The 288,358-nt window shown below is 42.1% G+C and overlaps 3 protein-coding genes across 10 annotated transcripts in view; 1 reads left to right on the top strand and 2 right to left on the bottom strand.

Moving 5' to 3' along the window:
* Positions 1 to 44,922: 44,922 nt before the first annotated feature.
* STK32A (serine/threonine kinase 32A) lies at positions 44,923 to 140,175 on the top strand. 3 transcript variants are annotated; one of them, XM_044454135.1, is made up of 13 exons: positions 44,923 to 45,052; positions 54,848 to 55,007; positions 71,630 to 71,685; positions 72,872 to 73,023; positions 84,841 to 85,014; positions 104,457 to 104,494; positions 111,401 to 111,490; positions 115,151 to 115,248; positions 119,752 to 119,868; positions 126,359 to 126,484; positions 126,898 to 127,026; positions 129,449 to 129,513; positions 130,439 to 140,175. In XM_044454135.1, the coding sequence occupies exons 2-13, from the start codon at positions 54,956 to 54,958 to the stop codon at positions 130,530 to 130,532; spliced, it is 1,191 nt and encodes a 396-aa protein (XP_044310070.1). In that variant the 5' UTR covers positions 44,923 to 45,052; positions 54,848 to 54,955; the 3' UTR covers positions 130,533 to 140,175. The 3 variants fall into 3 exon arrangements, with proteins under 3 accessions (XP_044310070.1, XP_044310068.1, XP_044310069.1); XM_044454133.1 differs by lacking the exons at positions 129,449 to 129,513; positions 130,439 to 140,175 and having other exon boundaries at positions 126,898 to 127,421; XM_044454134.1 differs by lacking the exons at positions 44,923 to 45,052; positions 129,449 to 129,513; positions 130,439 to 140,175 and having other exon boundaries at positions 54,665 to 55,007; positions 126,898 to 127,421.
* Positions 140,176 to 140,317: 142 nt separating this feature from the next.
* DPYSL3 (dihydropyrimidinase like 3) lies at positions 140,318 to 220,256 on the bottom strand. 3 transcript variants are annotated; one of them, XM_044454130.1, is made up of 14 exons: positions 219,885 to 220,256; positions 170,473 to 170,561; positions 164,816 to 165,000; positions 162,558 to 162,722; positions 161,097 to 161,158; positions 160,407 to 160,487; positions 151,549 to 151,617; positions 148,058 to 148,178; positions 147,046 to 147,202; positions 144,065 to 144,206; positions 143,178 to 143,348; positions 142,127 to 142,306; positions 141,380 to 141,542; positions 140,318 to 141,060 (listed from the first exon to the last, which is right to left on the bottom strand). In XM_044454130.1, exons 1-14 carry the CDS (start codon positions 220,239 to 220,241, stop codon positions 140,972 to 140,974), a joined length of 2,031 nt encoding a protein of 676 aa, XP_044310065.1. In that variant the 5' UTR covers positions 220,242 to 220,256; the 3' UTR covers positions 140,318 to 140,971. The 3 variants fall into 3 exon arrangements, with proteins under 3 accessions (XP_044310065.1, XP_044310066.1, XP_044310067.1); XM_044454131.1 differs by lacking the exon at positions 219,885 to 220,256 and adding an exon at positions 190,708 to 190,941; XM_044454132.1 differs by lacking the exon at positions 219,885 to 220,256 and adding an exon at positions 187,423 to 190,649.
* A 41,256-nt stretch (positions 220,257 to 261,512) lies between these two features.
* The window catches only part of JAKMIP2 (janus kinase and microtubule interacting protein 2), a 38,982-nt gene continuing 12,136 nt past the window's right edge, over positions 261,513 to 288,358 (bottom strand). The window contains exons 4-22 of one of the 4 annotated variants that reach the window (XM_044454364.1): positions 288,260 to 288,278; positions 287,599 to 287,616; positions 287,052 to 287,150; positions 285,931 to 286,077; positions 282,491 to 282,631; positions 281,728 to 281,784; positions 280,511 to 280,630; positions 278,257 to 278,385; positions 276,631 to 276,714; positions 276,051 to 276,113; positions 274,690 to 274,788; positions 270,836 to 270,934; positions 269,985 to 270,038; positions 269,210 to 269,275; positions 268,002 to 268,070; positions 267,761 to 267,838; positions 266,728 to 266,931; positions 266,110 to 266,175; positions 264,520 to 264,570 (exon numbers count right to left, since the gene is read on the bottom strand). In XM_044454364.1, coding sequence (XP_044310299.1) covers positions 264,520 to 264,570; positions 266,110 to 266,175; positions 266,728 to 266,931; positions 267,761 to 267,838; positions 268,002 to 268,070; positions 269,210 to 269,275; positions 269,985 to 270,038; positions 270,836 to 270,934; positions 274,690 to 274,788; positions 276,051 to 276,113; positions 276,631 to 276,714; positions 278,257 to 278,385; positions 280,511 to 280,630; positions 281,728 to 281,784; positions 282,491 to 282,631; positions 285,931 to 286,077; positions 287,052 to 287,150; positions 287,599 to 287,616; positions 288,260 to 288,278 — 1,663 coding nt within the window. Of the gene's footprint in view, positions 261,587 to 264,519; positions 264,571 to 266,105; positions 266,176 to 266,727; positions 266,932 to 267,760; positions 267,839 to 268,001; positions 268,071 to 269,209; positions 269,276 to 269,984; positions 270,039 to 270,835; positions 270,935 to 274,689; positions 274,789 to 276,050; positions 276,114 to 276,630; positions 276,715 to 278,256; positions 278,386 to 280,510; positions 280,631 to 281,727; positions 281,785 to 282,490; positions 282,632 to 285,930; positions 286,078 to 287,051; positions 287,151 to 287,598; positions 287,617 to 288,259; positions 288,279 to 288,358 lie in introns of those variants that run through there. The other 3 variants (XM_044454362.1, XM_044454363.1, XM_044454365.1) reach the window with 3 other exon arrangements.

The raw sequence follows: 288,358 nt of genomic DNA, 5'->3' as shown, positions 1-288,358 counted from the left end.
TTTGGAGGAATTCATTTATAGGGTCTCCTTAAGTTGGAGATGACTTGATAGCCCAACAACATCCTGGACATATTGCAGTTGTGGGGATAACTATCACTTTCTGCATGTAATCTGAGACTTACTGATTATGAGTCAGGCTCTGTGTGCTATCTGGCCTCAGTTTACCAGTTTACTAGTCTCAAGAGGTGATAGTTCAGAAGCCTCAGCTGGTGCAGAAAGCAGCAAATAGCTGGTGCAGAAAGCAGCAAATAGCTGGGACCCTCAGGTCTAAACCTTTATGACCAATTCTGGCCTGCTTGCATTGACTTTCAGTATGATTCCAGTCCAAGGTCAAGGTGCTGGTTTTCACCCATAAAGCCCTAGATGGCTTAGAACCACAATACATGTCAGAGCATCTCTCCCAATTTGGCTCTACTCAGACACTGGCTGGCATCAAATTTGTCGTCTTTCAGTGCCACATTAAGGACTTAGCCATCCAGGGGCTTAATGTATGATCTGTTTTTATCATCTGCCTTTAGCTGTTTAAAACTTATTAATTTTAATTTTTATGATGTGTTATTGTGTTTTATCATTTGTATTTATGGATTGTACTTTATAAACTGCCCAGAGAGCTGCAGCTGTGGGGCAGTATAGAAATAAAATGAATAAAAATAATATAGCCTCAAGGTCACTTTAACTTGTCTGTACTACAAAGAACCAGTTTTGAGCAACTTATGCTATCAAGTTGCACTTGCTGAAAAGAAAAAAGAGTGGAAAAGCTCATTTCTAGAATGGGATAGCTCATAGAATCTGTATTCTTATCAAACCCATTCAAGAAGCATTTACACCAGCTTCCCCCAACCTGGAGGCATTTGGACTCCAACTCCCAGAATTCTCATAGAGCAGGGCCATTGATTGGAAATTCTGGAAGGCACAAGCTTGGGGAAGGCTGGTTTACACTCATTTCAAATTGCTTCAGGAATGCTAGGCTCCCATTGCAGTAATGATAGGCCCCAACAGCCCACAGGCAGTATGACAGACTGTATTTTGTTTATGTTTTCCTACTATACACACCAGGACTGCAAGTTGCATATTTAAACACGAAGCACTTGCTGCTGTTTGTGAGCTTAATTGGCTACTTCTGTGGTAGGAGTTAGAACAAATAATACTAGATTGTCCTTCATCACTAAGATGAAGAAAAGTAAAGCATAGATGCAAACTTTGTGGCAACTGAGAAGTGGTCAAGGGTGGGCGGCACCAAATAAACATGGCTTGGTCAGGCTTTGAATGAATTTTCTCAGTGAAAATTTAGCTATGGGCCTTGATTATTGCATTTCATATTTGGTTAAATATGTCTCAAAATATACTTGTCCTGTATCTTATTCAACATGAGTGCATTTACATTTAAGGTACTTTGTTCGGTGGGAGATGTCCTGTTGAAGATGGTTGGGTATACAGGGACAGCAATTGTTACTACATCCATAAAGAAAAACAAAAAAACTGGAGAGAGGCGAGAGATATGTGCAGGCAGTTTAGGGATACGGACCTTCTTTGGATAACCAGTAACACTGAGAAGGTATAGCACTGTTATTTTCCTTTAAAACTTTGAAGGACAGGATTTTATAAAATATTCTCCATTTCTACTTATATATCAATGATGGCTAACCTATGGCACACATGCCACAGTGGGCACACAGAGCCCTCTCTGTTGGCATGCAAGTCACGTCTCCCCAGCATCTCCCCAGCAGCCATGCACATATTTGGAAAGAGTAACAGTGCCAGGTGATGACGTCACTCATTAACCGCCATTAGGCTCTACCTCTTGCGACTCGCCGCAAGAGGTGTTGTCGAACAGGTGGCCAGAGACAGGTGCAACAGCCACAGTGGGTGCGCCAGCAAGGAAGCGGGCAAGCAGCAAGCGTGCGTGCGGAGCACTGGCGGCAGCACCCTCCTCCTACCTCCTCTTCCTCCTCCCGGCCCACAGCATGTGAGCGGTCGCCCAAGCCACCCTCCTATTACAGTGGCAGGACCCTGCCGACTTGGTGCCCGTGCACCCGGGCTGGGTTCCCCGACAGTAGTCGCAGAGGAAGCTGGGCGAAGGGAGTGAGTGACAGGGTTGAGGGGGTGGAGCAGCACCAACAGCTGGATCAAGGAGGAAGAGGAGAGAGAGGGTGCCCGAGATCAATATGGCACTTCCTGGGAAGGGAGGCCAAAACGAGGAAAAGTGCAGGTTGGAACTGATGCAAGGTGAGAGGAGTGGGCACGTGGTAGGGACCCCCCTCCCCACCTGACCCCACTCACCAAGGCTTGACAGTGCTGTGGGAGCACCTCGAGATAGCCTCTCCTCACCTTTAGTTTAGGTCTCTCTCCCCTGCATTTCAACCCTCCAATAAACTTTCAAGTGCTGCCAACGCTCCTGCACAATTCCCAGTGGCTGTTTTGGGGGTGAGAAGGGAGGGAGGGAGAGAGTGTGCACGCCCAGGTGCAAGCAAGTCCAGCATCCCCTGACTTGGGGACACTGAACGTAAACATGGCTCCTTCACTCTGTTATTGTGTTCTTCTTTTAAGACAAAAGATGTTAATGTATGAGTTGTTTTTTTTCTAAACTAAACCTGAGTATTCAGGTTTTATTGCAGTGTTGGCACTTTGTGATAAATAAGTGGGTTCTAGAATGCAGTTTGAGCACTCGGTCTCTAAAAGGTTCACCAACACTGTTATATATATTTTTTCTACCTCCTCCCCCCGCCACCCCCATTTTAAAGGAATTGCTTCTTTCAGTATTGCCTGAAGGAGATTACTGGATTGGTCTTTATGGAAATAGATTTTGTACTCATTTGCAGTGGTCGAATGCTAATGTTTTGTATACACATTCAAAATGGTAAGTTGAGTAAGAATTTCTGTTCACAGCAACAGTAATCCACTATGCTCTGAATGTTAGGAGAATTTTGAATGCCAAGTCAAAAATCATATTACACTTATGAGGGTCCCTCAGCGTCTCTTTTGCTGTTTGCCTGCTGGTATTGATTCTTGTGTTGTGCTGCTGCAGCATGCTAAACAACAGTACCACTGGAGAGAATGATCATCAAGGGTTGTTTCTGTTGGTGTGTAGCTGAGCAGCCAAAAATAAAAGAGAAAAAAGACAGATTTTCTTCAGAATGTTTTCCTGCCCTGTCTTACTGGCATGCAATTCCTTCTACCTACAAATAGCTCTTTCTTTTTGATAATTCTCCAGATTCTGGGGATCTGCTGCAGGGATCCTGTTCCTTTAAACTCTATGCAGATACGTATCTGGCAGGTGCAGCATTTCTTGGTTTGGAGTTGCCATGATGGTAGAAACTTTATCTGCCGCTATGCCACTTTCTGCCTACTTTTAAAGGCTCTGAACTCATGTTTCGTCTTCAATTTCTTCTTCTGCCTTCAACTTTCCCTAGAATGATTGTCTTTTCCAGTGAATCTTGCCTTCCCATGATATGTCTGAAGTATGACAGCCTACATTTTGTCATTTTTATTTCTAGAGAAAGCTCTGGCTTGATTTGTTTAGGTCGCACTTGTTTGTCTGTTGGCCCAGGGTGTTTGCAAAGCTCTCCTCCAGTGCCATGTTTTGAATGCATCATTCTTCTTCCTGTCAGCTTTCACATGCATACACTGTGATTGTGAGTACAGTGGCTTAGATCTCATTTATTAGATTTTTCCCACCCAGTTAGCCATATATTAAAAAAACATGTAATATAATGTAAAAGCTAGTATAAGAATATAAAATAATAAAATTAAAGCATTACACAAAAAACAGTTGAACAGACTACTGCTATAGTAAACTGCAAGTCAAGAAGTCTTTTGTAAGCAGATAAGTCTTCAAGAGGCATTTAAAGCTCTCCCACACCTGGGAGAGCAATCCAGAGAACAAGTGCCACTCCCAGGAAATGCTGTTACTTTGCAGCGCCCTATGGTTTGTGGGACCAACTGTTGGTCATGGGATTCCTTTAAACTACTCAGTAGGCATGTGGTTAATCATTTCACTAGTTTAAGAAAGCACATTAGTATAAGACTCTATTTTTTGCCCTACAGAACTTATTTGGACCATCTACCAATTCTTTTTAGAATCCCTCATTTATAGTGGTATAGGCAGTTCATTTGCATCCCCCCACCCCCAATTCCTGTCTAGACCTAAGTGGCCCTTGGATGACTTATACCCAAATCTTTGTGCTGCTACCCAGCAGATGCCCTGTTGTGGCATGGAACTGCCTAATTTCCTCTGCTTTTGGACTTAGTCTGCCTCTTGTGACTGTCCTTTTTGTTTATCTAAGCGGATTAGGTAGGTAATAAAGTTTTTCTTCTTCACCATCTTCCTTTTCTTGCAGTTTGTGATCATTCTCAATCTATAAATTTCCATCTCTCAATTTCTTTTTGGGATAACCTTCAATAACACATTTTATAGCTTAACAATCATGAAGCAATTTTGTTTCTTATCATTTAATAACCTTATTATCTGGATAACTCCTGAAGTCTCAGTTCAGATAGTGCTGCTCTACTTTCAAAGGGAACTTGATGTCCTCCAGATGTTTTGGTCTGCAACTCCCATCAGCCCCAGCCACCATGGCTAATGGTCAGGGGTTCTGGCTTGTCTACTTCTGATTTAAACAAAGATCCTATTGCTAATTCAGGAAAGACTTCTGCACCAGCTCCAGTAGCCTGCCTTTTGCAGGTGTAGAACCAGAAGCCACTGAGAGAAAAGGTTCCCTTAGCAGAAGACTAATTCTCCACACTCATCTTTCATTCCTGGAGGGCTTATGCTGAAAAATGTTCCAAGTTAGATTCATGGCCCAGGCAAGGTTGTAAGTTCATTCATCCAGCTTTGCTACTAGAGACCCAGGTAGCTGAGATGGGTGTATGTTCTTTGTTGTAACTTCTCCTGGACCAGTATATTTTGGAGTACTGAAATGCAATTTATGGCTTTTGAAGTCTGCCTGGGTAATGGCATTAGTTCAAAACACAGCTACTAGAATGTGGATGGGTAATCAGGAACACACTTAAAGAACTTCATTGCTTCTTATTTATTTCTGAGCACAGTCAAAGTGCTAATGCTTATTTTTTAATCTTTTCATGACTTGGGACACTGGTACCAGGGAGAACCTGTTCTTCTATATCTACCCAGCCATACACTGACAACTTCAGAAGCAATACCATAACTGTTTCACTGTGAAAAACAGGAGTAGTCAACCTTCTGCATTCCAGAAGTTTTGGATTGCATATCCAATCATGCTAAGTTTGGTGAATGGCCAAGCATAGTATAGGAGTTGCAATCCAAAACAGGTGGAGAGTGCCCAGGTTAGAAACACAGAAACTGAGTGAGTCAGAAGGGGCCTCCTGAGCCATCTAGTCTGAGCCCCAGCTCCAGCCAGTGCCACTTGTGGACATGCCTACCATGTGCATGTCCAGTCTATCCTTGATCACCCTCACCAATGGGGCTTCACCCACCTCCTGTGGAAGCCCATTCCATACCTTAGGGGTACTAACTGTTAGGAAGTACTTCCTTGGTTTCCTGAGCTTTGCTTCACTAGAACACATCCTGCCCTCCTCTGCAGGAGAAAATAGGTCTCTACCTACCTCTGCGTGACACCCCCCACATACCTATATGTCGCCAACAGATTCCCTCAGAGTCTTCTCTTCTCCAGGCTGAAAAGATCCAGTTCCCTCAGTCTCGCCTCATACAGCTTCCCTCCCCAATCCAGGCACCATCCTGGCTCTATACTACACCGATTCCAACCTGGCTATATCCTTCCTGTAATGTGTGTCCCAGAACTGAACACAATACTCCACTTGCAGGTGCCCCAGAGTCATATAGTGTGGCAGTAATACCTCTCTTGATCTAGAAGCCATGCTTCTGGCTATGCATGCAAGAGTGGCATTCACCCTCTTGACTGCTGTGTGTCACTGCTGACTCATGCTTAGCTGCAGTCGATCCCAAGATCCCTTTCACAAGTGCTGCTCTTCAGAAACTTGGCCCCTAACCTGTACTTATGACTTACATTTCTATGCCCCAAGTGCAAGACCTTGCACTTAACCACATCAAACACCATCCTGTTGTCCCCTGCTCACTTCCATAGTCTGTTCAGTTCTTTCTGGATCTGAAGTACCTGTCCTCAGTTGTGGCCACCATCCCCTATTTTAGTACCATCTGCATTTGATCAGCAGATTGGTTCCTAGGGGACCCCACTCATCACTGGCCGCCATCCTGATGATTCCCCACTAATAGCTATCCTCTGCTTTCAGTCTGTCAACCATGCCCTAATCCATCAGACAGTGCATTGGCCTATCCCAAAACTCCTCAATTTCTCAACAAGGACATCATGCAGCACTTTGTCAAAGGCCTTGCTGAAATCCAGGTAAACCACATCCACTGCGTCCCCTCTGTCTAGCCACCTCAAAACCTTGTCATAGAATTCCACAAGGTTTGTCTAGCATAACCTGTTTCTGTGGAAGCCGTGTTGCGTGGCTGCCAACCTCGCTTCCCTATCTAGGGTTACTATATCTTGCTATTATGAGGTTTCACATTGTCTTTCCTAGAATGGACGTAATGCTAACCAGCCTGTAATTTCCCATGTTCCCTCTACTTCCATTTTGACCCTGATCTAAAGGGCAATGAGTGGCAATTAGGAGGAGGGTCTTCTTAATAGTCTAGTACCCTGTTGGTGGATTTTTCTCTCAAAGAGACTTCTCTAGCATCTGAGGTGATGACTTTTCATGTCAGGTGAAGACCTGTTTCTACTTCTCCCACAAAAAGAAGTCATGTTTATAAGAGTGTTTTGTTTTGTTTTACTTCTATAGTATAAGATCTGGGGCACAGGTGGCAGGAAGCTCAACAAAGGCATTTGGACCCAGATAATGCAGTCAGTTACAGCCAAAGTCCAGCCACTAATCCAATTCAAGTCATTTGGATTGGATCCAGACACCATAGAAAGCTTCAGTACATTGGAAGCCAGTTGTTACTGAGCTAGCTTCTAGAAGGAAGAGCCACTTCTTAATTAGTCTTTCTCCAGGGCTCCCAGGTAGTGCTCATGAAGGCCCTGAGAGCTACAGCAGTGTCTGACTCCAATCCTGCAACTACCAGGGCTGTCATTCTGGCATTTGACAAGCAAGAGGAGCCCTGAAGCTTCCCAGATCCTGACATATAAAGAATGTTGTACTTCTACTTTTAAAATTATTATTGCTTTCTTGTGTTTTTGTCCTTATGGCATGGCTCTAAAGTATTCCAAAAACATCTATGTCAAGAACAGCATGGTTTAAAAAAATGTTTTCCATGCATATTCTGTTATGAAACATAACAAGCTGGATTTCCTCTTAAGCCTTATTGTTTTGTAGTTCTTTTTCAGCAGCCTTGTGTCACCGTTTGTTTTTATATTTAGTCTAGGGGACCATTGACTGCCCCATATACTAAAGAAGAAAAAACAAAACATAAATGACTTAGCATTCAGGCATATCTGTCGCTTTAATACTTGGGTTTACCCTGTGTATGCATCAACTTCAGATGCATATAAAATAGTTTTTCTTATAACAATGTAATGTGTGAAATAGCCCTTAATAGAATGAGCAATAGTAATACCATGAATATCATTAAAGATTAAATGTTTACTTGGTAATCTGTTTTCTAAAATAATGTCTTTTTAAAAAATCCCTTAAGGTTACGTAAGAAATCGTGGACATTCCTCTGGAACTGCTGTGTGCACCTGCTTCTTTCCAAAGGTTTAATGCCAGGAGCTAACTGCAACTGGGAAAAATTATGGGTTTGTAAGAGAAGAGAAGAGGGTAACATGATCACTGATTTATTCTAAATAAATAACATTTCTGCAATGTTCTGTAATACATCTATTGAAGTACTTTTATGTATCATTGACTGCTCTTTTTTCTGCTGGCTTACTTTTTAATTTTGATTTTATGTATTTGTATTTTTTTGAAAACCATATTGACTTCACTGGAATTAATTTTGATGAATGGTATAATTAAAACTGCCTAAGTCAAATACATATTAAATGATATAGCGTATAGACATAATTCATTAGACTTCCAATGAATGAGAGAGGGAATTGTATCCAAGAATTTTTGTCTTGATCTGTGATAGGATTGTCATCTGGCTCACTAAACATTATGATGTCTTGTTTGTTGTCTGAGATGGAATTGTGGGCTGGAGTGTATCTTTATATTCATACTTGTTAAGTTGGATGGTTTCAAATGCCCTTATTGTATATCAATACTTTGCCTCTCCGTATTTTTGTACACTGCACTATTTTAATAAGAATGTTTCAAATGTTGCCTCGCTATCTGTGTAACTGATAGCATTCCCTGTTCTGGCCAAATGAGACTTTTCTTGATTTGCTTCTTTACTCAAAGGGGAGAAATAATCCTTGCCGCTATCACAAAACCTAATGAAAAATTTGGTGAATCTAATTTTTCTTTTTTACTGGTTATGAACCTCTGTTTAGGCTTATAATTTGATTTTCATGGAAGGAATATTTTGAATGTATCCTAAGTAACTAAGGCATTTGAACTGCATAGCTTATTCTCCAAATCAGTTATGTACATGTTCTAGAAACCATGGATTTTCATACATTTGGTGGCTATTACCTGGTTGGCATTGCCAAAGAGGCCAAAGTGGTCATCCACAAATCATTAAGTGAAGCCATTCAGCATTGCAGATTTGAAAGAAGACTTTGTACTGGAGTTCAGCGGATAAGAAATAAGTACATAACACTATTTGCAAAGCGACTAGTATTGGTCAGAGGAGACTTTGCAAATTTATATACAGCATATTTGAAAAGCGGTATGTGTGTTACCCAGGATGCTTATTTTAATTAATTAATTAATTAATTAACAATTAAATTTACAATCTGCATTAACCAATAGTCCAAGAGGACTCTCCAGGCAGATCATGCGAAGATAATTAATTATTCCATCATACAGTTGAATCACAATTTGTTGATTCATAAATTATCCCTGAATTTATTACCTGAGAGGGCTATTCCAGTGGATAGTGTTTATAATATAAGGAGGGATTGGACAGTACATGGAAGAGGCTATAAGTGCCTACAAGCCTTACTGGCCATGTGCTCCTGCCTTCACCAGAGGTGGCATGCCTGCATATACCTGTTACAGAAGAACTTGTACAGGTGGAGGTATTGCATCCATCTTGCTTAGCAATTCTGTGGGCAGCTGGTTTTCCACCATGAGTATGGAGAGCTGGATTAGATAGACATTTGGTCTGATCCACCATGGCTTTTCTGATGTTCTTATGAGAACCTTGCTAAATCAGACCAAGGGGACTGATATCCAACAGTTTATAGCCAGATTCTTCTGGGAAGCTCACAAGTACTACTTTGGTTTCCCTTGGGATAGAGCCCTCTGTGTTTTGAGGGTTCATGGCTATTAGTGATTGATAGATCTTTCAAAATAATTGCTTGGACCTAGGAATGTCTCTGCTAAAGCTTCAAAAGGTGTTTCACTTTGTACTACTCAACCTATACCAGAATGCACAGTGTGTTTAGACCTGTGGGCCATATGTGATGCTGGTTCAATGGCCAGGACAATGCCCATGCACACACATATGCATGTGCACACCCCAGCAATCCTGATACAGAGTGGTTTTTCCTTTCAGATAACAGTGGTAGGAAAAGAGCAATATCTTTGGGGATCCATGTGGGAGGAAATGTAGAACTTTCCCTCCATGCCCTCCCTTAGCAATCCTGATACAGAGCCTTCTTTCCTACTTGCTAACAGCAGCAGCAGAAAAGAACTAGCTCTATGAGGAAATCAGCAAGGGAGGTTCAGCATCATGGGGGCAAAGACTGGGCTACATGTTATATGTCCTTTGCCTACACTACAAACATCAATTCTATTAATGCATAACATCAGGTAGACTTTGTTGCTGTTTTGCTTTGTTGCCTATTTTGTTAAAGTAATAGCATAAAGGTACTCATTTTTATAACTACAGCAGGCAACTACAACTAGCTGTGACTGTTGGATCCTCATGATGACACATCATAATTGGTTGTGACTGTGGGACTTTATTCCTGCTAGGTTATAAAAGGAGATAACCACCTTCTACTGGAGAGAGGATTACTTACTTAATATCATTATATATCTAGTTGCATTCAGTGGAGCTAAACCAAGCAGTTTTGGTTTCACAATTCTTGAAAAACACCTGATTTTTCAATATATATCAACAGCTCAGAAGTGCAGGTTTCAGGGTGGAAATTGAAATGTATAATAATTCATCTTAATCCTTGTTTTCAACAATGAGTTGCCTGTAGCCTTGAATAATTTGATGCCAGTCCCTGTTTTGTTATTAAATTGTTCCATTTTTGTGTGGATATGATGCTATATGATTATATCCAGTGTTAACCTAACTTAACTATGGTTTATTCCAACTGGTCTACTCTTAATAGTACTATCATAGGATATAACACAGAGTTAGGATTAACATCCAGTTCTATAAATTGTACTTCTTTAACTAGCTGTGTTGCTTGATCTTTGAAATGTCTTTTGGCAGTTTGTGCTCCAGGATACTATGGTCCCATGTGTAGCAAAAACTGTGTTTGTAATGGGACTGAAAACTGCAATCCATTAAGTGGACAATGTGCTGAAAACGAGCAGTGTAATGAAGACTACCTAAAAGATGATTGTGAAAAAGGTACATGATTTACAGTCCTGTTGGTTAATTGTCCCTCCCCTCAACGGAGAGAAACTTGAAGCTATTGATTAATATCAAGATGGGAGAGCTGTACAGGAAGCAGCAGTGTGAGAAAATAATTGGTTCTTGTTATCTAATAAAAATTGCATCCCAAAGAAAAATTCTGCTTACCAACTGCATACAAGCAAATGAGTTTCTGTGCTGGATGTGACAAGAAGAAAGAATGATGATAGGACCAAAAAAGGAGAAGAGGGAGGAAGACAGTACTATTTAAAAGTAGTAGTGCTTTTGGAAAATCTGAAAAAAACTGGTGTTTCACAAATCCTAGTTAACAGATTTTTCTGTATGCCTGGAAAATCTGTTAACTAGGAGCCAAACAAGATAAGGTAAGTGTCACATTTTTTACCATGACCCACAAGTATGTACTGACATATCCAGTGAGGGTTCCTAGTTAACAATTCCCTCCCCTCCTCGAACCAACAAATCTAAAAATGTATGGCAAAGTTTAATGTTACTTGTGTGCCACAAACCCTGTGGTTTGTGCCCCCATCCACAAGTGTAGCTGGAATATCCAGTCTAAGGTCCTTGGGAATGATTGGTCAAGGATCTCTCTAGGGTCTCATATTGGGCTTGTCTGCAGCCCTCTTGTATCCTTAGGGGAGTGCATTTTAGGTTACAGTTTTTGCTCTGCATTTTCTGCTCTGCTATCTGATTGTTAAATCGATGTTCGTGTGACAGCAGCACACCTTATGAACCTCCCCCTTTTCCCCCAGAGCACTCAGTCTGGGATTTCGAGAGAACAGGTTAAAAGGTTTATTAGGGATTTAAGCAAAAAGTACAGAATAGGGAAAAAAACCCGGTTCTTTTCAGAGCACAAAGCACTAAGAGGTTTAACATGACAACTCAAAGGCAAATGGCAATAAAAAACACAGTCCCTCTTCATAGTGTTTCAGTAAGCTGCTTACATGTTTGGTTTGGTTTGGTTTTTGAGAAACCTATAGTTTCCATGGTCTCCTTTCTTTGATGCCTGTGTCAGAAAAACCCCTTTTTTCTGAGAAATCTACACTGTAGCACCTGTTCCAAAAAAGGGGGGAATCCCACATTACCTTTCACAATGGGATGTATCTCTTTGTGGCCACCTCCATGATATGCCATCATATGTGTAACTCTGGATAATACTCTACACAATGCTCATCTTCAGTCCAAAGAGGAATTCTTGAAGATTCCTCATTGTTTGACAGTTGTTGATTTACCAGAAATGTGTTTGCTAAGTGGAGGTGCTTAATCTTGCAATGACTTCAGCCAGGGTATTTGCATCACAATACCAGCATCTAGCATGTGGCAACCAATATGTCGTTTGCTTTTAGAAAAGGACTGGAATTGATTGTAAAAGAGTTTCTTCCTCTTAGACCTGAATAAGATGGAATTAATGTCTGCCTGCAGTCTGATTCTAGAAGAATCATAACACTTGTGCTGCCAGTTCTCATCTGTCATGAAATATCCACTTAGGCTTACTGGTTAGCATCCCCACAAACAACTATGAATCCTGAAGTCTGGTGTCACCTTAAAACCTGGTTTTGGGAATGTAAGTAGGTATGTCGATTGGATATGTGAAGCACAAGACCTTGGTCTAAGGTTTGAAAAGATACAGCAGTGTCTGGGTTTGGGTTTTGAGTGTTCATTATTCAACACTAGGTATGTCAGTTACAGACCTGTAATTCGCAGTATGAAACAGAGCAGAGGTCAAGTTTTGTCACAGAAAACTAGCACAAAACTTTGGCATAGAGTCTAAGTGAATTCCAAATTTTTGAGTTTGTTATTAGCAGGGCTGTTTTCCTGTCTGGTTGTTTAAAAGCTGCTGTTCATTTCTCAGGTGTGATTCATCTCAAGTGCCCAAGAGATCCTGGATGGTGGTACTGGAGAGATAACTGTTATTACATAGAGAGAGTGAAACGGTTGACCTGGAAAGAAGCAAAGGATTTTTGTATGGCTTATTATGAAACTGAACTCATACCACCTCCACAAAACAAAAAAGAAAAGGTAGCATGCATAAAATGATGTAGTAGCTTATCTACATCAGCTGAAAATAATATATTTTATTAGGATTAGAAATAAAACTTGGGATAATTTTCTTGGGATAAACAAGAAATGTCTGTCAAGTTCTCTTCTGCCATTTGAGACCTGCATAGGATTCTTGAGGGATTTAGAATGTTTTGTGAAATATCCAATATTGTAACCATTTTTCCAATATCAAATGCATGACTAGGTTAAAATGGGAAGATTAGGAACTCTTACAAGTATGTTTAGTTCAATTACAGAACTGGAGCCTTCTTCTTTAGAAATTAGCAACAGTTCTGTGAAGTGAAATAGATTTCCTTTTGAAGAGTAAGAGGGAACTTCCTGGAAGAAAGTCCCTGTTTCCTTTGGCTATGTAGGCCAAGCTTTTAACTATTTTCAGAGATTATCTCATCTGTTCCTGGAAGTGCTTTGTCCTGGCCAGAAGGTGAGTCCTTAGAGTAACAAGGCAATGCCACAAAGGAGAGTTCAGGTGGAGGGAGTTTTAGCAGAAGCCATCCAGCAGTAGAAGCAGGTAGTACATACAGAATGAAATTACCAGGATCAAGTTTATGCTCTGCAAGGATGGGAAAGCCCTTAGGACAGAGCTGTGTCAAGAGCTGAAAGACTAGGTGGCACTTTTCCTCCAATTCCATGTACAGAAGCGAACTAGTCTAGTAAGTGAATCATACTTCAACACTGATAATGAGACACAGTCTTTCAGTACACCTGATTGAAGCAGGGAAATTCAGGGTGTGTATAACAGGGCACCTGATGTACCCAGCTGCATCCTCCAACATTTCACCATCTGCTTCCTGAGGTGCCCATCTGACTCAGTCTAATGATGTGATTGGTTCTGTTCTTTCCCAGGGAAGGTGGAAGTGACAAGAGTCAACAAAATCCTGTAAGCAATGTTGTGAGGAATTTAAAGCATCATTGTTCCAGTGAGATTAAGCCTATGTGCTGTAGTGCTGTTGTAGAGATTAGGATTGGTTTAGTGAGGAGTGGACATTTCAGGAAATTTCTTTTCCAAACTTCAGGTTCAATGGCCTTGCGAGTCATGAAATTTCCCAAGCAGTGTAGAAGCGAGGGAAAAAATGGTGACTGTCTGGAGCAAAAACACTAAAAAGAACAAAAAATTGTCCACTCAAAGTTTCCTGGCAGCAGACCCAGCCTTTCTCCTGTATGCCAGTTTGATAAGGCATGGTTGCTTATGCTGTCAACCAAACTGACTTAAACAATGATGTCCTAAAGTGCAGCCATACAATCTCTGAACTAAAAGGATCCTGAGGCCTTGGTATCCATCCATACAATCGATAGTGCAAATCTTCCCCTTCTCATGGTATAGGCAGGAGAATGTGCAGCCTGAAAAATGGCAGTGTTTTGCAGTAGAAGGCTTTCTGCTGTTAGTTGAAATGGAGCTCTGGCTGCCTTCTTCATATACAGTGTTTTTTCTCTGAAGAACCTTGCATCCAGGTTTGAAAGGCTGCATGCAGGATTCTAGAAGTCTACCAAAGGAATAAGTTTCTAGAAAAGATTATTTTGTCTGTCTTGCTATCACAAGATGCTCAATACCCTTTTTGAATAGTTGATATAGAACTCTTGGTAGCTGATAAAAAACAACCCCTTTCTTTTCAGCCATTAGTATTAATAGTTATGAAATTTTCATAGCTATTCCTGTCTTGCACAAGAATGGCCTTCATTGCTATTGCTTTTTAATGGCTGGTGCACTGTGGTGCAATGAAAATATGCTAGGCATTCACATTTTTTGTGATGTTAATCAAAGATATAATCAAAGCTGACTATTTGTAACTGTTGCTCCTTGATACACACAACCCCACAGTTACCCACCTGTTTATATTAAAAATTCACATGCCAGATATCGGTGTCGCTGAGCTGTTGGGATTCTGCACTGAGGAAGGATGTGCAGCACTAGTTCTTATTTGTGGTTTCTATGCATCACACATAACGGCCCTGTGCTGGTGTGGAGCCTGTTGTCAGGAGGATTTCATAGCAGAGAGCCTCTTTGGTGGGAACCCCTGCCCCACCATGGCATTTGCTATATGTGGCAGGAGTTCCTGCCCATTTGCTCAGTTCTTCAACAACCTTCTGTGGTGGTGGTTAGCATTTTTCTTTTTAGTGTTTTTTCTTTCTGTTTCTAAACTCTTGCCTTTCATCTGCTAATTTCTACTTTCCTTTCACCTGGTTCCTTTTCCACTCCACCACTGATTTTTTTTCATGGTCCTGAAATGGATTGAGGGCCCAAACCAATTCTGAACCCTAGAAACTTTAGCATCCCCTTGGTACCAAAGAGGTTACCAAAATAATCACCTAACACAATACCCTTCCTTTATTGCAAGAAAGGTGTTGGTTCACCTCCATACACCTTACGATATGTACTTTCATACCCCCATTAAACCACAGGCATGACTTGTATTTCCAGGGGGGATGGAGGGGAGACTTTTTTCCTTTCCCTTTTTCCCTGTCTTTACTATTCGATCTGTTCTTGACTCCTAAAGTATCTTCAAAGTTATTTCTGCACCCAGTGCCTGCTTAACCTTCCAAGTGTCCACTACCCACTCTTGGATCACTGCCTGACTGAGATGATTGGCCTTATTCGTTCATTCTTGTCCTGTGCTTTATTTGATAATCAGGAACTGTATATAGACAGGAAATACCTACTTTTTCTTCCTTTATTCAGTCCATTCCCTCCATCAGAACACAGTTGAACTCCATTTCAGCACTGTCATTGACAAGCCCATAAGGACTTGTCATGATTCTCACAAGTTATGCAGACACTCTCTCCCTACACTCCAGATCCAATGGTGCTTTGGCTTTATGGTGTCAGTGGTTACAGTTGTACCCCCTTGCCAGACTTCAGACTTGTTTATTCATCCTTAACAACTTATAGATGGACATGACTTTGGATATCCAAGCCCATCCAATCCCATCTTGACTGGTGGATGTGCTGCTCCAAATTAGTCATTTTGGAACTAGAACTGACCTGTTTACAGAAACTTCATGTTCACAGGACCAGCAACAACCTTGATCAAAACATTGAGCAATAGAAAACTCCATGCCCACTAATCACAATTGACCACCCTACCATGGAAAATCTTCCAACTCTCTCTGTCTACTTGTTCACCAATCAGAGCAATACTATTTGCAAAATGCTTTTATTTTAATTGGGTGGGGACTAGTTTTTACCTTTCCCCCTTTCCTTTGACCATGAAGAGAAGAACAACGTTTGTTTGAGAGGCTGTGGACTCCCTCCTGATAATAACATAGTGGCCCAGGTAATCCTGGTTGCTGACTGTTCAGCACTTCTGACTGAATCTTCATCCAGCTTCCTTCAGAACTTGACCTAATCTGGATACACCTTGAATCCTTCCAACAGAGCCCTTCCCTATGCTGCCAAATAGAAGTTATTTCTTAGGGACAAAACTTTTTTCCCCTCATATGCCTTAACCATGCAGTTCTTATGAGGGCTAGAGAACATTGCTCCACCAACTCATTCTTTAACACCTTTCTAGAGCTCTTCCATTATCCTACAAGGCCTTACAAGAAAAACTATTCAAACCTATGGCAATACTTGACTTTCATCTACAACCCTAGAAGGTCCAGATCTGAATTGTTCTGTCACTTGCAAAGACTCTTCATCTGTTATGGAAACAAGCCCAAATGATACCAGACAACATGCTCCATGAAGGCTCCACACAGCCCTTGTGTGTGGATGCACTGATGGCTACTCAAAGAATGACATTACAGGCAAGCAACCTGCCTTTACTTCAGGCCATTGCTAAAAGTAGCCTTCATCAAAGCTCTTGGCATTTCTTTTGAAATCTTCCACCCATTTATCTAAGTGGAGTAAAGGTTATCTTGATGGTGGTTATGTCATCCTTCTTGCCATCACCAAGGACTATACCTAGTCCATGCATCACTATTTATATAGGCTCTGTGGTTGTTTCATTATTTCCCATCTATTCTTGGCCATGATTGTGTTTATTCAATTACAGAACACATTTTTGTGCACATGCAAGGAACTCCTAGCAACCAATGCTTAATAAGAAGAGTAATATATGAAGAAATAATCCTAATATTGGTTAATTATTTCCAATGCTCTATTGTTTCTCTGGCTATAGTTTCAACCAATTTTGGCAAGGATGGGAAGTGGGGCAGGAAACTATGCTGCTTTGGTTCAGGTTGTCTATTACAGTATTCTCTTAATCTGCAGATTTGGCTGGCTTCTATGCTAAAGAGTGCTGCATGGATTGGCTCCATAGCGCCAAAACCCAAGGACAAAAGTAGCTCGTAAGAGAAATTGTACATTAATAGGATGCTTGTTGGATTTAGATATCTGTTGCATTTAAGAGATAACTACCAGAACTAGAAATATTTTGACTCATGTGTACATGGCTTACATAAGCTGAATTCATTGAGATGGGACTTTATATCAAGGTTCAGTTCATCCAAAGAATACTGTTTACCAGTTAATGGAGTGGGACATATCTAGCTATATATTTCCTTTACTTCAACGTTTGTATCCCACTAAACCCCCACCACTGAACTTTCAGTGTGGTTGTTACCCTTTTATGAGAGCATACTCGGCTGAGCAAAGTGAAATCTTTGGATTAACATGCCTGATTGACACTCTGTGATGCAGTATCTCTGTTGGACATTGTGGGATTTGTGCAGTTTCTCATAATTCTGTCACCTTCGTCTTTTAGTTTTTATTTTGTTTGTTCTTTATAATTTAAGGCAGGGATAGGTAACCTCTGGCCCATGGACCAAGGTCTGCACTTCTGGGGTTCCAATTTGCATCTCTGGGATTCCTGAGAAAGCCACACCATTCACCTGGTCCTGCCTACATTTTCTCGATCACCAACCATGGGGTGCATTCCTGGCTTTAGTGCAATGCTTTGCTCCACTATGAAAATGCCTTTGCCACTGTTCCCTTTGTTTTCAGCCATACCTGCTATTGGAATGCAGCTCCCTAGTGCTTCCCTGAAATTGAATTCAGCTTTCAAAGGTTTTCCCCATCCCTTTTAGTTGATCTTTCCAGTCTAATCTAGGAGAGTAGAAATATTGCACACCTTGGTAGTGACATTATACAATAAAGTAGTCCTGTCTCTTTGTGTAAGGAATACCCTCTGAAAGTCATGGAGTACAGGAATTTATGTTAATAAATTTCCATCTTGGATTATGCAAAGTTAACATTCTGTCTTTATTAGAACTGATTCAAACAGCCTCCCCTCTGTCAATTATCTTCAGAATTATCTGCAAATTTTGATAATCAGTATTCCAGAAATGTATTAATATTTACTAAATATTATATATTCAAGAACAACAACATTTTGTGATTTTACCATAATATTTGAGAGAAACACATGAAAGCAGATCAGCAGGCAGCATTGAAAGAATTGAACATGTATAACAGCTACTTGCAGTATCTTTTAGTACATTTTCTACTGATCATTCAACCAGTTAGAAAGTATCTCATTAAATATGTGACCAAATCATTTTTACTCAAATTTAAACTTATAAATTTTAATGTTGAGCTTTGCTGTCAAAATTCAGCAGCACAATCAATGATTTAAACAATGAAATACCATCATTTCAGGGCTTTTATCTCTATTTTTTTCAGTCCTTCATTGCATGGATTTAGAGTTTATATTTTGTTAGAACTTGTTGCTTCTAACCTACCATTGTTTAAACTCTTGATTGTTGTCTTCTGTCATGTAACAAATTTACCTTGTGTTTTGATCTTTAGAGAAGTTACAAATAGAAAGACTCCTTCTACCTGCATGCAAATAAATCACGATGGGAAACTTAAAAAACAAGTTGATTGTTCTTCCTTGGCTGGCTGGGTTTGCAAAAGAAGTGTAGGTAAGAGAAAATTAACTGACATTTTCAACTAAAAGCCAGTGTGTCTGACAAATTTAATCTGTCTGATTTTCCATACAAGCTGACCTGATCTACACCTTCTGAACTAATGTGCAGATTAGAACTTAATTCTCAATCAGCCTTCAAACTTCACAAATCTTCTAAAATGTTTAATTATTCAAAAGCATTCCAAATACATTTCAACCTGCCTATTTTGAGTTAAAATATATTTAGAAATGCTATTTAAAAGAAAAAAGGGCATTATTGTTTTGCTTTACCATGGCAGTTTAGCTGAATCCCATGAAATAAGAGATGTGAAATATTTCAAAGAGGAAAACAGTTTTTTTAGCACTGCTATTATTATTTTTATTTTAATATTATTTTAACTTGTTCTTACTTTTATTTTAATTTACATTTTTTCCAGAGAAATTACTGTTAGCCTCCTGTTAGCATGGAAACTGTCAACTACTTTTGAAGTTGCACTAGAGATTGTTTACATTAGTATGGGATAATAACTATATTAATTCTAATAACATCATATTAGACTGGAAAACCACTTGTACAGAGGCAATTCTTTTCCTGGCTTAGTGCAAAACTAAGCAGAAATTTTTGCAAAACTAAGCTGAAATCCTGTACTCACAAACTTGGCATAAGTGCTCTTGAACCTAATGGGGCTTACTTCTGAATAGAGAGATGTATAAGGTTCTAATTTCTAGTTTGCATCAAGAACTACTGTTGGATGTAACCCTGACACTTGTTCATCCTTCGTAGATGGTAATTTAGTGTTAAGTCTGATGGTTACCATGTTGAAGAGGAAAGTATGAATCATTTCAGGATTCAGAGTTCCAATGCGTGGACTAGCAATAAATTACTATAAGCACCCTCCTCAAATGCAGCACTCAAATGCAAATTTTATTTTTTTCCATTGAAAAGGAGTTTTGACTAATCACTACAATAATATGCTGGTCATAATGGGGCAGATCAGGACACAAAGGGAAGTATTCTTATTTCCATAAGAACTCCAATATTATTAGGCAGACTGTTTTAGGAAAATGCAACAGAAATAAAGCATTTTTAAATGTAACTTTCAGATACTAAAATGTTTTGGGAATATCCTGGAAGGATTCTTATCATGCCCTTGGGAGACAAGTCTTATAAAAATATAGAACATGCAATGTCGGCCTGTCTTTTGGAAGAAAGTTGCAGTGGATTCAGCTACTGGCAGGAGCAATATGTGCCAGTCAGTGGTAAAGAGCTGATCTTTACTAAATCAAAGTATGCTGCTGCATACATGAAAACTGGTAACTATCAACTTCTGAGTTTATAACATTTGAGGGGTATTATTACAGAATAATGTGTGCGCACATGAACACACACACACGTAAAAAGGAAACTAGAATGGTGTGGATCATTAACAAGTTTCACAAGAATTCTTTTGCAACGTGCATGTATACTAAATATCTTGCTGTTTATAAGCTATAGCCATTTCCCAATATACTATTGCATTCTACTGTGACCAAGAAATACTATACAGGGCAAAGCTATATAGATACACCCTAGCATTGTTTTCTTAGTAATATGAACTCAAATTGAAAGACTAGTTTTGCATCATGCCCTAGATAGTGGAATAGAGAGAGGCTACTTTTGCCCCTAATCCACTGGTCTTGCCAAGTTACAATACTGAAGTATATGTTTATTTTTAAAAGGGGGGGGGTTGGGGGGGGGTAACTGCTTTTCTAGATAAGCCAACCTTGTGTGGGCATCAACTCACTGTGGAATGAACTGAGCCAGCTCACAGACTTCTGTGATTTGTGCATTGAAAAAGCTAGGGAATTTATGTAAAATTGGCCAGTTTGCACAAATTGGCACCCAAAAAGCATGTGATTCCAGTGAAGTTTGCACAAACCACACAAGAGCCCATGCTTTCTGGATGCAGTTTGTGTAAATCAAACAATTTTATGCAAATTGCACTAGTTGCACATGCTTTTTGAACACTGACTAGCTCAAAATAAGGTGATTTCCATATACCCTGAGTGTGAAGCTATCTCTGGTTGGGAAGGGAGAAAAGAGATTCAGTTTAGAATCAACTTCTTGGTCTGAGTAGTAATCATATGTATACTGTATGTTGGGAGCCAGTATATATCCCCCTCCCTTTTCTCTTTCCAACCAGATAGAGGCTTCTAGCTACAGTCTTTATCATGCTGAAGCAGGCCAGCCAGGAGTACTGCAGAGTTCCTTCACAAATGACATAGCTGAGAGAGAAAACCAGCTAATACCAACATATCCTATTTAATATTTGATTTGATATTTGATAATCCTTTCTCTCAAATCCTTTCTAAAATTATTTCTTATTTTCCCACCTATAAGAGTGGGAGCTTTCTCTAAATAAAAGTCAGGAACCCTCTCCTAAAGGAAAAGTTCATTAACACTGCTGCAATCCTATGCTGATGTACTCAGAGTTTTCTCCTATCATGTTCAGAGGTGTTTTGTGTTATGCTGTTTGCGAAGTCACATGTAAATGGTACAGGATTGCATCACTTTGTCATCAGTGGTATTTCGCCATTGTCAGAATGGAATATCATGACTGATAATCAGAAGCAAGTTGTGGATCTTCCAAAGTTAACACCAGCACTGCCATTCCCTTATGGCATAAGTGCCTCAATTCATGAACATACTGTCACATGCATTATATTAGGAACAAATATTGCTACTAATTATTACCAGTTTGTGCCATACATTGCAGTATAGTTCCTGTAAAAATATGGTTATATGTGCAGCCTTATTGAAAAGACAGAAACTTCTTATTTCATATAATAATTATATTATTCTCAGCACTCATTTATCACTACACTACACTGCTACACTACACTACACTACACTGGAGTCAGAGATATGTGGACCATTATACTAGGAATAGAGCAGGCTAGCTGTACTTTGAAGGAAGAGAGTCATAGAAGTCTACCATTCAGTATCACCAGTTTTGTTTTCAAATGTGTTTTCAGCTTGCATTGAAGCACGTCATGGAGCCTATTGTCAGAAAAGGTGCCCAAAATGTTTGGAAGATGGGCCATGCAATAGATTAACAGGGAGGTGTGCTGGTCTGGTGACTTGTTCAGAAAAACGCAATTTAACTCTTTGTGAATTCAGTAAGTATTGCAGTAATGAAAGAAAAGTGGTTTTCCTTGCATGAAACCATTTGTATATTCCACTTTAAAAAGCCCTTTTATTTTAGAAATACTTGTTTCAATAATTTTATTGGACTCATTTTACAGCATTTGCTCATGCTTTAGTACCAGGAGCTAAGTCCCTATCAGCAAGGCAGGTTAATGAGGCTCTGTCAGTGAGGCTTCTTACGCCTTGGAGTTTTTATTATGAGCTTTATAGGAACCATCCATGGAACTTCATGGTGGTAGACCTGTTTGGGGGATGGAGTTTAGCATTGTGGATAGATCATATAAAGTTAAAATTCCCAAAGTTAATATAAAACTGCCATAGAGAGGGCATCATGCTATTTTCACTGAGTATGGGTACATTTTCATGTCTTAGCAGCCATTTTGTAAACAATCTCTCTTGGCAAATATGGTTTTGCTGTCACATTTTCTAATGAGACTTGAAAAATAAAGATTTTCCTAGAAATGTGAAAATTTTTCTCAGTTTAAGTGCAAATGAGCATATTGTAGTCTTTTGTCCTGCTGTATAATAAACATGTAGTAACTACCAATAGCCATACCTTGTTGCATCTTATTCTTTGTTACAAACAATTACGCTAGAATTTCTCCATAGGTTATTCCCTTACTTGTTGGCTTGTTGCCTGCCTATTGTGATTCTGCAAATGTAACCAATTTTCTTTATTTTTCCTGTGTCCTTGTTTTTTCAAAAGAACTGAGAAGCAAATTTTGTTACCATGCTTGGACATACTTTAGTGGAAATTGCTATTATATTTCTGACTTTGGGAAAATTAATCAAAGTGATGCAGAATATATGTGCGGTCAATATAAAGCAGCCCACCTCGTCTTCTTGACTACCTTTGAGGAAAAAGTCAGTGACTTAGATACAAGCCATGTAGAGATGTACTATAATTCTTTTCATTCTTAAAAGAATTTGTAATGTCCTTCATTTTATTTATTTTACATTTATTTATTCAAAACACTGCTCTCTCTCTCTCTCTCTCTCTCTCTCTCTCTGTGTGTGTGTGTGTGTGTGTGTGTGTGTGTGTAACATTTTATACCAACCATTAGCTGAAGTTCTCTGGGTGATTTACAAGACAAAACTTCAAACCATAAAATGCAATAACATAGTAAATCATAATATAAAAACCATATGTTTAAAACAGAGTAAAACCAAAGTAGTAACCATGATAACAGCCAGCAACATCAAGGATCTAACATGCAGTAACACTGTCTTTAAACTTGAAGGGCTAAAAATACTGGGAAAATAAAGATGTCTTCACTTTCCATGAAAAAGACTCCAGTGAAGGTGCCATCAAGTGGGGCTATTACTTGACAGTTATCTCCAGTTAGGGATAAATGGCTCAGAACTTCCATGTGTTTCTATCACATTTATGTGCAAACATTGTAAGGGTGAAATCCTATCAAGATGATCCCCAGTCTCCAAAGTGCAGAACATAAGGGGAGCAGCGGAGGTGACCTTTGCTTCCTTGTTCCTCCTGCTCTGCATTTTCACTAGGGAGATGTTTTCAGCGCTCTTGCTAGGGCACTTGAGTGGGGAGGGAAGAAGAGTAGAGAGGACACAGGACAACTCATATCATACCCTTCCTGCCCACTGAAACATCTCCTTTCTCCCCTCTTTGATGTCAAGTTGCCAACCTCATTTCATCCTGTGCCAGCTGTATGACAGGTGAGGGGTTTGGGATGCAGATTTTCAGTGCCTAGTTCAAAGCTATGTCTATATTCTCAGAAAAAAATTCTAAAGTATCTTATTGTCCCCCAGACTATCTTTTCACAGTGTCCCTCCTTAAATGTATTTTATCCTAAAAACAGCTAAAGATCTTTTAGCTACCAATTACATGGAAAGATTCAGAAAAGTTGAAAATCAAATAAAAAATTAAAAATCACTCATTGATTCACTTTTAGATATGGACCAAAAGAAATCCTGAATCCATCCCAAGCCCCAAGCAATTCAGTGGGGATTACTTTGGTGTGTGGATGGATAATTCTGTTTCACTTTTTGTTTTACTTTCTTAAAGCTAAACTTCTTTCCATTCTGTTTCTACCCAGTTGTGATTTGTAGAAAGTTCTTTCAAAACACTGAACTGAAAGGGCTTCTTACATATCTACACCAGACAAATTCAATAGGTACATATGTTCTTAGAGTGGGGAAAAACTTGTTGTACTTGCCTGCCATATAGCTGTTTCTGATAAAAATCCTGCTTCAAAACAAAACAAAACACAACACAACACAACAGTTGGTGACCCTCCACAGGGATTCAAAACCAAAGTGTTAAGAACTGGACACTGAAAGACCTAAGTATCTGCCTGATGGACGAGCTGTCAGTTATGCTTTCTCTCACATTCAGGGTTTTTTAAAATCTTAAATTTTTTCCATACCGTTTAGGAAGAATTTTGCAAATTCTCTTAAACTGTCATTTAAAAAATGAACTGCACAATTTTTTCAACCATTCCTACTTCTTAGTAAACCCGCTTGTAATTGATCTTGAGGGGGTTGTATTGGTAGGAGGCAACAAACCTCACTTACTCCAATTTTATTGCTCTGTTGTTATTACTTCTATATTGCATTAGATGCTGCCTTTTTTCTCTTATCAAGAACCCAAGGCAGCTTGCGTAGCTGCATTTAATTCTTACAACAACAGCCTTGTGATGTAGATTAGCTTGAGAGTGACAGACTGGTGCAGAATCATCCAGTGATTTTCATGGAAAATAGGGGAATAGAACCCAGATCTCCTGTATTCCCAGTCAAACATGCTAACCTCCATACCAGCTTTGTTTATTCATCTATTGTCTGTACACGATATAGACTACTTTTCCAATGTTGCTTTCAGGACACAGATGGAGAACCACCAGTCCCATGCTGCATCCTTCAGCCTCTCCTCCATCTGTCCCTCTTCCTGGTCTTCCTTTTCAGAAACTTCTGATGCATCTGCTCCTATCACACTTGAGTGTGGCAGGAGCTTCCTCCCACCCAATGACACCAAAAGGAACTTACTTCACTGCTTGCTTGCCTTAAGTGCTTCTCCCACTCCCTCCCAATACATTCATCAGCAGAGTGATGGAATACAATGACTCCTGGGGAGTGGGGGGGTAGTTTTCCCAGAAGCAGATACAATAGTAGCACCTTTTGGAAAAACTTCATCACCTCAAGAGCCATTGGTATCAGGTACAGTTCTAATCAGTGTGCTGGAGCATCAAAAGATGGGGAAAAGGGCAGAGAGACCCTTTTTCTTCTCTCCTTTCTATTTGCCTTCCATTCAGTTTTCTCCTCTGCAGAGTTAGCAGTATACCTCGGCTTTCTTTCCACCCATTATCTTTCTGCATTCTCATCTTTCCTCTTGGTTTGTCTTGGCATGGAAAGCAGAGTTCCTGTTTCTACCTTTCAGCTTCTGTAATTGCACTGAAAGGGAGAATGTTGATTTGGAGAGGTTTCTGGGTAGGACATTAATTTGGGAAACCAATTAATTGACATCGGAGGCTCTTGTTGGGTAATAAAAAGAAGAGAAAATTACGTAACAGTTCATTGCTGTACTGTGCAGACACTAAAGCATAAGTTCAAGTATTATTGTTCATGATTGGGATGAGAAGCAAGCTGATAAATGTTCCCTTTGCTTCCTACAGTTAGCAACAGTTAGAGGCTAACTTCAGTTCATACATACAAGCCTAGAACTTCTGGTAGTAAGAGCAGTATGGAGAGGCATACAAAGGAAAAGTGACTGGCAGGGGAAGAGTTAAGCATTTCTTCTCCTTTTTCTCATGCAAACCTTGCTAAAAGTGCTTTATTAGCTTTTTTCTTATTTGTCTGTGCTACAAGATAGCAGTTATGTTTATCAGACCCAGTAATATAAACAAAGGTGTAAAAGAGAAAAGTGTATTGAAAAGAGTGAGGGTGTATTGAAAATGAAAGCTTATAAAATTATAAAAGTTCTTGCTTACAGAATACTTCTTCCTCTACATACCATTTGTTTAACTCCTTGTTCTTGATAATTAGTTTTCCAGCATCTACTACAAGTGTAACATAATCCATATTACTGCTTTTGAATGAACATACAAGAAAACATGGTTTTTTGGTTATACTTAAGCTGCAAAAAATGTTTTGGGTCCATACAAGTAAAATCCTTCATATCCCTTAAGATGTCTTGTTGGATCTTAGAGTTCTTAATTATCTATTTGCATAGAAGCACCACTATGTTAGAAACCAAGTATTCTGGTTTTCATTTCTGAACTTTTTCCTTACAACTGCGTAGATAATAGTTTGTGATAGCTTTCAGTTCCCTCAGTTCCTTTTGTACTTTCAGGGTTTATATTTCTAATCCAGTTTAGCAATATACAAAAGCGTTTGTTTGTTTGTTTGTTTGTTTGTTTGTTAAAACATTTGTTCTGCACATTGATTAAAAAGTGTAAATAAGAATTGTTGTACAAAAGATAAAAAGACCCAGAATAGTTTGGGAAAGTGTTTTATTTGTGCATTCAGAAGCTAAAAACAAGTTACATGCAAAAGCTATTTTTTTAAAATAAATGCCAATTTGTGAGGAAATTTGGACTGGTGAAGCAATCTAGCCAGTCAGCCCCGCAGTTTTCCCTTTTACTCTCTTCTTCCAGAGCTGGTTTCCTTAAACAAAAATGACATCAGATTTCTGTTATTCACATTGCATTTAGTCACCAAATTGTGCCTTTAGCTAGTTAAAAACATATCAATTTGTGAAGTGTTGTGTAGGTGTATAGTTTCTAACGGAAATGTAACTTTTAAGAGATGGTGGATGTTTCTACCTATGATGCCTTTTTCTGCTACCTCTTCTAATCCTTTGTAGGACTGGCTAGCAAAAGCAATCCCTAAAAGAGTATGGATTCGTGGATTGGGTCCAGCTTTCACGCCAAAAATGTGGCTCCCGCCAACAGAACAAAAACTAGCACAGAGGTAAACTTAAGCACCTATTTTCCCAGTTTCTTACATTTTCACTTAGTTGGGAGTAATATTTTTTCATGTTAGTCATATGTGTTAGACATATCATATAATGTATATTAGTATGTTATGATTGTTGGGAATCATGGTATCCTGTAGCTTTAGGAATTACTCTGCAATCATCACAGCTGATTGCCATTTGGAATGGTAAGCTCTTGAGACCTACCAGTAACTGATTACCATTTTGGGTGAAGATCATAGTAAACAGTATTTTACTGTAGCTTTATGTGTTTTCCTATTATTGTATAAATGGCATCACATTGCTCTGTCCATGTTCCTACATAAATTGTTTCATACAAGCAGCAAATTCCATCTATTTTATCTCGTGAAAGATTGCTGAAGAATTTTTGTACGTGTAAGTTGTAATTTGAAAGCCCACATGCCAAATAGCTAACTGCAACCAGTTTCTCTGTGCCATTATAGCAACTAATCCAAGCACAGCCACAATAATCATTTTTATTTTAATATATTTACAGACACAGGCAGTGACAAATGAAATTCTACGGTTCAGCTTGAAACTGTGCTTGACTAATATAAGTCCAGTGTTTTCTATAATACTCTAAAATTTTAGACCAGGTTTTCCTTACCTGGTGCTCTCTAGATGTTTTAGATTTCAATCCCTATCAGTCCCAGCTAACATGATGAATGTTTCAGAAATCCTGGGAGTTATGGTCCCAACTTCTGGAGGATACTAGGTTGGGGAAGGTTATTTTAGATCTTCCAACACATAACATGTTTATGTTAATTTACATGTTTTGCATCTTTATGTGTAAGTACTGAAGGCTTCACTTGTATCAAGAGACTCTTTAGTTCCTCTTCGGACTTTCCTTTCACCACTAGATAAATCCACAACTGAGTGTCCTTTCTGGTGCTACTAGTACTAGCCCTCTGCTCTTCCCCAGTAGCACCTTGGGCACCTTCCGACCTAAGGGGCTCATCTTCCGGTGTCATATCTTTTTGCCTTTTGGTAATGTCCATGGGGTTTTCATGGCAAAGTTACTGGAGTGGGTTGCCATTTCCTTCTCCAGTGGATCACATTTTGTCAGAGCTCTCTGCTATGACCTGTCCGTCTTGGGTGACCCTGCATGGCATAGCTCATAGCTTCATTGCACTACACAAGCTCCTTTGGCACAGCACGAGGTCTTAAACTGTACTGTCATTAAAATAATTCAAGATTTTCATTATCTGAACTCAAGAGGATTCTTCATATGTATTTTTCAATGCTGAACTGAAAGACAGAACTGCTGGGTGGTGCATTGACAGTAGTGCAATTAGTCATATATTCAACGATGAAGATTTCTCAGTGAGCTGGTTTGCCATTACCAAGATAAAATTTACCTTGCTAGCAGTAAGGGGCTGAATGTACAGGGAAGAGGAGAGGACTTTTTGAACTTTCTGACACCACCTGATGACTAAACTAGGGTATTGTCTAATCTAGACCTAAAATCCATGTTACTATCTGTACAGCATTTGACCAAAAAAGGACTGACCATACATTTCTTTGGACAAGAGCACACAAATGATAAAGGAGTAGAGATCATAGTTATAGTTATGGTAGGTGATCATCCATACCAACTTAAGTATAAACATAAAAAAGGAAATCTGCTGAGGTGAGCTACATGAGGTGCTCATGTCAAGTGTATGCATCCATGCATTGATGTCTAGGTCACAGACATTGAGTTGCAATTAAAGAGATGTTGAATAAGACTCTGATAAAGGACTTGGCGTTGTCATCACATGGTATAATGATTCAATGTATCTGCTCCATCAGAACCAAAGCACTATTGCCAAAGAAAGCCAAACACCCACTGCAAATTGATATAAATATTTGGTGTCTTTCATTAATAATTGCTCAAGATGCATAGCTACATGTCTCATGAAATGCAAAGGTGAAAAACTGCAGATGTTGAAATAATTTTTAGCAGTGGTCAGCAATGAGTTCCAGTGCAAACCTATAACCATTCAGATAGACAATGGGTGAAAGTATAAAAGCAAAATGCACATGCCTATCTGAAGTGGCATGGAACCGAGCATCATACCGCAGTGCTGTGCCACCCAAAGCAGGATGAAGATGCATGATATCCACTTGTCTGAAAAAACAGAGTACCATCAAAAGCAGTAGAGTCAAGGCCATATAAAATGTGGCATAGCATGAAAATTTGCATGCTCCCATGTTTTCAGGTATTAAACGTATGCACACATTCCAAGTGAGAAGAAGTCAGGGGACAGAGAAGATATTCTGGTAGGTTACAACAATCAGAGCAAAGGCTACAGAATTCTTCTAAAGAGGGAAAAATAATGACAAGCCACAGCATATGGCTGCAGGAAAGCATCATGAAATCAGACAATCCAGACATAGAAACATAGAAAAAGAGCAAGTCAGAAGGGGCCTCCCGGGCCATCTAGTCTGACCTCCGGCACTAGCCAGCTCCACTCACAACATGCCCACCATGTGCATGACCAGCCTATCTTTGAACACCCACACCGATGGGGCCTCAATGACCTCTCGTGGATGACCATTCCTGGCATCCAAATGGAACCTTGGTTCCCTGAACTTTGCTCCGTTGGAGCGCCTCCTGCCTTCCTCTGCAGGGGAGAACAGGTCTCTATCCATCTCCGTGTGACACCCCCTCACATACCTGTATGTCGCCAACAACATGGTTGTGCCAAAGCTTCATCTTCAGAAGGGGCAGTGACAGGTAAAAACCAAAGAAAAGAACAGTGGTTCAACAAAAGGTAGAAACTCTTGACTTCAATTCAGAAAATTCAGGGGATGCAGGGGGGAGGTAAAGGCAGAAACAAGTGACCTGATCTGGATGACAGTGAAGGAGCAAGATCTTTGGCAGCTTCAGGAATCAAGCTGAATAACAAAGGAATATCTGCACAGAAACTTGCCTATAAAGTAACATGTGAAATACGGAGCCATCTAGCTGGGAGAGGGTGTCATCATCAATTTCTGGAGAAGCATAACCTGATAGCACGAACCATCTTTTGACAAGAAGTGGTACTGGAGTATGCAACAAAAAGATGTCAACTCTGCCAGGAGGGTTTTTAAACTGATTGACCATTAAAGGGTAAAGGCATGCATATATAGTCTGCTTAAATGGCAAAGAGAGACACAAAGCTTTTCTGTGTAGTCAGGATCAAGGTTCAATGAGATTAGCCAATTGATTGTATCAAGAGAGGGAATTCTGGCGGTTGCTTAGCAACAAGTGTAGAATTGTATTTTTCTCTGACAGTCCATTCACCAGTTAAAATTTTCAGCTGACTTGCTTGGTTGAGCAAGAGACTTGTCCTGTTGTAGTCCTTTCCCCAATGTGTAGGTAACATTTAAGAAAATGCACATTTGAAATCTGTAATCGTCAAATTTATAGTACCTACGAAGTTGTACATTACTGTTAACTTTTTAAAGTGTATCCTGAGAAAGCGTGTGTGCATGTGTGCATACTCATGTATGTATGTTGGATGAACTCAGATGTTTCCTTTGTGCACTGCCATCAATTAGCACATTCCTTGGAGAGCAAGAAGAGTAGAATCTATGTGTGTTATCTTCCTGCATTTTTCCCATTTGCAAAGATAGCAACTGAATTGATAATAGTAGTTGACACTGGACATGCTCAGGCAAAATCTGGTCAAATGACAGGGTTGTGGGGTGAGATATTTGAGAGAATATTCAGGCCAACCCCCATCTCATTACAGTCTGTTAGACCATTTTGTCTTTTCAGTGTTATAGATCAAAATAGAGTGTAATAGTAGTTAACTATGCATATGCACACATTCTCAATCTGAACTATTGCTCATTTTTCACTGCTCTGCAATATAAAGTAAGTTTCATTTGTCTAAATTTGCCTGGATTATTATATCCACTTAGCCTACTTTGCTTTAGGTATATCACAGACACAGAGGAGCTGTGCCTTCAACTGGAGTCTGGCCTTGGATATGTGATGCAAGCTCCCTGTGCACATAATGCTTCATGGGTCTGTGAAGCCCAAATGGGTAAATTAATTATTGTGTCTACTTGTGGATTTTGATGTACAGCAGTACTTTGGATTATGGTGGAACTATCATGATATTCTTTCAAACTTCAGTGGTGATTCCTTTCTCAGTGCCAGTGTTTCCTGCAGCAGCATAGTGAGTTTGCATTGGGGTGGGAACTCTATATGCTTAGAGGGCTAAAAAGAGAATAATGTTGATTATTGAAAAATAGTAATTCATATTACTGCACCATTATTTGTAAAATTATGATTGGGTAATGTCAGAGCATTCAAAATGGTTAACTCTAGTCTCATAGACAATTTTCAACTATGCATAAAGGGCATAAAATGTAAACACATGTTTCAGGCTTCGTAGAAACATGATATTGTGCACTTAAACTCAATGGCACATAAATAAAAAGGTTAGAAACTGAAAAACAAGTGTAAATGCGCCTCAGATTTAATATACATGCACTCAAATATTTTATTTTGACCAGTAGTGCTATAGGACTTTGAACATTTTGTATTAGAAACAGAATTGCTTTTGGTGGCCTCCCCACTTCCCACCACACATGCATGGAAAGTGGAGACAATGTGTTATCTTCCCCAGATTAACAAAAAAAATAAAATGCTACTGCAGTGCAGCACTATGAGGAAATTTCCCTAAAGAATTATAACCAAGAACAGATAGACATGGTTGAATATTGACTTCTGTGTTTACAGTGATGGTTTAGAACAGCATTGCTGAAGCTAACCAGACATAACGTGTGGGCAGTATGGATGGGAAACTACTTTAAGTTCCACAGAGCATAGAAATGTTCTAATAACAATAACAATAATAATTATTATTATTATTTTCTGAAGATTTAGTTCCTAATTAGCGGTGCTGTAACTGGTTTAAGCCATATTCTGCATAATGGTTTTATGCCGTATTTTGTAATGTGCTTAGTATCTTTTTTTCTTGTTTTCACAGCACCTGAACCAGTGGATGCCCCTTATAAGTGGTGGGTTACATTGGTCACATCCCTTTTGACAACTATTGTTGTATTATTGGTGACTGTATTTCTTACATATAAATATGCATTATGGATTCCAGAAATAACAAACGAAGTGATCCCAGAAACAATGCCAGAAGCATGATCGAGTAGCCATATAGTCCTCCATATGGAGAAAGGAAAAGCTAGTCTATATTGCTGAAAGCTTAGAAGCAGAGTTCTCTATTACTATATTATTTTCTTGTGGGCTGGAGAGATAGTTGGGTGCCTGATGCTTGGAAACATAAGAAAATAATTCCAAAGATGGGAAAAGATTGTTCAATGTCTTCAACAGTCTTTAGAAATTATTTCCATCAATGAAAAAGTTACATAATCTTAGAAAGGCCTGTAGTGGCTTAACAATGACAATTCATTTAACATCTACCTTTGAACAGTTCTGTAATCATCAAGAAATATCTATCTGATGTGTTTTCATGGTATTAGGAGATTAAATAAATTTGTGAAAAGGTGTGCTTGTATTTTGCAATAAATCAGTCACAGTTAATGAGCCCTAAAGAATTAAAGTTCACTTCCCTCAAACCTTCTAGTTAGCATTATATGCTTCCCTTTACCCACCCTATTCTAAGTATAAAGAACACTCTCTTCCCCACAGATTCTGTTACCCCTCCCCCCCATGCAACTCTTGCAACTCTTTTGGATAAAGAGCATTTGACTGCAGAAAAAGCACAATTGTTTCATGCAGTTGTGAGATTTTGGAAGGGTGATTACACCAGTATTCAGGAGAGATGAATGGATTGGAAGAAAGAGACTCTTCATTTCTGTTTTTGGTTTATGAATTATTTGCTTGTGAGTGTGCACTCATGTGTGTTTTAGGTAACTAAAACAACTAAATTTGAAGAGTGACTGAAAAATTCTAAATAATGCATGCATTGATTTAATTTCAAATCTGATGCTCTACCTACTAATGATCTGTTGCCAGAAAACAGACAGGCAGTGAAAGTGAAACAAATTGCCAGGGATGCTGTTTGCATGGGAATTTTTTCCACCAATACCTAAATAATGGGTTTCATTACTTTAAACAAATAAATTAGAACACTTATAAAGTACTTCTAGTAAAATATCAATATAAAAACCATACCAAACTGAAATTTGAGATGCTCAGATAATATAGTCAAGAAGATCATGGAAGAGGAAGATCAGGGAAGTGGTAGTTGGAAGAAGATGGATAAATATTTACAGGCAATGGTGAAAAAGTGGTATGCATACTAAAAAGCAGAGACACCACCCTGCCGACAAATTTCATATATACAAAGCTATGGATTTCCCAGTTACAATGTATGGCTGTGAAAGTTGGACCTTAAGGAAGGCTGAGTGCCAAAGAATTGAAGCCCTTGAATTGTGGTGCTGGAGGAGACTCCTGTGAGTCCCTTAGACTGCAAGGCGATTAAACCGGTCAGTCCTAGAGGAGATCAACCCTGACTGCTCTTTAGAAGGCCAGATACTGAAGATGAAACTCAAATACTTTGGCCACCTAATGAGAAGGAAGGACTCCCTGGAGAAGACCTGATGCTGGGAATGATTGACGGTAAAAGAACAGGACAGCAGAGATCTAGGTAGCTAGATGGGGTCATTGGGGCAGTTGGTGTGGGCTTGGGTGGGCTCTGGGGAATAGTGAAGGAGAGGAAAGCCTGGAGAAATGTTGTCCATGGGGTCATGAAGGGTTGGACATGACTTTGCAACTAAACAACAGCAGCAACAACAGCTAATACCTTAGAAAACAATCAGTTTCAAAATTATCTTGACATGATAGAATGTTGGACCGAAATGAAGAAAGTGAATTTCAACAGAGATACATCTGAAGTTCTGCATTTAGACAAGCAAAGTTAGATGCATGAATTCAGGATGGGTGACATGTGGCTTAACAGTGATGCATGTGAACAGGATATAGGGATTTAAGTAGCTTAACATGAGTTGGTGCTGCAACATGGCAACTAAAATGGGCTAATGAATTCTAAGCTACATCAACAGAAGTAGAATGTCCAGATCATGACAAGTAGTTGAGTTGTGTACCCCACACTAGGCACCACAGTTCAAATAGAGAACTGTTCAAATGAGAGCCAGTGTGGTGTAGTGGTTAAGAGCATGGGACTGGGACTCAGGCGATCTGGGTTCTAGTCCCCGCTCAGCCATGGGGCCAACTGGGTGACTTTGGGCCAGTCACAGACTCTCAGCCCAGCCTACCTCACAGGGTTGATAGACATTCCCTCTTCTTGGTCTGCCTTGGAGAAGGGCATGTTATTGACTCCTGCCTAAAGAAACACAGTGGATTACCATAGAGTAGAGCTGTGGAGGAAGGCACTCTAAGCAGAGGACTCCTCTAATCCAATGGGGAGGGGCCGCTGTGCACCTCAGGGGCTCCAACCCAACCTCAGTCTCTCCCTGTTGCAGCCAGTGCTCTAGCCATGGGCACAACTGTGCCACCAACATTTGGTCAGTCTCTGCAAGTTTTAAAGACCTAGAAGTTTGCTTAAAACACCAAAGCAATGAAAAGACTGCAAAATTGAAGGCCTACAAGCAACACTCAGAAGAACATTGATCAGATCCAACCCATAAAAAACACAATCTTGGCAATCTCAGTTTTGGAAGAATAGATTCGGGACACATTTCTACAGCCCTCTGCTCAGCCTACTTCAGAATTCTTGTCGTCTCAACCAAGAGACTTTTCTCCAAGGATGCTGGAACCAGTCCATGTTGTATCCAGTCACTGCAGACACCACACTTGGTCTCCTCACCCAGACTGGGATGGGAGCTTGGAATGGTCTGCCTTCATAGTGAGGATACTGTGATCCATGGGGATAGTCTTATGCACTTTACAGTCTTACACACTTCATGATCCTTAGTACCCAGGGGAATTCTGTCCTGTGCTCCACTTTGAAAATTCTGAAGACCTCCACCTCTATCACCAAAATTGGGTGGTGTCTAAATGCCACCTGTTCTTATTTTGAAAGCACTGTGAGGTCCTTAGTCCACTGCATGATTAAGACTGTAATATTGTATTATCAGTCCTTTAGCTGTCAAAAGGGCATGCAGAACACACTTATGTTGATTATTTCTTAATTTACATGAAGCAGGTAAATAATTTAAAAGAGCACATAAAACAGTAAATATTAAAGACTACTTCAGTACAAAATTTATGTAGTAATATGAGGGGTCTTCAAAAAGTTTCCCACTTTTATATTTTATAAATACATTTAATATTTTTTGCTGATGGCATTAAAAAGTTGGTTTGATGCTGGGAAAAATGCATCGCAAAGGAAGGTGACTGTAGAAAAGTGATGTAATTTGTTTTTGAAATGTTTAATAAACAGTTAAAAAAGTGCAGAAATTTTTTGAAGGACCAACATATATTGCAGTGTCCAATGGAAACAAACAAGTTTTTGTTTAATAAGATGCAGCCTATGATCCTAGAACACAGCAGGTAGATATCAAAGTAGTGATCTACTGATTAGGCATGTTGTGACAGTGCTTTCATCCGTTCCTTAAATTCCCAAATATGTCCACAGGTTCAAAAAGATTTGATATACTCCTGATTTAATGTATTATGAATTGAAAATCGATGGAAATCAGATGTGTTGGGCTGAATTGTGTCCAGCAGCTTCACTTTCAGTACTAGGATGCCTCTAAATAAAGCTTTTGCAGCAGAAATTGTACATGGGAAAGTGTTATCGCAGCAACCAATATTTACTGTTGCATATAGAATCAGAGAACCAGATATGCGATAATTCTATAACTGGCATTTGCCACATGTTTTGGACTATAGGTCCCAGGGTCCCCAGCTATTGGACATGCTGATTAGAGTCCAAAAATGTCCAAAATATCAGATCACTCAAGAGATGGTTGATGCTTCACTTGTATGCTATACTGCTTTATAGCCATTAGAGGGCACCAAGTAGTTCAAAAAATGGTCTTTCCTAGTTTATGCTAGTTCTAAAATTATTTTGGGACTGGGGTTCTTGAAGTTTGTTCCATAGTATATTAATGTGTAATTAATTAAACCTAATGAATACGCAACATAATTTTCTGAGATAAATTTGAACTGTTATACTTAAGGATTAACCATGCTATGGTTAATCCTTAAGTATATGGAAAAGAGAGGAGCGCCCAATATAAACCAGCTACAAAAAGGACTCAAAGAGGGCTCATCAACAACTCTGGGGAGAGGTGACAAGTGGAGTGCCTGGGCCCAGTGCTCTTCCTCATCTTTCTTTTTTTAATTTTTATTTCCACATCTTTTTATTTATTTATTTATTTATTTAGAGTTTTTGTATGCCATCCCATCGTTTATAGCCTCGGGACGGCTCACATAAATAAATAAACATAGTACAAAATGCAATTAAAATCTGGAAACACCCTGACTGCACAATTAAAACCTATAGATATTAAGCGTTATTAAAATATTTTTTAAATAAAAAGGTCTTAGCCTTATTAATGATCTAGATGAGAAAGTACAGGGAAAAAATTTGCAGACGACACAAAACTGGGTGAAATAACCAACACCCTGGAAGACAGAAACAAGATCCAGGACAATCTAGATAAGCTGGAATGCTGGGCTGAAAGCAACAGAATGAAATTCAATAGGAACAAATGCCAAGTCCTCCACCTAGGAAAAACAAGAAAATGCATTGATACAATACTTGGTCAGCAATGCTGCAAAAAAGAAAGACCTTAGAGTGGTTATGGGCAACAAGCTAGATATGAGCCCACAAGGCGATGTAGCCACTAAATGGGCAAATGCTATATTGAAAGGAGTTCCTATTAATAGGAGTATCACTTCCAAATCATGAGAAGTACTAGTTTCCCTATACTCAGCACTAGTCAAGCTTGAGAAATATCCAGATAAAGGGTTCAGAGAAGGTCAACAGAGATGATCCAAGGTATGGAAACAAAGCCCTAGGAGGAAAGACTGTGTTCAGCCTCGAGAAAAAAAATGAGGGAAGACATGATATCCCTCTATAAGTACTTCAAAGGTTGTCACAAAGAGGAAGGGCAAGATCTTTTCTTGCTCATCCCAGAGTGTAGGATATGGAATAATCAATTCAAGTTGCATCAAACCAGTTTCCAGCTAGATAGCAGGAAAAAAATTGTCAGAGCAATGCAACAGTGGAACCAGTTGCCTAGAGAGGTTGAGGGCTCTCCCACACTGGAGAAACTTGAGATGAAACTAGACAGTTATTTGAATGGAATGGTGTAACTTGGTGTCCTGCACTAGCAGGGGGTTGGACTCGATGGCCTTCTTGGCCCCCGTCAACTCTACTATGATTCTATGACCCCATCCTTTGTTTGGCTGAGCACACACTAGAATAATGATAGTTACTCATGCTATTTTCTGGAAGACAAACCCTACTCTGGTCCCTGGTTAAATTGCTTCCCCTACCTTAATTTTAAGTTCATGGCATCTTAGTAACATTGGTTTCTTGCGGTCACAGTGAGTGGATGAGCCGTGGGACAGAGAGAAACATTTATTTATTTATTTATTTATTTATTTATAGTATTTGCATGCCATCCCATCGCATAGCCTCAGGATGACTTAAATAAATAAGAAAAATAAAATAAAACATAATATTAAACATAAACCATAAACATGGGCTAGTTATTCTTGTGGGCAGCTATTGCTTTTATTAGGGTTAGGTATAGGAAACTAACTGCACTTGTATTTTCCTCAATATTCATCAGTGTGGAATGAAAATATTGGTTTTCTTACCATTTCTCTCCTTGCAAGTACTACAATAAGAACAGTTATTTCTTTCCCCTTCTCTTATTTCTGAAAATCGTCATTTTTAGACATGATAATCATGCATGGTAATCCTTGAAATGGAAAATTTACATTACGGTATATTGTAATTGTGTTTTTAAAAGACATATCACAAATAATGTTTGTTCCTGAATGGGGTGCTATCAAGTTGTATTATTTACAAAATGTAAATTTTAACTTGACTAGCTTTAAGGAAAAAACAGAAAGTAAACTACTAGCCTCTCAATTATTCATTATTTGTCATTTAAGTGAAGAATTCATTAACTGATAAATACATTTACATCTTGTAAATCTCAGTTAAACTGTCTTTTTGAGATTGTAAGAAAAAGTAAAATTTGATAAAATTTAACAAAAAATTCTATCCATGTTTATTCAGAAGAAAATCTCACTGAACTGACGGATTATTACCCAAGTATGTTTGCATACAACTGCGGCAACTAACTTTCAAATAAACGTTGATGTTATTTGGTGGCTGAAACCTGTCAGTTTTAGTTATACATCATTCTCAGCATCTGCAGTGCTGTAATAAATTTCACTTATGACTGTTTATTTGGCTGAATGGTATAATTGCAATTCTATACACAGCTACCTGGGAGCGATTTCAGTGACGCTCATTTCTGACTGCATAGCCTGATGCACCTTGTGGACAAATTAATCCATGGTGGATTGCTGTGTTGTCCAAACTGGCCCACTGAGATTTAACAGAAGATCTTCAGTAAGATCTTGGAGCTGTTACCTTTTAATTAGAAATGTCAACTATCTTGCAAAAAGCATTTCCATCTATTCTGGTAGAGAAAAGTAGGATCCTATCAAAGAAAGGAAAGAAGTTTTCAGTCTCTCTTTAAGTACTTTCCTTATTATTCTCTGAATTCCCCTTTGCCAAGAATAGGCAACATGTGGCTCTCTAGCTGTTGTTGCACTACAGCCCCCGTAATCCCCCACCAGAACTCATGGGAAACCCAGTCCAACAATATCTAGAGGTTGCACATTCCCCATCCTTGTTCTATGAAAATAGGTTTCAGAGAAGAGTAAAACCTTGAAGAGCCATACTTTCAACTCAGGCCTTCCCTGACTAAGTGCCCTGCCCACTTGGTTTGCTCATTATCGCATTGCACTCTTTTAATGTTTTTATTAATGTTCTATATAAATGTCTTAGCCATTTTCGTAGGATCACAGAATAGCAGAGTTGTAAGGGGCCAATAAAGCCATTGCGTCCAAGCCCCTGCTCAGCACAGGCCTCCAGGTTGAAACATCGCTAACAGATGGCTGTCCAGCAGTGTCAGAGAGCATGCAGCCTCCTAGCTACTTGGTTCTATGGTTGTTTTGCTCTGACAGTCAGGACATTTTCCCTGATGTTCAGCCAGAATCTGGCTAGATGCAACTTGAACCCATTTTCTGTGTCCTGCACTTTGGGATGACTGAGAAATCCCAGCCCTCCTTTGTACTTTTGGCATCCCTTCAAGTACTTGAACAGTGCTCTCATATCTCCGCTAAGTCTTCTCTTTTCAAGGCTAAACTAGTTCTTTCAGTTTCTCCTCATAGGGCTTGGTTTTCAGTCCCCTGATCATCTCCTTTGACTTCCCCCAAAACTACTCAAGTTCGCCTGTCTCTTTCTTAAACTGTGGTGCCCAGAACTTGATGCAGTACTCAAGATGATGTCAAACTAGTGCTGAGTAAAGACAAACTGGGACCTCATGTGATTTAGAAGTGACACCTTTATTAATGCAGCCCAAAATTGCCTTTGCCTTTTTCACAGTTGTGTCACATTGTGACCCATATTCAGCCTGTGATCCAGAACACTTCCAAGATCCTTCTTGCTTGTAGTATTGTTAATGTATATCCCCCATCTTAAAACTGTGTTTTTCTTTTTCCTAGGTGAAGAACCTTACATTTTTTCCTGTTTTATTCTGTTGTTTTCAGCACTGTCCTGTCCTATCAGTATTGCTTTGAATTTTGTGTCTGTCTTCTGGGGTATTAGGTCTCCTACTCAATTTTGTGTCATCTGAAAACCTTAACCCTGGTGAGTGTTCCCTCAGCTTCCTTATCCAAACCATTAATAAAAATGTTGAAGAGCACTAGCTCAGGACTGAACTCTGCCATATCCTACTCATGACCTCTCCCTGGTCTGAAAAGGTGCCACTGATAAGCACTTTTGAGTCTGGCTCTGTAGCCAACTGTGGGTCCACCTGACAGGTCTATCATCTAGTCCACTTTGAGCTGGTTTGCTAATCAGGGCATCATGGGGCACTTTGTAAAAGGTTTTGCTGAATTCAAGATATTTTATGTCCACTGGACTCTCACAGTCCACCAGGGAGGATACCCCATAAGAAAATGAGTTCAGTTTAGTTTGGCAAGACTTGTTCTTGACAAATCCATACTGACTTCTAGTAATTATGGCACTGTTTTCAAAGTGGTTGCAGAATGGCCGCTTTATGAACTGCTCTAAAATTTTCCTGGAGACTGATGTCAGACCAACACACTTGTAGTTCCCAGGTTTTTCCATTTTCTGTTTTTGAAGACAGAGACAATATTAGCCCTCCTCCTCTCAACTGGCTCATCACTAGTCCTCCATGATTTCTCAAAGACAATACACAGTGGTTTTGAGAGTTCCTCTGCCAGTTCTGTTATTTGGCTAGGATACATTTCATAGGGCCTGGAGATTGGACTTGCTCAAGCTCAGCTCTGCTCATACCCAGCTTTAGCCTTCCTGAATCCATCCCTGTGATTAATTCCATGCAGCCTGACTCCACCCTTCATTGTAGCCAGATCTTCCTTCCACTTCCTATATAGATTCTTTTTTGTTTTCAGGTCATCTCTAAGCTTTTTGTGAAGTCACACAGGCTTCTTCTATTGTCTTCCATTTTTTTCTTGTACTTGTTTGCAGTTGCACCTTCAGAATTTTTTTTTTTAAAATCTCAAACTTTTCTCATTAGAACCGCTTGCCATGAAACTTACTTATCATTATTCTGAACTTATTAAAATTGTAGTTATACTGAAATCCACTGTATGCATTTGGCTATGCTCAATTTTTACTTTTTCTAGAGTCAAGAATTCAAGTATGACATGGTCATTTCCCCTCACAGTTCCTGTAACTACCATTTTATTCAGTAGGTCATCCCTGTTGGTTAGAATCAAGGCAAGGATAGCCAGTCCTTGGAGGGGCCATGCTTGGCAGAATTTGTCTCTCAATAGATACCAAGGAAATTGAAGTCCCCCAATACTAATAGGTACATCACAACTTCTTGAAACATTAGCAATTCGCTTTTCAAAAAGGTTATCCTCATCCTGGTAGTACACTCTGATCACCGTGTTCCTTGTATTCTTTGCTCCATATATTTTAATCCAGGTGCTTTTGATGGGGCTGCTAAGCTTATTCTTCTGCATTTCTGTGTGGACAGATGTATTTTTAACAGCTAGTGTGACTCCACCTCTCTCTCTGTCCTTTTTGAACAAGATATAGCCTTCAGTTGTCAAATTCCACTCATGGAAGTCATCCCACAAAATTTCAGTTCTATCATGGTGTTTGCCTCCTGTTATTAGGGGTTTGAGTTCATGTTGCTCATTTTCCATACTCTGGGCATTAGTATATAGGCATTGAAGATAATGTGCTTTGTGGTCTAGTTTTCTTCTTACAAGATTATTATTGGGTGCTCTTAGATGGGCTGCTGATGAATTTCTTCATTCTGCAGTCCAACACATTCTTCCTAGTCCTTGTGAGGCACAACCCATCCTTTGCCAGCAGACCGCTTTCCAGGAAGTGTAGCCCATGGTCCCAGAATCCAAATCTCTTGCATCAACATTTTCACAGCAAGGCACTCATTTGAAGTATTTTTCTTTCCCTTTCTATTCTTTCAAGTGTTGTTGTGGTTGTTTCATTCCTATACTGCCCCAAAGCTGAAGCTCTATGAAAAGATGGACTACAAAACCAACCCCAAAATTCTTGAGTTTCCTTCCTGAAGCTTCAAAATCTGACATGATTTCTTTAACACTTTGCTTGGTGGTATCATTTGCTCCCACATGGATGAGAAGGAGGGAATAAGCACTGGTAACCCCTCGTCACATTCCTAATCTATCCTTCCAGGGAGATAACATACCTGGCTTGTCCATTGATCTTCATGACATACGTGGACTTTCCTCCCATGCACGGGAGTCTCCCACAACTACCACTCTTCTATGCTTGTTGTTATAGGTATCGCTAGTGTCACTGGCTCTGCTTGATTGACCTTTAGCATCTTGCTTGCTGTTGCAGGGTGGCTTGCAGTTCTTTCTCTGCAGACTGCCCTCCAGTCCCTTCCTCAAGTGCCTTGCAGTGGTTCCATAGTTCCACTCCCTCCATCGGTGCAGAGTGCCTTCCAGTTATTCTGCACCTGTCACTCCTTCCCAGGGAGTCGCCTCTATTTTGTTTTTCCTTGCCTCAGGATTATCTCCTTCTGCCTCATCTTGCTGTTGCCTTTCTAGATGTAATGAGTAAGGTTGTATGTTACTTTTGGCAGGTAGCTGAGGGTCAGCAGGGCTGGGATACTGGAGGAGGAGGAGGAGGAGGAGGAGGAGGAGGAGGAGGAGGAGGAGGGGACCTTAACACAATGGAGATAAGAACTTTGAGAAATCAGAGACACAGGCCTGGGGTGGTGCCTTCCTGGTTGCTACCCACATGTTCCCAGGCCTATGAGAATGTTTTGGAAGGGACAGGAGGGGGTCAAAGAGGAGAAGGAAGGAAGAAGAGCTGTTGCTTTGCCTGGTCTCTGACCCATCATCTGGCCCTTCAAAAGCCAAAGCTGTCCTGAGGGTGGAGTCCACAGGGTCACTGAAAGGGGAGTAATCCCTAGGCAGGGTTTAACTATCGCTTTTGCTGTGTGCAAACTGAAATTTAGTTGACTAGAGGGCTTTTGGAGTTGTTTTGCCTTGTAGCTGTGAAATGTAAAGATCTTCTTTGTGAAGAGACTGTCTGGTGTTGTGAAGCCTATGGGCAAGAAAGGAAGAGCTGGTCTCATGACACTAGCTCCTGGACTTCCCTTTGTTGTTGTAGTTCCACCACAATGTCTAAGAATGCTTCATTTTTTCTTATTCCCTTGAGGGTGGACACCTGCTGCTCCGGTATCCCCCCCCCCCCCACGCACACCATTTCTTCTAACAGGGCAATCAGCCTTCCCTTGGTCATGTTGATAGGCAAAAAGCAAATATTCCACAAACTTTACAGGTCCTCACTACTGAAGAGTCCTTGCCATCTATAGCCTCTACTCCCTTTTGATCCTACCTTACTGACTGTATTGGCATGGCCTGTCCCTTGTGCTTAGGAGAGTCCTGCTAGAGTGTTACAAGGGAAAAAAAGATGAAGGACCTCCCCTGCCAGACCCTGCCAGCAAATGGCTATTAGTTTCCACTGTTTGCTTGCTCTGATGGGAGTTTGCTTGCTTGTATAGCCCCTAGCCCGGCTGGGGCAACTTCCTCTGCTCTGCTCAGGTAGGAGTCAAGAGTTCCATCAGGAGTGAGGAAACAGAATGACCTCTCTAGCCACACAGCAGCTGAGAGCAGTCAGGGCGCTCCACCTCAGTCCCAGCTCTCAGGACACGTCCTTTCAATAAGAACACCGCATCTCAGAAGAGGCAGTCCCTGGACTTACTGCATGCCGCTGAATCTTTTGCCTCTGCCCCCTCCTCTGCTACAACTCTGCTGCCAAACCTCTGCTAGCTCTCCCAATTTTCTCACCCTGGTTGCTTCTTCTCTAGGAGCCTGCATGCTTGTGTGACTCCTAGACCAGCGAAGGCAGCTTCCTGTGCTTAGCTAGGAGTCAGGAAATCGTGTGCTTTACTGTAGTGAAATCCTGTAAACCACTCACATGTTTTAGAACATACTAAGTGCTATACGAATCTTAATAACAATAATAAGCTCTCAACCCAGATTATTTATTTCTTTATTGCTGTTAGGGGCTGAGTAGTGGACATTCTGTCTGGACCACTGTGAGATAGTTTGGACTCCAACCTCAGAAATCCACTCCAAGGTCAGAGCAGACTCTGAACTCAGAGCACCGCTGTCAAGCATCACAGCCAGTACAGGAAGAAGCACACCAGTTCCAGCTCCACGTCTGGAGCCGCTCTTTGGGGGCGGCACTGCAGAGGACGGGAAGGGGAGGAGCCTCAGCCTGTCCTCCTTGCAAGCAGGCACAGGAGACTTAGCTGGAATTACCTGTCAACCTCTTTTGCAGGTGGGAGAAGCCCTTCACTTCTGCACCCCTCCTGTTCTCGATGGGATGCCCACAATCCTCTGACTCATGCTGCTCATCAGGGGACAAATTTAATCTAAGCCCAACCATTGATCAACCACACCGATACATCAGCTAAACCTTTCAGCTTACAAGGGTAAAGTTGGGTAGGGAAGGCATCACTTTTAACATGGCATAAGCCTGCCCTAAAAAAGCATGTGCAAAGGTCTTCTCATCCAGCCCCCAATACTTGACCCCAGTTTGATGGGTTCTCAGCATTGACATCTCAGAAGTGAAGACAAGGAGGGACTGACACACCCAACTTGTATGTGGGGAAACGAAATCCTTGGTAAAGGTCTACCTGGCGGAAGGGAAGCTCCTAGCGGGCTCATGCTGGCTTTGTTGGGCAGGGGGGATCCTGGTCCCTCCCAGCCCCCGTGCGCGCGCGCACAGACACTTTTAAGACGCAGAGGCGATCGCATGAAACACGAGCTCTCCCGGGCAAGGGCGAGCTCCTCGTCGGATCAAAGCCACCGTGAATGGGACAAAGGAAGGGCTGCATGATATCATGCGCCGACTTCATGCAGATATTTGCTGCTGAGGAGCGGTCAGCCGCCTTCTTTAGTGATCCTGGCTCTCTCTACAGCGGGGAGCTGCCCAGAGCCTTTGCAGAATCCTTTGCGTGAATCCCAGCCCTTTTCAGGGGTGGGGGTGGGTGAGGGTTGTCATTCCCCCGTCCTGGCTAGCAACCGAAGTCGGGTCAAAAAGGGCTGTCCTCGCCCCGGACATGATGAACAACTTCTTAGGGGATCTCTAAAAAGTGCTGATCTGCGTAAAACCTTGGGCGGCGCGGTGTTTGAGCGCGGGTCGGCGTGCGTTTGCTTCGTCTGCAGTTGGGAAACGCTGCCAATTCGAGCAGCACCGAGTACAGTTGCAGGGGCTCTCGGCGGCTTCAGCCGTGCGTCGCTCGGAAGATCCCCGCCGGCTTCTCTCCCTTCGACTTCATCGCCTGCCCTTTGTGCGCGCGTATGTGCGGCGTGGCCGGCGTTGCTGTTGTCTGCTTTATCTCCCCCCCCCCCCTTGTGACTACCGCAGGCTCCTCCCGCAATCTGCAAAAGGGAAAGTTCCCTGCAATAGAGGCGCGGGCTCTTCTCCCAAGTGCCCTTGCCTCCAACCGGGATCCGGCAGCAGGAGCCTCGGCGCACAGCACCATCCCAAGCGGGCAGCCTCGCCGCCCGGGTGCTCTTCCGCCGCAGCTGCAGGTTGCTCCTGTGGATGCTGCTCCGAGGCTCCGCGGCTGCTTCCTGTCCTCGCTCAAACAAGGTAAGTGAGGTGGCGCGTTGTTGTGGCTTGAGGCTCCCAGCCAGCGGGTCGGGTTCCCTCCCTCGCACGGATCTGCTGGGGGCTTTTGGACGCTACCAGCTTGAGGAAGAAGCAACTTTTCCTCTCGGTTAGCAACTTTGAGTGCTTTACCTGTCTCAAGGCGGTAACTCTGGCTAAGTTAGCAGTGGGTGGATGAGGGTCAAGGCGTCCATTGAATGGGTAACGAGAATGGAGCAAGAAACTAGAAATGGTAATCGGTCAGATCCCAGCTTAATGGGGGTGTTTGCGGGGGGGGGGGGGCGAGTCACATCCAGAATAAAGTGGAATAGCATGAGGTGCTAACCAAGAGTTTCTGCTCACAGATCCATGAGTTCGGAATCGGGCATTAAGTTCAGAATTAGATGTTTCAGACCCAAACCTTTAAAAAATCAGTGATCAGGTTTCTTCTTAAACCAAGGCATGCAGCATTATATATGTATCTTCACAACTTAAAACAAAGTTATCCACTCACTTTATTCAGTGTAATTGCAAATCCTCCTTTGTATCTTAGACTAATTTCTTCAGACCTGTTTTTTAAATATTGCTTTCTCATCCAACCCTTTTAGCAAGAATATAGATTCCTTCTTTGCAATTCCATCAATTTTATTTATTGGCTTTTCACTTTAAGCACCTGAATAACTTTTTAAGAATTTTTTAAAAGAAAATGAGTATGAGTTTTTGTTTTGACATCTTGGCATGTATGGGGTCTCAGCAAGAATATATTCTTTGCTGAGTAAATCAATAGTTTTGATTCAGCCTCATGCTAAATCCCCTTTTGCTCTTCTCTCTGCCAGTTTGCTATTCCATTAATGGAGCCATGAGTATTGTGATCAATAAAGGGTAACATCAGAGGATTAAAAAGGCAAGCCTGTGGGGAGATGTGCTTTAATATTGAATTAATTGATTTTATTAATTAAAATATTGAATTAATAAAGTTCAACAATATTTTGAAATGTTATAAAGGTCATAATGAAGAATGCAAAAGTTTATTGATTCATTTCCCTTAATTATCTAAATCATTAATATGCATATTTGTTTGGAATTTAAAATTAATACAGGATTTTCAATACCTTGCCACTTCACTCATGGAATCTTTTTATCTGTTTCTCACCCTGCACATTTGCTCATACAACTAAATGAGAAAACATTGTTTGAGAAGATTGATGATCATTTTACACTATGGAACAAGCCAGTACAGTAAGATAGATACCAGTTATTTAAAAGATTAAGGTCACAATCCTACATGCACATACCTGGAAATAATTCCTATTGAACTCAGTTGGGCTTATCTATGAAAAGACATGTATAGGATTGTGCTGTTAGGCTATAATCCTAAAAACCCTTATTATTGAGTGAGTCTTACTGAAAACTGTGAGACCTAATTTTAAGAAAACACTTAGGATTGCACTGCAATATAAATCAGGTTCAAGGTAAATGAAAAGTTTTAGTAATTGCATCTATATCAAAGTCATACAGTATTCTAAGTTGAAACTACCCAACCGTGGCCAAAGGATCTGTACCACATACATCATTTTTAAAAACCAAAATCTGTGTCTGTTCAGGCAAGGTATGCCAGTGATCTACTCCATATATTGTCCATATGTTATGTACTAAGTGCACTTAAATGATATGGCAAGTGACTTTTATACTTGGATATGATGAGGCATAATTTTAGCAACTTGATTTATGGAAGCTATCACTGCATAATGCCATATATTCTGCATTTTCCTCTGTCACCAGGATGGAGGAAATATTAATCTTCATGGTGGTCTTTCCCTACAATGGGAAGGCATTTTCCTTCTACTTCTTCCTTTACTATTAGCTCTTCTAATTTGACTGAATGTTGTTAGCTTTGCTACAGCTGTTTAATGTGCATGCTTCTTCCCTCAGTGATCTTAAAAAAAGAAAAGAAAATATGAACCTTCAGTCAGATAATTAATGAATTGATGGTTTGAATTATTTGTATCTATTCTGCTACATCAAGCTTCAGCATTTTTACCAGCCTAGATGCATTTCTTACAGAGCTTCCTTATGGCAGCTTAAATGTAATAAGTTTGTAACATTCTTTCGAGAGCGAACTGCCACCATACTATTTGACTGACTAGCCCAGTCTTTCTGTTCCATCAGTGGAAGGGACTGAATTGCATTCAAGGCATGTGGTCATGATTCTACCTTCTTGTCTTCTCATAGGCCATAGAGAAAGGATATGATGGTAGCAATTCATTTGTTTTATTACTAGATCAATAGCAAGCGCATGTTTCAAGTGCATGTTTCAAGTGCATGTTTAAAGTCCAACAAAGTGGTGTTTGAAGAGTTACTTTAATGAATTTCTTCTGTAATCAGTGCTTCATTCCCAGTTTGATACATGTTTTCTTCTACACACAAGCCATGTGGGGTGACCTTGGGTACATATTTGTATTATATGAACTGAAATGTAACCTGTTAGGTATAGCAGGCAGCAAGTAACAGACAGAGAAAAAACATTTATTATTAACATTTATATACCACTTTATTTGTTAAAAAGCATCAGGGCAATTCACAGCAACTTAAAACAATAAGAACATTAGATCAATTTTAGAGTTCAAAACTCATGGGCCTCACATCTATGATTGTTCAGTCCATATGTACCAAATTATGGACAAGCCTAGAAGTTGTCTGGATTAGTGATTTGGGAAAACTTGATGTTGTGATTTTGTTGAAGATCTAGAACTGAACTGCATCTGACTGGAGAGCTACTAGAAGTTCCTAAAAGTTGTTTTGAGCCTTCCAAAAGAAGAACAGTGTATGTTCCTTGAGTGGGAAAAAGGGGTCCTTGTTGTGGAAGAAATTGTGTCAGCACCACCAGTACATAATGCATCAAAAGCATGCTGCTTATTGTTTGAATGCAAAGCAAAATATAAACTTATAAAAAGACCTGTGACCATGATGATGCTTCTTCCAGTAAATGCTGAAAAATTTGAGACTCGCGAGATTGCAACTTGTTCATGTTCTCCAATCTGTTACTCTTTCCCAGCAACTCCATACACCCAGCTTAAAACCTCATGCATCTATTTAATCTCCTTGCCAGGACCCTTTTGGGTAGAGACAAGCAAACCAGCTAAAGAACAAACCCGCATACTTTTTCACTTAGGGTGCACGCCTAGGCATGGTCATATAGTAAAGTCCCACAACTCCCAGCATGGCTGTTTTTTAATATCTAAACATTCCTAGGATTGGGCCCTTAGAGGCTCAACAAAGAGTTTCAGCTTCTTCACAAACGGACCATCACAATGACCTACTGGCTCTGAGCTTGTAAAGGTTTATGGCTGCAGTTGTTGCAGAATTGTAAAATCAGTGGCCCATTGCTGTAATTCTGTCTGGAACGTGGCTTGTATATCTCAATTTAAATCTAAGGACACATTGAAGGGCAGCATTCTTGCACCAGGCTCTGTTGTAGCAACTTTGTTCTGAGGGCACAAATCCAAATTAGTTGGACTAGAGCTGGGACTTTTAGGTGGTAGGAAGCAACAGCGATGTATGTGGGAGAGCGAGAGCGAGAGGGAGACTGGAAGAACGGAGGGCGGCATTGCCACAGTCAAAAGTGTGTGTGTGTGGGCAGGTGCATGTAAAGATGAATTCAGGAGAGAAATCTATTATTTATTTACAAATGTATCATTGCATTCTCAAATTAATAGCTCTTAAAATATGGATAAAAGCATATAATCAGCATTATTAAATAAAACCATGTATGAAATCAAGTCATTAGCAAACACAAAAATGAATAGATGCACAGCAACAAACAAGCAAATAAATAAAACCAAATAAACCTTAAGAACCACTATCCATAAAATGTTGCAGCCAGCAGCACTAAAACAGTTTGTCTGCATTTATTAAATGAGTAAAGAACAGAGAGAAGCTAAGGGATCCAAAAGAAAAAAAAAACTGCTGTCTTTCTTGGATAATATTCTGTCAGTGAGAATACATGTAAGCTTTCTGGTATTGGTTAGCTGCAGAAGGCTAACAAATGTGCCAAGCTGTAGATGGTATCTAAAGTCAAAGAATATAGCATTTTAAAAGACACAAAAGGCACAATTAAATCTCTCAAACATGCTAATCCCATTGCCTATTAGACAGAAGTAGGCTGAATTGAAGCAGAACTTTAATTCTACATGTGAGCCATTCATACTGATATACCTTAATCCTTCCAGAGTTCTGTAAAAGCTACTCAAACTATATTATCTGAATAGGCTTCCTATTGCATTTGGCCTCATATAACAGGTAAATAAGGCTACAATCCTATCCATATTTGGATAGAAAACATCCTGCAGTTCCTAGCATTCCCCTGCCGGCTCTGAACTGCTGGAAGTTGTGGGATCCTTTGTGCCTAAAAATGCACAGGACTGCACCCAAAATGCCCTTCTCTTTAGCAGTGCTTTTAGCTAATCTACTAAACCACCATTCTGGTTTCTTTCTAATTTTCATCTGATGGAGCTTGCAACTACTTTCATCTTACAACTCTAACTTCATAATACCTTTCAGCAATCAATCTGCAAGATCTTAACCACTTACGGTGCCGATCTGGCCATTTCCATCCAAGCCCGAGTTCTGTAAGAGTTTAACTGGATCCAACCACAACATTACCTTGTTTGAGTCACTTTCATAATGTATTTTGCATTGATGGGCATGTTGCCACTCTGTCTCACAAAAATGAAATCACATTGATCATACATGCATCACTTGCTTCCTGAAGCAACCCTCTAGTAGTCGAGATGCAGACAGCATGTTGGTCTTCTAAGCCATCATGACTGCATCCCGCAGTCCAACAGTTCCTGGTCTAGAACTAATGTGTGGTTCATGGTGCTCTTCCGCTGCAGGCCCTTGTTGCAGTTTGCTTGCTAGCTACCCAGCAACACTCTCTGAGCCAGCCTTGCCCTGCAGGAGGGCGAAGGGATCTTCCTGCTTGCAGCCTGGGCAGCCACCACTGTTGCAGCTGCATCAGTGCGAAAATGCATCCCCCTGCAGTGTTGCCCACAGCACTTCGGCAGTTGGCAGGTCCCACCTAAACGTTGTGCTTCTAAATGCCTCCACGTTTCAATTGAAAGTTCCAACTGAGGCTTTTTAACGGAGGAAAGAGTTGGCTTCCTTTGATCTGGTAGCCAGCTTATTGCCCCAAATTCTGTGTGCTTGTTTTGTGTCACCACTCTGACTCTTCCCCTTCGCTCAGACAGAAAGTGGAGAGAACAACCAAGCTTTACGGCTGGCGTGGGGTCCTAAAGCTGGAGGAAACATGAAGATCATATACAAGAAATTGAAGCTTAATCCAGGCAGAATGGAGGTGCTTTTGATGGATTGCTCCCTTCTCCTAATGGCCCCAGCTGCAGCTGCACTCTCCATGAAGGACAGGGTTCAAAGTTTGGGGGTGCTTCTGGACCTAGAGCTGTCCCTGGAATACCAGGCCAGGAGCACCTTCCATAAACTTCGGCTGATGTACCAACTGTGTTCCTATCTGGACAGGCAGAATCTGGCAGCAGTGATCTGTGCCCTGCTAACATCTTGGCTTGACTACTGCAATGAGCTCTATGTGGGGCTGCCCTTGAAAATACTATGGAAGTAGCAATTGGTACAAAACAGAGCAGCACGTCTGCTTAGAGGGACTGGCAGAGGAGCTCATATATTGCCAGTCCTATGCAAACTGCACTGGTTACCGACTGCAGTCCAAGACGGCTTCACGGTGCTTATATTACATGGCTTAGGTCCTGATTATCTGAAGGAACATCTCCACCCATGCCTGGGCCTCAAGATCATCTTCAGAGGGCCTTATCCAGGATCCATCTTTAAAGGATGTGAAGATGACAGCTACCTGGGCAAATGCTTTTTGGGCAGTGACACCTCGTTTATGGAATTTGCTCGCCAGAGAAATATGTCTGGCACTGACACTGCTCATATACCAGCAGCAGGCAAAAACATTTCTATTAGCTCAGCAGTGCAATGTTTAAACAACATTTTATTAATAACTACATGTAGGGTTCCTGACTGCTAGCAGAGCAGATCAGAACAAGCTGCCCCAGCTGGTCTAGGGCCTCTGGGATACAAGCAGCCAAGTTCCCAGGGAGCGAGTGAACAGGAGTTTGGAGGCAGAGTTTGGTGGAGGAGCTCAAGGGAGAAGTCCCAAACATTTTCACCCCTTCCTTCCTTCCTTCCTTCCTTCCTTCCTTCCTTCCTTCCTTCCTTTCCCCATAGTCCCCCCACCCCAACACACACACTTGTTTTCCTCCTTGTAGCACACTCCCTTTTACTAGTAGGACTGTACTGCTAGTCTTTGGTGAAGACAGGAGAAAGCACCCGTTGTCACAACAAGCCCCCAAGACAGAATCGCTAAGGACAATGGAGAAACAATGGATCAGGAAGACTCCACAGTGGCGGTGACCTGCAACAACTGTGCAATGCTCGTTTTCTTACCTGTGAGCAGCGTGGCCTACGCATGCAGCAAGGGCAAGCTAGGAGCCCTGCTAGAGGAAAGGGTGAGGGCACTGGAGCTGTGAGCGTCCACCCTCAAGGTAATAAAAGAAGAGTTTTTCGACAGAGTGGCAGAACTGCAACAGCTCAGCATAGTCCGAAAGGAAGAAGTGCATCAACAAGAAGACAAGGACCCTGAGGGAAGGGGAAATGAGGAGGAAACTTCCTGGAACCAGGTAACTGTTAGTTGCAGAAGAACGAAAAGACACTGTGCACCAATCTTTAACCATTTTACATTTCTTGGGGAAGAAATGAGTAAGAAATCTACTGTAAAAGAACTACATGACGCACTGAGTAACTGAAAAAGGGACAAAAGATCATTCAGGTAAGGAAAAAGATTGCAAGCCAAAGCTTGCAACAAAAGGAGAAGAATGATCCTTGTGGGAGATTCCCTGTTGCACAAGATGGGAAAATATGTGTGTCACAATGACCCAGAGAATCGTCAAGTATGCTCTCCCTGGAGCCAAGATTAAAGATATTACAAGCAAGTTCACACATCTCATACAACCCGCTGACAAATGGTCCTTCCTTCTCATCCATGTGGAAACTAATGACACTGCCAGAAGAAGCTTTGACAAAATAACCAGACTTGGAAGCTATAGGGAGGAAAATGAAAAACACTGGGACCCAAATGGTCTTCTCCCCAATCCTACCAGTATGTGGAAGAGAACTGACAGGGAAATAAAAATCCTTCAAATGAATGACTGGCTGTGATGGTGATGCCATAAAGAGAGATTTTGTTTCCAGGACCACAAGCTAAAGTGCCTGGAAGACGAACGATTGGCAAATGATGAGCTGCACCTCATAACGAATGGAAGTACGTGTAAGGCCTCTGCATGAAAAGGTTCTTCAGGAGGGCTTTAAACTGAAATATACAAGGGAGGTAGAAGTGCAGCACAGCATACCCTCATCTGACAAAGAACTTAGGTGCTTCAATAGTGAAAAACTCAAGCAGGGTCTGACATCCGTCTCCCAAAAAATGTAGGAAGAAAACCAGGGCACAGCAAGAATGAGCTCTGATGTCTTTACACCAGTGCCCAGAGAACGGGAAACAAACAACACGGACTTGTGCATGTTCTGCACATTCGTATCTCCAGGGCTGGGCTGAAAGCAACAGAATGAGATTCAATAGGGACAAGTGCCAAGTCCTCCACCTAGGAAAAAGGAACCAAACGCATCAGTACAAGATGGGGAATACATGGCTCAACAGAACTGAAAAGGATTTGGAGTTATTGTGGACAACAGGCTAAATATGAGCCAACAATGCAGTGCAGCTACAAAAAGGGCAAATGCTATTTTGGGATACATTAACAGAAGCATTACTTCCAAATCACAAGGAGGAGTAGTTCCCCTGTACTCCTCACTTGTCAGACCTCATCTGGAATACTGTGTCCAGTTCTGGTCACCAAGATTTAAGAAAGATGCAAAAAAAAATAGAAAGGGTACAGAGGAGGACAACAAAAATAATCCAGGGTTTGGAAACACTGCCCTATGAGGAGAGGCTGAGAGACTGGGCTTGTTCAGCCTTGAGAGGAGAAGACTGAGGGGGACATGATATCCCTCTATAACTAACTCTAAGGCTGTCACAAAGAGTAAGGTCAAGATTTTGCTGATACACGGAATAATCAAGTCAAACTGTGACAACCCAGATTTGGGCTAGATATCAGGAAAATCTTCCTCACTGTCAGAGCAAAATGATAGTGGAACCAGCTGCCTAGAGAGGTGGTGGGCTCTTCCACACTAGAGACATTCAAGGCAAAACTGGGCAGCCATCTGAGTGGGATGGCGTAACATGGTGTCCTGCAACAGCAGGGGGTTGGACTCGATGGCCTTCTTGGCCCCTTCCAGCTCTACTATTCTATAAGTCTTCACTTTACTTTCTGCTTTGGGTCTTGTTTTTATTTGCTTTAAGTGGGGTCTTGCATTTATTAATTTGTCTAATTATATTGTAAATTGTTTTGCTTAGCTTTACTAATTGTTTAATTGGAATGTTTTAGTGAGTGTCACTTTGTTTTAATATATAGTCTTATGTTTGGGATTTTATGGAATGTAAACTGTTCAGGGAGCTGACATGGCAGTGTGAATGCTGTACAATATTTTTCAAGAGACAAACAAACAAAACAACCTAGGCAGGCTTTCAGGCAGCCTTCCTTCAAATCCCCCGCTACCTAACCCTTTAACTGGGACCATTTCATAACCGTTTGTGCAACTACTGAGTGGCGGCCCCTCATTTTGAAGGAATCTGTGGCTCAAGGTACATTTTAAGATAGCCTCCCCCAGCCTGCTGTGCTCCAGATACATTGGAGGTGCAGTCCAACACATCTGGGGGTGCCAGGCTGGGTAACGCTGTGCCCGGGGAGTCGCACAGCATGTGCAGGCAGGCACTTCCGTTCAGCTCTTGAGATGTATAGGCACAAGGAACTTTCCACTCCTCTCTTGAGATACCACTTAATCATTTGCACTCATATAGGCAAGGCCAAGACCATATTAATTATATTTACACATAAGTACTTGAGGTTCCATTATTGCTTCCAAGTGCAGCAACTGACAGTCCTGCAGCTCGCAGACTGCAGAAGAGGCCATTAATCAAGCCATCATAGTGAAAAATACTCTGGCTGATCATGCATTCTGGTTGCATAGGCAGCTCATGAAGTCATTACTGGTTATTCGTTGCGGAGGTCAATATAATTCTTTGTATCAGCAGGATTTTGACATATATGTTTATCAGGGAGAGATTACTATTACTAAGCAAGTTTGATATAGTTCCAAATGAAATCTTTATTTTTCGGCTAGCTCAGTCCTAGCTGAGAACAACAGAAGTGTTTTTCCCTTTAGACAGAAGCGGCACACCCTCTTTCCCTCATGTTTAGTACCAAGCAGAATTTAAATTTTCATAAAGGGGTGCAAGTTGTACCAGCTGGAATTCATCAATTTAGCTGTCCTGAAATATGAAGACACCAGGCACAATGCAAGACGTAATCAGACAGGCAGACCTGATCTTGCTCAGACAGGCTGAAAACTCCACTGCTAGGAATTTATGTATTTACATATATTTATAGGCCACCTATAATTGCTGAGGCCTTCCTATGAAAGGTCAAGGAATGAAAGAAAACTGCCAATAATGCCCTTGTGCATCCTTTAAAAGTGTCTCTCACCTACATGTTCTTAACACTTGTTCGGGTGTGGCAAATTTGAGAGCTTTATGCAGTTGCTCAGTTCTGGCACTTCTGGAGCTGATTTCTTCTTCCTTTTCTTCTCAAGGCTCACAAGCAGGAAGGCCCAGAGTTTGGCGAACTTGAGTGAGATAATCTTCCTGTAGTCCCTTGTGCTGAAGGATGATGTAACTGCGGAGCATCTACCAAAACCACCATGGGCGCTAACACTTCCAGCAAGTCACCGGCCTTTGATGAGAATGGAGATGGTGAGAATATTGTGTTTGGAACACTTGGTTCAGTTAGGTGGTGGTGGGGAGATGTCTCTGTGAAGGCCTATGGAAGAGCTCTGCCTGGTCACTGATCCAAGACTGGTGTTGGTTTCAGCTGTTGGTTGGTGCCGAACAGCCACCCCGAGATGCAGTGTTCACCCCTACCCAGGTGTTGTGTTTTAAGCAACGGGCTGTCCTGTCTTGCCATGCAGTGCCTCATGGCTTTTGATGTTCCTCCTATGGGATCAGATGAACAACTGGTGGGGTGGAATGCTATGGAACATGATTTGTAAACACGTTTCTGACGTGTCATGGGTGAGTCAGGGTTCCTGATCTGCAAGTCCTGCTATGCAGCCCAGGGACAGAATATTCCTGAATTATTTAACTCAGCCTTCCTCAACCTGGCGGCCTTCAGAGGCATTTGGACAACAGCTCCCAGAATTTCTATCCAGCAGGGCTATTGACTGGGGATTCTTGGTGTTGCAGTCCAAACCTGTCTGGAAGGCACAAGGTTGGGGAAGGCTGGTTTAACGGTACACTTTTAAATTGGGAGCCATCAGCTAGAATTTATAAAGTCCTGGCTTGTTGTGTTGTTTGAACTTGGATGATATCTTTTGTGTTTGTTACAATGTTTTTAGTCCTTTTTCTGGGATCTGGCTGGATATCTGAGCTGATTTTGACATAGTAACTTGGTTTTCAGTCTGACACTTTTGAGATACTTCTCTTCAAAGCTTTGGGCTGGGGTAGAGGCCACTGCGAATGCCCAACACTACTAATGGGTTTACAGGCTGTTGTCTTTGTAAGATTGTAGTAACTCTTTCTACTTGCTGTAAGGGACTTATTAGAGGGAGGGGAGTTTGTTTATTACGAATTAACAACGTGCTTTGCTTTTGACACGTGAAGAGCTTTTCTCAGATTACTTTTCAAAAACATAGCTGTACTCTTGGGACTAATTCAACTGTCAGCTGAAGATGTATGAAGCCATGGCTAGGATGCTGAAAGTGCCATCAAGCATCTTGGAAGTAGCTTTATGCATACTGTACTTACTTCTCTCTAAGGGCTCCTTGTAAGAGTAGCTGTACTAGAACAGCTCCTTCTCGAGGCTCTCAGTAAAACTGGAAGTCTGTATTCTTGCAGAATGTGTCAGTGCTGTGCCTGACACAACACTATCCCTGTTGTCCTACAATGTGTAGAAGCCACAACAGACATTACTTCACATGTATATCTAGCAGGATTTTTATTTAGACTTGGCACAAATTGGATTGGTACCTTAGCGTGAGTGTGGGGAGGTTGGAGGCTTTTAAGATCCAATTCAGAATAGAGCCACCAGGGTATTAGCCAGGACCTGCATACAGCAACTGTTGGTGTCCATTGGCTTTGGTGGTATGGAGGTCAGAGCAGCTAAGAGTAGGTGAAACGGAAGGGAGGCAGCAGGTAGAGCCAAAGAGTCCCAGGAGATGGAACTATGATTGTGTAGAAAAGGGAAACTTGGGCGATGTAACATCGAGACCATGATTGCAAAGCAGACTGAAAAATAGCAGAATGGCAAGAAAAGCAGGGAAAAGTAGCAAGCAGTTGGACAATCTCCATCCAGACAGAATGATCCATTCCCCCAGGATACCAAAAATAGAGAGGAAAATGGAGAAAACATGGGGTGAGTAGGGACCAGCTAATGGCGACTCATCAGTGAAGAGAAGCAGGAAGGCATCCCGGTGGCTAACCCACTCCGCACCAGTTGCTGCAGCTTCCAAAACAGCTGTAAGGGCATTCCCACACCAAGCTCAATTCAGTCAGTCAGTTTTGAGTGAATGTGATCCATATTCACCTGGCTCACAGGACCAGGCTGTCTCTGTCTAGCAATGGGCACACCGGCGAACCAAGCTAAGCTCGGGTAGCTTGGTGCTCCCAGCGGCGGTGATCACTTGGGCCTCCAAGGGAAAGAGTAACTCTGAGGAGCACCCACAAACTGTAAATGGGTTCCTTCAGTAGGAGTGCAACCCTGTCCAGGGCTGGTAACTCTGGTTCGCCAGCCAGGACTAACTGGCCCTCGGGGCCTCCGTCTTATTAGGGATTTGGCTTCAGTGTATTGGTCCTCACCTAGCCCACCTCTGCTTTCAGGCACTCTCTCGGCCATGCACAGCCTCTCCTGACTCATGTGGAACCGAGAGATAGAACCGGGGGTCATGAGCACATCGGGGGCACCACGCCCCACTACCCCGCAGGACCACTCCCAGTGGTTTCATGTCGATACTAAGTGCACTGGAGATAAAATGAGACCTTGGGACACCTCACAGCAAGGAGGGCTATTTACAGTTCCCAGTGTTATTCCCTGGAACATGTCCTGTAGGAGTAGAACCAGTTTTGTTCCTTGACTGTACTTTCAAACAGTCTAATAACCTAGGTAGCTAATGATACATTAAAAGAATACAATACAAACATTAAAGCAAAAGTTAAACAGCCCAGAATACAACCAAGGGTCAAGACCTTGGTTTTAAATCCAAGGCATCAAAGAATAAAATCAATTCAATACATGAAACCAGAATTAACACCAGCAATAGAATAAAATGCTAAAAGTGCTAGAAGCAATTGCCAAAGTCTGCAAAGTCAGTCCAGGGTGATATCATGCTCAATTGAATAAAAAGCCACTGAGAGGCTGAGAGCAGAGTTGCACGTTTCTGTTGCTCATCCATCAGGGTGGCCATGGCACATTCCAGCTCATGCTGTAGCTGGGATTGAAAGGGTTGATTGAGGTGGGCAAGGCGTGCCCCTCCAGATGTTTTGGTCTATAAGTTCTCTCAGCCCTAGCCAGCATAGCCAATGATGAGGGCTCATGGGAGTTGTAGGCCAAGGAACCTAGAAGACCACTAGATAATTGGTATCCTCCAAGAAAGCCTGCAGTGCCATCAAGCGCCTTGGCTGTGGTGAAGCATTCACATCTGGGTAGTAGATATTATAAACCTCCAGGTCCAGTGGCATGATTACTGCTTTGTTCAGTGATACATTCTCCACTTCCTGGACCACCTCGTCACACCTCCTTGGCTATCTCAAATCAGCCATGTGATGTCCTCATAGCAAGGGTTATGAACTACTGTACCATCTCAGCAATCTGAGATCTTTATTCTGCCCCCTGACCTTGGTACCCATTCCCAGGTATGACTTCTAAAAGCTTTGAATGTGTTTCCTGTAGGACAGAGCCAAGAGACCGTGGAAGGTATGATTATGAAGTCACCTCAAGTAGATCAGCTATACGCTTTGCATGTCTTGTGGTGCTCCAACCAGAGGAATGTCTTAAAATAAATGCTGAAAGTATTCCTAGTAAATTCTACTGCACAGCATCACCTCCTCTAGTATCTCCCTGCTTCAGGGCTTCCTCTGCTGTCTGCAACATCTGCTTACATAATATACTGTGAAAAAAAATCAGTTTGGGATAATATCTCTGGAGAGCTTCCAACTATTAGCTAAGCATTTATATTGCAGGTCATGAGCTCTCTGCTTGTGGACCTTTCCCTTTCTTCCTGTGCCAAGCAGCTCCTGCACCTTTGAAAAAAAGGCTTCTGCAGTGTCTGTGTTGAGCGGTGCTTTTTTTCGGCACAACTTCTGGCTCTGCAGGACCCCCCCTTTCTGCCAGCAGTGAGACAGAAGCCACCCTGTAGAACAAAGTCCCCGCTGACAGCGCAGTTTGTGTTTCAGTCTACCTTAAAGAATGATGCTTCGGGGAGATCCTGTATGAATCAGGCAAGCTGTGCTCATGCAGGGGTCAGAGGACCTCTTCACAGCAGCTCAGGGAGTGTGGTTCAGCCGAAAGACCGGCACAAAGATCTGGATCCAGTTTGGCACGGCATTATGCAAAGTTACATGCTCCGAAGTGCTGTATGTTCTAGCTGCTAGCTCTGCATCTCTCTTGAGTGGCGGCACCTCTCACTGTTCCAAAACGGCCTCCTGTCCCTGCTTCTTGCCATCTGATAGCCCAGGAGGATCTGCTCTCCTGGAATCCCAGGGTGCAATCTGAGCAGGGGGCACTACAGCTTAGCTGCCTCAGGAGCAATTTTTACACGAGGGTGCAAATTAATATGCTGAATTTTAATAATATCAATATCCACTGAGCATATTCAGTACAGCTTTCCCCATAGTAACTTGTACCCATCTGGCTTTAAAGGAAAGGAGTTCCAAGCGAGTTTGAGCACGGGCATCTCTGCCTAGAAATCAGCCCCTGGTGGGTTCATTCCAGAATGTCTTCCTGTGACCACCAGATGTTAACTGGAGTTGGCCACTTGTTAAAGGGTGATTTATCGGATTTCATCATGAGCAGGGAGCTGGACCAGATTGAGTCCCTCTCAGATCTACGAGTCTCATTGCCTTGCGATCTCCAAGGAGTTTAGGAATATTTTTCTGCCCAGCTGCTTCACATACAACAAATATTCTGGGTTGCTATCACTTTAGTAGAGGAAAGTGTGTGTGTGTGTGTGTGTGTGCGCGCGCGCGCGTGCGTGCATGCGTGCGTGCGCATAGTAACTGTGGAGTGCTGCGTCTGCCGAATGCCAAGTGCTTTGTTCGGCTGCCCCAGCCTTATGGGAGAATACCCTGATTAGTGATTTGCCCCCACTATTTATCCACAAAGCAAAACTTGCACACAAACTATGTTGAGGTCGTGTTTGTGTACAATGATTAGATGAAGCAGGACAGCAAAGCCAGTGAAATGTTAGAGAGAGAGAGAGAGAACCACCCCCCCTGGCCAGCCAGGTAACCCCAAGGCACCTGATGTTCCGCTGATGGGTCCTGAAGTGCCTTTAATGCTGCCCCGTAGGAAGCACAGTTGTTTGTCCCAGTGCTGTATGCCTTGGTCATCTCCCAAATGTTCCTGCTCCGATCCTGTAACACCCACCTCTTCCCATCGCCACTGTAGGTGCTTATGGCCAAATTTCATTCCTGTTGGAACGCTCTGCTTGTAAGTGCGCTCTGCAAGTGTGGCAGGCGTGCTTCTGCTGGCACCATTTCTTCAAGGATTAGACTGTTTGCCCACTTAGGAAATGTGTGGTGATGCCTTCTGAATTTCATGGTCTCCGTTAGTGCTTGCCATAGTTCCAGCCCTGGTATTAAATACTGAGTAAGTGCATGAACCATTATGTATTTGGCTAGAATGACTATTTCAAAGCATTGCCTTATTTCAAAGTAATAATGCAATTGCTCGGGCCATTTTTACTATTTGTTTATTTAAAATATTTATATGCCGCCTACTCTACCTACAGCATCCCTAGGCGGCTCGCACTGCTAAAACAATACATTCTAAAAACTCACAATATTAGAACACAACAATAAAACCTTACACAATAAAATCCAATTTACAAGTATGTTTGTATTTCCATATGCATTAAAAGAATTGTAAAATAGTACCATTCTGATCTATTCCTAGACAAATCATATTCTTATGCATGCAAGCATTTTGTCCTGGCATCTCTGATGTTCTCAGCAGTATTGGTAGCCTTTTCTATTATTTTCAATTTTTTCAGAGTTGGAGAAGAAATTCTGTATTCTTCCCCTCTGTGTCTCAGTGAAATGTTCCTGTGGATCTAAAGGGTCCACTGGAGACCAACAACTTCAAGAAACACACTTACGTCAGAATAAATATAGCGTAAGAACCATCAGTATTTTAAAACGAGTTGAAAGTGATTTGATAGAACCATCAATTCTCATGTTATTGAAACATATTTCTTCTGTCTCACTGGTCAAATAAGATTTGCAGGTTTTTGATGCAAAATGACACCCTGCCCTCTCCAGCAAAGCCTGGCGGACAGAGTCAAGAGCGGGATGAGAGCAGCACCATAAGCAGTTATTCCTCTTTCAGAACACGTCCAGCGCTTCTAGGGCAGGAATAAAGCCTTATTGTCTGCCCCAAGGAGTTGCAGCTGGAAGCAGGCAGGCAGTTCAAGAAGCCAGCAGTCAGCCAGGGACAGGCAGTCTTATGGGTTGCTCGGACTGGCAAAACAAGGCCAGCTTCAACAGCATTATACAGACAGGTTGAATGCCATGGCTATGTACCTGATTGCAGCCTGAAGCAGACCCATGATGTTGGGAAAAGATCTGTGAATAGGCCTGCGGCTGCAACGTTTCTAAAAGCTCTCCAAGCATGCAATTTTAGGATAGCCCACTCTTTTAGCCTAGCCCCGAAGCTTTCACCTTGGTTGCATTAGCAGGCAAGGTGAAAATGTTCACTTTTTTCATGCCAGTTAAGACAGTGTCATTTTAAAAGGAATTCGTTCTCTGATAGGGAAGTGTGATATAGAAGGGGAAATCCCTAATGTTGGGTGAAGTAGCCCTCTTCTAGAAAAAAAAAGTGATATTCTTTAAAAAATATATAACCACCTCCTTTATGTCTCTTGCAATCTGTGACCCATACAGCAACAATGTTTGAGATTTATCTTCTACCTAGACATCATTAATCTTTCAGGACGGGTCTCTGCCTGTGAAAAGAGTCAGCCTTTAGAGCTGCGTGGATGATTTTAGGGTTCTTCACGCAATCATAAAACAGATCCTGGTTAGCAGCTCTGCTGATAAACACAACTGCCAAGATGGCTGCACGCAGTTGCTGTTTCATCATTGAAAGAGACTGCTTGATCATGGATATTTATTTCAGGAAAACTGTCAAACAGAGCAGGCACACAAACTGCAGGTCTCGAAACAGGTAGTTCTCTCTGCCTCCCTACTGCCCCTTCTCAAGAATTCTGTGTATGGCACTTTCAGCAACAAGCAGCAGTATTCCTGCTTCCATTTGCTTCTCATCTGTTCAGGGCAGATACACTTTGCTGTGCTGCTGCTTGTTTGTATCACAATCTGTTTTAGCATCCTAAGGAGTAGTCCTTAGGAGGCACCTGGCTCTGGGTTTGGTCTTCTAGAACTTCCCCATCCCTTCAGGCTACAGGTGTGTGGCCTTTTCCTGACAGACCACCTTCTTCTGCTTGACTGTAGCCTGGACACGACAGCACTAGCTTTGCCTGTTCCTTTTGTTTTTGTTTCATCTCAAATGTCCAAGGGGCACTCTGTCCCTGATCCTGCTGAGGACAGTGTTACTCTGATGGCCAAGCAGCATTAAATTGACCCAGAGCACTTCTGCCTACAGTGAGCCAGTAACTAAGGCTGCATGTGTGAAACCTGTCTCCAGGAAATGATGCCTCACTGGACCCTTGCTTTGTATGCCCTTAAATATTGCTTAAAATTTCTGCAGGGACAGCCCGGAACTGGACGCTTTCATGCTTCTACAGAGCTCTTCACTGCTAGCTCAGTATGTGAAGCTGTAGGACCCTGACAGTGCCTGACAAATTCCAAGTGAGAGGTGTGGTCTCATGATCACAAAACACCATCTCTTCCATCTTCTCTTCCTGCTCTTAGTCTTTGTTCTTCCCACTTAGCGCAGCGCTTAGCCCCTGTGCTAGTGGGTGCCCATCCATTTTGCTGGGAACCTGACCGATGAGAGTGCGCCACCATCTCAGCATCCAGCCTATTACAAACACACCCCTTGTGCCTTGTGGCGGTTTCACCTTGAGCCTTGGCGTGGACGTTTTCCCACGTGCCACAGGCAGGCCCTCTCATTTCTGCTCGAAAGTGCAGAAATTATTCAACGTGTGATGACCCTGCTTTAGGTAGGCCAGCTGTTGTTTAGAACATGTAGTATTGATTCGCTATGGTTAATGCTCTGCGATTCTGCTTCTTTGGTTCCTGCGGCTGAACGGTGTGATTGCCAAACACCATTTCCTTTCATACAATCACCTCATTTGTACCTGTGTATAGCTGGGAAGATAGGAACACACACACACACACACACACACACTGAGCTGCACAGTTGTTGTCAACATTTTTTGCTCCCATACTGATTTTGTTTAAGTCCGGTCTCTTCATTTGCTACTAGCTGAATCAACACCAACTATGTCAGACTGGAGCCTCCAAAAGTATACATGTCCTTGTAAAAGACACTTTCATTCTTACCTACAGTTGGATTTCCCAGCCCCTTTTCTTCTTTCAGCATCTTGGCATGGCAAGTCATTATCAGTAAGCATTTATCACTTACGGTGGGGCTGATGTTGAAGCTATAGCATCAAGGGATTCATTACTCATGTTGTTTAGACCATCACACCTTCAGGAGATGAGAACTAACAAAGGAATATATTTCTGGCAGAGGGTAGAATTAATAAACTCTTTCTGCTTTCTGAACCTGGCCACCTATAAAAATATCATTTTGTTTCTGACGAGCTTTAACCTGCAACTTGTCAGGAATATTAGTTGCTAGGTGATGATTGGACAGTGTTGGGCAGAGAGTGTGGGAACCTGGGTTAAAATCTCTTTCAGACATGTGGCTCACCAAGCAGGTTGAACTTATCCTTCTCTCTCAGCACAATCTTCATCATTGTTAAATGAGTGGGGAAAAATGTGTGGAAACTGGAGTATCCTAGTGATTCGAGTGTTGGACTGGGACTTGGGAGATCTGAGTTCAACCCCCCATTCAGCCGTGAAGCTCACTGAGTGCCTTTCAGCTGGGCAGTAACTCTCAGCCTAACCTACCTCACAGGGTTGTTGTTGTGAGGATAAAACAGAGAAAAGAAGGATGCTATAAACTGCTTTGGCTTTGTTGGAGGAAAGATGGGTGGGATAATACTTGTAAGAATACATACAGGCATGCATCCATAAATGACATTGTGAGCTACTTGGGAGAAGGGCAGGGTGCAGTCTTTTACAATGACACCCCCATGTAATTATGGTGATTGCCCAGGGCCTCCCTGCTGGGCTTTGTAGCTGTGCTGAGCTTTGAAGACAAATGCGTAGTCATTAGAGCATCAGATCGCTCCCAAAACATCTGCTTGAAAGCCCCGCTCAGCCATTAAGCTCACTGCATGGTCTTCTGCAAGTCACTTTCTCCCAGTTTTGACACAGATAAAATAGGTGATCTCGTAACCTTGAGCTTTCTGGGAGAAGGATATGATTAAAAGTGGCATTATTATATATTACATTTTGATTCCTGCCCTTCCCTCAGAGACCTCTGGGCTCTGTACTTATTTTCTACTTATTCTCACAACCAACATGTGAGATGAGTTACTCTGAAAGACCCCCAAGGCAGCCAGTTCAATGCTCCATTGAATGCTGTTTAATACATACTGAAGTGTGTAATAGGTTTGCTAAACATTCCTGGCAAAGGGAAGTGCTTGTTTCTATCTCTATGAAAAGGAATTGGATAAAAATGAACAATTTCGGGCCGTCCTTGGACTTAAAGCTTTCTAAGCAGCCTCTTTAAAAAATAAGGGTGAAATCCTATGCACGTCTAGACAGAAAAAGGTCCTAACACATAAATTCCCCAGCTGGCATGGCTGGCTGAGAAACGCTGGAAGTTGTAGAATTTTTCCTGCCTAAATGTGCATAGGATTGTGCTTTTAAAGATATTTCCTGCTGGCATAAACAGGAGGTGGGGATGACGAGGAAGAGATAGCTAAAGGGAATACTCTAGTAAAAAGTTGTGAATGTTACCTTAGATTTTACAACAGTAGACATACCTTCATGATTTGAAGCGCTTCTAAAGAACTTCAGATGTTTCTATCCATGGAAAATGGGGACACTCCATTCCACTTTATTCCAATGTGTCTGAAAATGTCAAAGGGTGATTTTGAAATTTGCCTTCACTGTGAATATACATGTTTTACACACTGTGACCATTTCTGGCTTGCATAACAAACTAGCAGTTGCAGGGAGTCAAACGTCTACCTGTGTTAGCATTGCAGGCTCCTGCTTAATTGTCCCATCACCATGTGACAAATAAATAAATAAATAATGAAAGAAAAGCAAATCCAAGGGACATCTTTGATTCTAATTACTTGCCACAGGTAATTTATTTCACTATTGACCAGTCAAGTTCTTTCCCGTTTTTGTTTTGTTTCACATTAATTGAACTTGGCAATAATTTGGGTGGAAATCTATCTGAAGAGGCAATTACCTGATTCCCTGAGGCAGCCGAAGTCAAGTTCAGTAAAATACCAAATGCCTAAAGGAAGAGGGTGTAATTCCTACCTTGCCAGGAGCCTGCTGGCTTTTGGGAAAGTGTCTCAGTTTTAGGCTGGAGTTACGGTTGTCTTTTCGGATTGGTGAAGACGCCCAGCGCAAGAGTTGTCTGGAGCCAGCTTGTTCTTAGGGAAGGTTTGGCTGATTGAAGGAATGAGGCTGTTGAACTGAGGACTCACATGGTCCGTGTGTCTTGCCCACTCAGCATGTCTTTTTGTTGGGCCAGACTGTAAATCTCCAATCTCTCTCTTAATCAGTGTGACGTATAAAACCACAACCTTGCTGAACTTTTGTGCTGATTTCCAGTGTTTGATATCAATGTGTCTCTAGATTTTTTTCCCTTTCAGCCTCTTCTTGCAGGGACTTTGCAATATGTATAGACAGCATGTGTAACCCCTTCTTTTTTTGCTTTTGACTGACTTACCCCGATAGCAACATTGCCACAGGAACTATAAATCAGGGAACTTTAGATGAGAGTTTTCCCAGCTCCAGGAGGGAACGATCACATCTGAGGACCCCAGAGAAAGCCTGTTGCTTTCTTGACTTCCAATGTTAGGTTCAAGGTGAAGACCATGAAAAGTGGGCTTCATATCTTAGCACAACCTTCCTTGACCGGGTGCCTTCCAGATACTGCTCCCATCATCCAACCTGGCAGGGCACGAGGTAAGGAAAAGCCCTCCACGGGGATCAACCTCTGGCACTGCTCTGTGAATTTAGGTTTCCAGAGTGTTTGCAGGTAGCCTTACTCCACGAGGGCTCGGTCAACAGCTAATATTTAACAATTATGTTATTAATGGCTTGATCACAGGGATTTTACTTGGAAGTATGGTCAGATGAGAGGCCTGTACTCAAGCAAAGGTTTAGAGGATTACAGCAGGAGAGGGTTGGGCAGATTGCCTCAGTGGCTTGTAAATGGAATTGACCGGCATGTCCATCCACATTTCAAACGTCTTTTTTTTTTTTTTTTTTTATTAAAGCAAGGAGCCTGGTGCTCAAATGCATATTTCTCACTGTTGGCTGAAGGGGCTGGACTATCGTTTGCCCACATGGTCCAAGCTGGCTACTATGTCCAGTATCAGTGCAGGTTTTGACTAAGGAGGAATGGCATCATTGTGCTTCTCATGGGTATTCTGGGCAATATGAAATGATCCCAGGTCTAATTCATGTAGTAGTGCTTTGGTAATTAACTTTTTTGATGCTAGTAGATCTGGATAGCAGTCACAATTTTGTGGTAGTCATTTCTGCTGTGCAGCAGAGTTCCTGGATAGCCTAGCTGGGTTGGGACTCAGTGTTATTTCAGTATATATTGCATGCCTAATTCTTAAGGGCAGTTCCAGGTTGCTGTGGTCTTTAGAACAAGATAATTAACAGCCCAGCACAAGAATTGGATGTTACATTTTGCACTGTTGTAGAATCAGGCAATTCTTGAGAGCATTGGGCAGATATTGCCCTGGTCAGATAATTACTTTCTGAATTTTAATCTTTGGTTGATCTCTTTGGTCAATCTACATGTGCGGTAATTAGAAGGGAAAGAACACTGTTCATCAAAGAGTATCCAGCATATCTGAGACATCCTATACATTGCAAATAGCATGTGGTCAAGAGAAATTAAGATCAAGAGGACTTTAATTTCTCTGTGCCAAAAGGACTTGAGTCATCCTCGCAATCAAAAAACTGCATCTCCAAGTCTGGAGCATAGCTTAGATTACAATTATCCATCCAGAAAACTTTCCAGAATTATGCAATGTCATAACTGCTGAAAAAGATAATTGCTTTCTTTTGAACAGGTATCTCCAGGGGCTTTACTTGCCTACAAGTAGAAAAACAACGATGGCATCATTTTTCTGTGGCATTTACTCTAAGAAGGCACAGCTGTTGATTACAGAAAGGTTAAAAACTTGTCATGTGCTGTACCAGACTAACTTGCAAAAGGTCCCCAGTCCCCATAGTTGCTTGAACTGCACACAATAGTCTATAATACCAATTGTGTAAATATGATCATCTATCTTCACCTATAGCATGTTAGAAAGTATGGCTTACTCTTGATAGGCTTCAACTACTACTATATATTACAAGATAAGTGATTCTTTGTTTTCTTTAATGTATTTGGTTCAAATAGGCTGTAAGCATACCCTGTATTCTGCTCATCTAAAAATAATGGGTTGGATCCAGTGCTGGTTATGTGCCAGAAGAACAGAATGGATTCCCATCACACCTGGGGTACCTATGTGCGGCCATTCCAACAGTGGCAGAATCCACTCCTTCGAACAAGGATCTCCCAAAGCCATACAGATTGTAGCGATTCACTATGCATGGAATTCTTGGATAGTAATTGGCTGGTTCTAATGCTTTACTTTTGGATTGGGAAGAATATATGGATTCCTTTGATGCTGGATTTTAGCATGACCCAAGCTATTTTTAAGGTTGAATTTTTTATTAGCAAAGTAGAAGCTCAATAGTGGTGTTCTACAACTAAATCATTTACTGGTTTTTGTGACATCAAGGGAAAGCATGACTTGCTAGTGTTGCAAAGCATGTGCTGTTCTTAACTGGAGTGTCATTTCAGTTAATTTTTATGGGTGGTTCAGAAAATATCCTTTGCTGTAACTGGCACAGATGATGATTGTGTCAATAGTGAGATGAATGAAATGTGGGGAGCTAATTAACTTGATGTCTTTCTAAGAGTCACTCGATGAAGAATCTTTCTAGGCCCACCAGATGACAGAGATGTTCACATATTGATATGCATGCTGCAATGGCTGATCAAACTTATTTGACATAAAATGAATCATTAGTTAGCATAACTGGAAGCTCTTCTCTCTTCTTAGTCCTTAGAAAAGTGTCCTGTCCTGACTATAAGCAGGAGCCCATGAGGTACCACAGATGCCCACGGATGGCTTAGGCAGATGGTGGCAGGAGCTTTCTTGGGCATCGTCTAGAAGTCCCTGGATGCCAGACTGCCTCTCCCAGGCTTCACCCCCTTCTTGAAGATTGGTGAGCCTCGAATGGGTTGCAGGAATCCTGGCCTGGAGTCTAGCACTCTGCCACTTCTGAGTTGGCTTCTATCATGTGCCTAACCTGCCATGGAGAGCAGGCACCAGCAACTGTGAAGTTCTGATACACAGGAGGGCAAATGCCTCAAGGAAATCTGGCCCAGAAGGCACCACATTCAGGGGTCTTGTTCAGTGGATTCTGGTTCAGGGGGCTTTTGGCTCACCAGCTCCAGCTCAGTGCCAGGGCCTGCATCTCCTCAGCTTGTACAGCTGGTGCTCCTTTTCCAGCTGGTTCCTTTTCCCTGGCTGCTGACTGTGGTCATGACCATGGGTTTCCTATTGGTCGCAGACAACCACTATGGAGGAACTGGTGTGTGTATGTGTGTGTGGTAGATTATAAAGTGGCCATTAACCACCAGCATCTTCAGCCAAGCATATCCTCATGGCTCCACCGTTGATTCCCCCAAACTCCATGAAAACAATACTTTACAATATAAAGTACTGTTTGCATATACCTGGAGCAATTCCTGTACATGTTTATGACTTCTGTTTGTAAGTGCTTTGGATAAATCCAGCCACTCAGTCCTCCTCTAAATGTATAACAAGCTGTTTTGCTCCCTGTCACTTTGAATCCATCACAGACCTCTTCACTGGACTGGACTGGCCCTTGTTGCTGGAGTGGCTTGGGGCAAAAGGAGCTCAGATCCATGGTCAGTTCCATTCCTTTCCTTAATTGCTTGGAAATGAATGGATGGATGTGGTAAATTAACTCTGTAATTTTAGACTCTGTCATTTGACAGCACCTGACAGTTCTGAGGTCACAGTAATTACGGCCAGTGAGTTGCCAGTGATCCACAACCTTGATTTGCTACCTCCAATCAGCCCCCTAATGAGGTTTAAGTGCTATAGCATTTGTGGTTGGTATGACGACTGGACAGCTCTTATTAGGATAATTTCTTAGCTAATGTCTTTACTGCTGCCTGATCTCCATCGGATTCAGAGGACCTGAGTTAATATGAGCAGAAGTCAAAGAGACTGGTTCTACATGGCCTTACTGGAACTGCTTATGAAGTTTCAGGAACTGTGTGGGGTTTTTCCCCAGCTAGTATCTAATGCCCTAGCCTAACTCTTCCAGTGCTTAAAACAACTTTAAGATAAAGAAGAAAACCTGTGACTTAATAAGCCAGGATGCTTTCTTGCATCGGGATCTAAAAATGATACAGGTGTTGTGATGGAAATGCCAATATACTACATGCTTGTGGATTTGTGTACTTTCCAAATAGTAATAAAAAACCTAAGGAGGAAGAGGGTGACCTCAGCAAACTTACAGAAATATGTATGAGCTCTGTTGAAACCAGGCTAGAAAGACAGGACAGAGTTTTTCTGAAATACTTTCCTATATACATGCCGGGCAACTTAGCAAGTGATGGTGAATGCATTACATCTCTGGCCAGCATGGTTAGCTGTGGAGAAAATGCCAGAGCGTCTCTCCTGACTTAAATTTAGCTTGAATCTATACTCAACACCTGAGGCCTTCCCTCAAGTGCCACCACTGAGGGAGGCTCAGCTGATGACAACAAGAAAGGCGGCCTTCTAAGTGGTGGTCCCCTGATTATTGAAGCATCTCCAAACTGAGGCCTACCTAGTACCAACTCTGTTTTCTGTTTTGGCACCAGGTTAATACTACCCTCTATGCCAAGGCACTCAGTAGCATTTAATGCTTTTGAATGGCATACCAGGATTTTAAATGGTTTTAAACTCCATTTTAAATTTGGTATTGGGATTTTTTATTCCTGCATTTGTAATAAATGGAACTACATGCTACATTTTATGGTATTGAATATGTTCTTATGAACCACTTAGAGTGCTTTGGATATTGGGCAGCACAGAAATACTACTACTACTACAGAGGAGTATAAAATGTGTATCCCTTCACGCAGTTCTTTCGCTCTTGCTTCATTCCTACATTCATGCAAGCAGTGATAAAGACGTGAAGCTGCAGGGAACGATTCCTTCCTGATACATGAAAACTTAAAGGCTTCCAAACATGCCTGGGTTCAGAAGCTACGCGCACCTTGAAACCATTTCTTCTCCACATGCATGAAAGGAGAAGGAAAGCAGCTGCAAAAGGGCTGCCTGCAGGTGCATCAGACACAGACATATCCTACCTTCTTAAGGGCACGATCCTGTGGCTTGTGCCATCCTTGATTAGAAGCCCCTGAGCTTGGAAGCTGCCGAGATCCCTGTGTCCTGCTGGGCCACAGCTGGCACTGTAGGAAGGGTGGTGGCGGTGACTGTGATCTTTGCTTCCCAGTCTTCTGCTCTTTGCCTTTTCACTGGAAAGGCTTTTCCGCAGGCCTGGAGGGGGCGCTTTGGAGAGGTCAGGAAGGCGGCTGCAGGAAGCTCTCCAGTCCTCCCTTCCCCACCCACCCACCTGCCTGCTCCCCTGTCCTCTTCTCTGAGATCAGGTTTCCAGCCTTGGAGAGGCAGGCTCCGTGGCTCTCAGTGTGGGAGGGAGGGTGGACCCTGTCACCCTCCACCCTTCTTGCGGATCCTTCCTGTGATTTATATCGAAACTAATGTTTCCTCTCCCATTCTACCAAGAGTTGTGCAAAACTTGAAAGCATTCATAATGCTAACTCAGCAGAACCAGATTCTAAAGAACAATGATTTTGTGTTCCTTCATTTGAGGGAAGGAAAAAAGAACTAAAACTTACGGTTTCTGTATATGCACAATATCCATGTATTAACTACTAATAAGACAGCTTTCTTTTTTTTAGAAGTGCCTGTTCTCTGATGGAGATTCTATGTATATATATGAGAGACTGTGGAATAACAATATTATAGCATGACCCAGTGTGGCTGCCTGTAACCCTCAAATCCTTCTGGGCATCCTATGGCAGAAGGAAGGAATGCAGAAGCAAAGGTTGTCTCCATGCTTTCTCCCTGTTAGGTGGTTGATCTCAGCGACCTGAACCTTTTTCCTGGCTTGTGAGGAGTGCAGGTTGAGGCCCCAGTAGGATGCCTTCCATCCTGGTAGAACTTTTCTCCTTCCCACCCCCAGAAAGCACCCCCCCCCCCGGCTGTTTCAAAGGTCGGTCCTTTGTCCTTGGAGCTGCAGCCAGTGTGGAAAGAAACATGCTGGCTGTGAGAGCAGATGGAGGGTGCGATAGGGTGAAGTTCCAGCTCTGATCTCCAAATATGTTGCCGAGGTCAGAGCTGGAAGTCCAACCTTTCCTGTGGCTGCCAGTCAGTACCTCCAAGCCATGGGAATAGATTCTTAATGAAACCAATATTGGAATAAATTGCATTTTGTTGTAATGATGACAAATCATTATTCTTGGTATTAATTATTATTAAAGTAATGCTTTCTGGAAGATAATTACACTGACAGCCAGTGCGGTGTAGTGGTTAAGAGCTTGGGTCTGGGACTCAGGTGATCTGGGTTCTAGGCCCTGCTCAGCTTTGAGTTCTCCTCTGCTTTGAGTTCTTTAAAAAAAGAAAAAATGAGGGATATAGATCTAATAAATAAATGAATGTATTGTGAAATGTCCAGTGCTTTTGTTTTAATATCTTTCTTCTTCTTTACAGTTACGTTTGACCATTTTGAAATTTTGAGAGCCATTGGGAAAGGCAGCTTTGGAAAGGTAAGTTTTTGTTGATGATGTGCTATCCAAGCAAATATATCCTTAAAAATAACAGTGCAAACAGCAAATAAATGGGGTTGAAAGAATATTTCATTGTCAGTGACTGGGAGCTGAACCTTATCTTCCAAAGAGCTAGAAGAACTGAGGCCTTGTTCCTTGTATGCTTTGAATCATCAAATCGTATTACAGGATATTAAAGGGTTCTTATTGATATACCAGAGCTGCAAGATTGATATGTAAACATCCAGGAAAGCGAGATGTTCCGCTGGAGCAAATGAGGACATGCTGGCACTCTGCCTATTTTTCTCTTCCTCCAGCCCCTCCCCCCTCACTTTGCTCTTTTGATGGTGTAAGGGAAATAGCAAGCTCAGTTTTTAGGAGCCGTGCTGGACAGCCCCTACGCCCTGGGGTGGCAACTTGTGTCCTTGAGCTTGATTTCAAAAGCCATTGGCAAGTAAGCCGTTCACATCTCAAGCAAGAACAATTTGCTTTCCCTTTTCTGGCAGCCCACTGGGGGAAGAGCAAGGCAGGGAGGAGGAGTGGCAGAAAGAGAAAGAAAGCAGGGTGGCAGAAAGAGTGGAGCAGTGGCAAAGAGAGAGGGAGAGAAAAGGGCCGCCGCAGCCCTTTTCGGCTCTAGCCCTGCCCCCTTCTTGTTTGGTGTCACCCATGAGTCACACATGGCCCTTGACAGGTCGCCCCCAAGAGAAGGCAGCCCTCAGCACCAAAGGGAGTGCCCACCAAAACAGAGCTGGACGTGTACTTAAGAAAGACATTTTCCAATTTTATCTTGACATTTAAGGGCCTGTATTCTGCATCTGGAAACTGTTAGGGCATCCTGTGCAAAATTGCAAGGAAGCACAAAGTGCTATGGTTGTTGCTTTGCATAGTGAAGGCTAAGGGGGGAGAGAGAGAGAGAGAGAGAGAGAGAGAGAGAGAGAGAGAGAGAGGGGGGGAGGGAGGGAGGGAGGGAGGGAGGGAGGGAGGAAGGAGACCTCCGAGTACATGGGTAAACGACTTTGAGATCAAATCATCAGAGCATACAATCCATGTGTTCCGGAGAAGGGCAGGGTCTGCGTAGGTGAGACCGCAACATAGCCATGTATTATTTTTTGACAATTGCTTGGTTGCGCAAGTTGTTCCATTTTTGTAGTATGACTCTTTTCTATGTTCCGATTTGTTTCTAAAGGTATGCATCGTCCAGAAGAATGACACCAAGAAAATGTATGCAATGAAATATATGAACAAGCAGAAATGTGTGGAGCGGAATGAAGTGCGGAATGTCTTCAAAGAGCTACAGATCATGCAAAGCTTGGAACACCCTTTTCTTGTGAACTTGTGGTAAGCAAAGCACATTTCTTATGAGCGCAAGCTTGCCAGAGTACTGTATTTCCCTGAAGTGATATGACTTTGACTCCTTAGGAAACCCAGTTCTATTTGATGTGCATGATTTCAAACCCCGCTATTACGCTTGCCTCTCCAACTTTCTCACATCCTTTTTCTGTTCATGTAATCTGGTTTCTTGTACGTGCCCTTTAAGAGACTCAACAGGCATTCAGGCTCACGTCTTAGGCAGGGCATTGATAATAGAGCTTTTGTTTCATTCCTTTCAGGTACTTGCTGGTTTCAGGCAGCAAAGCAAGCATGCTGCTTGGCTTTACCTCTTTTGTGGTAGCTTTTGCAATGTTTTGGCCAAATGGCAGATGTGCTAGATCGAGCATTGGGACTATTTCAGCTGGGAAACAAATGTTGGTAACAAGACGGCTTAATTAGACAGAGAAATGGTTCCGCATGACAGGAAACTCCCTGCACATAAGTAATATGGCACCTTTTGGGGAACACTAGAACACCTGCTAGTGTTCCACAGTAATGTGGGGGAATATTCAAGTATTTTGTCCTCTGTTTGCAATCTGAAATGGTGGGAATATAAGGCACGGCAACTCATTTGTTTGCATGTTTTATTTTAAGAGATTTTCAGAATTAAAATGTTCTCTCAAAGCAGTTTACAATCAATCCATTACGAATGAATACTGATTATTAAGCACCAAAACTTTTTTTAAAAAAATCCATAACTCTAATGACTAAGAGAGGGAGCATAAAAAACCCATGCATCAAGATCCCATCATAGACACCAATCTGAATCACTGCAAACCAAGAGCAAAAGTTAGAACAGCACTACATCAAAGGAGCACTGAGCCAAAAAGTGACTTCAGAGCCATTTGGAAGGGAAGCAAAGAGGGGGCCAAATGTATCACTTTATGATCTGCACAAGAATGTAGAATAAGCAGGATGGGCTCTTTGATTGGAATTTCTGGTCTGTTCAAATATTTTATCATTTCGTACGTTATGCTAACACACTGTACCTTTGAAGACAGTTCAACTATTGCAAAATGCAGCTGCGTAGGTGCTTATAGGAAGCCCTTCCCACAGACCAGTCAGCACAATTGGATTAGTGGCTACATGAGATGGTAGTGACACTCCGTATTTGGAACATCCTCCCCGAAGAAATACATTTGGCCCTGTCCTTGTTTCCATTTACAGAGACCCTGGGGAATTTTTAGTTTACCACTGGACTGATGCTTTGTCGTTCTGCTCTTTCAGTTGCTTGGAAATGCATTTTTGGAACATCATTTTTCCTGGCATGTTAAGAAAACAAGCCATGGTTTGCCACTTGAAATTCATAGAAACATAGAAGCAGAGCGAGTCAGAAGGGGCCTCCCAGGCCATCTAGTCTGACCTCCAGCTCCAGCCGGCTCTGCTCACGACATGCCCACCATGTGCATGTCCAGCCTATCTTTGAAATTCTGCAGCACAGCAGGAAATATGGAAAAACTGATGTGGGGGTGCTGTACCTCCAAATGACTGAATTTTGGTGGCAAGTTTGCTGGTGGGGACAGGGTTACAGTCTCTATGGAGAACAGGGAATGAGTTTGCAGACCCTCAGAGGTTGTCCATCCCTACTTTATGGTTTAAGTATTTTTACTGTACCATTTTAAGTGATTGCTTTTTAATTGATGCTTCTTGACAAGATTCGGGTCTCAAAATGGCATATAAATATTTTAACTGAATACATCTGAAAGATATTAAATATCTTCACTGTTTCCATGTGACCTTGAAGGGCATATTTCACTAGCATTCAAACTAGTACAGCTTGACAGCATATTCTTAAAATTTCAGTATTAATGGGAGTGCTGTGACAGCTGATTTTAGGAAAAAAAAGTTTACCCCATTAAATGGTCCTGGAAATTAGCCACGATCTTATTTGATGCCACTTTCCTGTAGAACTTTTTTTCCCCTCTATCTCTCTGTATTCCAGGATTCATTTTGTGCTGCATCCAATCTGGCTGATACTGCTTGAACTAATGTAATGATACAAATCTGCAGTGACTAATTGTGTGCACACACACACACACACACACACACACACTTACTTCTAGAGGTCAGTGCAGCACTAAAGTTCATGGAGTAGTGAGGAGCCTAGAAAGGGAAGGAAATGCAGGCATTCAGCCATCAAATCCATTTGTCTTTTCTGTGGGTTGCTTGACACCCACAACAGCGGCTCAGGGGGTGCTACAAAGATGGGAATACCACAAGAAAAGGCACAAGGGGTCAGCACTCTATCCAGCACTACAACACTGGGCCGAAATCGGCAGCTGCACTCCCAAGATCGAGAAACGGATGCTCGGCTGAGTCTCACTGCATGCCTCCTCTTCTCCTGCAGCCTTCAGTGGAAGGCTTCTTCTTTGCACAACTGCTTTGGAGTGCAGGAGCAGCCGAAGCAGAAGCGTCCCTTTGGGATTTTATGGCTCAGTCCATGAATGTCTTCCTCCTGTCTTCTAAGCCACTTTGTGATTATAAGAGCTACCCTAGCTTTCGGAGCTAGGTCCACAGATAGTGTGAAACTTCCCGGTTGCACTTCTTATCACCAAAGATGAAGATATTATGTTTGGCATTTATATTGCACTTTTGCAGTGATAAGTTCCATTGTGTTCAGTGGGGCTTAGAAGATTGTTGGAGGCTTCAGGGCTTTAAAGCCTTAGTACTGATGCCTTTGAGCAGAAGGTGGATCACCAGACGTTATTGCCTTCAACATCCTTCTGACCATTGGCCTTGCTGGCAGGAACTTCGGGAGTCCAGAGCACCCGAAGGCCTTTGGCTCTCTTTGGTACTGCATATGTTATATTCTTGCACTCATTGCAACAGTCCCATAAAATGGGCCAATTTTATTATACCTACACTGCAGATAGGAGGGTGTGTGTACTTAATTTCTTGCCTAAGAATCTACTGAATGATATGTGAACTAGGAAAGGCTGGCTTATAGTGCATATTGCTAATCTCTACATTCTTATTTGGTTTGAAAAACAATGAAATGCTCCGCATTTATTGTGGAAAACCACACAGACTGGCACAAGATATGTTGCTGTCTTAAAGCAGAGTCCAATCCAACTGCAATACGACCAGTACTTTAAAAGCCCCAGCATCATTCTTCAGATACCTATTCCTGCTTTTGTTTATTCCAGTGGAGGGTAACTTCTTCCAACCCAAGCGCCAAATTCAGTTTTGGAGAGACTGGGTGAGGACTGCAGAGAAAAGGGCTGGGGCCCCAAGAAAAAATAACAGCATGTTTTAGCTGAGTGCTCCTAGTGTCAGCAACCAAGCCTCAGGAGAGGTGCTGTAGCTTCTTAGAGTAGGGGGAAGGCTGCACAGAAGAAAGCCCCAAATGACTGGGAGCTGGCAGAAGGGGAACCGGAGCAAGAGAAGTGAGTGCCACTTTCTGGGAAACCTTGAAGAATTGGGTTGGTCTCTGATCAGCCTTTGCCTATTCTAAACTCCAACCCCATGGTGCTGCCTGCAGCATTAGAAGATGCCTAGATGAAAGGGGTTTCTTTCTTTGAGAGTATTTGATGAGCACAGCCTTCTAGACTGCTGCTTTTCAATAACTTACTATCAGTGCTGGCATCAAGCAGCATGCTGAGAAGACCTATTAATCCCTCAATTTTTCTTTGACGTAGTGTATTTTTCCCACCAGTGGCCTTGAAACAGGAACGATGAAATAAGCTTTCGTTGCCGATGAATATGGAGCATAATGCTGTAAAAGCCTCAGTGATGTTTCATTTAACAGAGACTCAGATTATTGTAGGATTTATTGCTTGTTTTCAGGTGGTTTTACTGCCAAGGCATAGGTAAATAATGTGTAGCAAAAATGCTTTGTTGAGGGGTGATGATAATGACACAGATCTCAGTGCCTCAGGGATAAGATATCAAATTCAAAGACTACAGGAGGAAGAAGGGGAAAAAAATCACTATTTGTTTAATTTACTATTTGGTTTCTTTTGAAATGTGCACCTTGCCTTTGTTTTGACCAAACACAGAAGGTGGCTAACTAATGTGTATATAAAATACATACAAAGCCAGTAATAAAAGTAAAATATTAAAAAAATCAAACAACTACAACTCTGCTGAGGAAATACCAAAGAGAACCAGGAGAAAGAACAGGAATAATCGTGGAATGATCAGTCTCCCCTGTGTCCCCACCTCTAAGCAGCTGGCAAGGTTCACTTTCCCACCCTGCTTCCCTGGACCTCCAAATCTGAGGGCCGCACACTGGACACAGCACACGACAACCCCAAATGGAGAAAAACAGGTAAACACTATAGGGTTGGAGGATCTTAAAACACTACATGTAAAACACACACACAGCAGTGAGGGAAGGGAAGGGAAGGGAAGGGAAGGGAAGGGAAGGGAAGGGAAGGGAAGGGAAGGGAAGGGAAGGGAAACTAGGAGAATAGCAATTCACTAGACTATTTAGCTCCCCACAAGACCCCCAGGCCAGTTGGCCTCCTTGGACTAAAAATAGCAAAGCTAGCTGTTCTTACCACTAACAAAGTATACAATACCCACATAGCCTTCTTCCTTGCAGAGCATCCTTTGGCAAAGCATCTGACAGCAACAGGGAACCTCTCATCAAAGAGGAACCCCGCCTGTCTCAGCTCCCTGCTTTTTACCCCATTCAGTCAACCAGGTGACAGCTCCTGATAGTACCCAGGTGAGAATGACATCCCTTTAGGCCTGCAACCTCTGGCCTTGTGGAGCATGAATGGCTCTGTCCTTGGAAGTAATTTGCAGCATCTCAAGGCATTTTGCATTCCAAGTGCTATCAAGCCTCCCCCAGCCTTGGCACCTCACTTTCCTTCAATCGCCACCTGGCCAGAGCGACCAAGCCTCTGTACCCAGGGTTAACCTTCCTTAACTGAGGAGCCTTCAACCTAAAAAAGTTGGATAACAACAAGCCATGATTTCCCATCATAAAAGGAAACCATGGTCTATGGTAAGTCTCAGTCTTCCTCGCTACCCTCTCTTCTCCAATCCTTTGTGTACCAGAGAAGATCAGAAGTTTTCTCCTGTGGTTTTAAGCTAGCCACAGTTTCTCCTAATATCTGAACTCATTGGTTTAATTATGCTTAGTATGAACAACCCAGGATCAAGCAATGGTTTCTGAGCTTGTTCTGTTCCATGTGATTGTATGGTTGTTTTCAAAACTGCTTTCCACAAAATCTCTGCATATGGCAGAGAATTCGAGAGTCATGTTATAGGTCATGCAGCCTTCAACACCACCCTTTATGAACCCACAGTGTTCTGTGCCCAAATGAAAGCTGACCTTTCATATTCATAATCCCATTGTGAAGCCACTGATGGGCTTCCAAAGACCCCAGGATTGCTTGGAAGACCTCTTGAAAAACACTTCTGTATCATGTTTGATTCTTTTAGTCTTGCACACAATTGGAAAGGAAATGACATTCAATTTAATTAGCATTTAAGGTTCATAGCTTAGGATGTGAGATATTTTAAGCCTGCCAAAATCAAGATACCAAAAAGGCAGGAGCCTTCTAATTTTGACATACACATTGCAAATAAACAATGTAAATTTAAATCCAGGATTTGATATTGCTTGTTCAAAAGACATAATAAATTGGGCAAGTTACCAGCTTTCAAATATTCACACACAATTGTTTCAGCTTCATTACACTGATATTGTTTATTCTTCACAATCACCCATTATTCTAGGTTATCTTGACTTCATAGAATAATGTAGCTGTGGTGGGAACAACATTGCTCCATAGAACTCTTGCTATTTAGTGGTCCTTTCGGACTGAAATGTTGAACTTTTGTACTATCCCGTTCTGTGGATAGCATTGTTTTCTAATGGTCCTCAGTGCAGCAAGACAAGAGATTCTAGCTTAACTGTATTTAAGTTTTCTCTGGCTTAACAGGGAGGCCTATGAAATGCAGACATTATTTGCATTGCTCTTATTTGAAGCTGTTGCTCTAGTCTAGGAGTAACCCCTTGTAAACTAAACCTGAATATTTTATTGTGTTCTGCATGAGTTAAAGGAGCACATTTTGAATGTTTTCAGCTTGATATTTTAGAATAAAACAAATGCATGCTAGGAACTTTATAATAAGCTTAGACTAAGCAAACTGTAAACATCACATGACATTACTTTGCTAAAAATTTTAAGCAGGATACATTTGGGCAATTACCATTGAATTACTCACGTTTTAATGGAAATAGTGTGCATGGCAGACTGATTCCGAAAAGCCAGTGTGGTGTAATGGTTAAATGTGGTGGCATGTCTCTGCAACTCAGGAGATCTGGGTTCTAGTCCCCTTTGGGGGCTCACTGGGTGACTTTGGCCAGTCACAGATTCTCAGTCCAACCTGCATCACAGGGTTGTTGTTGTGGGGATAAGATTGAGTGCAGGAGGTGGAAAATGATCTAGGCACCTTGAGTTTGGTGTACGGAAAAACGGGATATAGTTCTAATATAAAAATGTTTGTTTTGAGCAGAGCCAGCTGGAGCCGGGGGTCAGACTAGATGGCCTGGGAGGCTCTTCTGACTCACTCGCTTCTTTGTTCCTATGAAATGGATCTTGGGAAGGTGGTGGACTGTGCAATGAAAGTATTTGCCCAGTGTGCAGCTGCTGTGAAAAATGCAGAGTCTGTGTTAGGCATAATAAGGAACGGAATTGAAAACAGAATGGCCAACGTCATACTCTCCGTATACAAATCCTTGCTGTGGCCACACTTAGAATATTGTGTGCAGTTCTGATTCCCTTACCTGAAAAGGGACATTATTGAGCTGGAGAAAGAGCAGAGAAGGAGAACAAGGGGCGGGTGCAACTCCCCATTGAGGAGCGGCTGTAACAACTGGGGCTGCTTGGCTTAGAACAAAGGTGGGAAGGGGAGGCATGACAGAGGCCCAGAGGTTTATTCCTGGGGTAGAGAAAGTGGACAGGGAGGGACCTTTTCTCCCTCTCCCATAATACGAGAGCCTGGGGTCATCCCATGAAGCTGACCGGTGGGAGATGTAGGGCTGATAAAAGGAAGCACTTCTTCACACAGTATATAGTTAAACTATGGAATTTGCTGCCACGGAAAGTGATGATGGCCAGCAACTTGGATGGCTTTAAAAGGGGATCAGACAGAGTCATGAGGAGGAAGCGATGAGTGGCTGCTAGCCTTGCTGGCTGTGTGCCCCGTCCTTTGCCAGAGGGGGCCGGCCTGCCTGCCTGCACCAGTTGCTGAGGAGCTTGGACGGGGGAGGTCTTGCTCCCATCCTGCCTGAGGGATCCAGTGGGCAGCTGGCTTGCCACCACAGAAATGGAGTTCCGGACCTGATTCAGCATGGCTTTTCTTATGTTCTTATGCTCTTAGGCTCAGTCTAGATTAAGCCCTGGTTAAAGGGGTTGGGGTCTTTAATCCTTTGTGGCCCTCTCTGTGTTCCTAATCTAGATTGGTTCCCTGACACTTGCTCTTTGTGTTGGGAAGAAATCCATTTAGGCCACTGGGAATTTTTTCCCCAGTACAATAGTAGGTTCGGTCCTCACTGGGACAAAAATGGAAAGCACAAAGTGTTAAAGCCACACCTGATTCCAATCCTGTGCTTGCTAATTAGCTTTTGAAAGGCACTCACAGATTTGCTGATTACCTTTGTGGGTCTTTATCTCATCCGGCCCTTGTTACAGGGAGCCTACAACCCAAAGCACAATATAAATGGTCACCAAGGAGATTGGAAAGCCACTTGCAAACCTCCAGACTAAGTGAAAGGCAGTGGTGCCCAATCAGTGTGTCCGATATGAGTTGTCATTAAATTCCTGTAAACTGGGGATGGGGCAATTTAAACTCTATCTCTGCCTGTGCTTCTCATCCCCTGCCTAAAGCACTGCCTCTTCCCAAAGTTTACTTCGGTGGGATGTTTGTGCACATTCGTGCGCACAAGCAACTATATAGGGATTTGACACATGTTAGTTGTTAACTCTGGTTTTGTTCTCTGATGGCTCAGTTCCTCCACACCGGACTTCTTCATATATGAAAAGTTCTAAATAACAGCAAAGAAAGTAACATCACTTTCTTTGGCATTACTCGCAGTATCCTTAGTTGCTGATTGCTGGATTAGCCTATTGAGACAAGGAGAAACAGTAGCCTCTCAAAGGACAAGTGTCGCCTACCACCATTCACTGAGCATGCAGTGAAAGGTGCTTGGGAAACAAGCCACATGATAAACGAAGGAACTGTGTGATGTACCTTAAACTGGAGAAATAACATCTACAGCGTTTGCCTCTCTGAGCCTTTGGATCCAGACCTTTAATGACACACCTTTGACAATCGATGATGATGAAGAAGAAGAAAAGTGAATCATTTCTCTCTGGGGAAATAAGCCTCAAAGGAAATTAACTGTGATTTTGAGTGCCTGCACATACCTCCTTACCTTTTTAATTCTTTTTCAACACACAGGCAACATTTGGAGAAAAGCCCAGTTTGCAGCCTGTTTTGACAGAGTGCTTTAGATTTATATAAGGATTCCCAGTGGTGTAGGGTCTGGGCAGAAACTCTGCCAAAAGATACAATGTTAGGCTTTCTGTCAAGCTGTTCTAACTGTGGAAAGCAATCTAACTGTGTATCCACTGGCAGGATTTAAGTGAACACTGTCCTGGATGAGAATCAGTTGGAACAAACTTTTTTAACATTCATGTGAAGTGGGAATTGGAAGGTGGTAGAAGAAGATTGGGAGATAAGTTGTGTTTGCTGATTATATGGATTGCAAGTGAACAACTATAGGACTTTACATCTTTAGGGAAAGGGACCAGGGAAATTAAAGTAGCTCCAGAATATGTTTTTTGGTGCAATTTTTCTGCTGTTTGTAAACATTTGCAATGAGAGGATTTTAATATGCGTACATGGAGAAATAAGTGCTTTCAAACAGGATACTCCATGTGCAATTGTAGGAAAACTGGGCTATATAAAATAGATTAAATTCACCCTCAATATCCCATTGTTTTCATTAGCTGTGACTTTTTTTCTTGGCATGCAGTCAAGGCATTTTGCTGCCTGAAGTGGAGTGCAAATTTCTCCCAGCTCCTACCCCCTTGCAGGGCACAACTTTTTTTAAAAGCCTTGTAGCACTAGTCAGATATCAGTTCCAGTCCTCATTGCTCCCTCTCTTCCCAGTAATGCTGCATTCTGTCCCTGATGGCTCCTGCATTGCTCATTTCCATTAAGCAGGCTCCTGACACAAACAGCTTGCCAACTAAATAATTTCTGGAACTCTTTTGAAAGAAGAATGCATAACAGTAGATGATGTAAGGAAGGCTGCTGCTCCCATTTTAGCCAAATGTCATCAAAGTGATTATGAATGCAGCTTGTGCCATGTCCTGCTTAGAGGTTGGTTGCTAGACTCTTTCCTATTCCCTGCAGGAGTCTGTGCAGAAAAATCATTAAAAGACAGGAAGAGCTGAAGCAGGCTACCAGTCTCCAAATTTAAAGCCATATCAATGCATCCTAAGGCTTTCACAAGGAAATTCTAAAGGCTGGCTCTTTCTTTGTGTGCTATTGATGGAGCCAAAGAGGCAACCTGGGGAGAAACCATCTAGTGTAATTACGCACTATCTGATTTTCTGACCTCAGAATGGTCGTGCTCAGCAGTCTTCTCGTCCTACCCATAGGAAAGCCTTCTGATGGGATTGAGAGATGCACTTTGAGGAATTGTTTCCTCGCTTTCTTTTCTTAAAACACAGGCCACCTACCCTTCCAGGATGATAGACAACCCTGTAGGGAACATTAGGGCCAAATAACAGCTCCACTGATCACTAGATTGATTTCTTGTATCCTCCTTTGTTTAGCAGGGCTTTTAGACTGGCCTACAAAGCTAATTCAGTTTGATGCTACCGTCCTTGTATGCAGACACATAGTTAACACAGATTTTTAATGTTGGCACTCAGAGCCAATGTCCTGAAAAATCTCTCCCTGTAGAAGCAATTTCCCCAAAAGCTTAGTGGAAATGCTGTACTGCTCCGAACTGAAAACAATCACAAATCCTTCTCCTCCCCATCGCCACCCGCTTTTGGAGCCTTTTAAAATGCTAGATCCATGTTTTCTTATATAGGAATTATAGTCTGTGATGTAAAAAATGTGTACATGACAAATCAGATTTCACCACTCCACAGTAAGGAAACTTAGAGCAGTAAGGTGATTTTCTCCTCACCCCTTGCCATTGCAATATGTGAATACTTGTGAGTTAAGCAGATTATGACAGATAATCACAAATGTTTTAATTTTTAAAATGTAGCTGTGCGAAAGTCTGGGGTTCCTTTAAGCGGTTGTTCCCTGATCTGTCACACACAGCAAAGACTGGAAGTTGCTTCACACTGCAATCAACCCAGCCCAAGATAACCTGCATTAGCCCTTCCTAGCCTGGGGCCCTACAGATGTGCAGACTCCAAGTCCCATCACACCCCAATAGCTGTGTGTGGCTGGGGATGATAGTAATTGTAGTCTAGCACAACTGGGAGGTGCTGGGTCAGAGATGACTGATTTACACTGATTGGCAGCAGCTCTTCATGTTTCCAGCGAAGGGTGTGTCCCAATCTGCTTGGAGATGGCAGGGCTAGAACCTGTGACCTTTCGTACCTGAAGCATGCGCCCTGCCTCAAGGGAAGAAAATATTTGGCAGGTCCATTGTGAAGAGCCTCTCTTCAGCATTCATGCATTTTCAAGAGGGATGAAGGCTTGGATGATTGGGTCTTCTGTGGGCAGGTCGCTCACACTTATGCATCTTGCTTTGTACATTGACTCAGAGATGATGTGATTGTACCTTGTATTTAATTATGCTGGCCCCTGGGGCAGTTTCTTGGCACAAAAGCAGCTGATTTTCCACTCTGTATTCAAGAACTTTGACTGCTCCAAGTCTGTGTTGCATTGATTTCCTGAGCCCACATTTAACTTACTGTTATTTAAAAGAAGTGAAGCAGAAAGGTCTTCTGAGGGAAATGTTGAAGGCTGTGTGAAAGGGAGCATGAGATGCTATATCAGGGCTTAAATTGTGCCAAGGCTCAGCCCTACCACTTTTTGCTGCCAGGGCTTAACTTGGAAACATGAAATAGGAGTAGATGGAAGTGTCCTTGAACAGGTGCAGGGCGCATTTCCTTGGTGACTGAGTGACTGTAGAGAGCGCCCAAATACCAACAATTAGAGAGAAGGGAATTAAGTGCAAAATATGTTTCCGGACAGCCAAGAGCAGATGTATCACTTCAGCATTAGGTTGAGGGCCTTGGGAATACCTTTGTGTCATTTTTTGAAGCACCATTACCAGTTGTGTTTTTCCTTGTTCTCCAGGATTGCTATTTCCATTTTTATCTTTCTGTTATATTTCATGTCGATTTGAAAGTGGTCTAGATAAACCTTAGTATTCTATTAGAGAAGTGTGTCCACAAGTTTGCTATGCTTATAAAGTTCATTTCCTCCCCCCCCCCCCACCCCAGTATAGGATGGGGAGTGGAATTCTATATCTCAGTATTTTAGTGAAATTAAATTTGGCCACATATTCTTAGTACCAGTTCAACAAGAAAAAGTGTTGCCACCAAGTCCCAACCTGGCCAAACTTTCCAGAAGGATACCATGATGGATGGTGTTGAAAGCTGCCGAGAGGTTCAGGAGAACCAACAGGGTCATACTCCCTCTGTCCTTCTCCCAGCCAAGATCATCCCAAGGAGGACCAAGCCAGTTTCGGTCCCAAAACCAGGCCTAAAGCCTGATAGAAATGGATCTAGATAATTCGTTTCATCGAGAAGTGTCATTTATGTGCTGTGCATCCTCTTCCAGGTACTCATTCCAGGATGAAGAAGACATGTTTATGGTGGTGGATCTGCTCCTTGGAGGAGACTTGCGTTACCACCTGCAACAAAATGTCCGCTTCCAAGAGGACACAGTGAAGATATTCATCTGTGAGATAGGATTGGCGCTAGAGTATCTGAAGAGCAGGAACATTATCCACAGGTGAGTCATGGGCTTTAAGGTAACAAACACTGTACTTCACTACCAAGCTTCCTGTGGTTGAGCCTTCATTAGTTCCGCCAGGCAGCTGTAGTGCCAAAGCACAACAATTTTCTGACTCACTGACCTTTGTCAGTGAGCAGACAGCTTGAAGTTGGCTTATTAGGAGGAAAGTGCATGTGAGTGTTTCCACTGCAATTTGATAGATACATTACTAACATAGTACTCTACCAAGTTCAGTTAATAATATTGATGGTGGGGTGGCATAACATCTTAAAAAATCTTTTTTAGAACCATCTTTACTACCATTATTATTGGACTTTTTCTGCTTTTATAAGTGAAGAACAGAAAAAGTGTTACAAATGTCTAGCTCCATAGCTGAGTGAAAGATAGAAGCATATGGGAACTGCCCTCTTTTGTAGGTACATTCTGTTCTCCTGTAGAAATGAGATATGTGAGTGAATTCTTAAGGTGATTGGCAAATGCTGTAAATAAATGTATTGTTCGCTGTTCTGAGAGTTTCATTGCTAATAAGCGGTATGTAAAAGCTTAAATAAATTTAAATTTTTGAAAAAGCATACATGTGTGTAACAAGGCATAGTTGCAGATATAGCTACTTTATTAGGAAAAAACAGAAAGCAGAAAGCTTCCAGTAGACAAGTAAATATATTTTAGATGAACAAACACACGGGCATGCATGCCCATGTGCACATGCACACACACATGTGTATCTGCCCGCTTGCACAGTTGGTACTTTTGGACTCTTCTCTCTAAATGGTCAAGATTGGATGGTGAAACACTGGCCTGGTTCACACATAGCGACAGCAAATTGTAGGTGAATTAACTCATAATTTGCTAGAGTTGTGTGCCACAGCCATTTTTAATAGTAATTTCAATCAGTTCAGTCAGAGGTTCCTCTGTGATGTGCAAACACAGACACTGTGGCTTAATCATAGGTTCAGTAACTGAAAGTTAGCCTACAACTGTTTGTTAAGTTCACTTTGGGCTTTTTGACCCACCGTTAACCCATAGCATCCAGGTTTGCACATCAAGAGGCAACTGCCAATTGGACTGACCAGAGGTTGCAAAGCTCATACCACAGCAAAGTGTGGGCTAATTAGTCTGCATCTTGCTGCCATTATGTTCAAATGGACCTGCTGGTACAGGCATCCCCTTAGGCTACTTGTGTGCCTCTCAGTTTGGAACACTTTGCTTGAGTGATACTTGGGTGCAGTTAGTATTAAATATACTGGAGACAAGCTACACATGCACACTGATGGGTTCTTTGTGTTGGTAAATCTGTGGGCAGGAGGAAACTGGAACTGAAGAAAGGGCAGGGAGAACCTTAACCCTAAACCTTCCCATTTTCTGCTGAATCTTTTCAGCTCCAGTAGCGTTTGTTCTCATGGGTTTTGAGGCACACATCTGTTAAGTGAACAAGTACCAGGACTATGAGGTGTGGAGAGAGAAAGAGTCTGGAGGAGAATGCAAAAATGGGAGCTGGCCAGTGCCATTTAGCTGCTGTAGTATATGTCACCCTCAAAGCTGTCTAGATGTGCTAATTGGGGGCTTTTTGTTAAGTATATTTGCATGTAATACCAGACAAATTCTGTCATGACATCTAGCATTGTCAAGATAACTTGTGCATTGACTTCCATGTAAACTCATTTCATCCAGATGAGTTATCCAGATGAGCTTAGACCTTTGTCCACAGCTATTTTAATACAGAGATGATTATTGTATAAAACTAATTTTGGTAACATGCCTCGTTTGAATCTTACTGTTTTCAGATGAGCATTGGTTATCAGAGTATGATGGAGATCACTATCCAGAACATTTCTCATGTTCCTCTAAAAGACTTGAGATTTTTTCCCTTTTGGGAAAGGAAATGCCTCATCTGTGCCATTGCAAACATTGACGCGTGAAGGCTCAATGCTGCATGGTGGGCATGATTTTGTATGTAGCCTGTTTTAGGATTGTGGATCATTTCTAACTATGCCAGCAACTCATCCTTTCCAGGTTCTTGTGGCATGACATTGCAATGCATCCTTTATTGAAGTTGGAGGCTGGTACACATCACAGAACCCCACAGGGAAATTATCCCACAGTGGGTTGCTGTGATGCATGAACATTCCCCCCCCCCTTAACATTTTATTGACTCTCAGTATTCTTTTACTATCCAGTTGATGGCAGGGTAGGGGCGCAGCTATTCAAGAAACACATTTCCAACCTTGCTGACTGGGCATAGTTACTCGCATGGTTATCTGGTTTGTCACCAATACTGATAGTGTGTTCCTCTGAGAGTCATTAATATATACAAGGTTGCAGTGTGTTATCCCAAGGACAAGTTCAATAGCAACTCTTTGAAGGTCAGTCAAAAATGCATCTAATGGAATTCTGACTTGAGTAAATAATGTAGGATTCAGCTCTAAGTGGGTAATTGTTTCCCATCAAAAACGTTATTACTTTTCACTTCATCTGTTTTTATGCAGTGTAAATGCCATAATACTCTGGAGCTCTGGGAATTAAAACAGATTGTAGAGGAAATGCAAATTAAGAAGTTGCAAATGCGATGAAGTTTAAAGATATGCTAAGTATATACAATTGTAACTGAATCTACAAAATTACTCAAGTGAAGTATTCTGAACGTCTGTCTTAACAGCATTATGGGCCCCGCGCAAAGTAGTGTACTGGGGCCCCTACGACAACTACAACTACTGTTAATTTTGGAAGTTTTCCAATTTTCCAAGGGTTAACATGCACAGATTAGTATGGGGTCCATGGGCAAGTGCCCATCAGGCCCATGCGTTAAGACGGCCCTGCATGAGGCACAAAAATATGTAACACACATTGTATGGTTAAAGTGGCTGACAAACTTCTGAACAATGAAGTGTGTGAGATAAAAATGAGTTTTTAATTTTTAAAAATCAGATTTTTAAAAAAGTTATGTGCATTTGTTAAAATTGCAATTCAGTGAGGTTCCACATCAATAAAGTGAAATCTGAACTTAATTCAATATGCTAAAGCCAGTACTGTTTTACTGGCAGAAGCTGTTCCATCAGTACTTAATTCTGTACCACTCTAATTGTACTTGGCTTCCTACTGGACTCAGGGATTAAGAAGCCATTGCTGGTTCTCAGATCCAGGAAGTTCACTTCCTATATATCACCCAGTTCATGCACTGAGTAATGTTACAGTTAGAATTGTTTGTGCTTTTTGTGGAGAATGGTTCTTGAGATCAGGAAAGCTATTGCAGAGCTTGTAGGCTTTAGATCACACATGGGGCAAAACATTTTGATTTTAGTTTGGGCAGAGTAGTTGCTTGTAATACTGCTCTTTTTGAACATAAAATTTGAACAATTGTATACAATTGCTAGTTTACAAGAGCTTCACAGAATTGTCAAGGAGAGGACATTTGGAAAGTATTCATACATCTGGTGAATAAATAAGTCGCATCTAAGTCAAAGATGACAGCATGCAACAGCAATATACATTTGTTAAGGAAAATTTATAGTTTCATGTTTTGCCTTTCAAAACTGTATAGTAACATTGATCTAGGGAAATGAACACAATGAACATTGGAAAAAGTACTGATGCTTAAACCCTTTTTATCTGAAGTTTCACAATATACAATAGGTTACAAATGTACTTGACTGAGAATACTATGCTTTGCAAGTTTTTTTGGGGTCTTCTTACATATTCAAGAACAAAGGTGGAACTGTATTGCTGCAGCACTGGGATGTTTCGGGATCTTAATCCTTCATCTCCATTTTATAAATGTACAAATTATCTTAATTTGTAATGTGTTTAACTGTCTGCATCTGGAAAGATTCAGCTACCTATTTCATGCTTGTGCAACCAGAGGAGCCTTCCAAACAAAACACTGTGGTAATGAAGGTATTAGGTTAACTTACGCTGCTCTGCATCTGTCCACAGAGCCACCAAATAATGAATGAGGATGAATTACACTAGGCGAGACAAGAGGGAATAAGGTTGTCTTGCATTAGGTTTGCTAAGGTCTGGAAATAGTGTTGGGCAAAGACCCAAGGATCAATGGTGTTACTGCTACAACAATCAGTATTCTATATGCTGGAGCTTGGGGAGATATTAGTTTAGCTTGTCCTTAGATTATTGTTACTAGTGGTGAGAGGGTTACTGGAAATGTGCTTCATATAATTCAGTGATCTTACAGCACATGATGATGCACAAGGCTTGTGGCTTAGGAGGAGAGAAGGAGCTTTTCCTCGCCCATATCTCAGGCCACTCTGGATTTCAGACCGTTTAAGTGTTGAATTCCATACTCTGTTGAAGTGTCATTTCTCGTGACTGCAATGTGTTATTGCTAACTTGATAAGCTTGCTGGATAGTGAGATCAAACGATGAAAAAGCTATCAGATGATTAATGTAAGCAGATATAAGGTAGTGTCTGTTGTATGTTACCTTCTTTTATAATGAGTTATTGGACCATTTGAGCGCAGGAGTGAGCCTGCATAACTCTCATGTTTATCAAGATAATTTTATTGGAGCAAGATACAGAGTTATTGGTTATTTGCCAGCATATTACATTACTTGCACAGCTGTCTGTTACAAAAGCACTTGGGTTATTTGGGGAAAACATCAACAAAAAGACTTGTATGGACATGTGCTCTTTTAAAAGAAGAGAAGGAATGGCATGGCCAGGGGGTATGCCACAACATGGAAGTGAGGGCTGAACTGAGAGAACAAGTCTTTCGGTGAAGCAGAGAATAAATGTTGAGAGCCGAAGACTTTCAGTGCCAGGGCTCTGGGTGAACTCTCATTTTTTTCCATGGATGCAAATCCATAAAATAGATAAGGAAGTTATGCTACCTTGTTACTTGAAACTGCATCTCAACAAAGAACAGGAAGCCACTCTGAGGAGAAAAGCCAAGGTGTTTCTCTATTCCTTATGACACTTTCCCATGGATAATTATATTATTTGGAATTAATTTCTGCAAAGGCCCAATTTATGCTCACAGTAAATATGTAAATATTTATTCATATTCTTTATGTTGCAGAAATATTGGTGACTGCTCTGGAAGGATCAGCTTTTTGTTGTGTTGCCAGCTGGCAAATGAAATTGATAGTAGGCATATACTCACAATAGCTTTTGATTTCTGAAGCAAAGTAAGACAAAAACAATTTGACTGACTCAACTATGTAACAAAATACCATCATGTGCTGCTCTGCTTCATTCTTTTGGTGGCATCGACCCTATATCCAGTTCTTAGATTTATTATTATTTTTATATCCCACCATTTTACCTCTTCCAAGGAACCCAAAGTAGTTTCTATAAGCCCGCCCTTTATCATTTTATCCTCACAACAACCCTGTGAGGAAGGTTAGGCTAAGAGTCAGTGACTGGCCCAAAGTCACCCTGAGGTTCATAATTCAGGAGGTGGCATGTAGTATCTGAGGCCTAAGCTGCAGCTGCAACACCACACAGACGATCCTCACTGATGGAAATCATAAGCTGGCACAACAAAACCAACAGGAAGCAAGCTTGTTAGCAATGGAATCAGGCCCTTAAATAAAAGCTGCTTGTTGACTGGGCAAAAGAAGAGGAGAGTCTTAAAAGAAACCTATCACTGACTGGGACCTGATCATTCCCCACAGGAACAGTCTGTTTATATTTGCCTGCTTAGAGCTTCCCTTAGACTGATGTAGCAGCTGAAGAGCAGATGGACCAAATCAACAGTTTGTTCTGAACTAGCTGCAGGGCCGTCTTAACAGCATTATGTACTGGGCCCCTACGACAACTACAACTACTGTTAATTTTGAAGTTTTCCAATTTTCCAAGGGTTAACATACACAGATTAGTATGGGGCCCACGGGCAAGTGCCCATCAGGCCCATGACCTTAAGACGGTCCTGACTATCTGATAGGGTTTTTTAACATGAAGATAAGATCAAGAACATAAGAAAAGCCATGCTGGATCAGAGCAGATGTCCATCTAGTCTAGAACTCTGTATGCACGGTGGCAAACCAGCTGCCCACAGACTCCTTCAACCAGCCCCTCACCTACCCAAACTCCTTGGCCACTGCTGCAGGCAGGCAGGCAGGCAGGCCACCGCTGGTGAAGGAGGGAGCACACAGCCAGCAAGGCTAGCAGCCTCTGGTAACCTCCTTCCTTGTGATTCTGTCCAATGCCCCTTTAAAGCCATCCAGATTGGCGGCCATCACCTCTTCCCGTGACAGGAAGTTCCATAGTTTAACTATATGCTGTGTGAAGAAGTGCTTCCTTTTATCAGCCCTAAATCTCCCACCAATCAGCTCTAGTATTATGGAAGAGGGAGAAAAGGTCCCTCCCTGTCCACTTTCTCTACCCCAGGAATAAACCTCTGGGCCTCTGTCATGCCTCCCCTTCCCACCTTTGTTCTAAGCTAAGCAGCCCCAGTTGTTACAGCCGCTCCTCAATGGGGAGTTGCACCTGCCCCTTGTTCTCCTTCTCTGCTCTTTCTCCAGCTCAATCATGCCTTTTTTCAAGTAAGAAATGAACACATTCCAAATGCAGCCACACAAAAGATTTGTGGAAGGAAAGTAAGATTTTGGCAGTTCTATTTTCTGTTCTGCTCCTAATTATGGCTAGCATGGAGCACTGGGCTGACATTTTCATCGAGTTGTCCTTTACAGCCCCAAGATCCATTTCTTACTCAGTCACTGCTACTTCAGATTCTGCCAGTGTATACTTGAAGTTGGGGTTTTTTGTCCCAATATGCATTTCTCTGCATTTGCTTATATTGAATTGCATTTGTCATTTTGATGCCCGTTCTCCCAGCTTGGTGCTCCTTCTGATCCCTTTTAGTTTTAACCGCCCTAAAAAGTTTACTGTCCTCAGCAAAATGTGGTCACTTCACTACTTACTGCTAATTCCAGATCTTTTATTTAGGTTGAAAAGCATTAGTCCTAATACAGGACCCTGTGATATCTTCTCATTGGGAGAAATTGCCATTTATTCCCACTCTGTTGTTGTTCTTTAACCAGTTAGTGATCCGTAAGAGAAACCCCCTTCTATTCTATGATTGCTTAGTTTGCTCAGGTGCCTTTGGTGAGGGTCTTTGTCAAAAAGCCTTTTGGAAGTCCAAGTAAACAATATCTGCTGGATCACCCTGTCTACGTGCTTACTGACATTCTCAAAGAACCTCAATAGGTAAATGAAACAAGAGTTCCCCTTGCATAAGCCCTGCAGAGTTTTTTCAGCAGACTTGTCCCTCTGTGCTTACTGATTCTATCCTTAATTATTCTTTCAAGCAGTTTACCCAGATTGGAAGTTAAGATAATCAGCCTGTAATTTTCCAGAATCCCCCCTGGATTCCTTTCAAAAAAGTTGATATTACATTAGCCATTCTTCAGTCCTTTGGTACTGATTTTAGGGACATGTTAAATATTTTGGTAAGTAGATCTGCAATTTTATCTTTGAGTTCTCTAGGATGAACCAGGTGACTTGCTGGCTTTCAGATTGTCAATAAGGTTGAGAATTGCTCTCTGTCCTCATGCCTTAGACTCCCTTACAATTGAATACACAAGCTCAGGGACAGCTCTCTGCTCTACATCCTCTTCTGTGAAGCCTGACAAAACAAATCCATTCAGCTTCTCTGCAATCTAATTTTCTACCCTTAGTGCTCCTTTAATTCCATTATTATCAAAGGATCCAACTGTTTCCTTGTCTGCTTTCTTTCTTTTGATATATTTAAAGAATTCTTTTTTGTTAGCCTTGATATTGTTAGCAATGTGTTCCTCAAATTGTTTCTTTGCTTCTCTTATTGTCTGTTTGCTTCCTCTTGTGCAAGCTTGCGCTTGGTCCCATCTGTTCTTTTCATTTGGGCATGTCTTCCATTTTTGAAGGGAGTTTTCTTCTCTCTAATAGCTTCCTTGACTCTGTGTGTTAGCCATGCTGATGATTTCCTGGACTTTGTCCTACTTTTTTTCACTTGTGGTTGGCATATTATCTGTGTCTTTATTAAAGTGTTTTTGAGTAATCCCCAGCTGCTTTGAAGTGATTCACATTTCTTGATTCCCCTCCTCATCTTCTTCTCTATCAGTTCCCTCATGTTTGTGAAGTTCCCTCTTTTGAGGTCGGACACAACTGTGTTGGACCTCTTTGCAGTCTTCCACTGAACTGTGTATTAGATCTGATACCAGCCCGGTCACTGCTACCTAATGGCTCAAGAACATATATATCCTGTCCTTTGTCCCTATAAACACCACCTAGGACTAAATCCAAAGCTGCCTCCCCACTTTTGGTTCCATGACCAACTGCTCTCGGGCAGAGTCATTTATGACATCCAGAAACTTAACCTCTCTGTCAGAACTGGAACATGCACCAATCCATTCAGTGTGTAGGTAGTTGAAGTCCCCCATTATTACAGCACTGCCTTTGTTGGAGGCCTCCCTGATTTCATCTCAAGACCTCCTTGACTATTCTGGTCTGGCAATAGCATACTCCAATGACTAAGTTCCTTTTGGAGTCAGGAATTTTCACCCCTGTTACTTCTGTGGAGGAGGCTTCACATTTACGTAAATTATCAATTTTGCAGGACTCTATGCTTTCCTTAACATAGAGGGAAACAGGTTGGTAATACGTTCTGTTTACCACCATAAAAGTGGGTGGAATGTGCATGTGGAAAAAATCCAAGATGTAAAAGTTCGGTGTGTATCTATTTCAAATGATATTATATTTTAGAAATACTTTGAGCAAACCTTTGCTTTTTCAGGATTTTTTGGGAGGATAATTCTTGAGGATTAAACAAAGACAATGTTCTTGCTTTGTCTGGGTCTTACCAAGTCAAGTTTACCTTCACATATCTTTGGAGCCCTATATTTGTTATCCTCTCACACTGATGATGAGAGGAAATGACTGAAGCATTCAGCCACATGCTGGGGCATTAATTAAGCGTTTGATTTTAGAATAATTAGCCAAAAAACACGGTTTAAATATTTGGGGCTAAGTCTGGGCTGCTGATTGTGCAATAGGAGTTTCTCTTCCACTTCCTCTCACAGTGCCCACCTACTTTTGCCCAAATCTTCTCTGGAAGATTAGGAATGCAGAGGAGGCTTCAGAGGAGATGAGGAAATCTGACTGGCCAGCAGTAGATACTGTCCTTGCCTTAATTATTCTGAATATTCTTGATAAATAGTGTAGGTTGAAATGTGCTGGATTTAAAAATAAATAAATGGAGGGGGTCCTTGCATCAGTGGGCTGGCTCTCCTTTGTGTTTTGTATGTGTGTGCATATGTGGGCAACTGCACACACACACACACACACACAGTTTTTGTATCTGGATACAAAAAGGGGACTCTATTTTGTGCTTTTTGAGCATGTAGTAGTCCTCTTACTGTTTATGCCACTATACAGATGCTATTTGGAAGACACCTGCTTCTTTTTAAATTGCCATTTACATACTATTTCACAAGGCAATTTTCTCTGCATCTGCAGATGATAGCTCTTTGAATCTGTAAAACAGATAGAATGTCTCCTGCATCAAAGTGAACAGCAGTATGTAATTTCAAAGAGGAAGGAAAGCATCAGTAGCAGGCCTCCCATGGCTGTTTACCATTTTCGTACAGTTCTAACACTCTGTACAATTTACAGGCAGGCCTTATTCTCATCATGCAGTTTAGCTGTAGGTTCAAGTTGCACATATATCTGGTCAATTTTATGAAAATGTATACCTTAGGGTATATTGTGAGAACCTTGAGCAATATACGGTAAGTTATTATTTCCTCCTCTAGTTCTAAATTGCTGTTCATCAGTAGTCTTAAACCTGGCAGGAGAAGGCTGGTATGAAATATTTCAGAATGCCGGATCAGGTATACGTTCTTCCTTCCCCATTTCCACAAAAAACAATGTGTGAATGCTGGTTAATGGTAAGATAGTAAATACAGAAAACCTTTCAGATCATATATATTACATAAGGCTTGCTTTCTCCTGGACCGCTTTACCCTCATCCCAATACTTATCTAAACATAGTGTTGGCGCTTTAGGAACTTTCACCAAATAAAGTGGGAAATGTGGCATGGTTTATGCATACAGGGCAGAATCTAACACAGAGTTTATGCTCATTAATTTCAATTCCTGTTTGTTGGATTGTTGCCTTAGACATCCGGTGTAAATAGAAAACTTCCTGGGAGCCAACAAATCTTAATACTAAAAAATCTTAATGCAGTATGAAAAACAGATTATATAAAGGGATAAACGTAACATGATGAAATAGCTGTGGCCACCTGGAAGGTTTTGCTAGTCTTATAATTAAGAGTATTCCCAAACGAGGTGACATTAAAGTGATAGAACACCACTGTAACTGTAACATACAAGATCTGTACTTGGAATCCTCAAGGGACATGCACATAACTGTTTACTGTGCAGGACTAAGGCTCTGTGGAGACAGCAGCGAGTCAGTCTTGTTTTTAAAATATCAGCAGACTTAGGATCAGATGAGTGGTGAGGAAATCGCTAAACAACTTAGACGTAAGTAATAGTCATGGGGACTCTGATGATACAGAAAATGCTGAGCCCCTCTTGTCAGGGAATGGGTGTCAATATGTTTGTGTGGTGTTTTCCATGCTCTCTGTAGCATGTATTAAATTACAAAGCACTTGCTTAATTCCCGTGGTAGGTGCTGGGAAGCAATGTAATTAGTCCATTAAGCTCAGGTAATTTCTTGTAAAGTCAATCAAGTGCATAGAGGAGGCATATCAGTTGTTGCTTCGGTCCTACCAAAAGAGAGAGAGAGATAAATTTGCATTCCTGCATGGTTCTGGAAAATTACTCTCCCTCTCCCTCTTATGGAGAAACGCTCATTGTGTAGATACCAAAATGTGTCAAGAATATCAAGCTTATTTGGCTGCAATATCTTGATTTGGAATGCATTTCTGGGTCTCTGCAATTATGCAGATAACCAAAAAGTACATGTTATAACAAGAAAATAAATTTCAGTGCAAAATCTAAGTTTTTTTTTTTAAGTGTGTTACTGTGGCTGGAATAGAAGTTCTAAAACACTTGAAAAGGTAACCCTTTTACTGAAAGGTATAAAAATATAACAGAAGAGGTTTGAACTTGTGATGTATGATATGGTTATACTGTAAAAATAAAAATTCAAATGGAACCAAGTCAATTCTGTAGCTTAGTCATGGTACAATCATTTCGACCTTCTGAAATTTAAAATGCAGTAATGAGAATGGAACTGCAGATTTTGAAGAACACGTTGCTTTTGTTATTTACTGCCACTGTTTATGAATTATTACAGTTTTTAACATTGCACCTATTTTTACTGTGCAGCTTTCCAAAGTCTGCCCAAGATTAGAGGCGTGAGTCTCTAATTACACACTTTGATATTTACCTTTGAAAGTCAAGTACAGTACATTTCTTCTGAGTACCATGGAGTAGTTTGTGGCATACCCTGGAGACAGCTGTATTCCAGGGCTTAACCTTTGGTGGGCAACCTGTGTTTATGCAGACCTGTTTGTACGGTTATTCACTTTTACCTTTCCAATTGAAAGCAAAACTCCTTCTCAGCCTACATACAAATGGTTATTTATGGGTAGCAATACATGGGCCTTCTTTCTCACTGCTATGGTGGCACTGAACTAAAACTGCTCAGCTGGCTTGGTAACCTGTGTGCATGATAAAAGCTGCGGGACCCTTCTTAAGCAAAGATCAGCCTTGCTTCAGAGGATGAAACCTCTGCCCATTTCTTTAAAGTGGACATGTTTGGGGGATGCTCATTCTGGTGCTGCTGAGGGCATTGTCTACAAAAATGGATTTTTAAAACAAGGAACTATTGTTCAGAGGATGCGGAATTGTGCAGGGAAGGTGGTAATGGAAAGAATGTTCTGGTGGTTATGTGTCCACCTTTTCAGATACTTGAATGATTCCTTTAAAAGAGTTTTAAAGTTATTCTGAGCATGTGCTACTTGTTATGGGTACTACCCAACAGGTGCCTGAAACAGACTTAGTAATGGTGGAACATGGGTTGTCAGTCTGTCAGTTTCAGTTTCTTTCAGCTTCTCATTTCTCCAATCATAAGCTCATTTTATCCCATTTTCATACAAACCTGCAAACTATTTACATGAAAATTCATGTGCATTTTCTGTATTTCTAATGCACACAATTTTACATTCTTTTGCCTATTATATAAATGTTGCAAGCAGTTTCTCCTAATATAAGGCATTTCTTATGCTATTTTCGCCAGTATGCACCTTTTTCATGCACTTTTGCTCAATATTTGCATATTTTGCGCACTTAACATCACAAAACTAAGACAAGTGAAAATGCTAAAGAATAACTGTGTTTCAGCAGAAATATCAGCTTGGGAAGTGTGAATTAGAATCCATTCACATTCAAATGCAAACCAGATGAATTTCTCCCCTTCCCCATGCCTATGTAGAATTGCGTTTTATCAAAAACCGATAACAAGGATCTGCTGCCACATGCTTGTATTAAGGGGCCCTAAATGTTTGCCTGGCCTTGGTTGCTAACCAGAACCTTGTGGTCATCAGAACCTGTTCCCAAAAGAGGAGAATCTTGCCCAGAACCCCGTGCTCTACAGCCGGAACCCAGGCTGAGGTCTGGGGCAAGTCGCAGCTGAGCAGCACTACTCCTCTTTGAGGTAAACTCTAAGCATCTCACAAAATGGTGGAGAAAGTCTTTTTAATGTTTACATCTGGACAATTATTTTGCCCTCTGGCTGTTTCTGTCAATCAAACATTTATGAACAGTGTTTAGACTATTCCCTGTTGAAAAAAGGCACAGATGCATTGGAGATTTTAGGCTCTGCAATGTGTTTGAAGAGCATCTCTTTGAAAGATCTCCCAGTCTAGCTGTGACCAACCTGTATTATGGCAGTGAAAATGGTGTTTGTAGACTTCCCTTAAGGCTTTCCCTTAAGCCTTCCTCGTTTTAAAGGAGGAAGGATTTTTTAAAAACCTTTTTATTTTTTTTAAAGAATGCTGTTGGTCTTTCTTTGTGGAAACAATTCAGTAATAATAGAAACAGAGACTGCAGATTTACAGTCGTCCATTTTACCGCTAGTGTTTTTAGTTGCTGTAGATCAGAAGCTGACTGCTTCTTTCCCTGCAGATGTTTTGGCCTGCAGCTCCCATCAGGCCTAGCCAGCATAACCAGTAGTGAAGGGTGATGGGAGTTGTAGGCCAGCACATCTGGAAGGTCTCAGGGTGCCTACTCATGTGTACACTGGTGAACAGGAAGCTGCTTGCTGCAATGACCTACTTGAAAGTAGAATAGAGACAGCCAGCTGTTCCATTTAGATCACAAATGGGGAATGTGCCTCCACTCAGAATTATTGAACTGCAACTCTCATCATCCCTCACTGCTGGCTATGGTGGCTAGGGATGATGGGAGTTGCAGTCCCATCTGGTAATTGCAATATCTGGTGGGTCACACATTCCCCTGCCTGATTTAGATGCTGCATGAAGGGCTGTCTGTGTTTTGTAGTCTTGTCATGAACCAGTCTGAAAAATGCCTTTTTCTATGACGCTACTGATACAGAGCAGGGGGAAAGTTGACCCTCATTTCAGTAATCTATGTTCTGTTAATAGCAAAGTTAGATTAACACCATGCAATCTCTCTGGGATGGTTCTTGAAGACTGTTTAGAAGCTGCAGCTTGTGCAAAATACAGCAGTCAGATTAATCCCCAGGACCAGAAGGTTCAACTTTGTAAGACCAATCCTGCCCCTGTTTCATTGGCTGCCTAAACACTTCTGAATCCAGTTCAAGGTGCTGGTTCTACCCCATTAAGCCCTCTGTCGCATGGGACCACAAGACCTGCCCACAGCCTCTCCCAGCCACAATCTGCCCAGGCAGCACGCTCTACAGGCGAGGCCTTCTTGCCATTGCTTCCTTCTAGGCAGGCCAAGAAGGAGGCAGCAGGAAGGTTGTGGGTGTTCTGTGGTGCTGCTTCCCAATTACAGACCAATCTCCCCACTGAGCCCTCCCTGGAACCAACACTGCCATCTGTCAGTACCAGGGCAAGTCTGCCCTCTACTCCTGGGCATTTAATGCCATATGACGGGATATGTCAACTATTCTAGTTGTTTAAATTTTGGAGACTGGAATTTTGCACTGCATTTTACTTATTTGTATTATGTTATATCCATTTTCACTATACCTATGCTTAGGATGCGTTGCCCAGAGAGCTTTGGCTGTTGGGTGGCCTAGAAACGAAATGCAACTACCACCATGTAACTGGGTCTTGTTTGCATGAACCTCTGAGCATAGTTTTGCATAAAACTGTTATCAGTTTAGCTTTCCTGCAGGGGTTTCATTCAAACAGGGCAGCGGGAGGCATTCACTGAGCACTCCTGAGGAACACCTTTCTCCCTGTTCATGCTAAGCACAGAAGCTCTTAATATGCTCTGGGAAGGCTGTTTTCTGGTTTGGGGTTTTGTTTGTTCGTTTCGTTTTGTTTTTTTGTCTCTGTTCCCCCATCTAATCCTGACTATATTCTGAATCTTAGGGCTGAACTAGATAGCGGTTGTCTCTTGTTGCTGCTGCTGTTGCTGCTTCTGTTGCTAAAAGCAGCCGTGGAACGGGGAGGGAGGAAATTTAGATGGCAGCAGTAACCTTTCCGTCTGTGCAGATTCCCTGCTGCAAATTGCCCCACTCCCACAGGTGCTATTAGCTGTGGAAAGGAAAATGCTTCGGTCACAGTAATCCCTCTCCATCGCTCTCAGCTTGGGGTGTGGTGGAAACTGGCCAGGTGTCCCCTGCTGCCATCGTCCTGATCCAAGTTGCTGTGTTTTGGCCGAAGCGAAATAAACCTCAGAATCCCAGATGAGATGCTCCTGCACTTTGGATCAGGAGGGTTCTCTCTCCTTCTCCCCAATTTGCATAGTAATATAACATCAGTGTTGCTTTGCGTGTCCTTGGAGTGTCCCACACGTGCCATGTAGCAGAGTGAAGTTACCTGTTTCGGGCAGCATTACAAGGTGGTGGGATAGATGAGGGGAGGAACTGGTGCAGCAAGATTTTTTAAACTGCTGGCCTAGGTGGGGATGGTGGGTTTTGGGTTCCATATGAGGCAAAAAAATGTCTCAGGCTGGCACTGCATCGGCCTGCCTGCCTTTCCCGTACTGGTACAAAGATACTGCGTTAAAGCTAGAGGGAGACTCTGTGCATGATGGTAAAGGTATTTAGTTACATTATGGGAGCTTTTTCTAGAAATGCAAATGACAGCCACAGAAATGCAGTGGGTGGGGAAGGGGGAAGGTGACCCTCCCTGACATCACCGGTCTAATGAAGGTAACTCCCCCAGACTGCCGTTTGCATCAGAAGGGAACTTCCCATACGTGTCAGTGTATTTACTGTCACGTAATTTGATCCTTAGGGAAATTTAATACAACTTGTCTGGAAAATCTGCAGTCTTTCACTTGGAACAGCACACTCTGCCCCTTATGCTTTGGAACAGCAGTCAGCAATAGCATTGCTTTCTGTTTAAGGGAAGCCACCCAGTAATTGAAGTAAAGGAGTCCCTGCAGAGTTACCTCCGCTTAGCCAGCGGCTAATACGGTCTGATGCTCATCTCTGTTTCTGAGGCCTTGAGCCAGTGCTGTCCAAAGATGATCCCATGGTCATGTGGCCAGGATGACGTCTCAGAGCACTGTTGCCTTCCCACCGAGGTGGTACCTATTTATCTACTCGCATTACATGCTTTTGACCTGTTAGGTTGACTAGGAGTTGACAGAGATCACTCCTTGTGGTGGAGGCTGGGCTTGAACCACTGGAATGCCAAGCATTTCTGGTCGACAGTTCCAGCATCATTAAGCCACTGTGCCACCTCTTCCCCTTAGTATTCACTCCCACTCTTATTTCAGCTCTGCCTGAACGCCTTGATAATAAGGCAAATTAGCACATGGCAGCCATGCTGAATCAGAGCAAAGGCCGGCCTTAGCCAGCGCTCTGTTCATACGGGGGCCAACCAGCTGCCCCAGTGGGCAGTCCATGAGTCGGGACAGGCACACAGCAGTGCTTCCTCATCACGTTCTCCAGCATCACAGCCATCCTGCTTCTGATACCAGTGGCAGCATGAGGTCATTGGGCCTGGTAGCCATCAATCACCTTATGCCCCATGAATGTATCTGATCCCCCTTTTAGTGCCATCCAAACTGGAGGCTGCTCCTACATCTTGTGGGATTGGATTGCATGGTCCAGCTTTGCACAGAATCTCCCACCATTCAGCTTTGTGGGGTGACCCCAGGATGCGGTATTATGGTAAATGGCATTAGAGTACATATAGCCACGCCAAACTGGCTTGAAAGCCCAGGCTCAAGATTCTAGACATGCAGTGAGTTGAGAGAAGGCAAAATCAGGGATTTTATCATCATATTGCCAATAACATAATCCTTCAGCAGTTCTTCTGAGGCTACAGAGAGGCATTTAAGAGGCTACAGAGGCTAAGGCTACAGAGAGGCATTTAAGAGCATTAAAACTGCTGTGATAAAGCCATCTTTGCTCATGGTGTGCATATTCCCCCAACCTCAACCACAAATACCCAAAACCAGGGGCTTTAGTGGGGCAGGAAAAATGAGTTTAGCAAACATAACATTGACAATGGAAGTATCATACCACTTTCAAATCTTTTTTTAAACTTCTGTATCTAGCCTAAAGACAGTATAGTTAATGAAAGATTTCTTTGGGGTTGTAATAAGGAGTCTTCTTCCCCAGTATGAAAGGGAGATGATAAAAACCAGCTATTTTCCTTTGTTCAGGCCTTTTACTCTTGTGCTGTGGCATCTGAAGAGAATCTTTTGGGATCAGGGTGGTGTTTGGTACAGAGAGCTGTGATTTTTGAAAGAACAGTGTGTTGCCCGTATAAAAGCATCTGAGTGAAAAGGAATTCTAAAACTCACATTCAGAAAACAGATTGGCTACCTCTGTTCCTGAATGTGCCACTGTGAAGGCGGCCTGGAGCAGACCGATCGATAAGTTCAAACATAATCAGTGCTTTTCCGCTATCGCATTCATCCTGCAATTGCGTCTGACACGATGGAGGCTTTGTGTCCATTGTTGCAAACATGCTTGTAATGGACTAAGCATGTCCTAAATGCTTCCTTAAGGATGCTTTGCTTTTGGAAAAAGTAGTCTGGAGCATTAACAGAAGTGAATTCAAAGTCTAAGTGGGTGGAAGTTGTCTATCCTGCCAGGTTTTTCCCAAGGCCTGTGCCATCAGTTATAAAAACATGCATGAATCAAAAGAAGCAAACAATGCTGTAGTGTTTTATTGTAATCTATAATGCATTGTCTCTTGGAGTTCATGCTCAGGTTAAACTTAACTTTATTTGCTCCTGAAGGTGCTTTAAGAACACTCTGGCAGGTATAATCAGGACGGTTGAAGGGTAACAACAGTAATACTTCCCTTGAAAATTAGCTTATTTTCAAGCTAATTTAAAGAGAGTGTAACATGGAGGGCAGCTGCATGTAAATATTGCAATTATTTAGTTCATGTTTCTACGGGGATAGTGATACCCCATCTCTGTCTCCTTGTTTTTTAAAGGACTTACAACCAGTATCAAATTTCACATTAATATTGTCCAAAAGGAATCTGTAATGTTGCACTGCCTTTTCCCTCCTAATGGCAGTGCTTCCATTCATGTTACCACCCAGGTGTTCCTCCAAACTTGGAATTGCGCCCACAAAAATAGTGTTATAGTGTTCTTTTCCAACTGTCATGTTGCATGCCCAGTATTCATCAGGCTGTATTTTGGGATCAGTCCTCAGGTGTATATATTTAGGGTGTGCAAGCGTGTAGTATTCTACACATTTGAGGATTTCTCAAGCTTGCTGGCACCTCCCCTTGTTTCTGACTCTTTTTCGGCTCCAATCCACTTGACACTTAACACATATGTTCAACTGAGGATGTGATAGTTTCCTTACTGGGTTCTCCGGGTTTGTTTGTTTGTTTTTCAAGTTTGCAGTTCCATTTTCCCCCATAGTAGACCATATTTTCTTTGGAGAATGCAAACAAAATGTGTCTTCTTGTTATCCTGACATATTGCTATTTACTCATATGATTTTACTTTGTGTTACATAAGGCTTTTACTGAAGCTGAATACTTTTTAGTACAATTTAGACCTTTTAGACCTTAGCTTATTCTTAATTGTAACAGATGCTTTCTGAATGTTCACCTGAAATTTTCCCATATAATTGTTGTAATGAGTGAATCAGATTTAACTATCTTTATCTTGCTCTTCTGTTATTTATTTATTTTGTATACCGCACAACAGTCAAGGTTCTCTGGGCAGTTCACAGTAGCTCATTAAAAATACGATAAAAACACACTATGTTAAAAACACATTAAAACCTTTTTCTCACAACATAAGATTTTATATTTGAATTGTGTAGGGAGGTGTATCTTCCTGCCTACATGCAAGCATTTTTGTGGGGTATATCACTCACACCACAGCCCTGGATCCTAATATTAGTCTTGAATATTATAGAAGGGCATCCTCTTAAAATTGGACTTAAAATCTAATTGATCCAGTGGGATGGAACATCTCAGTCCATTGTCATGCCTTCCTGGCCTGGAAACACGCCATGCAGCTGGGCACAGTGACTTAAGTGCTGCACCGAGAAGGATTTTTCAGCACAACCTTATTGAATAGCTATTCATGCCTCTGTACTGCATTTCAATAATGCCTTCCCTCTAGGAGCTCAAGGAGGACTGGCGGTTCCCCACTCCAACTCCCCACAGCCAAGCAGTGGGATAAATGGGGCGCAGAAGTGGTGATGGGCCCATGGTCGCCCCATGAGCTTTAGGGCTAAACCGTGCCAAGCAGGTGCTCAAACCGATCTTAACGATGTGAGTTTTCCCAGATTAATTCACCACGTAGAGTTCAGGAGTATGATTTGTGTTTGTTTGTCTGGCATTGCATTGTTGCGTTCAGTTTCAACTGGATGTATGGCCATTAAGGCGATTGTAGGTAAAAGCAGTAGACCAGCTTTTGAGTTCCACAAAACCCTTCCTCTCGAAGAAAAGAAAAGGGGAAGGAAAATGTTGCTGGAAGGAGACAAGACTAGGGGAAGAAGGGTCTGGAATATATTAAGTACAGTCTTACAGGAAGAGTTGAGGCAGACAAAAGAAAGGACAAATTATGCCAGTACAAAAGATCAAATCTGGAATCCCTAGTCCTAGCCAAACTGGGTCCTGCCATGGTTTTGGTTCACTCTTAACTGCAGGTAAGATTGCAAGCACCAGAAGCTTTTATTACATATACATTAATATATTTTGTTAATATGTATTAATATTAATGCATATTATTAATAAATTAAATATTTCTATGTTTCTAAATGATTTGGGTATAGTTTAAATAATATGGGGAAAATAATATCTCTCAATTGTTTTCTTTACAGATGTAACACCAACTTGATTCTTTATTGATGCCCTTTCTCTCTTTCAAACTTTTATTTTAGGGACATAAAACCTGATAACATCTTGCTGGATGAACAAGGTAAGTGCCCATCATTTCCGGCTATAGTTAAATGCATGTGTGTGTAACCACATCTCGCTAGGAGATTATCTGGAGCTTTATGAAGGTGTAGCCTGGTCAGATGGAAAACAAGTTGAGGCAAAAACCTATTCTCTGTTCTGTGTTTTTATTGAATGGCAGAATCTGACAGTTAATCTGGTCTCCAGACTGGTTTTTTTTTTCCATTTAGAAATTGTAATCCCACTTTCTTGACTTGCTTGAGGGTCCACTTCAGATATGGCTCTCACCTGCTTATTTCTTCATGTGTGAGGGAAGGAGATGGAAGCTTCTACTGGGTTTTGAATAAATTGCAGTGTCCCATGAAGTGTGAACTCATGTTTATTCAAACTGAAGGTGGGAAGTTTTCGTTTCTCCTTTCCCTCACACAAACCAAATGAAGAGAGATGTGAGGAGGAGTTACAGCTCTGTGTCAGAGTGCGTACTTTGCACACAGAAGGACCCATGTTCAGCCTTCAGCAGCTTTGGCTGAGGTGAGAGAGAGCTCTCCAAGACCCTGGAGAATTGCTGCCAGTCAAAGCAGGTGGTCTTGGGCTAGATGGGAAAAGATACTCATCTGTTAAAAGGTGGCTTTGTAAGTTCCTAGGAAAGGGAAATTAAATCAGCTAGAACACCTTCCTGAAACTAAGCAGGTCTGGCTCTACTCACAAATTGGATGGAAGACCAGTGAGGAATCCCATGTTTCCCTGAGGAAAGGGAAGAAAGGTGGGATGGAAACGTAATAATTGCATGGTCCAGTGTTAAGTGTCATCCTATCCCTACCAGACCACTAAGACTTTCAATGGAGACCCATCTCTGTGAGCCCCCTCCCCCCCAATGAAGTGAGGGGGAAAATAGCTAGAAGAAGGGCCTTCTCCATCATTGCACCGCACTTGTGGAATGCTCTCGCTAGGGAAGTGTGCTTGGCACTTTTGCTACTTAGTTTTTGCTACCAGATTAAGATGTTTTTATTCAACACATGTTTTTAGTAGCTATTCCAGTTTATTTTGTAAGTATTACTGCTTGCTTATTATATTCTCCTGCCATGTATATTATATAATCTTGATTCTATTCTGCACATTTGATTTTACTATATTAATTTTGATTTTACTGTTGTAGTCCTTGTTTTATGGTTTTATGTTGGTTGTCCATGGTTTCTATTGTATGCTGCCCAGAGAGCCTCCAGGCATATAAATACAGTAAATAAATAAACCTGGTCGATAATTTTATTGTGCTGAACAAGAGGCTTGTTTCCCTCATTAGAGGCTGTTCGTACTGTTATTGAAGGAGGACAAGCAGCGTGCACATTATCAGGGCAAGAGGAGGATCGTTGGAAAATGTGCAACTGCTATAATCATGTCACAGGCATGGGCCTGGTTTCAAAACTTGGTTGTAAATAAGAACTGCTTGAAGGGATTTCCAATTTGAAAACTTTCTAAGCTGTTCTGCTGATGTTCTGAGATGTAGCCTCTGTGGCAGAAATGGAATGTGGTTGGCATGGTCTTTCTGGGTGTCCTTGAAGCCAGTGCCCACATTTTTTTCTCTGCAATATCTTTTTGTGTTCCTCCAAACATGGGAGGAAATGCATGTGATTCCACTCATGTGTGCAAAAAGCCTTTTACCTGTACTTCAATTTTGGTTTTGGTTTTTCCCTGAGCCACTGCTTTTACAACATCCAGAGCGTATCTATATTTAGACCGCAAAGATTGTACTTGTTTTCCAGCGGCTTTTGCTCCTTGGGGATGGTGTTTCAAAGTCTAGTTCAATCTGTTGCACTTTTGCTAAGTTAATAGGAAACGATGCAAGGTCTGGGAGAGGTGAGGTTAAGATTGAATTTGATGGACAGGGCTGCTAAAATCCATAGCTTCTAAAAATCCATATGGTGCAAGGTAGTTTTACATTTATTTATTTAAAACCTTTATATGCCGTCCCCCATGCAAGGCATCTCGAGACAGCTCACAATCAATACATTAAAAACAATCAATAAAATCAAATACATTAAAACAATCTAAGTAATAAATAACATGTAACCAATAAAACATGACTTTTACATTTACTTGGCAACTTTTAATTAAGCCTCATAATATTATATTGTTACAATGGACATGCAAAATTTCATGATTGCTGACATTCTCTTGTAGATGCTGGCAATTCTGGATCAATTCCATAAATGCTTAAATTCATGTGCATTTTAATCCAGTGAAATGCACTAGCGAATGACAGCAGGGGCAATCAACTGGGTAACCGTATCTCTGAGTTTTGAGCTGTTTAGACTATTTGTCTGGGCTTGTAAGCAATCACACATGAGCATCAAGTTTGACCAGATTTAAAATATTCCAGAATGGCCAGACTTGCTCAGTGGGAGAGCCACATACGGTAAATGTGAGCTGCAAGTGGGCACTCCCAGGTGGCCACAGCGAGCAGGTGCTCATGGGCAACAGCAGCCGGTGGCAAGTGGGCACCCACAGGCGGTGGTAGAAGGTGGAAAGTGGCAAGCAGGTGCCCACGGGCACCCACAGTAGCATGCCATAAAATAAAGTCAACAAGCTGCATGCGGCTCCTGAGCCTCGGTTTGGCCACCTCGTAATGTCCCCAAAACTAAGAACGTAATTATTTTGGCACAGTCTAACATCTTAAAACTTGTGTCGCTCATCGACCCACCTTGCCTGGGCCTTCATCCTCCGCTGAAAGTGTGGTGAGGATTTTCTGCCATGAAATAGTAGTGTGTGGAGAATGACTTAAAATCTCATGAAGTGGCTGAGTGCTCATCTTCTCTCTCTCTTACATTAAACACGGGGAAACTGCTGTAGTTGGCCGCTGGCTGCACATTGTGCTCAAAATCTCTTTTGAAATGGTGCTAGAAACATGGGACTGCACAGTTGCACATTGTAAGGGAAAAAAGATTGAGGCCACCATTTTAGTGCCCCCATTTTAGAAGACATTTCTAATATGGTGGGCGGCTGGCTGCTAACTGTAGAAGTTTGGCTTTGTTTCATGTAAGAGAAAATGGAAGTATGGCAATGTCTCAGCCACCTTGGGGAATTCTAAGCATATGCCTCTCCCCTCAACCTGAAGTGCAATTGAGCTCAAACATTAGCTTCCCTCTCTTAATCTATGGGTGGATTTGGGTTCTTTGTATGTCCTACCCAAAGGCTGAGTAATTCTGCAAGGCAATGCTGCATGTTTCAGTCCCAATAATTTATGTTTCAATTTTCTGTATTGCTGTTTTACTGGGTGTTTGCCATTTACTTTCCTCCTAACTCACATTAAGCTTTTCTTCACATTTAAAAATATGATAGCTATTGCTACTGCACGGGATACTCTGTATAATCCTTCAGTTTCTGATAGCTCAGTTTTACAGTTCAGTGTACTAATTAAATCTATCTTTTGAGAAAGCTGGGATCACATTTAAATAATTAAATTTTGAGCACCATCTCCCTTTTCTGCTAAGAATATCACAGATTGAACAGAAATAAGGGCATTTATGATCTGTCATTTTATTAATGTGATTTCTAGCAAGGAGAGGAGAGGAACAGAGAGGAGGAAATGAAAAGTGATGGAAGGATAAGATATTGCTTTGCCCTTTCACTGCTTCCTTTTCCAAGAGTCTGCTCTCTTGGGCTTTTTGCCTTCTGGAGTAGGAAAAGGAGCAGCAAGGCATCTGAGGCACGGATGGTCTTCACGCCAGAGTGGTTGCTGCAAGACAGAATTATTCTGCCATCATCATTCGTATTCCTGTTGTACTTTACGTGGTAGATTCTGAAAGACAAGGCTCCTTTATGCTTTGCCCCATGCCTTTATTAGAACTATGAAGGACTGTAGATGGACATCACTAGAAGCAGCTAAAGCAAAAGGTGCAAGTACCAAGGGTGGGCAAAAAGACCTGCCTGACAAAGTGTGGAGTGGACATACCAGGGCTGCTCTTACGAAGTAGTCCTTGCCCCAGCCTTTCCCCAGATGGCCAAGCAGCCTTAGTCTTACAAGCTATTGTTTTTTGCTGGGATTGGCAACAGCAGTTCTTCAGATGTTTTGGCCCAGGTAGCAATGAGGGCTCTTTGCAGTTGGCTATACTAGTTAGAGTCAGACGTTGTTCGCCCCCTCAACCTGAAGTTGTGTTGGTTTGAGGACAAGCAACAAATCTGTGCTCACCCTCCTCTTTTGTGCTTTAATGCACTACTACTATGGTTTGTTAAACCATCTGTTCCCATGATATCAGAACTGTGGTTTGTAATGCAAGGTGTTAGTTGTTAGTCTAAGGTTAAACCACAGTTTTCTGTTTCAAGCATAACAGGACACTGTGGTTGAATGCAAGAGAAGGGAGGAGGGAAGAGGGCATGGGAGGAAATGGACTCAGACACCATTCAAGTTTGATAAGCATTGCTTATCAGAGTGTTAGCCAAGCCCCTGTTAACCCTCACTCTTCACTCATTCATTGCTCCACTTTTCATTCTAACCTAGTTCCCTTTCCTGTTTGTGGGTGTAACCCTTGTGCCTTATGTTAGGTGATTGGAGGTACGTTGAATGTCTGGTGTACTGCCATGGTTTTTATGAACCAGCGGTTTGTTAGACATTAAAACCTGTGGTTGCCATGGATATTTCTGCAAAGGATCTTATTCATGCAAAAGTCTGAGATTTGGAAGGTGACTACTTTCCATGACTACATCCAAATCTTTATCCAAAGGCAGCAACATTTCTCCTGAATTTGTCATAAGGCATGCACAGCCATCCAGCTTGCAGCTGGTGAATTGGGGGTGGCTGTTTCAGAGCTAATTCAGGGAGAAAGACTTAACAGCAGTAAAAGATTCATTTCTCTCCCCACTTACTTTCTTTCCCTTTTTAAAGCTTAGAGTATGCTGGTTCTGCCAGCAGTTTTGACAGCACAGTGGCAGCATCAGAGGTACACCAGCTAGATCAAACAGAGATCTCAAGTTTCCTCCCCAAAAATAAAATATTTCAAATTTAGAAACATCTCAAGATTATGTCCTGGTTTGCATGTAACAGCAACTCATTGCTGAATTGTGGGTTGTTGTGTCTGAACAATGCACTAAAAGTGCATTGTTTAAAAGTGAGCTGCTAAGCATGAGGAAGCCAGGAAGGAAACCCACAGTTTGGGAACTGTGGTTTGTTTTACCAACCCACAATTAAACCACAGTGTAGGGTTTACAAGTAACAACCACCCATGATTTAATGATAACCCATACTTAGGTCATCATGTGCAGGTTTATAACTTAAAAAAATAAACTAGAACCTTAAGTATGATGCAGAATGAAATAATTGTAAATTTCCTTTTTGTACATGTGTTCACATTTGGAATTTTAATGTGAATTTTTAAAATTTTGAAAAGCTTAACACACGAAGCATAACCTGACTTCTGATACGCTGTTTTCATCCTTGTTTGTCCACCCTTTTGTTTCCTGGTCCACTGCAATAAATCAGAGTAGGCTCCTGTGTTCGTAGGCATCCTCTCTTCATTTCTATAGGACAGTGCAGGAAATGGTGCCATGAAACCTTGGATAGTTCATTGATCATGGATCAGATCCGATAGGCTTTTATGTGTGCAAGTGTTTTATATCATTCAGCACCTTGAACTACCATTTTCAGCTTTGGGACTAGACTGATAGCTGATCAAAGGTAAAATTACTGGGGGTGGGGGGAGGAAACCAAATTATTTTTCTCAGTAGTATGTTTTTCGCTTGGACAGACTGAAGCCCCTTTTCAGTTTATCTTAGCAGACACACTCTCTCACACACACACACAGAAATCCTGTGTGTGTGTGTGTGTGTGTGTGTGTGTGTGTGTTTGGAGGATGCTGCACTAGTATTCCAAATGCATGCTGGATTTATGCCATGGTTTCCCAAGAGAAATAGGAACAGTCGTTTGGTGAGTGTACTGAGAATGTAGTTGGGTGTCTCCTGTCTCTCTCAGGCTTCTGTGAGGTGAAGAAATGACTAGTGTGGATCGTAAGTGCGAAATATGAGCATTTTGCAACGTGGCCTTTAGTGGTGTGCACACAACCCAGCTCATGCACTGAAAGCCCCTGAGATTGTGACAGCTCTCCCTACCCTGCGCAATGCATGCACCTCCCATACCCCTTGCCGGACGCACATTCAGTGGCCAGGTGAAGACACCTTCCATGCCCACTATTGTGTGTGCAGGGCTCCTCCGTGTCAGGAGCAATCTTCGCTGTTGTGGAGTTTCTTCCAGGTGGAGGGATGCTTCGCTCAGTCCTTTTGCCTGGCTGCCAAATGCAGCACAGACGGAGGGAGGGCTCACCAGTGCAGACGTAGAGTTGTGAGCCTGCGCTCCCCACACACCCTTCCCGTGCACGAGGGAGGCCACGCCAAGCGCAGCTGCAATTGCTAGATTTCAGAGCGAACTTTGGCGGCTTGTGGTGCCAGAATACAAAAGTAACATGCTTTTCTGTATGTTAAGTAGGCATATCCTCCGTGCCATTATCATCAGCTAAGATACACTGATCAACCTATCACTACCTTTTCCTGGGCAAATTCAATGTGTATTTGCTATAGTCTAGTAAAAGCTTCTCCTCAGCAGGACTGCTACCATCCCAGCAGCGTGCTTGTTCTTGTGCCCGCCCTGCTGAGCACAGTCACGCTGCTGCTTTCCTTTGGGGCAGCTTGGTAAGGGGGCTGAGAGGTCGTTCTTTGTGTATGCAGGCAGCCCTTCACTAGATCGAGGCCACAGGGCTCTATAGGCAAAACTGAAAGAAACCTGGCAACACTTAAACGGTGTACTGAAAATGATCGATTTTTCTTTAAAAGCACTTTTTCCCCTGTGCTGGCATAAATATACATAGCAAAACTGATAGCCATACTAGTATTGCACGTTAGATAAAAGTGCTCACTTAAAACAGTTTCTTTACCTCTCTCTTAGGACATGCACACATCACCGATTTCAATATTGCCACAGTGATAAGTAAAGACACTCAGGTTACCAACATTGCTGGCACAAAACCATATATGGGTGAGTAGTCGGAAAATAAATATCCAGGTCATTTATATGGCCATTATTTGTAATATCTTGGTTAAAGGATGGTGTTATAAACATTTCCATTCTCTTTCTTGCGTGGTGCAAAAACATATTTAAGAAGCAAACATTTTATTGTTGTTATTGTTCTCTTGTTCTTATTGTATTTTCCTTTTTATACCACCCAATAATGGAAGCTCTCTACTGGGCTCATATAAAAAAGGGTGTGTGTGTTTGGGATTGTATTTCAGAGCTGATCTGGCTTGAATGTGGCCCCACCCCCACCAGCCACAGCGGCTTAACTGAGCTGATTTATGTAAAATCCAGTGAGCATGATGAGGTGTGTATAAGTGCATAGCAGCTTTACACACAGGCTAGACAAGACCTTGGACATTTCATCTGCACCAGCCCTGCTGTTCCCCTCAGTGGTTACCAAGAATCCTGACCATCTCAGGTCTCATTCTTGGAACTGAGCAAATATTCACTGCATTGACGAGGCTGCCAAGGGTGATGAGGGGAGCAACCTTGCTCTGCCTTTGATTTAAGAACTGACTGGTGCTCACAGTGAATGTCTTCCCTCTTATGGGTGGCCCATGCGCCATTGGCGTGGGAGCGTTGCTTTTGAGGGGGCACCATTTCTGGGGGCCAAGCAGTAGTACTAGCAGTAGTGCCCCCCAACGTGTGATAAAAAGTGGCCATCTTTTGGGTGGTCTGCGTGGGAAAGCAACCTTTTTGTGTGTTGCCCATGCACTCGTTAAGTAGATGCAAGCGTCGTTTCTGTATTTCACCACGTTTGTAACCCAGCTGCATTAATCAGCCAGCCAACATATGACCGGGAAATTGTGATGCTTAAGTGTAAAAGCTGGTTCTGAACTGAAGAAGGTAAGCAAGATGAGTCAGTTTCTCCTCGCTCAGTACATTGTGCGCTGACCTTCTGCATGGTCACGTGTGCCTGCAGGCCATGGGCAAAGTTGGCTGGTTCCCATTTTCTTGATTGTGGTTCTGGTTGCCAGGCTGACACAAAAGTAGAGGGGAATATTCTCACCTTCATTGTTCCTTTGTTCAGGGAAAATGTATTGTCAGCCAAGTTTGGCTGGGGCTTCTCTGAATCATAAATTCTGGCAAGAGGCAGGTTAGCTTAGTATGGTGGCTTCTGATCCAGGAATTAGGGACAGCTTGGTGCAGTTGGTAGACTATGGTGATGCAGACCTGGGCCCAGCTTCCTTCTTCATCCAGAGGGACACGCTGCTTTCAGGTCTCAGCTACTGTCAAAGGGTTGAAGCCTATTGAAAGGGGCAACATTTCCCAGGTAAAATCAATAAAGACACCCAGCTGGATCGGACCAAAAGTCCATCTGTCTGCATTTTGTTTCCATAATGGCCAACTTAAATGGTCCTTTCCCCCACTGGCAGCAAGCTCAAGCCAGAGGCCATTAGGAACCACTTCATACCAGAGTGATGAGTTGGTCTCGCACCCCCCAGAGAGAGAGTGAGTGAAAAGGCTTTACCCGCAGCCCATGGCCAGGGTCACTTTGTGACATGAGCCTGCCGGCTCCTTGAGCTCTCTTGCTTTGCTTGTATCCCGTGCATGAGTTGCTGTACAGGAACTGTGAGCAAACACTTGAAAGTGCTCAAACTGGAATGTAATTGGGATTATTCAGGAGAATCCAACTGGCAAGGCTTTTTGTCTAGATCCGTTGTAGGTCTAGGTTCTGTAATACTGGCTTACGCTCTGTTTGGTCTCCTCATCCTCACCATGAGAGTTACGTATCCTTGAACTGCCACTGGAAACCTTCGGCTCTGAAAAACAAAACAACACATTATTTTCAAAGCTGATCAAGCAATCCAAGGCTAATACTCCCCATTTTGTAAACTGGAATTAAAACTATGACTATGTATTTCCACCTCTGCAGTTCCCACTTCCCTGGCATACTGGCTTCCAGTTCTCTGCCATTTCTCTAGCATCACTTCCCCTCCATATGAAGCAAAAACTAATTTCCTCAAGTCATTGGTCTTTCTTATTCATTAGTTACATCTGTTAGTAATAAACATACTGCCTCATATGCTAGGAAACTAGATGCACTAATCAAGCCATGCTTGTCTGCTGTAACATTTGCAGATTTGTATTTTGGAGAATAATCTTTGTAAAAACAAATTTTGTTTGTTTTTCTTAATCCAATGAAAGTGTGTGAGCCAATTTCCCCCAGTAAAAGCGTCTGAACTAATTCCTCCAAGCTTACAAACAACTATTTCTCACTTGAATAGTGGGGAACATAGTACACAATGGTGTGTATACCACATTTGTGGCATGGTCTCTTTATGGTCTTTTTTTCCATACACATCTGTAACTTGCATGCTCACATGTGGGTGAAGATGTGCAGCAACATCCCATAGGGATTATTCTTCTTGAACTGGACAATTTCCACCTCTGCCACACTTTTGATGTTCAGCACCAGTTGTCTGCTTCTATTCAGACCAGCTTGTCCCAAAATGTTCTCCAGCCTTATCAGTCTAAACCTTTCCTCACTAAACCACCATCTCATCCATGTATTGAGATCTCCTCAGCTCCATCTATCTAGCTGGTCCTGTGTGTGGCTCCTTGGTGGTCCTGGCTTTCCATCTCCTACTAACTATCTAACTTTGACTTCTGTCTTGACAACATCTCGCCATATGATTGATGCCAGCATGCACGTCATCCACTCACTCCATCCCAGCATGGCCTACAAGCTTTCTAGGCAGCGCATAACATCCGTATCTTTCCTGCGAGATGAAAATGGGGACACTAGTTTTTACTTGTAAATTCACACCTTAATTTTTCATGCTTGAACTTCCTCCAACCACAGACTACACAGTGCTTGAAAGTTACGTTCATTTTGTCTGAAAAAAGAGCTTGAACTCTTCCAACCATCTTCAGAAGCTGTGTGTGGGTAAAGTGGTCATAACAATATTCTTAGTGTCAGAGTGTATGATTGCAGTTTTAAAAGTATTCAGCAATATGTACTCTCTGGACAAATAATTGTGAGGGTACAGACTAGAAGAGGTAATGCTGGACTTCCATGCACAGCATGTGCACAAGAGTCAAGACTTGCTTGTTCCTGCCAGAGATGTCACTTCTTCGGGTTGGTGGAAGGGATGATACCTGAAGAATCCCAGCCCACATTTTGTGCACACTAACAGAGATGTGCAAAGGCCTTGCCTGCATCTCCCAAAAAGACAAAACAGAGACTGCTCCCATTAAATAAGGTGACAAGGCTGAGCCATAAGCATCCTGTACTCCAGGACAGGAGTAGGAGCAGAGGACCACCCCAAAATACACCAAAGGCAAAATACACCAAAGGCCACTGTGGTGCAGGTAATGGACCAGCCCAAGCTGGAGGCCTTTTATCGCCTAAGATGGCTCACGGGTTAGCCTGGGTAAGCTATGCCAGCCCCAAGAATACTTTGCTTGTCAGAAAGATACTCCAAAGTGTAGCTCATCCATGGCTCTCCTTACAGGGCAGCCAGACAGCACCAGTGGCACCTAAGAAAAGGACATTTGGTGTATATCCTTTGATTATAGAATGAATGTGCACATTACACCAGGGAAACCAAAGCCAATGATCTTGCCATAAGACTATTTGCCGTGCTAAATCAAACCACAAATTTCTCTGTTTTTCAGCACCTGAGATGTTCAGTTGTACAAAAGCTAATGGCTATTCCTATGCTGTTGACTGGTGGTCATTGGGAATTACAGCCTATGAACTTCTTAGAGGCCGGGTATTGTATAATTAACTTAACTAATTTGCATACATTATTTATCTGTCTATCCACTAATCCACAATTTTCAAGTCACCTACAGTAGAAATCTTCTCACTCCAAATCGACATTCATTTTATGATGGATTTGAGAGGGAATCACTTCAGTCTAAAAAGCAAATTATCTAACAGATAAATGTGAATTCCTAGCACAGAATTTGTCATACAGCTATCAGGAGTTCAGAAGCTGCAAGGAACAGAATCTATCTGTGTTTAAAAAGACATTTAGAATTGCTGAAGAATCCTGTGGTTTGAGAAAGAAATCGACCGCTGTGTGTGAATTAGCAATCCAACACATTTCCTGTTTGGGCATGTCTTACTGCTGGGCTGGACTGCAATATGTCTTCAAAGTTTGCTAGAAGACTATAAAAGTTCAGTCAAATAAGCAGGCAAACTGGGAAGCTTATTGGAAAAGTTCTGCTTGCTTAATTGACATTTATGAGCTGTATGATGTCACAGTGATAACGTTCTGCTCTAGACTATTTGTGCCAGTTTTGCAATGATGCATGTGCAGGTAGTCCCATTGGCTGCAGTCCCGAGAGCCACATGCTAGCTGGGCGAGAAGCAGGTGCTCAGCGGGAGCAGCCTTTGTGCAGTGTTATGTTGTGAATCGCCCAGACAGCCTCTCTGGCTGCTGGGACGGTATGTAAATTTAAAAACAAATGGATAAATAAATGTTGCAGCACAAGCTGATGCATGCATGGCATTGCACCCCTGTAGTTCAGCACTGGGAGACTACATTCCCACCCACGGTGGACTGGGGACCCTCTTCCTCTCTAGATTTGAACCTGCACCCTGTTACTCCCTCCCAGGCCCCTGTTCAGACATTTGTACAGGGTAGTCCATGTGCCATGCTTGATTCTCCCTCATCACATAATGACTCATGACTCATATGAGTTGACACTTGTCCTCTGATGTTTTGTCTTTCTGTCCTATTCTGTCCTGCCTCCTTTTCTTCTTTCTTTCTATTATGTCTGGGCTGGTTTATGTTTTATATATCCCCCAATTCGTCTGTGTGTGCAGACCTGCTTGTTTCAAGTCCAGCTTGCCCTCCAAGCACCCACACCTTTCCTTGGTCTTTAAGACCCAAACCCAGATGTGAACATGGAATGCCTCAGAGCAGCAAGGAGGCCCCGAGTGGCCCTGCTCCTGCATTTCTGGGTGAGGCGCCTGAGCGAGAAGAAACCGTGCCTGTTGGTTACTTAATTTAGTAGCTGGTGGGTCAGGTTCATCAGTGGGAGGTGTAAGTCTGCTCTGATGCACCAGAGGGCGGGGCTGCCGCCAATGAGTGTGGTGCTTCCAAGGATCATTGGACTGCTAATGACCTATCTGTGGGGTGCCGAAGTCAGGATAGAGATGGATTGAATACAAATTTAAAACTAGTGTCGGTAATGAACCATTAAAGCAGGTTTTGAAAAAAACCTACCCATTTGAACAGGTACCACAAAATTATGTCTCTTGGCAGCATAGTGGGTGGGAAATATGTATTGATGTTGGGGAGGACTGGGCTGCTTAATGGTTTACTTATTTGTATTTGTAAACCAGTGCCTCTTTCCTTCCAAAAGACACTCATGGGAGCTTCTGTAGAATATTAGGTTAGATGAAGGAGCCCACATAGAACCTAAGGAGAGTCCTGCTGAATCAGGCCAAAGGCCTATCCACTTCAGCATTTGATTCACACAGCGACCAACCAGCTGCTTGTAGGAACCCCACTGGTGCATGAGACAGGAATGGCCCATGTGGCCTCCCCTCCCCTCCCCTCCACCTGCCTCCTACTTGCCCACACGCCCAGTCTTCTTTCTCCTTCCCCATCGCATTGCCAGCCCTTGGCAGGTCAGCCTGAGAAGAGCTCCTTTAGCCAGAAAAATGGCCAGTGTGTCTCTTCAGAGAGCCAGCCACACCCAGACACCTGACCTGTGGGTCCATCTTCAGAGCCCAGCATTGTGGGAGGATGGGGTCCTCTCAGATCACTTGCTTTCCTGGCCTGCCCAGCTCTTCCAGCTCACTCTGAGCTCCATTCACTCTGCTTCATGTAAAAGCCCTCTCCTGCTTGGGTTCCCCCAGCAATTAGTGTGCAGTGAAGTTGGGAAAATGCAATTGGAAATCCAAGAGCAGTGAACTGGTAGAGCATGCGCCACCATTCCACCTATTGCTTCTTTCAGCTGCAGCATCATGCCAGCCATGCCATGCCCAAGTAAGCACCTTAAATTCTAAGGCAACTCCATATTTGCAGCATAACTGCTGGTGGAGATCTTAAAATGGTCAGGAATGAATATTTTTCTTCTATCCATTATCTTGTAGCTCCACATCCAGAATAACACACTTGAACTCTCATGCCATAAAGTCTTACTGTACTACTATCGTAAAACCTCCTTGGTGTAGAGCCAATATGAGAATGTTGGAGGGGGCTGGAAGAGAACCCATCCCACTCTTTAGTCCAGGGTTGCACAACTTCTGCCACTCTAGGTGTTTTAGCTTACAACTCCCAGGATCTCACACCATGTGTGTACCAGATAGGAGGGTCATAAGTTGCTAATCCTTGATTTAGTCCATCCTGCCAGATACTGATGTGAACAACGAACAGGCATTGCTCAGCCCACACAAGGGTTTCTCTAGCCTTACAGTTCAGCTCAGATGCTTACTTAGGAAACACAGGACCAAGAAAATGTAGGTTATTTTAGCTGGCCCCAATCACTCCATCTTCCCTTTCTGAATTTGGTCCTGAAAGATCTGGAATGTGTGGGGAAGTGATAACAAGGCACCACACATGACACAATACAACATCCTCACTGGTCATGAAGGCTGCTTCCAGGTTTTGGCTTCATGGAGTTTGAGCCATTGTGAGAAGGCCATCACTGAGCATCAACCTGCAAGGTTTTCATTTAGTTATGTACATGCATGAGAGAGAAAATGAAGTGGGCTGCATCTATAGTTGTTATTATATGCATTAATAGCTTTATTGGTTATAAAATGCCAAGAAAAATCTACATGACAGTTGAAAAATAGCTGTATACATGTGTGCTTTGCAGTTTCAATTGAACACGCTCTTACACAGACTTGTATCTCATCAAAATTAGTGCACCATCAAGGGTCCTAGCTTCCTTCGGTTCAACAGCCTGTTTCTCACTCTCTTCCCTGCTTTCCAGGGATACGATGAAGTGCCATTTTGTTAGGGCTGATTGCTGTAATGAAAGTGAAAAGCCCCAACACCCATGTGGCTCTAATTGCAGATGTGACACTGAATTCCAGTGGTCTGGCATAATGTTCTGAGACATTAAAAAGTTCTTAGCTGGGCTCAGTATTGGAGTGATGAGGCATCCATTTGTTTTCCCTGTGGAAACTGACTTAGAGTTAAATCTTGGGAGCGGAGGTTATTTATAATTCAGAAACGTGGGTATTTCTACGTGTATTTATTTATTTATTTATTTGGAGAACTTATATACATCTTTGCTATAACCCCAACAGCCACCATAGTCAAGCCCAAAGAATGAGAGGTTTGCTCCATACAGGATAGTTGTTAGGGATCAGCTTAGAGGCATATCATGCCCCTCCCCATGCCTAGGATGTTGCCTGTAGCGACAGGCAGGAATTCAGGCTGGGCCTCATAATGGGCCCAGGGCCGCAGTCCCTCCTGGTCGTCTTGAGGAATGATCCTGAGCTCCTCTGACTGCTGCTCCTGTGCCACTAGTGCTATCCCCCCGCCCGCCCCCCGAGGGCCTGTCTGAAGCCAGCCATGGTCGCTTGGCCTGGCCCTTCAGAGGCTGCTGGGCCAGCCGTAATGAAACAAGCCAGGCTGCTGCAGCACTGTGCTTGGTTGGACTGGGTGGGTGGTTCTTTATGCTGAGAGGAGAGATCTTCGTTATGTTTGGGTGGTGTATTAAGTCGCATTTTGATGAACAGCTTGAAAGGGACTTTCCTCTGGTGGTCTGCCACATTATGATTTTTCATCGTTGTCTTCTCTGATATGCCTCAAGTGCCACTTGTACTTTTAGCAAGTCCAGTTCCAGAAATGAGCCAGAACATACAAGGGTTGGTTGTTGCAAAGGACATCTAAACAACAGCCCATTTTGCAAACAGCAACAGCCCTCCAGTACATTGATTTCCTGTTCAGTCAGGCTGTACTGGTGAACTGACAGCTGGGGGACGAGTCTCTCCTCTCCTCTCCTCTCCTCTCCTCTCCTCTCCTCTCCTCTCCTCTCCTCTCGCTTGCTAATGGCAGCCCGGCTGTTGCTGCCCAGTCCTGCACTGATCCATTCACTTCAGCTGAATCGGGCTCCCCAGTGATGGCGGCTCTGTGGTGCAGCTGAGAACGCAGGGAGCTCTGCGGGAGAGCAGCTCAGAGTTTCTGGCCAAAGCAGCTCCACCAGTGCGCAGAGGCCTCCTTTTTGAAAAGGGTGACTTGCTTTTTTGTAGCTGCTCTATGGGGGATGTGTTTCAAAATGTTGGTTTGTTTGTTTCAATGTAGAGGCCATATCATATCCGCTCTAGCAATGCTCCAAATGAAATCGCCCACGTGTTCAAGACAGCCACGGTCATGTATCCTGCAGCTTGGTCAAAGGACATGGTGTCCCTGATTCAAAAGGTGAGTGTACTTTAGGACCACGCCAGCCCCCAGAGAGTGACAGATGTGTGCTTCAGAGTGGCTTTCTCCATCCTCCATTGGTGTCGGAATACAACTCCCAGCATCTTTGCACCAGTGCAGGGAAGCCTGCCTTGGAGTCCTGCAGTTGAGTGGAAGCCTAGCACTGGCCGGGACAAAATGTGGAAGGTGTGACTGCTGCCAGAAGCAGAGACCCCGTTCCTCCTCCTCCTCCTTTCCCCCAGACTCCTATTGGCATGAAGCTTGTGACATGCTCTAACAGCTCCACTCATTTCCACACACCCCACCCACTGCCCTTTGCTGGCTCTCGCCGTTGGGAGTTGGGGAGCTTGCAATGTGCTTGTTTCATATCAGGCATTTTGTTTTAGATTATTTGTGGCAGATGCGTAGATTCCCCCCTTTCATAGAAGTTACAGGGTGGCTTGCAAAATGATTGCCAATAGGAGAGGAGGAGGAGGAGATGATGCCGCTGGGCTACTAGTTTCAGGCACAGCCATCTGTCTCCCACTTCTAGCTCTGGGCTGGCATCAGCAAATCTTTTATTGACTTCAGTAGTTTTTCTACTTGAGGACCCTCCCAGACATCACTCTTGGCCTGTGGCAAAATAACAGCCAAACTTTTATAGACATGGTCACTTGGCATCTTTTATTCATAACAGCTGTTTGTGTAGTTTCACTGTGATATTTTGCCAGTGAGATATTTTCATCTGCACAACAATTGTAAGGTGGTATGCCGGCAGTCCTTGCTCTTCGGAAAAGAGGTGCTTTTGGTGGGTGTACTCTTCCATCGTACTAGAGCGCAGTTTGTCCAGTTGTGTTTCCCTTGGTCCGTGGAATAGAGTATCTTTCTTCCCTCATTCCTATAGAAGAAATTGTCAGTTCTCAAGGTTATGAATGCTTGTTCCCTATCAGTCCCCTCTATTGGGTATGAAACCACAATGTTCAGTATAGGAACCAAAAACATTCAGTCAGTCTTCTTTGCTTTGGAAAAATAATTTGCTCTATGAAATGTCCAACACAAGAAAATCCAGTTCTTTCCTTTGATGCCAAGTGCAGTGGTACAAATTACTTTGCCCCTTGTCCATGATGGAAGGCTTAGGAGCCTGTAAGGACTGCTGGATATAGAAGATGGTTACATTATTTGGGCCAAATACATTTGTCCAAATAATATCTGAAATTAAAAATATTGTTGTTTAGGGAAGAAGAGCCATAAGGGCACAGTCCTATGTGGCTGTCTGTAACTTCCTCCACTCAGAAGATTATGGGCATCCAAATGAGTGTAAGAGGAGAGTGGAGGTGAAGATTGAGCCCCCTCCCCTCCCCGGGTTGCAGTTTAAGTAGGAGAAGAATCACCCAGATTTTGGTGCACTCTGACTACGGCTATTCAGCACTACTTGGAGCAGCTGGATTTAAAACTGGGTGGATAAACAGTAATGCGAAACTAATTTTTTCCTTCTTATTCCTATATGCCATTTACATTTTTTATCCTGTGCTATGACATTCTGGAAACCCTACAGGCCTTTTGGGTCCTTCTTGAATTAATGATGCCATGTCACCATTATTTAAATGTCCCCTTTGCATCTGTTTTAGCAGCTGTATGTATTATGGATGAGACCAGCTGGGATTAGCAAAACAGCTGGCTCTGATGCCTCCAGTGAATTCCGTCAGCAACGGTTCAGGCATGGAACACTTCCGCAAGGGAAGTAATAAATGCACTTTTGTGGCCCTCTGCTACTGGGTGTGCAGCATGTGAATGTTGTTCATTCAGGATGGAAGGAAATGGAAATTAGCAGTGCAATCCTGCACATGTCTACTCAGAAGTAAGTCTCTGCAAGTTAAGAGAGATTAACTTTCTGGTAAGCATGTGGAGGATTGCCACTTAATGTATATCTCCACCAGTTTAGTTTTATATTTGCATGATAAGGGTTTTTAAGAGTCAGTGCTTAAAAATGTTGGCCATGAAGCTCATTAGGTGACTTTGGGTCAGGCCCTGGTTCTCCATCTAATTTACCTTTATAATGTTATTCTGGGTATGAAAGGGAGAGGAGGAGAGCCCTGTAAGCTGTTTGGGGCAGTGTTTGGAGGAAAGGTGACATGTTGATGTAACAAAAAATAATGTGTATAACTCACACTTTAAAAAAAACAGATGTTAAATGTATTTTAGGAATATAATGTAGGGTTGTCCTCTGCAATGTATTGTCTGTGCATGAAAGCAGCTTTCCACATGTGCAAGTGATACAAATGGTACACAGGTGATACCACAGCAGAGAAAAACCTTCAAATAGTATGCAAAAATGCAGGAATAAAAGCAGGTGTACCACCCAAGTGAACTGAGATGCTTCTACACTGTTGTATGGGAAACACAATATGGACTTGAGAAAGAGAAAGTATGACCATCCTACAAAGGAGGAGGTACAAGACAAAAGGGCGGGATGGCAGCCTAAGATCAACAGGCAAATGGTCAAGGAGCACCTTGATGAGCTTAATACATTAAAAACTCCGGGACTTGAGGAGCTCCATCCTAGAGTCAGAAATTGCTGGCAGAACTTCTGAACCACTATTTATTATTTTCAAGAAATTTTGGAAAATAGGAAGTGCTAGATGACTGCAGAAGAACTGATGCTGTTCCTATCAATATGAAAGGGTAAAAAACTATAGACTAGTCAGTCTAAAATCAATCCCCAAGAAAATATCAAAGCAAATTATTTAAAAAAATCAGCCTTCAAGTACCTTGAAGAAAAGGCATTCATGAACAGAAGCCAATACAGATTCCTTAAGTATAGTTAATGCCAAACTAACCTGATCTCATTGTTTGACAGCAGAAATGCCATGGACATAATTCATCTAGACTTTAGCAAAGCATTTGGCAAAGTGCTTCACAACATCCTGATAAACAAACTAGCAAAAAATGGGCTCGACAGAATTACAGTTAGGTGAATCCACAACTGAATACAAGAGTGCTCAGCAATGGCACCTTCTCAGGCTGGAGTGAGGTAAAAAGTGGGGTGCCACAGGCTCAGTCCTGGGACCAATGCTCTTCAACATCTGTATTAATGATCTAGATGAGGAAGTACACAATTAAATTTGCAGATGACACAAAACTGGACAGAATGGCTGACATCCTGGAAAACCAAAATAGATCCAGGCTGGCCTAGATCTTCTCGAATGCTGGACAGAAAGCAACAGAATGAAATTCAGTAGGGACAAATGCCAAGCCCTCCACGTAAGGGAAAAAAACCCATATGCATTGATACAAGATAGGGAATACTTAGCTCAACAGCACTGAAAAAGAAAAAGACCTTGGAGTTGTTGTGGACAACAAGCTAAACATGAGCCATCAATGTGATGCAGCTGCAAAAAAGGCAAACACTATTTTGGGATGCATAAATAGAAGCCTCACTTCCAGGACTAGAGAGGTACTAGTTCCCCTTTACTCAGCACCTGCCAGACCTCACCTGGAATACTGCATTCAGTTCTGGGCAGCTGGGATTTCAAAAGATGCAGAAAAACTAGAAAGGGTTCAGAGGACAGTGCCAAAGATGATCCACGTTCTGGAAACTAAGCCCTATGATGTTTAGCCTCAAGAAGAGAAGACTACAACAGCACTAAATTAGATGCAGGTAAATTAGAAGGTGTGCAGAGAAGGGCACCAAAAATGATCCAGGGTTTGGAAACACTGCCCTTTGAGGAGAGACTGAGAGAACTGGACATGTTCAGCCTTGAGGAGAGAAGAGAAGACTGAGGGGAGACATGATATTCCTCTATAAGTACCTCAAAGGCTGTCACAAAGAGGAAAGTCAAGATCTCTTGCTGATGCCAGAGTGTGGGACACCAAATAATCAATTCAAGTTGCAACAGCCCAGATTCAGGCTGGACATCAGGAAAAGCTTCCTCACTGTCAGAGCAAAATGACAGTGGAACCAGCTACCTGGGGAGGTGGTGGACTCTTCCACACTAGACATTCAGGAAGAAACTGGACAGCCATCTGAGTGGGATAGTGTAACTTGGTGTCCTGCAACAGCAGGGGGTTGGACTTGATGGCCTTCTTGGCCCCTTCCAGCTCTACTATTCTATGATTCTACTATTCTATGATTCTAAGTACCTCAGAGGCTATCACAAAGAGGAAGGAAAAGACCTTTTCTCACATCAAGTATAGGACATGGAACAACTTAAACTACTGCACAACAGATTCAGGCTAGAAACCAGGAAAAATGTCCTGTCAGAGTGATTCAACAGTGGAACCAGCTGCCTAGAGAGGTGGTGGGCTCTCCCACACAAGAGACCTTCAAGATGAAACTGGGCAGTCATCTGAGTGGGATGGTGTTACCTGGTGTCCTGCCCAGCTGGGAGCTGGACCCAATGGCCTTATTCTATTATTCTATCAATCTCCAATGCTGTAAAGAAACAATACTGAATAGGAAACTGGAACGGAAGATCTATGAATCAAGGTAAGCTGGACATGGTCAACCATGAGATGACAAGACTGAACATTGACATCTTTGGCCACCTAATATGAAGGAAGGACTCACTAAAGAAGAGCCTAATGCTGGGAACAATTGACGGCAAAAGAAGAAGGGGACGGCAGAGAATGAGGTGGCTAGGTGGAGTCACTGAAGCAGTGGGGGTGGGCTTGGGGGTGGGCCAATTGAGCAGTGGCAGAGGACAGGAGAGCCTGGAGGAATGTTGTCCATGGTCATGATGGGTCGGGTACGTCTTTGCGACTAAACGACTAATGAATCTGTGAATTATTGTATGAATCTAAAGCCCTATTATTCTATGAATCTAGAAATCTAAGTATACATTGAGATCTGTATCTATTTCCACATCATGGTGTTCTTCTTGAACTGGTTCAGTGCATATTTTGATGCAGGTGATTCTTAGCATCCTCACCTGGGACCAAAGCTGTACAGGATTAGTTGTGCCCAGTTGCAGCCAGTTCAATGTCCGGGTTAGAAGCGAATACAAATGTTTTTTGCTTTATGCTAGACATTCATTTACATGCCCATTATAATGCCACTTGCACAATCTTTCTAGGCTTTCCCTCTAAGATGGTGTTTAAGGATTCAGTTTCCTGTATTTGAGAAAATGGTCTTTTCCTCTTTATAGCATGCACATGCTGAGCAAGGGTAATTAAACAACCACCAGGAATCTGGCTGTTTAAAAATAATACATGTTGATATCCCCTCTCCCCACCAAAACAAGCAAACAAAAATCCTTGACAAGGCCCTTATAATAGATGGTCACTGCAGGTTGCATTATTGGGCAGTGCCATGCTTTTAGATTCATAGCAGAATATTTCCATATTCTGTATTGTTTTTACCCTTCCTGGCTTCGGTTTCCTTGAATAATGGACATGTTTCCCAAATAATGGTTGCATTCATGTTTTATGTTAAATATTTTGAGATGCTTTGCTGATTCATACAGAACCTCTGAACCAAAAGTATCAGCAACCATATGGATGGGAAACACAAGTGGCATCTCTACTCCCAAAGGCGTGCAGGAAGGCTAATTCCAGAGAGAGTTTGTTACAATGAACAGATAGTTATGTGCATATAAAAGGGAAGTACTTCTGTAGATTATGTCTGTAAGGAAGAGCACAATCTGTCACCAAAAGCAAGCTTTGGATAATTTGTCCAAACACAATGGGCATCTGTAAGATGTTTTGCTCAGCTTACAAGAAAAAGCTCAGTTAATATTTAACTTGTAGGAAAAAAACGAATGATCTTTAGCTTTAGTTGTCTTGGTTTGTAAAATGTGTTGTTCATGAGAAAGCTTGAGTAGAAGCTCAAGTAATTTTTCAGTGTCAAATATTGGGTGCTAAAGTTTGTTGAGACTGTGGTACTTCTAAAACTGAAGCTCTCTGGAAATAGGCTTTATAGCCTACTTACTTTTTAGAGCTTGCTATTCCTATGTTCCCATTTCTCTCGCTGAAAAGAATGTAAATGTTTAAATCCTTGTGAAGGATCATTATTGTAAAACTTCCTGTCCCCCAAATATGGGCTTTTTTGCTTTATAAAAACAAGGAGGTGGTTGAAGCCCTGTCAGTGAGGGTGTTCAAGGATAGGCTGGACATGCACATGGTAGGCATGTCGTGTTCCCCCACTGGGCTCCTTCCATTGGCAGAACAATGGTTCTGGATCCAAGCCAGGAAATGGAGATTAAGAGGTGGCAACCTTGTCCAGCACAATGAGTCCTTGGATGATGAGAGATTTAAACCCATATTTTCCAAGCTCAAGACCAAAATTCTCTGGGTCCTGATTCAGCTAAAGTTTTTTTCTGACAAAAACCCATCGAACCCAATGGAACATATTAACCTTAAGTTTCATTGCTTTTAATACAGATTATTCATTACTTGCTTAGATAGACCAGGCACACACCCTTATTTCTTGAATCTGATTTGCAGTAAATACTTTTTGTTTCTTCTCTGTTCTGATCCATATCATGTTAACAAGCCAGTTTAATTCCTGTTTCAGTTATTGGAGATAAATACAGAGGAAAGGTTTTCTCAGCTGTCTGATATCCAGGACTTTCCTTATTTGGCTGATATTAACTGGGATGCTGTTCTTCAAAAGAGAGTAGAATCTGGATTCCTTCCTACTGTAAGATTTTTATTATGATTAAATATTATCGTAAACATGCTTTAAAAATATATTTAAATGATTTTAGTATTATTAAAATTAGGAAACTATAGATGTTGGTGATGAACCTTTCTAACATGTTGTACTGAATACAGTTGAATACTGAATACCTTCCCAAGTATATTGGTGAGGATTTCATGCCAAAGTTGAAGTAAAATTTATAGAGCGCATTATCTTCTAAAGGGAGTTAGCAATAGAAAATGTGGGAAATTTCTGGTGTAAAAAAGTTAGTGGATGCTTTTGCTTTGATAGCTTCCACATTGGTTGGAGGAGGGGAATATGCCAGGTGTTTCCAGGTATAGACTTAGAAGGGAAGGCCATCTGCTCTGCAATCCTCATTTTCTTTGGGGCAATATTTCTCTCTGCTTTCCTAGAAAGGGAAGTTGAACTGTGACCCAACTTTTGAACTTGAAGAAATGATCCTTGAGTCCAAGCCACTTCATAAGAAGAAGAAGCGCCTGGCCAAAAAGGAGAAGGAAAGCAGCAAAAATGATTCCTTGGAGGTGAGACACAGACAACTGAACTGTATTTTTCTGAACTTGCACTTGAGTAAATTCACATTTGCACATACCAATGGACTCAGAACTGATCGAATGTTGCCAGCATTTAATATCTCCCAGCTTTGCTGGATGCCTTTGTCAGATGACATATTGGTCCCAGAAGACGAGAGGCCATGCTCCTCAAACTGCTTGCTCAGGCTTCATCACATTGGAGTTGATGGCAGTGCTCCAGATGAACTGCAGCCAAAATCAGCTGGCTGTAACACATGGCTGCTCATCTTAGCACACTGGAATAATAATTGCAGGGATTATTTTTTTTCATTGCACATGCAGTATTGATAGTGCGTTTCATCTGACATTATGCTTGTGGGAAAAGTGCAAGACTTGGCATTGTCTGCTACCAGTTGCACAACTGCTAGTGGAACATGTGTAAATATGGTGGAGGTACTGTTGCATGAATGAATTTATGAAGGATTCATTTTAGAAGTACAGTCTATATTGAAAAGTAATGTTATACCACAACACCTAGTCCTGACTTAACACAACTGTAACAAGCTTTGCAACAACTTATGCAGTTCCCACTGCACAAGCAAGGCCTTGTGTCGCAGCATCTGCAAAAGTTTGCAGAAACAGAATCAATCCTTGGGTTTGACAACTGTGCAAGGATGAAAACAGGAGGTGGGAGCTTTGCCCTACCTGAATGACAATGGTGGATCCTATTTCCTTAACATTTTGTTCTTGCATTGTTGTAAGTCCACTTTTTAAACTAAGAATATTGAGAAATTGCCAATAGCAGCTTTTTCATATCAGAGAGACTTTTTATTTATTTTATTTATTTGAGTATGTTTACCCTGTCCAATACCCAGTGGGTCTCTGGATGCTTTATGCCATTAGCAAGAAGTCACCTCAAGTCTCAGCTCACCTCAGAGTACCATCTACTAGTCATTCCTGTTCAAGCAGAGGAGGAGAAGGAACTGGGAAGGTGAACACTGGCAGTTATCATCTGTAAGATGGGGAAAACCTTCATGTTTCCTTGCCTACTGCCGTAATGCTCTAGCCGAGGCTTGGCTCTGTGTGACGCTAGTGTGGGGTTCCTGGGGACATGGCACACACTTGCCTCTTTGATGAGACAGGTATATTTTCACAGACAAACTGGAAGTTGAGCTGCCCACTGGCTACTCCATGGGCATATCCTTGAAAAAGCTTCTGGTGCAAATGAAACTGGACAGGTTTTGCTGACTCTAGAGTACAAATATGAGAAAGTAGCAGATGAGCTGGGTACTTTTAAAATGTACTGTGCCATGAGATATCATCCCATCTTTGAGCTATTCTACAAAATCAGAATCTATCATGAAGATGCAGCATAGTGTGACTCAGGACTCTGCCAGTGTTATACAATAGAGGCATTCCTGAGCTGCATATAAACTGTTCAAAGACAATGTCTGTTACTTCCTCCTTTGTAGAGAACAGGCAAATGGAATCGAGTGGCTTGCTGGTGGCCCTGAAGCTTCCTAGAGGTGGATTATAACAGCCATACAGCTTGCATTATCGATGCCAGCTCTTAAATCATTAATTGGCCCTTAAGCAGGAGTCCTTTTGAAAGATCAAGTTATATTTGGCTCCTGATTAGCAATGATAAGCTGGAGTTTTTGTGTCACTGAGACTAGCCTAGCTCTGGCTCTGTTACTCACTGTCACTGCAGGAAGATAAATGAATCCAACTGTTGGCTGAGTTTCTTTATTTGTCCAAAGGATCTCAAACATGCTGACAATAATATGCACCCATTATTCTTATATAGTACCTTTCTGTGCATGGCACTCCAAAGTTTTCTGATGAATACTCTTATCCCAACTCTTATCTTCTAATAAATAGTCTTATTTCAAATACACTTATTTCAGAATGTATCACACTCAAGCTGGATCTCTCCCCAGTGAACAGGCTAAATGGGTAGAAGGACATTGCAAAACACAAGACCACAGTTAAATGTTTGGCAGTTGAATTAAAGGAAAGACACAATGGGTTGATTCAGGTCCTTTGTTCCACCACTGATGGAACAAGACTTGTAAGTCCTCTTCCCCCTTGTTTTCCTTCATGCATCCCGCAAATAGATTCAAGGGTTCAGGACTGTCCAGAGAAGATATGGAGAGTGAGTGGGGGCTGGTATGTGAAGAGGAAAAGATGTGCAGGTCGTATCCTGCAAATGTTGTTCTTCTGGTCAAGGACTGAGTTCCAGCCCAATGCCCAATCACATTCTTGCCCTGTTACATCCCTTTTCCTTCTCCATGGCCTATAATATATTATTTGCATTACTTCTCTATATCCCAGTGAAATGTTTATCTTGGTAGCTTTACTGCCCTCCTGCATTCTGTGTTACAATGACGATTTCTCATCATCTAACCTTTTCTGATTCTTTGACATTGAAAAGACCTGCCAACTTCAGAAACACCTGGAGACAATCCAAAGGGACTTCATCATTTTCAACAGAGAAAAGTAAGTTTGACCTGAGAAAATAGACTATACCTTGGCAAGTGTTCTATCGCATGTCACTAAGAGTATTTAGATTGAAGAGTATCTGAGTAATCTTCAGGAAATTAAGTGGTGAGTTTGGCATAAAAACCACAGGGGAGCATGGGAGATTAAGTAATGCTAAGATTCTTCCACCGGGCTGCTGCTCAGACTCGTGCATTTTCAAAATGAACACCAACAAGGCTTTACTGATGTATGCAACCTCACCAAAACCAACTTATGACGACCATTCATGTGATTAGGTGCATGATGGCACAGTGGGGTTGTTGCTCTCCTGTTGGGTGTAATTATTCTGATGCAGTCAGAGAAAGAAGAGCAGGAGTTCTCAGCTTGGCCAATAAAAAGGGGTAGATGTTTAAAGGGCAGGCATTTTCTGCTAATGTGACACCTTTGCAAAGGTGACGCCCATTCTCAGCCAACCATCTTTGGTCCCCTCCGCGTTGCACACCCCAGTAAGCAGTCAGCTAGCTGAGACTTTATGCTGCTTTCTGTGTAATGTGATATCTGCCCATCTCCAGTAACACCTGGCAAAATTGAATCAACAGGCATCACCTCCCCACTTGCTAGCCGAGGGGCACCAGCTGGACATCATATTACGTGGGGCTATTCACTCTGCATGTGGTGGGCTGCTCTTAGGCCTGCAGCTGGTGGAGCTAACAGTTGATGCTTGGAGCGCTTTGTAAGCAAATATTCTTGAAATGGTTATTATGCCGTCTACCCAATAATGTAAATACTGGCAAGGATGCACTTGTGTAAATGAAAGGAGAGGGACTGATTTTGGATGTATAGTATATACTAGAAAGCAGCATTATAATGTGATTATAGGTAAGCTACTCAAAGGTTGCTTGAGCTTCACGGTTGTTTATTCTTTTTCTTCTCTGTATTTTAGGATGAGGCAACAGCATAACGAAATGCAAGACAACTTGATGCTGGCACAAACCAAAGACAACCAGGCAGAAGACGATCAGAATAATAATATTTGAAGTCAGTTTAGCTGTTCCTTGGGTACACTATCAAAGGTTGAGGCTTCTACTTTAGCTACTTCATGGGGCTTGATAAATAACATTGCACACTGCTATCCAAAAAAGGCAGATACCTTGATATGGGCCTTCAGACTAGAAGCTGAGTGTCTCCTTCCACCGTAAGGAATTAGGGCCTAGTAAATAAGGCATAGATTCTTAGATTTATGCTTTTTCTGATCTTTAGGGAAAGCGCTTGACCATAAAGGGGAAAATACGGTATTTTTTCCATAAGGAAAGAACAGTGGAGAAAGGTTAAGTTCCTATACTCTTTATGTAGCATTTCTGTTGGGGTTGCTGATTGCTGGGTTCAGTCAACTACATGCAGGGAAGCATAAAAGTTCTTGATTCAGGGTTTACCAGGAGAGTGGCTGCATATTTCAAAGATGATTCACAGAAATTGGCCTGAACGACAATTGCACATCTATAATGCACATGAAGTCCAACGTAAAAATCAACTTTTTCAGTAACTGCGCTGATCTAATGTTTACATTCGCTATACCAGCAGAAAATACACAGAAAGGGGAAATGATATTCTTGGTGGTAGGCTTTCTCACTCCTGGCAATGCAGGAAAACCAGCTTTCTAAGGTTAATTCAGTGTAACAGCAAATGGGAAATCTGAGTGTGAGCCCATAGAAGTGTTGTGTAAGTTGGAAAGTGAACCTGGCAGCAAGTTCAAAGCAGGCTGTGACTCGCTAAGATAGTCCAACAGGACCTGCTTATGGACAGAACTTACCAGCAAGTGCTACAGATAATTCTTCTCTTCGCAGGAGGCAGCGTAGGGTGGATCTTTAATCTTATGTTTTAAAAGTTTGCATCTTTCAGGAATAATCTGAGTGCTGGTTATTCTTGCCATTTCATAAAGCACCACATTATCTTGTTTTATGGCTCTTAAGACCAGCGTGATGTACTCCATACAGTTAAGTGTGATGCTGCAGCTTTGTAGTCTTAGGTTGCAACTTGTTGTGGGATGTGGTCTGACCTGTGAGCAGCTGCCAAAAGTCAGACTCAGGGAAGTGTGGTGGGAGGGCACATACCGAACACTAAAATTAGATAAGGCTACTTTTTGATAGTAATGAGAATACTTCTTTAAGGGAAACAAATGCACTTAAAATTCACTTAGTTTTAGCTCTGTCCTGCTTCTTCCTCCCCGGGTTCTTTTCTTCCCAAGCTAAGAGACAGGCAGCAGAGGGACTGAATAGTGCATGGATGTCAAATTCAAGCCCAATAGCCTTTGATTCCTGTCCAAATCTTATTTTCAATTTAAGTCAAAATAGGTTGTGTGATGTACCACCATTCTGAGCCTAACCGTTCTCTGATGGCCTTCCTTTTTCAAGCGAAAATGCTCTCCATGTATATTTTTTTTTCAAAAGCAAAAGCAAAAAGCCCACAATCTACACAAAAGCCAGCAGACATAATCCCGTACTTTAAAGTCCCACTGATTTTATTGGAAGAGTTGAAAGTTGGCTGGATTGTGTCCATTTTTAAAATTTTGTCCTATGGAAGCAAGACATGGATGTGCTCATTGTCCATTTGGATAACCTAGTAAGCAGTTCCAACTTCGTTTCAGGCCATAATGTTTATAGGCTCCCTGGATACCTCCCAGGTATACAAATTGCATTCATTTAGTAGTTGGCTTCAGTGGAATTTGCTTCTGGAATATGTAGTTTCACACAAGCTCAGAGAAGCACCTGCAATGGAGGGGGGGAGGTAGAAACCCATCTTTCTCTGGGCAGTTTTAATCAGAAGTGGAATTGCTGCCTTTAACATTTAGATAAATAGACCTCTGTCCTGTAAAACCTTCTGGTTGTCACTGCATATCACTCATTTATGCACACCCCCTACAGAAAATAATCTTCAATATACTTTTCAGCCAAAAATGTTGCCTTTCTTCCACCAAAGCAGACCTTGGTGGCTGGCGGTGACTCAGGTTTCCGGCTGCTTTCAGCCAAGGTCTAGCACATTCTTGATATGTAAGTTTCAGAATTAAACCAAACAGATGTGGAATTCTTTTAGGAACAAAGCTGAGTGTCTGGAAGGTCGTTGGCATCAGCAGAGTGACTCCCATATCTGATATGATTACACTCAAGAAAAAACAGTGCCTTCCATGGCTAGGGCCAAACATCATACCTGGTTCCTTTTGTATTCATTGCAGCAGTCTGTCATAACTCTTTCTTCTGTAGCCTCAGCAGGAATGACTTTATAGAGAGTTAGCTCATCCCTGGACAGCAATGTTTATAATCTAATCAATTTACCCTTCCATCAGTAAGGGTAGATTAAGTAGAATAAATACCAACTTTCTGAGTAAGTTTTATGGCTGCTTTATTCCTATATTGTACCTTGAATCTTGTACAGCCAAGATGGCCAGCTGGTGGTCCCCAGATGGCATCTTGCCTGCCATCATTCTGCCTGGCCTGCTGCACCAGGTTGAATGTTCGAGGCATGGCTTGTTACCTGGCAGAGGCGCATCCTCATCCAAAGAAATTGGTCTTGACTATTGTTCGGCACCAACATCTATAGCCCCTTAAAGCAGCTTTTGCACGGCTTTCTGGACACCTGATGAAAGCATCACACTGGATATACATGCAAGTGCTATACTACCTGCGTTCCAATTTTATTCACATGTAACATGTAGGAGGAAGAGCATTTGGGGAGACGTGTCTTCCTTGGTGAGGAAGGGCACAGGAGGATTCACAAAAATGGTATGTTTACAAGAGCAGGGAACAGCTTTGTTGATCTTTGCCCCCACTCCTTTAAAAGAGGACACTTTTCCTGATTCATACATTGTAAACACTGCTGTTAATATCACCTTCAGCCCTCCTTTGAAACAGGAATACCAGTTGTGGGAAGACTGTGTTTTCTTGCAACTCCAAAATGTGAACTCAGCATTACACTAAACAACAGATTAAATACATGCACATTTAAAAAACAAAACAAAAAACTACTTTCACAGTAGCAGATCCAGACTGGGACCGTGAGTTTTAACTCTTTCTTGACTCATCCACTCCATGGCCCATCTCCCAATGGGATTCTTCGGGATCTTGCATTTGCATCATAGCAGGTGTTTCCCAGGACAACGAGCAGGCTTGAGCTGGAGGTGGGATGTTCATCAGGAAAGCAGCACTTGGGGAAAGAACTAACCCTACCTCAAGTTGCTTTTTGAAATTAAATTGCCCCATCGTTCATTTAAAATATGCTTAGTTCAATCCTTATTGAAAAAATGTGTTTTCCAGCAATAGAAGCAGGTGCACAACTTCATTAATTGGGCAGTTCAATAATTATGCACCGAGTCAGAGAAATGGCTAACAAAACCCTAGATTTAAGAAGTCATGAGCTGTGAAATATTTTGGTGATGACATGGTTAAAAAAACCCTGATTGTTTGTATTTAAAGGATTGAAGGGTTTCAGGTTTGAACAAACCATTTTCCCCAAGAAAATGCTGACTGATAAACTTGTGTTCAAGACCACAGTGCAATGACAATCTAAACACTGGGTAGCTTTTTGTCAAGTGGTAATAGGTATTTACATCCCATTTGCTTAACAAATGTAAGCAGGGCTAAGTGTCATTTGTGTCTCTTACATAGAAAGTGTGTGATGAAAGAAGGCAGCTTGTTCTTTATAAGAGTTCTTGTTGGGTTCATAATTATGGCCAATTTAATTAAAATACCCAAAAGAAATACTGGGCATTTTCCCTCTCTTCCATTTTATAAACACAATCTATTAAACTTTCTATAAGACTTACAGTACATAGACTCTTTTCTTTTCAAAATAATAAAATTGGTTGTATTAATTCTTTAAAAGTCCATGCATTTGGTTATGCCATGTTTTAACAGCCTGCTGGGTGGCAAGCTGACTTTCCAAGGCACGCAGAAGTTCAGTGGTCATGTCAAAAGGGAGTTTGTCCCATTTGCCTGGACTTTTACAGGGGCAACACCCCAAAGGAAACTGAATCCAGGCAGCAGAGCCCCTCCCCTCAGCCCCCCTCCCTCACCTTCCTGTGCTGCAACTCTTTCTTTACCCCCCACACACAAAGGCAGCAAACTGTCCCAGGAGGCAAACTTCATTCTGGTCCTCCATGCAGCTTGTTTCTCCCTGTGTGAGATTAAACAATGTGGGAATGAAGGCTGTGGGTGAGGAAACACATGGGGCAAACAAGAAGTGTGTTGTAGAGGAGAGGAGATGGTGGAGAGCTGGGGATAGAATGGGTGTGTGTCCAGGCAACCGACCAACTGGGACCCACAGGGATGCCTTCACTTGCTTTCATCTGCCCAAAACATCAAAAGTAGCCGATTGGCCTGTGTTACAGAGCGAGCTCTGAAACTTTTGCCATCAGTGGAACGAACTGAATGCACGGCTTCTTCTGGTGTAGTGTAATTCGAAATGCTTAGAAGTGGAACCCTCTAGCCTTTCTTGAAAACTGCTACTACTGTTTAAAAAAATATAAACAATGTGTATGTGAAGATTTTTATCTGGTTCCAATACAGGAAGTCTTGGGGGAGGGAGAGCTCCAGTATGGTTAAATCTTCCCTGCAGAGAATTTATATTGCAATGCTACTCGAGCTTCAAAGTGCCAGACCCCTGTGCAGTATACTGTAAGCTGGAGGCATGGTCCAAGCAGGGTGTGTGCAGTCTTTAGTAAATTATTTGGAGCTGGGCAACAGTGAAGTGCACAGCTTTTTCTGCCTTAGTACTGAGTTTATAAAATTATGTAGCTAGATTGTTTTTAAATCCAGCGCTGTAGCTACCTGTAGCATCTACCTGCCGCAGAATTTGTAGCATTTTGCGTGCCCTTACCATTTTGTTAAGCTGCAGTTTGTGCAGGTGAGGGAACTCGTAAGCCATGCATTTTGACTTTATGTTGCCGGGGTAAAGACAAGATGGCTGCAGATTCTGGCTACAATCACAGCTTGGCAATAATGTCTATGTTTAGCCTCGGAGCAGCACTTAACAAAAATGAACCACAGTGCCAAGTCTCCTTTGGACTACTTAAGCTGAACGTGGCTCTATCGTAAGACTGAAGAATATGGATTTTATCAAAGAGTGCCTACGCACTACTTTTCCACTTGCAAAATTTGATTTTCACCAATCCACCCTACTTATCCATTGTCTGTATGCCACTATAGCCTTCTCTGTGTCCAGGACAAGTGCTCCTGAAGTTGGCGAATTTCTGGAATAGTGTAGTATAATACAGTACTAAGGACTTTGCCTTGGGGGAACAGAAGAATTTCTTGGTAACACAAAGCCTTGCTTGAGTACAAATCAATTATTTCAGGGAATTAGCTTCAAGCTACTTCTGTTCATAATCATAAATATTAACCCAACTGAGGCATGCCAACTGGCCAAACTTTCCTAAACTGGTCTACATATGCAGTATACAGAGGCAATACAATCAATCAATCCAGTGTGACTACTCAGCTATGATTTTAAAAAAGCCTCCACCTGTCTGCAAAGGAGAAACTGAACATGGCTGGCAGGAAAAAATGCTTGGCTAGAGCCTATTTACAGGGCATTTTTACAGGAAACAGTAAACAAGTTTCCCTGGGTGCAAGTTCATTTTTGCTGGCATCCAGTCATCTCGTACTGCTGCAGGCATAGACCAGGCCTAAATCATGCCTCTCCCAAGTTAACACAAAGCTTTTTCTGAGTAAAAAAAAAAATAGCGACACTGAATTTTACATTTCAAAAGTTACTTCCACATTCATGAGCTCACATTTAAAGGCTTTGACCTACATAACCTGTTAAGTGTAGCAAAATGCAGCCTTCTTTTTAAAAGCGGTGATTTATGCTGTCCAGTTGCATGGTTAGGCTGTCTCAGATTACAAGAAATGTGCACTAGCTTGATCCAATTATTTCACTAATCTTTTGGGCAAGATTATAGAGAACATTAAATAGGAAGGAATCTGGTTTAAGCACACGCATTGCTTTTTCTGTGTAACTTGCACTGTATGTGTACCAAGTGAGCCACTAGTAATATCAGGGTGTTTCAAGTTTCTCTTGTGAAGTTGATGGTGGACATAGAAAGGTAAGTAGGAGCAACTGAATCTTATTACAACTATTTCAGAAAATAGTTTTATTTCATTTCCGAATGTTAGAGTTCCTAAGCTAAAATGCTTTTAAAATGTATCTTTACACATTCTTCCTGCTTTCACTAAACATGGTATCATTTGTAATTTGGCACCACCATGTGGCAGCATGGAAATAATATGGCACTAATGGCTAAATAAATGTCCCAAATGTTTCAGCAACCGGAGAAAATAAAGAGGAGGAATTGTCAAATAAGGCACAGTTTTTTCTCTCTCTGGAAGTACAATAATGCAGAGAGATCTAAATCAGAAGCCTTGAAAACCAAAACTGATTTTCTTCAAACTGTGGGGGGGATAGGTAATAAATAGACTTGTTCATAGTCAAACAAGTAGAATGTTACTGTTCTATTAACTACATTGTATGGCTTTATACAATTGGAAAATGTTTTCATCTCAGAAAGTTTGTTAATGAAATCTTTTAACTGTTTTCGAACTACCCATTAACAAATTACTTTATACCATACTTCCTCAATTCATTGGATTAACCTGAATCATGGAAAACCAGAAATAAACATCCATAATAGAAAGATCAGAAGGAGTGAGTTGACTGTGATATGGTAGGGCTTTGAACTGGAATTCCAACTGGGAGTCCTGTGCCACTGATTCGGCAGTGTAGCTTGGTGGGCAGACCGTCAGGCTGGGGAACGGGAGATCCAGGTCTAGTTCGCACTTGGCCATGAAGCTCACTTGGTGACTTTGGGCCAGTCATTTGCTCTCAATCTAACCTACCTTGCAGGGTTCTTGTGCGGATAAAATGGAGATATGTAAGCAGCTTTGTGTTTCTCACAAGCAGAAAAAAGGTGTGTTATACATGCAACAAGAATTCTATGCCTCCCCCCCACCACCTGCATCCAGTAGTGATGGAAGGCCAGAGCACTGCACCCGTAGAAAATTAAAGTGGTCAGAAACACTTAAGAACCAATTGCTGCAGCGTATCAATGAAATAGCCAAATAGAATACAGCTGAACGCTTCTAAAACATTTAAACCCATGGGCAATTTAGAACAAAGGAGCGGGCAAGTTCTGTTTCAGTTATCTAAATTTTACTATACAACTTATTTAAAATATAAAGGATTATTTCCCGGCCTTCACTAATAGTTACTAATGGACTACATTATAACCTTGGTTAAGCCTGTAATCCCCACCTCATTAATTTGGTGATTATTAAGTCGGACATCTAGAATACCCAGTCTGGTGTGAGGACTACCCTAAGAGCTAGACTGGCAAAGGCTGGGGGACGACCACAGGAACAGTAATGTCATACTGGCTTCCTCCCAAGCTGGCAAAGCACATCACTGAATACAAGTGAGGCTCTTCCAGTGTGTGTGCCAGTACCGGTCTCTAGGTAGGTATTACATTTGTGCATTTCCTCTGGAAGGCTTCATTCACATGCACGAATAGGTAGTAAGTTCCATTGCCCAGTGTCCAATATTGGCCTTTCTATCTTCGCTGGAGCAGGCAACTGTACACCCAATTCTAGGTGACAACAGAAAACAAAAAGCAAGGCCTGAAGAGTCAAAAGCCATGGCTGTTGTGTGCTAGTGCAGTGCACCGAGTCAAAGATGAATAAACACTGGACAGTGTAAAATAGAAGTTATCCTATCATACCCTAATAATTAAGGTAGGTTGAAACATAGGAGTTTATAGCTGGGCTAGTCACCCGGTAGGCTGTGTGGCTGTACAACAATTAAAAACTGGTCTGCTTATCCAAGTTTCACCAACCAGTTATTCACCAACCATTCCAACTTCTCTAGTAATTAACATAGCTCTTTTGACTTGTATTTGGAAGCATTATTTAGGTGGAGAAACACTTGGTGCTGTGATCTTCTACCTGTACTGTGACATAGGGCACATTTACCCCTGGCACATTTTCACTTCCACAACTGCTACCGATTCAAGGAAGCCTCAGGAGTGACAAGTGAAAACGGGGCGTTAGTGTCCGTCCTCAACAGGAAACCCAAGTGAACTTACCTGCAGCTTTATGATTGGTGAACGCCACAACATTTCCACTCCCATTTTTAGTACACATCATCCTGGTTATGAGGTGACTGAACCATACGGAGCCTGAGACTTAAGCTTCTGCTGAAATGGTGAAGAGGCTCTAATAAGGGGTCATTCTGGGTCTTTAGCGAGAAACCAGCAGTGGATTTTTTTCGTAAGTGATAGCATGCTCACACTTTCTCTACTGTCTGGAAGAGGGAAGCAGGAAGCTGTACTGTGGAAAGTTGGCAGGCTAGTCCAGACAGTAGATTGGGGGCTTTACCCCTTCTTTATCAGGACAGCCCTAAGCTGGACATCAAGCCCTATCCTATCACCCATGTAAGCCTGGTCTGCCTGGAAAAGGAGCTAGCTGTCTGACATAAAACTGCAGACCAGTAGCTGGACGGAAATAAGGTAACTGCCTCTCCCCCAAGCACTACCATGTGATTGTGGTAGCACACACAACAAGACACAGAGTTGTAAGCTATGGCAACGATTTTAGGTTATGGCCCCAGGTGGTGGTTGGTGGACTCTTGCTAGAAATCTGTCCTGTAAGGTACTAAACTTTGCTGACCTGTTGACACTAAGCCAGTCACGTGTGGAGTTCTCCTGAAACTAGGCAGACTCCACAGTTTCACGCTCTTGGCTAACATGGGGCAACTCTACCTATTTAAATGATGACTCAGTTCCAGATTGTTTCCCACTGCACACATCAGATGTGTGTTGAGTCTGCCATAACTGAAAAACATAGAAATGAATTCAACTGCTAATTCAGCTGATGGTTCTCTGTTCCTGTTTCTTGTATGGAGTACCTTTATTATCCGCTGTTGTGGAAATACAAGGTCTTGGAGATGATGGAGCCACTGGTCTCAGCCAATGTGGTTAATGATGTTAATGATCATGATTATGATAAACTGGGCTGAATAAAGCATAAGTCCAATCCTCAGGCAAAGGTACTGTACAGTAATTTGCTATCTTCTGAAGAAATCCACTGGATAGCTGTTTCATATTTGACAAGACTCCTTTTAAAATTAAAAAATAGGTTGACAGAAAGCAAATCTGGTCTAAATAAGGGTATGCCTGCGCAGTGGCATTCCATGCTTCCAACTTCACTGTTTCTATGCTTAACTGTAAGCAACATTTCCAAAACCAAGTGTACTTTTACTGGCTCGCATGGAAGCTGTTACTGGGTGTAGGAACTGCAACCTATGCAAGTTCCATGGTTGCCCGTCTCTGGTGGTGAAATGCAAGTGGACCATCACAGATATGTGCACTTTGAGTGTTGTGGCACACAGGGTGCAGCTTTGCTTTTCTTTGATGGCACTGTGTGTGCGCAGACACACCAAGCTCAGTAGGGACATATGGCCTCCAAAAGCTTTCACTGGCGCCAGCTCTGCCCACAGAACAGAGTAGAAGGAAACACTCACTAAAGCCACCTCTGAAATGTTTGAGGAGAGACATTGTGACAATTTTCCTGGAACCATCGGTTATTGTGCCATGAAAGCAAGCAGAAGTAACAGGTGTTGAGCAAGTGAGAAAGAAGTTCAATCCAAAGTTAACTTTGCTTGTATGCTTCTCTCTGATCCAATGCCACCAAGTTTCTCCCATTCCTCCCTCCTCCCCCAAAAAGGAGCAGAAACCAACTGACGGATCCAGGTGGGGAAAAAGTTACTTTGTCACAGGAGGTCAGTTAGAAAGAACATGCCTTTCACTTTTTTATTCAATAAAATGTACGAAGTAATAAAATCTCTAACAGGAAGAGGCGACAACAGAGCCATTCCAAAGATGGCTGAGCTTTCCAAGGGCCTCATGTAGTGCTGAGGCAGCTATGACTGGTCAGCATTGTGTGGAAACAGAAGAACATGAACACGATACACAGATCTACTTGGTCCCCCCATCCACCTCCCACTACCCTGCCCCACCAACGTCTGCCCTCCCTTTCCCAAAACTAAACTCCTTGGTTGAGTCCGCCAAGTAACCTGACTAAACAGCTTGCTCATGTCGTTAGTTTCCCACCTTCCTTCATTCCCCTTCTTACAATGTGTCATCACACAAGCACTCACCATGTACAATTACATACTCTTAACTTAGTCACCTGTCAGATTTGCATGCATGTAAAAAAATGGGAGTATTAAGGCTATGAATAAACAAAAAAGAAAACCCGCAATATTTTTTAAAGCTAGGTAGCGAGTAGCATTTATGAAACATAAGGCTTGAGGCTTATTGATTTTTCAAACTCTGGATTCTTCTCCTTTGCTCTTTCCTTTTTAAATATCAAGGTACCATTGCTTAGTTTTCTCAAATACCAGTTTCCCCTTCCCCTCCCTGATTATTGGGTGCTTAACTCAGAGATGTGATATTGGAACGGCCTCCTGGGGGTGCTACTATGCGCTTGCTTGCAGAGCGAACACCTTCGTCAACCTGGGTACCTGCAGGGCATATATAGGATGAGGGTAGAAAAGCGTGGGAACAGGAAGTTAGGAGTGTTTCTTCGAAAGGTTATCAAGCAATTGCATGGCTGCAGGGACCACTCCACACTGTACGGCTTCTAAATCTACCACTAACATGCTGCAGAAAGCCACAGAAACTCCATGGAACCAAGGAAAATCCTCTCCCGTTCTGCTTCCCCACAGTGTTTCAAACCTGGGTAATATTGTTGATTTGGCAGCAGCCAGGGAAATGGTACTTTCCTTTCCTGAAAGTCGTGCCTTTCAGATTGACCCTAGTACGCCACCTTTTCACACTTACCAGATAAGCTAAAACCAGACTGGTGGAGATTCCTTACTGGGGGCGTCTGCCTGGTAGGGGATCCTCGAGTAGAGCCTGCAGGGGTGCCCCCTTTAGGTGTGGTGGTCAAGTCAAACACAGGGCCATCATACAGGCCCCTTGGCACAGCATGCATTTCAGCCATCTGTCAGAGGGAGCACAGAGAAGCAATGTCAGCAGTACCCGCATGCCAGGAGGGTTGCCTGGCTTCCTTGACAAGCAGCAGAAGCTTTTCCACTTTCGGTGTCAGGCGTCTCATTCACTATCTTATGCACCCAGAATGAGCAGGGGCTTTGCTGGTTTGATCTGGTCCCTGATTGATCTGGTTGTTTGAGGGACAGTATAGCCCACAAAAGTCAGCCTCCTGAAGATGGCGGAAACAGGCTACATAGCAAGGCAACAAAAGAAAGCAAGGGAGAGCTCCTTGAGGAGCAGACTGTAACCATTCTGCCCATTGCTCAATAGTGATGTATAAGTAGACCCCCTTCTCAGGTGCAGAAGCCACTGCTGTTTGGCTCTCTGTGCATCATGAAGGCAATTTCTGATGCTGAAGGCCATGGGAGAACCCACATCACAGACTCCCTCCACACCAGGTTGATCCCTTCCAGGAACTGGGACAAAACTGGCTATTCCCATGTTACAGAGGGAAATGAGTGGAGCTGCAGCAGATCCCATGTCACAGATGCAACTTGAGTACCCCGAAAGAGGGTTGGTTTCAGTCTAGTTTACCTTCCTCCTGGCTTTGATACGTTTGTAGACGTAGTCCGAGAAAGGGGTACCAGGAATGAAACGTCCTGTCCCCTGGGTCACATGAAGATTGCCATCCTCCAGCATTATCTTCCCCTGGCATATGACAACCAGTGGGGCTCCACGCAGCTCCATTCCTTCGAAGATGTTGTATTCTGCTGCCTACAACACACAGAACTCAGTATGCTGATGATGTACCAAGTACTAGTCCATCTAAAGCAATACCCAGTTTTCAATATAACTTCTGACATGCCATCACTCTATCAAATAATAATAATAATAATAAGAATAATCTTTTATACACTGTTCATTCAGCAACAGGTTCTCTGAATGGTGTAACTTTGTGGGGTGGAAAACTAAATTATCTAGTAAAGAAAGAGAGGATGGACTTCCCTACCTCACTCATACCCTATGCGTGTGAATGAGTGGGTGGCTGTGCTGAGAATATTCAAAATGCAAGGATAATTTGGCATAGCTGACAATACATTAATGTTCCAATCTGGAATGCCCCACTGTGTGCGCACATGTGTGTATTCAAGTGTGAGACAGATGTTCAACTTGTTCATGCATGTTCATTAGTGCTTAGTATGCTTTCCCCCCAAAGGAACTTCTTCTTCCTTCTCTTTTCTCCTCCTATATTATTTATTTACTTATTTTATACTGATAATTTTAATTTTATATTATTATGTTCGTAACTCATTGTATTTTTGTATTTTTGTATTTAATGGTAATTTATTATGTTCTATTGTATTTCAATGTATTTTATTGTGTTGTAAGCCGCCCGAGGCTTCGGCAAGGGGTGGCATAGAAATGTAATAATAATAATAATAATAATAATAATAATAATAATAATAATAATAATAAGTTATGTCATCAGCTGATTGGATGCTACATGCCACAAGACAAAAGAGAGGCATCAAAATGTTATTAAGCAACATTTAACAAATGAGTTCGAAATTCATGGTGACTGATTAACAAGAGGCTGACCTTCTAGGCAATCATGCAATGTCTCCCTGCCCAACCAGAGACTTACTGACTGGTGGCTTTTAGCAGATACAATTTTCACTGCATCAGGATCCCATATGACCAGGTCACTATCTGATCCCACAGCAATTCTCCCCTTCCTTGGGTACATGTTAAAGATCTTGGCAGCATTGGTGCTTGTCACAGCCACAAACTGGTTTTCATCCATCTTCCCTGTAGCCTGTTAAGAATGAATTGCACAAAGGAAGATAAAGCAAACAAATCTAAGCCATATTGCATGATGATGTATATGAAAACCTCTAGATAAGGGGCAGTACTGCATTGAGACATGAAGCTGCCTCCTTGTAAGGAAGCATGGAGAACCTTTTTCAGAACAAGGACACGCTCCAAGGTGCCAAGACACTGGTGGGCAGCACCAAAACTACCTCCACAGAAATCCATATGCCTTCAGTCAATCATTTACCACCCTGCGTTTCCTTCCCTGTCCCCTCTACACCTAGCAATTAGGCTTAGAGAAATGGTCCTGACCGCACAAAGCCTACATTCTGCATGTGAGAAAGCAAGAAGGACAAGCAAGGGGTTTTTGCAGGCCACATTCACCCACGGACCAGACATTTCCCAATCCGGAGGTAAAGGAACCCTGATGGCATGAGCAGTCAAATATTTCTGTTCAGTAGAAACTCATGTGTGTGCATGTTGAAGGGAACAGAAAAATACAAGCAACAACTGACCTGCAGTGCAGCAGTCTGCTTCATGCACTTCTCATTCCTAGTGACTCAACAAGGCTTAGCCCTTTCCTGATAATTCACTCTTCAATATTCCGAACAACTCAATACCTTAAAGCATGTAGTCACCTAGTAATCTCACCAAGAGCTGGATAGATCACCCTCCCCTCCCCTCCCCTCCCTTCCGCTCCGCTCCCCTCCCCTCTCTTACCACCGACTTGTCCCAGATAACAGACATCCGTTCCTCGATACCATTAGTTCCCTCTGGGATTGCAGTGAAGTTGTCTTTCCCAATTGCTTTTTGCGCTGTACTGAATGTACAATGTGCACTCCCTGAAACATGGAGGTCCCCGCTGGCTCAAAGACAGACAAACATATTAAATATTTGTTAGCCATGCCCACTTATACAAGCATTATTTTTATTCAGATTTTGCAGCATCTATAACAAACAGCAGTAACAGAAATGAAGGAGCAGATGTTAACTGAAATTAGAATTAAAATATTTGAAGCTTAAAAACACAGATGCACTGTTCTGTTGGATGGTACAAAACTATCCCAAAGAGGCTTCTAAGAATTACACTGCTTCCCTGTCACTACAGTATCAGTCCTCTGCAGAATTATTGAAAATCCAGCCTTCTGTTTTCAATCGCATAAAGCAAACCAGATTTAATTCATATAAGGAGACAAAGGGAGCAGAAGGAGGTACTTGGCTGAGGACCAGCTGCGAACTTTGTTTTTTACTTCTGCTATTCAAAAGGCTCCTCTCCCCCCCGCCCCCCGCTCCCTTTGAGAACAGCAGCAACTTCATTTCAGCAAAATGATCCTGTCTTCTTTGGATGAGTGCAGTGGCAGCATCAATGTGTGCACACAGTTAACTGTACTTAGAGGAGGCAGAAAATACTTCAAAGCACACTCTGACCCAGTAGTGAGATTAACAAATTCTCTCTTGGGGAAAGTTGTAATTAGTAGTCAGGGCTCTTGGTTGAACACGCAAAGAACTGAACAGATAAGCACACTTGTCCAAAGCAAATATATTGGGGTCTACCAGTAAAAGAACGAAAATTGCAAAATTATAAACTAACATCTGATGATCTTCCTTAATGTGCATTTACCCAGTGTATTTTTAGCTGCAGTGTATGTCAGCGGATTACAAAAAATACAATGCTTTCATGCTACACTGTTCAGTGACTGCAGCCAGACAAAAGCAAGCAAAGGTGAGAGATCCATGGAAAGGTACAGAGAAAGGATCCGCCAAGCTTTTTTAAGTAAGGTTGTCAAAAGCACCAGCAGATGTTGCCTTTCTCGCTAACAGTAGTATATATCTTACCATAAAATGAGAAAAAGTCCAAGATCTTAAATCTTCAGGTACCTAAAGCATAATTCCCTTCAGAAAATGCCTCTGTTGCTCAACAGGGAAGCAAGGCAATCCTGGCATCTAGCTCCAGGGTCATCCTTGTTTCGACTGCCTCTCAGAGTCACACCAGGCAACAGGTTAGGACCAACGTACTGTTTAAAGAAAGCCTGCTGACTGGTGTAGCCTAGTCACATGCACAGGGCAGTGTGTGCGTCTTCTCATTATCATGGAAGGCAACCCATGATCTAGTGCGGGGTTGCAGGCCCTACACTGCATTGCTCAAAGAGACACTGCACATGAACAAGACTTAAGTGCATCGTGGGACCCATTCCTGGTGTCACAGAACTGCATGGGATTCTTCACTGGTCCGGTGTGTGAAAATATTAAAGGGTGAGGGAGGAGCCCAACTGCCTGCCTGGCTCAAACAGCCTTTTCAGAGGGCTTGGTTTGTCTCCTTATTGAAAAAGGTGACTTGTGTACTTGACAATGTAAGAGGAGCCAAAAGGGTGAGAATGAAGGACATTCCTGCCTTGAGCCAAATCCACCATCTTGTTTGGAAAAGGAATCCATATTTCAGGATGTACTGACATTTGTCCATGTTGGCATTTATGCAGTATGAAGAAGAGCAGTGTAGGAGCAATGCCACAACAATTTTGACTTTCATAATCTAAGGAGTATTTTAATGGTTGCATTCAGCAAGGTTTTAGTGCAAATTATTCATTTACATCTTTCAAAAATTAATATGGTCTGAAGAAACTCAGCTGCTTGCTTAGACCTGTTAGTTTGCAAGCTTGCGACAGTAGAGGGCAGCAGCAAACAATGCCGATGGCCCAACGCTCATAAACTGCACAGACTTCCATGGAAACTTCCTGCCGTCTACTGGCTGCCAGGGAATCAGAGTTGAAAGGATGCACGGTAATTAAGCAAGAAAAAGAAGAATCCTTAAAGCTTTGTCTAAACATGAAGAAAGGAAACTAGAGAGACGGTATGGTCTCCAGATGGACCCCGTGTCTGATTTCTCAGATTCAAAGAGACTCTGAGCCTCATGGCCTCAGCCTGGGCCTCTGAACCAAAGTCCTAATCCAATGATAATCTCTATCTCTTCTTAATAATTTGGTGCCATATGTCTGCTTTACTGCCCAGAGAGATTTGTGTCAGTCAGATTTGTTCTACTAAAAACAAACACAAGCAGACAGAAGCAGGGGCTCTCAACACATAACCCTCCTGAGAGCTGTACCCAAGAGAGTCCTCAGCTTAAGAGGAGCAGGTGCGGTTCCTTTGCTCCACTTCATATGCATTCTCAAGAGATACAGCAGAGGCTGCTCCATTTGCCAAGGCAGCCACACGCAGGATTCATATGCAGGAACGCACACCGTGAGCCACAGTGCCTGTGTGTAACACTTGCCAACACCTTCATACGCAAGGCCTGCTAGGATACCCTTTCTGCTTCTACATGCTAGTTACATGCTAAGTTCACCTAAACATCGCTCAGTGCCAACGGGTTCCTTCTTTACCTGCTTTTTGGAGTAAGGACTGTTTCATTTCTAGAATTACCACTGACCTCAGCCTGAAATCATATCACACTGCCATTGTACATATGCATTCATGTATCCTCCAAATGAGCAACACAAGGCGTATAGAAACAGGTCACCATGGAAATAGTAGACTGCATCTTCCAGCTGGCAACTTCACCTGTTTATGCTCTACATACATGGCAGTCAATGCCAACGATCTGTCACCTCTACATGTTTCCGAGCTCTAGGCTGCATTATCTCATCACTCGGCTCCTGCAAGCAGGGTAGCAAGAGGCAGATTTTCCCTTATGTGCCATCACCAACCTGGCTAACAGTGAGTTGATATAATCAGGGGTGGTGGGATCTGGACTTAGAGGCGGAGAAGTCACAAATGCAGCAGCCTTTGCCCAGTTCTTGCTCCAGTAGTGTGTTCCATCGGTTCCCAGGCTGGCTGTGATTGGCTCACCAAACACTACGTTGCCTGGTAGTTAAAAACAAGGTTAATATACATTATGCAGAGGGCGGCAGGAAACTTATCTTGGTGACAGGCATGTTTCTAACATTCAGTGTGGGATTCTTGGTCCAGGATATGGAAGAAAGACTTTTAGCCAGACTTGGCTGCAGGCGCCATGCAGCCAGTATGCTTAGAATGTGTTTCCAAGCACCTATCAGATGACCTTTAAAGTTCCAAACAACCTGGAATGCTTCCCAGAGTGTTGCAGTAGTGAAGAGCAACAGCTAGGACTGAGGAGACCATGATTCAAATCCCCACACAACAACTAGCCCAAGGCAAACTAGTGAGCCCCACGACCATCTCCCAAAGTAACCTAACCCTCGGGATTATTGTGAGTGTAACCTGAGTAGGAGAAGAAAGGGACAATTAATGTCCCCCTGAGCTTTTTGGGGGAACAGCAAGATACAGAAGTTGCTTGCTCTGATAGCTTCATCTTCCAGTGTAAGCCTTCTCAATGGCAGCACTGCCTCTGTGAAGCACACTTCTCACAAGCCTTACCACTTGGGAAAGGCCTATGAAAACCTTCCACTTGAAGCAAACCTTTCTGGATCCTGGTATATTTCAATAACATTGTGCTTTGGTTTTTGTTCTGCTCACTTTTGCACGATGAGCCTTTTATAAGCCCCCCCAAGAGATTGTCGTGTAATTATACCGATGGTTATATGCACTGTTAACATCCATGGAAAACTTGGAAAAACAAGATTGTTAAAGAATGTCAGCTGGAAGCTCTCTGCAACAGGCAGCAAGGAACAAAGAACCAAGCAACCCTTTTGGGTCTGATGACACGAGCAGTGCTGAAACTACACTGATGCAGCTGCTTACCCTTTTTCCTGGCTTGTGAAATCAGATCAGCAGCACTCTTGCTCATCACTTTGGTCACATACAAGGGGCAGTTGGTTTGGCTAGCAATGGTGATTGCACGAAAGACAGCTTCAGCCTCCAGCTGAAACACAAGAGACACCATGAGTCCACAAAACCTCTCAAGGGAATCAATAATTTCACTGTGATAAATGTCATTTCACTGTATGACCTTTGCCTTTCCCTGAAAAGGTTTGTAAATGCATAGAAAGATCAGCAGATTTTCATATACCAGAAACATTAAATTGCCGACCATGCCCAAACCTAGCCAACATAGGACCATCTTGCTTCCTTACCTGGAAAAGCTGTTCCAGGCACAGCTGTCTGCCTCTTTCCATGGACTTCTGCATGCCCAACGGTCAGTCATTCATGCACATGGAACTGCGAACCACAGCATATGCCCTGCACAGCAGCAGTTTTTAGTTTTGAAGGCAGATGGCTCCTGCTACATGCAGCTACTGCAGCTGAACTGAACCACTGTGCTAATCCCTTGAATGTTCTGGAGAGCACCTTGCAGAATTAGAGTTGTGTTTGCTGGATTGAGGGAAGCTATTATATACAACAGCCAGCTAACTAACTGGGGGAAAAGATGGAGGAAGACTAGACAGAGAGGAAGAGAGAGAGAGATCAGGGTGGGGACAGCTATGGAAAAGGACCAGTAAGGAAGAGTTGAATGACTTGCTAGTATTCCATTTCAGTTTTAAATATATATTATTTTAATTAAATTTATATCCCACACTTTCTCCTCTTGTGAGGAACCTATGTAAGGTAGCTTACGTAGCTCTTCGCTTCTCCAGTTTATCCTCACAACAACCATGGGAGGTAGGTTAGGTTGAGTCAGTGTCAGATCCAATGTCACCCAGAGAGCTTCATGTCTGAGAGGGGACGAGAACTCAGACCTCAGTCCAACCTGCTAGCTGTTACACTACACTGGGGTCCACTAGTTCTTAAATGATCTTCCTGTGATGGAGGGATTACAGATAAAATGGCAAAAGTGACCTCCGAGAACCCTTGACTCATGCTTCAAGGCTGGAAGGGTGAACGCCTGCCACTTACCACCCAACAGGCTGAAGATCTTACTGCTCTTGCCACGTGGACATACACATGTGGCCATCAAGTATGCCTTGATGTGTATTCAGACATAGCACATATTTGAAATGGAAGGATGTCAATCTTTTTTCTTCTCTCCTTATTAACAGTGCTATGAAAAAGTAATGGATTTGATCTCTTTGTAAAGCTGTTCTTTTTCTTTGCTTTTCCCTTCTCTTTTTGTTTCATTTCAATTGCAAGCTAAAAAATATTTAAACATATCTGTCTGAATGATCAGTTACACTATAAAAAACCTGGTTATTCTCCAAGTCTCTATATAGGTTCCTTTTTGAGATAATAGTAGTATAGTTTAATTTTCAATTCAAGAAAAGCTATCATTCCTAAAAGAAAACTTTCATTATCAATCTGCAACTTAACGACAGTTGTCTTGCAGTGGGTTGTGTGTATGTCTACATCTGGCTATTTGCTTAAGACCCACTTCAGTTCCAATTATGAGGGCTTTTTTCCCTTCCTGTAATACTGTTGGCCACTTCTGCCTCCCATGGCATCAGAGGCCTGTAATTTTTATATCTTGTGTGCTGTTAGAACTTTCAGCATTTCATCAAGGAAGGTATCTTTGGAGCATTACATCATCCCCTATTCAGCCTGACATCATCCTCAAAAGCCTTCTGACTGCCAAGTGTTGACTAGCACAGCCTGAATACTGAAATTTAGAAGAGGAAAGGGAAAAATAAAAGCGTGTCCTGAAAATACAATGTCCCAAACAAGCAATATAGATAAAATTATTGAAGGACCCAGAGAACTTCTGCCATTTACCAAAGTTCTATAAATTCTGGCTCAGGCGGTTATATACAGGAACATAAATTCCCCTCTTAAATTAATTAAGAATGTTTTTCTCTGAGAAGAGCCAACTTGCCTTCTGTGAAAGGGGTATTCTTTGTGCTTTATAGGGGTAAATATGTGATTTGACATCTGTGGCTCAGATTCCACCTCTGCTTTGCACTCACTTTCTTGGCTAGTCTCTGAGCCTCATTATCTCTGAAATGTGTGTAGGGACAGAAAACTGTTAGTGGTTTTGTTTTATTTTTAAATTTTGGGATCTCACCTCTGCTTAGTACTTAGCTTCTTGGACAAGTTCTTCTTTATTACGTCTCCCTATTTCACAACCTTGAAAATTGGTATTTTGTGATTAGCCATGCCTAACACGGCAAGCAGTTTGAGAACGGGCAAGCTTCCTTCCTGGAAGCCATTTTGTAATAGCACCTATAACACGCTCTGAAGAATCCAAATATACCCACCAGGGGGTCTTTACAATACAGACGAATATTTCATGCAACAGTGCTGACAACCAAAATGGCATGTTTTCCAGATGGTTTCTGAGATGGCTATCACTGAGATCCTAACTTATACCACATTTGCTATCAATATGTGCACTGAAGAAGCCATCTGTGGGTTAAAACATAGATGCTTCCACAAACAAGCCTGAGTCAGCAGTTGTAAGACCATCCCTGTAGTCCAGCAGCAACCCTAAAAAGCAACATCACCACATAGAACTGGGACTGAGGCCTGAGGAAGCAACTTATGTATGTTTCAGAGTTCGCCTTTCTCTCCAGAATCCTCAAAACCAAACTTACAAGTGTAACAAGAAGAGAAATTGTGTAACATCCAACCTGTATGACTGGAACTTCTTCCAAAACTAAAGGTAGAAACACGTTAGCATTTAACAAACCCTACTTAAGGACAATAACAGTAATGAAAATATTATGTCCAAATGGTAACTCTTGTCATTTCTATTCCTTGTGGGTACGAAGTAGTACCTGCTAGATATACACAGTCATTTCCATTCATCTTACTGTTGTAGAACCAGCCAGTTCTGACTGTAACATTATGCAGGATATAAAGGGGGTTTACTCTGTTAAAAGGGCCATTACTATAAAAAGATGGTTTACAATTACCCTTCAACTGAAATGTACTTGGGTTAATATGCCAAATACCAATAAATGTTGAAGCTAATATCAGAGAAAATCCAAGTAAGATCTCGACAGGCACTCAGGATCAGGAAATCCTTTATTCTTACTTGTTAAGAACTGCATGCATCTTGGCTTTAGCAAAATATAGACCTAAACAAAGATTAGAGACTGGCAGGTTTCTAGGCGATCATTTTACAATGACAATACACTAGTAAAAAGTGTTTTTAATTAAGCCAGACTGAAATGTTTGTTTCTCAAAACTAGAATTCTTATAGCAGATACACAGTGCACCCAGGCCCTGTGCACCCTAGGCCTTTCAACTTGCACCATCTACTTCGGAGTATGATTTCAAACATGTTTCGTAGATGTTTGCATAGTGTGCAACTAACACAAACATTCCAAACAGCATTTCTCAGTTCATCAATGATAACTTACCTCTTCTGGCCTACTCAGCACATGGCCTTCTGGACCAGTTATTCCCATTTCCAGCATTCTAGCTTGCTCCTAATGAACATAAGCACAAAGAGGTTGAGACTCAAATGACCCAGCAATGAATAAATCTGAATTTATTCTTCAAACCTTCCTGGTTTTGATTTAAACAGTTAATGAAATATGGTGGTTACGTTACCCTGAAAATAAGATAAAACTGTAATGCTAAAACTTACTAATGTTATGCAGCTGGATCCATTTCCTGATTAAAGGGCTTTTTCAAGCTTTGTGTAAGTAAACAATTACAAAACCATTTCTGGAATACAGAATGATAAAGTGATCTAGCTGGAGTGCTACAACCAAGTTTTCAAACAGTTCATTAATATCTGAAGGATATTATATCTGCATATATGGAGGATCCAATCTGTTCATCCTGGTCCGAGTTTTTGTTTGTTGGCAGCACCACTGATTAATTAGAAGTCATAAGTGGTTATGTAGCCAAGGATGAGACAAGATCCTGTGAACCTTAACTGATGAGAATTTCCAATTAATCTTATCAGACATTTGCAATCTCTTCCTGCCTGGAACCCAAGGACCCAGCTGACTAAAAACTCTCCTGGAACAGCACTGTAAAATGTACCATTAAGAAAGGGAGTGAGCAGAAAGGACAAGTTCCTTGTCTGTGGCGGCAGTTCTTCCAGTGGTCATCAGTACATTCATACTTTTTGTCTGCATGGAACCCTGTTCAGGAAAATTTCTACAGCTAAGGAATTTGGAGAGGAACCCTCTGCCACCATCCCAGTGTGTTTCTGCTTATTCCCTCAGTTTCTTGAGACTGACACTGCAGCCTTGGAATTAACAAGGATCTTCAGTACCCACTTCAAGCTCAAGTATGACATCAAAGAGGGGATGGTGGGCAGGTTGTATGACCATTGTACCTACCTGCCTTTCTTCCTTGTGGTCTTTGTGCTTCACATATGGATAAGTAGAAAGCTGATCCACCAGGGGGAGGTTAGTACCCCATGAAAGAAGGACTGCCTGACCAAAGGAACAGCCAAAGGAACAGCCACCTCCAGCAAAGGCATCCAGCCATTAATACAAATTATTTTGGATGGCCTTGAAGAAGTTGCAACTTCACATAGGATGCAGATTGCAACTCCTTTGTTGCATGCAACAGGCTACTACAGTTATTTTAATAGGTGAATCCTTATTCTTTAATAGTTATTTTATGTTGTTGTCAACGAGACATGATTTTCAAATGTGAGATATTTATTAATTTTAATGGTTTATGTTCTATTTTTGGAGTGTGTGTGTATACGTATGATTTATTATTAATTCTATTTTCTCTATTTTGCCTCTAACTCAATTAACTTATTGGTCTTCTGTAGTTGTATTATATTGTGCTTTGTACTGTTTTATGTTGTTCTGGATTTTAACATGATATAAGCTGCCCAGAGAGCCTATGGCTAGGCAGCTATAAAATGAATGAATGAAAATAATGCATGAACCAAGTGAGTTCACAATAGGACATGCAGTTTGGGACCAGTCCTATTGGATGCCAGCTGGATGATCCTGTTAAACCATGAAGTGAAGCACTGTGCCAAGACTGAGAGCTCCTTTTACTTGCTGCCATAAGGGACAAACGAAGTGCAGTGAGGATTCTGTTGGGTGACAAGGAGCAGAGGAACCAGTTCTGTAAAGTCCACATGTGCAACCAGGCATACCATAGGACTGATACTGCTGCTGCCATTAAGTCAAGTGAATGAAAGAAAGGGCAAAGAAAGAAATGGAGAAAGTCAAAGGCAATGCTTGCTGTTATTCCTGCAGCAAAAACTCTTAAGCTTGGCAGACGAAAAATGCTTTTTCTACATAGAAACCTGTGTTGAGATGTTTGCCCTAAACCTAACTGCTGGTAGGGATATTGTGCTGCAAATGATACTAACAGCATTGCTTGTATGAAGGAGGCAGCTGGCTCAGTCCTGTGCAGCCTGCCTGTCTGTCTGTCTATTTATTTTGGACTGAATCTATGGCTTCATTGGTCTTGGCACTGAAAAGGCCTTGGCCATTGAATACTAAGTCCTCAATATGAAAGCATGGCTCTTGGGATAAACTCACAGACTTCGACTGGGCACGATGCTTCAAAGCAATTGAAATGTCAAGGTGTTTGGCATCACAATTAATGTGGTACCAAAATATGCTGATATGTTGCCTGCATAGGTACATGTCTTAACCCTGGAATGTTTGATACAAATGGCTATATCGCTTCCCAATACCATGGTGGAGGGTGAAATCAGGGAAGCTTCCCGATCCACCACTGCATCTGCCTCTGTCAATACTTATCACCTCATTATGGAAGACCTCAGGCATGCTGCTGTGACTCCCTGGACCTCATTTTCTCTGTAACTTCAATACAGAAGTACAATGCCTCTAGCTGTATAATGCCTCTAGACAACACCAGTGCTGAAAAGGACCCTGGAATGCAGTACATATTTTAGTCAATCATAAGAATGTGAAAATGAAATAAGAAAAGAATCGAAAAGAAGTAAAGGAAGCCTGACAGAAGAGAAGGAAGGAACAAAACCTTAGCGAAACAGTTTCAGATATTTATTTATTTATTTAGGATATTTAAATGCTGTCCTTTGCAAAAGCCTCAGGATGTCTTACAAAAAATACAAATATCACCAAACATAAATAAATTATCAACCCACTCTGGCTGTGGTTAAAATAAAATGGTAAAAATACAATATTAAAACTTATTAAAATGTTGATCAAATAAAAAGGTCTTAACCTGGTGCTGAAAAACATGTAATGATGGCGCCAGGCGGACCTCTCTGGGGAGCACATTCCATAGACGGGGCACCACTGCAGAGAAGGCCCTCCTCCGGGTACTCTGTCTCCTAATATCTCTCGCAGAGGGTTCCCGGAGGAGGGCATCTGATGCCGATCTCAGGGGGTGGGAGGGCAAATAGGGAAGAAGGCGTTCCTTTAGGTATCCAGGTCCCAAGTCATTTAGGGCTTTATAGGTAATAACCAGCACCTTGAATTGAGCCTGGACTTCGAAGGGAAGCAAGTGGAGCTGATAGAGGACTGGGGTTATATAAGAATAACGCCCAGACCCTGTCAGCATTCTGGCAGCTCTGTTTTGCACCATCTGAAGTATCCGGACTGTCTTCAAGGGCAGCCCCACGTAAAACACGTTGCAGAAATCCAACCGGGAAGTTACCAATGCGTGTGTCACTGTTGCTAGGCAATCTTCCTCCAGGTAGGGACGCAGCTGATGGATTAGCCGAAGCTGAAGGAAAGCGCTCCTCGCCACCGCAGTCACTTGAGTTTCCAAGGACAGCTCCAGGTCGAGAAGCACTCCCAAGCTGCGGACCCTGTCCAGGGCAAGGCCCAAGTCACCTACCCAGGAGCTCGAATCACCTACCAACAGAACCTCCATCTTATCTGGATTGAGTTTCAGTTTATTGGCCCTCATCCAGCCCATTACCTCGGCCAGGCACCAGTTCAGTACAGCCACTGCCTCACCTGGGTTAGTTGAAAAAGAGAGGTAGAGCTGGGTGTCATCAGTATGCTGATGGCTCCGCAGTCCAAACCTCCTGATGAACTCTCCCAGCGGTTTCATGTAGATATTAAATAGCAAGGGGGACAAAATGGACCCCTGCGGTACTCCATGGCAAAGTTGCCATGGTGGAGAACCAAAGTCCCCCAGCACCACCTTCTGGAATCGGCCGTCAAGGTAGGAGCTGAACCACTGTCAAGCAGTGCCTCCTACGCCCAGTCCCGCCAGCCTATCCAGGAGGATACCATGGTCGATGGTATCGAAAGCCGCTGAGAGGTCCAGGAGAACCAACAGGGACGCACTCCCTGTCTCTCTCCCTGCACAGGTCATCATACAGGGCAACCAAGGCAGATTCAGTACCGTACCTGGGTCTGAAGCCAGACTGAAATGGATCCAGATAATCAGTTTCATCCAAGAGTGCTTGGAGTTGTCCCGCCACCACCTGTTCCAACACCTTGCCCAAAAATGGGATGTTGGCCAACGGTCTATAATTGGCAGCCATCTCTGGATTCAGAGACACCTTCTTTAGGACAGGCCTGATTACCGCCTCCTTTAAAGGAGGGGGCACCCGGCCGTCCCTCAGAGAGGCGTTAATAACCTCCAGGATACAGGAACCAATCCTGTGTATGGCTTTGGTCAGCAGCCACGAAGGGCAACGGTTGAGTAAGCAGGTGGTAGGACGTACTTGTCCAAGCACCTTGTCCACATCATCAGGCCGCAGTAACTGAAATTCATCCATTAATACCTGACCAGATGGAGTCATTGGCATCTCCCCCAAATGATCTGAATCACTTGTGGAGTTCAACTTGTGACGAATCTGAGCAATTTTCTCCTTAAAGTGCTGGGCAAAGTCGTCACAGTGGGCCATTGATGGTGGTACAGGATCTTTCTTAGGGCCAGGGTATACCAGCCCACGTACCACTCAAAAAAGCTCCGCTGGACAGCACTGTGAGGAGGCAATGGAAGTGGAGAAGAATTTCTTCTTCGCCACCCTCACTGCCACAGCATAGGCTCGATAGTGAGCTCGTAGGCGTGTTTGGTCAGATTCATCCTGTGATTTCCTCCACCTACACTCTAGACGTCTCCCAACCCGCTTCATCGCCCATAATTCAGATGTACACCATGGGGATGGACGGGCTCTGCCTGGCAGGAGAAGATGCTTAGGGGCGATCGTGTCAATTGCTCTGGCCATTTCCCCATTCCACAGTTCGACCAGAGCATCAACAGGAGCGCCAGCTTTATCAACTGGAAAATCCCCCACAGCCTTCAGGAATCCATCCGGATCCATCCGGCTCCGAGGGCGGACCATGTTAATAGGGTCCACACCCTTACAGAGGGAAAGGCCACCCCCGAGCTCAAACCTTACAAGGAAGTGATCTGACCATGACAAGGGAGTCAGACACAAATTCCTCACCCTCATATCACCCTCTTCCTGCCCCATCGAGAAAACCAGGTCAAGCATGTGACCACGTTCATGGGTTGGGCCTATGACATGTTGAGACAGCCCTATGGCTGTCATGGAGGCCATGAAGTCCTGAGCTGCCCTGGTCAGAACAGTCTCGGCATGGAGATTGAAGTCCCCAAGGACCAACATCCTGGGGGTCTTCAACACCAGGTCCGAGACAATCTCTGTCAGCTCAGGCAGGGAGTCTGATGGACAGAAGGGTGCACGGTACACCAACAGAATCCCCTATCTGTCTCGATCGCCCAGCGCCAGGTATAAGCACTCTAGACCTGATCTCAAGAGAACAGGAAACCCTGTGAGGGAAATAGAAGCTTGGTAAATTAAAGAGACCCCTCCTCCCCTCCCCTCTGGACGTGGCTGGTACTGAACTAGATACCCAGGCGGGCACAGCTGAGAGAGGGCTACACTCCCACTCCCATCCAGGTCTCTGTAATGGAAGCCAGGTCAGCCCCTTCATCCACAATTAAGTAGTGGATGAGGGAAGTTTTATTATGGACCGGTACCTGGCATTGAGCAGTGGCACCATCAGGCCTGAGGGGCGGTTGATAAGCTTACCCGGAACCTTCTGGTTGGGGGAATAACCAGAAGGAGGAACAGGTGTCAACCATCTGTCCCTCCTTCTTCTATGCTGACATGTTAATCCCCCAACGCCATATCGACTGTTGCCCAACACCACCCCAATGGTGGCACCCACACGCTCCCCAGGCAACCCCATAAAAGCAGCAGCCAGATGTGGAGTCACTAAAAACAAAAACAAACTGTGTGAATGATTCTGCTTTGTAAGCCGCCCCGAGGATTTATTGGATTTATTTAAATAAATAAATAAATCCAATAAAATACAATTTAAAACCCTTCAACCCACCCCCTGCAAAACACACACACACAAAAGTTCCTGGCCCAGCCCAGCCCCACATGGCCCCAAGGGCTCCGAATGGTGACGATGCCCTTAGGCCATCGCCCTTCGGCTGCCGGCCCAAGGCGAGTTAAGCCCGCGGCCCCTCCCTGCGCCTCACCCCCAATCTGGCACAGCTGCCACCCACGCCGGGGGGGGGGGAGGGGGGCAAGGGCAGGGTCCGCGGAGAACTCGCTGGCAGAGATGGAGGGCCTGCAGGCCAGCAGCGTCCCGGGTCCCGTGGTGGCCACCATCTGTCCGTCGGAGCAGCGGCGGCGTCAGCGGGAGGGTCGGCACCTGCAGGGCCGGTCAGTCCCCGGCAGCGATGGTATTTCAATGAATAAAGAGAAGTTCCCAAATGAGGCTACTATAAAGGTGATCAAAAGAAAATTGAGGAAGGAAACTGATAGATGAGGTACAAATTAGCTCTGGGTGCGAGCTCTGGATGCGAGTAGTCACTCCATTCTTTGCTTTGAGATCAGGGGAATGGGGATGAGCGGCAGATTGAGCATTAGAAGCTGGGACTTCATGAGGGCCCACACTGGCCAACTGAAGGTCAGGCTGGGGAAAGTCTCCTGGGAGAGGGTACTGGAAGGCAATGGCGTTCAGGAGGGCTGGATGGCACTAAAAGGGGAGGTCTTGGAGGAGTAAGCCTTGACAATACCGCTAGTTAGCAAGGTGGGGAGGCAAAGGAGAGTGCCGCCAAGGATGAGAAGATTAGTGGTAAGAGGCATTAGGCATAAGAGGAACCTCTGTAGGAAATGGGCACTGGGGCAAGTAGACAAAAGGGTATACTGGGAGGAGGAAACTTGTTGCAAAAGGATTCTTCACAATGCTAAGGCTGGTTATGAGCTGAGATGTGCAAAGAATATCAGGAACAACAAAAAGGGCCTCTATCAACATGTATATAGCAAGAGGAAGGTGAGACAGGCAGTGGGACTGCTTACTAAAAAGGAAGAAAATTTGGTGACTTTTGTGAGGGAACAGGCACAGATGTTAAATGACTATTTTGCCTCTGCATTCTCCCCAAAGCAGGATGGGGAACATCAGCATGGGGGACTGGATGAGGTTGGGGATTTAGGGGCACAGATTAGAGTCATCCCCTAGAACTTGAGGAACTCCTCAGGTCATTGGAGGTTACAAAAGCACCAGGCTCTGACAGGTTACATTTGAGGGTACTTAGGTAGTTGGCGGGGATACCCTCATGCCCACTGGCCTCCATTTTTGAGGCCTTATGGAGAACAGGTGAGGTTCCAGAGGACTGGATGGTGGCGTCAGTGGTTAAAATCTTCAAAAAGGGTAGTAGAGGGGACATGAGGAATTACTGGCCAGTTAGCCTTATGTCCATTCTAGAAAAGACAAAGGCTCATAATAGAGATATACCTAGTAACTCAAGACAGGGAAAGGTGGTTGGTGGCCATGCAACACAGCTTCCACATAAACAGGTCCTGCCAGACAAACCTTGTGGAATTTTGACAAAGTTTTGAGGTGGCTAGACATAGAGGACGCAGTGGATGTGGTTTACCCAGATTTCAGCAAGGCCTTTGACAAAGTGCTGCATGATATCCTGGTTGAGAAATTGAGGAGTTTTGGGATAGACTGATGCAATGACAAATGGATTGGGGCATGGCTGATGGGCCGAAAGCAGAGGGTGACTATTAGTGGGGAATCATTGGGATGTCAGCCAGTGATGAGCAGGGTACCCCAGGAAGAGGGGGTGACAAATCTGTTGATCAAATTCACAGATGATACTAAAAATGGGGGCAGTGGCCACAACTGAGGAGCAGGTACGCCAGATCCAAAAGGATCTGGATAGACTATGAAAGTGGACTAAGGACAATGGGATGGTGTTCTATGCAGATAAGTGAAAAATCTTGCACTTGGGGCATAGGAAGGGGTGTCATAAGTACAGGTTAGGGAACAAGTGGCTGGAGAACTGCACTTGTGAAAAGCAACTTGGGGTTCTGTTCAACTGCAGGCTAAACATGAGTCAGCAGTGTGACGTGGAGGTGGATGCATAACTGGTAGTGTGGCTTCTAGATCAAGAGAGGTATTACTGCCCCTCTATAGGACTCTGGGGCGCCTGCAGCTGGAGTATTGTGTTCAGTTCTGGGCTCCACATTACAGGAAAGATATAGCCAGGAAGGATATAGCTAGTGCAGCATAGGGCCACAAGGATGGTGGCCAGATTGCAGGGAAAGCCATTTGAGCAAGACTGAGGGAAATGGGTCTTTTCAACCTGAAGAGGAGACTCTGAGGGGATCTGTTGGTGACACATAGGTACGTGAGGGGTGTCAGGCAGAGGTAGGTAGAGACCTGTTTTCCCTTGCAGAGGAGGGCAGGACGCATTCCAGTGGAGCAAAGCTCAGGGAACCAAGGTTCAATCTGGATGCCAGGAAGCACTTCCTGACAGTTAGGACTCCAAGGGTGTGGAATGGGCTTCCACAGGAGGTGGCTGAAGCCCCATTGGTGAGGGTGTTTAAGGACAGACTGGACATGCACATGGCAGGCATGTCATGAGCAGAGCCAGCTGGGGGTCAGACTAGATGGCCCCGGAGACCCCTTCTGAGTCGCTCTGTTTCTATGTTTCTATGAAATAACCAAGAACTCACTGTGATGTGTGCACTGGGACACCGAGGAAGCTTCTCATCAAAATTTCTCAGCTAGAGAAGTTTTCCTGAATGGGGCTCCATGCAAGTGCAAAAGCTGTGAGATCTGCAGAGACCACTTTAAAAAAAGGTAGATTTCCCAGTATTTAGGACTTCAGCATCCAAGATTCCTGACCACTGACCATGCTGGCAGGGACTTATAGGAGTTGAAGTCCAAACCATCTGGAAATCGACTTTCTGCTCATCCCTGCCTAAGGCACTCTTTCTGTGTGCTATATCCCTATATCACTCTTGTTTACACTATGTATTCTGGTCATAGTAAAAGCAGAATATTACCTGTGCAATGATATCTCCATTCTCAGCATGAACTTGAGCTATAGCACCAAGATCTCCCAAGAAACTAAATATTTCATACAGCTGAAAAAGAGAATGTGACAGGAATTTGAACATTAGAAGGCAGGTGCTGTATGCGCTTGCATTTGAGAATAAGATTTCATAGAGCTCAGAATCATCTGTCAAAAGTGAAAGCTTCCAGGACTGGGTATGGGATGCATGAAAATTTCCTTTGGAACAACTTTGAGTAATGTTTGCACTGGAACTTGATCTGGAACTTGCACATAACATGGATTGATGTTGAAAAATCTGCCAGCCAGGTACCTCTTAAAAGTTCATGAAAACACTTTTAAGAAAATCTTTTCTATGTTTTTTCCCAGGGGCAAACTCTCAGAAGTTGCTTTACCTAGCATTACAGAAGCCATGAAAACATTTGTTCGCCATTCAGTATGGGTATAAGCTAGATTGCAAAACCGCAAGGCCCACATCTGTTAATGCTCCTATGTTATTTATCTGTAAGGTATTTTTTTGTCCTGCTTTCCTGTCCCACATGGAGCCTAAAAAGCGGCTCACAATCAAACTGAAACAGGATGATAATTCATATTAATTAGCAATACTGGACATTCAACCCTACAAATAGGAAAAAGGTTAACGCTCTATGAACATAGTAGAAGGAAATAGCATAGTTCTTACCTCTGTATTTGACATCTGGTACAAATCCTTATAGGCCATATAGACCATGAAAGAATTCACCCCTAAAGTATAAAGAAAGAAACTGGCAAATAAAACTGTATTCCTTTGTTGTCTCATTTTAAAATAGATGCATCCACAACTCATAAGAGAAATTACAGACTTATAGCAGAATGGGAATGTTTGACAAGAACCAGCAGTAAAGGAGCACCTTCTGTTTATTGTCATGTGGGCTGATTCTCTGGAAGACCATCGTTACCTAGCCAAAGCTCTACAGCAGGGGTGCACAGACTCAAGTCCAAAAGCCAAATCTGTCCCTCCTGGGATCCCACTCCAGACTTCTGGTGTTTCCCATACAGCCCCAGTCAGCTTTCCTGACCAGTAATTATTTCATTTTGTGCAGCATTTTCCCCATTTTGCAAGAGTGAAATGAATGTCCCATGGCTTGATTGCAGGTGATATGAGTTTTAAGCTAAAGTATGCTATTATTTTTGTATATTTAGCTTTTTTGTCCTGCCCTGTTTGTCTTTGACCTCATTCATCAGTGAAATGCAGCCCTTGGGGGCTTCTCCAAAACGGAAGTCAGTCCTTGGGTTGAAAAATGTTCAGCACTCCTGCTCTACAGGATCTTAAAAGAAGTCAAATGATTAAGACACTGGTCATACCTTGGAAATATCCCTGGGTTAGGACTGTCGCTGCCTTGTTCCACTCTATTAAATGCTTCATAACACTACAAAAGTTTTTCCCATATAATATTCAAATGCTATGATTAAAAGGGTCAATCAGACAAATATCAAATATACAGACCGTGTTCACAGATCACAATAAACCATAATTTAGAATTATGTGCAGAAGCAGAAATGAGACTTCTCAAAAGTACCAGGCTCACATGCTCTTCCTCCCACAACATGACCCAAAAGAAGAAAACCCCAGGCTTCAGTTTTGCCTTTTCAAATTCCTGGTTTGACACAATATCCAAACCAGGAAATATGGCTCAAAATACATCCTGATTTCCTAAACAATTCACAAATGGAATCTACATCTACACTGGTTTATTTAGCAACTGACCAGAGTTTATTTAGAGTTTATTTATTTGGTTTGCACATAAGGATAAAGCAGGAATCTGCTATGAGCAATGCAGTTCTGTTTTCTTAACCCTTCTGCTTTGCATGACAGAAGGGGAGGAAGAGGAGTGGAGCACTTCACACAAGTACATTCCTGTTGTTGCATGTCACTATGTGTGAACCCACCCAAGGTCAATACTTAGTCAATGGCGTGTTGTGGGTTATCAGAGTGTTGTTCTCGTCTCAAACAAACCATGCTGCCTGGATTTGAAAAATACCACAAACTGCAGCCAGGTAGATGATTAGGCATATCAAGCTAGATATGTATTGCAGCTTAAGGCTATACGATGCACTACTGCTTTAAGTTGCACTGATTGTGCAAACCAGGTCACTAACAAACCTTTTTCTTTGATGAGTGTCTGCACTTCCTGTTTGACACTATCATTCCACTGGGTGATGTCCACATGTAGGGAGTAGTCACAGCAAGCCTTCCCATCACCCCATTCTCGCCACTTCTCATAGGCTTCTATCAGGCTGGAATCTGGCTCTGGCACAACATGATCAACTGCGACAAAGAGCACCAAGTTAAATGAGAGAATTAAGATCTTATTTTCCCTCCTGCCTGGAGATGATTTCCTACTCGGCAACTATGTGCTCAGCATCTAAACACTGCTGTACTCCTAGAGTCCAACTCCACTGATCCTTCTATATGTACAAATCATTACTTATTCTTGACTGCTTTTTCTAGTCTCCTGTCTCTTCTACAGTATGCAGTGACTGGATACTTTAGTCCGGCTCAAAGTAAATGGCACAAAGATTACAGGAACCAGCTAACTAAGCACTTAGCCTCAGTCAGACTTACTTTGGGCACTGCTTTCATTTCTTCTCACTGATACCAGAGTGTAGGACACAGAATAATCAACCTAAGTTGTAACAATCCAGATTCAGGCTAGATATCAAGTTTTCTCACTACAACAAGCAATATAACAGTGGGATCAGTTATCCAGTTAGGTTGGGGGTCTTCCACACTACAGACATTCACAAAAAAAACTGGACAATCATCTGAGTGGGATGATACGACTTGGTGTCCTGCAGCAGCAAGGGGATGGACCTGATAGCCCTCTTGGCCCTCTCTGCTTCTGTTATTCTATGATTCTGTGTGAAAAACAGATTTCGCATTATTTCAACACACATCTTTGTGATGGTGCACACTGTGCAAAACAAATGGAAAGAAGCACAGTGAATCTTTTTAACAGGATAGCTGATGGCAAAAAATTAGAGATGTGAGAGTAGTAATGACAGGGTTAGACACATTCTAGAACCATGAAAAACAGGAATTTTCAAGTAAGCAGGGTTTACTATTTATGACAGTTTCTAGATAGCAAGCAAACCAAGACAGTATCTCACTGCCTGTAATTTCTCAGACATTTCTAGAGTGCATTTACCAGAAGGAGGATGTAAGATCTAAGGCACTGAACTTTCAATTAGCAGCTTCTGGCATTGTACCAGGTGCTTTTATAGCAGGTTCCTACCGAGAAGTGAGCTGGAAGTAGGTTCAAACATATTAATCCCTCACTACCATCCATTAAAAAATGAGTATCTTCCTAAGATGCAGCCTAATGCACCTTTTTATTGCCCCTGATGTAATACTCAATTTCTACTGCAGTCTTTTCATATAACAGTCACTGCAGTAGAGACTGCAGTTCTTCTGACTGATAAAGGAAAAGGAGGAACAGGAAGAAAACTGAATCTATTAGTCAACTACATTCCCAACTTGCAACTCATGAGTCAATAAGCCCAAAACTGTGATCCAGTGAATCAGTGCATGTTTGTGAAAGGATCTTTCAAGCTAGGAACCAAAAATTCTACTCCCATTTTAGTTTGGAGGTAATTGTGTTCCTCTTCTGAAACAAGTTTGGGCATGGCACCCTATTTTTAAAATCACAGTTGTATGCACTTTTGCTGATTGTTAAATTGTCTAGGCCTTTGAGCATAGGTCAAAATTAATGCATTGATATAAAATATATATGGAGCCCGATAAGCCTTTTCTCAAAGATTCCAAGCATGCATAAACTCCAACTTTCCAGCAGAAAAATCAAATAAAAAAAACCAAAAGTCCATCCTGTTTTATCAATAAACTAAGCCAAGGTTATATATAACCTTTTGCACTTTGGTATCCCTGCTACCCAAAAGCCTGAGCTTTTCATTGCAGTTCTAACACAAACTTCATCTAGTTTGGTCTTGTAATGACAACTATTTGCCACAGCTACAAACTTTCTATTGTCAAATCATTTCCATGTAGAAAAACAAACAACAGTTGGCAAATTTTATCTCATGTGATCTGCTTACATGCAGTTTTCGTGTCTTTTTAGTAAGATAAATGGGCCACTATGAACTAATGCAGGAAGTCTAAAACTCCTGAAGAGCCTTCTAAACATGAATTTAGAGGATTCTATGAAACCTGAGCGTGCTCCACAAAAAGACACACAAGGAACTTCTATCTACAGAATGTTCATCCTGATCTAATCAGCACAACTGTATCTATTATACGTAGCCTGTTATATTTAACAAGTTCTGCAATGTTAGATAATTAAAGATAATATTACAATATGACAAACTGCAACTGGAGTCACGAAGAAAAGTCCGCCTTCCACTTACTGATCATGGTGGTTCCACCTGCCAGAGCTGCTTTTGTCCCTTGGAAGAAGTCGTCCACTGCTGTCATTCCCTTGTATGGCATCTGCAAGTGAGTGTGCACATCAATTCCTCCAGGGATAACCATCCTCCCATTGGCTTCTATGGTCTTCACTCCTCCAGGGACTATCAAGTTGTCTCCTATCTGCCTGATTAAACAGTAACAAAATAGTCAGATAAAAGCATTTACAATAATAAATGCCAAGAGAAAATTACTCCATGATAGACAATCCTTTCATCCACTATAAATGCTCAGAGTAACAGTACTGTTTTCTTATGTATTTGTTGCTCGCTATTATGTGTACTATTCAGGTTACTCTAATGGACTGGTAGGTTATGTAGAATTTCTTCTTCAAGCAGTGAGGTTTTGAGAAGGGAGGCAAAGTGGACTTTACCAAATGTAAGATATATTTATTTAGCAGTTCCTCATCAAAATATGATGTATTTAGAAACCAAATATCTGAACTCAGTATGTAAACTGTAGCTGTCCCCACCTTCAGTGTTCAATATTCAGCAGCTTTCTGCCTCTGAACATGAAGGTTTCATTTAATTTTGCTGTTGTGGCTAGCAGCTGTTCACAGACCCTTCTTTCATGAATTTGCATAATCCCTCTTTGTAACACTTGTAACACATTCTTTTTCAAAGGAGTTTTATATTCCTATTTTATTCCTTCAATCCAGAGAGACAGAGACAGAGAGCGAGAGAAAGAATGGTTGGCCAGTAAGTTTCAGAGCTGTAGATACACTTGAATCGCAACTTCTTTTTCCAAGTATGGAACTTTACTGCATCAGTTTTAAACCTCTAGTCCTCAACAAAACACTTATGGTAGTGATGGCCAAAATTAAATGTGTGTGAAGAAGCATTTGCTTTGATCTGTTCTGAATATACCACAACATTAACTTAATTGAGTTGACTCAGATTTAATTCTAGTAGTATAAAGAACAACTGCAATCTCCCTTTAGTCACACCATTCAAGACTTAAGGTCTAGCAAGCTCTCCTTAACAATCTTCTTCGTAATCTAAACATAACTAGGTGTCTCTGTAATAAACACAGATGCAATAACTGCAAAAAGAATGGTGTTTATTATCAGAAAGTACATTAATTTTAATAGTTGTACATTATTCTACCCTGAAAGCCCTACATGTTAATTTGGCCTTTATATCAGAATTTTTGGAACTGAGGCCAGCACCACCCGGCCGTTTGACAAGAATGGTCCATTGCTGCTCTTGCCAAGTGGCTAACCGAAGAGTGCCACTGTCAACTGTCATTTGGCACACCTGTCACAGGTATCCCTGCTCCTCCTGTTGCGTGCCCTAACGAACGTCTTAGGGGCAGGGGCAGGCGATCAGCCGGTCAGTGGTGGGGAAGGAGCAGTGTTGCTCGATTAATTTCCCCATTGCCACTTCTACATGAGCAGGAGTGGGGAGAATCTGCTGAGCAGTGATGCATGGTTGGGGGCCGTGCACAGTACATCCCCCTGTGCTGCCCCTCTTGAGTGAGCAGCAGGGTGGTGGGTGCCCAGAGGACAGTGCCTCAGGCTGCTCCTCATGAGTCCGTGGCAGAAGCAGCAGGTGAGAAGCACCTTGGAAAGGAGCAGCACCACTCCACTGACTCCCCTCTTCTCCCTGGCCACGTGGCAGAGGAAAGAACCTCAACCACAAACAAACCCCTGGCAAGGGCGAAAGCAGCTGGTTGGTGGTGTCTGGTTTGAGGCTGCATGCCACAGAGGCTTTCCTCACTGGGGGGTACCAGGCTGGGAATGCCTCCTTAGCAAAGGGGAGACCAGCACTACCTCGTCATCATTGTCAATGCCCAGCTGCTTCTCACTCCAGCTACTATCTTGTTCATGCATGTGATATACTTTGCTCTGGTGCGTGCCAAGGGGCAGATGGGGCATGAACTGAGTGACACTGCTCCTTTTTACAGAGCTGCCGAGCTGATTTCCCTTTTGCCTCAGTGTCCTCCTGCTAAAGCTTGAATTCACCCATGAAAAACCTCTGACTGAGTGGTAGGAGAGCATTTAGCTTTTGCTTCCTTACACTGCTCTGATTCAAAGGCTCTCCAGAGTCAGAGGAGACCAAGGTTCAATAAGGACAGCTGAATTGGGCAGGGTGGACCTGAAGTGAATACAGAAAAGAGCCACTGACCCCAAGGTGCCCCTCAGTATCATGAGTAATGGTATCACTGGTTCTACCACAGTAGAACTGAGGGTACCAAAATGCCCAATGTTGACAACAGTACAGATATTGGCGAGGTGGCCAGATGCAGGTCATGAGTTGAAAAAGACATCAGTGCAGCATAATTACAACTGCAAAGTAGTGAAGGCTGATTTTTGCTATTTCTTTTTCCACAATAGAGCCCAAAGCAGGACTACTTGGTAAAACCCTGGCAATGTTAGCAGGAGTCTGTGACTTTCTTCCAGGTTTAAGAGAAACTTCCAATGGCTCTTGGATAGAGTTTGCTTATGCATCTTGGCAGTTTCAAAAAAAGATGGGGGGTTAGGGGCACCCAGAGGCACAAGAAACCCGCAATGACACACACACAAAAGTAACAGACTAAACTATATGGCATTAAAAAGAGAATGGGAAATAACACAGAAGAAAATAAAGAATGGTGAAGATACTCAGACCTTGGTGAGAAATACATTTCTAGAGTAAAAAATACTCCCGGACAATGCTACAGCTGCAGTCAAAACAGGAACTGCATTCTTTCAGCACGTACGCTGGGGAGGGTGGAATGGTGCCAAAAGCTCAGTTCTAGATCATGCTGGAAAAGGATCTACATAAACGCAGATCCCGTAAGTGACAGTCAGAAGGATCAAGAAAAAGATGTTTCTTCTTCCTTTGCGTATTTAAGAGTTGTGTTTCAGCCCAGACAACACCAGACAATATTTACAATTAAAACTTCAGAACAATTTTTAAACTTTAAAAAATCACAAGCAGAACTGAAACCAGGAGAAAATCTTCAAAACAGAGTATAGAGCTTGTAAAAATCCATGTGGAAGAAAGACATTTCTAACAAAGAAATCAATCTATTTTAGGAAGGGAGCTACACAGATGGGGCACTGCCACTGAGAAGGCCCTGTCCTGTGCTCCCAGTGACCTAGCCATTTCTTAGTGGTACGTCATACAGAAAAGCCTCTGAAGACAGGTTCATATTGGAGAAGGCAGCCCTTTAGATATCCTGGTCCCAATATGTGTATGTAAGCACCAACATCTTCCATTTATGCCTGGAAACAAATCTGTAGCCAGTGCAGTTGATATAGGACCAGTGTAATATTGAAAACAAAGTGGTTTCCAAATACTCTTCAAGTGTAGCCCCATCCATAGCACATTGCAGTAATCTAAATCAGAGGTACCTCATGAATTGCTATGAGCAGATCTGCCTTCTCTAGGAAGGGGTGCTTTAGGTCCACAAATCAAAGCTTGGCAAAGGTGGTCTATAACCTCAAGCTATGCACATGGTCCTTCAGAATGAGTGACACCCCACTCAGATCAGGTCATAACCCAATCTTGGACTGGCTTTGTTAACCAATCATTTATGGACACTTACCACCCAAGTTTTACAAATCAGGATGGACAAGGGTCTGACAAGCAAGAAACTTGTCTGCTTCAGGTTAGACAAGATGAAATTCATCCATCAGAACAGGACAAATGAGTTGCCTCCAATCACCACCCAAGAGCTTGCTCTCAAAGTGGAGTCTAAGTATGAATAAGGACAATTTTATTAGCAAAGTAGGTTTCTGAAAACTCTCTCTTTGGGGCCCAGAGCATAACAGATTCTTTTAAAACTGTGCTGAGATAAAGGTGACAAGAAAAAATGGCTTCTTTGCTGCCACCAAGACCATGAAGTAGGTCTTACAAATGGTATGTGGTCAGATTGCCCATGTGTGGTCAGATTCATTCCAAATTTTCTTCTGTCAACAATCTACCCATCTATCTGAGTATTTCAAAGACTGAACCTCATCAGAAAACCAAAGAACTTGAGTGCAGCACAAATGCAGAGGGCATTTAGAAATAATTTTAACTGCCTGGGTTATCTCTCCATTCTAGATGCCAACTACACTTCAGCAGGGTCACCAACTGAAGGAATCCCTACAAATCTAAATTTTAGTAATATCAAGGGTAGACTTTTATAACATGTTTGATAAGAGGCTGCCTTTGAAAAGTACTCCTACACTTCAAATAGTATAAAATACTGCAGCTAGAGCTAAATACTGCAAAATACCCTAATCCATTGGTGAGTCTGCTTCAAAGTATTGGTTGTTAATGTTTGGGATAAGAATATGCAAAGGATCGTGTGTTTCTGCAAGTTACTGTGCACACACTCACCCTCAGCAAAGCCTTGTTCTGTGTCCCAGCACAAGAAGTACTTCCTGTTCTGCAGTATGACAGTATGCCTTGGAGATCAGGGGCATGTGCCCACTGCCAGAGCCTTGCATCCTACACTGACTTTTACTCATGCTCTGAACAAATGGAACATTCCCTTGTTTTAGATACTACTAAGTTGCCTTGTTGTCACTTTAAAAAAATCCAGCAGAAGTGCTTGGATATTTGCATTTATACTTTCAGAGCAAAAAAGTTGAGTTCCTTCTCTATAAAATATTCCACAATTTAAACCCCACTGCTGTGGGATTTAATCCTAATTGCATGTATTTCCACAGCTGAACAGTTTTAGCCTTTAACCACCAGAGTCATTACTGTGACTCCATAAACACAACCAGAAGCCAAATAAAACACCAGGCATCACAGCTTTTGCCTAAAGTCCCTCAGGATTTTAAAGACACAGCTTCTTTAAAGCAATCATTTACCATCTTTAGCTAGCATGATGAAACAGTTGCCGTGGTACAGAGAGATCTAGCTTCTAGTTCTTACTCAAACATGAAGATTCTTGGGTGATTCTGGACTAGTCACTGACTCAGCCTAGCCCACCTTGTAGGGTTGTTGTGAGGGAGTGGATCATGTAAGCTGCTTTGGTTTTCTTGGAGGAATAGGGGTGGAATATAATAATATATAACAATAAATAATAAATAATGTATATATTTATATCTAGTCTCTCCTTTCAAGGAACTTAAGGTGGCTTACACAGTTCTCCTCCTTTCAATCTTATCCTCGCAGCAACAACCCTGTGAAGATTATGAGTGGTGCAAAGAATGCAGTGAGCTCCAGGGATGAGTGGTGATTGAAACCCAGATCGTCTGAGCTGCAGTCCCATGCTCTCAGTCACTACACCACACTGGCTCTCATTATTGTAATAGCATAAATAAAAGTAGCAGTCATTTTATGATGCAACAGGAAAGCCAGAAACCAAATAAAAGTTCTCTTCAGCAAAGGCTATTTTGGGAATATGACAGCTTAAATGCACAGATATAGAAGTACATGCCATGAAAGTAGTGAACTTCCATTCTGAGGAAGCTCTCAGTGGCCACATACCAGTGGTTGGCAAGGCCAAAGGCTCCTGTGCCTCAAGTCTTCCACTCCTGTCATAGACTATTTACAATTAACATGATGAACACCCAACATAAACCAGCAAAAAAGAATTCTTGCAATCCCATTTCTCTCTTCAAGGTGAGATATATGTAGATTATTAACAAAACAGGCTACATCAAATGTGTACTTACTTTATAAGACCATCTTCCATGTAAATGTCAGCATAGAATGACTGGTCATCATTGACTATTCTCCCCCCTTTAATAAGAAGACGATCACTCTGTGAAAGAAAATGAAGAATCTTCACTGATAGAAGTTACACGCATGTGTGTGTGTGTGTGTGTGTGTGTGTGTTGCAGTATAATGAAAGGAGTAAACAGAGCCATCACATTGAGGTGAGAAAAATGAAGCTGAAATTTTATACAATTTCAATTTTTCAAAGAATGCAGGTACTAAGAGAGCAGGAAATTTCAATTGTAGGGCCCAACCCAAACTGAAAGGACACATGATATGAAGCATGGGATAAAAAAGTGCATGACTGTCAACCTTAACCATTCCCTCAGGTATCCCAACCATCAGACCCTTTTTGCTAGCAAACTGCCTGGCAGCTTCAATAAAGACAGAGAAACTCCAAGTCTGAGAAGTAGGAATTAATTCTTTACTGTTTGCACATGATATGGCTGGGCAATTTGTGGACCTCTGACCTACAACTCCTATCAGCTGAAGCCAGCATAGCTACTGGTGAGGGTTCACAGGAGTTGTGGCCTTCCAGATGTTTTGACCTACCAGTTTCCCATTCCAGAATAGAGCAGTATTTCTGTTGAGTAATGCTGAAAGTTCTTGTGTAGCAGCATTCAATTTGAAAAATATTGTATTTACACTTATGTCAATGCTTCATATTAAAACCTGTTCCAGCTTCAGAGAAGCTACAATGGAAGGGACCACATAATTAATCTTAATTAAGGAAGGATGCATCAGCTTCCCACAGACCACTGGTCTTTTATCAGTGGGTCAAGACTCAATACTGGGTCACAGCACGAGCTAAGATAAGTCATAACAGCAGCACGATAGCAAAACATAAATGTGCTCCCAAATACACATGAGGTCTAAAGATGATTCTCCGATCTGAAATGGCTCAAGACTAATGCCACACAACAATATAAACAACAGGATGGCGTTCAATGTGGATAAGTGCAATGTCTTGCACTTGGGGCATAGGAACAGCTGTCATAAGTACAGGTTAGGTGATAAGTGGCTGGAGAGTAGCACTTGTGAAAGGGACCCCGGGGTGCTGGCTGACTGCAGGCTAAACATGAGTCAGCAGTGTGATGCGGTGGTCAAGAGGGCGAACGCCACCCTTGGTTGCAGAGCCAGAAGTGTGGCTTCTAGATCAAGAGAGGTATTACTACCACTCTACACGACTCTAATGCGCCCGCAACTAGAGTACTGTGTTCAGTTTTGGGCCCCTCATTACAGAAAGAATATAGCCAGGTTGCAGTCAGTGCAGCGTAGGGCCACAAGGTTGGTGGCCGGTTTGCAGGGGATGGGGCATGAGGCGAGACTGAGGGAACTCGGTCTCTTCAGCCTGGAGAAGAGGACACTCAGAGAGGATATGTTGGCAACATACAGATATGTGAGGGGATGTCACATGGAGATGGGTAGAGACCTGTTCTCCCTTGCAGAGGAAGGCAGAACGTGCTCCAACGGAGCAAAGCTCAGGGAGCCAAGGTTTCGTTTGGATGACAGGAAGCACTTCCTGACAGTCAGGACCCCGAGGGTGTGGAATGGGCTTCCACGAGAGGTCGTTGAGGCCCCATCGGTGCGGGTGTTCAAGGATAGGCTGGACGTCCACATGGTGGGCATGTCGTGAGCAGAGCCGGCTGGTGCCGGAGGTCAGACTAGATGGCCCGGGAGACCCATACTGACTCGCTCTGTTTTCTATGTTTTCTATAATCTAGAGCAATAAGCAATGTGCAGCTAACAGGTACCTGAAAAAACAATACCTACAGGGCAAATTGCTCCCAAGGATTCCAGACAGTATTGATTGATCCTTGGGTATCAAACTATGGCAGTTTTCCATCAGGACAAAGTTCGTACGTATTTTATAGAAACAGCATACTACTTTATCAGTCTAAGCTGAAATTAAACAGTAAACTGTTAACTGTAAAGCAACTTCAAACACTTGCATTACAACTTGGCTCAAACTACTCAGTCTAATACCAAAGACAAACTCAGCTTTCCCATCAATAATTTAACAATTTATTGATTATTTTATTATCACTCTTTCTGTGCACAGGTTTCCCTCTTCAGGACAACTGATAAACACACACACAACATAAAGTAAAGGGGTTGCACTCCCTCTTAGGGACAAGGTCCGCAGCTTGGGAGTGCCCCTCAACCCAGAGCTTTCACTGGAAGTTCAGGTGACAGCGGTGGCGAGGAGCGCTTTCTTTCAGCTTCGGCTGATCCATCAGCTGCGCCCCTACCTGGAGAACGACTGCCTGGCGACAGTGACACACGCGTTGGTGACTTCCCGACTTGACTTCTGTAATGCACTCTACGTGGGGCTGCCCTTGAAGATGGTCCAGATACTTCAATTGGTTCAAAATAGAGCTGCCAGGCTGCTGACGGGGACTGGGCATTATGTTCACATGACTCCAGTCCTCTGTCAGCTTCACTGGCTTCCCATTGAAGTCCAGGCCCAATTCAAGGTGTTGGTGATGACCTCTAAAGCCCTTAATGGCTTGGGTCCTGGTTACCTGAAGAAGCACTTATGTCCATATATGCCCACCCGCCCTTCTCCGGGGACCCTCCGTGAAGGAAATTAGGAGGGCAAGTACTCGGAGGAGGGCTTTCTCTGCGGTGGCGCCCAATCTATGGAATGCGCTCCTCAGAGAGGTCCGCCTGGCACTGTCGTTATTTGTTTTTTGGCGCCAGGCGAAGACCTTTTTATTCAAATGTTATTTTAATATTATTTATTTATTTATTTTATTCTTTGGCCAGGCAACTTAATTTATATTGTTAATTTATATTGTTTTATTGGATTCTATTTATTTATGGTTGTGAGCCGCTCCGAGGCTTCGGTGAATGGGGCGGCATAGAAGTCTCCAAAATAAAATAAAATAAAATAAAATAAAATAAAAAATAATAGTCACTACCGTTCAAATCAAGTGTATTTTCAGTCACACCAGGAGCTACAATTCTGACTGTTCATAGACTGCAATTTAATACCCACTTACCTGGTAAGTTCTATTGAACTCCAGGACTTACTTCTGAGTACACATGCAGAGTATTATGCTTGCAAGCCTACAAGTATGTAAATCTGCAGAATACATTTAGTATATTTCTGAGCAATATTAAGGTTTTTTCAGATAAGACATGTTGCTTACCTATACCTGTTGATCTTCAAGTGGTCATCTCTCTATTCAAACTTGTGGGCTCTGTGTCTGCATGGAACTTGTCACCAGGAAGATTCAATATCTAAAAGTGTTTTGGTGGGACTCCCTCCCCCACCCCAGCATCCATATAAAACAGAGGTGCTCCAAACCATTTCCCTCAGCTCCAAACAAGACTGCCTGGTGGACTCAGGACCAAGGGAGTATCAGTAGTACCAACTGTACTTTCAGTGTGGTACAGTAAAGGGAAAAGGACAGGCAAACACATAAGGACAGAGTGCTCCATTGCTCATGACATCTGGTGGCATAGATGGGCGGGTTATGTGAATGCCCAGATGACCATCTGAAGAACAACAGTTACAGGTAAGCAATCTGTCTTTCTTCTTTGTGGCCTCCGTGTATCACACCCACACCCACACGGGTGATTAGCAAACTGACCTATTCCTGGATGGTGAGTAGGCTTGTCATTGGAGTATCAGCGAGAGGACTGATCACCTGAACATGTGATCAGCCCTGATTTGAACATCAAGGTGGTACTGCTTAGCAAAAGAGCAAAATGGTGTTGATTATGTCCCACCTTGCACAGGTCTGGTAATGGGATACCTGCATGCAATGCTGTCAAAGTCACTACTGCTCGAATCAAGTGTGCTTTCAGCTGCACCAGGAGTTGCAGTTCTGACAGTCCGTGAACCAATGAAACTGTCCACTGAAAGTCTTTCACTGAAAGGCTGTCCCTTTGCATTGCTTTCTTAGTGAACAAAAAGTATGGAAATCTGAAGAAAAGATTCTGTTCTGGAGTGTTAGACCACCAGTGCTCTACACATGTCCAAGGTATGCAATGTAGACTCCACTGAGCCGGATGTTGATGGGAAAAAAGCAACCAAAGCAATGTCCCGGTAAGAATGAAAAAAATGATACCACCTTTGGGAAGAAAAAAAGGATCTAGATACAACACCACTTTGTCCTGATGAAAGACAGGCATGAAGTATCTATCCGTAGAACACAGAGTTCACTGGAGTATCAGGCAGATCTAAATGTCACTGGGAATGCCACCTTCCATGACAAAAGATGAGATGGATTGTTGCAAGGGGTTCAAATGATTTCCTCATTAGAGCTTGCAAAATCACAGACAAGCTCCAAGACAGCATCAGCAATCGAGTAGGTGGGAGAGTGTTCCTTAGTCCCTTTAAGAAGTGCCTACTCATCGGACGTGAAAAAGCTGATGAGCCTTGAATTTCTTGGAAAAAGAAAATGGTTGCTAGGTGAATTCTCACAGACAATGCCTTTAATCCACACTGAAGCAGGATGACCAGGTAGAGGAAGAGCTCTTGGGATTGAAGCCTTTGGTGCTGGCAAAGGTAAAGCTTTCCACTTCACCACAGACGATTTCCTGTTCTCTGCTTTTGAGGCTACCTCTAGAATGAAATTCAATTGTACATGAAGAAGTGTGTGCACCCTAGGGATGGAAACTCCATGCTGTTAAGATGGAGGGTGTTGACAACCAGGTGAAGGATCCTCTCCTGATCCCGAGATCAGGTCTGATATCAGCATAAGCCAGATGTAGTTTCTCTTGGACATATTCAGTAGCCTGGTAAACCAAGGATGCCTTGGCCACCAGGCGATCCAAGGCATCCCACGGAACATACACATTTACTCGCAATTATCAGAGGAAATGCAGGAAAAAAGTAAAACAGAGTCTAGATCCAGCATAGCAGGAATGCATCTCCCAGAGCGCTCCTGCCCTCAGTCCTCCCACTCTCTCCTGTCCTGAAGATTTTGTGCAGAGTCTCTGAGTCCATCTGCCACTTGAAGATGCCAAGTTTCCTTTTGCTCCACGAGCCCACTAGGCTTTTTTCACTACAAGCAACTCAAGGTAGTTTATGTGCTTGTGCAAGCTTCCAACTTGTTCTATGTTCCTTTTATCTGCAGTGAACCATAGACAAACAGGGAGGCATCTGCTGTGATTGTAAATGATGGCTTGGGACTAAGGGAGAGTATTCCCTTGGAAAGGCTGGCACACTGTGTCCTTCAGGCAAGACTGGATCGGATCGTAGCAGGCATCCAGAGTCACCACCATGGATGGCTGACTGCAAGACTGAAGGTTGCATCCACAGCTGATGTGGTTGCATCTGAAGCCTGGCCAGGAAAATACTGAGACAGTCACTGCCATGAGTATGAGAAGCCAATTAATCTGGAGGATCAGTCTTCAGGACCAAGGAAATGGTGGGAGCTCCTCCCTCTTAGGTTCCTTTGGGTGGTGAGGTGGGAGAGGGAGTGCTAGACCACCAAAATGCTCTTAGCTATTGAATCTTCCCAGCAACAGACTCCATGCATGCACAGGGCCCATATGGGTACTGCACAGAGACCATGAAGAAAAAAGTAAATTACCATTATATGTTATTTAGTATATACAAAAGCAGCACAGTATCTGCCTAGGTCGTCTGAAGAGCCATCACCTCTTTTTATATAATATCTCATGAGTTGATAGCAGCAGTGCTAGATACCAAAATGATCTGGTGCTCTGACCTTGAAATGCACAAATATTCACATACTAATTTATATATGTTCTAGGTTGTGTGTGTTTTAAAGGGACTCTAACTCCTAAGGAAACCTTATCTGTAAAAACTGATATATGGCCAGGAGCAAAGAGAACATCTGATTTCAGGGGGGGAAGTCTTCATGCAGAAAGAACAGGCAGGAGAGGGAACAGTGGTACACATAAGCAAAAAGCCAGATAACCCAGGGGATCAGATGCAACAAGACTGTCAGGACCTCTGTAACTTTATGAACTGAACAAATACCCATGACCAGCAGGATGGTGGGGCAGTTGGGGCTCCAAATGAAGATTCAAGGGTCCAGCCCTGAAGGGGGGGGGCACCCCCTAACTTCAACTGTAACTGAAAATAATATTCTAAGAGGAGATACCAATTTAAGAAACTATAGGGTTTATCCAATCCTGGCAGACCACCACTAATATAGCAGCCTCTTTCCTTCAGCTGCCCTACATACATCTCAACTCTGCTACAGAGGATTGTGGGGCATAGGAAGCTTCTGGGGGAGGGGAAATTCTGTTTAAATTTCACCTGCTGTCTCAAGGAACATACACATATGATTGAGTACATTCATAAGCTGTTGAATTTTGAAATTTTATTTATGAAAGCTGTTTCTATAACATTCTTGAGTTTCCAAATTCTACAGAATATCCAAACTATGTTTGATTTGATTTCTGCATTCTACCAACGCATTTCCACTTAACTAGAACTCTCCTTTCTGAAAATTGAATGGAATTGTCAAATCACTGATAATTTGTTTGACAAATAGCTTTTTTCTTTTCAACTAGAAATGTGAAGGCTTGGGGCAGGGGCAGAACCCAGGACAATTCTGGTGGGGAAACAATTCCTCCAAAGTAATACAAAAAGCCCTAGGAATACCCTGATCACAATGTTTTTATTCCTGAATGTTTCCATCCCTCCGCCCACCCTCCATTTTGTCAGCTTTCCCCTCAATACTTTTCCTTTCCCTTTTGCTGTCTTATTTTGTTCTCTTAGTTTGCCATAGAAGGAAGAGACACATTCAGACAAATGCAATCCACAGATTCAAAGGCGTACAGGCAAGTTCTAATGTACCCACACAATTCTGTGCAAGCCAGTGTTTCATCATTCACTTTGATGGCAGGCAACGTTCCACACATATTCTGGCACTGAAGTGAATGGAACAGATCCTCCTTACAAGGAGCTCTATGTGCACTTTGAAGTTGCAGGAATTTTGGATGAAGGCCAACGTGTTTATGTTGGGAAAAGGTCAGTTTAGGTTAACTGTGGAAATAAACTTCCTAAAAATCTCCTAGGAATGTTGAACGATTGTTTCTGTTTTAGCTATTTACATCATTCAAGGTAGTTCTAAAACTAGAGTTTTACAGAGAAACTAACTTTGTCTCCATTTCCTTTTTTCAATTGGAGTGAATCATGAAAAGCTGCAACTTAGCAAGGAAAAGCTTCCTGCATTCTATCATGTATATTAAGAATGAACTCAAGAACTTAGTTATGGCAGTTATATAGCCAAAAGGGGGCTACTGAAGACAGATGGGGAGGTATCAGCATGTTCAAAGGGGTTACCCTGGTTTGTAGCAGCAAACAAACAAAACAAAGCTCTCATTCTCCAAAAGAGAGAACCCCCAAGGGAAAACCTTTTGCTCTCAACATGGCCCAATTCAAGCTAAGAATGCTCAGTGACCAAATAATATTGTGTCTTAAACGGGTGGAAAGAGAGAAAATTAAGCTGAAGGGGAGGGGGAATGAAATGGAATGCCCAATACAAAGTGCATGGGGAGTTCAACTTTAAAACAACAAGAACAACAATACTTCACACAATTTCAATGCAGTTAAAACCAGAATATCTAAATTAAGCTTCCCTTCTCAAGTCTCTGAAAGTGGTCTTTGTTTTCTTTTGAAATGTCTGCTGTGTCAGACTTAAGCTGTGGGATTCTTTCGTCAAATGAGATCCACAACAGAGAAGTCCTGCCCTTCGTCCAAAGCAAGTTCCCATATGACTATCTTAACAGCCAGCAGGAGGCATACGGCAAGAAATGGACTTATGGTTGCATAAAGGCAAATGATTGCAGAATGTGTAATGAAAAGTAAAGGTACACGTATCTTTTGTTACATCCAAGCCCATTCTGTTTCAGACAAAAAACAATTTCAAACCCTCATTAACAACTTTGATATTCACTGGTAGTTTGTGTACGGCTAAACTAATTCTTTTTGTGTAAATGCACAGCCAGCAGTTTTTAAAATCCTGTAAGAATCAATTTCACATGCACAAAATTATTCTAGACTACAGAAATATTATAAACCCACACATGAACCTTTGGTTAATTTCTCAGCTGCCCTCAGTGTCAAAGCTGCTTTCAGCTATGGGGTTGGTGGTTGCTTTTCAGTACTGCCTAAACATCTCCATTAAGTAAGAAGCATTAGAGAGAAGGAGCTTGGGATTGCTACTTTTCCAAATACTTCAAGTCTGGTTGGTATTATAAGGGAACTCCCAGCTAAAGAAGTGATCTCACCTTTTCTATCCCCATGACATCTACTTCTATGACCAACTCTCCTCTTTCAAAAAAAAGCAGGCAAAATATGAAATAGTTCCAGTTCATAATTGTTCCACTGGAAGCAGTTCAGATATTTCCTCCCACTATTTTCAAACAAGTACTTCCTTTCCCACACACATGTACCATGTCCACCAGTTTCTTACATTACCATAAAAAGACTAATATGTACTTTTTCAGTTGAAAGGTGTACAGTCTCCAAATATGAAGCTAGTGAACACCCAGTGAATTATCTGACACGATAATCCCCTTCTATCAGCAAACCAATTCTTAACAAAATTCAACCAGTTTCTATTCTAGACAGAAAGTTCCCCAAAACTCCCAAGAAAATAAAATTAGGAATTATGGGAAATGCTGGCTATAATAAAGGGAAAATGTGCAGTTCCAAAGACAATTTTGTAAGCAGAATTTAGTAAGAGTGGACAATTGTAAAGAATTAAAAATTATGGGAAATACAATAGTGATAATATATCAGTCTTCCAAACCAACTTTTGTTGTTGCTTTAATGCTGGTTCTGTTACAGTTTTAAAAAAATTCTTCTAGATTGAAGTGATTACTTACACCATACAACACAGTCACACTCAGAGACTCCCAACAGATCTCAACAGAAACCCATTTTTTCTGGTAGAAGCCTGCCTGACAGTAACTGAAGAACATGTTTGGGAAATGAAGGTCTGTGTGTACTTCTCACACTGCCACCCTACCCTCCTTTCCTGCTGGATGCAGGTTACTTGTGTTTGAATTTCAATTCTTTCCAAGAATTCAAAGACAAAAGTACCTGATAATATATCCTAAACAAACAAAAATAGAAGAAAGATACATAATGCATTTAGAAGTAGCTTGATTGTCATCTATATTGTTGGAACAAAAATATGCAGGTTTTTAAATGTTCTCTTTATTACCGAGATGACAATTCCAGTGTGCTTAATGGTGCTAATGACTCCAGTAGTTTCATCTGTACAGCACTACACCAGATCATGAGCAAGTAGTCCCCAATTAAGGCTTGCATTATAATCATTTGTGCCTGGACCCAGTGCCAGACAGGCTCAGCATCTGAATAAGAAAGAGGAAGGTCAACATCAGCTCCCAGCCATTAGCTGAGAGGCAGGAAAAGGAGAGCGCATACAGTGACATCATGTCTGTTTTGGCACAGAAGGTTCTGGATGCATTCAAATGTAAGGGGAACTAAAGAGGAAACTGAAACACTTATCAGGAAATGGGCCTGACTAATGCAAAGGCTTTTGCAAGCTTAGCAAGAGCTCCCAGATCATTACAATAAACACACTGTTCATCCTGCCAAAGCTCCCTTGCACTTCCCCACACCCAACCACATCTTCCTGCCAACCTCAGTGTTAGGCTGCATCATTAGCCACTGTTAGCCTCAGGGAAATTTTATCTGCAAGGTACAGACCATGGAAGGAAATCACTATCATGGAGTCATAACAAAAGCATTAAGAATCCAGGTTCTTGGATTTTCTTCTGGAATTCTGGCAGAGATCCCAGGGCTTCTCTATTACCTTCTCTGAATACCTCTGTAAAATGCAGATGAATTTCTATTGTGATAAGAAACCTTGCTGTTTCTGAATTCTTACACAAAGGATATCTTACAAGTCACATTTCCTTCTACAGAATGAAAAAACAAATAAGACTAACCAAGTATGTCATATTTTCCATGGACTATCAGCAGACTAACCTGGCTACCCCTACAAGTTTCTACGGGAAGAGGTATCAGTACTGCTTAACTGTCACAGCAAGATCAATAAGACAGATGACTTATTGTAGGGCATACCATACCTTTTCTGCCCTACACACACACACACACACACACACACACACACACACGGAAACTTGAAAGCAACACTTACTTATGAGAAAATTGTATGTATGCAATAGTAATATGCAGATTTCTTTCGGTTCAGACTGAGTGCTCAGAGGTGAGGTGTAGTTTGGAAGCCCTTCATTGTTAGATACAAGTATAAATTGCTACCATTAATGTGATGAACAGCATGGCTACCTTTGCCTTTGTGGCAGATTCACAAGGCAAGTTAACCAAGCAAACATCCACACAGACAAACAAGTCTGCATAAATTTGAAAAGGAAGCCCTAGTTGTAGATGTGTGAATTAGCCCCAAGAAAAGACACAGAAAAAGTTCCTGCACATCTGGTAGTTTCCTTAAGAAAATAGCTGGTGTCTTAAAAAAAAAAAAAAACTGGTAAAGAGAAATGTGCCACCATTATGCTCCAAACCAGTACATTAAAAATAGTTTTCTGTTATATTGCTACTTCCCCACAAAATAATCTTAGTTTCTAATTAAAATCTGAATTGGTCCAAATATGTTAAAAATCTACACACACACACCAAACTGGATATGATATTAAACACTTAAATTTTAATCGATTTTAAAACATGCTCTTCTATGTAAAATATGAACAATGAACATAAAATGACAACTTTCAAGTTCAAGAAATGAAGTATGACTCAATAAATAACACATATTCCAGTTATCATTATGTAAATAAACTATGCAAATTTTGGTGTCAACAGAAGGGCATTTTCCCTTTTCCACATGAAGAAACACTTGTTCTGCACAGTAATTACCAACCCTTCTATCTGGAAAGTTGTCAAGTAAGTAATCATGTTTCATGCCCTTGCATATTTACAGAAAACACCAAACAGAAATTCCAGGTCGCTTTCCTGTCTTCAAACAATTACAAATTCTTTTGTGCAAAAGAACTTGGGCTACATTGAACACAGGTTTGAGATTATGCCTAGAAATAGCGTAGAGGCTCTGCTTTGTTGTTAAGTGGTATGTTTTAATTGTTAAAGTTCCAAGTGGCATAATAATAAATTAGCAAAACTGGAAACTTGATGGAATGCACTCATTTAAAATTGGCTGTATAGATCAAGAACACGAATGATTGCTTGGAGCAGCGTGAATTGAATTTAAATTGTTGGTAGAATATCAGTAAGACAACGTTATCAACTTTAAATCAGTGATTTCAATCACAACTCTGATTCACATTTCTTCCTGCTTATTTCCTGAAATATATATGCTGTGAGCAATCATATGTCTTCTGTAAATTCAGGTGTCTTATCCCCAGGCTATGCCAATGACCTGGCTCACAGGACACAGCAATCACCGTAATCAGTCACGGTGAGTTCTTGTGTCAAGCAAATCTAGTATGGTTTCTACAGGGTAGGGCTAATTTTATTTTATTTTTTTCACAAACAAGCCACTTTGAGAATCTACAACTATTTCAAGGTTGTTATTACCAATGGTGGCTTGTCATGTTGTATCAACCCAGCAAGGCAATTTTATCATGGTTTGCTGGGAATGGCTAAAGAGTTGCCCAGACAGAGTGGCAAAAAGCCCTGCTTTCACTTGGGATTTCACTCATGCTGCTACCATCTTCCCTTATCCCTTCACAATGCCCTCTGTCTCATGTTCCTAAAAACTGTGAATATCAAGGTGTGACAGCAGCAACTGGAGGGTGAAAGCAAGTAGAAAAGGGAGTAGGGAGCCAGATGTAGCTAAAAGGAAGATGCTTTGCTAGTGTGTGTTCTTACTACACTGTGAAGTGCAGCTGTTCATTAGTCAAAGCTAGCAATGGAGAAAGATGACAAGCAGAAAGGGAAGTGATAAGCAAAAAGAGGGTGGAGGGAAGGAACTGTGCAAGAAGATACTCTTACTATAGCGTAAAATGAAGTGTTTTACTAGTGGGAGTAAGCAGTGGATTGGGGAGCCAAAAGTTGCTGGTGAGAAGCCTCTTTGAGAGTGCTGCTCTTACATCAACCTACAGTGACAAGGCCTTTAAGCAGGCAAGCTCCAAAATGGAAAATGAAATATGGAATTGATCAAGGCATTGACAAGGGAGTGATTTCAGTATGTGGGGTTAAATATCAGCGAGTCAGTCCTGCCCTATAGTGCAACAAAAGCTGCATTCATAAGGCCTCTAAAAATTAATTCCATTTGGCCATCTGATGGCTGCGCGGTCCCAAGGGAAACTCTCAATCCTGAGTTTCCTGAGTTTCCCTTGGGGCCTGGCAACCAACTGCAAAAGCTTGCTGATGCAGGACTAGACGCAGTAAGGAGTTCTGCCACAAAGGTACCTGTGCTGGTTGACAGGAGGGCTGAGAGAGAATGGGGGTGGGCGTTGGGAACAAGCCCCAGCAAGCATCATTGTTTGTCAGCGGTATCATGGGTTGTTTAGCAGACAACAGTCCATAGTGACTTATTAACAGAGTGACTTAGCATGATTGGTGAACCAGCCCACCAAGTACTGATCACAATTCACTGATCGCCGCCTTTTCCTTTGAAATGAAGTCATCACAGCACCAAAACCCAGAAGTTTAGCACAAATGTTGTAACACTTTGCTTTTTTCTCCATGGGAAAGTATTTGAAAAACAGAGTTGGAAGGAATCTCGGAATCTCTGTAAAACCTCTGCTCAGGGCAGGGAGATATATTCTGCATACATTTTCAATTAAAAGGCATCTAAGGCTTGTTTGTGTAGTTCAAGCTAGAGACCTGTTATGTTATGAACTTTACAAAGCATAATAATCAGGGTAAAATATTAGTAGTGGAAGGGTTGGATGCCTTCTCTACTAGAAACTCATACCTAGGAGACAGTTCTATTTGATAGTTCTACAAACATAAACACTGGGGAGAAATAGACTGCATCTCCAGCATTAGAACTTAGAACAAGAAGTTTTTATCTTTTTTTCCCAGCCTGATTTCAGGTCCATTCCTCATTTTTGAAGGATTTTGGTGGATTCTCAGGACTTCATATCAAAAAAATCTATGAAAAACAGATGAACTACATCTTTTGGATAACAGTTTTGGATAAGAGACCCAAATAAATCAAATAATTGGAGAATCTCCATAACTTGTATATCCTGTCTCCTACATTACATTTTCATGGATTCTTAGGTCTGAGTCCCAAAAGGTCTGAGTCCCAAAAGTACATTCATGTGTCGAAGTATCAGATAATCTACCATTAAATCATTTTAAGATTTGCATAACACGCTCTCTCTCTCTCCTCCCTCCCCAACCCTGCAATCCCACTCCATGAAAATCACTTTTCAATTGGAAAGTGCATAATATTCCACATAACCATTCCGTACCATGGAAAAAGCTGGCCAGAGAATGGTCTCACAGTGATGTGGAACTTTAGCAAGTTTGGCCATGTGAATTAATTGGATAGATCACTGTCTTGCAACCATACGCTAGCTGCTCTGGGATGTGTATATTAAATTACACAGCCTTATCTACCATCATACAAGGTGGATTTGATTTAAATCACTAGTCACTAAGACTAGATTTATATCATGGTTTTCTACATAATTTGCATGCATGCTAGGTAGAGGAACATTTCCTCTACCTAGCATGCACTTCCTTATTTCCAAATTGGGTCTCTTTTATGGTCTGCTGCCATTATAGGTTTTCTCCTCCAGGGAAAGAATAATATGATATAAACTTCAGGCTACACACAAAAAGATCCAAAGTCTTGTGCAGTATTCTGCTTTTCACTTTCATTTTTACTGCTTGCCCCTTCCTTCCTCCTCACACCTCACTTCTTGTGCAGATCTATTCCACTTCCAAAAATCTTCTATTTGCTGAGTTTTTTGAAACTTAGCACTTATGAAGCAGTGGACTGATTCTGTGTACACATATTTGCAAAGAAACAAAGGAATTAAGGTCTTTTCTCAATTTTGTATGTTTATTTTACAACATTTTCATTGTGAAGAAGAGGCATGTGATCTCTGCAGACAAAAATTCACAGTTTTGAAACCTGTGATAATATCTTCTAGATAGAAAAATTGCCCACTAAGCATACAAAAACCTCTGGAAGAACATGGCATTGTGAATTCATTTACCAACAAATTTAAACATTGCATGAATATATAGCCTCATGCTACATAGTTAAAAACTAATCCTTATTTCATGATGAATAACCTTTGGACTAGAGTGTATCTTAAACAGAAAATTATCTTTATATGGATTTTTCCTCAAAAAGCATTTTATTTTAAAAATTCAATTTAAATCAAAGAAATTCAATTTTAATATTAAAAATCTGATTTTTAATTTAAAAATATTTTATTCATCCTGCCATCATGTATTACTTTTAAAAAACTGGATAATGCTCAGATATATTTCTGTGTACAATTCCAACTTCTCTGAAGCACAGATCACCTGATGTGTTGACATTAGCTAGGCACATGCTTCAAGATTCTTCTCAGAAAAGAAACAGATGCATTCAGTCAGAGAGATAGTACATTCCATATTTAAAATTCACAAGGCATGCTGCTTGGAAACTGACCAGGGATTTAAATGGCATTTCTCTTACTGAACGAAATGTTACAAAAGTACTGTAATGTTAACTATACCTCTCTGTCTTCAAGAGAACAGTACTGCTGTTCTCTTACACACAAAGTCAGTGCAAATGCCGCCATCCTTGGGAACTGTGCAGGCAACTAAATGTTGCTGTGCAGTGACTCAGGCACCTATCATGTGCTCCCCTGCTGGTGTGATTACTACTGGAAAACTGAACTCTTGAGTGCCCAGTGGAAACTGGGCTATAGCTCATCCGCTTATAATGGCCACGCCCTCTATAGCAGGGTTCTTGACCTTTTTGGACCTATGGGCTCATTTGGAAATTTGAGAAACTGCTGTGGACACCACCACAAAATGTCCAATCAGTGGATTGTTGTTTTGGCACCTGCCTGACACATCTGTGGATTTTAACATGCATTGTGTTCAGCAAAACCTTTTATTTTATGTCTCTTTGGACAGTGCCTCTTTAATAAAGGGGTGTCCAATTCAGCAAACCACTTATTCAGTGCAATACAGCTAATGCTCCCTTTTTCAACACATTTTGGAATAGCCCAGTAGTTGCTTCTTTCAGCAAGGATATTCTTACACGGATAAATTTTGTACTAGAACAGTCTTTAATATTCACCGATGTATGCACTCCTTTAACTTATTTACCCGCTTCATGAAAATTAACAAATAGAAGGAATTCTATAGAACAAACAGATTATTTGTGCCCTTGTTATGGTTGGCCTGGAGTGGTCCACTGAACCAAACCATGCTGACTACATTTTACCTATGTCCAAGGGCAGACACCTCCCTTTTGTAAGCAGCTGCAGCTCTCTGCTTAAGCAAAAAGCCAGGTCACCTGCTGCTGGCATTGCTATACAGATGATTTGGCTGAGAGGATCTGTAGGCCAAGTGTGCCATTTAGCCAAGCTATTCAATCGTAAACTCTCCACATATTTCAATAATAAAAATCTTGCAGTGCCCACCTCAGAACTGGAAATGAACTATTACCTGACAATTGACAGATATTAACCAAACCAAGTAGGGAAAACCAGATAAAGGGGCCAGAAGAACTTTGTCCCATAGTTTGCATTTAAGAAACCAGCAAGACAGCTTAATGCAGGGAACTGCTAGATGGATGGAAAATTTGCCTTTCCTTTGTTCTTTGCTACTGATCTGCTACTTCAAATGCCTACTGCTTTGTGCACTGAAACTGATTTGTCTCATTTTTGTGTGCTCAGAACCTAACCAACCTTTTTTTCATACTGTATCTTTTATACTGGAAACAATCTATAATTCCATCCTTTTCATACATGAAATCTTAGTATTTTACCCTGTTTTCACCAAAACATGGATAGCCTGTCTTGGGGTGAAAGCAGGGAGGCTCACAAGAGGCACATCACATGTCTGGGTCATACTGCTCTGTTTCATGTAAAGCCTGCGATCTGGCTATGTTCTTCCAAGGACAAAGGTGGACAGCAAAGAAACCCAACACAGGACCACATAGGGTCAGTCATTCTCAAGGGCCCAAGAAGTACCTGGAAACCAGACAGGCAAGGTTCCCTTTATTCTTGGTTGTAGCAGCTGATCCCAGCAGATACTGCTGCTCCAGACCTTGCATCTTTAGATGGGATTCTATGCAGAAGTAAGGTTGCCACACAGCTAAAACACAGATCTTACACTTATCTCCCTTAATATAGTAGGCGGAGAACCTTACTTTTGAAATATGAAAGGGTAGAATATAGACATCAACCCATTCAGCTTTTCAGTCCACTGTTCCTGAAGCCTATGTATAGCTTCCAGAAAGTTATATCCATTTTATATAAATCCATGTACATATATATCAAAAACTGGAAAATAAAAAAATAAGAATCTAGGGTATCTATGGGCTCCATGTTGGGATCCACACTAACAGAGGGACCCACCATCTCTACCCCCATAGCATCGTTTTATACACAGAGGTATATTATGGAGATAGGAGATGTCTAATATACACCAAGAAGAGAGTAAGGGCGGTCTAAAAGCCAAAGCACAGAGCTGACACTTTATATTTGGACATTGTTCTGCCAAAAATAGAAATGACAACATTCAATGAACCCTCTGAACAGGATGAAACACAAAATATTCCAAATTCAAAGTGATTGAATCTGGTCCTAACACTGTATGCAATATTCAGTAACTGCCTTGAGTGCTGTCATTTTAACTAGCAAGATTTTTAGGTTTTTTTTTTTTAAATACATAGCAGTGATGGTTGTGCTAGTTTAGTTCTGAAATAGACACTTCAGAGCATGTTACATGAATACTGCTAATATAATCTTTGTCTCACCTAAAAGTGCCGGATTTTCCCCATCAAATCTTCAATATTGCCATCACCATAGATAATCACAGGCTCAGGTAACAGGCTCAGGCTAGCTCCTTCTATTCAACTCCTCCTGTGCAGCCACTTCACTGTCTTCCTCATTACAGATGTAGAGGAGCCATACCGTTCATATAACCACAGTGACAGAGTCCACAGAACATGTCGGAAGTACAGCCGCTGCTCAGAAATGCCAGCATGAAACAGTGTCTCTCCCATCTGCATTTCATCAAATTGCTTTTCAACAATAAACAAGATCAAAATTTTGCACAGGCTTTGAAGTGTGTCTTAGTGTGCTTGAGAGTCAATCAAATAACACTTTTATTCCCCAAGATTTTGCCTTAGTCATAATGGACAATCATAAATAGCAATGCTTGCCTTTAGGTAAAAGCTTCACACATATAATCAGGCTATACTACCTGTGGAAGTATACCTTTACTTTATACCAACACTGACTGCCAGCAGTGGCATTTATTACCAGCAATGACAACAATGGGACTTTAGTTAATGACCCAGCTGATCATTGTTCTTCTACCTTAGAATGCATTTTCTGGGTATCAGGTGTTTTTCCCACAGTGCTGCAATCACGTGGTCGTCAACCTGCCAAATCAGAAAAAAATTGGGCTGTGCACAGCCAGCATTGTTCACATTTGGCAATTAATGCCCTGAGCATATTGATTAGGAGCCACCCGACATCCTTTCCCATTTACTTCTAGTTGCATGCTGAAGTGTACAATGGGATCAAGAGACACACCCTACAGATTGCAGGGGGGACAGATCCTTTTGAGAAGTGGGTGCTGCATCACACCTAATAAAGCAATTTCTGAGTGCCTGGTCTGCAGAGGAATTACATCTTGAATGTTGATGAAGGAATACTCCCACAAATGTGCAATTTTCCATTACTTTTCTATTACTGGATCATGCAGTCAATATGTTGTACATAACCGCTAAGTATATAACAATATCAGGGTACACAGGAAAAAGCCATTTTCCAGCTTACATGATCAGAAACTGTTTTTTAAAATAACATAATTCAACACAGTGCTGCTGAGAATGAGAGATAATTCTAAAAAGCATAGTATCATCTTCTCAGAAAGTCTATTTATTTTCAGTGTTTCTAACCCAACATTTTCAATCAGTCATAGCACATAAAGCAATGTAAAACAGCATCAATAAAAGAACCACAGTAAAATTGCAAAAACTAGATTCACAGAGCAAAAGATTCCACAGAGCAGTGGGCATGTACCAGAGATGGCCAACATACGAGCTCCAAACATAAGGGTTGGTGACCAAGCCCCCTGATGCAGCTGGACTTCCTGCTGTTTCAAAGAAAGCATTGGATATGCTGAATACCAAGGTAGGTGTGGCCATTCTGCACAGAACCCCAGAGAAGCAAAACTGCTGCAGTCAGGTGCAGTAGCACAAAAGAAAACAGTATCATAGGATTTAGCTAATGTAGGTCACCCCAAAAGAGAAGAAAATGCACCATTTTTATATGGCTACTGCACAATATTGCTCTTGGCACCTGCCTACCTAAGCTCCTTAGGGCTGTATTATTATGATAACTGGTTTAAATATTAAAAGGATTGGTTCCCAATGGGTTTAACTTGAGATATTAAATAAAATAAACAATGTTAAAAGCAAATAATTCATTATTCTACAAAATGGAGAAGTGCGAAGTAAGGTATTGTCTATGTCTACTCTATTCTATGATTAGTCCCAAGTGTCTGGACTGGGATCCTCAGGATATCAAACCTTAACAGAAAAATGTCTGACTCAAGAAGGAACAAAAATAAATGAATGAATAAAGGAATAAATGGTTTTTCTGACAAGGAAAAAAATGGCTTCTTTGGTTAAGGATAGCTCCTTTATTTAGGGTCACAGGTAGCGAAATATGCTTCATACACCACAACAAGAATTAATGATTTTCAATTTTATAAGAATGTTTTAAAATGAAGAAATTAGTAAGTCAAAGAAATGGTTCAACCAAAAGATGATTTGTAAATCCCAACAAAAACTGAAACATTCTGGGAAATTATAAGCCTGCTAAACAGGTAGACTTAGAAAACATTGTATCTGCCAAGCTTCTTTTTTCCCTCCCTCTCTCCCTCCCTCCCTCTGTGTGCTTGGTTGTGCTTCCTTTGTTTGCCTCAAAGATGGAGTAGCCACCCGTTCCCCCAATGCATACCCTATCCCACAAAAGATTTCATTAAAATGCATTGGAGACAAAGCACAGCTGCACTCCTTGCATCTGAAACCAGCAACAATAAACCCCAGGCCTATTAAAGACTGAGGGGTACCCCCATTGCAAAGCATTTCACTGCATCAAGAATAAATCAGGGTGGAGTATGAAGCCACTGGAAATGCATCTGCACGGTACACACCAAGAAAGATGCAAAATACTGAAATTTTGCACACAATTTCATTTTCAGGCTCTCCATCAGATACCTTTTCTTCCATGGTAACAAACAACCCCTGCCCCCTATTCAGATGCAGGGGGGGAGGAATCCTTTTTTTGTACTTGTTTGTATATCAAGGCTTTCACTTTCACAGGGGAATCATTTCTCTGTTTCCCTACCCGAGTCAAGGCACATGACGCACCCAAATATGCAGCAAACAAAACTATGCAGTAGGCAACTTGAGCATACCGGTGCTCCTGCTTAAAAAAGAGTGGTGATACAACCAAAAAAAGGGGGGAGAGGAAGAATCACAAGCGGTCTGCTTTAAAAGTCAGCCTGACTCGGTCAGATCAGCTCCTCCCAGAAAGACAGGGTCTCTTCAAAGCATGAAAAAAGTGATCAAACATCCTGAACTGAATGAGGAGGAGGAACACACACTCCCACTAAGCAGGTTTGAAAAACAGAATGTCACGAAATCCACACTATTCTCCACAGACGTGGTTGAAAAGGGAATTTGATCGCTGTTTTGCACAAAGGTTTGCTAAACAATAATTTAACAGCATGAGACAATGGAGATTCTTACACCCTTTAATTGCGCAGATTAACAAAAATCCAAGATTTGCCTACATGGAGTCCTCCCCGCATGCACCACCGCCCTTTCTGCAAACTGACTAGCTATATAATATTCCTCTTCATAAACATACAAAACCTCTAAACCAATTATGCACCAACTTCTTATGAAACAGAGTGAAGCAGCGGGTATATGGTGGGGTGGAGTAAACGAATACAAAACAAATTAACGGTCGTGCATAAATAGCAAGAGCCGGGGTGTGGGGAGAGGCATTAAGCTACTCACCGTTATCCTGGGGATGTTTTTCTTGCCCTGGTAACCAGACATGATGCGTGGTTGTTCTTGCAGGGGCAGAACTGGCTCCTACCCTCCAACCCAGGAGCAACACCAGCTTGCAAAGAAGCTCAAGCTCAGGTGAAACAAATGGTGCTTCCTTCCTCTCCTCTTCTTCCCCTCGTCTTGCCCCCTCCCTCTTGTTTCGCACAATAGTAAATCCTCTCCCTCCCTCCTCTTTTACCAATGACAGCTGGGACCCTGTAAGACAAGAATGGCTGATGAGACGACTCCTCCCTTCTACTTCTTCCCAGTCTCGCTTTCTGTGTATTGATTTCTCTCTGCTTGTTTCATTTGCCTCACCCACTGTGCTGCTGTCACTGCAGTAAGGCATGACAGCCGCTAGAGGGTAGCAGTGGAAAGATTCCAGCCATCGATATGCAAAGAGCCTGACGAAGCAGTCTGGAAGCCCTTGCCCCAGAATGTAGCAGTTCCCACAGTAGCTAAGGCATAGCACGGACAAAGCAAGGGGACAGTTAGATGTTGGACACCAATGTTCAAGAGTCTACAGTTGCAAGAAAGAGGCAGTGTTTTAGGAAGTAGTCCCCCTAAATGCACAGCTGGAACTGAACAGGTCAATTTCATCTCTCTGTGCTACAGTGGAATTCTAGTTTGTTTCCAGTATGAAACAGATGGCTTAAAAGAAATGTACATAACCAGAAGGTAGAAGACAAATTTCCATGTGGAAGGACGCAGTAAGAACCACTACTCAACAGAAGGCTGTTAAGCCAGTCCCCTTATTTACCCATATTCAACATTGTTTCTCTCTAGTAGGAAAGTCTCCCCAAAAGCCCTGCTAACATTTTGAATTTATGTATTCAGTTTATAAACCTCCACCTACTTAGCATTGCTATCCAAAAATCTTGCAGTCCTCATAGCTACAGAACTACACTTAAATCGTAACACATTTCAACCTCATTTCACTGGAAACAGCTGTCTGAGGAAACCGTGGGTGGGGGGGTTTTGTTTCTGTTTTGTTTGTTGTTGTTGTGTTGCACTCATCAGGAAAACTGCATGGAAAGGGCAAAGCACACTAATAGGCTTGCAAAATATTTTGATACTACAACTCTATTTGAAAACACCCGGCTACAACATATTTTTGTGAAGGTTTACTTGAACATTAAATCTGTCTTTCAGGACTCTTGATTTTTCTATGGAAATATTAGATAGATCTCTCCGTGGCCATATTTGATTCTATGGGCAAGATGAGTTCTATGAAAGCAATCTATTTATGCAAAGCTGAGAACAACATCAGTAAAAAACCAAAGTTTCCCATCAAGACTTCTAGCTTATAAATGTTTTCTTCTGAAGAGTTTTACAATGTAGTTTGTTGGTTTAAGATAGTTGATCTGGTTTGTGAATCACTGAGCTTCATACCTGGTGTGAGATAATCTTCATTTGTATAACAGATCTATGGGCAAAGCATCTATTGCATAAGGTGGGGGTACTGATTTGCTCAACATGACAACCAATGATTAAAAGTCAACAGTTGATTGTTACATCACGCAAACCCAGCCCAGGAAACCCTTGATGAGAACCCAAGGGATGTTCTTGTGTTTGTTTTACTCATGGAGGGCTGCCATATTGTCTAAACCCAAACAAACTTGCCCACTTTCAGTGGAGTCCTAAGGCCAGAGACCCACTTGGCAAGAGCAGCAGTTGCTGACAAAGACTCGTTCCTATGAACATATTACACCTCTCTCTTGGACTTCAGGCTGCATTCAAGGTCTTGACTATGACATATAAAAGCTTAAATGGCTTGGGTCCACATTATCTTAGGGAGCGTCTTACTCCACATATTCATGCCCATCGTTTAAGGTCATCAATGGCAGCTCTGCTATGAGTTTCTCCCCCAAAGGAGGTTAAGGGGGAGGCTGCAAGGAGGGGGGCCTTTCTGTGCTGGCACCCCAAGCATGGAATGCGTTACCTTCAGAGATGCGTCAGGTGCCTACTCTGCTGAGCTTTAGGCTCCAGACAGAAACTCTTCTTCTCTGGCACACCTCTGGCACCACTTAGATTATTTTTGCATCAATTCGCTCCAGTTTTAATTTACTAACTTAAGTTTTATTCTTGTTTATTAATATGTTATTTTATCTTTTGTATTTTAATTGCATTATTTTATTCATATTACCTATTGCTAATTTTATTGTAATGGCTGCCCCAAGACTGTGTTTAAATCCCAGGCTTTAAACAAATTTGAGAAAGAGAGAGCCCGCCAGCCCTTGCCACCGTTCCCAAGCGAGCCCTGGTCACTGCCATGGCCACCTACATGCCAAAGCAGCACTCGAGGAAGTTGCTGGCATTTGCTTCTCTCATTCTCCACCATGATGTGGAGCTGCTTTTGGCTTAAAATGGCCCTTTACACTCCCACTCCAGAGATGACAAAATCTGCCTTGACAACCAGTTTTCCTGATGCCTGTGCTGGCAGCTTTAAGCTGCTCCTTCAAAGTGCACCAGCAGCACACTGGAGGAGCTTCCCAGGGCTGACCAACACTTGGTTTAATTTCTGTGCATACAGACATGCACAAAACAATGCATTTTTTGTAAAATTTCTCGGATAATTTTGCACACATTCACATTCATTTGGGAGCCAAATCACCCTACTGGGGTTTCTAGCCTCAGCTGGGGCAATACAGGTGTGTGTGTGTGTGGGGGGCTATTCTCTTCCTCCCCTCACTTTCTCTTGACAGCTTGCCATAGGCAAGTCGCCCATTTAAAGCAAAGGACCAGGCAATCTTCTGAAAAGAAAGGGGTGTTGTGGTACAAGTACGCTACTTTCCCAGCAAGATCTAAATCTTTTTCAGGTTCCCTCCTATAGTCGCCATGAAAAAGACAAAGTTTCCCTTTGTCAAGAGTTTCTGTTGGCTCTGAGAAAAGTAGCTGTCATAACTTAGGATTCCTTAAAAATGGGGGTTTGTGGTCAAAGTGGGTGAAATTTTACTGGAGCATAGTTCTGATCATGTCCCAGCTAAAAATCTTGCACTCCTCCTTAAAAATTCCTTTTGAGAGACTCCCAAAATCTGACAGATCCTTAAACAATTTTAGGTACATACCAGAACTACTACTATAAGAAGCCAAGGCTTTAACGGCAGGCCTCGAGTCAGGCTTGGCGCTAGCCAGGACTATACTTGTTGAACACATGGAGTCCTTAATTGAAGCCCCATCAGCTACACCCAGTAGAACTTACATGGATTCTACACTGCACCAAACTGAACATGGAAAGAGCCACTTGCCCTTATATTTGTAGCACAAGCAAAAACATTTGCCACTTAGGCAGTTACTATGGGATCCCCCACTGTATGTATGTATGTATGTATGTATGTATGTTTATTTATTTATTTATTTATTTAGAAAGCTTCTATGCCGCCCCATTCGCCGAAGCCTCGGGGCAGCTCACAACAATAAATAAATAATAACAATATAAAAACAATATAATTGGAGACATCCTGGCCAAAGATGCAAAATAAATAAATAATATTAGCAATTAAAATGATGTTTAAATAAAAAGGTCTTCGCCTGGCGCCGAAAAAACAAATAACGATGGCACCAGGCGGACCTCTCTGGGGAGCGCATTCCATAGATTGAGTAGTAAAGCAAGTTAAATTACTGATTAAGCCAATATGTAAATTCTAAAGCAACTCTTGTTTCTCAGGGTGGATCCAGGATCTGCTTTCTGTTAAGAGGAAGGAATCTTCTGTGAAAGGAAGGGTCCTGCTCATTGACGGTCCCTCTCCTATATTTTTGGGAACCCTCTTCCCTTACACTACAGCTCACTCCATTCTCCTGACATGTTATAGCATTTTCAGGAGGTTGGAGGAGCTGCTGTAAGAAGCAGGGAATGCTTATTTCTATTAGTACAGTTGATCCAGCTTAAATCTCAATCCAACTACCAGTGACTACTCAATTTGATAAATATACAGTGAAGTATTCTCACCTTCATACTTTCAGATCTCATCCTTACTTCAACCTTTGAATCAATGCAAAGAGCTAAGAGAATACAAGCATACAAGCAAGTTCTTTTTATGGGCCTTTAATATATTTTAATTATCCTGCTACCTTCTGCCACACAGTCTCTCCCTATAATTTCCACTTTTTATTCTTGCTCTGCCTTTGGATCCTTTCTTTTTCATGCATTTCTTCTGACATGCCATGGGAAAGCCAATACTGGAACATTAAAAGTGAGCCAATGAAATCCATCAAAATTTGCAAGAGAACAGCTTAGAAACTGGGAACTAAGAGAATTCCTCCTCCTCTTCTCTTGGAGTTGGAGCAGGTTGAAGGTTTGTCAAATACAGAAAGACACAGAACAGCACTAAATTAAATATATAGCCAGAGCCTACCAGGGAATCTTAGTGACCTGCAGACTGGCCTTCCTTTCGAGATTATTACAAAGGTAAAACCTCTCACTCATGTGCCCCAATCTTTTATGAAAATTTACTATTTCTGCAATATTGCAAGTTCAACCACATCCCTTTAATGAAGAGCTTTAGGCTTCCTCATACACAGGTGCTCCACTAAAAGCCATGACATTTCAATAATAAACCATTATTTTCTGCACAATAGCACAGAGGAGAGACAAAATCATATAAATAATTTGGGCGTAATAAACAGAAAAAGAATGGTGCTACCTTGTACCCCCTTCCCCAGGCTTTGTGGTTACAGATGCCATTCCTCCCCACCTCCCATTCAGCATGCAAAGAGGCTTGTTTCACATAGCTAGACAAGGAGGACTCAGTGTGGACTGTGTTGCTTTCAGACCATTAATGTGCCACAAGTAGTTACAGCCAGGATTTAGATTTCAGCTAGATCAATGGAGCTGGCAGAAATGGATATTCTCATGCCGTTTTTTCCAGGTTAACTTTCTAAGTCTTGCAGATGGGGTAAGCTGTGGAGAGAGAAGGGGAATCTCCTAGTATTGGGCAGAAGGACTTTCCATGAGCACATAAAGCAAATCCTGGATCCAATACACGTAATGTGGATAAATGGGCACGCAGCCTAAAGTCTTTATTTTCTCAATAGTAGTACATTGGGTCCAGCTAAAAATTCGGAAGTAGTTAACAACTGAGACTGGCCAGGTTTGCATGGTATAGTAAGTCACCCTAACCATAATTAGTCCAACAGATGATTGTGCATATCACAGGTGTGCAAAGTTCCCACTCCCTTTTGGCAACACAACAGTCACTGATTATGGCTCCACCACCTTGAGTGCCACTTGGGCACTTAGAGAATGTCTGTCAGTGGTACTTGCTTGGGAACTGTTCAGCAGGAATGCCAAAGGCATTTTGCCGCTCTCACCAAGTGGCTTTCTCATGGCTGGGTTTGACCAGCAATGGCTCGGGTTGTGTGGATTTGGGGAATGTGACAACCCATCATGGGTCAAGCAAACCCAGCTACAAGCTAAGCCTGTCAGACAATGATATTTTTGAAGTGAAATGATAACTTGTACACTCCACATCACTGGTGAGGACATTCCATCTTCAACTATAATGAACAAAAAGATTGACTCACAGCATGTAGCTGAGATGTTCATACAACTTTTTGCAAATTCTGTGTAGAAAAGAGACTGAGTACAAGAAAGACAAAGTAGTTTTTTTATACATTTTGACAAACGTTAGTATTATTTTATGATTTTGGGAAGAACAATCAAATGCTACAATCAAGTGCTACATCCTATGCCTACACTTACAGCTGAAAAGATGCCCAAATGAATCAAGGCATCTGAAGTCACTGCAATGTGAGCCAAGAAGGGGGTACTGTAAGATTTCTGTCACCTCAATGGAGTCACCACCTTGCCAAGACAGTAATTGGGTTTGCTTTCCCACTGTAACAATTCAGTTTCCTAAAAGGATCGAAGGATGGGAAAAAGATTGAAAACCAAGATATTCCTACTATACCCCCCCTAGTTCCATATATAAAGATGTATATATCCCCCCAGTTCCAATATAAAGATCTGAGTAAAAATAAAATGACTGTCACTTTATTGCATCATTCAGAGGCATACTAACAGGTTGCTGCATCAAATGTGCAATTTCCCAGTTTAGAACTGGAAGAGTCATGGGTGGAACCACATCTTGGAGATCACAGTTGGATGATGAGTATCAGCAAATAACATTTTCCTGTTTGTTTGCTTTTTAAAACCATTTCCAGGAAAGCAAATTGGATTTTTTTTGTTTGTTTCTGTCATTCTTTTTCTCCAACAATCCATAGCAACTGTTCTCTTTCATTCACACAAACATACAGATTTCTAAGGACCACAATTCACACGAATCATTTTTCTGCCACCCATGTATATAGTATGCCAGTCATTCTCTCCAACAATCAGAGCTGCAACTGGACCAGCACTAACACACACAGCGAGATTCTAAGACATGCATCCTCAGAGATGCAGCCTTTGGTTAAGACTGAGTGTTGCATGTAATGAGTCTGTGGTTTCAAAAGACTACAAGCTATCTGCCATACAGAAGTTGCATACAAATTCATCGTCATGACAGGTACCATAGGTAGACAGTGAGCTGCTCTGAAGTATTTGGCAGATAATTTCCTCAATGCCAACACACACAAAATGGCCAAAAGCATGGTATTCAAACATATGGCGAGCCCTGATCCTACACAGCTTATGCAAAAATATGAGCAAATATACTGAAAGTACATCGGGCTACAACAGACACAAACACCATACAGATGGACATACAGTTTCATACAAGTTTTTTGAGGTCTACTTCCTTCATTTTATTTAGTATGAAGCAATCACCAAAAAGATGCAGTATTAAGCAATTTTCACATGCTTTCTAGTTCATGGAATATGAACCTTAAAAGTGGTTCTATTAATGGAAGCATCCTCCATAGGATTACTATAATCATAGTCCTGAACACAGTCTCAAAGACCTTTCCACTAGTTGATTTTATACTGCATGGCTTGGACTCCTGCAGAGCTATATGATGATGGTTATTACTGAAAAAGGGAAAGGAAAACCATTAAAGTTTGTGGAGGTTACATCCACAATGTATGCAGCCATGACTGTCAAACAGAACCTACATGTAAAAGAAAAATGTACAGACACCAAATACTAGGGGCAAATCAGTAGAAGATTGCCGTTAATATCAGGTTCTGTATGAGAACTTCCAAATGACTCTACCTGGCTACTTAGCAAAATGCATCCTCTTGCTGCATTACTTGTAAGCTTTTTTCAAAGATTGCAAAGACCATATGCAGAACATATGTTATTCAGATTACACCTTCTTAAGACTGTTGTAGATCCAACTATTTTTCTCTTGTTCAAAAAGTTGATATAAAACATTGCCATGTGTCTTGTCTAGTGTTTTGTTGTTCTCCAAGACTTACTGGAACTGAATGCTGAGATTTATTATACTTATGCTATCTCAAGGGAATGCTGCTTGGAAAATAATATATAGCATGATGGCTAGGAACTTAATATATTTGTTCATCAGTAAGCATGCTGAGAACTAACAGCTCTAATTTGTACAATTCTAATGCTACACAGAAACCATGGGCCAATTCACAAGGACTCAGGTCCTGCCTATCCACCTGCCAACATTAGTATAACACTGCTACTCTTTATGAGCAACTTTCCATTTATGCAATAAAATTTTTGCACGTGCTAAGTAAAAGGTTTTCTATAAGCAGAATATTGTAGGACACCATCCATGTCCTCTGGTATTCACTTAAAGAAGTTCATATTACTTACAAAGCTGCAGAGGAAGACACTCAGTGAATAGTGTATTGACCTCCAAACTGTTGCTGGAACTTACTGTCGCTAACAAATACTCCAATGGTTCTGACTGGTTTATACGTACAGTTGTCCCTACAAAATTATACTACCATCATTAACATCATGATCATAATGTTAATCATAATTAAATATAAAACTAAAATGTACATAGGAAGACTATCCATGAGCAAGTAGAAGAATGTACATGCCTCCCACTATAAAGCAGCAAAACCTAACACTGTAGTAACTTCAAAAATGGATTCGGTTAATTGATGATCAGTATATAGGATGGACATGTGGGATAGGCATGTGACTTTAAAGTTTAATCACTCTGGGAACATGATCAAAATGATCCAAAATTGTTCGCAGACAAAGGTAAAAAAACTGTATGGATAGAGACTAGTACAGGTAGTCCCTGGGTTACAGACAAGCTCTATTCCTGAGAACATCCTTAAGTGAAATTTGTATGTAAGTCTTAGTATGTCTTTCTGTGCATATTAACATGCTTAGGAAGCACTTCCATATTCACTAAATTATCTTACACAGCATAATAATAAGAACAATAATAATATGTTAATAATAAAGTAACTAGAGGTACTGAAGAGAAATACAATCTGTATGCATGTGTGTAGGTATACAGTATTGTACAAAACAACAAAACAGTTTAGAAAATTATTTCAAATCAGTGTCATATAGAGTTAAGCTATCATTTTTGCATAAATTGTAAAAAGATCATGAATATGAATCATTCTGAGCACTTTAAAGTACTGTATGTACTATATCTGGGGACTATCTGTACAACAACTCATGTCTGTGAGACATTTGTAATGCAAACAAGTCAGGATTTGCCACACAGGCTCCTGGGTTTTCCTGGTTATCTAAGTGACAAGAATGTGCAACTGCTAAGACATGCTGAATAGAACAAAGGGGAATTAGGCCAAGGGTTTTTAAAATGGTGCAAGGACTCAGGGAGGTGGAAAAAGTGGGGAAGATGCAAAGGAAAAAGAACAAGAATGTAACAGGAGTAATGAAAAGCTAAACAGTATGAAGCTAAAACAGGAGTAATAAAATGCTCAGGAGGGGTGGTCAGGAAAAACAACTGTAAAAAAGTCAAAACTAGAAGAAAAGGGTAGTATGCCTGAAAAGGAACCTGCTGGCTCACTAGGAAGACAAAGAACTTAAACAGATGACTGGTTCCTAGGAAAAGTAGGAAAGACCAGACAGTAGCTAAGAGAGATGCCAAAGTGATTTGAGAAAGGAGTTCGGCAAGGCTGTATACTGTCGCCATGCCTATTTAACTTATATGCAGAGCACATCATGAGAAAGGCGGGCCTAGATGAATCACAAGTTTGAATTAAGATTGCCGGGAGAAATATCAACAACCTCAGATATGCAGATGATACCACTCGAATGGCAGAAAGTGAAGGGGAATTAAAGAGCCTCTTGATGCGGGTGAAAGAGGACAGTGCAAAAGTTGGTTGAAACTCAACATTTAAGAAAACTAAGATCATGGCATCTGGTTCTATTATTTCCTGGCAAATAGATGGGGAAAAAATGGAGGTAATGACAGATTTTATTTTCCTGGGCTCCAAGATCACTGAAGACGGGGACTGCAGCCAAGAAATTAAAAGACGCTTGCTCCTTGGGAGGAAAGTTATGGCAAATCTAGAAAGCATACTAAAAAGCAGAGATATCACCCTGCCAACAAAAGTGCGTATAGTCAAGGCTATGGTTTTCCCAGTTGAAATGTTTAGCTGTGAGAGTTGGACCATAAGGAAGGCTGAGTGCTGAAGAATTGAGGTGTTTGAATTGTGGTGCTGGAGAAGACTCCTGCGAGTCCCTTGGACTGCAAGGAGATCAAACCAGTCAGTCTTAGAGGAGATCAACCCTGACTGCTCTTTAGAAGGCCAGATTCTTAAGATGAAACTCAAATACTTTGGCCACCTAATGAGAAGGAAGGACTCCCTGGAGAAGAGCCTAATGCTGGGAACAATAGATGGCAAAAGAAGAAGGGGACGACAGACAATGAGGTGGCTAGATGGAGTCACTGAAGCAGTTGGCGTGAGCTTAAGCGGACTCCGAGGGATGGTGGCAGGCAAGAAGGCTGGGAGGAGTGTTGTCCATGGGGATGCGATGGGTCAGACGTGTCTTCGCAACTAACAGCAACAACAAAGACACAGCCATTTTTGTGGCAAATTTGGTAATATGTCATCCTGACCCTACAAGTTCTTACAGGTAGTTTACTTCATGGTGTAAGCCAGCGGTTCTCAAACTTTTTCAACAGGGGGCCAGTTGAAAGGTGGCAGGCACAGGCTGGTGAGGTGGGGGTGCCCGTGGACACAGGTTGGTGAGGTGGCAGTGGTGGTGTGCGTGCATGTGCAGCGAGGTAGTGGCGGGCGCATGGCAAGGAAGTGGCGGGCAGGTGGGCGGGGCGAGGCAGCAGCTCGCTCGCTCGCTCAGAGATTTCCGAGCGAGTCCAAAACAATCTCCGAGCGAGCAAGCCACCCCCTCGCCGCACATGTGGCGAGGCAGGCAGCAGCGTGCGCAGGCACAGGGAGTCCAAAACCTCTGAGGCAGGCCGGATAAATGGGCATGGAGGTCCGGATCTGGCCCGTGGGCCGTAGTTTGAGGACCCATGGTATAAGCAGTCTTTCTGATCTTGTCAGAACTTATCCGTATCACCCAAATGGCATGCAGGTTAGTCCTTATATTGCTCAGTGAGCCTCCATCCTGGTCCATCAGAGACTAATCTGTACTACCTGTAATTCATCCTGATTCTATGACTATTTACCAATATTCTTCCAGGCCACATTGCTTTATCCTAAGAATACGTACAGAATAACCTAAGAGGTGGCTCTGATAATGCAACAACAATGATCCTGTGCTGTAACAAGGATCAATTAATATTTATATAGACAAAGGGTACTAAAGCACAGGCTCTTTAAAGAGCATGCAACATAAGTATTCTCTCTCTTCGGAATGCTGCTGGGATTTTTTTTTTTTTTTTGCTTGTTTTCTTGGTAGCTACCCTGGGGTACTGGTGGTACAAGACAGGACTTAAGGGGTGATCTACAGCCAATGTGTTTTATATCTCTGCTCTATTTAGTGAGCCCTGATTCCTGGACAGACTGGCTGGTTAATACAGAACCACAGAGCCAAAATATTGGGACAGAGGAAAGTTACAAGAAGGAGCAAGAGCAGTGAAATCCTGTCAAAAAGTGTTAGCTGGTACCAACGTTGCAATTTTGGATCATGGCCTTGGAATTTTAGTCATGTTAGCAGACTGGGCTTGGGACTACAGTTAACTGAACTATTGTTTTTGTGTTCTTCCTGAGGCTTTTAGAAAGTTTTCCTTATATTTAGCTTAATATTTGTTTGTTTGTTTTTATACCACTCATTAACTGAAGCTAATTATGAGTTTGTTATCTTTTTGTTTTTTATTGCATCCTATTCAGATACTGGAAGTAAAAGGAGTCTGTAAAACCAAGGCTAATGATAACTTTTCACATTCTTAAAATTCCTTATCTAACATCTATTGGAAAAGAAACACAGCCAGTAATGTTTGCCACAGTTATCAATGCTGGTTCAGTGAATAATTATCTATAAAGACTGATTCCAACTGCATCTGTTTTTCCAGTGATCTCATAAGTATCTTTTCCTGAGCATGGGAAAGTCAAAATGGACAGTGAGTGGGTTTCCTGAAAGCATTCTCCACTCTGTAGTTTGCCGTATTTCACTCAAAGCTGTGTCACATTCCAGTTCCTGCTTGCATGATTTCCTGTATAACTTTAATCAATTGCACACAATGGGAATAGACAGAAGCTGGGCTCTCCTGCGCATACCACACCTACTTTTAAACTTTTTAACTTCTATTTAACAATGGCTCCCAAAGCAAAACAAACAAAACTCAATGCATTACAATTTTTATCATTCTTTGACTTAGACGGAAAGGGTTTTTTTTTTTTTCATTTCTGCAAAAGATTGTTTTACTCTCCCTCACCTTCTCTTTAATTTAAACCAATGTGTTTACAGGAATTTAATTTAAAGAATATGGATTCTTGTTTCCATCTTAGTCTCTAGCTGTTCTTTCTAAAAAGCCAATTTTGAGTCTGTTAGGACAGTTATTTGAGTAAAGCAGTTTAAACAAGTCCTATAAAAACTCAAACACCTAACACACACTACACCAAGGTTTAATTTAAAATTTCAATGTGATGTGGCCAATCTAGCTTTTAATTAGCCAGAGGACTGGCGTGTCCACAATGACAGTTTTTAAACCATGGGTTGTCGTGAGTGAGCCAGCATGTTAGTCACCACCACACTGTCACTCCCACTTGACTCCTGCCAAAGGCTAAAAATCTCAGGGGCATTCTTTTTGGTATGATGTTCACACCTGCAACTCCAGCTTAACTCCCCCTGATCAGCCAGAATTGTAAACTAGGGTTAAATTCAAATGCAGACACACTGCAGGAAGAAGTTTGAGGAGTAGAGTTTCAAGTAGCATCTATGGCCTCTGCAAAAACAGTCCAGATCTAGGAATAAGAAGACAGTTGTAAAACAAAATAGTAAGGTTGCTTACTTGTAACTTATGTTCTTTGAGTGGTCATCTGTGCATTCACACATATGGGCTCTGTCCCTGGGCAGGGACTGTTGTCAGAAAGATTTTCCAAACTGATATATCCAGGAGGAGCTCCTGCCATTTTCCCCAGTTCTCTTGAGACTGACTCTGTGACCTCAGAACTGGGGGTAAGGCTGGTGATCTGCCAACCCATACTGACCTGATACAGGTCCTAAGAAAAACCTACGGAACTGAAGCTATTGACACTGATGTGGGTGGGGTTGGTGGACTAGTTGTGTGAATGAACACTTGAAGTACATCAGATACAGGTAAGTAATGTTTATTGTGGTCTCTGTGTATCCTGCACAGATGACTGTCCAGATTCATTTTGAATTTCTCTAGTGTAGGAGAGCCCATGACCCCTCTGGACAACTGGTTCCACTGCTGCATTGCTCTGACAGTGAGGAAACTTTTCTGAATCTGGGTTGTTCCAACCTGAGTTGATTATTCCATGTCCTATTCTCTGGTATGAGCGAGAAGATATCTTGACCTTCCTCTTTGTGACAGTCATTGAAGTACTTACACAGTGTCATCCCTGCCCCTTCTGTTCTCAAGGCTGAACATGCCCAGTTCTCTCAGTCTCTCCTCAAAGGGCAGTGTTTCCAAACCCTGGATCATTTTTGTTGCCCTTCTCTGCACACTTTCTAATTTACCTGTATCTAATTTAGTGCATGTTTGTTGCCCTCCTCTGGACACTTTCTAGTTTTTCTGCATCTTTCTTAAATCTTGGAGCTCAGAACTGGACACAATATTCCAGATGAGGTCTGACTAGTGAGGAGTATAGGGGAACTACTACTTCTTGTGACTTGGAAGTAATTATTATCCCTATTAACACTGTATTTTAATGTGCTGTAATTTGTTTTTTATTGTGTTTTATCTTATGACTGTGAGCCGCCCAGAGGTGCTGTGGCAGAATTGGGTGGCATACAAATGTTTTAAATGAAAAATAAAGCAGCCCAAAATAGCACTTTGCTTGACAGTGGAGATGGCTACGTGTGAAGTCCCAAGCCCTCAGTAAATTCAGTACACCTGAAGGTATGGTGATTCAAGGGAGATGATAATGTCGGACTCTAGTGCCAGATGTAGAAGAAATATACCAACAGCAACAATCTCACTGTGTTCCAGGAATTCGATATAAGTTGTTGATGACACTCAAGCTCTCCCTGGAATGATCTTGCCAACAGTACTCCCAAAGCCAGCAGTTAGGAGAAATGTTACAATGATAAAACTCAGATCAATGAACTATACAATATTATGTTTTGTTGTCTTTTCCTGTCATGTCCAAACCATTAATCAGATAATAGCACAGTATTCTAGAAAATGAGGTTTGTAATTTTGTCTTTCTGTCTGCTGCACATAGAAATGTGACTATTAGAACCCTGGCACAAAAGACCTATGCATTAACCAGTTACTGGTAACTTTAATACTTCAGGACTGAATTTCTAAATATAGCCACTTAATAGTGGACCGTGACATATTGCAGAAAAATTTAAAGAGCTCAAGTTTTATCCTCTGTAGTTCACCTGGCTGGATCACAATGTTTTAAGGGACATAATTGTTACCTGGAGTAAGTTTTTGCAAGATTTATTTAGCACTGGTCTGTAAGTAGGCTAAGTGCCTCACACAAAATGTTGCCATGGGAATTATTCAGCAGGCTATCTGAGGACAGATTCCCATGTAAGTTAGTAATTGGATGCAGCCTCAATTGACTGAAAGAAGAAAAGTCAATCCTGGTGGAAGCTGGTTAATGCTTCCTAGATCCCTACAAAGGGCACGTGCTGCTTATTTATAATGGGCAGAATCCAGTGGGGTGCTTTCACCTCTGCCAATTCTCTTCTGCTCTGCCAATTCCATTCCACAACCAGTTCCCACTGCTTGCACAATGGCAATTCAGCACTTCTGGGGCAACCCAAAACAAGCAGAAATACTCATTTCTGGAAGAGGCAGATTGCAGGGCTTGCATAAAGGAGACCCACTGACCAAACTCTTCCAGAAAAGAATGTTTATGCTTGTTTTGAGGATTTCCCTAGGATGTAATAAATCTTCCTTGCATAAACAGTAGGTCCTGCTTGCACAATGGAATTGGCAGGGCAGAATAGATTTGTGAGGGCATAAACACCCCACTGGATTCTTCATATTGTAGCCACAAATGAAAATGTCATGGTAAGCTCAGCAGTGCCCTGGGAGCCCAACTGGATTCAAGATCTGTAATGCAATGTATTCCAGAGATGACAATAAATTAGTGCATTTGGAACACAACACAATGACAATGAGTACTGTGGAATATGCCAAACATGAAGATGTGGGTTATACACACACACACACACACACACACACACACACACTGATTTAAATTGTAGTTCACATTATTCATACATCTCTCTTCAAAACCAAATGATTCTACAACCCTATTTAGGCATTTCATACCCAAAAAAGGACAACACCTGATCAAAGGGTGTGCTCCAGCCCACCTCCTTATGCATTTTGGCATCCTGTATTTGTGGATCCTAACTGTCTGAACATGGAAGACATGAGCCAGAATACTGGCTCACATGAAGGACCTTCCAAGATACAAGACTTTCTCCTCTTTAGACAGACACCCTCTATAAAGAAAGGGGGATGCAAACATGTGAGTACTCCTTTTCCTTGTGTTTATTCTGTTTGGATATAGAACACCTGAAAAAGATTTACATTTATATTTTATGTTAGTGCTGAGTCTCAGTTACATATAGAGAGAATGGGGTATTACTATTAGAATCAGGTGTTCATTTATTATATCCCTTGATTTCCTTTCTGAATATGTGTTTCTGTGATATCTATGATTGCAGGGTATGATTTTAAATTATGTGCCCTCTGCATTGAAAACTTCCTTCTTTACAAAGATGTCAATCTGTTTCTTTAGTTTGACTACATGATTTTCTTTCCCACTGGACCACCAGGAAACCCTCATCACCATGTAGCTAGTTAGCTTTTTACATATAGATATACAACATTCTTGAATTGGCAGAAGTAGTTGCCTCTGTAGGAAAATAAAACTGGTGATCAAAACAAGCATATCATATATTCACATTAGTGTTAAGAACTTTTACAATTATTATTTTCCAAATTGTACTAGTGCTGATGTTGCTTAGAGTAGTAAGCTAGATCAAATGCCTAATACCAGCAGCGGTGTGGCAGAGTTGTTAGCCTGCTTGACCCTAATGTCCAAGAAACACTTCATCCCAATATTCTGCAGCACTTAACACTGTGACTTCAACAAATTCAGACCATACATTGGTAAATTAAGGGTTTAAGAACTTATGAGACTGACTGAATTTTAAAAGTATTTAGCAAGCAATTTTGCTGTGAAGCTTCTAACATTTAGTCATGTATCCATGTCCAGATCTAGAATGGTTTAACCGAGCAGCACTACTAGATTGACTCACAACTGAATTGGACAGAGGAATCAGAAATTAGATATGAACACATCTCTAGTCAAAGAATCATTCCTCCAAGGCATTTCAAAATTATTGATAAGCACAGTGAATCATCAAAGATTCTTTACTCCCAAGCAACATAATAAAGAATTATAATTTTAATTAGATTTAGACCATCCTGAGAAAAGTTTGAGAAACAGATTTTATTCTATTGAAACTTCTGTCTAGCTGGATCAAAGTTTTCTCCTCTTTGCTTTGGTTGAACTCAAAGCAATGCACCAGGCTGCTTCTGAAACCACTTTGTTTCTGACTTCCACAGGCAGGCACTGCTTTGCCAAAATCTCCTAATGAAACCATCATGATCTACCTGACAGACAATCAAGTGGTTTTGACTTTATCATAGTTTCCATCCTCCCTGCTCAGTCCACCCACTGTTGACATGCATCCTATTAGCCACTGAGCCTGAACTTTAAGCCGAAGCTGCATCACCCCCTGCCTATGTTGCCCACCACTTCTTAACTGGTCCACACATAGAGGCTGGACAGCTGGAATGGTTCCTGCAGTTGCTACTGTTTCCAGAAGACTCTGTGGTAGTTGTGTACCAGGACTGCAGAAAGCATGACCCTATGTTCAGACAACACGATTAGCCGTGGTAGTATAGAGAAGCAACAGAACTAACCATTGTTACTTATTGTGCATCTAAAGACCAAACATATTATGGTGAAATACTATGATTGGGTTGAGATAAAATTACTTTGCAAATATGTGGCAAAGAAATCCCAGCATGGACAGAAGTCAATGTCATCACTGTTTGCACTGAGCCGGCTTTCAGTTTTACTGGGAGTTGCAGTACTAAGAGTTGATACCCCAATGAAATTGTTCACAGCACCCAAGCTGCAAGCTATTTGAGGAAAGGGGCTGTTCCTTTGTCTTGCTTCTATAACAAACAAAGAGCTTTTGTGTTTTACAGAAGGACTCAGTTCTGCCAACAAACTACACATGTCCAGACAGTGTAGCATATCTTCTATCAGGTTGGACTGGGATGCAAAAAAAAAGGCTGGTAATACAATGTCCTGATTTAAACAAATTGAGATGACTTTGGGAGGGAAGGAAGGAACTGGATGCAATACCACCTTGTGTCTACAGAAGATGAGGTATGGGGGATTGACCCATAGAGCACAGAACTCACTGGACTGAGAAGCAGATGTGATAGCCACCAAAAAAGTCACTTTCCAGGACAAGGGATGGAGATCAACAGTAGGCTTGAGTGTTCTTGTTAATGTTTTGCAAGTACACCAATAAGCTCCGTGACAGTGCCAGCATTTGAGAAGGCAGGACAATGCTTTTCAGATCCCTTAACAAGCACCTACAGAAAGGCTGTGAGAAAACTGACGAACCATGGACCATATCAAGGAAGGAGGAAATCACTGCTAGGAGAGACAGTCCTCAAAATCAAAAGGAAACATAACAGGAGGAGATATGGAATCAGCCCAAGGATCTAGTCATTGCTTATGGCAATCATAGTTGGACCACCTCTGTCCCTGTTGTAAGGAGGAGCACTGACCTTACATCTGTCAAAAAATGGATTGGTAAAATGCAGTATTATATCCAGTCGGGATCAAGGAACCACTTATGTGGTCTTGAGGACAGATAAATCCCCGTCTTCCTCACTATGATCCATGCCTTGTCCATTCACTCATCGGTCCTTGCATTAAATAGCCTGTCTTTGTCGAAGGGCAGGTCTTCAAGCTGGGAATGGACCTTTTGTGAGAGACCAGACTAGAATAGCCAGGCATGGCACTGTAACATCAGTGTACTGATCATCACCTTTGCAGCACAGTCCACCAGGTACCTGGCACTGCCTCTGACTGGAAGACCCTGGTGAATTCCCTCTGCTGTTCTGGGAGATGGTCACAAAGGATCCACAGCTTCTCCCACAGGAAAAGCTGGCCCCTTACCATGGTAGTTTGGTATTCAGAAACCCTGAGTCCCAAAGCCAAGGAGGCACAGATACATCTTCCCAGCACATCCAGTCCTTCTTTGTTGTATGGTGCAGAATGCTCTTGCTGAAACCTTCATTGAGCCAATGCCATCATGACAGAGTTTAGCTTTCGGTGTTGAAACAAGAAGGCCACATCCTTTTACCGCACCCAGTACATGTTCTCCAGCTCTCCTGACATTGATGACCTTGTAGACAGGGCCTTCTAATATTGCTGGACTTTTGGAGCAGGGTCAGAAGGAAGGGAATGGCAACAAACATCGACTGGTTTGTCCAGACAGCATCAAAAACTGGATCCAACACCCTGTCCAGTTGCAGCTGTGTACTAAGGCCCAAGCCATCCTTCAGATGTGTTCTGAGAAATAACCCATGTCCACAGATGGAGATATGAGGTCCATGGTGTCCACAGCTGCACTTGGTGAAGAAGAGATTGGAGCAGCAGATAATGTCATTTTAGTGTTGGATTTAGAATCTTCATTGTCTGATGCTGAAGGTGGGCTAGTGAGCACAGGGGAAGGAGAGCTCAGCCACTATGGCAACATGTTGAAGGAGGCAGGATGCTTCAGGGCTCCTTTGAAGAAACAGGCTGTTGAGGTCAAGGAGGTGATGCTGAAGGTATTTGGAATGCTGACGGTTCAGGGAAGCACTCCCCATTCCCCAGATGTCCAGATGATAGATTGGACCATACCAAGGGTCATAAGAGGGGCCCTGATAGTGGAAACTCCCTTGGTGGAAAATTCCTCAGTAAAGCCAAGTATGCAGATCCCCCGTCTCAGTCTGAAATAGAGGAGTGGCAGTGGTCTCTTCATCGGTCAGTTCCCTCAACCTGCAGGCATGCTGGTGATGAGATGGCAGGGCAAATCCTCCCCAGGACACTGGAGGGAAGACAAGCAGATTGTGGGTCCCAGATCTCTCCATTTGACACTAAGGCTGAGACTGATTCCAGCACTGGGACTGGCTCTGGATAAGAGGCAGCTTGGATGAATGGCTCCCTAGAGGTTTGGACTGACAGTATCAGTTTACCACTGTTTTTCGAGGTTTCGAGGTTAAAGTCTCCTTCAATTCTGTGTCCTTAGTTCTTTTGGTCAGTTCCTTCACCTTCTTCAACTTCAGGTTTTTCCTGAGGTTGCAAGGGGCAATTGATTCCTGGCTGGGGTGGTCGCAGCTTAAGGGCACACACACTGGAGGACGCAGATCCTGCAGTCAATGGGCAGGGCAGCTCTGGCAGATTAGCGGTATCAACTGCTCTAAGAGCTGAGCTCCACAGTTCTGCTTGGAGGCAATCACCACGATGCTTCTCTTCCTGTTTCATGAAAGCCTGGCAGTGGGGGCACTGGTCAATTAAATGCCCCTCACCGAGATATATTAGGCATAGGGAATGCCCATCCACCAGGAGCATTTTGCATCTTCACCTTATGTATTTGCAAAAGAGAGCCTTTGCTTCCATCAGGAGAAGACAAGGAAGGACATTTCTAGCCAAAAAAAAAATGAAAAAGCAGGAACAGATCAGGGTTAACAATGGCCAGCTGTACTGAAAATGTCCAATTGTGTGAGAGGATAAGAGCTGTCTTCCAACTCACTCCTAGTTGTAAGCCTGGCCAACCTTGCCTTGATCATCCAGCATGAAGGGCCACAGTTAGACCTTCTTCTGTGCAGTTCCTTCATGTCCATTATCATCAGCCAGTTCTTCTGGAGGAATTGCTTGATACAATTGGAACAAACACCTTTGTCTTATTTGTGGAGCTGTTCTGATTTCCCTAATGGGAAGCTGGAAGGAGCAGGTTGTACACAAGGTGTTGGTAAGTGAACTGTGAGTGTCTGGTTCTGTTTCTGCATTTTTCCTGCTCTCCTCTTTTCCCATGGTGACCATGTGCAAGGACTATCTTGTTTGCTACCACCAGCTAGTAACACGCCATAGTAAAGTTTCCCTTGTCTCTCCAATCTTGTCTTCTGCATCTCCCGAATCCTCTTCTTTTTTCCTCAAACCCCTGGCATTCAGATTTGTTTAATCCTGACCTCTCTAAGCTAGGTCATTCTAAACCCCATCCATCATACCTTTCTGCAATTTAGTCCTCCATGCATGGTAGTCTAGATGCCAAGTAGGCCTTATGAATTAATTTACCCACCATTTAAACCCTGCACATGCATGTCTGTATTACTCATTTAGCCTCTTACTTAATTTGTAGGCATTTATTTGTAGTCTATGAACTGATCACTTCTAATTTGGAATTCATGTAGTATACCCCAAGAGTTAATTTCTGTGTATTTTTTAAATTCCTGGGTGTCTAATAAATAAGGACTCTGTTGTACTTGTAATAAGGTCCCTTAAACATATGCATTCCTGATTATCTAATCCCTTGGTTATGTCATGTATTCGGGGAGGTAATTTCTTAAAACTTGTTTTCACAATCCTTTAGTACTGCTGAGGCATTTATTTTCCACAGTCAGCAATTTGTCTCAATCCCACCCTGTCCAAGAAACATAAAATAGCTAATAATCCAAAGCCTTTGCTCACTACAGCCCATATGATCTGACTCCTTGCATAAATGTCTTTGTTTTACTAAGCACCCAGAACTTTCCACATGAGTTTGTAGTTCCTTGTTATAGTAGTATATTTTCAAAGATGAAAAGGAATGTCCTTATTAAAAGAGTATAAATATTTATAACATCAGGACCAGGAAAATTGCAGGTATCAAATAGATTTTAAAAGCATACAAATGGAAGGATACAGGATCATTCAAACATTATCAGTTAATGCTCTTTCCATTTCTAGAAACTGGGTACTCTAGCAACTTGCAAATTCTGCATTGCCCTCCCACCAGACCAGTTCCTCCTACCCTCTTTCTACCAACACATTAGAAACACATTAAGAGCCTAAAAATAAAAAGAAATGAACCTCTTTCATAATCCCTTGTCTAATCATCTAGAGACAATTCTTGCTATGACTTACAAGTCTTCCTGACTTCCATTTGTACAGATTTTTTGCCCAGCATGACAGAAGAGCTCCAGAAAGCTGGAGGAGGGCTATGACTACCCCCATCACACCCTTTGCCCCCTTTGTTACGCAGTCCAAGTCCACAGTAAGCGGTAGACAAAGGAAAAAACTGAAAATGCAGTGCAGCTCTTCAAAGAGCTGGAGCAGCTTCACTAACACTCCTGTATTTTATGCTCTGTTCAGAATGATGGAAGGGAAAGAGTAATGATCTATGAGAAGACAAGTGTGTTGCACAGGTACAAGCACTGCTATCTTTTTCCACCAAACTCAGCATGGTACCTTGGGCCATGTATGGCTTAGAGCTGCAAGGTGTGGCTAAAAAGGAATGCCTGCAAACGATATGCTATTGCAAGGAAAGAGATTCCCAGGAAGGGCTAGGCCTGAATAGCCTGCTTTAAGTGAAGTTGGGAGGAGGAAAGAGTTGCTTCCCCTCCTCACCTCATTCTACTGTCATCAAATTGGGCAGTGACTTAGGCATTTATTGCCAGTAACTATTCTAATATAATGCCCATTGAGATATTTCTTTATCAGACAAAGACCTTTCGTGCAGATACCTTACCTTAAGGTTACATTCAGATTCAACATAAAGAACAAAACATTTAAACAATGGCAAAATAGAATTGCACACTGCAATAGATTCTTGACTAATCATTCCTTACTCATCTTTCAGTTGAAGTTTTATTTGGCAACCCCTGACTTCTCCTTGACAGAGCAGTATTTTTCCTCAATAAACTAGATCATCCCTGTGATTAATCCTGCAACAAAGTTGTAATTTACAATTGCAATAAAGCTTATGTATCGTAAAATTATACCTAGCTGTCAGGAACAAGACAACTTTGCAGAAAAATTACTTAGGAAAATTTTAACAGAATAAAATATATGCCAAAGGAAGTAGTATTTATTGGCTGGATCTCAAATTTAAAAAAAAATCAATCTTAATTTCTTTTTGACTAAAAGTAGATTCTTGGATAAATAAAGTATCCTTTTGACTAAATGTAGAAACACAGGTTCTACCAGTTCTCAATATACATTAAAATTCTGAGTTAATACTCAGAGTTCTGAATGTCGGAGGGCATGACCCTATGTCATCCATCCTTGATTTGCGCATCCAATGAGGCATGAGGTACAGCAGCAAATTCTACCATCCTGCATGCGGTATTTCAACTAATGGCTATTTTCAGAAGCCTAGATAAAAGTGCCACAGAAGGGGTAAGGAGGAGACTGAGGCACCACTTAGATGTGACATAAGCTGTTTGTCACAGTTTCTTCTCCCCCTGCCCCCAGCATGTTGCTTTGGTCCTCTCTTAGAATGATTTCCAACCTCATAGTTCTTTCTATGCCAGCTGCAAGAGGGACAAAACAGCAGCTCCCATTCAGAGAACATTAGTTGGATGACTTTGAAGCTGGGACCCCAAATAATCCTAAGGCTCTCTCAGACATTGTAGGGAAGCCACAGGAACATGCTCTTGGAAGTACTTACAGTACAAGCCTACCTCACATTTACTTAAAAGTTATTACCCACTGAATTTAAAAGGACTTATTCCCAGGAGAGCCTGTTTAGTATTGCAGTGTTAATGCTGATCTGATTTAGTCATTGCAGCCAAACCACCTCAGTGTTGGAGGTATATAAAGCAATGAAAGATCAGATATACCAAATACTGTTCTCCTTCACTTTTTATCTAATTCTTCAGAGCAACTGAAAGTGGCTCTATCTACATCTATTCTGGGAAAATGAATTACCAAGATGGGAAAGATAGCCAAATTTTCTATTTCTTATTTAGTCCAGGTAAAGTAGTTAAACTCTTAAACATGAACTTCAAGTCAATATCATGCTGGATGGGGCTAACAGATCCATGTTTAATCTGTTAGAGCAATGATATCTTACTTAAATACAAAACATCTAGAGTGGATCATTGCAATATATGGTACTTGGGACTGCCTTTCAAAAGCATTCAGAAATGTAAACTAATGCAGAATACAGCCAAGTTACTAAAGGACCTGAAGCATCATAGCTGGCAACTTCTTAATGATATACACTGGCTAGCAATTAGTTTTTAAACACAATTCAAATTACTAGCACTGTTTAAAGAGCTCTAAGGTACATGAAGGTACCTTGCCCAATAGAATTCTGCCCATTAATTAAGAACTTCAAGTGAGGCCAACTTCCTCATAATCCCTCAGAACCACTGTCTTTATCTTTGACATACCATGAAAGACCAGGCAAAGTGTCATATGAATGGAAGAGGGCTATCCTAGTCCCTGTCTTCAAAAACAGTAAAAAAGAGAAACCTGGGTATCATAGATAGGTTAGTCTGACATCAGCGTCTGGAAAAATTCTGGATCAGATCATAAAGTAGCCATTCTGCAACCACCTTAAAAACGATGCAGTGATTACTAGAAGCCAGCATGGATTTGTCAAGAACAAATCCTGTGAACTAATCTGATCCCATTTTTTGATTGGGTAAGTTCCCTGGTGGACAGTGAGAATGCTGTTGCTATAAAATATCTTAACTTCAGGAAAGCTTTTGACAAAGGGTCGCATAATATCCTCATTAGCATTAGAACTAGATGTTACAATTATTGGATCCACAGCTGGCTAAAGAAACAGACTCGAAAGTGCCTTTCAATAGCAATTTCTCCAACTGAGAAGAGGTAACATGGGGTACCACAGGATCTAGTACTGAGCTAGTGTTCTTCAATTAAAAAAAAAAGGATGAGGAGGTACAGCAAATGTTTATCAGATTTTCAGATGACACAGAATTGGGTGGGATAGCTAATGCCCTGAAGACATGAGCACAGGGCTGATAACAACAGAATATAGACACATGCCACATTCTGCATCTAAGAAAAAGTAACTAAATGCATACTTACAAGATGGGGAATACCTGACTCAACAATACTACAAGCAGGAAGGATCTTGGAATTCTTGTAGATCACAAACTGAAAATGAGCCAACAATGTGACATGGCTACAAAAGATAAATGCTACTTTGGGCAGCAATAATAGAAGTTTCACTTCCAGATCATGTGAAGTAGTTTTTTCCTACTCAACGCTGGTTAGACCTCATTCTGAGTACCGTGGCCAGTTCTGGGCACCACAGTTTGCTTGCTTGCTTGCTGCATTTGTAAACAACAGCATAAGTATACTAAACAAAACAACGTCATCTAAAAACACATAAAAACACATGAAATTATATATTATAAATTACATATTATATTAAAATCCAACTAATATAAAGTGCAAGAACAGAATAAACAACAATACAACCTTCTCTGCGGTGACGCCCCGACTACGCAATGCGCTCCCCGGAGAGTTCTGCCTGGTGCTGTTACTATGTTTTTCGGCGCCAGGTTAAGACCTTTTTATTTAATCAATATTTTAATATGTTTTAATATTGTATTTTATTGTTGCATTTTATTAACTTGCAGCCAGAGTGGGTTGTCAATTTACTTATGTTGTAAGCCATCCAGAGATGCAAGTAATTGGATGGCATACAAATTTTATAAATAAATAAATAAATAAAACCAGCAGTAAAAACCAAATAAAGACATGATTCTAAAAACAAATACTGAATAAAAAGGTCTTTACTTGGTGGTGAAAACAGGGTAAAGACGGTGCCAGTTGCACCTCTTTTGGAAGAGAGTTCCAAAGATGAGGTGCAAGTTTAAGAAAAATGTAGACAAATGGGAAAATGTTTAGAGAAGAACAACAAGGATGATCAGGAGACTGAAAGCAAAGTCCTATGAAAAGAGACTGAAAGAATCAGATATGTATACCCTTGAGAAGATGGGGAGAAGATATTATAGCACTCTTCAAGTACTTTAAATATTGTAACAAAGAGAAGGACCATGATCTCTTTTCAATCATCCTATATTGGAGGAGCTCAAGATATAGGAAGCCAAACTCCAGCTAAACATCAGGGCAAATGTCCTAACTGAGCATTATGGGCAGTCCTCAAGTTATAAACAAGTTCCATTCCTGAGAAAACAGGAATTTGTCTTTAAGTCGAATTTGTATGTAAATTGGATCATGTATAGTAGGCCCTCCTCATTTGTGGGGGTTAGGGACACAGGACCCCCATGGAAGTGGAAAAACTGTGACTATCTCAGGCCCCGCCCTCAGCCCAAACTTGCCAGTGCCCCCTCTTTGCGGCAAGGAAATGCCAGAGATTTCCCTCTCTGAATGGGTGAGGCTCGAAGGCATGCTTTGTCAGTCTCCCTCTCTCCCTTCACTTTCTCTCTATGATGACAATTTTTGCAGTCATTTTTAAAAAATTAATAGTCTTTATGACAGTTTGTTCATAAGTATAGGCTATTCGTAACCCAGACATTTGTAACCTGGGGATTGCCTGTACAACAATGGAACTAATTACCTAGGGAAGTCGTGGGCTCTTCCACACTGGAGGCATTCAAGATGCAGCTGATGTGGATTATGTTAGAGACGCTTTAACCTGGAATCCTGTACTGCACAGAACCTGGACCCAACAGCCTTACTGAAATAATTAAATACTGCACAAATTCACACCTCCCTTGACAGAGCAATACAGCTGCTGGATTGTTTTCTATTTCAGATGCTTGGGAGTAAGGTTCAGCTCCTTCACCAATGTAAATGCACATGCAATAATGGCCAAACTGGATGTGACATTAACACATGATTGACCTTTGTATACTTCTATGCTGGTGCTCATGATCAGGACTGCCATATGAAAGGAGGAGAGTTTTGAATCCTTTTTGTCTCCCATCCTCATGGTCATGATTCAGATCACACATATATTTGCAATAGTTTTTAATTGCCTCAGGAAGGAAACTCTTGAAGCCAATAGGGGCTTCCCTCCAGTTGCAATAGCAGCTTCAAGGTATCCCAATCTGGACTGTGACCCCAACAAGTTCAGAGGCTTAAAGATTATCAATAAAATGTGAGGATAAAATGGAGTGGAGGAGGTCTATGGAAGCCAACCTTGAGTTGCTCACAAGAGGAAGAAAGGTGGGATATAAATGTAAAGTAACAATAATAAGCCATGCCTCTAGTAGTGGTATGAATTCCATGTCTACAGACAGAAACCAAACTACTGCATTTCTTTTGGGGTTTATTCAAGTGGCAACAGTTAAAATGTTTTACAGCTGAGGCAGCATGCCCTTGTGGGGAGATGCAATCGAGAACTTTGTTGAAGAATGCTGGCAGTGAGTTCAATAGGGCCAAGCCTCAATATTAAGTTTTTAAACAAAACATCTGAAATAACCCAGATACTGTTCTGTCACTTTATTTATTGCAGTTTTGTATCATTCGGTTTTAATGCTCCCTGGGTGGTTCACAACAATTTCAAACACAAACTACAGAATAAAATACAGTATACAGTATAAAATTTAAATGAAGCAGAATAAAACTGAAAACCAGAGTAAAACCTAGCAGAAGTACAAATATTTAAAATGCATTATAAAATTTAAAGTGCTGTGCAACTAAAATTCCTGTTAAAATTCTTGGAAAAATAAAAAGGTCTTCACCAGCTACGGGAAACAGCATAATGAAGCTGCCTGGGAAGCTCCTTCCATAGTTGGGGTGCCACAACATAAAAGGCCCTCTTCCTGAATCCCCTCAAAAGTACTGCTGATGTTCTAGGGTCCAGGCAGATACATGTGGGAGAAGTTGATCCTTCAGGTAAGCTAACCCCAAATTGTGTAAGATTTTTACTGTTAATACCAGCACCTTAAATCAGACCCAGACATGGACTGGCAGTCAGTACAGATGGTAAATACTGGCTTATTATGATCATGCTGGCCAGTCTCCATTAACAATCTTACTTCCTGTTTTGGAGCAACTGAAGTCATGTTCAAAGGCAGACCCATGTATAACTCATTGTAGTAATCCAACCTAGAGGTTACCAGAGCATGGATAACTGTAGCTAGGCTACTCCTGTTCATAAAAAGACATAGTTGGTATATCAATCTAAGTTAATAAAAGGTGTTCCATGTGACCGAGTACACCTGTGCCTTTAGTGACAGTGTTGGGTATAGGAACACCACTGTACTATGAACCTAATTTTTTAGGGGAAGTGTGACCCCATTCAGAATGGGTTGAAAATTACTCACCTGAGAAGGTGGACCATCAACTAACAGTACTTTCATCTTGTGTGGATTGTGTTTCAGTTTATCGGTCCACTTCTAGTCTGTTGATGCACCCAGACACTGATTCAGAACAGCCACTGTCTCACCTGGATTTGATCCAAGGGAGACAAAGCTGTCTGCCATCTGCATATTAATGACACCTCAGCCTACATCCACAGATAACCTCACCCAGCAGTTTCATGCTCATGATAAACAGCACGGGGGCATAACACTTAGCCCTGTTCAATCCCATGGCATAACTATCAAGTTCAGAACAATAATCCCTAAGAACCAGAACCACTTTCTGGAATTGTCTGTCTAGTAGGACCAGAACCACTGAAAGGACCCACGCCCAAAAAATTCACTGAACGGGACAACCAAGGCATTTCCTGTTCCATAAGGAGGCCTGAATCCCATTGAAATGAATCTCGATGACATCCACTTGCTTGAGCACCTTGCCCAAGAAAAATATTTGATACTGGTACTTACAATACTTCCTTTATGTGTCAGTTTTAGATTAGAATTGATCAACTGCTACAGAATCTAAGCGGAACATTCTTAGAAACACAGGATTCTGTAGAACAAAACTTAAACTGTCAAAAATTTTCTTCCATATAATATTAGTCTATCAGTAAAAGATACATTACATCAATGGTTCAATCAATCAATCTTTATTATTCAGACACAGACCTGACAAGATCAATAATTTTAGTAAGATATTGAAGAGCTATGTATGCTGGCAGCTTACAGGGAGAATTAAAAATATTTTTTTCCTTGGCTTCATTACTGCTAGAAATTGTACATGTCTAGTCTTTCTATAAAGTCTCTATTACATAGTTTTCAGAAATCATTTGTAGGTAGAAGATTGAGTAACAATAGATGAACATCCTACTTTAAATATGTTATCATTCTAAAAGAAAATGTTTCATAATGCAAAGCTCTTCAATTTCTTTCAGAAAAAAAACAAAAGCACTCTTTGAGGAGGAAATAGTAGTTTCTGTATTTTTCTGGGCCTGGTTTTATGATGCAGCATTTAAGTAGTTTCTGTTTTATTTTAAGAAGCATAAACTCGGCATCAAGATTTTGAAATTAAGGCCTTTTGAATTATGTTCCAAGTTCATCCCTTCTAATGGAAAAAGGAGGAATGACTTTGAAGTAACCACCCCTGGCATAAGTTCATTGCATTTGCTCATGGTGTGCTTATTTGACCATTCTTGGAATTGCAACATAGAGCTTTTAAATTAATAACATTTAAAATGCTGACACACAGTTTGTGCAGCAAAAGCTGATGGTAAAGGAGAGCTGTCTCTCCCTCTTTCTCTTGAAAAGAAACAGAAGAAAGTTGTAGAGCCTCCTCTTGGTTAACCACAACCTCTGTGAGCAAGAATGAAGATATAGCATACACTGGCTGGAATGAGCAACGGGTTCATTCACAGTGATGGTGAATAACAATCAGAATATGATCATGTGACCTCTACAATTTAGCCCTAGGCAGCCCTGAACTTATCACAGTCAGAGCCGCTTCTGAGATTCCCTACAGCACCAATATTTTATTTGAATTGCTTGTAGCTTGCAAGAACGGATTAGGACTCGCCAGGAAATACAACAGACGAGGATCCCTCAAAATCATAAATGTTTCAAAAGCTGCCGCACGCACACCTCATTAAATTGCCAAGTTTATTCTTCAGGAGACGAGAGCAAAGGCTAGGGGTCTCTCTCTCTCTCTCTCTCTCTCTCTTTCCCTCTCACAGTAACCGTAGTAACAGCCATCGTCACCACCACCGCAGCAACCTTGGAACAGGCCGTAAAACCGTGAGGCCAAAGTGTGCAGTTTTCCTTCAACTTCTCCGCAGAATTTTAACACTTCGCAGCTTAACGAGGGCAAGATGTTTAAACGATGCTGATGAGAGATCCTAAGCAGATGACGCCGAGGGCGGAAGAAGTGCCTTTCGGGGACGGCAGGAGACACACTCCAACCGAGCCCGGCTCTGCACCGAAGGCTGCACGTCCGGGAAGCAAGTGCTCCGAAGGAAGTAGCTTTTTACTCCCGAGTAAGTGGGCACAGGAGAGGGCTGCGAAGAGCCCTTCGAAGCGGACACGCCACCCTCCCTCGCCGTTCCCCGGCCACATCGTTGCTTCCCCCCACCCACCGCGTTGAGTCACCCTTTAAATGCCACCCACACGCCCGGTGGCGGGACCCCGCGCCCCTCCGCGGCCGCGGGCGAGGAGGGCTGGCACCCACCGGGCGCTTCCCCTCTCCCCGCCCCCCTTACCTTGTAATCCTCGTGGCCGAGGTTTTGCAGCCGCTCTTTGCCCGAGGCGGCCCGGATTTCGACGCCGCTGCCCAGGGGCTCCTCCGCGGGCGCCTCCGGGGGGTGCTGCTGGGGCGGTGGTGTCTCCTGGCGCCGCGACGGGGCACGGCGAGCCCCGCGCTGCCCCACGCTGAGCGCCCCGAAGTCCAGCGTCTTGCTCTCGAAGGCGCCCTCCACGCTGCAGAACATCCCGCCATACTTCTGGCGGGGCACTTGGTCGGCGGTGCCTGGGCGCGCCAGGTACACGGGCAGCTCCTCGTCGTCGCCCGCCCCGGGCTCCACCCGCTCCCGGCCTCGCCGCCCGATGCCTGAGGCCATGGCCGCCGCCGGGCAGCGCTTAGTAACTCTCGAGAGCCGGCGCTGCCGCCTCCGCCAGAGCCGGCAAGTCAAGCCCTTTCGTCCGTCTGCGAGGCAGGAGAGGGGGAGGCTCCAAACGCGCTGCTGCCGCGCCTCAACTCAGGCGCGGAGTGACTGGCTGGGAGAGAGAGAAAAAGAGCGCCTGCTGGGAGGGAGAGGGAGGTGGCGGCGCTGCCTGGCCGGCCACGAGGACTTTTCACACGAGCGCCGGCCGCGCGGCAGCCGACGCGCCTCGCGCCCGGGAACGGGCAAGCCGCGCTCGCCCGACCGTGTGTTTCGGGAGGCACCACGCGGGGCACGATACGCGTCCCGCTGCAAGCCCTTCGGCGGCGGCTCTCGCAGCCCGATCGAGCGCCCGACAGGATTGCCATCTGTAATTTTCTTCTCCTGGTGCGGCTCCTCTGCATGTTTGGAGCAGTCCCGTGCCGAGAAAAGCTTCACCAGCTGAATTTCTGCTTGGTGGTGGTCGTCGGTAAGGTTAGCCTCTATCAACAAAATCCACAAAGCAACTAAACATGGGCTTCCTGTATATTTATTGGGAACTTGATTCGCAGAAGAAGGGAAACATTGGTTTGACCGTTAACATTTCTAACCCACCTTCCCTCTAGGCGGGATCATCTACTGCTGCTAACAACTATTTAAATATAAAGAAACCACCACAACTGACAACTAAAACAATCTAGGCCAAAATGACCCAAGGTCTTTAAAAGGGCAGAACCATATCATTTTCCATCAAAGACCCGGTTCTATTAAACAGTGGAAATGTTGGCACAAGCCGAATGTGTGTGTGTGGGGGGGGTATGTACCAAATGTGTGTGTGCCACCCCTGAGAAGGCCCTGTCTTCCCTAACCATCTGCCTATCTTCTGAGGGCTGAGGTACATGGAGCAAGGCTTCCAATTACGATTTTGATATATGCCCTAGTCCTTGACTGCTTATATCAGCACTTTTGTCCATGCCAAGAATATCCTGCATTTTTGAATAACAAACTGACTTAAGAGGGATAAACAGAAGGCCAGTAAAACATGTGGCAGCCCTGCTAGTGCTTGTAGGCCCCGCAATGATCCGCTCACCAACTCTGCCTGGGGTGCAAATTCAGTCAAAGGTATTTCTTGCAACCTGCTCCCATACCTTTAGTAATCACATGGCATACAAAAATTTAATTTGAGTGCAGCTTCTCTTGGCATGAGGATGCAGGAATGGAGATCATTTCTCAACCAAATTTCTGCATACCATGTAAAAGTACAGGGACCTTGCCAGAAAAAAGTAGCAATTTTGGCAATGTTGAATTTCAAAATAAATGGTCCTGGGGATTGGGACTGCATGGGAAACATAACCTCCTAAATCCAAGATGTGTGAATGCTGTATATGAGGAAAGAATGTTCTGTACCCAAGTTCAAGTAGTCTCTTATTTATTTTCACTGCATTGTAGCCCACTTAATTATTGATGGCAAACATGCAAATAATCAAACAGCGGACATTAAACTCATCAGAGTCAAGGTTCAGCTGTATATGTTTCAGTGTACAAAATGATGGCAAACTAAATCCTGTTTGCACTGCAAAAGATTCCCTAAATATGGGACAATGTAAAGCATGTGCTGAATATGCACTCCCACCCACCCCCCACCCCCCGGTTTTTAAGTTTCCTGAATGCAAGTTAAAATCAAATCATTCTCTGGACTGTTAACCATCAGTGTGACTCCATTTTATGATATAGTAATCTTTGCTGGTGAAAATTGTAACACTGATCTTAGATTTACATCCTGATCAGCATTACAAGAATCTGAACAATGTAGGGCTTTCTTCCATACAAATAAAATGAGTATCTTTGGCCACTGCTTGGGAAATGGAAGAAACTTGCTGCCGTGTACTATTGCAATGCCGTGCAGAAAGTGTGTTCACTAATACTGGGGGTTTAGATAGGATATCCAGGAAGTGGAGGTGGATCAAATCCTGTAGCCGTGGAACCAGTTGGACAAATTTGAAATCAAAATGTAAGGAGCAGATTGTGTATCCAAGCTAACTAGCACAACCTAGCCAAAATTAATCACTTTTAACACTCAGTGCTTAATGCCCACAATGAAATTAAAAAGACTTAAAAGTAATGAATTCTGGTTAGACCATGCCCAGCATGTTCTGAATTAAATTTTATGTGTTGCCCAACTGCCAGAGATAAGTTTGTGACTCAGGGAATTTTTGAATTTTGAAAGTTAATGTAGGCAAAAATGTCATATAATTGCCAGCATCCTCACAGAAGCTTAACGGGTTGTGGAAGTTGTAGGGCCTTTCCTCTGTCCAAGCATGCATAGAATTGTACCTTATCTTTAATTTTGCGATGTGGTATTAAAAGACTTGCTTCACATAACACAGTTGCAGGTGGTTATCCTACCCAAGCTCCAGCAGGGACTACCTCTAGTTTCTGAGCCCTGCTGGGTTAAAACTGCTGGGGAGAGGTGGCTTTGTGAACAGAGAGGGAAAACATGGGCTGGAGATGCCTTCACTGACCTCTTTAATCCTTAATTTAAATTGCCCCACTCACTTTATAGAATTCAACAACAACTCATTTATAACACAGGGGGAGCTAAGATCAGGTTTACTTTGGGCCTAAAACTCTCTTTCTTCCTAAATCAGAATGGACTAAGTTCCAGCATTCATGAGGAAACTGGGAGGTGTTATGGGGGAAGTACAGCAAGTAGAGTTTTTTCCTCTTTTTCTTTTCCTGGAGAGAGATCTTGAGCCCAAATGAGAAGTACTGATGTTTGAACTTCTTGTGTGATCGGAAGGGGGTCGGGGTGATATTGCTGTTTTAATAGAAAATGTCCCACAGGCACCAATGCAAGTTTTTCTTCCCATTGGAACCAGCAAGCTGGACTAGGATTCTGGTGGTGATAAAGTGCCCCCTTCAACATGCCAAGGCCCCAATCCAGTTCACAACCCTGAGGTTACTATTTATTGAAAGAGAACTCCCTCAACAGCTAAAGATGTGAATGGTGTGACAATCCAGCATGGCCCTGAGAAACTGATTAGGCCCCATTTTATTGTCAGCGGTCACATGGCTAGAAGAAATGTACTGTCATCCATTTGGGGATTGGACCAAAAGAGGTCCTCTGGATCATAATGATCTCAAAATATCAGAGGTGGCCCATGAGGACACTGAGAATTAAGAATTTAATGGATTGAACAGCAATAGGATAGGATGAAATAAAGGCTCGGCTGTAAATATAACTATCTTTCTCAGAAGCATATTTCTTCTAGCAGAACGTAAAGAATTGCTGCTCTTTTCTTATAGTTAAAGGAATAGGGAAGGCTGGATTTCAGACAAGAAGTAGTTCCAATAGACACTAGACCGGGGGTGGACAACCTGTGGGTCTAGCTTGCAGCTGTCTGCCTCTATTCAAAAGGCATCTGCAAGCAATTAGTTCAAATCTCGTAGTCTTGGAAAGTGTGTGTGTGTGTGTGTGTGTGTGTGTGTATGAGAGAGAGAGAGGAGTGGGGGGACAGTCTACACACTGCCAGCATGTAGGCCCTCACAGATAACCCCTAAGTGAATGCTGTCCTCAACGGAAAGGAAAAATTCTCCACCCTTGCACTAGGGAGACAAAATATTTTCTATCCCTAGCAGCCTTTAAATGGAAGTTACATCCTCAAGTGGCTGAACACTTTTTGCTAGAAGAGGGAAAATAGTAATAGGATAATAAGCTAAAATCTCACCTAGATCCTACAGCAAAGGGCAATACATATTAATACACTTCTTATTAAATGCTGTTGTTCATATATAGGAACCCCTTTACAACAACATATGTTTTCACTAATGTCATATTTCTTTTGTGATTATTCTTCAGACAGCAAATGCATGCCAAGAGTTTAGTCATCTTTCAGTAATACGTGGTTTACAGAAGTGATGAGGCATCATAATTTGTACATTTATTTGATCATGACCGTAAGTAGAGCAGGATAGGATTTAAGAATGCAGTCCTATACTCACTACCTTGGGATTAAGACCAATGGAATTCAGTTAGATTTACTTTTGGGTAGATTGTGCTGTGAATTATTCTATTAAGTCTTGGTCAAAACCAGGCTCTTTACTATTCAGTTACTGAACCAAGAAGCACCTTACTTTGGAATTAAATATGAGGATATTCTGAGTGCTTTCACAAGGGACGTGGGATAAATTCCCACTGTTCCTCCCTGAAATTGTGTAGGGAGTGGGAGCAAGGCTGTAGTGTTTGCCAGGAACACTGTAAAAATCATGACAGTTCTCTGTATAAAGTCTAGTTGACAAGGGCATTTCCACACCCAGTTATGTGAATTGGCCCCTACTGAATATTAAAATATACTACAACTTGCACTTACATGGGGCTTTCAGCATTCCACGTCCAAGGAACTGACCAGCTGTATGACTTCAGCAATAAAGCAGCATTATATATTCCCAGTCTGTTCACAGAGCTCTCTGACCCTTATCAATTTATTGATTTGCATCTAAAGATCTGCCTACTAGGCTTTTGTTATCTGGATTCCATTCTCTCAGAACAAACACAGCTTTTTTTATAGTAAATGTTTCTACAGCACCTTGTTTGTATGTTTCTTACTCAATATCCTCCATACTCATTCTTGTGGCTGAAAGTTAGTTGTGTAAATGATAGCAGAATCTACAATGACTTTTATATAAGAAAAATGTAAGTCATTAGGAGGAATAGAAAGCCCTTAAAAATAAAAGATCCTACACTTACAGACATAACACAAAGTGGTACAACTGATTTCAAAACCAAGAATAAGTGGAGGGCAAGAAAATAATGGAATGGAAGATAAACAAATGATGACTAACAACAAATGACTAACACTTTTCCTGAATTTTTCACTATTCAGCCTCCTCTTAAAAGATCCATGCATGTATCCTATTTTGCTGCTTAAACAGAGCTTCTCAGTCTGGCATTTAAAAAGTTATTTTCTTTTTTGCACTTAAAGTAACAAATGTTGGGTAAAAACTGAAACTTTGAGGACTAGCAAAATAATACAGTTTGGGAATCTTCTGAAGGCAAAGACTAGCCTGAATATGAGGCATGATGGTCCTGCTCCAGGGAGCAGCTTGGGAGATAGATTTAAAGTGACAAATTTCACACTCGTCTACTGAACTCTTTATGTAGGTCACCCTGGGATATTAGCAATGGCAAGAGAATACTGTACAGAACCGCTTCAGAGTTGGCTGAGTTCCTTGCACAAAATGAAATTGTGTGTCACAGTCCTCCTTGATGCAAGCTCACCAGCTTGAGGTGGTTTGAGTAGCTACTTAGGAATTACCAAAAGAAGGAGAAGGAGTAGTTAATTAGGTTAAGAGTGGATCATTTTTTCATATTCTAATTTATGTGAATGTATGTGAATTTGGAAACAATTAGTTAGGAAGACTGTAACCCAAAGATCTGTCTGTCTGCTGCCCAGGTGCTGTCCATGGGAAGCTTCAAGGCTCAGCTCTTCCTCTTGATGCGGTTTGATTTTTAAGCCAAACCAGGCAGCCCTTCCAACAGAGGGTTGGACAAAACAGAGGACAATCTTCTGTCAACCCTTCACATAGAGGACTATCATATGTAAAAGAAGACACTCAGGCATCCTCTAGTACATGAGCATGTCAGAGCAAGTTCAGGCTATTACAGAGGGAAAGGAAGAGGAGATTATATGCATTGTGGGGAATGGATTCCCCAGCAAAATATCCAGAACCAGCCCTGGTAAAGGCAGATGTTCAAACAACAGCATTTTAACCAGACAGATCTACTAGGGCAGCTAATGGCACTGCCTCTATTCCTCATAACTCAGTTACATTAAAAAAGCTGATGAAAAATCTCCCAATGCCTCTAGTTACAGTATTATTGTCTGAAATAGTAATAACACCACAGCTGTATGTACTACACTGTACTGTTTATGATTCAGTTAGAAGATAAAGGCATTTCTCAAAATTAGCCTCATTAGCCTCAAATGGTTTAAAAAGTCCATATGTGTTTAATATTAAACAAGACACTCCTCTCCAAACAAACAATTAAATGAGGTGTCTGCCAGTACAGGGAAGTACAAATGCTTGGTGCTAAACAAAGAAAATAGAAAAGTAGATAGTACTTTGACAGTGAACATGGGGCAAAAAGAATGGCTTAGAACGAGGGATTGCAGAATATAATAATTATTGATTACTACTATTAATTATATTTCTATACTTCCCAGTAGCTAACATTCTCTGTAATACATGTCTAAGGCTACAGAATTATGCACGCTTATCTGGCAGGAAATCTCATGGAACTCAGAATAGAAGTCTTGGAATGGATTGCTATCAGGACAGCAAACAGGATGAGGTGAGAACTACACAGTCCATCTGTGGTCCAAAGCGCACAGAGACAGTAAGTGTGTGTGAGGGGGAGAGACATAAACCATGCCCTAATATTCCCAGAGAATTAATAAGATGATGTGCTGGAAATGGTTCCAGTAATCATGTTACTGTTAACATGATTAATTATATAGCCACAGAGACAATTTTGTTAAAAATGTCAAAGTAAACATTGCACAAGAGCTGGACGCACCGGTGCTGCATGCAACATTTTAATTCCCCCACAATATCTCTGAGGCCCCTTTGGAGCATTGCAATGCTCTCTTGGGACCCTGGATAGAGCAACATAATGTGGGAGGATTAAAATTGTGGATTCAGTAGTAGCTCTTGCTGACAAAACCAGCTCTCTTGCTGCTGTTGGAACTGTTGCAACATTTGGAGCCATGGGGTGCTTTGCTGGGCGCTGCCCAGCTTTGGGAAGGTTTCCATGGTTCCAGTGATGCTACTGCTCCTGTTGCTGCCCTTGGTGGGAAGAGAGGAGAATTTGCTGGCTCTACTCCTGCAGGAGGAGGTTTCACTGCTTTTGAGGGAACCACATGGGAGTGTCGTCAAGAACCTTGTCAAACTCAGTGGCATTTATTTCTGAAGATAATCGGATTAGGATCATTCTTGAGCCTTTAATTCAACCTTTACAGATGGCAGCTGGGAATGAAAAAAGTGAAATTGATCAAAATAAAATGATTGCCTTTATTCCAAACACAACTCTAACATAATTCAAATCAAAGGGGTAGATACAGATACGGCTCATCAACAAAAAGATACTGATCCCAGACAAATCCATCCTGAATCATTCAGTGCCAAGCATTTTAATTTCCCCACCATGTCTCAGGGGCGTCCTGTGCCCAGGAGTCCGCTGCCCTCTGCACTGTAGTTTCTATGTGCTGCATTGTTTAACCTGATATGGGAATGAGCTTTACTTACATGCAGTCTGCGGTTGCCTGAATATTCTATATGATCATATGCAGGATGCTGTGCACAGGGTGAGTCTGTCTTGGACCCTCCCAAACCCTGCACAAAATAATAGCAGTCTTATAGTACAATTTCTGGGATTAAGTAAGCAATGGTTGGAGCTTATCATTCTTTACTCTTTATATTAGTAGCCCAGTTCCTGTTAATGTAAGATTGCTCAGAAAATCAGATTAATTTTTAAAATGTATATTCTACTTGTAACCAAAAATGACCATGTTAAAAATGCTGTTTTCACTGTCAGACATTTCTGAATGTTAAGGAGTTACTAAATGCTGTACTGTTGTTTTCATTCGTTGACCTTCACCTGGCCAGTTATTCAAAGCAAAAGTAAGGCTGTTTTAAACAATGGAGGCACAGATTAGAAGACCTGCATCAGCTTCTTATCAGGAGCAACTGGGCATAAAGAAAAGTTGTGTGGCCTTCTTTAAAATATCCTTAAGACAAATCCTTTTCTGCAGGATTCTTTGCTAGAATGAGACCATTCCTTGTGATGTGGCTTTCTGTATCGTTGGACTTACAGTCCATTGTGCATGTCATTCTTTGGTATGGGTGTCTTATCTGGGTTTTGTTCAAACTGAGACTAACTCTAATTTGTGTTTTAATAAGAACAATATGGTAATGTGGGGGATGATTGACACATTCTAGTGTTATAGGCACCACACAAAACTAGTTACAAATAGAAAATTCCAGTGAGGTTACAAGTCTGTCTGTCCCCTGCCAAGGTGGAATGGAATGCCACAACATGTTTTCTGGTGTTTTGTCTAATTTCAGTGTCTCCCACAAATGACTGGTTAGATGATTCATTAAAACATGTGCTATCAAACACCTCTTATTTTTAGCAGGGCTCTTTTTCCAAGGTCTCCAGAATAAGACAGACTATGCGATAAAACCTTAATGGACATCAAGAGGAAAGTGGAAACACTGCTATTGCCAGCTTCCTCTCATATGCAATCAGGCTTTCCAAACAATTGGAAACTTCAGTATAACTGGTAATTAGGGTGTGTACCATATTCCACAGTGTGTATTTTAAAAAATTTCTTTGGAAAAGAGATTAAAAGAGGCTTTAGCCAAAGTTTGGGTATCAGAAGAGCTATTTACAACATTCACTGAACTCTGTATGGTTAGCTTCTATTATTCATAAGAGTCCACCTGGTTCCAGATTGTGGAACTGGTTACAACATCAAATTAACTCTACTTTTTAATGTTAAGGTTTCTTTAAGTAAAGGTTTTACAGAGTTCTCAGTCTGTGGCCAATGGAAGTGGGCACTGCTTTTAATTAGTTTCTGGTTTGTCCTAGGAAGCACAGCACATGTGATCTTTGACTGATGACACTTGCATATTGTTATATCCCTTCTCTTTTATGAAGAAAGGAAATGACCTGGAATGTGACTCATAGTGTGCAGATCTTTTAATAACATGCCCACTTGGAATGTCTCTGGGTTCAACGATGATACCCTTTAGCTGCCAACCTTCATTTTCTCCAGTTTAGTCTAAGGGTATAGAATCAATTCTTACTCTGCATTCTTCTTCCCTGGTCTGCCCTTTGCTGCCTGCTCAACACATGGCAAGGACTCCAAGCTTGTCTGCTCATGCAGGATACTCTACTGGTTACAGGCTAATCCCCTATGCAGAATGTATGGTATCTGTCCATGTCCACTTTATGTGGTCATTGGTTAGCTTATCTTACCAGTGCTTTGTGCCAGTCTTGTTTTGTTAGGGTTGCCCCCCTAGAATGTGGAAGAAATAATTGTGATTTATTTACTTCCCCAGCTCTGGAAGACTTCTAGCAGGTTGGACCCTAGCTGTAATAGCCATCTGCTTATTGATGTGATCAATACATTCTTTCTTTCTGAAGTATCACAATTATTTCTTCCAGAAGATTATGCCACTCTGTTCACACAACTCATCTCCAGTCTGGGTGAACGATGTTACCTCTTTTGATATGTGGTCTTTTTTTTCTGACCAGCCTTATAGTAAGTTTCAGTCTATCAAGCTTGATGTCTTCATCTATTCACTGTGGAATATTTTAATGTTTTTCCATGCATATTGATAAGTACTGTGCCATACTGATGGTCTGCCCATGACACCTTCTCAGATGGATATAACCCGAACCCCTTGATATGCTTTCAGTTTGTCAAGAAGGTCTTCAGTTTCACCTCTTATCACCATCATTTAATTCAGTTCCTCAGACTGCCTTCCTGAAAAAGAAATGCAGGCATGGGTATCGTCTACCCTATATCTTCTGTAGGGATGCAATGGAATTTATTTAGCTCCACTGCAATCTCTTTATCCTCCGTGAGTATTCCTGTAATTCCCTTGTCATAGAAAGGCACAACAAACTCCCTAGCTGTTTTCCTGTTTCTGGTGTATATAATCCTGGCCAGGGCGACTTATTTTATATTGTTAATTTGTTTTATATTTTGAATGTATTATATTTTAATTTTATGTTGTGAGCCGCCCCGAGGCTTTGGCGAATGGGGCGGTATAGAAGTGTTTTAAATAAATAAATAAATAAATCTTTTCTCTAATAGCTCCTGACACTACCCATCTTGGATCTGTGGGACACATTCTAGCTGAATTTCAGCTATTGTGCTTTTGAGTAATCCCCATGAATTCTGGAGAGATTTTATTCTCTTAAGTTTTCTATTCCGCTTCTTTTTAACCACTCCATCTATGACTTAGCATCATTCCCAGTAGTACTGCAAAGGAAAAAAATGTAGCTGCCTCTATATCCAATGCTGTGTTTAACCTTTACAAAGCAAAGATTTATAAGACATAAGAGTTAAGACATAACTGATTTTGATATGTGATTCTAAGTATGCTTAATAACCTAGAAGTAACTTGCTTGGTCAGATGAAGGCTACCTATTCCAGCACTATTTATAAAACTTCTCAGAAGATGGTAGGTGGTCTGCCAGTGGGCCAAAATCTACCTTCTGCCCAGTCCTGACTACTCTGATTGACAGAAGCCATTTCCATCCCTTTAACTGAAAATGCCAGTTTAAATATGGGACTTTCCTAATGCAAAGCATGTAGTCTATTATGGAATGATTGATTACACTGGTGATGTATTGTATACCAATAGATAAAGCTCTCCGGGCAGTTCACAAAATAAAACGTTAAAGTATAATAAAACTTATTGAAAAGGTTTGGAAGAGAATAACAAGAAACTAAAAAACAGCAGTTATCCAAGATCTAAAAAGTACCATTGTTAAAATCTTGAATGACTTTTTAAAAAATGGGGTGTAAGGAGGCCTTTGCTGAGTCCTGAAAAACAGGCAAGCTTCTCCGGGAAGAGTGTTCCACAACTGAGATGCCACTGCTGAAAAGACTCTGTCCTTAGTAATCCTCCTCCTCACTTCATTTGGTGGGGACATTCAGAGGAGCATGCAAAATAAGAATAACCTTAGCCTGGTGGACATCTGCCTCACAGCTGCACTCCATCTGCAAGAGTAAAGATTTCAGCTGAAGTTTCAGCTCAGACTTATAATCCTTATACAGTGCAATGATTTATTATTGACTTCCATGGAAAAAGAATGGGAGCACTATGATAAAATAAATTAAGTTCATCGTTGCGATGAGTAAGTTCTAGTTATATTTACATCAAACAGGAGAGTTATTTATAGAGACTGAAGGACAATTTTCTCCTCCATGAATGTTCATGTCTCTGTATTGTTTCATATGGGTCAGATGATGCTCCAGATGCTGGAGGGATCAAATATTTGTGTGACTGCACACAGACAACTGCTCTGAGAGCCATGGTCACAGGATTGTACTTGACAAGTATAATTTCTCTGATCAACAAGACTGATTTAAGTCTCTTGAGCACATAAAGGCTAAATCATCTTCAGCTTTTGTTTACATCCTGCTTTACACCAACGCAACAACTACACTTTACGTTTGTTCCCAAAGAAGAATAAATCAATACTGAGTAACTAACAATGCTTACACTGTTTTTCAAACAACCTTGATCAGCACTCAACATTCTTTAAATCATTCTTCAAAGGATTTATAAGAGTGCTTCTGGATGGACACTACCCAAAGGAAGGCACTGGGTAGCTATTCCACCTTTCTTCTGTGAGAAAAAGGACAGAAGTTGTGGGAAAACATGGGAGGGTTATGAATGGAGGATGTTGTTGTCTGGGCCCCTCACCCCCCATAGAGCTCCATAAATGAATCAAGGCAATTGGCAACAAAAGCTTCATCTGGATGCTTTTCGCCCCTGACTGAAAAGGCAATTAAGAGCTTGCAAAGTTGTTGTTATGGTTTTTATTTCATAAAATAAAAAGAATCATTTCATTGGTTTTCTGCCCTCCTTCAACAGACCTCATGGTGGTGTATGGTTCTCCCTTTCTACATTTTATTTTTACAACAAGCGTGTTAGGTTAGGCTGAGACACTGAGCGACCCAAGGCTCCCCAGAATGGAAGTTGGGATCAGGTAGTCTCAGCCCTAGTTTATTACTGTCAGCTATGGCATACTTTCTGTCTCATCCTTTCAGAGTTAAGTAAAATATATGAGATGCTTGAAGAAATCTTGTTATTAAAATAAACAGGAAGAAAAACTGCCTACACATATCCTTATTTATCTCAAACCAAACCCTTGGAAAAGCAGGTCCTTAGTTAAGAGATTCCTCTTTTCCCTGCTACCACATCAGTGAAAAAGGATATTAAATGTCTTTCTGGTGGATCTGCAGACAACACCCTTCTGTAATTGAACAGAGAAGACATGTAATGAGAATATAACCCAATAGACATAGCTGATATATAGCTAGCTTCATAGATTATCTATTGAAAATGCAATAAAGAGGCATTAGAACAGGAAATATATTAGGATTATATATTTCTTCTAAAAAGTAAGCCTGACAGAAATGCAGTTCTCCACAATATTCATGACTTGTTAAAACGAATAACATTAACAATCACTCAACAGAAAATTTCAGCTGAAAGTAAGCAGAAATTCCCTTTGCACTGCAATTTCTGTCTACACTGGACAGTTGATTGGTTCCCATGGTCAGAACAAGATGGTTAATTCTTACACGAAGAAGTTAGAAAATACTTAACAAACTGGGTATAGTAAAGCAAGCCTTCCTTCATCTGTCATGAGCTCTGCAGACCAGGAAAAGTCTCTGAGCCTTGTTAGAAAAGAATGAATTACAATTTATACAACTTTAGGAAACTAAAGGTTTATCTTCAGAGGAGTGAAAATCCTTAGGTGAACCCACCTAATTGTACAGGGGTAGACTGTACTGTACTGAGGCAATAGTAAGTACTCTTCTTTTACCTCTGTCTGCTTTTCTTTACTAGAGTCACCCAGGTTCCATCTGAAATAAAATGGTGGGAAACTGTGATAGACCATACAATCTCTCTGCATCCAGGACGGATCAATTAACATATCTTTGTTGCACCCACACACAAAACCTCAGTTACGCATTACTTGTGGGTAGGGACAAGGTCTATAGAAAGGCTGCAGGACCACCCTTGTTGGATGCCCCCAATAACGTGCTTTTCCATGGCCTGGTTTGGCCTTCCATTGCCCATCTGAGCTCACAGAGGGTTATTTTCATTGGGTGAACCAGCCCGGTATGGAGGACTGAGACCCCATGACTTGTGTGCCTTGTTCAGTCTCCTGTCAGGGTGCTGTTGATGGGCAACTTCAAGGCTCAGCTCTTTTTTCTGATGGTTCTTCATCTTCAAAGTGGACTTAAAACAGGATAGCCCATCCAATCAATAGAGAATTCCTTCAAAGCAAAAGGCAGCCTTAGAAGACTATCCTCTGTAAAAGAAGACAAAAGGCCACCCTATTATTGACATTTGCTTCAAATGCTACTACCATGCTCTACCCCAATGAGAGTCACTCTAGAAAGGGCTATTTTGGTGACCAAATACAGAATCTGTTTAGGCTTTTCCAAAAAGACTGACAGCTTTTAATCTGTTATACTTCTCATTTCTTCAAGTAACAGCCATAATTATGTTGTGGCCCACCCAAGCGAAGATCACATTTATTCTGTAGCTTAAGGGTTTAACTCAGCAAAGGATTCAAGGGTATAATAATGTCTGGATCCCAGCTGGTCAAGGATCACCAGGTTTGAGTGTGGAGCTTTAATCTTACATTACCAGCTGTTTCTTTAGAAAAAGAATGGCATTCCTTAGAATGCATAGTTATTTACACTGTTGCATATAAACAGCACTATTAATTTTATGCTTGGAAGGAAATACTACACAGTATGCAGAATATCCATTAATATGCCACAATACCTATGAGAAGAAATGATATTTTAGATATTAAAACTAGTATAGTTTAAAAGTTTTTGATCCAGGAGTAATTTCGTTTAATCACCTCTGCCGCACTTTTTCACTCAATGGATCCACATAGTGGCTTATAATAAAGAAGAATTACATCCAAAAGAATCCAAACATAATCTTTAAAAAGAGCCTATTAAGAGCTTATATAGGACAGTCAGTGCAAAAACTGAATTAAAATTACTCTCCAAAGGCCTTTTGGAATAGAATAGTTTTGGCTTGTTTCCAGAAGACCAGAAGCAAGATAAACCTGCATACTTCATGGAGAGAGTATTATTTAAATCTCGTTACAAAACAACAAAAACCAACAACAACAAAAAAACTTAAACTACCATTCTATATCCATTTCCTGAAATATGAGTAGATAGATATAGGATTGTACTGTGAATTCCACTAGAAAAAAATCCTGTTTCATCTGCAAGTTTTCCCTGCAAGTTAACACCATGTTACAACACTAGTATAATGGTATTGGTTTTGACTTCAAAGCTCTAATGGTTCAGGAGTGGGTATATGAAATATCATCTCCTCTCATGGACCTGGTCAACTGTTGCAGTTATCAGTAAAAGCCCAGCTCCAGGTATCTCCATTTTCAGAGGTGAGGCATGCAGATGGGAGACTGAGTCTTCTAAGTCATAGCACTCCTCTGGGATCCCATCCCCAGCGATATCTAGCTTCCTCTTTTTCTTTAAAATAGCAAGTAAAAAGTATTTATTTTTCTCTGGCATTTTCTTGAGCAAGTGTGAGGGGGATTAGTAAAGACACAATCATTTCTAGGCAACAATACACAAATATCAAGGCAGAGCAGTGGGAAGGATCCGTTCAGATGTAAAAACAGGCAAACCTGACCAACCCAACAACAAACCATGGACTCTTAAGCTGGCTTATTTGTGACAAATAAGCTGCTCCGTTGTAACTGTCTCATGACAGGCCACAATTGTTGACCCATGATGGATTGTCGTGTTTTGTGAACCAGGCATTGGAGAAATAGCATTTGTAAAACTGATTACAACTAAAGGTATGAAAAATGAAGTTGATCCTATTGTGACAATTTGTCTCTAAAAGTAAATTTCAAAGTGTTGCAACCCCTGAAAAGGAACAGAATCATATGTTTAGCATTTGAGCTTGTTTCTTTAAAAATGCTATACACTTGAAAGCAGAAATATGTAAAGAAAACCCAACAAAGAGACATACTTTTGACCATGAAATGAACCTAGTTATTGGCAGAAGTTTGTTTTGAGAAACAACTGTTGCTGGATAAAGTAATAGCAGATGAAAAATATATTTTAGTTCTTTATGTTCTAAAACAGAGTATCACTAAAAACAGATGTTTAAGTGTTATGCATTAAGTCCTGGATTTTTATTTTTTAAACACTTTTCCTGCTGTTTTTGTTTCAAGTGCTTTAACATTTATTGAAGTGTCTCGAGCTGCTACTTATCCAGATTGACACCATTTGCACCATCTATCCATACTTCAATGCATAAATGAGCCACTGTTCCAGAGTTCTGTTAACCCACAGCATGCATACAACACACTTTGTATAGTCAAGACCTGAAAATGTGAGATATGTTTGAATTCTGGAATCAGTAACGTACAGTAGTAACAGGAACAATATGAATTAACAACCTCTCTGGGAAGAGTTTGGAAGTACCAAAAGTTGTGGGTTACCATCAGAGGGAACCCTGTAGAAATCCTACATGGAACAGGAAATAAATGGGAGATACATTCTATTTTATAGCAGATTTTGGTTTCAGTTGGTTTACCTTTTTAAAAATGACCTCAGGAAAGTATAAAAATAATAAATGATCAATACAGTTAACCTCCCAGCATAATTGGTATATTTAAATAAGATCTTTTCAGAGAGACCCATATTCATGCATCTAACCCTTTCATTTGTATTGCTAGAAAAACAAACTCAGAATATGAACTTGGATTGAGTTAGATCAGATTCTTAAGGGAAACATACACTCGGAGAGAGTAATTCAGTGACTGCTGATTATGCTAGCAAAAGGAAGCTGTCTGCCTTCATCAATCAGGCAAGACAGTGAGGCTCCGGGATTTAACAGGAGGAGCTATAGGGATAGAATGAATGAGCTCAAAGTCTTTGGGCATTTGAAGAAGCTGTTTGTGTGCTGTGCCAATGTAAAGCACAAAAGCTTCTGAGCAGAATGTGAGAGCCAATGTAGCAAAAGCAAGAACTCACCACAGATGCTCCATTCACAACCAAGATTGACTTAGGGTAACACATGCTTATATATTTGATATATTTATGGTTACCATTCCAGTCTATTCTGCATTCATTTGCTCTTGGCCTCATTCCTTTCTAATGACTGCCAAATCACACTAGGGGATGAATTGCACAGAAAAACACTGTCAGCAGAAACAAGCAAACCAGGAGGAGCGGAACAATGTATACCCCTGAAGCTGGCCACTAACAGTGACAAATACTGACAATCAGATCATGCAATTTATGAAGATTCCCTCTTAGGATTGCCAAAACAGCTTCCTTAGCTGCTAAAATCCATAAAAAGCCTGGTATTCTAAGCTACTACTGTGCAAGTTCAACATGAGCTTGTGCATATGAACAGCAAGGCTCTTCGCGAAAGTTCCTGTGAATTTTAGCCTGAAATTTGCAGGCACAAATTCAGAAGAGCCACTAGGGTGGAACATTCCCAGTGTAAATTAACTGGGTCAAATTCCCCCTCTACTCCGAAATCACAGCTGTTGTTTCTGTCACAGCTAGCCTGGGTTACATGTATAAATACCTGAATCTTAGAGGGCTTAGAGGGCCTTCAGGCTGATTCAGTGGATAATAAATCTACAAATAAATAAATAATCTGGGAAATGTGTTCATCAGTGGCTTGGCGCTGGAGCCAGAGCAAGAAAAATGTTCTGTTCTAGAGAAGGCAGAAGAGAAAAGTTGTTGTTGCTAGTTGCAAAGTCGCATCCGACCCATCATGACCCCATGGACAACATTCCTCCAGACCTTCCTGTCCTCCACCATCCCCTGGAGTCCACTTAAGCTCACACCAACTGCTTCAGTGACTCCATCTAGCCACCTCATTCTCTGCTGTCCCCTCCTTCTTTTGCCCTCTATTGTTCCCAGCATTAGGCTCTTCTCCAGGGAGTCCTTCCTTCTCATTAGGTGACCAAAGTATTTGAGTTTCATCTTTAGTATCTGGCCTTCTAAAGAGCAGTCATGGTTGCTCTCCTCTAGGACTGAATGGTTTGATCGCCTTGTGGTCCAAGGGACTCACAGGAGTCTCCTCCAGCACCACAATTCAAAAGCCTCAATTTTTTCAGCCCTCAGCCTTCCTTATGGTCCAGCTTTCACAGCCATGCATTGCAACTGGGAAAACCATAGCCTTGACTATACGCACTTTTATTGGCAGTGTGATGCCTCTGCTTTTTGGTATGCTGTCTAGATTTGCTGTCTAGTATGCTGTCTAGATAGAAGAGAAGACTACATAAGACCATAAGAAAAATCGGGGGATGAAAGCAAGGCTCCATCTACTCCAGTGTTCCATTCATGCAGTGGCCAAGCAGCTGCCTGTGGGAAGCCCACAATGAGGGGAGCAATAGCGCCCACCCAGTCATTTTCTCCAGCAACCGGTGTACATAGGCAGGGTGCTTCTGATCATACATCTGGTGGTACCAAATGCCATAGGTTAGCAACGTGTGTGTGAAGAAGCGCTTCCTCTTATCTGCCCTGTATCTCCTACCTATCGGCTGCACAGGACTCTGGGTTCTAGTGTTATGGGAGAGGGAGAAGAATGTTTGCATTTTTTCCACACCATGCATAATTTTGTACATCACTATCATGTCTCCTGTTTTCCAAGCTACACAGTCACACCTGATGTAACATTTCCTAAACCTAGTTCTTCACAATGCCTGCCAATCGCAGGGACTGATATTGCAAACCAGCCAAGAGGCACTGTACAGCAATCTCAACTTTTCCTCAACTTTTTCTAACATGAGAAAAGACATTAGGAGCAGACTTTTTATAAGTTTACAGATTGAAGATAAACCATGTTTGGAGCCCCTGTAAAATTTTGGGTATGAGACATTGTGCTTAAACAATAAATGCTTCCTCTAGGAGCACCCTAAACCCCTGAGTTGGCATATGTGTGCACATGTGCGTAAGCATTTAGTCTAAAGGGTACATGTAAATTCACAGGTGTGAGCATTAAAGTGCAGTGTAGCACACAGCCTGACATTTCACATGTTGGTGAAGCTCATTCTGAATTTTTAATGAGAGTTTATAAGGCAGTCCATTTTTTGTAACGTATCTTCAACCAAAATGGTAACTTCCTTCTTGGCTTTTCCATATACGTTTGGTTATATTCCATGGTGCTGTCAGATAATTTTAGAGTTTAGATTTCAACCTACTCCCAGTTTAGATGGTAATCTGCATTACTTCACTCAACTGGTAATGTGGTAAGTCAGTCCTGCTGGGTTTAGCAGCCATCCAGCCCCTTCTGCTGAATGGGGCCCTGAACTTCTGCCTTTACGTCCTTCCTTGGACCACCTTCCCTGCCATCACTGGGGAAGCAGTGGTTGCAGAGTAAAGGAACACAGCAGACCATGCAACATATAGAGCAGAATCTTCAGCAACAGGGAGAAAAGGCTTTGGAATGTATCCAAGGTATGGAACAATGGGGAGTTAAAAACAGCTGTGTATCTATTTCATCTGTAGAATACTGAAAGGTATGTTTTTCCTTCCACCCCACCCCCCAAAATAGTTTGGGGCCGAAGTACACATTATCCATGATAGCTAGGGTAGCCACATGTCCTACTTTACATAGGGTAGTCCTCTAGCTAACAGGCTTATAGAAGACAATCCTCTGTCCTGTGATGGGCTGTTCAGTCCTAGTCCAGTTTCAAGATATGGAACCATACGGAGGGGGAACAGAAGCCTTGGAGCTGTCCATGAATGATCAACACCCAGAGAGGAGATTGTGCAGGTGGCCTAGTCATAGTTGTCCTACTATGAATTACAAGACCTGAGATATACTGTATTTCAATTTAAATTTCTGTGATTTCTAAATTTGCATTTATACATATAAATTAGCATAAGTACATGCATGTCCTCGTTTGTTCTTTTTTTGGTGAAGCGTTGTTTCTTTTTCAGATGGTGTGTAAGTGGCAAAACTAGAAATATTCACTAACTTACCTGCCAGTCTCAGTACCTAACATGAGGATGTTAATTCAAGGTTCCTAAGATTTCTAGTAGTATTTTTCTAATGAACATAGATGGGAGTGCATTCCTAAAGATGCAAGCCTATCCATATGAATATTTCCATCCTTTAAAAGGTTTCTCTGTGTAATGCCAATACACTAAAATACCATTCTATACGTGTCCACTCAGAAATTGAGTCAATGGGATTTATTCAAGAAAGGGTGCACAGGACTGCTGTCTAAAGGCAGAAGCTAGACTCTTTAAGCATGACAGCCTTTTCTGACACAGACTTTCCCCTGCCAATATGGAAAATAGCTGAATAACTTTTTACAGTAATGGTCAGTGATGAAGTTGAAATTGTTCCAGTGTTCACTAAGAGAGAAATAATGGAAGTGTCATTCACTTTTGAGTGACCCTTCTTCATATACAATGGAATTCATGGAATTTAACTAGTACAGACGGAGGGTTTTGCAATATAAATATTTGGTAGAGATTGCCATTCCTATGGGCTTAATAAAGCCTCTTGGAAGCTTTGTATGTCCTTCATTGAATTCTTCTACAAATATACAATATGAATCAAAATACCATGTATGCCACAGCTCTAAAAGAGCTCTTGAAAGTAGAGTTTGCCCTAGAAAAAGCAAGCACACAAGTCTCTGAACTTTGGAAACATACAAGGTGGAAAAGGTCTTGTTGACTGAAGAATTACTTTATGTAGAGACTGGACTTGCACAACATGCCAACCCATGGTCAGTTTTCACACATGAAGCATTGTGTCTCCTGTAAACTTGGACCAATTCCTGCAGGGTGACTTGATTGAGGGTAGCCAGCCATTCTGACAACCAAAAGCTTGCTCTTCGGGTTGTTTCACCCATGTTGGGTTGGTATGTCATCCAAACTGAGGCAACTGTCCCCATCATGGTGAAGGAAACGAGTGAGTGCAAAACTTCCCTGGCCACCGCCAGGGCTAGATGCCTTAAAAGTTCCCACTTAGGGGTGACTGGCAATAGCTAGTGCCCCCCCCCCACTATGATCGCAGGCCGATTTTGGCTCGCTGTGGCTTTTCCCCTCCCCTCCCCCTTGTTTGGAGATCATAAATTCCACTTGACAGTTGGCTTTCATGGTCCCCAGACTGAAAGCCACAGGCAGTCTCTTCAAAGGGGCACACTGGAACACCTATCAGTAGTTGGCAAGCATTTTTCTTTTAATATTCCTGCACTCAATGTGTGTAAATATTTTCAATTTTTGGAATTACTTTTAGCTGCACTTGTGCAACTGAACACTTCCACGAGGGTAGAAATTGAGAGCTCCCATAGAGCCAAGTGGGGGTGGGGGGGGCTGCTCTGCTGTCAGAGTGCTGCAGTAGTGACTCTGACCATTGGTCCAAAAACGCCCCAAATAGGGCTCTTCTTCCCTTTGCTTTCTTGACAGCTGTTTAATGGCTGGCTGTCAAGGAGAAGCAAAGGCACACGTAATCTTACCTTCTGAAAAGGGTGGTGGTGCAATTTACACCTTTTTCACAGAGAGATCCTTATCCTCAGGGAGGGGGCAATTAATCCATGGTGAGTCCAGGCACGGTGTGGGTTGTTCAGGCAAGTCACCCACCATGGTTTATTGCCAGGGTAGGCTATTGTGCTGTAGAAACTTGACCAGAATTGGCTTAGCGTAGTTATTTGAACATTCTCTTTACTGCCTATTTGTTTCAAGGGTTATACACAGCTTATTAATATGCACAGGGCTGAGTGCACACCCCTTGCATAGAGATGGCCTTGATCCCAACACTTCCAATGAAATACGTTCAGGTAGGAGAGCTGAGAAAGATCTTTGTCTGAGACCTTGGAGAGTCAAGAAGAGATAGTACTGGGTTGGATCAGTTTCTGAGAAGTATGAAGTAACTTCTCATGAGCATTTCACTGGAGAATATCAGGGCTGTTGAATCACATTTAGTCCAGGAGCCAAATTCAATTCTGAGACGTTTTTGGATGCTACATTCCAGGGGTAGGCAGGGCTGATAGTGCAAGGAGGAACACAAACTACCAAAATAGATTAGTATAAAGCTATTACTACAAGTAACTAACCTTAGACATGTTTCAACCTCTTAGAATTGGGGTGGAGGTTAGGGTTGTGGTTGAGGAAAGAGGGTGTGGCCAGAAAAAGGTGCTCAGCCATCTGAAGAACACTAGAAGGCTGGACTGAGACCCTAGGCAGGCTGAATTGGCCCGTGGCTCTGAGCACCCTGTTTTCAGCTATAAAGCCACTCTCACAAGAACAAGAAGCCTACTGTTAGATCTGGAGTATAAGCATAAACAGATTTTTAGATGATACTCAATAACATAAGCATGAGCATAGGTTACAACCAGCATTTGCTTGCACCAATGAACTATTCCCTTAAGTAGGCTAGTTTTTGTTTGTTTTAGGAGTATTCAGTTTCTACAAAGTATTTCCTTGAAACAAACAAATGCAAATACTCCACTTACTACATAATTCTATACATTTTTTCTGTATTTTCTGCTACAGCACCCAACATTTTCATATTATGCCAAGATCCAGGTTTCAGACTAGCTGAATCTAGAGGAATCCTGTGAATGCCCAGAGTATTAATATGGAATAAATAACTGATGAAATCAATCTATTCTATGCTTTTTCAACACATTTAGCTGTCATATTTATATATGTGTTTAAAAATAATACACATAACTTGATTATTAACCTCTACAGGATATGCAAGACTTCCACTTATTGTGTTCTTCCATTGAGATCTCTATATAATATAAAGCAGGATACCGCAACCCAGCTGCAGAGACTTCTAATGGTACCAACGAAACTTTCCATCCCCACCCCCTTCTAAAATGTATTGTTAATACAAACCTTGAAAACATTGGACTAATAAGTTTCCTTCCTGTTCCTTCACCTTCTGCAGATCAGCTGTTGGTGGCTAGCAGAAAAAGAAAGAGCTGCTTTTGGCTCCATCCAATATTTTTCCCACACACATCTTTCCCTTTTGCTCTACTTCCCTCCACTCCAGTCTCTAGCTTTGATATTTCTCTCCATCCACTCTGTTTCCTCACCATTTCTGTCCTTTCCCCAGACCAACCTACCTGCTTTAATTCTTTTTCTAGACTCTAGTCTTGCTCTTTCTCTCCCGCTGCCTTGCTATTTTCTCCTCCAAAGTGGCATGGTGGGGTGATCGTCACTGGCATATCACCTGCTGCAGCTGTGAGTCCTTTTTCATTTGCTGCAACCTGCCCATTTTTTTCCTCCAGAAATCACCCCTTGTGATCACCAAGTTGACAGCCAGTGAAAGCTCCTTCAAGATGCCCATACAACACAATAGAGGAACTGTTTCAGCACTTTTTTTTTCTTTTTGCACCCCAAATGTGCAAACACTGTTTGCACTTGCACATATCTGTGGGTCTTAAATGGGCAGCTTCACCTGTGCAATGTCCTTGGGGGTGCCCGTGTCAAAGTGCAGCAGGCACCTGTCATGGACATTGATCCAAAGTGGCTGAAAGAGGGTTTTGTTTCTCTTGACAGGGGTCAGAAGGCAAGCTGACAAGGGAGAGCAAAGCAGAGTGTGTCCAGTAGATCACCCCTTTCACAGTAGGAGCCTCTTTTCCCCCCTTTGGCTGGATCTGACTGTTCTGTGTCCCGCATTTTTCCCACCCTTTCCCAAGAGTCTAGGTGCCTGGGAAAATGCAGAAGTGCAGTCCACCCCATTTACAGCAGCATGGAACTTTGACAACTGTCAAAACTCAGGTTTCCTTTTAAAATTGACAGGGTAATCAGGATTTTTGACAGCTTTGAAGGATCTCTAATTAGCCCTGTCAAAAGACCCATGAGCAAAGGAAGCTAGCTGACAAAACACAATGCAGGATAATGAATCGGGGCCAGGACAGGGTGGGAAAGATATTTATTAATTATTTAAAGTTTTTATGGACTGTCCATCTACTGGCGTCTCACGGCAGTTTACAACAGAGACACCGAATCAGGTTTAAAAAAGGTAGAGGATCTACCAGCCACCCCCTTTTACGAGGAAATATCACGCACAGCCTTGCTTTTCCTTGACAGCTCAACTTTTGATAGCTGTTGGGAAAGCAAAGAGGGAAATAAACTTCTTTCAGGTTTGTTGGTCAATATCTGTGGTAGGTGCTATTGAAAGCAAGCACCCCCATGGCACTGCCCAGGAGGCACCTGCAGCAGCCCAAAGGTAACCTGAAGAGCCCCATCCCGGGAATGCCTCACACCTTCCAGAGACCTGCTTTGTCTCCCAGTTCTCCTCCACACCCTCTCCCAGGCAGCCAAGGCGGCAGTGGTAAGCCCAGAGTTGCTGCTGAAGCATCAAGATCATGGAATCATAGATGACTACCAGTGCCACTAAGGCTCTATCATCTTACTCAGGGGGAGGAATACAATCGAGCTGAAAGCAAAGACCAAGAAGACTAGAAAAAAGGGGAGACAGAAATGGGTCTCTAAGGCTGCCCCCTGGACTTTGCTGCTTGACCCACTACTTTGTTTTGCTCATGGAGATTTGCCAGTGGCTGGTATTCAGTGACACAGCCCCTCTGAACCTGGACACTGTATATAACCAGCATGGGTAATCACCATTGATGGACTCATCCTTTGTGAATTTGTATCACCTTTTAACACCATCTACGGTAATGATCTTTGCTATTGCTTGTAGCCATAAATTCCATAAATAACTTTTGTCAGCACAGAGACAGACATTCTCAGCGGCCATCTCCCAAGACTCTCCCATGTTTTACTACTTTCCATGTTTCGGTCTGATAGTTGCCTGCTTATGATGCATTCTTAAAATGGGCATTTGAACCTGCGATATAATGTAATGGATTACAAGGTCAACAAATAATGCTTATGTCCCTTGGCTTAGGTGGTTGGGGGGGAGGGGGCTATTGTTGTGGCTTGCAGTTTGTGATTAATGACTTTCAGCAGAAGGCAACCAGCATCTCCAAATGCCTTTCCTCCCCATTTATTGAGGAAATTCTGTGTAGAACTGAAGAGGTGTTCAGAGACTCAAAGGGTTGGAATGTGCCCCTGGAAAGAATGTCTGGATCCAAGGGTGGGAGACAGGTTGTCTGTTACACATTTTGAAGGCCCAGCATGCAATTAACTGAGAAGAATAAGTCCTGCTATTTATGCAAAGGATGAATGATGTATGAGCTGACTCACTACCCTCTGGTACAAAAGCAGAGAGAACACTGGGACATAAGCTTTCCCCTGATAGCTCCCAAGCTACATTTATGATGCAAAGCAGGGGCAGGCAGAAGACAGATCAGGGAAATAACAAGTGAAACCGAACATTTAAAAATGCCAATAACTTATCCTAATATCATATCCCTTGACCACAGTGATCCTTGCCTTTAAAATGGGATCATTAATTGGTTGCCTTTGACCAGGTCTTTGCACAGGTCTGATTGCCACTCTGGGAGCTCTGAATTTTAATTCCTGATTTATAGAACCCGAGATGTAGACTTGTATTTGTATGTACAATGTATGACTCATGGAGCCCTATTGATTATTGAACACGCTGCATCCCCACTGCTTCCCCACTTATTTGTACCTAGCTCTTTGGGGTTCTAGTGAACCATAAAGTAGATTCCACAAGTGCCAAGTCTGCCCATCTCTCCTCTATTTGTAACAGAGAAAGTCATCATGGGATTCTGGTTTTTTTCTAATGGTCAAAAGGACCTATAGGTTAAAGGCCATCTGAAACTTGCTTGGAGTACGAATGGTTGTGTTGGCCTGCTTCTCTGCCCCCACAGTGCAGCTGTAATCGGCATGTAATTAGGGACTGTTTAATCCAGAGATTATCAACTCTTCTCTTGGAAGACCCCATCTGTTGTGCTAGGACTCACAAAGAAAGCATTACATCTCCAGACATGGTCCTGGTTAGGAGTTAGGCTGTAGTTTTCACAACAGCTTTCCTCCTGAGGCAATTTGTGGCAGGCAGAAAGTACCGCAGTGAAAGATTGCAGTAGACCAGCAAAGATTGCTAACTCTCCGTTTAACAAGAACAGCAACTAAAGGACTCTCTCCCCTTTCTTCATACTGATGAAATGAAGAAGGCCTTGTGGAACTAGAAATAAGGGCTTGTGTGTAAGGACTATAAATTCTGCTTAGTTTTGATACTCAGAACCAACTGCTATGCCCATAGTTCTTTAATTCTAAGAGTGACTATTTTACGCCAGGATCTTCCAAGAAATATACAAATAAATCCCACAAGTCTGAAGTCTGCTTATCCTTGCTTCAGACCACTTGGGTCACTAAAGTTAGGCAATTTTGTTTATGCCTTTAAAATATCTCTTCCTTTTCAAAGCATGGAAAGCACTTATAACAGTTTTGTTTTTGTTTAGAAACTAGGAGAAATAGTGATTCACAAGTCCTGTTGAGACTGTTCTACTCCCGCTACCAAATAGTTTCTAATAGTGCTCTGTCTTTCAGACTCTCTGCTCCATGCATGGCAGGAGAATTGAGGCAGAAGGAAAACATTGTTCCCAGGGCTACACAAATGAACCCCTTTTGAATTTGAATCTGGGTCTTTTGGTATAAATTAAATCCCTCCTTCACTGACTAGCCAGAACAGCCAACCTGATAGCATTTGTTGTGTGTACTCTTTAGCACACATACATGGCAAGTTATTTGGTATTGCATTTGAAATCTGAGTCTTGTGGAAACAAGTCCTTCTTACATTTGTTCATATACATGTTGGTTGATAATATTTAAAAATTTGCTTCCTATTATTGAAAATGCATGGACTGCTGTGTCTCAAAAGCTTCAAAGCCCATGCTATGACTTTCATTGCCATAGCAAACAATAACTTCCACTTTAAGAAAGTCTTACAAAATCTTGCACATTAATTTTAAAATGTTTCACAGAGATGGTATGGATACTGCAAAACCTGGGCAAATTTTAGATATGCTCTGGATCTCATGTTATGTGTTTGTTTGTTTGTTTGTTTGTTTGTTTTTTGCCCTAGCAACCTACTCAGTTAAAGATGCTTTTTTAAAAAAGCCTACTACAAATATAGTGCCTGACTTTCATGTATATGGTTCTTTTCCAGTCACAGGTTTTTTTTTTCCTGATTTATGCTACAGCAAGTCATTGGAATGTACCTCCCTGTCTTTTAATGAGTCACAGCAAAGACTATTACGCATACACACAAGAAGCATGAAGATCCACACAGCTTTTTCCAGTTAAAAGACATATTTGACCAGGATTGTAGCTACAAAACACAGTTTCTCAATCTTTCTATGGATTGTAACTAACTGGATCGAACAAGGGTGGAGTGGGAGGTAGACTCTAAATGAAATCAATTAGCTAAATCTCTGTAGTTATAAAAATGTACTTTCTGTTTTTCCTCTGAGGCTTTCCTTGGCAACTTCTCTTCACAAGGCCTCTATTGTGGTGCAGTCTGCTTTACTCTTCTGCGCTGCCCTTCCGCCAATGGGATCATACATTTTGCCAGAAAGTCAGAATAATATTATGTCTCTGTGACAACAAATGCAGTAAAAGCAAAGGTCTGCTGCTACTTCAAGAAGGAGTGCAAAAGGGACCCATTTTTCTCAGCTGCAATGAAAGGTTCAGGACATGCCTGTGTTGCTCATCAGAGGAAGATGTGGGTCTCCTAAGAGCGAGTCCTGTAACAGGATTCTGTTTATCCTTCTTGCCCAACTTGGCCCCCCAGACATTCTGAAGTACAACTCCCAGCTTTCCTGACCATCACTCATGCTGCCTGGCACCAACAGAGTTGAAGTTCCAAATTTCCAGAGGGCACCACTTTGAGGGATGCTGCTGTACATTATGAACATAAGACTGCATCCGGATTTAGACAATACACCTGGGCTGGCAGAAGCAGGTTTTCCTACCGCTGCCACCCCACTGTGGTTGCTCCAAATGCTGCACAGAGGACTAGAAGCCCTGCTGAATTTTCTCTTCCCCCATGTGGTGTGGATGAAGAGAAAAATGCCAAAATTGGGCAGAGACACCTTCCGTGAGCAGCCCTTGCTTTCTCAAGTCTTAATTTTTATTAGAAGAAATTTTGATTTTGTGAAGAATTGGAATCTGCGGAACCCTTGTGTCAAAGACTAATCTTGGTACATTTCAGACAAGTTAGGTGGTTCGTTTTCCAACCAATAGCTGAAGGAACATGGTGTCAAATAAAAGAACCAATGTTGACTCTCTCATCGACACTACTTGAAGTGGGGCAATGAAGGCAAGATTATGGGGCCACAGTCCAGGCCCCACAGCCCAGGGGCCTCCAGTCATCACCAAGATAGTAGCACATGAGGGCAATGTGTGATCACACTGATGCTATTATTTGAGTTTGAAATGCAAAACTGCACATGCTCACAGTACTTTTAGAAAATTAGGGCTGGAAAATAGTTCTGCTATTATTCTAACTTATCAGGCATGTAGAAGCAGGTGTAAAGCATGGAGTGGTGGTGGCAGTAGAGAATCGTTAATTGTGTCTTTCTTAACTGAAGCAATACATTGAACCAACTAAAGGGGAGAGGGCATAAGACCATAAGGTCCAGGGTCTAAAAGACCCAAGCTGTACCACTGGCTATACAGAAAAGCATTATGCCACTGAAATATTTGATTTCTGGTTATATATTTTGCAGACTGAAAACTCAACTCTTCCCCCCCAGAAGCTGGAGCAGATTTGATCTGTCTTGTTCCAGGAGCCAGGACTAGAACCAATTGCAAGGAAGCAGATTTTGGGAAAACTTCAGAAGAATTGTCTTAATGCAAACAGGACTAGTGACTTGATAATGGAACAGGCTGCTTGAGGAGGTGGTGGGCTTTCCTGTGCTGAAGGTAGAGGTTGGATGGATGATAACGGCTGAGGATCTAAATCTACATACAGGGTAACATCTACATACAGGCTTCTGGGCTATCTAATCCTAATTGCAAAGAGCTTTAAGAGAAAGAACAAGAAGAAGAAGAGAGTATTTTTTTGCAGACATATAACATAATGGAGAAAGTCTAAAAATGCTCAGTGCTCCATATCCCTTTGTAAAAACAACTTACATCCTTATTGCTATGAAAGTGGCATACTGGAGGAAGGGGTCTGGATCCTGTGTGTGTTACTCAGAGCTCAATCTCACGGAGCTCCTACTCTGGTTGGCGAGGTCTTCCAGAGTTGATGAATTTTGTATCTCAGCTTCAGTAACAGGATCCTGCTGGGGGGAATCCTCAGCTGCCCAACATTCCTGTTTTCCTCCCTCTCCTTTCTTCGCCTTCCCATCAGCTTCACTTTAAACTGAAGAGGCATGAACAGAACTGCAAGAAGGACCCTTCCACGTTACAAGTCTTAAATGAAACATTTTAATAATTATAAATATTTTAATGGTGCTACTATAGTTTGTTGTTATTTATCTGATTCAACTGTTCTTACTGGGCTTTGTGTTGTTTCCAACTAGTCCTGTTGCTGGCTCTTGTTCTTTATTAATGATCAGAAATTACAAGATAAGAAATGACCAACAGCAAAAATAGGAGAGGTGGAAGGCATTTGGACACAATAAATACTTTCCCATCTTAAAACATAAGTAAACGCCTTGGACTCAAAAAGTAGAAAATTAGAGAATGAGTCATGCTGACCTTTAGCCCTTCCTTGTCTGGCAGAAGAGCCCAGATGAATTGCTGTGTGTGCAATTAATTAGTTCCAAGGGTCTTTGTGAATGCCAAGTCTCTTGGATCTGTAAGTTGATTCACTGTGTCTGTCACACAGCTAGCCCCATCTTTAGGAAAGATGTGACGCTTTCTCTGAAGACAAACCTACAGAGCAAGGCCTTTCTTCTCTCCTATTTGTGACTGCACAGGGCTACAAACAGCCCGCTCTGGCACTATATTCCATATCAAATAGTTTTGAGCTCAGACTAATGCACGTGTATGAGAAAAATGTGACCTGTAACTGCAGAGTGAGAATTTTGTCAATATAACAATTGACACACAAGCAAAAAAAACAAGCCTTAATTTCCCACCCAACCCTACACTTCCGGCTGTGACAGGAATTGGCTGCCATCTTGTGGAAAGAATCAGAAACTCAGAATCAAAACAAAGACTTAATTTGGAACCCCTAACTTTTGGGGCCTGCTACTTACCCAGGGGTGGTGTTAGAGTTGGAGCCCCCAGTCTCTGGGAGGTCATCCGTCCCACCACACTGCTGACTGCAGGCTGTTGCTGAAATGGCAGTACTGTCGCCCTGTACTGATCTCTGTGCAATCCGAGTAGCTAGATTTAAGTGTTTTTTTGCTCTCGTGTGCTTCATCTGCTGCTGACTGCTGCCGCCCTTGAATCTTTCTGTCTGAGATTTATTCTGAAACCAGATGCCTTCCTCTCTCCTGGCCATACAGCCCAGTTAACAAATGTGGTGTCTTTACGAGACAGGATCCTTTGGAGACACACGTACAGAAATTCTTTAGAGCAGTGGTCCCCAACTTTATAAGACATCGGGGGCTGCCTTAGAGTGCCCAACGCCTAAACAGGGCCACATCTTCATTCAAAATGTTACATTCAAATTTAACATCATTACCTTCAGAGGTCAATGAAGAAATGTTAACTTGAATGCAATCCATTTTAGATCCATTTTACTGTGGAATCCTTTTGTCTGCTTACCTAACCAGTGTGTTTTCTCTTAGCCACACCATTAATGTTCAAGTCAGGATGTGTGACAGACACCCTTAAAATGTCATGTGACTGTGCATCTGTAAGTCTTGCAGATACGCTTGGATTTCACAATTTTCATCTTGGAACAAGTTTTTTCACAAATGTATGTGACGCCAAAGACTGTGAACATGCCTGCAGCAAATTTCTTTGGAAAATATATCAGATAAACCACAATAGAAATCTAACAGACTATTTTCTTTGTAAGTGTCTCTGAGATGATCTCTGGTTTGCAAATCAGCTGCATCTGAAAAGAGATACTTGCATCTTAATATGGATTCTGAAACATCCTTATTTCATTTTCATGCTTATGGTAATCAGTGAAGCTGTTCTGGAATTCCACCTGCAACAGGTTCAGTACTTTGATGATTCTTTCAACATAGAACTGTAAATTTCTGTCCTTCTCAAATTTTAGTTCATCGCAACATGAGAATTTTAAGAAGTTACTTTCACCAACTTGCTTCACAAAAATGTCTAGTTTTGCTTCAAATCTTCCAATTTAGAATACATGTCACACACAGGCATTCTTTTTCCTTACAACCTTAGATTCCCACCACCCAAGGTTTTGTGCATCTTAGATTCAGATGCTCTGTGATATCAGCTAAGAAAGCCAAATGAAAAATCCATCCAGGCTTAGAAAGTACTTCTTGACCTTTTCCTTTCTGCTTAAGAAAGTCATCAACGTCATGACAATACATTTCCACATTCTGGATCTATCTCTGAAAGAAATTTTGACACTGATGATGAGTAAGGCCATGATGCCAGGTGTAATTAATGATGAACAGAACAATACACATCACACTTTCCCACTGAAGAATCTCACTAGTCAAGTCTTGCTTATCAATGATGCTGTGAAATTGCATGGGAAGTATACTGCTTAATATCAATCAATTTCATTAGTTCTTGCAACTACACCAGTTTTACTTCCCACATTTCTTTCATCATCAGTTGTGATGCTTTTCAATTTATCCCAACTCGGACCAAGATTTTCTACTGTTTCACACACCTTCAAGAACGCTCCTTCTGTAGTTGTAGTTCCTTTCAAGCTCTGCAGTGCACTTGATTCTTCGGTAATTCTGAAGTTGGAATCTATCCCCCTGAGAAATATTAGTAGTCCTGCAGTGCTCTCATTGCTCTCATCTAATGCCAAAAGGAAAAAAAAAATCCTTTTTGCCTTGACAATCAAGGACATATGCAGAAATTTTCCTAGATCTTCAACAAGCCAGTGAATGTAGATACAAATAAACTGACACAACAAACACAAGATACTTTATCAGGGCACATTTCTTCCATTAACTTAACCATACACTTAACAAATTCACCATCAATGGATGGCCTAGCAGTCTCAGCAATACATTTAGCAACATGATAGCTGGCCCTCACAGTCGACAGGTTCTCCTCAGTGTGCTTTCTAAAACTATTTTGCTGCAAAAACATTGATTTTTTTAAAAGGGAATTTATCTTGTTCACTCTTGCCTCTCCTTTTATATCGAGTAGCTCTTGTGACAGAATCCAAAGTGCCTTTTAACATTATACTCCTTTAATACTAGGGCAGTTTCAAGACATATCAGGCAAACTGCTTTATCCTTATTTGAAATGAAGTACTCAGTAGTATGGTGCTCATCTGCAATTTTTAGTTTCTTTGAAACAGCACTTTCTTTTGTGGACATCTTCTTGCAGAATTTTTAGCAGAGTAGCAGTCACAGAGTTTCAATATTATCCTTGAATAAATAGAAAAACTTACATACAAATTCAACTTAAAGGTGAATTTCTGTTTTCTTAAGAACAGAACTCATTTGTAAGCTGGAAACTGTCTATATATGCAAAGTGCAATAAAATGCAATATGCCTGTGAATTAGCTTCACACATACACTCTGGGCTCTGCATCTTTTTGGTTCCTAGCACTGTCCCCAAACTTACCTTCCCCAGACTATTTTGAAAAAAAGGATTTAAGTGTTCCCCTATGAAAATGAATATGAATCGATGGGGTTACTATACATTATTTTAAAAGAGACACAGCCAGGATATATGTATTTGCACAAACACACCATATGGATAGTGACAGAGAGCGGTAGAAAGCAAGAATTAACTAGCAAAATTCTAGTTGTAGTATTACTATTTAATGCCATGCACACCAAAATAACATACTTGAACAGTGTGTTAATCCTAATTATAGTAGACTCTCAGTTAACCGAACTCAAGCAAATGGCACTCTCAAGCAACCAGCAAAAATAAAATAAAAGAAATAATGCTTTAAATAAAAATTAAGGTAAAATCAATTTCCAGCAGAAATGTAAGTTTAAACTGCATGCCATGTTTCTCTCCCACTCCTGCCAGTTCTCCATGTGTAAACACCCCAGGCACTGGGATCTACTGTTATTCTATTTTTGTGTTCTCACCCAACTCCAGGTATGTGGAAACAGGTCCCAGGTAAGCCGAAGAAGGAAATATGCAAGACGCTTAAGAAAGGTGAAAGTCCTGCAGTGCTCATGAAGGGATTTGATGTTGGTTCATCAACGATTTAGGACATTAAGGCTCAGAAGGTAGACGTTTGTCATAATTTGTTTATAATTACTATATTTCAATATTAATATCAAGTCAATACAGAGTTGATGGTATGGTATAGTATGGGGTATAGTATTGGGCCTATTTTTAATAGTAACTCTCAAGCAACCAGAAACTACATTTATCTGGCATCTTCGGACCCCCTCTACTGTACTACCATTTATACAATCATGCATGTGACTTTCATGACTTTTATGGGGAAACCAAAAGTGATTCTGTGTCAATTTGTTATGTGTGTTACAGAAATTGTCAGTTTCAACCAAAGGTGCTACATTCCAGCTGAACTGAAGCGCTTGTAAATCCCATTGCTCTTCGTATAGAATGGTTAAGCACATGCGTACACAGTTGAAATCAGTGGGTCTTGGAAGCACTTTTGTTGAATCATGCTTCTAAAGTTTTAAAGAAGGAGTTCCTGGCTGCGTCCCCCTCTCTTTGAACCAGAACTCCAGCAAGCGGCCTTTGCATGGTCATAGTTCGTAGAGGAATCCAGAGACTCCAGAGCAACTCCAGGATGGCTGGAGTGATGCGGATTGTGTTATGAATGTGGGAGCAGGCCCCCGGACACAGCCCTCTTCTCCTCTTCCTCCACAGGATCACAGCTTCATAAAGAACAATGAAAAAGAACCTTTGCCTTTATTTTATTGGTTTTCTGGTCCTTCACATGAATTGATCGAGTTAGACTGCCCGGGCTAATGAATGCATAGAAATAATGCTTTATTTCAAACAGCTTTGCTATACTGAATTCCACCACTGATTTCTGTCGCTCAGCAAGGCCTACTCCTAACTTAGTGGCAGGTCCGCAAACAGCTTTTTCAATCCTTCAGCTGCTTGTGATCTTTTAAACTAGAATTACCACAGATTGCATCTATCTTATTGCTACATGCATTCTTCTGTCTCCTATAATGTGTTGTAATGCATTGACTTGCTTTATCTATAATTAAAGTATCCCATAACTTTTGAAATAATTTGGTTCTTATGGGTGACTTCAGAGTTTTCCCACCTTTCTGCTATTGCGAGAAGATGCCACTGCTTAATTTCTAAAAAAGAATGGTCAGTGGAGTAAAGTGATGCATGAAAAACATGATGCTAAAACTTAAGGATAGGAACTGATCAGAGAAGAAAATTCACTCTGCACATGTTCAGAGGCACATGTCTTTATTATTACTTCATATAGTCCAGGATTTAACCCTGGTTTTGAAAACAAATTCAGGTTCTGAACCTTGATCATACTTAACACAAATTAAGCCCCCAGCGTGAAATTTATTTATTTTTGCACTCTGCACACTTTCTTGTGATAATTCAGCATATGGCAGGAAGCAGGGATTTTTATTGCTCTCTTGCCCTCTGTGTATTGTTTTAAAATAGATTTCAGACAGGCTGTGGATAATGCATCCATTAATGTGAAGTTTTAAAAAATGCTGCTGTTTTATTTATTTTTTATACAAACTAAAACACCAGAGGTCATTGAATCCTATATTAAATACATAAATTAAAAAATAACCATTCATAAAACTTTACATACAATAAGGATTCTCATCTACACGTTAATACATACAGTACATATACATGGCCGCGTGTTTATCAAAGGGTCATTCTGCCAAATATTTTACAATCCTCTTTTGGAATTATAGACACAAAAATGGGAGCAGGTTATATACAGGAAGATGCAGTGGAGAGAAAGTGGAACACTTGCCAAACCTATGAGCCATTTGCTGAATCTAAACTCAGAGGAATTAGACTGAGTTTAGAAATTAGTCCAAGTGGGATAGAGCAAAGAGAAACACTTTGGTGGTTCACTGCCTTCATGCGGAGACATTGGAAAGTTTACCTTACTTACCAGTAATCTATGTTGTGTGCCCTTTTGATATGTTAAAAGAGAAAGTCTGTACTCATGACTCAGGTGGAAATAATCCTGCATGTCAGACTGTCTTTTGCATGTTGTTTGCCAGTCAAAGCATTTCCCCTTCCCCCGTGCTGCAAAAGTCCAATAGGAGGAATATTTTTCAATACCTCTGTGTCTATGAGAGCCACGGGGCTCCGAACTAGGGAGAGAACACTTTGGAGTTGTCAGTGAAATGCCAGACTGAAACACAAGGAGTGCTTCAGGATGGGTAGAACCATCAGACTCCATTTTCAGAAATGGCTTGACAGACCCAGATTTTAAACCAGAATCTGTGTTGAAATCTGAAGCCCTGATTTAATTGTTTAGTGTACCAGATCCCAGGGAGTTCTTGCGAGCTCTGTAGGGTTTGGTGATGGATTGGGCCTAGCTGTGCCTGCACAGAGACCTCCAGTCCTGCCTGGTGCAATGGCGGCCATTCTGCCAGGGTGGGATGGGCACATTTGCCACCCAGTCCTCCAGGAGCTCTTAATGTCACCTCTGAACCACTCTTTGCCCCACATTCTCATCCTTCAAATTGGAAGTATACTTTTATAAGACCAAACACCTTCCTACTATATACATTGGAGATAGATATCTGTACAGTAACAGATGCATGTATTTACACATACATGCAAATCTTTCACAATGAACTCATTTTGATCTGCAGAGCGGTTTGCAGAGTCGGTCTCTGGAAGTGGATACTAGGCACAGGTTGTGTTGCACTGAGAAGAGGAAAAAAAGGCCCTCCACAGACTAGAACATATCTGACAAACTGCTCTGCCCTGTGAGTGCTAGAAATCTTACCAATTTTCTGTCCTGTTCTGAAGCTTTAATCAAAAGTTTGGCTGTCTGTTTTAGATAAAGTGGGATGAACATGCATACACAAAGAACAGATTGCAATACCCAAGACATGTAAGTTTCTTCAGTATGCTAAGGAACATCACCTGGAAGCAGTCCCGTCTTCCCATGCCATTAAAAATGGAAACACATTTTAGCCATTAATTTCAGTGGGAATAGAAGTGAGTCTTGTGACAAGAAAAGTGTGACAAAAGACAGCAGGCCATACAATGCGAAAGCAACCTTCTTGGGCAAAGTATAACACCTGTCCTTAGGGGCTGTTAAGGAAAATAAATCCAAGTGACTCAATACTGAGGGTTTCAAATGGTAAAAATAGATGAAGCTGAAGGATATATTGCATACCATATGGTGGCATGTACAATAAACTGAAACAGAGCATTTGCAATGGTTGCCGTGTACATAATAAACATAATAATACTAGATATTCATCATTACTTAACAAACATACAAGTTGCTTATATTTGAACTGGTCTTTGATTTGATGCAGAGCTCATAGGAATAATAGGCACTACCTTGAAAACTGGTATGTGGCCTCACAATGGAGTTTCATCTTAAATAGTCCCTTTAAAACACTTTAAAGTGCAGTACTAGGTACTAAGGAATCAGTCTAGTAATAATTTGAACTTTAAAAAAGTATAACTGATCTTTACTCTTCACTGTGAGTGCTCAGTCTCCAGTACCAGACTTTGAAAAACACAAAAACAAAATCATTACTATGTTTGAGAAATGTGTGTCAGGTCTGGCCAATTCGTGGTCCTCTAGATGTTTTAGCTTACAACTCCCATCATCCTTTGCCAGCATAGCCAATGGTTGAGGTTTCATGGGAATTGTAGGAAAAAGTGTGCCCTGCAACAAATTGCTCACCCCTGTGTTATATGTAGGGTGGCATTCCATCAGTGTTATTTGACCATACATATGGCTTCCATAATCATTTGCCCATTGTAGATTCTGGAGATGTAACACTACTGTGCAATGCATTCACAAGAGTTACTTCTATTTTACACTGCAAATACTGCACCAGCACTGTATAGAGGATATACAGGATGGCCACAGGGACCCTGTGTGTGTTTTTGGCCATAGAGATCTGGACTGATGGATGAGCAACGCTCTCTTCCTTAAGGAATAAGCAATATTTTGTAGACTGAAGGTTGCTTTCAAAATAATGACAAGGCTACAACTTGTACATATGCAGTAAGAACAATTACCATAAAATAATATGTCAGGGACTGTAATTCATCCCTTCGCCAGTGACAGTGGTTACTTCCACAGGGGGAACAAAGAAGAGATGATGGTGGTGGTGGTGATGATGAGGATGATGGTGGCGGCGGCGGCTTCAGTTTGCCAGCACCGCCCCCTTCCATCCCATTCCCAATTCCTGCAGGACAATTAGCCAGCCATGCACTGGTAATATGCCATTACCACTTGTGCCATAATTGCCCAAATACCAGAGAACTCTCCCAATTTTCCTGCATCTCATTTTGGACAGTGCTCTTATTCCAGGTAAGAGTTTTGATGCAGAGATATGCTTCTCAAGGACACTGCCACCCACTCCAGTGCTACCATGGCAGACCAGACCAGACCAGACCAGACCAGACCAAGGCGTTGTGCTACTTAAGGTAGAGCTGCAATAGGCACCTCATGCCCAAGTCAAGATGCACAATATTCCAGGCTGTTCTAAGTGTTTCAGTAGGCACAATACTGGAAATCCTACAAGTGCTTCTCTTGGCAGGAAAAATAAACCATCTGGCACTTACACTGTCATTTTTTGGAGCCAGGTAAAGCTTCCTTCTGATCCCAGACATTTGATGGCATATGGTGGGGGTTTTAACAGGAGTTTTTTTTTAATTGAGTCCTGGCATCTTATCGATAGTTGTTTTTAGTGGCATTTCTTAATTTTTTATATGTCAACAGTTTTTAATGTTTTCATTATGCTGCACTTTGGGTTTTAAATTTTCTGACCCAACAAGAGAGCTTTGGATATTGGACAGTATAAAAATAAAATAAACAAAATAATGAAATAATAAATTAAATAACACTTTGTTTGCGCTAAATTGCTTAAAGTGGTCACCTCATACTACCTCATGGTACTGCTGGCCCTAACTGGCAGATGTAACCACACTTATATAGAGTTTGTCTCTTCCCCACCACAGTTAGACCTAGGGACCTTGGCCAGAAGGGGATCTCAAAATTCTCTGGCACAGATACTGACTGAGTTTCCCTGACTGCTGGGAAAAAGAAACGACTGCAGCTTCTTTTCCTTGTCCATCTGAATGCCAGGTATGCACCATGTGGTTTGCCTAGTTACCCTCATGGCATATGTGTTGCTGTGCCCTCCAAACCCAGCCAGGGGGCTGGGGTGGATGGCTTTCCAACCCCCGCCCCCCCGCCCCCGCAAAACCCTACAACAAGCCCTGGGTTGTGGGATGCTCAGGAAGCCAGCCCCGCTGAGCCCCTTGCTGAGTGTGGACACGGTGATCTACATATTGCAAAGGTAATTAAGTAAATGGTGCAGCATGCGGTTGGATTGCATGGCGGGGGCCACTATGAAGTCTTTTCATTGGTAATTGTGCAAACCTGACCATTCTGAAATATCAAGCAAAAGGACTGGGCTACTAATAAGAATACAGTATATTAAGGTTGCATTGGATTTAACTTTGTGAAAATAAAAAATGACAATTGAGCATTGTATTCAATCCATAGGCTACAGCCTTTCCTAACCCGGTGCCATTCATGCTGACTGGGAATGATGGGTATTGTGGTCCAACATCTCTGGAGGTCCCAGGTTGGGGAAGCCTGCAGAAATTGCACACAGGCAACAGTTTAATAAGTGATAACAGACTGCTGTGCAGGTAACCATTTTGTATGTGTGAAATCCTGTCAGATTGTAAGAATGACACTTCATACCCCATTACAATATAGGGAAGCGGGGAGTGGTAACAATTCTGCTTAATACTTAGCAGTACTTTATCAAATGATTACATGCACACTGTGGTAAATTATCACTTCAGTAAACAGATGGGTGCCTTCATCCTATACTAAATTTATTGGTAAAGTCTGACATTTCTTTCCCCTAAGGCTTGGGAAATCATTGATAAAGAGGAAAGAAAAGTGGACAGGACACTATTAATGTCTCCAATAGCACAAAAGGATTGAGAGAGACTAGAGATAAAAGCTGCAAATTACAGGATTTCTTCCCTCCCACTCCCAAGCAAAGGAAGTAGGAAAATCACAGTACTGTTCTATAAATAGGTGGGGTTAATATGCATGTTTGTGTCCTTGTTCTGACTTGATAGAAGCCACGTACGGTGTGGTGAGGCAAACACAATTCTGTTTCAGTATCCAGGGCAGGCATGGTTAATGAGGTAATGGAATGCTTCAAAAGGCAAAGCTGCTGGTGCTTGAACACCTCATGTGGCTGATAAAAGCTCCTTCTGGGACACAGACTTTTGGGACTGAGTTTAAATTTGACACTGAATGGTATGCAAACACTATTTGGCTTTTTAGAGGATGCCATGAAAAAATAAAGGATGAAGTAGAGAAAAGAATGATAGCAAGCAGACAGAAATGCGCAGGGCTTTGTTTTCAACAGAGATGAAAGAAAAGCCATGAGAACTGGCCCACCCTGATCCATGCTGTGGAATCTGAATCATATTCCAAAGGGGTTCAAACAAACACAGAAATGGGACAGAGCTTCTGTCCCTTGCAAGAGAACGATTTTCAAATTGTGCTTTTCAGCGATGAGTAATGGCCAACAAGCTTCTCCAAATGGCAACTTTCTCACCACCTCTAATGGTGCTGGGTGTGCTCCAGGATATGCAAGTTCATTTCACATGGCCAATGTCTTGCAAGAACACTCTTCAGCAACATTTCGGAGTTTTCTGGCAGACTTGCAGAAGTTCCCCTGGGGACATGTTGGTGCAGCAAGACTTCCCTGAAGCTAGAAAGTTCGAAAGCCAATTGTACTTTAAGTAATTCAAAATCTGCCAACTTGCACTGCCAACTTCTTTTGTTACAGCACTGTGATGGAGAAAAGTGATAGCTGTGGGAATTTTGCCTTATTTAGAGCTGTGCAGTTGCAGAATTGCTGATAATTAGCCATAGGTTTGGAACAAGGCATGCTGGGAGATGTACTTTGTCCAGATGGGATAAGCCCAGAAGGTAGAACACAGCCTGGTCCTAGGTAAGAATTATGTGGCATCTATTATGTAAGTTTTATTTTTCCAGTGAGCACATTAGACGTCAATGCGTCTGTTATCTGACACAACAAGCTGTTCCAAGAAATTAAAGCCTTTATCTCTTTTGGAATATGGGCACACTTTTAGAAAGAAACCTTTGACAATTTTTGGCTGGTAGATCTAAGCTGGTGACACAAGGCCTCTTAACACAGGGCGGTGACTGAGACATAATGTTCTGTTCAACATATCAGCCTATTTCCTGTGCTCAGATAATAGAAAGGTAAATGCAAATTCAACATTTTTTAATACATGTTTTTGAGACCAAGGACCTCAGAAATTGGTGACTGTGTGGCTAAAGCCTGGAGGAGTTGACAATTATGGTCTGCTCATATGGTCTGGATGCACAGCTCTAAGATATGCCTGACCAATGAAATAGCTCCTTAGATCATGGTTAGCCAACCTGCTTCCCTCCAGATGTTTATGTTTCCCATAAACCTCAACCATTGGCCCTGCTGCCTGGAGCTGATGGGAATTGTACTTTACTGCTCTCTTGGACACTAAGGCTTCAAACTGTGCACTTTGCTATGGAAAACTTGGCAAACCCACAACGATGTGAGAGAAAACCGATGTTATGCATCAATTACAGGAGAGAGTATTGTTTGTCCCTTCAGTTGGGTTTTCTCTGTAAGGAACTGATAGGAAAACAGTGGCTTTTCAAACAACCGACATGAGGACAAGTCCAGCTGAGTGTGGGTGTTGGGGAACTCGGCATGATATCACGGCGAGGAGGCAGTGGGTGTAAAAAAAGCAAATTCTATGCTTGCTGTATTTATATTTCTAGATTTATTTAAATTATGCAATGCACAGGTGAGAGAGAAACCCTTGCTGTCTATAAGGGGAGAGTAAGAGGCATAAACCATTCAAATGGGGGAGTGGATCATGGAGAACCTCTGGGAACAGAGCTAATATACCAAACCAGGCTCTACTGTCTTCAGCACAGGGGACAGCCTTTGCCCTCAGTACCAGCAAGAAATGGCCCAAATACAAAACCAACAATTCTAAACAGGAATCCGCACGAACAAGAGCGACTTCCAGAAGGAAACATCGCAAAACAGAGTGAAATGTACTGTAAAGTGGAAGATAAAATGCTGCATTAGGTAGACGGTGGTGATGAATCTCATGTCTACCCTGAACAGCTAGATATGCATCTGCCATGTGCAGGTGAGATAATAAAGGGCATTTCCTAGATTGCCTCATTTTGGTTCATGCAGCCAATGGAGAAAATAACCGCAACAAGGCAAAATAAATGGCTTATACATATTTCACGTGTACATTAACAGGAAAGTGGAGGAGGAAACTCTTCGGAGGTCTGAGGTCTGATTAACAGGTGTTGCTTCCTCTCTCACACCGTTTTCTCTTCGCCAGAAGACTTTTCCACCCCATCCCGGTTCATGAAGATACACTGAATGGTTAGTGAGATGAGTGTTGTGTTCTCATAGAATTCTTCACTCGATGTACCCAACGTGTCTGACATGCTGTCCTTCGTGGAAGGGGCCTGACGAGTAAGGCTGCAGCATTTCCCAGAATCCTCAAGCACCGCCAGCCATCCTCACTAGACGGACCATCCTTGCTACTGCAGGCAGCTGTCAGGTAATGTTCCAACTATGACTATCCTGTTGTCCACCCATTACAAAAGAAAAACAGAATACATTTTTCTTGTGTTCACATTGCAGCTGTCATTGTTCCTGAGTTTAAATCAGAGAGAGAAAGAGTCCCTGTATAAGAAAGCCAGACTTTCCAAATTGACCATTGTATTGTTCTTGTCCTCTTAGAGTCCTGAATACATTTCTTCTGCTCTGTCCCCTTTATTATTGAAGACTTTCATGGGAAGTTGGTGGTTATGCTTAAAATGATCCCCCTGCACAGCAGGGATAGGTTGTTCATAGTCACTTTGGTTCCTTGCCTGACATACCTTCACTCAGTCTGCTGAATGTGGTTTCTTGCTGATCCTTTACTTTCAAAAGGAAAGGAAAAAAGAATCCTTATGATATACGCTGATGGGATATTATTCTCCCCCTTATAGAATTTCAGTAAGTGCAGCATATATTGTAGCTTTAGACAGGAACTGTCCAGTAACGAATCTTGAATAATGGCTTTCAACTATGTGGTGGGTGTGGTCTCAGCTACAGAGTGTTGCTTTATTTTGAGATGGTTGTAAACAGTGTTCTCTTTTTCAGGGGTCTGGAAGCATCTGCCCTTATGAGGACTTTACTGCGTAGTCAATCACTCTAGAAAACAAGAGGGGAAAAAAATCAAGGTAAAAGGAGACTCCTGTAATCACACTGCACTTACCTATCTACCCTAGACTGCAGGTACTTCAAGAGTCCCATAGAGAGGTTCCCCTTCACTCCAAAACCGTTTCTTACCTACAGCAGTAAGATTTCCCTTGAGATTTTCTGATCTCCGTATAAATAATATGTGAAATGCAATGCAAATCAGCATGAAGAAGAGCTGTGCTAAATCAGACCAAAGGCCTATGTAATCCAGCATTCCGATCCCCTGGTGGCCAGTCAGATGCCTCTCTGGGATGCCCACAAGGAGGACATGACTGCAATTGCGTTCTCCCATCATATTCCCTACCAGTTGGCATTCAGGGATGTGCTGCTCTGATTCTGGAGGTAGCATAGAGCCATCTTGACTAACTGCAACTGATGGTCTGAATTTGTCTTGTCACCTTTGAAAGCCATCTTGTGGTAGGGAATTCACTGTGTGATCTTTGCATCTATGCACTGTGGGAAGCAGCACTTATCTTTTGTGTCTATTCTGAATTTCTCAGCATTCAGCTTCACTGAATGACCCCAGATTCTAAAATAATAAGCAGGTAACATTATTTAATCTGTGGTCCTGAGAAACCACTCAGTGCATGCTCGTATCTAATTAAGGAATTAATGAATACAGACAAACACAAAGCTACCAGTTTCTTAGCATCATATTACAAGCATCAATTGTCTGACTTGATTTGATATATATGAATTTGATCATTTGAATATCTTGGTAAGTAGAGTTGCCTACACAATTGCTCTTATCTTATGAAATTGTCTCTTAAGTTTTTATATATATGTTATCCATTATTTCATCTGTATGCAATTAAGAGTGAGAATATGTGTCATGGTTTCTCCAGGTAGAGGAACATCAGTTCAACCCTTTTCCGCTGGGAACTGGAAGTAACATGCACACAGAGGTACATTTTAAAGCAATTATCTTTATTGGTGCCTCAGTTATGTCACTGCTTGCCCTTTCTTATAAATTCACATCTTCCTGAATGTAAGGACAATGAACCTTCAGGCAGTTGGGTGCTCTTGTTTTCAATTGTTTCTTGTTCATACTTCTCAGTCAGTCCCAGTTTCCATCCCAAGTCACTGTCCTTTTCTAGGGTGCCACTGCTTCCAAGAAGGAAAAACCAGCTGCATGTTTGCATGGACCCTCCAGGTCCCTAGTCAGAAGTTAAGTTATACTTCCAGAAAAATGTTTTCAATAAAGCACTGCTGGCAATTTCTACTGAACCTCCCTTAGTTTGTTCTGCCTCATCTGTCTCTGTATCTCCAGATCTGGCTTCTCTTTTGTCTGGTTTCTTAGGTCTAAGAGACTGGCCTCCTGCCACTCGCAGGGGGGACTTTAGCCTCTGTTCACTTCCCCCTCTTCTTGCCCTTTCTGTGTCTTCAGAATGCCTGTCATTTACCTTCCCCCTGCTTTCTCTTTCTAGTTTTCTCTTCCTTCTCAACTTCCAGTCTTTTCACTTTCTTGCCCCTTTGCTCCTCTTCTTTTATCTTCTCTCCCTGTTCTGAGCATTCTTGGGAGACCAAGATGTCCCTGAGGCAGTTCTAGTCCAAGCTCCCCTACCCTTGGTCGTGTGGAGCTGGCCACAGTCCTCCAGCTCACTGTTGAGCTAAGCGGTGAGCAAATGGCGCGATGCCATCAGCGGCTGACAACAGGAACAGCTGTCCTGCCTCAACTCCCACTGTGGTCGGCATGGTGGGCCCCAGTGACTTGCTGAAGACACACTGAAAGTAAGCAACTTGTCAACTGCTATTCAAAAGAGCTGGCAAGCTTCCAGATCTAAGCAGCTTCCTTGATAATTATTTAGAAAACATCCTTAACATTCATATTTAAGAAATGCATGCCTTTGACTCACTTCCCACCACATAAAGTAGTCTCGGTGTGACTTGCACACACAAATACAGATATCCATAATTAATGCAACAGAAAAAAGCAAAACCAGTATAAATCATAATCAGCATGATGATTCAATAAAATAAACACCACAGAACTCAGGGAACCAAGATTCAGGGTGGATGCCAGGAAGCACTTCCTGGCAGTTAGGACCCCGAGGGTGTGGAATGGGCTTCCATGGGAGATGGTTGAGGCCCCATCGGTGTGGGTGTTCAAGGATAGGCTGGACATGCACTTGGTGGGCATGACATGAGCGGAGCCGGCTGGAGCCGGGGGTCAGACTAGATGGCCCTGGAGGCCCCTTCTGACTCGCTCTGTTTCTATGTTTCTACCTAAAAACAATATAACATGAAAAGCCCTTGTGCTCCGTATACAAATCAAACACCCACCCACCCATCTAGGAGGAACACCACTGAAGGAGCCCACCACAGCTGGGCCACATGCCGGAGCAAATAAGAATGCCGTGTATGTGCCAGGAGAGCATTTCTTGGTGTGGAGCTATCACAGGAAAGGCTTTTCCTGAACTGTCAGCTGGAGCGTCCTCAGAGGAGAATGCAGCAAAGGGCACCTGAAGTGGACCTTAGGGACCTGGTAGGGTTGCATTGGGGAGAAGATCGGGGTCCCAGGCCATGTAGGGTTTTATGGGTTAAAGCCATTATATGCAGAGCAGGGATGCAATTGCACTGGTGTGTCTCCTTCTAGCCACTGAAGCACTACTTTTCTTAGGAGTCTGCTTACAGTGATTTGAATATAAAGCTAAAAATGTATTGTGTAGATACAGTGTAGATATATCAGGGAGCTGAGATTGGCTTCAGCCTCCTCAAAAGTTGGTCTCCTCCTAAAGTTGGAAAAGAAATAGCCTTAGGAAATGACTCAAAAGTTGCTTGATTTATCCTTAGGCTTTCATATCAGACTTTGGTTCAGATACTCACTGAGCTACGCAGCTCTGGAAGTAAACCTAGAAAATGTATGTGTCTAAGCATTTGAAGGAAAAAGAAAGGAATCAGTCTTACCTTTCAAGAGGCACATTGACATCAAGGCCAAAGAATAAAGGCAAGAGAGAAGAACAAGAACAGAAAGAGAAACTGCAGAAGAAAAAAGGTAAACAGTTTTATGAAGTCAGCATCTCTTTTTCTTATTATCAGATATATCTCATTGGCATCTGATTCAGGCTTCAATCCTATAAATATCTACCAGGGTGTAAATCCCATTGAAATCAAGAGGACATATCACTGAATTGACACATATAGGAGTTACACTGTAAAATAATAATTAATCCAGTAAATCTTTTCAGTTAGACATCCTGCAGGAATGGATCTATATCATCTCAACTTACTGGTTAATTTCATTAATATTTATTGACACTAGAAAATTATTAAAGCCCTCATTCTTAGTAGTCTAGTGAATGTCCACAGAAATCAGCATTTTATGCCAACTCTCAGCCATCGGAAATAGGCAGTCAGATGAAGAGCCCGTGTGCACATGTGGGAACTGCTGCAGAGGTGGACGTAAGTGGGAGCTCCCACTCATTTTGATGGAAGAACCCAACCTAAGTACACCAAAAAGGGGCTTCTGCTGAGATTTTTATCTCCTTACTTGACTAGATCGTCTACATCTTTAAATTGTGCACATCAACTGCACTTGCTTAGCTAAGACAGAAAATCTTTTGGGTTGAGTCCTTTCCCTGAAACATTTTTAGTGTGATGCCATGAATGGATTTTGCCAATGCCTTGCTTTGATTTTTACACTGAGATTAAAGGCTAAATGGCTTCTTCAGTTAAAATCCATTTGTTGCTAGGAAGGGCACTATCCACTGTTTCTTTTTTTCTGAGTCATTTCCAGAATAAAAGGAACCTGGGCAGGCGCCTTTACTTTGTAAGTTTTTAAATAGTCTAAACTTTAATAGAGCCTAAAGCTCAGCTGAGTGTTATTAAAAACTACAGTTTGAGCTGGAGAGTGAGAAGTTGTCTAAGACTAACCCTCTACCCCACTTAACTTTCACTGTTAGATTGAGGTTTTTTTTTGCAGGGGGGGATTGCTTTTTGTTTTTGCTTTTTATGCTAAGTAGCAGTGCTTGCAGTTGCTGCTGCATAGTACCATTCTCTTTCAAAGTTATTTCCTATCAGAAAGATGTCAGAGTGAGGTAAGGACACATTTTTCAATCCTGCCCTCACTCTGATGGTGTCATCCTAAAGCCAAGTCAGAATGAGGGTAGAATCAGGAAGCTTTCTACCCTCATTCTGGTGTCTTCTGTCTGGGAATAAACCTTGCGGTGAAATGCCACCCAGCATTAATGGGGAGAGAATCAGCACTGTTTCTGTCAGTGTGGCAAATGCTTTAATTCTGATTGTGATCCCAAATACATCTGTGAAATGCTCCCCAACTCTGCAGCCTGAAAATGAGAGTGTTGAAATGGAGGAAAATGCATTTTGGCTCGGATATAATAGGAACAGCAGAAGTTGACAGAAAAGCTGTGAAAAAGTTTTTAGAATCTGTGGAGTAAAAAATGGAAAATGATGTAACTCACATTTGTTATTGTAATAAAGCTGACCGGAGCTCATGAAAAGTTAGAATAACCAGTCATCAAAAGTGTTAATACATTTTCAATGCATAAGGCAACTAACCTTTTCTTCTAAATCCTTGATCTGTCTCTTCTGGATGTCAGTTTTATCTTCTAAATCTCGGATCCTCTAGAAATGAAACAAGTGCATAAATTAGTCAGGCTTTTCAGACTAAGAACTCATACACATGAAAATTCTTGTGGAATATATGCACTGCTAATTTTGCAGTGTTCACTCAGAACCAAGTCCCACTGGCTTCAATGGTCCTTTCTTCCAGGTCAGTGGAGAAAGGACTGCTGGTTTAAAGGGTTAAGACAAATTTGGGTTTCCTTGAATTCTGCAAGTTAAGCCTAATGCCCACTCAGTAATATCAGTTGGGTTTCAAATTGCCTAAAGCAATGTGCCCTTGAAACAGATATAGTGAATAACAATCCCCGTTCTTGCAAATAATACTAAAGAGTAAGTGCTTTCAGTATCTTGCACTACCAATTGAAGGGCATTGTACACTCTTCTGTCTTTTCCCCATCCACTGATATTTTCTGGTAAGGAAAAGGTCAGACAAACCTGTAGGAGATGAATGGGAGGGTTAGAAATGGAAGACAACACAGCATCTGGACCCCTGTAAAATCAGTGGAGTTCACAATACAGTACCAAGCATTTCTTCTGCAAGTGGAATCTCACCTGATGTGCCTGCTGAAGCAATTCCATTCTCTCCTGCAGGATCTGACAATCATATTCTCGACTTTTTCTCAGCATCTGTCTTCTTAATTTTTCTACAGCAGTCCTAAGTTCTTCCTGCTGTTTCTCACTAAGCAATTCTCCAAACTTTATTACTGTTTCCTGCTGCAAAGCATTGTATAAGGTGGCTTCAAGCTCCTGGATTCTCTAAAGAATGGAAGAGAAAAACAGGTTAGAGGATATAACCTCACACAAAATGGTGTTTTTCATTCATGCATGTGTTGAAAAATTATATAGAATGGCACAGCTGGCTGCAATAGATAGATCAAAATTGAAATGGAACATCTGTAATGGTTTTATGTATCTGTTATGTAACATTCACAGTGCAATTATGTATGTATGCAGGGTTCGATCCAGATTTAAGTTGTATTTGAATCAAGAGTATTGCCCCCTTCTTGTTACAACAGTCCCCCCACCCTCGTCCTGAAAATGCCACACAGTCAGGAAACCTGCTGAATGAGAGGAGCTGAGGTGTGTGGGAGAATGGGGATCCCAAAAAGTCAAGTGGATGGCACTTCTGTGAATAGAGCATTTCCTTTTATGAAAGGTCACTTCTACTTGTTGAAGTTGCTGCCTGGATCCAACCCATAATATACATTTTCTCACTTTTTAGACATACAGTAGATGCTGACAGTCAAATGTAGCTTTCCCCCATTTTCCCTGTTTCAAAGGCAGATGGAGCTTGGCATGCACAGAGGAAAACATGCTTGCCTCTACTGAAATTCTCTGGGGTGGCCACTGGGCCTGTCTGAACTCCATCTATGTAATGGAGTTCTCATATATGCCAGAAGTCCTTAAGCTTCTCCAGGAAAAGTGTTCTACCTTCTACGAATCTAGAGCAAAATAAAATCATACTTACTTGGAGGTAAATTCACCTCCAGCCTCGACAACTTACCACCAAATGCATGATTTTAATACTGAGGTGTAGCTGAATTCTGAAATGTTGGTGTTCAGTCCAGCAATGCTTTCAACTTACCATATACGCTTGGTCAAGTGCTTGTTTCCTGAAGTCCAGTTCTTCCTCTAGATAACCTTTTATTTTACAGAACTGCTCCTACAATGAATGATGGTTTTGAAAAACAAAAATTATTCAAGAAGCTATAACAAAAGTATGCATGATGCTCGGGCACAGAAAGAAAAAAGAGCAACCCATTTATTATGATGCATGGGACAAAGATGAAAATGATAAAAGAAGCCCAGTACATGTTTCGTCTTACCATGTCGCTCTCTAGTTCCATCATCTTCTGGTGCAGAGCTGCTTCGGCTCCTTCAATCTGCTGTATCCACTAGAAGATGAATGGTGGCAACATATTATTTACAGCATCGTTCGTCCTTGTCAAAATGACACACGGTGGAAACCTTCTGAATTGCTTTCTTTCCATTTCAGATAATGCCTTTCTGCCTAAATTTGCCTATAGCCCTTTGCCATCTGTAAATGAGGGATGGGAAGGCTCGCACTTTGCCAGATGCCTCTGACGTGGAATTCGTGCTCTCTAATCCCAAATGTGTCTGTGGTTGCTCAATAGTGAAAAGGAAAGAAAGAAATCTGCACATGGTCAGAGGTACTTGATTAATATTGCTTATGTCCCAAGCACTGAAAACATCTTCTAGGCAAGCCCTGTCTTGAAAGGATTGTGCACTTCCTACAAATGCAGCACTGCAGATCTTTTCCCTGTGTAAACATTAGCATGATGTGTTTGAGACCATTTCTGTGGATAACCCAAGTCTGCCGTCGCTCACCTTTTCCCACCGAAACTGCTGAGCTGTTTTTTTGCCGTGCGGCCGCTCAGTGCTCGCCAGTGCCTCATTTAATGTATACACAGACCCAAAGCCAGGCAACAGCTCAGCTGTTCTGCATTTAAATAACAGACTGGGGGAGGCAGAATGCATCACTAGGATGCTTCATGCTGGGTTATTTCTCATCCTTTTTTCCACTCTTCTTCCAAGCTTGTGTGCATTCCTAGTAAGCACCGCTAATTAATCTGCTATTGTTCACACAGTAGGGGCTCTGAGGTCAAGCAAATCTTATAACTAGCCATTTATCTATATAATGAGATACTCTCAACTGTAATGGACTCTTACTGGAGCCACAGTGCTAAAGCGAGAGCAGTACCTTCGACACTTGGAATGTGATGAGCAAGGCAAATATGGAATGGATTGGCCTCCAGCAGAAGGACGAGGCCAGCTTGAGCGCAGGAGCCAGAGGACTGTTTCTTCTTATGCAGAATATGTTCTGCATTCTTTTTCATTTTGTTTTTGTTTTCATTCGCACCAGATAGTTACCCAGATTGCACGCTTTTCCACAGTTATAATTGTTTGTACTGTCCTGTTTTCAAATTGTGTATAACTATACACACACATTTCACATGCACACACATATCCACATTTTCAGAGTTGTTTGAAACACCAAATGCATGAAAAATACCTTTTCTGCCAGGGATAATACAGTACTAGCTTGAATTATAGCCACTTGCTCTTCATTTCTTAAATTCTGTAAATTTAAGAGATAGAAAAATGTGATTTGATTAATTTGAAAGTACTAGCAGGTTTCTAAATCTACACTAATGATCGTTAAGGGAGAATCCTACTTTGCTTTTCCATCTCCCATGATCCACTATGGGTGCCGGGATTCTAATCTATTCTCAGATATTCCATGTGCACAAGGGCTTCTCCATCCACTTCAGCAGAGGAAGCAGTATTATGTATGCAAAGGAATGTGTTTGCCAAAAGCTGCCTTCTCTTTTGAAATGAATGTGCACACTGCAGTGCTCAGAGGATTCCGGATCAGTGTCAAGAACTCTCCTATCAACAAAAATCTCATTTTTGTAAACAAACAGAATTATTTACAAGCATTTCAAGATAAAACTAAACACAGAAACAAGCACAGGCATGGGAAATAACGTTAAATTATCCTAGGTCAGAGATGCTATCCATTAATTATACTGTTGTCTCATATATTTAATCTATGAAATTTCATAAATGTTAACCCACTATGTTATTAGACATCAGGAGGTTCCTAAACCTTCTGTAGAATCAGACATCTCAGATAAATGACATTGTATTTAAAATAGATTCAGTGTGGGGCAATTATGGACAAAGTTCTTCTTCTTTGTTCTTTGAGTTAAATAGTTCTATAGTCTTACAAGTTTTCCTTGTATGCTGTATATATTATGATCGTGTCAGCTATGTATATCACTTACCCCATTGTCACCCAAGATGTCCAACTGCTTTATGAGATCTGGAATGCTTACATCCTATTGAAAAAAGAAAGATTGAATTAATAAGATAAGGATAAGCACCTGGATAAGCAACCTGGAGCAACTTAGACTTTTGGCAAAACCCGCTACTCCCAGTGCTCCCTCCACCCTGCAGCATATTTTTAAAATCACTGCCTTTTCCAGTTTGAGTAATTATTTTCTATATGGCATTGCATAGAACACTTTGCTGAAATCTGAAATCCACACAAGAAGAGCTTGCCTGGATCATGCAGTCATTCCAGTCAGTGACCTGCCATGACTAGGCATCCTGCATTGCCCGGTTTCTTTAGGGAAGGCCTTTTGCTCCTCTCCAGAGAGACTCACTGCTGAGAAGTCTCTAACACGATTTCAGCACTCAATTGAATAAGCCTGATTTTCTCAGAAGTGGGGTGCTTAAGACTAGATCACTTCCTTTGTTTACAAATGTCCTAATCAGGAGGAAACTGAGTCATCCGCAGTGCCCAACCCTTGTGCATCATAGAGGCCTTTTGGGACCCTGGAAAATAGGGTGGCACAGACTGCAGGTACAGGATCTGTGCCCACAGGAGCCATGAATGTGGGTTGGTAGGGGGCAATCAGACAGCAGAACCTGCACTTTCTTCCTCCCTTCCTCCTCACCCTCACATTTATATCTCATTTTATACCTCACTTTTTTCACTCTTGCAAAGAATTAAAGCTAGCTTACACAAACTTCTGCCTCTCCATTTTATCCTACACCTACATGAACAACAAAAGCCAGTTCTGAAGGAAGGAAAGCATGATCTCTACTTTTTGGTGAAACCATGTTAACATACCTTGACACCTTCTTTCATGCAGTAGATCTGTAGAGCACTCACACCATCAGAGAATGGGTGGATTTGCAGATTAAAAGGTGGAGACCTCCTTTCTCTTTCCTTAAGGAAAAATATAAGATTATAGAGTAATGCACATTGTCTTCTAAAAGAGTACAACACTGGTATCTATCTTTGCTTTCACTGCACATGCAATTTGTTCTTCATCCTCTAAGAAGAAATAAAAAGACAGGTTATAGTGTTTGCTTGTTGTTGTACTGGAAGTACAGGTTAATTTAGTGGATTCTGTTTCTTTCTCAGTGGAGGGAAACCTCTTTCATGGATTTATATATTTTTTCAAAATTATTTGCTAAGGGATGTAACATTTATTTCAGGGTATCCAGTTCTAAGGCATTCTGAATCCTTGCAAACTTGGAATGGTGTGATGTAGGCTACCCCATGCACTACTGCAGGTGTGCCCCCGAAACAAGAGCATCCTTGGCTGCACTAGTCTCCTGCATAGCTTTTCTGTTGGAGAGCTCAGATATGGACCACGTGGGCAGGTTGGGCAGAGACCCAAATTGCCACTCCAAACAAAGAGTGCGTATAATAACAAACAACCTTAGCTCAATGGATCATTACAAATAATAAGCGGTGGGTGCTATGATCTTCAGAGCTTGGCACCAGACAAGGTCGCCTGTCTCTCTCAACATTTGAATGTTTTGTTTTGGTTAGCCACAGGCAGCTGCTGAGCACACTGCAAAGCAAGACATCTGGTCTGCACCAAACCATTCCGTCTATTTTCTTCTCCCAGACACCTCTGGGTGCCATGATCACATTCTTAGCGCATGAAGAAAGGCTCTTCGGTTTGCAGTGCAACCTGCTGCACCTTAAAATGTTTCAGGAAGAGGAGAAGGAGCCTTGCTCTTGCCTGCCTGGTAAGATTGGAGGAGGGCTGCGGAATGACTTGAACTGAATGGGTAGGGTTTGGTAAGATTTTGTGTTGACCAGGGAAGGCTGAGGCGGGACAAGGAAGGCTGTGGTGCAACCTTGAGAAGGCTGGAGAGGGCAGCATGGCTGGGCTAGGGGTGGAAGATGAAGTGGGGGGTGTGTGGTTCTGTGATGGATGAGGGGGATGTGAGGTTGTGTATGGGCAGGGAGTGCCCTACACTGCGCACAGCAGAGAGCAAAGGTTTGGGGATGAAGCAGAAGTAGCATGTGCATTGAGGGGGAAGTGGTCCTGAAAGAAAGCGTGTGTGGTTTCTCTGTGTTTGCACTGTGAGCTACCTGGTTCTTGTCTGAGATTTGTGGAAAAGCCTGGGAAATACATTTGGTGGAATACATTAACTTTAAAGATGATTTGGTGAAAGTAATTGGCTTGGCTTCCTGTAAGATGGATGGACGCAGATTCCATCTCTGCTTTGTCCTCGGCTTCCTGAGCATGTGATTTGTTTTTCAGTCTCAAGGATTTGCATTGCTGTGGGACTGATATTTTGTAACTGGGTGGGTGAGCTTCCCCCTGGCAGCCATCTTTTGATGGTTCTGATGGCACTTTCTCAAAATTGTTGTTGTTGTTGTTAGTCGCGAAGTTGTGTCTGACCCATCACGACCCCATGGACAACACTCCTCCAGGCCTTCCTGTCCTCCACCATCTCCCAGAGTCCACCTAAGCTCACTCCAACTGCCTCAGTGACTCCATCTAGCCACCTCATTCTCTGCCGTCCCCTCCTTCTTTTGCCATCTATTGTTCCCAGCATTAGACTCTTCTCCAGGGAGTCCTTCCTTCTCATTAGGTGGCCAAAGTATTTAAGTTTCATCTTCAGGATCTGGCCTTGTAAAGAGCAGTCAGGGCTGATCTCCTCTAGGACTGACTGGTTTGATCGCCTTGCAGTCCAAGGGACTCGCAGGAGTCTCCTCCAGCACCACAATTCAAAGGCCTCAGTCCTTTTGCGCTCAGCCTTCCTTATGGTCCAGCTTTCACAGCCATACATTGCAACTGGGAAAACCATGGCCTTGACTATACACACTTTTGTTGGCAGGGTGATGTCTCTGCTTTTTAGTATGTTGTCTAGATTTGCCATAGCTTTCCTCCCCAGGAGCAAGCGTTTTTTAATTTCTTGGCTGCAGTCCCCATCTGTGATGATCTTGGAGCCCAGGAAAATAAAATCTGTCACTACCTCCATTTCTTCCCCATCTATTTGCCAGGAAGTGAGAGGACTGGATGCCATGATCTTAGTTTTCTTAATGTTGAGTTTCAAGCCAACTTTTGCACTCCCCTCCTTCACCCGCATCAAGAGGCTCTTTAGTTCCTCTTCACTTTCTGCCATGAGAGTGGTATCCTCTGCATATCTGAGGTTGTTGATATTTCTCCCAGCAATCTTAATTCCAACTAGTGGTTCATCTAGCTCCGCCTTTCTCATGATGTGCTCTGCATATAAGTTAAATAGACAGGGCGACAGTATACAGCCTTGCCGAACACCTTTCTCAATTTTGAACCAATCAGTGGTTCCGTGTCCAGTTCTCACTGTTGCTTCTTGACCCGCATATAGGTTTCTCAAGAGACAAATAAGATGGTCTGGTACTCCCATCTCTTTAAGAACTTGCCACAATTTGTTGTGATCCACATAATCAAAGGCTTTAGCGTAGTCAGTGAAGCAGAAGTAGATGTTTTTCTGGAACTCCCTAGCGTATGTTGGCAATTTGATCTCTAGTTCCTCTCCCTCTTTGAAATCCTCCCTGTACTTCTGCTAGTTCTCGGTCCACATACTGCTGGAGCCTAGCTTGAAGGATTTTGAGCATCATTTTGCTAGCATGTGAAATGAGCACAATAGTGCGGTAGTTTGAACATTCTTTGGCATTGCCCTTCTTTGGGATCAGAATGTAAACTGACCTTTTCCAATCCTGTGGCCACTGTTGAGTTTTCCAAATTTGCTGGCATATTGAGTGTAGCACTTTAACTGCATTGTCTTTTAAGATTTTGAATAGCTCAGCTGGAATACTGTCACCTCCATTATCTTTGTTGTTGCTCAGACTTCCTAAGACCCATTTGACTTCACATTCCAGGATGTCTGGCTCGAGGTCAGTGACTACCCCATTGTGGTTTTCAGGGTTATCGTGGTTATAGTTCTCAAAATATCCAGTGGAAATGACCATCAGCCCAAAGATACTGGAGATCCATTTTGCAAGACCATGGACTTTCCTTAAACTGTATTTCATTCATTGTAAGCTGATGGAAGTCGTAATATTTCTAAAGTGCTATTAAACCTGCACAGCATTTGTAATCATGAACATCTTAATTAAGATGCGGGTTAGCATGGGTTTGTAAGAAAGCTCTCATAAATACGCACTGAATTTTACCCTTCTTTATGAACCCTGACAGCTGGGAAATTAAGCAGGCAATCCATCCACTGTTAATGATTTTATGCCTGTGTTTCAAAAAAGGAAATTTACGTTGGTATTTGTGACAGACCTGGTATTTATTCTGGATTAGTTAATAGGAATATACTGCAGGACACTAAACTGGGGAACTCCTGAAATAGTAACACCAAACTTGTATGCCATATATTATTCATGGCTGAAGATGGTAAGCAAAACCTTCAATTGATTCAATTGTTTGAAAGGGGACAAAGATTGGCTGTTTCTTCCTTCTGGTTCTAGTATCATCAGTTGCACATTCTCATTCTCTCTCTCTCTCTCACACACACACAAACACACAATCTCTCTTCTTTATAAAATATTCACAGCAGCTAAAGGATTCCAAAAGGCAAACTATAAATATGAATACAAGTGTGAATATATGAATGTATAAACAAGAAGTTATTAAACCACAGCTATAGTTGACAGTGGGCTTCATTCTGGTTCTATGATATAGTTCTTACTTCAAGTTCTAGATTTCGGAATTCCAACAGCTCATTCTGATCTCTAGCATCCTGCAGCTCTTGTTGCAATCGATTGTTTTCTATTTCCAGCTTTTCTATCTGGAGAAAGAAGATGTACATGTCTAAATTGTGGAAGAGGAATATATCAGTTGTTCTCATCTAGAAGGTTGTTGCCACCAGCTACTGTCCCCCCTTCCTGCACCTCCCCTTCCTTAGCAGGAGAGAAAGGTGTCTAGCTCTCTAAACTGTGTTGTCAGCCTGAAAATGGAAAACATACCAAAGAAAACAAACATTATAAATCTGGTGTTATCATATGCTGCCTTTTAAAAGTGAAAGATATAAAAAGCAACTTGGTATAAAAAAGAAGATTTGTCTGTGCAGATTTGGGACGCAGGGGGGATTTGCTGTTCTTTGTGGTTAAGAAAGAAACTACCAAAGGATTCCTTTGAAGATTCTTTTGATGATTCCTGCAGTTTTTAAATGGCTCCATACTCTTCATGTTTTATGCTATTAATAGAGAAATGCTGTGGCTCTTAGGCAGGCCCTAGAGGACAGTAGGATTGCCTGAATCCCCAGTTCTGGGGTGTGAAAAGTGTTCCAGCCGGGGATCCATGCTTGGATCGCCCCACTCCCTGCAGCTGATCTGGAAAGAACAGCAATGGCTGCTTCTCGGAGGCTGCACAAGCAGCCTTGGAGGAGGGGTTTATTGGGAGTTATGGGGAGCAGAGAAGAGATGAGACGGGCACTGCCAAGATGTGATGTATCCTGAGAGCAGCTCAGCTTGCTTTCCTCTTCCTCCAACACCATTTGGCTGTTTTGCAGAGCAGGAGAAGCACAGAAGCTACCCTTGTCTCACACGCCTTCTGTTCTCTATTACATGCTCATAATCCTTCTGAGCTCAGAGGGTTGCAGGCATCCCTGTAGGACTGTATCTATTTATAAGAACAGGATTTTAAACAAAATATGAAGACCCTTTTGATGTCCTTCTGATGAAGTATAAAAATTAAAAAGGAGGGGAAACTATTTCTGTTCCAATGATGCGATGTTTTACATTTAATTTCAATATCTGTAAGTTTCATTGCTTCTTGTTTTCTTGAATTTTCAAATTAATGTTTTGGATCCAGCTTAAAGTAGACCCATTGAAATAAATGGGTCAAGCTGCTTAAGATCCAACACGTAATTTGAGTTTCTTACCATACAGGCCTCAGTAAAGTTTGCAGACCCATTCTTTTTGCCGATATACAAATGACTTTTGAGTTCTGTAATGAGAATCTGGCATAGACCAATGCAGCGAACTTCTGGTTTTAAACACCAAATTCTAGAAACTGATATACAATCTAGGCATTCATGTTAAGACATACCTTATCCAAAAGCTCCTGATTCCTCTTAATAAAAAGTTGTTTATCTTCTACCCAGTGGGAGTCCTATTGGATCAGACATATTTTAAAATTAAAAGAAGTGTTTCTATGAAACAGGCACAATTTTGTTCATAACACAGCATTTTGTGCACCCATTTTTAAAATATATGTATAATAAAAATGTCTTATGAAAATTGGTCTTGACAGGGTTGACATTTGGGAAATATAAAGCTGATTGTATAGTGAATAAATTCCAAGAACCAAGAAAAAAATGGATATTATTCTCACTGACTCAGTTTCTGTTTAGCTTGATATTATACTACCAAATTTGCTACCAATTTAATCTATAATTGTGTTGTACTGTAGTAAATGGGACGTCCATAGTACCAGGTGGGACAGGATGCCACATTACTGCACAGTTCATTCCAGTTTTCTCTGTATCTGTCACATACTTCACGGGTCACCTTTTGATTCACCTGTGCTACACATTTCTTTCTCATATAACAAACCATACACCTATCAACTTGTTTATGTAAGCAAATAAAATGGTTGATGACTAAAAGCAACTTTGTAATACATCTACCTGTCCTTTCTGGGCCAGTGTTTTTTCCAGATCTTCTATTTTAGCTCTGTATCTCTGAACTTCAGCTTGGAGTTGCTCCTGCGCCTGTTGAAAATAAGAGCCGCACCATCGTGAAAAGCCTTTTCAGTGCACATCAGACACCGGGATTTCAGGCTACTGGGGGTGCAATCCAGAGGAAGTGAACTAAGTGGTGCGTTTCATCCCTGATGTCATTGTTTTCTCTGCACCTCTTGTTGATGACATATGAGCACAGGAAGGTGCCGAATAGTAAGTCGGAGCATCAGTACATGCCTCACAATAGCCAATATCCATTGGCAGTGACTCGTCAGGGTTTCAGCAAGATTCTTTCCCAGCCCCCTCTCCAGAGATGCCAGGGATTGAGTCTGGAAGCTGCATGTGCCCAATGCATGTGCTCCACCACTAATACAGTCCCTTTCTACCCTACTGAATCAGCCTGAAGACACTGGAAGGGTCTGCACAGCCCTTTAAGGCTTAGGCTTCACAATCCACACAGAGCAGCTTCTTTTCCCCAGCAACCACGACAAAGAATCAGGCACGCTTTCCTCTGGAGCCACCTCCCCAAGAGTCTTCTTGCAGATTTTGGCCAGTAGCCACCCACCCGGACAAATAAATACCCACTCACAGAAAACTTATTCACCTTATTTGTTCAAATGGGTACCTGAGGGAAGGAATATCTATATCTTATATGTATATCTATATCTATCTATCATCTGTTCACACACACACACACGTAGTGCATGCTTTTGCACAAAAGGGTCCACTGATTTTTTTTAAAAGGGGGAGACACCTGGCAGCCCCTCCAAGGTACCACTGAGAGTTCTTGGAGGGGTACCATATGGATGGACACACTGTCCCCTCCAGTCTGTCTACTCCACTTTGCTGCTCTTTGGAGAGCTGAAACAGGCAAGGCAAGGAAACTGACCAGAAAGACTACACCTATCAGATAGTGGCAAGGGAGCACTTGTGAAAGACCAGCACAAGTGATAATACAGAAGTATGCACAGTTTTCAGGAACTGAAAGATAAAGATTTTTAAAAGCCAAGCAACAAGTGATCGTCATTCCAAAGTGCCAAAAGTGAGCAGCACGATTTTTGTGTTGCTCTTGCCGAGCACCTCTGTAACCTGTTCCTGAGAACCCAAACTGAAGTCCTCCTGCTGAGTTTGTACAGCACAATAATCCACTGTGGGCATGAAGAACCGTAAAACCAGCCATGGGTTCTTAGGCTGGCTTGTCAGCAAAAAATAAACCACCTCGCAGAAATGTGGGATTCAGAAGACACAACCGCGCAGCCATGGCTGGTACAAGCGAGATTTTGTCTCACCTTCCTGGAATCAGAACTGTCCCCTTGAACTCCACCCTCTATTGTTTGGAGCAGAGCAATGGGCTAAGTTAAGTCCCATTAATTTCAGTGGGTCTACTCCAAGTGTGGCTAAATGAGCATCCAACCCATTGTCAGATCTTGTTTGGCACCACATTAATTGATGAACCACAACAAAAGTCCAATTTTGTGACAGAGCTGAGCTTTTTCCAACATATGTCCATCTGTTCTTCAGTTTGAGAAATGTGTTTGGGTTATATCTACGTTGCTCTTGATGAATACCAACCTTGGCTTCTCGTTCTGCATCTATGATACCCCCTGTTTGCTCTTGCAGTAATGCATAAGCTCTCTGCAGGGCCTGATACTCCTTTGTTAACTGCCGAAATCGCAACTCCGATTCTTCAGCAGCTAAGCTCTGCAGGAGAAAGAAAGAAGGTCTCAAGCAAGCATCCATGGTAAGAATATTATAAAAAATATGGGATGCATAAAGATGGCTTTGGATTAATATGGGAAGCCACATACTGTTGTGTTTATGGTGTTTAGGAGTTCGAAAAATATTTACAGAATGTTGAATGTAAAAGAATCACTGCATCCAATAAACTATTGAGAAATTATTTCAAGACATTATCCTTTACTCGCTGGATATGTTCTAAGTTAAAAGAAGGCCATTTATGTTTAGGGATATGCATGTAACCCACAAGGAACATTGTAGCTGTGTGTGTGCCCTATTTCTTTGCAGCCAAAATGCTTTATTTTAAGAATTAAGCATTACTAGAACTTTTGGTGCAGCTGCACATAATGCTAAATGCATTCTTGAACTTTTGATTGGGATTCTCTCTAAAACAAAAATGAGCAGCAGCTGTTCTATATTGGAACTGCAGTGTGGAGGGAGGGTGTTCAACTGTTTTCCATGCCATTTTCTAGTTGGAGAAAAATGATCCCCCAAGCAGTTGTTACAGTTCCCAAATTTGCCATTTGCTACAAACCACTTTGAATGCAGCTGAAAAGAGCTAAGCTCCCTCCCACAGCAATCCCAGTCTAGATCACTGCCACCTTCATCTGCTGTTCACTCATGAAAGCAGGAGAATAGGAATTCGGAGATGCATTTAATGTCACATGTAGTTCAACCCATGTCACTTCAGCTGAACAGATTATTAATCTGGTAAGAAAGTGCTCATCATCGGGAGGTTTGGGCTGCGGAGTGATCAGTATGCTGATGACACCCAGTTCTACCTCTCATTTACATCTGCTCCAGGTGAGGCGGTGGCTGTACTGAACCGGTGACTGGCCAAGGTAATGGGCTGGATGAGGGCCAATAAACTGAGCCTCAATCCAGATAAGATGGAAGTCCTGTTGGTGGGCGGTGCAGGTCTCCAGGTAGGTGATTTTGACCCAGTTCTAGATGGGGTAGCACTCCCTCTAAAGGACAAGATCCGCAGCTTGGGGGTACTCCTTGACCCAGAGCTGTCACTGGAGTTCCAGGTAGCGGTGGTGGCAAGGAGTGATTTCCTACAACTTTGACTGATCCACCAGCTGCGTCCTTACCTGGATGAGCACTGCCTAGCAACAGTGATACATGCTCTGGTAACTTCCCGCTTGGATTACTGCAATGCGCTCTACGAGGGGCTGCCCTTGAAAACGGTCCAGATACTCCAGCTGGTACAGAACAGAGCTGCCAGGCTGCTGACGGGGACCAGCCGTTACTCTCACATAACACCAGTCCTCTATCAGCTCCACTGGCTCCCAGTTGAAGTCTGGGCCCAATTCAAGGTGCTGGTTTTAACCTATAAAGTCCTGAATGGCTTGGGGCCAGGATACCTGAAGGAGCACCTCTTCCCTTACATGCCCATATGCCCCTTAAGATCTGCGGGAGAGACTTTGCTCTGGGAGCCCTCTTTAAAGGAGGTAAAAAGAACAACTACCTGGAGCAGGGCCTTCTCTCAGGTTATGGAATGTGCTCCCTGGAGAGGTGTGCCTGGCGCCCAGTCTATATTCTTTTCGGCACCAGGTTAAAACCTTTTTATTTAATGGCTATTTTAAAAATCAATTTTATCATTAACAGTTGTTTTTTTGTTTTGGTTTTTGTTTTGGTTTTTATATAATTTTACTGTTTCTGTTTTATTGTTTTAATTCTATGTTGTGAGCTGTCCTGAGATACCAAGGCATGAGGGGATGGCATATAAAAGTTCTAAATAAGTAAATAAATAAATCATGTCTTCAAGCGCTTCTTTCCTGAAAACAAAATGTCACACCAAGGCAAAGTGGGTGGCTTGTATGGAGAAATTAACTGAAGTTTGCAGCAATTTTTCAGCTGTGATGGTCTTCAACAGAATCTGTTGATAGCACTGTATTCTGATAAAAAGACACAAGAAGTGCTCAATTGCACATTGCTTTTTCCCTTTCCATGAAGACTTATTAAATCAGTGGGTTTTGCATGCCCTAACATTATGAATTCTTTTAAAACTCTGGAGCTGTGGCTGAATGGAATCTAAAATACCACCACCTGCAAACAAGTCCCTCCTGGTAGCAAAAGATCTTACTTCATCCAAGTCTTCATCTGGGGTTGCTGGTGTTCTGTCTGTCCTGAATGAAGCCATCGATGAGGTTTCAGAGTCCATGGAATCATCATCCCCCCCATAAACTGTGTCCAGTACATGCCTCTAAAGAAAGGAGAAAACTCACATGAAGAAGTGCTTCCATCTCATACCCTCGCCATAGGCCATAGTCAGTGGTGCATACAAGGCCATTATGATACAGCTTGGGGCACATGGTATATATGCAGTCCGGTTCACTGGCTGTGCATTGCCCATGTTCTCAGGTGCAGCTGAGTCATAGAACCTAGACAGCAAACCAGGGTTGGATCATCTTTAGTTTTAGGGGTACAATGCAAACTGGCAATTCCTTCTGCCAGTTCTCACTCTCTTTGTGCAGTGCTAGTCAGGATACAGATGCAACATCATGGGCGGTGCAAGGAGACTAAATTCTGCTGTCAGTGCACAAGAGAGCACAGTGGCATTCTAACACTTCAGTGGGAGGAGAACAGCAGAGGAAAGGCATGAACGCAGTAGCCTTATGTGGCCATTTCTGTTACATACGCTTAGACTTGGTCACCAGCTTTTCTGGAAGCAACTGTAGGAACAGTGCTATGGTAACTGCTACCTTATGGAGCCTACCATGTAAATTCATTTTGAACAGCGTAGTGTCTCCAAACTCCTTAAGCGAATTAGAAACATCTACGAGCAAATATGAGTCATGCTTTAAAACGACAGAGCTGCTTAATCAGTAGGTTTGGATATCAAAGTACTGATTTCAGCGCACGCCACTTGCCAAAGTGAGTCAGTCGTGTAGACAGATTGATCAATGAGAACGCAACACTTGAATGCTGTGTTCTTATGCCCACATAAAAGATGTTCCAGAAGTTTGGAATGCATGGGCTGTTGATGGGAACCTTTGGGCTGACAGATGGGGTAGAAGTATAGCAAGTAAAATGCATGGTCAACTATTATGAGTTTTGCCATTCCAGTCCTGGCCGATGGGAACTCCAGAACCAGATCAAGCTTGGGAAGCAGAGCCTCTGCTATTTGGCTTTGCTGTTCTTCGCTCCACATACCCGCAGCCAATGGCTGCGTGCTGGGTTACTGCCATCTGTGCTAACCTACAATCATTACACCATTTCAGCAACACCTAGAAACTTTTCCACTGAAATTATTGGACTGCAGGCATTTTAGCATTGAAAATGCTTGCATACTTCACTTACCTTAATTAGCTTTGAACTTCTTTTATGCTTCCTCCGCCGAATAAGCTTCTCCCTGTCCTGTAAAAGAAGATCAAGAAACAGTTAGAACCTAATAAAGCATCATTTTCAAAGATCAACATGGACCATAAGCATCTAAATTCTTCTCAATTTTCAGCAGAAATAAGACCAAGTACCTACTCTCTATTGTTTACTTTGGCTGGATGGAAATATTTATTTCAAATATTTCTACCCTACTATGCTGTCTTTGGTGTTCAAGGTGGCCGTGACTGATTTTAAAAAAAAGTGTCTATTTATTAGTGATTTTGATGGTTATTTCAGTATTTTCCTGGCACTTCATGAAAGACAGCCTGCATCTGTTCCTTAGGATGAGTGGGAAAAGAAAGTATGGGCAAGCAGAAGTTAACATCATTTACATTTTGTTGAGTTACTGTTGGGTATCGGGAGAACTAGGAACTTGTTCCAAAGTCTTCCAAAATATAAACATTTTTGAGGAGGGGGCTGACGGAAGCCAAGGAGGTGAGTTGTGGGAGCCAGGCTTTCCAGCCTCATAAGCTCACCTACATGTGTCCTTCCAAGCCCAGCTCCACTGCATTCCACCACTGGGAAGACAACATTCCAAGAGTTTCCAGATGTCAAGAAAAGAAGAAATGTTTAGGATCAGGGACTGGGTGCATTCCCTTAATTAGAGATAATCTTGCTGTTCTAACAATGAAGGTTTTCATGATCTCCCCCGTTGCTTTTAGCTCCTAAACCTATGACCTACCCGGGTCAGCTCATCAATAATGTTCTGTTGTTCTATAACCTGGAGCTTCAAGAATTCCGTTTCTTGCTCTTCATTAGCTTGGTCCAGGTCATTGAGAGATTTCAATTTTTTCAGAGGAGGATGAGACGTCATTTTTTCTTTCTGTTGCATAAGAACAACATCATCCTCATCAGCATTAGCATCAACATCAGTCCCATCATCAAACCATCACAACGATGCCGCTTTCAAAAAGAAATAGCTTTAGTTTGCTTTATAGGACCCTGATAGTCATGTGTTGGCCAGATAGTCATAGTTTATTGGACCCAGATAGTCATGTGTATTTGTAATTGTTTGTTTGTTTGTTTATTTCCCTTCAGCCTTAAGGGTCAATCAATGTGTCTTAAAAGGTAGGCAAAATCACTTAGCTTTCTGGAGCTGAAAATCCAGAATTGTCATATAGATGCTGCATACTCTGATACAGCCTGCAATCCCATACACATTTCTTAGGAGGCAAACACCACTGAACTCGGTATTCCTTTATTTATTTAATATTTTGCCTTCCCCTCCCCTTGCCAGGAAGTCAAGATGACTTACAGAATCCTCTTCTTCTCAACTTTATCCTCACAACAACCCTGCAAAGTAGGTGAGGCTGAGGGTCAGTGACTCATGAGGAAGCCCACAATGAGCTTCATGGCTGAGTGGGGAATGGAGCTCAGATCTCCCAGGTTTCAGTCCAGTGCTTTAACCTCTCTGACAACGACATCTCAGCAGCTCTCTTGTTACTGTTCAGCAATTCTTGTATGCAGACTTACCTCTGAGTAAAAAATGCCTAGGATTTAACCGTTTCTCTGTCATACAGAAAATGTATTAATGTTAAAGCAGATTACTTTTGTAACTTTAATCCCTGGAGAATTAGATTTCCAGTTCAGCATGAAGTAATGAAAATTAATCCTAACCCATCCGTTGGAGACTAAGCTTAACTGAATACATCTTTCAGTACATGCTTAAATTGTTACGGTTCCTTTCAAAAGAAAAGAATGTGATGGAGAGCAAGAGAAAAATGACAAGGGGAAAATCTGCATGAATCATCTCCTGTTCTTGACAATAGTGGCCCCTGTCAGTTGCTTGATGCACAGTGGGCTGTTTGCACAACACAACAGTGTGTGGCGGGTCTTTACCCTGTAATGTGTGTGGTATATATGTCCCTACATTTGGAATATGCAGCCATGCTGGGGGTCATCATGCCATGTGAACCCAAGAGTATGGGCTATGCAGGGGTCAAGCAACCCTTGCCTAGCCCATAATCTGCTACAAGGCTATGAGGGTTGGCATGACATAGTCACCCCAAAGCCGGGGCTGCATCTTCAACCTGGCACCTATGGGTGCCTCAGCTCACCCAACCTCAGTCACTGTCTGCATTCACACATCACACTAAATCATAGTGTAGCCCAAGCATGCAGGAGCCGCAGCAAGCCTCGGGGTCATCTCCTCCTTTTCCTCCTCTTTTTGCTTGAGAGGCAAAGGCTTGAGGTGGCATTTTCTTGCTGTTCCCTGAATCTCAGTTTGTTGTGTCACCCAGAATAGGGATTATATTTTACCCCTAATGTTTAGTTTAAACAAGCCAGCTTCATCACCCATAGAAGGAACTGGTCAGTTTCTGTTTCAAATCCGATCAGAATTTGGGATGAACCAAAATCCTGGGTCCAGATCACACAAACTGAGATTCATAGAAACTGAACTGAGTCACCACAGCTGATTTCCACACTCAGCCTCTCCTCAAACCGTGCTTTATGTCATCGCTGTTGTTAATCAGATTTATACCCCGCCACCTTTCTCCCTCTTTTAAGGAGCCCGTGGTGGCTTATGTGGTCCTCCTCTTCTCTGTTTTATCCTCACAATAGTCCTGTGAAGTACGCATAGGTTAGCCTGAGTGTCAGCAGCCAAGTCACCCCATGAACTTCATGGCGGAGTAGGAAACAGAACCCAACGCCTCGCCCAACCCGCCAGCCACTGCACAGGACTGCACCTCAGTGGTTCAGCACGATGTGTGAATGCAGTCGATGAAAAACTGGGAGGGGGAACAGGAGAAGCATATTCCATTAAGCACGGAGGCAGTTCTTCTAAGGGCATGTTTACCGTTCCCTACCCGCGGCGCGGTGTGGGACTAGTTCTAGGGACAGAGCCTCGCTACCACTCCTCAGAGGAAATCACGGTGCATGTTCGACGTTCATGTGCAGAAATAGAAGAACGATGTAGGAGCAGACCGGGAGAATCAGGTGTACATTTGCAACTTCGCATGCAACTTGGAAATTACAAAGTCTACCGGCATTTGAATTAGCTCTAGGAATTAGTGGGATGTAGGCAAGATTATTATGAATGGGACTCAAAAAGCCTCCAAGAAGAATGGTCTGAAAGCAACTGATAACTGCAAATTTACTGGCACTAAGTGGATCTGTGTTTGGCCAGTGCCTCGAGGGACTGCATGGAAGCTTTATATATGCAAAGAAAAAAGGCAAGTTAGAAATAGATTAAATAAATATATCACTGCAGGAAGTTAGATTTGCAGGTCTGGTTTTCCAGACTTACATTGCAATATTCTGCATGTCTACCCAGAAGTATGTCCTACTGGGTCCAATAAGATTTATTCCTAACTGAGGGTTTAGGAGATTGCAGGCTCAGACATTATGGCCAGGAAAGTGTGAATATATTAGAATGCCCATATATTACAGTTGTTTGGTGTACAAATGGCACATGGTGATATTTTCCAGCTATAATCAGTTCTTGGACAGTTGAAGGCCAGCATCTGATTTTAAATGCTTGATATTTCCCGTTTCAGTTCCTTGAATCTTTGCATCCAGTGTTGAAAGAGGAAAATCTTTAATCCAACAAAACAGGATCTGCCTATTATGATGGGCAGAGTGATCGTATAGCTCCTGGACAGCATCTAGAAGGCCAGAAGAGTGTTTGGATTCCCAGCTCTGGGATCATGAAAAAAGCTTCTACATTAGAGTCTGTACTTGGATCCCCTAAGCCTATAGCTGGGAACCACAGCTGGGAAGAACCATACTGGCTGCACCTCCAAGATTGGAAGGGTGACCTCAGAGAAGGCGTTTGGGAGGCATTCTAGGAGCAGGGAGGGGAACAGAAAAGCGCCAGCGAGATATGGCATCTCCTGGAGGTGCCTCAGCCTCCTCACCTTCCCCAAAGCTGAAACTGATCACTTGGCTGCTTTGCACAGAGCCGAAGATCCTATGTCCTCCTGCCAGGCATACATTGTCTGTAATCCCCTAAACTGGGAGGCTCACAACATCCCTACCGGATTGGACCCTAAATGTATGCCCCAAATTCAGTGAAATAAGTATAATGGAGAAAAACTTGCTGCTACAAGTTATATTTACTTACATAAATAAGTAAGTAATATTTATACTTAAGTAGAACTCTTCCAAACATTCAGTACACACCATTTCTAAATTTTCCTTAGCGATTGCTTTGAGTTTCTCCTCCATGCGCTGCAATGACTGCATAAGTTCATCATTTCTCTTGGAGAGGCACTTATTTCTTTCCAGGAGAGGCTTGCATTGTTTCTCTGCTTCCCGGACACGTTTCAACTGTAACAATAATAATCCACAATTAATACTTTATAAACTTTTATGTGTGTGTGTTCATTTCTTCACTTTTTCTGTGCTGTCATTTAATGTTCAAAGAACTTGCTAGCATTATATTGGAAACTGATAATCATATTGTGGGCAGAATCGTTCTGCACCCCGGTATAAATACTCGCGTCACCTGAATATGAGGTATAACAAGAGAAGTCCATCTTATAGTTCATTCTTGCTTCTGGGGAGAAGGAATGTCATGACTCAGTACTCAGAGTTCTTCCAAGGGGAAAATAATCCCTGCGCACGTCCGTTTTGCCAGCATCCTGGGTGACAGACTTTTCCCACCTGTTTCAGGGAGTATGTGTGTAGCTGTGTTCCTTTTTCTTCCCTCTTTCCTATCCAAGAGGTTTGGCACTGGGGTTAAAAGTGTTGCTCTTCTTCCCTTCTAGCAATGACCAGGGTGGGGACATGTAAATCATGCACCAGAGTAATTTCTTAATTAGCAGAGGAGTGTGGGGAAGAGTATACAGCAAGGGAAGGGGTCAAAATAAGGAAAGGAAATGGGATAAAGCAGAATGGCTGTGCCTCCACTAGCCACTACTTTCCAAACATAAACAGTAGCTAATGTTTAACAATGAAGCCAGTATAGTAGACCAGTGACTAAGGGTGAGGAAATGCATGTTCAGTTCATTAAAATAAGCTTAAAATACAGTGCAAAGTGGACCTTTCCCAGGTTTAGTTCAGACAGTTCTCATCATCCGAATGTGGCAGAAAAGCTTCCACTACCCATATTTGACTTGAAAGGGCCAGTAATACTAAGATGTGAATGAGCTCATATCTTTGTCATATTTTTATTCAATTACTTTTTGTAAGCTGTCCTGGAGGCTTACTGAAGAGTAGCATTAAAATGTTTCAGAGGAATGCCAATGAAATAGCCGCATCCCCCCTGAGTCCCCCCATTCGGACATGTTTCATGCACGCACCAGTTCATTCCGCTCGTCTACGAGGAGTGTGTTCCTGTCTTCCAGCTTCCGTATAGTGGCATTCAGCTCTGCCATTCTCTTCTGGTTTCTGCGCAAGTCCTATAAAGAAGTTTTGCAAATCATTTGATACAAGAGCTGCTTCCAGGCAGAAAACCCTCGGGATCCTGCTGCCCAGAGTTCTGGCTAAAGTGTCTTTTTATATGTTATAACCATGTCAGGAGAGCCCCTCTTCTATGGATTCATACCCACAGATCTAGAAACATGTGGGAGTGCCAACAGCATGACTCGCTGGCTCAAACGTATTGCTCGTTATCCTGGCCACCAGCAGGATATCCTGGCCTGGCCCACTTGGCCACGGTTCTTAAATATGATAGCCAAGGCAGTTTTAGGGCTGGAGGGCTGAATATATCAACTGGAGCCCCAAAGGTTTGGGAGGCCACCTGCCCCACCACTGTGCTACCCACGAGCACTTGTTGAAATAAAGCTACAGGGCCCTGAAGGTCCCTGCAACATCTGATTCCTCCCGATTTGATGGCTCTTCGCCCACACGTGCATCCAAATCTTTCTGCATCTTTCCTGAAAGCAAATGCCTCCCCTTCTCCTGCCAATCATCCCTTTTTATAAATAGAGGTGCCCTAGGAGGCAGGGTCCTTTAAGGTGCACGCGCATGCACACAAGCCTGCAGAGCACATGTAAATTGGTATGTGCCCGTGTCTTCTGCCCGTGGGCTTGAGCCCTGGATCTTTTCAGTAGTCATCACTGCTCTTTCCATGCTGTGGAAAGCACCCATGGAAGAGTGGCTTCCATGGCACAATCCTGAAAGACCAGGATAATTACCAGTTGGCTTGCTTACAGGGAAGTTCCAGGGGACAACTCATGGATCCCAAGGAATCCCCCACCCACATAGTTGTGCCCTTCCCCTTTAATAGTACGGAGTGCTTGTATTATCTCACATAAATGAAACAAGATCTTAAAACCACAACAGAATTGTTGGGTTCTGATTCAACCATGGACTTGCTCAGTGGCCTGAAGAGAAACGACTTGCCCCCGGGCTACACTCTCATAGCCCTGATCTGTAACATGGAAATAATAACATGGTCCTTACAGAACTGCTGTAGAGATTTTTGAGAGAATCTGTACGGAATGCTCTGAACTCTCTAAGGCAGCATTTCCCGGCCCGGTGCCCTCTGAAAGGGCTGGACTACAACTTCCATAATCCCCATTGGTCTGAGGAGTATAGGAGTTCAAGTCCAACTCTTCCAGATGGAATTAGGTAGGCGATGCCTGCTGAAAGAGCTACATAAATG

The sequence above is a fragment of the Varanus komodoensis genome, unplaced genomic scaffold, assembly GCF_004798865.1.
Source record: "Varanus komodoensis strain SLA01 unplaced genomic scaffold, ASM479886v1 scaffold7_3, whole genome shotgun sequence".
NCBI lineage: Eukaryota > Metazoa > Chordata > Lepidosauria > Squamata > Varanidae > Varanus > Varanus komodoensis.
This window is presented reverse-complemented; position numbering and strand designations above follow the sequence as displayed.

Excerpts from the sequence above, each read along its gene's own strand:
- STK32A (XM_044454133.1), top strand. The coding sequence starts at position 54,956 with ATGGGCGCTAACACTTCCAGCAAGTCACCGGCCTTTGATGAGAATGGA. Across the intron at positions 55,008-71,629 it reads CTTTGATGAGAATGGAGATG|TTACGTTTGACCATTTTGAA; the intron begins GTGAGAATATTG and ends TCTTCTTTACAG. Across the intron at positions 115,249-119,751 it reads ATGAACTTCTTAGAGGCCGG|AGGCCATATCATATCCGCTC; the intron begins GTATTGTATAAT and ends GTTTCAATGTAG.
- DPYSL3 (XM_044454130.1), bottom strand. The coding sequence starts at position 220,241 with ATGGCCTCAGGCATCGGGCGGCGAGGCCGGGAGCGGGTGGAGCCCGGG. Across the intron at positions 147,203-148,057 it reads TTCACAAGCCAGGAAAAAGG|GCAACGTAGTGTTTGGTGAG; the intron begins GTAAGCAGCTGC and ends TTTAACTACCAG. Across the intron at positions 141,061-141,379 it reads GTCTGGTTTTAGCTTATCTG|GTACCCAGGTTGACGAAGGT; the intron begins GTAAGTGTGAAA and ends TATGCCCTGCAG.